General features: G+C 39.2%; 2 protein-coding genes and 2 pseudogenes across 16 annotated transcripts; 2 read left to right on the top strand and 2 right to left on the bottom strand.

Moving 5' to 3' along the window:
• Positions 1–2423: 2423 nt before the first annotated feature.
• Positions 2424–6161, bottom strand: LOC112912307 (TFIIA-alpha and beta-like factor; annotated as a pseudogene).
• A 66714-nt stretch (positions 6162–72875) lies between these two features.
• Positions 72876–279089, top strand: ARHGEF9 (Cdc42 guanine nucleotide exchange factor 9). Of its 15 annotated transcripts, none has more exons than XM_072744019.1 (13): positions 109844–110686; positions 120731–120842; positions 136231–136288; positions 144060–144239; positions 175902–176093; positions 202942–203121; positions 221620–221852; positions 227286–227415; positions 239507–239638; positions 248900–249143; positions 257769–257837; positions 275798–275957; positions 277109–279089. In XM_072744019.1, the coding sequence occupies exons 3-13, from the start codon at positions 136277–136279 to the stop codon at positions 277161–277163; spliced, it is 1587 nt and encodes a 528-aa protein (XP_072600120.1). In that variant the 5' UTR covers positions 109844–110686; positions 120731–120842; positions 136231–136276; the 3' UTR covers positions 277164–279089. The 15 variants fall into 15 exon arrangements, with proteins under 15 accessions (XP_025844812.1, XP_072600121.1, XP_072600126.1 ...); XM_072744018.1 differs by having other exon boundaries at positions 110549–110679; XM_072744017.1 differs by lacking the exon at positions 136231–136288.
• On the top strand, positions 110337–110516 carry LOC140596198 (uncharacterized). The gene has a single exon (XM_072744029.1). The coding sequence runs from the start codon at positions 110337–110339 to the stop codon at positions 110514–110516; it is 180 nt and encodes a 59-aa protein (XP_072600130.1).
• On the bottom strand, positions 164603–165904 carry LOC112912311 (lysine-rich nucleolar protein 1-like; annotated as a pseudogene).
• Positions 279090–288358: the final 9269 nt, after the last annotated feature.

Below are 288358 nucleotides of genomic sequence, written 5' to 3'. Positions count from 1 at the left end.
AGATTATATGGTCTCATTCATTTGGGGAATATAAAGAATAATGAAAGGGAGTAAAGGGGAAAAGAGAAAAAATAAGTGGGAAATATCAGAAAGGGAGACAGAACATAAAAGACTCCTAACTCTGGGAGATGAACTAGGGGCGGTAGAGGGGGCGGTGGGCAGGGGGTGGGGGTGACTGGGTGGCCGGCACTCAGGTGCGCAGTTGACAGGATGAGCACTGGGTGTTATTCTGTATGTTGACAAATTGAACACCAATAAAAATAAATTTATTAAAAAAAGAGCCACAGATGAGCCATCATCATCAGGCTTACTTTGTCAGTGGCAGTGAAGGCTTCATTCTGAAAGGTGCCACCTCTCAGGCCTCCTATCCACTTGACCCTCCCTGCCAAGCCCCTGAGGCTGTACTGTGGAACAGTGCCATTGGGAGGTACCTGCATTGCCAATGCAAGGCCTTGAGGGCCTCAGGCACTTTCAAAATTAGCATTGTGGGTGAGGAGATGCCAAGCAAGGCCCTTACCACTTCTGCCTTGGCCTCAGCCTTAGCTTTGACTATCTTTGATTTCCAGGATGCCACAGAATGGCTGCGGCAGCCACTACTGTTGTGCTTTCACCAGGGAACACTCTTCCTCCAAAGAGCTCAACAAAGACACTGAGACTGTGTTCAGCTTCATCAAGGAAGGTCACAGTCCTGGAGAATCCCTTGAGATGAGCACCTCTGTCAGGAGGGTCACCACTGATGCTATCATGGAGAAGCTAGAGGAAAAGCCTAGTGAGACAGAGGAGCAGGAGGCCTGCAAGGGGCCTAAGGGATACAGCCAGGCAGGGCAACCCCAGGAGTCCAACTTGGGTACAGGTGCAGTGAAGGCTGAGAGTGAAGCCAACAGGGCTTACACTGGAGTTCCCAGTACTCAGGTGAGGTGTAAGCTGGCTCTTCCAAATCACCATTTGAAACATTCAGAAACCCCAAAGCCAGCTAAACTCCATGCACAATCTAAACTCCTCCCCACAACCCCACCTTTTACCAGGAATATCGCAGAAAGAATACTCCTACCAGTCAGATGCCTGAGACTTGACTAATCCTAAAACCCTGGGCAAATTCTGTCTTTTCTTGGACAGATTCCTGCAATCACACCTCAATTCAACCTAGAACCAAAACTGAAGTTCTGGAAATGGAAGCCAAGTGATATGGATCATTTAATGATGCCTAAGACAACTATTTCCCTTAGTTTGGGGGACATTTTATTGGCTTTGCAACCTTCCCCTCCTCCACCAGGAGGAGATGAATCTAGAGACTGGTAAAAGGAAAAGTCTCTGGGGAGAGTGTCAGGAGACCTGGATTTATGTCCCAGCTCTGTGCCCTGTTGTCCGTATAACTTTGAGACAAGTCCTTTCATCTTGCTGGACCTCAATTTCCTTATGGAGGGAAAGGTGTTGTCTTGGTGTTTCAGAGATCCCTAGACACTTTCTGGTAGCAACACTGTGTTATTCGACCTGAAGAATGTAGGCAGTGGGCAGCCCATTAACATTCCTCTTACAACATCCATTGAGTGGTAGCTTTATGTCTAGTATTTTGCAGGGTGCTATCATGTACATTGTTTATGTTTAACTCTTAAAATAACCTTGTGAAGTGGCAGTGATTACCCTAATTTTTACCAGTGAGGAAACCAGCTCCGAGATGTTGAGTGACTTGTCCAAAGTCATTCACATTGTGAGAAAATTTGGATTCAGATCTCGCTTTTGACTCCAGCTCTAGTGCTTTTATCTAGCTCACTATAGTTTTCAGAGGGTTCATTTAGAGGGGTGACAAGCAGGTGCTAGAATTATAGTAGGAGGAATGTTGCATAAACAATATGAGGAACTTTCTGGCTTTGAAACTTAAGAATGTTTTCATAAGGGGGGGTATGCTATAGTTTCTACAGATAATTTTACAATAAAGTATTTTTAGGGGAAGTTAATTACAATTCTTATCCGGGGTGGTAGGGGGTCTAGCTTGATAGTTCTCAATCAACCTCTTGTTTTGTCATCTTTCATATCCCACTTTCAGAAAATTGGGCCCCATCAGGATAGAAGCAATAAGACTGCTTTTTTTGGAGAAGGATATTAATATGTTTACAAGCATTCTCTTTTTTTAAGACTTTATTATTTATTGGGAGAGAGAGAGAGAGAGATCACAAGCAAGGGGAAGGGCAGATGGAGAAGTAGACTCTCCACTGAGCAGGAACTCCGATGAGGGACTCAATCCCAGGACCCTGGGATCATAACCTGAACTGGAGGCAGAAAGGCACCCAAGCATTCTCTTTCTATATTTATAGTTTTTGGTAAGGTTTAAGGACACAAAAATTGGAATAATATTATTGGAAGATAATTTAATTTCAGTGGTTTTAAAGACCACTGTAAACAAGCAAACATACCTAATGACTCTATTAGCTAATAGTTGCAATTTGGTACTGCATGTCAAGGTTCTCATCCACATCTCTTGTTCTTCCTATTTCATCATTGGAAGATGTATCACCGGTTCCATCTATTTGAATTATTTCATTAATATCATCAGTTACCTGAATGATTAAATCCATCTGAGAATTAGAATCCTTCTCTGAGACAGGTAGGCTTCTGGGCTCCTCTGTATTTCTTTGTTGCTTTATAGAATCACATCCAAACATCTTATTTTTAAGAACATGAAGCTGAGTATCAGACATGTGCCGGTGCTGGGCCCCCTGTTGGCTGGTGGAGAAGGGCCTACCATTCAGATTTTGAGTCATGCTGCCTGAAACACTGAGCACGGGCTCCACTTGGGAATCTGTCTGAGAGACCTGTGGAGGAAACACAACACCTGGAAGAGTGATATACTGCGAGCTTTCCGGCTGACTCAACAAGGCTTCAGACATGATTTCATGCTCATTTGCAGGAGGTGCAAATATATCACTGGTGGCATTTTCTAAATGTTTCCTATCCTCTGTCCCAGAATGAAGAATTGTGGGTTGCTGGAGCACAGTTTCTATTCTCTGTGATTTTTCAGTAGTGGCATGGAGAGAACATGGGTTCAATTGTGGAACACTGGTCTGGATTATTGGAGGCTACCCCAGCTGCTGAAAGACTTGCTGAATTGGATGTAGAATACTTGCTCTTCCAGAAGTCTGTGTCACCATAATTGGTACATTGGCTTTATAAAGGTGACCAGATGCAGTCTTCAGTGTCACACCTGCTGGCACATGAATAGGATATCCAGAAAAAGTGAAGCTTGCACTAGAGCTTGAGGTCACTAGGAACCATGTCACAGATGAGTACACCTTACTAAGGCGCTGTGTGGACAACGTGCAGAGATACCTTGTTTGTTCTTTAAAGGCACAGGCTTTGGAGTCACAAAGCCTTGAGTGTGACTTACCGTCTAATCAGTGAAATGGAACAAAGTACTCCACACCTAAGAGGGCTGTTGCAGAGAGTCAAACAAGCCAGAAAATGTAAGTTGCCAAGTCTAGCATCATTTGTGAGATGTTATAGGTGTCCACAGAGTGGTAGCGGTTGTCATTATTGAGATTTGGCAAATTATTAGGTGAATAATTTCCAGCCAGAGAAATAATTCAAGACAGTGAAGTAGCAGCAGTTGATTAATGCAGTTGAAGGAGCAGAGTCTAAGTTCAGGAAACTGGCATCTAGTCTTAATTCTACCCCTGACTTGATTTGTGATCTTGAGACAGATCCTTCCCTTCACTGGGCCTCAGTTTCTCCATCTGAACCAGAGGATTTGCACCAGATAATTCCTGAGGATATTTCCTGCCTATCTCTAATTATTTCCTCCCAGCTAAGCCGTTAATTGTTTCTCTGAGTGCAACAGCAGATTCTTTGCTGCCCAGTGGCTTGTTTCAGAATAACTTTCCTTGGCAGGTTCCCTGTGCCCTCTGCTGGTTGCTGAGAGATGCTGGCTATCTTTCCTCTGAGTGTTATAAACACCTGTGCAGACAGGGACTGGGGCCCAGGGAAAAAGCAAAATGGAGTGGAAAAGCTAAATATTAGGGGTCATTGATGTAGGTTAAGGTACCATTGATCATTGGTTCAATCACTTCATTTTATACTGGGACATTTTACAGTCCCAAAGAAGGGAAAAGATTTCCCAACACAGAGACAACTGGAAGTAAAGAGGACCTGAGAGTTCTAGTGTTGGCTCTGCCACAAATTCTACTGACAAACCCCCTTCTCTCTCTGGGTTTTAACATTCTTCTCTGCTAACTGGAAATCCTCATCCTACTCTCGGGCACTTTTCAGGTCTACTATGAAGCTAAGTTGAGATAATGGATATAAAAACAATGCATTGCTAACTAGAAAATGGTACCTGATTGCAATGGGTCATTATAAGAAAATGGACTAGCAGAATGGCTCAGATCCTTTTGTATTTCTCAGGGAAACTGGGCTTTGACTGACTTCATCCAGGGTGTTTTATCCTTAAGGCCTATTTATCCAACTCTCCAGAGCTAAGTGGCTCTTGAAACTATAGCTGCTTTGGCCCAGATTTGGCTGTGGTCACACCTAGGCCTGCACTTGTGGCCTAGGAAGTGGTGCAGCTTCAAGAGGATGAGGTCAGAAGGTAGGGTGGGGTTTCTTCAGAGCTCTTCATTTGGGAAGTTTTTCAAGTGTCAGTGGGGACTGTAAATTCTCTGTGCTTTGCTCATTGAATTAGGATAATGGGGAGAGTAATACTAATAATTGTAATACTTAAAATTTACACAGTGCTCAGGCACTCTTCTCAGCCATTTACATGTATGAGTTCATTTCACCACATAACTACCCTATACATTGAAGACTATCTTTAAAATTCAGGTGATAATAATGCCTACCTTATAGGATTGTTCACATAAGTACTTGTAACAGTGTGTAGCCAAGAATCATTGTGCAATACCTGTTAATTATTTGCATTGGTTATTAAAAGCAAATGCCACATACAGGGATTGTACCTCAAGTCTGTTATTAGCTAACACCTTAGTAAGAATTAGTAGAATGCAAGTTAAGGGAGTAAGATGAGGAATAAGCATTCTTTAGATTTGTACAGGACTTTATACTTTGCAGATTGCTTTCATATATATATATATATATATATATATATATATACACAGAGATACTTGCAAAACTATTTTAATTATAATTGCCATTATTATTATCATTATTTCCATATGATATGAGGAATTTGGGTCATGCTATATGAGGAACAATACATTGAAGTCAAAATGCCTAGTTTCAAAGTCCTGGCTCTATTACTTAATTGAGTATGTGACTTTTGATAAGTCATTTAACTACTTTGATTCTTGGTTTCCTTCATTTGTCAACTGGAAATAAGAAGTCTCCCCTGTTTTCTTCCTAGGAAAGAAAGAAAACATAGACATGTTGAATACCTATGTGTTTTTACTTCTGTTATCTTATTTGATCTCCCCAGTGTCCCTGCTCTATTGATCTCATCACCACTCTATTTTACTATGCTTCTGCCTAGAAATGGTACTCATTACCATACTCAGAAGCAGTTAGGACAGTGGCTATTGTCCCTGTCTCACAGCTGAAGAGACTGATACTTATCTAAGGATGCAAAGTGGTAGACATAGGGATCCTAGATTTTATGTCAATGCGGGATCTATACTGCTTCTCACTCCATTCTTGGGTCTCTTGAGAATTACTGAGTCTAATTTCTCCATTCTCTTAGCTACTGTACTTTTCAAAGCTGGTACCTTTCAAAACTATGGACTGTGAAGGAAACTACAGTCAGGCTTTTCTGACCAATTTGCCAACTATTCTGGCCTCTCTCATCTCCTCCCCCACCCCAACTATTGACTTGGGTACTCACTATGTGTTCAGCTTCTCTTTCCTGGTGGGAGGGCTGGGTAGGGTACTTTCTGAGTAAGCAAGGCTGCCTCCCTGCTGTAGGTTCTGCTATCCAGACCATCGGGGACATTTGACAAAAAAGAGGAAAGTCCAAAATGGGTATCAAGATATTTCTGAACACACAAAATTATGAAATTGATATGATAGGAGCTTTAGTTGGAGCAGGCAGGTAGTAAATATCCTTTAAAGACATTAGGAGCCATAGTGATTTTAACCTTAATTCAGGAGGGGCTTTAGCAAAAGTATTAATGGTTGCCTTCCACCCTTCTTTTCTTACCCATTTCCAGCTGTGGGGGCATTGCCCCTGTCCTCTAAGCTTCAAGCTGCTTAGTTCTGGTCCCTCCCCAAGGTGCAATTTCGAAAAGACTTTGTCCTTCTGTATTGGGTATAAATGTGTACCTCCAGATATATCTTCAAGTCCTAATACACAGGACCTGTAAATGTGACATTATTTGGAAATAGGGTCCTTGCAGATATAATCAAGTTAAGATGAGATCATACTGAACTTGAAGATTGTGGATTTCCAGGAATTACTTTAATCTTGTCTAGAAAGTCAGAGTAGCATGTCTGTAGGCAGACAGACCCACCATTTACTAGTTATGTGATCCTTGGATAACACACTTATCCTTTTTTAACCTTGGTTTCCTGACTATAAAATGTGCTACTATCTCTTATGAAATAGCTGTGAAAACTGAATGAGATAGCATGCATGAATATACTCAGCAAGGTATCTGATACACACTAGGTGTTTCATAGATATTTCATAGGTGTTAATTTCTTTACTCTTTTTCCATTTGGAGGTAAGTATTTTGGGAAATAAAGAAAAACTTGGAATGAAAGCAGCTGACTATCACCTTAATTCCAAAACCAAAGACCCCACCAAAAAGGAGAATTATAGACCAATATCCCTGATGAACATGGATGCAAAAATTCTCAGCAAGATACTAGCCAATAGGATACAACAATACATTAAGAAGATTATTCACCATGACCAAGTGGGATTTATCCCTGGGATGCAAGGCTGGTTCAACACTCGTAAAGCAATCAATGTGATTGATCATATCAGCAAGAGTAAAAACAAGAACCATAGGATCCTCTCAATAGATGCAGAGAAAGCATTTGACAAAATACAGCATCCATTACTGATCAAAACTCTTGAGAGTGTAGGGATAGAAGGAACATTCCTCAGCATCCTAAAAGCCATCTACGAAAAGCCCACAGCAAATATCATTCTCAATGGGGAAACACTGGGAGCCTTTCCCCTAAGATCAGGAACAAGACAGGGATGTCCACTCTCACCATTGCTATTCAACATAGTATTAGAAGTCCTAGCCTCAGCAATCAGGCAACAAAAAGAAATAAAAGGCATTCAAATTGGCAAAGAAGAAATCAAACTCTCCCTCTTTTGCACAGCAAAAGAAACAGTCAACAAAACTAAAAGACAACCTACAGAATGGGAAAAGACATTTGCAAATGACCCATCAGATAAAGGGCTAGTATCCAAGATCTATAAATAACTTATTAAAAAAAAAGAACTTATTAAACTCCACAGCAAAGAAACAAACAATCCAATCATTTAATGGGCAAAAGACATGAAGAGAAATCTCACAGAGGAAGACATAGACATGGCCAACAAGCACATGGGAAAATGCTCCGCATCACTGGCCATCAGGGAACTACAAATCAAAACCACAATGAGATACCACCTCAGATTAGTGAGAATGGGTAAAATTAACAAGGCAGGAAACCACAAATGTTGGAGAGGATGTGGAGAAAGGGGAACCCTCTTGCACTGTTGGTGGGAATGTGAACTGGTGCAGCCACTCTGGAAAACTGTGTGGAGGTTCCTCAAAGAGTTAAAAATAGATCTGCCCTAAGACCCAGCAATTGCACTGTTGGGGATTTACCCCAAAGATACAGATGCAGTGAAACGCCGGGACACGTGCACCCCGATGTTTCTAGCAGCAATGTCCACAATAGCCAAACTGTGGAAGGAGCCTCGGTGTCCATCGAAAGATGAATGGATAAAGACGATGTGGTCTTTGTATACAATGGAATATTACTCAGCCATTAGAAATGACAAATACCCACCATTTGCTTCAACATGGATGGAACTGGAGGGTATTATGCTGAGTGAAATAAGTCAATCGGAAAAGGACAAACATTATATGGTCTCATTCATTTGGGGAATATAAAAAATAATGAAAGGGAATAAAAGGGAAAGGAGAAAAAATAAGTGGGAAATATCAGAGAGGGAGACAGAACATGAGAGACTCCTAACTCTGGGAAACGAGCAAGGGGTGGTAGAAAGGGAGGTGGGCGGGGGATGGGGATGCCTGGGTGACGGGCCCTGAGGGGGGCAGTTGATGGAATGAGCACTGGGTGTTATTCTATATGTTGGCAAATTGAACACCAATAAAAAATAAATTTAAAAAAAGCAGCTGACTATATTGCTATCCAAGGACAAGAATTGAACTTAGCCAAGATGTGCTTCTGGCAAGCTGTTGTTTGTTTGTTTCCATCTCTCTCCCCTCACACACACGCACACTTTTTCAAGTGCTTTATTATTTGCTTTAATATATGTGCATTCTCATTTTCTCATCCTAGAAACTCTGCAAGGTAGGTCTTATTACTATTCCTTTTATGCAGTTGAGGGAACTGAGACTCAAAGAGATGAAAACATTTGCCTCAGTTCTCACGTTGAATAAAGGTTAAAATTTATAACAAATGAAGAATCTTTATTCCCATTATCAAAGTACAAACCAAACACACATACAATGCCCAAGAAAGGAGAAACATAGAAATTATTTTCTTTAATTTTTAAATTAATTTTATTTTTATTGAGATATGATTGACATGACATTATATTAGTTTCAGAATACGATGTCATAGTTTGATATTTGTGTATATTACAAAATGATACCAGTTAATAGCCCAGTTGACTTCTATCATCATACATAGTTACAAACTTTTATTTTTTTTCTGATGAGAATTTTCAAGTTCCACTCTCCTAGCCACTTTTTCTCTACAGCTTCTTAAATAGTTAGAGTAAGAGTAGTGTTTTATTGTCCTGGAGGCTGAAGATGCCATAGAAACATCTGTATGATGCCTAATGTGAATTTCAAATAATACTTTAAACATGAGCATTTATTTTCAAAACACTCCTTAAATACATAAAAAAAGAAGAATACATAAAAAAGGTTTTCTTTTGCATGAAACTAAGTATCACTGCATTTAGAGTGCTATTATGTTAAGTTTTTAAAATATTATTTCCAGTAGAGTCAAAATAAAATGTTATATTTGTTTCAGGTCTACAATATAGTGATTCAACAATTCTGTACATCATTACTCAGTACTTATCATTATAAGTGGACTCTTAATCCCCTTCACCTATTTCACCCATTCCCCCTTTTCCCCTCTGATATGCTTTATTTTAAATGAGTACCCTCAGGTTTTCTTTTTTTTCAATAAGAACATTTTTTTACTTGAGGCATATTTTAGAATACATGGTTCTAAAAGATTATATATATATACATATATATATATATATATATATATAACATTTCATCCAATTAAAATAGAACATACATTTTCCTCAAGTACACACAGAAGAATCCCCTGGTTAAATCACATAAAATGAGACATAAATATTACAAATTTAAGAAGACTGAAATCATACCAAATATATTTTCCAACCACAAGTGTAAAATCTAAAGACCAACATTAAAACAAAGCTGGAAAGTCTGCAATGTAAATATTAAATATTTAATATGTAAATATTAACACACTATTGCATAAGCAATTGGCCACATGACAAATCAAATGTCAAATCAAAATATGTCTCAAAACAAAAGAAAAAGAAAGCACAATGTCCCAAAACCTATGGGATGCAGTAAAAGCAGATGTCAGAGTGAAATTTATGCTATAAATACTTGTATTAAGAAAAAAGTTCAAATAAATGGTATTATACCACAGGGAACTAGAAAAAGGAACTTATCTGGAATTTAGTTGAGGAAGGAAATAAAGAAAAGTCAGTAATAAATAGACACCAGAATAAACAATAGCATAACATTTAAAGTAATGACCAGTTTTCCAAAAGAAGATAAATAAAATCGGCAATGATTTAATTACATTACGCAAAAAAAGAGAAGACTCAAAAGCAAAATGAAAAATGGAAAAGAAAACAATACAACAGATAACCACAGAAACACATAGTGTGATAAGATTACTATATACTAACAAATCAGATAACTTAGGGAAAAAAAAAAACCAGATAATTCCTAAAAACACGTTACCAAGATTGAATCATGAATCTTGAATCCAAGAAGTAGAAAATCTTACACCAGAAACAAGAATGAAAGTTAAATTAGGAATCAAAACACTCTCAGCACAGAAAAGACCAAGACCACATGTTTTCCTTGGTGAATTCTAACAAACATTTAAAAAAATAATTAATGACAATCTTTATCAAAAGCTTACCAATAATGGAATAGAGAGAAAACATTAAAAATCATTCCATTAGCCAGTACTACCCTGATTCCAAAGCAGGATAAAAACAATACAAGGACAAAAAAGTCTAGTTTGTCCCATATAAGTATTGCTATCCTTTCTTTAAATCGGTTGCCTGATTTTCACTTTCTCTACTGTGTGATGTCTTTTAAACTTTTGGTAATTGGTTCTTTGCTTGCATTTATTGATAATAAACAGTAACCCTGCCTAGATTTGGGAACTGGACCAGATGATATTTCAAATTCAGAAGCTCTTCTATTTAAGCCAAGTTGGCCCACTTCCCACCTCCATTAACTAAACCTAATTGGTTTAAAAAATTTTTTTTTTTATGATAGTCACACACAGAGAGAGAGAGAGGCAGAGACACAGGCAGAGGGAGAAGCAGGCTCCATGCACCAGGAGCCCGACATGGGACTCGATCCCGGGTGACTCGATCCCGGGTGATTCGATCCCGGGTCTCCAGGATCACTCCCTGGGCCAAAGGCAGGAGCCAAACCGCTGCGCCACCCAGGGATCCCCCTAATTGGTTTTGTGCAGGCTTTCCTTCCCCCAGCTGAACCATCACCAAGGACTCCACAACTCAAAATGGTCCTGGAGAAATGCCACTTTCTACAAATCTCACAGAGCATCCCCATGGAGCTGGATCAAGTGAGGTGAAGGAGACCCACAAAGCTTTGCACAGGTGTGCCTTTTATGTCCTGGTTTCTGAGGCAGGAAAGGAAAAGCAGTCCTTATGCATAGACAAGCTGTATTGACATTTATCCTCCTCCTTCCTCACTGCCCGCCCCCCAACATCCAGAGCTCTTCCTTTGGTATCTGAAAATCCACTGTTAACAATGCCTTGGTATAGATTTTCCTCTCTCCATGCTCTTCTGTTAAAATGCAAATTTCCTCAATGGGGAGCCCTTCAGCTCAAAATACTCAAATATTACGCCTTCCTAAAGCCTCAGGACTTTTCCCCCAATCCCTCTGTACCTAACACTTTCCAGGTCTCATAAGCTCCAGTTACTCCCTCCACCATTTTCTCACTGCTCTTATATACATCCTGCTGACCTCAAAGGGACCAGCCCTGTGGTCCCCATCCCCCATGGGGTCATCCTAAGCCTGACTCTCCTGCAACTTGCCTAGACTTACTCGCTGTGGATACCAGGTCTTTCCTCTCCTTCACTGACTACTGACCACAGAAAGCCCCTCAAGGTTCAAGGCAGCTTCATTTAACCCAGTGAAAACCTAGAGGTTTCCCCAGTCTTTTAAGAATGACAAGCCTTGGTTACATTTAAGCTCACCTGTACTGGAATTGCCAACCACCTCCTTCCCCCGAGGAGACTAGGCAATGGGCACAAAACAAGTCATCAAAATACTAGCAGTTGGTTGCCATATTTTGTAAATCCTCTGCATTGGGAATAAGACACTTTCTCGCAATTCCCTGGGAGGTCAGGCCAGGGAGTCTAATGCAGGTTATCTGGTCATAACTATTACTCTCCTCCCAAATTAGGAAGTGATCCCAACTCCTGGAAATTAAGAGGCCTTTTAAAGCAGCTGTTACTACTTCACTGCCCATATATAAAATGTACCCTGACACACACTAGCCTCCTGATTGTCAGGAACAGATGAAAGCCCCTCCGGGAAAGGCCTGGCAAAGCCAGGGTTAATACTTATTTTGTGAAATGCTCTGGGGTTATTTAAAAATAACCTCATGGCTGGGAAAATGTATCCCTGAGATTGGCACAGGTCCTGCCATCACCTCAGCAGCTGCTCTCACCTCTGGGATATAAGTGGCTTCCACATTGTAGCTCTGCTTCTCAAGGTCCCCAATAGACACTTGCGCTAAAGATATCACTAAGAAGAATGACATCAGGATCCCACTTCAGAAGCCAGTTGTCATTTATCTCCTCTTATATCCCCAACCCTGGAGGCAATGGATCCAAAGATCTCATTCCCATTATGTTTAGTATTTTTTGTTTTTTTTTTTTTAATTTTTATTTATTTATGATAGTCACAGAGAGAGAGAGAGAGAGAGAGGCAGAGACATAGGCAGAGGGAGAAGCAGGCTCCATGCACTGGGAGCCTGATGTGGGATTCAATCCCAGGTCTCCAGGATCGCGCCCTGGGCCAAAGGCAAGCGCCAAACCACTGCGCCACCCAGGGATCCCTGTTTAGTATTTTTTATACCTCTATCTTCCTCAGTCTAAAGGATTCAGTGTATTTTCTAGTGCTTAATCTCTGTCCTTCCATCTTGCTCCACATATATTTCTACTGGCCCCTGCCTCGCAGCTTCTAATCTGAAGTTTCCCAGGATAAAGCAGTATAGTGGAAGCAGGATCTACTTTGGAGTTGGATAGACCCACGTTCACATTCCTATTCTGCCACCTTGAGCAAGTTGCATAACCTTTCTGAGCTTATTTGCCCAACTGAAGAAGAGATGCTGGATAACATTTGACTCCTGAGTTCATTTTGAGTATTGAATGAAATAGAGTCTAAATGAATTTTCCTGCCATAGATCCTGGCATACAGACGTGCTGTCACGAGATATTCTTCTTACCACTGTGCTTTACCAGCTCCATTTGCCCAAGAACTTACCGAAACATTCATATATACATTAACATGGGATTCAACCTGAATATGCTCTAGTACTACTTCCTCTCATTATTCACTCACTCGCTCACTCAACAAATAGTTATTGAGTAAAATCAGAAAGGCAATGGAGATTGCCTGGTGTGCTGAAAAGGACAAAAGTTTTGAAGTCAGAGGGTGGGGCAAGATGGCAGAGGAGTAGGGGTCCTCAACTCACCTGGTCCCACCAACTTACTTAGATAACTTTCAAATCATCCTGAACACCTATGAATTCGACCTGAGATTTAAAGAGAGAACAGCAAGAATGCTACAGAGAGAAGGGTTTTCGCTTCTAGCAAGGTAGGAAGGCAGAAAAAAATAAAAAAAAGAATCAGGGATCCCTGGGTGGCGCATGGGATCCCTGGGTGGCGCAGCGGTTTGGCGCTTGTCTTTGGCCCAGGGCGCGATCCTGGAGCCCCGGGATCGAGTCCCACGTCAGGCTCCCGGTGCATGGAGCCTGCTTCTCCCTCTGCCTATGTCTCTGCCTCTCTCTCTCTCTGTGACTATCATAAAAAAAAAAAAAAAAAAAAAAGAATTAAAAAAAAAAAAAAAAAAAAAGAATCAAATGGGGGAGGGGCATCGCGAGATGCCCAGCTGAGGCTGGGGAAGCAAAAGCCTCTGGGACAGGAAAGCCCAGCCCCAGAGAAGCGGGAACTTTAAAAATTCACACCAGTTTCTTCCAGACAGAAAAGCACTTAGCAGGGAAATTGGGCAGAATCGCAGGAGGGGCAGGGAAGCCTCCAGTTTCCAGGAGACACTAATAGAGGAAGTGCGCCTAGGGAAACTGCACCAAAAACTGCACACCAGTCTTGGTAAGGGACTAGAGCACAGCCAGCAGGGCTTTTGGATAAAACCAGTCTGTTAGGCGGTCCGGTCCGGACAGAGTTGTCTGTGACCTGCTGCCTTCGGGAGCCACCCCACCTGGGGGCATGATTCCAGCAGCACAATACCCTGAATCCCAGGGCACCAAGAAGATGAATCCCACAATGTTGCACTCTTCCTGGGACAGGCGGAAGTGGGGAGGGCACAGGATAGCAAGAACTCTCCTGCCTCTGGGCACCCTGAAAGCTGTGCAGATAAGTGGTCTCATTCATTTGGGGAATATAAAAAATAGTGAAAGGGAATAAAGGGGAAAGGAGAGAAAATAAGTGGGAAATATCAGAGACGGAGACAGAACATGAGAGACTCCTAACTCTGGGAAATGAACAAGGGGTGGTGGAAAGGGAGGTGGGCAGGGGCTGGGGGTGACTGGTTGACGGGCACTGAGGGGGGCACTTGATGGGATGAACACTGGGTTTTATGCTATATGTTGACAAATTGAACTCCACTAAAAAAAAGATAAGTGCACCCATGCCTGTGCCTGGAGCATCTAGGCCAGTGAGGACTGCATTAGTTACTAGTGGGGAGCTGACTCCAGAGCTGCAATTCTAGCCACCACCATTGTTGTTTTAACTCCTTGTTTCATCTTGTGCCTGGGAGAGGCAGGCCACCAGGGAACAAAGGCCTCACTGGGTAAACAGCTCCCACTCAGCCCACCACCCAGCAGGGGGGTGGGGCATTTCAATTCAGGTACACACACCTGAGAATCAGCACAGCAGACCCTTCCCCCAGAGGACCAGCTGGAAGAACAGAGGACTAGCAAGTTCTTGACCAAGCAGCACTCGAAAGCTCCAGGAGAAGTTGGAGGGATTTACAATATATAGAACTAGAGGCCCCTCTTTTTAAATTTTTTTCCCTTTTTCCATTACATCTTGTTTTTATATCAGACTAAATATTTCCAATATTTTTCTCTTTTCCCACCTTAACTACAATATTTTACCACATACTCATTTTTAAGTTTCTTCGTTTTTGACTTTCATATTTCTACAACTACATGTTGGATATATATTTTCCAATTTAGATTCACTTCGACATACTCAATTTAATTCTGGGAGATATACGAGATATGAATTTTGTTTTGTATTTTTTGTTTTCTCTGCCTCATTTTGTTCTACAATGGCAGGAGTTAATACCTTCTAAAACATGTTGAGCATGTACCCAGAACCAAGTAGAATACTGTGCTGGCTCATTCTCTGAGATTATATTCTCTCTTCATTCCATTCTGCCCCCCGCTTTCATCTCATTTATGTTTTAGTGGTCAGTGTTGGGGATTTCTACAAGTATTGCTGGTTTATATAAATTTGGGACTAAGCATCTTCTAACATACAGAACTTAATACTCTCAGAACCAAGAGGACACCCTCTAGGACCCCTCAAGTAGACTACATTCTCCCTCCACTACAACTACGTCACCACCACCATCTCCCAGTCCCCCCTTTTTATTTTTTTTCCTTTTTTCCTCTTTACTTTTTTTTCTCTTCTTTCTCTCTTTATCTTTTTTTCTTCTCCTTTGGTATTTTTGGCCTATTATTTTTAAATACTTTGTTTTAAAATATGGTTTTCAATTTACTAGTCCTTTTATTTTATTTCGTTCTGATCTTTGTTTCCAATTTCTGGTCTCTGCTCTCATCAGAATCATCTAGGGTGAAATTTACTTCAGTTGTGGTTAACACTCTTAAATCAGCCACACATACACCCACTCTGCACTGAGTGAAAAGACTCGAAGGAAGGATCCACCACAAAAGAAAGAAACAGAAACAGTACTCTCTGCCAAAGAGTAACAGAATATGAATTAAAATTCGATGTTAGAAAGCCAATTCAGAAGCACAATTATAAAGCTACTGGTGGCACTGGAAGAAAGCATAAAGGAATCAAGGGACGTCATTACTGCAGAATTTAGATCTAATCAGGCAACAATTAAGAATCGATAAAATGAGATGCAATCCAAAATGGATGTCTTAACTAGGGTTACTTGGTGGAAAAAAAAGAGTTATTGACATAAAACACAAGTTGATGGCAAGGAAGGAGGATCAGGAAAAAAGAGAAAAACAATTAAAAGAGCATGAGGAAAGGTTAAAGGAAAGAGATAGCCTCAGAAGGAAAAATCTACATATAATTTGTAATGTAGAAAGCACTCAGAGGGACAGAGGGACAGAAAGCATATTTGAACAAATCATAGCTGAGAACATCCCTAATTTGGGGAGGAAAATGGCCATTCAGATCCAAGAGATAGAGGTCCCCCCCAAAATCAATAAAAAGTGTTCAACACCAGGACATTTAATAGTGAAACTTGCAAATTCCAAAGATAAGGAGAAAATACTTAAAGCAGAGAGACAAGAGTTTCTTAAATTATATGCAGAGAAATATCAGATTAACAGGACTCTCCACAGAGACCAGGCAGGCCAGAAAGGTCTGGCAAAATATCTTCAGGATCCTAAGCGAGAAGAACATGCAACCAAGAATACTATATCCAGCAAGACTGCCATTCAGAATAGAAGAAGAAATAAAGAGCTTCCAAGAGAGGCAGAAACTGAAAAAAAATGTGACCACCAAATCAGCTCTGCAAGAAATATTAAGGGGGACACTGTAAAACAAAGAGGAAACCCAAAGAAATAATCCACAAAACACAAAAGCCATTTAGGTATTAAAATGACACTAAATTCATCTTTCAGTAGTAACTCTGAACATGAATGGGCTAAATGATCCCATCAAAAGATGCAGGGTTTCAGACTGGATAAAAAAGCAGGACCCATCTATTTGCTGTCTACAAGAGACCCATTTTAGACATAAGGACACCTCCAGCCTGAAAATGAAAGGTTGGAGAACCATTTACCAGTCAAATGGTCCTCAAAAAGAAAGCAGGGGTAGCAATCCTCATATCAGATAAATTAAAGTTTATCCCAAAGACTGTAGTAAGAGAGGAAGCGGGACAGTATATCATACTTAGAGGGTCTAACCAACAAGAAGACCTAACGATCATGAATATTTATGCCCCTAATGTGGGAGCTGCCGAGGATATCAATCAATTAATAACCAAAGTAAAGACATAGTTAGATTTCAATACACGAATAGTAGGAGAGTTCAACACAGCACTTTCTGCAAATGACAGATTTTCTAGGCACAACATCACCAAAGAAACAAGGACCTTAAATAATACACTGGACCAGATGGATTTCACAGATACATACAGAACTTCACATATGAATGCAACTGAATGCATATTCTTCTCAAAGTCACATGGAACTTTCTCCAAAATAGAACACTACTGGGTCACAAATCAAGTCTCAACTGATACCAAAAGATTGGGATTGTCCCCTATACACTTTCAAACTACAGTGCTTTGAAACTAGAACTTAATCATAAGAAGAAATGGGGAAGAAATGCAAACACGTGGAGATTAAAGATGAATAGGTCAACAAGGAAATTAGAGAATTAAAGAGATTCATGGAAACTAGTGAAAATGAAGATATAACCATTCAAAACCTTTAGGATACATCAAATGCAGTTCTAAGAGGGAAATAGGTCCCAATAGAAGTATTCCTCAAGAAATTGGAAAACTCAAATACACAAGCTAACCTCACACTAAAAGGAACTGGAGAAAGAACAACAAATAAAACCTACACCAAGGAGATGAAGAGAGAAAATCAAGATTTGAGCAGAACTCAATAAAATAGAGACCAGAAGAACTGTAGAACAGATCAACAAAACCAGGAATCGGTTCTTTGAAAGAATTAATAAGTTAAAAAAAAAGTTAGATAACCATTACCCAGCCTTATTAAAAGTAAAGAGAAAATATTCAAATTAATAAAATAAGGAATGAAAGAGGAGACATCACAACCAATACAAATAAAATACAAACAATTTTTAAAACATATTATGAGTAGTTATATGCCATTATATTAGGCAATCTACAAGAAATGGATGCATTTCTGGAGAACCACAAATTACCAAAACTGGAACAGGAAGAAATAGAAAACCCGGTTAACCTGGGGGGGGGGGGGGGATTGAAGCAGTCATCAAAACACTCCCAAGACACAAAAGTCCAGGGCCAGATGGCTTCCCAGGGGAATTCTATCAAACGTTTAAAGAAGAAACCATACCTATTATACTAAAGCTGTTTGGAAAGATAGAAAGAGATGGAGTACTTCCAAATTCGCTCTATGAGGCCAGCATCACCTTAATTCCAAAAGCAGACAAAGACCCCACGAAAAAGGAGAATTATAGACCAATATCCCTGATGAACATGGATGCAAAAATTCTCAAAAAGATACTAGCCAATAGGACCCAACAGTACATTAAGAAAATTATTCATCATGACCAAGTAGGATTTATTCACGGGACACAAAGCTGGTTCAACACTCGTAAAACAATCAACGTGAAGGATCACATGAACAAGAGAAAAAACAAGAACCATAAGATGCTATCAATAAATGTAGAGAAAGCATTTGACAAAATACAGCATCCAATCCTGATCAAAACTCTTCAGAGTGTAGGGATAGGGGGAACATTCCTCAGCATCTTAAAAGCCATCTACCAAAAGCCCACAGCAAATATAATTCTCAATGGGGAAACGCTGGGAGCCATTCCCCTAAGATCAGGAACAAGACATAGATGTCCACTCTCACCACTGCTATTCAACATAGTACTAGAAGTCCTAGCCTCAGCAATCAGGGAACAAAGAGAAATAAATGGCATTCAAATTGGCAAAGAAGAAGTCAAACTCTCCCTCTTCGCAGATGACATGATACTGTACAGAGTAAATCCAAACGGTTCCACCCCAAGATTGCAAGAACTCATACAGCAATTTGGCAGTGTGGTAGGATACAAAATGAGTGCCCAGAAATCGTGGCATTTCTATACACTAACAAGGAGACTGAAGAAAGAGAAATGAAAGTCAATCCCTTTTACAATTGCACCAAAAGCGTAAGATACCTGGGAATAAACCTAACTGAAGAACTAAAGGATCTATACCCTAAAAACTACAGAACACTTCTGAAAGAAATTGAGGAAGACACAAAGAGATGGAAAAATATTCCATGTTTATGGATTGGAAGAATAAATATTATGAAAATGTCAAAGTCACCCAGGGCAATTTACACATTTAATTCAATCCCTATCAAAATACCGTGGACTTTCTTTTTCTTTTTTTTTTTTTTTCTTTTTAGGGAATTTTTTTAAATAATAAATTTATTTTTTATTGGTGCTCAGTTTGCCAACATACAGAATAACATCCAGTGCTCATCCTGTCAAGTGCCCCCCTCAGTGCCCGTCACCCATTCACCCCCATCCCCCCGCCCTCTTCCCCTTCCACCACCCCTAGTTCGTTTCCCAGAGTTAGGAGTCTTTATGTTCTGTCTCCCTTTCTGATATTTCCTACCCATTTCTTCTCCCTTCCCTTCTATTCCCTTTCACTATTATTTATATTCCCCAAATGAATGAGACCATATAATGTTTATCCTTCTCCGATTGACTTATTTCACTCACCATAATACCCTCCAGTTCCATCCAAGTTGAAGCAAATGGTGGGTATTTGTCATTTCTAATGGATGAGTAATGTTCCATTACTTACAAAGACCACATCGTCTTTATCCATTCATCCTTCGGTGGATACCGAGGCTCCTTCCACAGTTTGGCTATTGTGGACGTGGCTGCTATAAATATCGGGGTGCAGGTGTCCCGGTGTTTCACTGCATCTGCATCTTTGGGGTAAATCCCCAACAGTGCATTTGCTGGGTCGTAGGGCAGGTCTATTTTTAACTCTTTGAGGAACCTCCACACAGTTTTCCAGAGTGGCTGCACCAGTTCACAATCCCACCAACAGTGCAAGATGGTTCCCTTTTCTCCGCATCCTCTCCAACATTTGTGGCTTCCTGCCTTGTTAATTTTCCCCATTCTCACTGGCGTGAGGTGGTATCTCCTTGTGGTTTTGATTTGTATTTCCCTGATGGCAAGTAATGCAGAGCATTTTCTCATGTGCATGTTGGCCATACCATGGACTTTCTTCAGAGAGTTGGAACAAATCATCTTAAGATTTGTGTGGAATCAGAAGAGACCTTGAATAGCCAGGGGAATTTTAAAAAAGAAAACCATAGCTGGGGGCATCACAGTGCCAGATTTCAAGTGGTATTACAAAGCTGTGGTCATCAAGACAGTGTGGTACTGGCAAAACAACAGACACATATATCAATGGAACAGAATAAAGAATCCAGAAGTGGACCCTCAACTTTATGGTCAACTAATATTCGACAAAGCAGGAAAGACTATTCACTGGACAAAGGACTGTCTCTTAAATAAATGGTGCTGGGAAATTAGACAGCCACATGCAGAAGAATGAAACTAGACCATTCTCTTACACCATACACAAACAGAAACTCGAAATGGATGAAAGATCTAAATGTGAGACAACAATCCATCAAAATCCTAGAGGAGAACACAGGCAACACCGTTTTTGAACTTGGTCACAGCAACTTCTTGCAGGATACATCCATGAAGGCAAGAGAAACAAAAGCAAAAATGAATTATTGGGACTGCATCAAGATTAAAAGCTTCTGCACAGCAAAAGAAACAGTCAAGAGTACTAAAAGACAATCTACAGAATGGGAGAAGATATTTGCAAATAGTCTATCCCATAAAGAGCTAGTATCGAAGATCTCTAAAGAACTTATTAAACTCCACAGCAAAGAAACAGACAATCCAATCATGAAATGGGCAAAAGAAATGAACAGAAATCTCACAAAGGAAGACATAGACATGGCCAATAAGCACATGGGAAAATGCTCCACATCACTGGCCATCAGGGAACTACAAATCCAAACAACCATGAGATACCACCTCACACCAGTGAGAATGGGGAAAATTAACAAGGCAGGAAACAACGAATATTGGAGAGGATGTAGAGAAAGGGGAACCCTCTTGCACTGCTGGTGGGAATGTGAACTGCTATAGCCACTTTGGAAATCTGATTGGAGGTTCCTCAAAGAGTTAAAAATAGAGGTACCCTACAACCCAGCAATTGCACTACTCGGGACTTACCCCATGGATACAGATGCAGTGAAAGACCAAGACACCTGCACCCCGATGTTTATAGCAGCAACGTCCACAATAGCCAAACTGTGGAAGGAGCCTCGGTGTCCATCGAAAGATGAATGGATAAAGAAGATGTGGTTTATGTATACAATGAAATATTATTCAGCCATTAGAAAGGACAAATACCCACCATTTGCTTCAACGTGGATGGAACTGGAGGGTATTATCCTGTGTAAATAAGTCAAACAGAGAAGGGCAATCATCATATGGTTTCACTCATATGGGAAATATAAAAAATAGTAATAGGATTATAAGGGAAAGGAGATAAAATGAGTGGGAAAAATTAGAGAGGGTGACAGACCATGAGAAACTCCTAACTATTGGAAATGAAGAAGGTGCAGTGGAAGGCAAGGTGTGGGGATGGGGTGACTGGGTGACCAGCCCTGAGTGGGCACTTTCTGGGGGTGAGCACTGGGTGTTATAGTATATGTTGGCAAATGAAACTCCATCAAAAAATATATACATTAAAAAACACAAAAGTACCTGGATTTGAATCTTGGCTCTGTCATTTACTATCTGTGTGACCTGGAATAAGTCATTTTACCACTTTAATACTGTTTTCTTATCTACAACATTAGGGTAATAATGTGAACCTTGTAAGGAATACTTTAAGGCTCAAAAGTCTAAACAACAGAAAAATACTTTATCAGTTCTGTGTTGTTACGTTTCTGTAATGTGAATGGTCATGGCAATAACAATAAATCCATTAGAGATAGGAAATATTTCTTATATCTATCCAGGCCCCTTAAATAGTTGATAGTCTATAAATACTGTTGATGTCAATATTAGAAATCAAGATTTACTTTCCAAATTAAGTAGAAATGCTCTTCTACTTGAAAGGATCAGCATCCCATAAGCAGCCCCACTGCAGGCATACCCACATGCACATCAATCTACATATCGCCGAGCTCTGCTTAAAGCACTGCTTGAAGCTCTGCTTGAAGCTTGGCTGTCTCAGAGGCCTGTTTTGGCAGGACATTCAGATCATTTCCCACTGAGGTCCCATCCCTTCCAATAGGGGTAGCTCTGGGTTGGTGTTAATCTAAAGGGTACAGCTAGACAAACCTAACACCACTTGAGTGAATGGCCATAGAGTAGATGGAAGCAATCTTAGCTGAGACACTGGCTTCTGAACAAGTATGAAGACACTGATATATCTTTACCCATTATTTGAGTATTTCTGCAATGATGGTATCATTTAGCCATGTTTGATAGCTGAGCTGAGTTGTCAGAATACCTGTGTCCTGTTGCTCAGTTTTTTCTGTATATAATTGTGCATGATTTATTTTATTAATTTTTATTTTTTTAATTTAAATTCAGTTTGCTAACATATAGTGTAACACCCAGTACTCATCTCATGATGTGTCCTCCCCAATGCCCATCACCCATTTACCCCATTCCCCCATCTACTTCCCCCTCTGAAACCCTTTTGTGTGGCCCATTTTAATCATTCTCCTTCTGTGAGCCTCAATATCCTCATCTTGGAAATGTGGACAGTGTTGTTTGGCTGTTCTGAGAGTTCACAGATTTCTGTTCACAGATTTCACCTCCTAACTGAGTCTGATTAGATATGTACTTGGTTTATCCTTTTACTCTGGTTTTTCTTGTTTTTGTTTTTGTTTTGTTTTGCTTTTGACACATCCTCTGCTCACCTTTCCTCTTAACAGGTGGGTTACAGAAAGGTATGAAAATTTACAACTGTTTATGTCACTCTTGGTAAGTGTTGGGAGAGGCAAGAAAGTATATCTATTGACGCAAACAAGGTTTTGACAAATTTATATATTTTAATTAACCAAGCTCTCCATGCTACATAAGACTTCAAGTACTAAAGAATTGTACAGACCCGGAATTCTTACTTTGTAATTACAGACAAGAGCCTGAGGTTCATCTTTCCCCAAGATACTCTCTGGGCAATGTAAGAAAGTCCAAGGTACTTCAGATACTGGTTTTGGAGTTTTCTTGACTAATTTCACCCCAGTTTTTCCCCATCACTGGCTTTATATGAACATAACCTTCCATCCCATTCTCAAACCACTTCAATCCTGGTGTTTCTGAAATGTGGACCAGGATGACCAGCAGTCAGGCCTTTCTAAATGGAACTGAAGTCTGAACTCAACTTGAAGATATTTTCTCACCTAGCTAACTTGGACCAGAGCTTCAAGATGGTAAAAACCTGCAGAAACATTGGTGGATACTGGAAGCCCCGGGAACCAGAAAACAAGCAAGTTAATGAAGTAAGACCACTTTTTTAGTTCCTTTAACTTGGCAGGTCTCTAGGACCGTTTATTTCCTCTATAGTTTCCTTTTCCTAGAAATATTACAAGTATTGGTGTTTCCAACATGTGGAATGGAAAGAATTTTAAAAATGGGTTTCTGGGCCATTGTATGGCTCCATAAAAGTTGGGAGCAATTGGGGATTTACCCCAAGGATACAGATGCAATGAAACGCCGGGACACCTGCACCCTGATGTTTATAGCAGCAATGTCCACAATAGCCACACTGTGGAAGGAGCCTTGGTGTCCATCAAAAGATGAATGGATAAAGAAGATGTGGTTTATGTATACAATGGAATATTACTCAGCCATTAGAAACGACAAATACCCACCATTTGCTTCGACGTGGATGGAACTGGAGGGTATTATGCTGAGTGAAATAAGTCATTCGGAGAAGGACAAACAGTGTATGTTCTCATTCATTTGGGGAATATGAATAATGGTGAAAAGGAATAAAGGGGAAAGGATAAAAAATGAGTGGGAAATATCAGAAAGGGAGACAGAACATGAGAGACTCCTAACTCTGGGAAACGAACTAGGGGTGGTGGAAGGGGAGGTGGGCGGGGGGTAGGGGTGACTGGGTGACGGGCACTTGGGGGGCACTTGATGGGATGAGCCCTGGGTGTTATTCTATATGTTGGTAAATTGAACACCAATAAAAAATAAATTTATAAAAAAAAAGTTGGGAGCATTAACCTTTTTTTCCCTGAGGTTAATTTTTCTGTGATCAATCAAGGACTTTTTATGGCTTCCATGCAGTCTACTGCGGCTGTTGTCTTTGGATTCCTTTCTCCTGTCAGATGGGGAAGCTGTGAGATTTTAAGCCATGGGTACTTTGGTTTGCTTTTATTACATTCCTTGCATTCATTATTATCTTCAGTGCTAACCAGTTGCATATTTATGGGCATTTCCTTAGAGAAAATGTTTCATAAATGCATATATAATAGCTAATGTTTAGGAATACAGTGTTAGTAGGCTTCTTTACCTCCAGGTCTTTATATACATGTCTATTGAGTAGTTATGTGAACCTTTGTTTTTTTTTATTTTATTTAATTTAAATTCAATTAATTAACACATGGTGTATTATTAGTTTCCAAGGTAGAACTCAGAGATTAATCAGTTGCATATAACACCCAGTTCTCATTACATCATGTGCCCTCCTTAATTCTCATTCCATTAGTTACCCATTCCTCCACCCACCTTCCCTCCAGCAATCCTTGGTTTGTTTCCTATAGTGAAGAGTCTCTTATGGTTTGTCTCCCTTTCTGATTTCACCTTAATTTATTTTTACCTCCCTTCCCCTATTTTATTCTGTTTTGTTTCTTAAATTCCACATATGAGTGAAATAATATAATTATCTTTTTCTGATTGACTTATTTAGCTTAGCATAATACCCTCTAGTTTCAACCACATTGTTGCAAATGGTAATATTTCATTTTGATGGCTGAGTAATATTCCACTGTATATTATATATATATGTAAAATATATCTCACATCTTCTTTATCCATTCATCTGTTGATGGATATCTGGGGTCTTTTTGTAGTTTGGCCATCAAAATTGCTCACAGAACTGGAATAAATAATCCTACAATTTGTATGGAATTGTGTGAACCTTTTTAAGTGTAGCTTTATTGTTATATCTCTCAGCATGTGGATGTCTTCCCAAATATGCCTATATGGGCATGTTTGCCCATCTATATGCCTATTAAACTACTTCTTTGATGCATTACAAGTGTCCCAAGCATCATGACTACAATGTGTGTTGTTTTTTTTTTAAGATTTTATTTATTTATTCATGAGAGACACAGAGAGAGAGAGGGGGGGGCAAAGACAAAGGCAGAGGGAGAAGCAGGCTCCATGCAGGGAGCCCAAAGCTGGACCCTATCCTGGGTCTCCAGGATTACGCCCTCGGCTAAAGGCGGTGCTAAGCTGCTGAGCCACCTGGGAATGTGTGTTTTTTAACTTAACTCTCTGCTTGTGTGTGCCTGTTTGTATACACATATGTACACACACACACACACAAACACACATCATTTTGTCTGTGATATCTTTCGGTATTTTAACATCTAGTGCTTTATTGTATATGTCTGAACCTAATGAGCCTGTCCATTTGCATCTTTTTGCTTGAGGATGTGTACAAATGCCTGCCTTCCAGTGTGTCTGGGTATCTGCATAAGCCCATCTATCTGGGAGCAAGTGTGTTTGGGCATATAAGGGTATAGCTCTGTGGCAAAACCCTGGTTAGCAATGAAAGTGGAAAATGTAACCTCCAAAGATATCTGGCCTAGTAGCTTAGCTTTCACAACTACCACTCACCTTCTCGAATATTGCCATTCAGAAATGGATTTGTAGTCACAGCAGTTCAATCTTGTTTCATGACAGCTACGATTTAGAAACTCTTGGCCAGGGAGATGTGTTATGAAGTTGAGAGTGCTTTTGTTTTGTTTTTAGTTTGAGAGTTAACCTGATCCCCATTCCATATTTCAAGTTGGAGAAGATTGTAGGATACCTGTAGTAGGTCTTAAAGAAAATAGATCTAGCAATATTCTGCCTCTACCACCCTTACCAGCTGGTGTCCTCTCTATTGCCCCAGCTTGACTGGACTTGACCTTGTGAGACTGAGAATTAGATGATGGTCTCAGACAGAAAAATATGCTACTATGGTGGCAAGTTAGGAAGCTCTGATGGGGACACACTGGAGGCAAAACCAATACCCAGGCAGCCATTTTTATTGAAGGTAAAATGTTGTTGGCTCACATTCAGTGTTGTTTTTCTCTTCTACAACCTTCATGTGTCACCTGTCAAAAAGCCAGCCAAATTTTCTCCCAGAAATGAAAAGTAGACAGTCTCTTTTGCCAAAGTCTAAGCTGAAAAAACATTTTCCAAAAGAAATTTATTAATCAATTGATGATGTCTCAGAAGAGTTGGTGAGGGTCAGCTTTCAGTTTCAGGATCCATTCTATTTCCCTCAACTTTGGGTTCTAGGCAGTCTCTGGATCTGGCTAAACTTTTCTGTACAGAGTAGAGATTCTGATCACAATATTATAAGAGTTGAACTTTTTAAAGTGCAGCTGTATACATTATCTCATTGGAGCTTTGTACCCTGGGAGGCCAAGATAGGTATTGCTGACCTTATTTAACAAAGGCAAATAATATCTTAGAGAAATTAAAAATAAATTATTTAAGATCACCTAGATAACTATTGACAAAACTAGAATTGGAACTTGGGTGTCTTATCAGGTCTGTGTTCTTTTTAGTGCATCTATCTGGATTATCTTCATGGCCTTGAAGCTCTTTTGTTCCTAAGAATACAGACAATTCTTGGTCAGCTTTATAACTATAATTTGCATATAATAAAACTCACCAAGTTTAAGTCTACAATTTTTTGTGTTTTAACAAATAGGTATAGTCATATAACCAACAAAACAATCATGATATAGAACATAGAACAAGTTCCCTTGTTTCTATTTGTAGACAGTCCTGTCTCCTCACTCTCCTGGCAACTACTGATCTTCTAGCTCTATAACTTTACCAGAATGTTAAAATTGGAAATAATTAGTTTGTCTTAAAAAATTTGTAAGGACAGTAATGATCCCTGTTCTAAATCTTGAAAACTTATAGGAAGTGAAATGATTTTCTCTAACCCATCTAGTATGTTTGTTTATTCATCTAGAAAACAAAGACTGTGTTCCAGGAGCTGAGCTGGGTGCTGAGATACATGATTTTGAAAGAAATCTGTGCTAGCAATAAGTTTACCATCTAATCAGGGAAAGAAAAGAAGCCAGTGATGAATCAGAGCAACGTGATATGTCCTGATAAAAAGACTTGAACCTAGGCTTATGGAAGAACTGCTTAATTCTCTTTGAAAAAAAACAAGGAAACAGAATGGATCCTGAATCCCAGAGGAGGTATTCTTTTATTCAGTTTTTATTTAAATTTTGGTTAGCTAACATACAATGCAATATTAGTTTCAGGTGCGTAATGTAGTGATCCAGCACTTCCATATAACACCCAGTGCTCTTCACAATAAGAGCATTCCTTAATCCCCATTGCCTATATAACCCATCCCTCCATCAACCTCTCCTCTGGTAACCATGTTTGTTCTCTATAGCTAAGAGTCTGTTTCTTGGTTGGTCACTCTCTCTGTCCTTTTTTCCCCTTTCCTCATTTGTTTTTTTCTCTAAAGTTCCACATATGAGTGAAATCGTGTGGTATTTGTCTTTCTCTGACTGATTTATTTCACTTAGCATAATACTCTAGCTCCATGTAAGTCCTTACAAATGGCAAGATTTCATTCTATTTTATGGCTGAGTAATATCTATTGTATACGTATACAAGCATTTCCTTATCCATTCATCAGTCCATGGACTCCTGGGATCTTCTGATAATTTGGCTAAGGTAAGAATGCTGCTACAAACATCAGGGTGCATGTATCATTTTGAGTTAGTATTTTTGTGTTCTTTGGGTAAATACCTAGTAGTGCAATTGCTGAATTGTAAAGTAGTTCTATTTTTAACTTTTTGAGGAACTTTCATATTTTCTTCCAGAGAGGCTGCACCAATTTGCATTCCCACCAACTGTGCAAGAGGATTCCCTTTTCTTCAGTCCTCACCAACACCAGTTGTTTCTTCTGTTGTTGACTTCAGTCATTCTGACAGGCTTGAGATGATATCTCATTGTGTTTTGATTTGCATATCCATGATGATGAGTGATGTTGAGCATCTTTTCATGCGTCTGTTAGCCATCTATATGTCTTCTTTGGAAAAGATATCTCTTTGTGTCTTCTGCCCATTTTTAAATTATTCATTTTTGTGGGTGTTGAGTTTTATAAGCTTTTAAAATATATTTTGGATTCTAACCCTTTATCAGATATGTCATTTGCAAATACCTTCTCCCCTTCAGTAGGTTGACTTTTAGTTTTGTTTATCGTTTCCTTCACTGTGGAGAAATTTTTTTTATTTTGATGTAGTGCCAGTAGTATACTTTGATTTTCTTTCCTTGCAACAGGAGATATATCTAGAAGGAAGTGTTGTGGTCACTATCAAAGAAGTTGCTGCCTATATTCTCTTCTAGGATTTTGATGATTTCCTTTTTCACATTTGGGTCTTTCATCCATTTTGAATTTATTTTTATATATGATGTAAGAAAATGGTCCAGTTTTATTCTTCCGCATGTTGCTCTTCAGCTTTCCCAACATTACTTGTTGAAGAGAATGTCTTTTATCTTTTGGATATTCTTTCCTGTTTTGGTGATGATTAATTGTCCTTATTGTTGTGGATTAATTTCTGGGTTTTCTATTCTGTTCCATTTATCTATGTATCTGTTTTTGTGCCGATACCATACTGTCTTGCTCACTACAGCTTTGTATTATAACTTGAAGTCTGGAATTGTGATGCCTCCAGCTTTGCATTTCTTTCTCAAGGTTGCTTTGGCTATTAGGGGAATTTTGTAGTTCCACAGACATTTTAGGATTGTTTGTTCTAGCTCTGTGAAAAATACTGGGGATATTTTGATAGGGATTACATTAAATGTGTAGATTGATTTGGATAGTGATGACATTTTAAAAATATTTGTTCTTCCAATCCATGAGCATGGAATATCTTTCCATTTGGTTTTGCTTTTAATTTCTTTCATCAGTGTATTATTATTGTCAGAGTTCACATCTTTTACCTCTTTGGTTAGGTTTATTCTTAGGTATATTATGGTTTTGGTATAGTTTTATTTTATTATTTTTTTTAATAAATTAATTTTTTATTGGTGTTCAATTTACCAACATACAGAATAACACCCAGTGCTCATCCCATCAAGTGTCCCCCTCAGTGCCCATCACCCTTTGTGTAATTTTAAATGGGATTAATCCTTGATTTCTCTTTCTGTTGCTTCATGATTGCTGCATATAAATGAAATTGATTTATGTACATCGATTTTGTATCCTGCAATGTCACTGAATTCATTTATCAGTTTTAGTAGCTTTTTGGTGGAGTCTTTCAGGTTCTCCATATAGAGCATCACATCATCTACAGATAGTGAAAGTAAGACTTCTTCCTTGCCAATTTAAATACCTTTTATTTCATTTTGTTGTCTGATTGCTGTGACTAGGAGTTCCAGTATTATGTTGAATAACAGTGATGAAAGTGGACATCCTTGTTTTCCTCCTGACTATAGAGGAAAAGCTCCTAGTTCTTTCTGATTGAGGATGATATTAGCTGCTTTTTTTCAGATTGGCCTTTATTATGTTGATGTAATTTCCTCTAACCATACTTTGCTGAGGGATTTTATCATGAATGGATGTTACACTTTGTCAAGTTATTTTCTGCATCTGTTGAAATGATCATACAGTTCTTATCCTTTCTTCTATTACTATGGTGTATCACATTGATTAATATGCAAATATTGAACCACCCTTTCAACACAGGAATAAATCCCACTTGATCATGGTGCATGAATTTTGTAATGTATTGTGGGATTAAGTTTCCTAGTATTTTACTGAGGATTTTTGCACCCATGCTTATCAGCAATATTGGCCTGTAGTTCTTTTTTAGTGGAGTCTTTATCTGATTTTGGTACCAGGGTAGTGCTAGCCTCATAGAATGAATTCGGAAGTTTTCCTCCCTGTTCTAATTTTTTTAATACATTGAAAAGAGTAGGTTTGAACTCTTCTTTAAATATTTGGTGAAATTCATCTGGTCCAGTGTATCATTTAAACTCTTGTTTCTTTGGAGATGTTGTGCTTAGAAGACCTATTGAGTGTAGAAAGCGCTAGATTGAAGTCACCAAGTATAAGTGTATTATTATCTAAGTATGTCTTAACTTTGGTTATTAGTTGATTGATATACTTGGCAGCTCCCACATTCGGGGCATAAATATTCATGATTCTTAGGTCCTCTTGTTGGATAGATCCTTTAAGTAAGATATAGTGTCCCTCTTCATCTCTTACTACAGTCTTTGGGATAAACTTTAATGTGTCTGATATGAGGATGGCTACCCCTGCTTTCTTTTGAGGACCATTTGAATGGTAAATGGTTCTCCAACCTTTCATTTTCAGGCTGTAGGTGTCCTTAGGTCTAAAATGGGTCTCTTGTAGACAGCAAATAGATGGGTCCTGCTTTTTTATCCAGTCTGAAACCCTGTGCCTTGTGATGGGATCATTAAGCCCATTCACGTTCAGAGTTACTATTGAAAGATATAAATTTAGTGTCATCATAATAACTATTCAGTCCCTGTTTTTGTGGATTGTTTCCTTAGACTTCCTGCTTCTTTTACAAAGTCCCCCTTAATATTTCTTGCAGAGCTGGTTTGGTGGTCACAGATTCTTTCAGTTTCTGCCTATCTTGGAAGCTCTTTATCTCTCCTTCTATTTTGAATGAGAGCCTTGCTGGATAAAGTATCCTCGGCTGTAGGTTCTTCTCATTTAGGACCCTGAACATATCCTGCCAGCACTTTCTGGCCTGCCAGGTCTCTGTAGAAAGGTCTTCTGTTCATCTAATACTTCACCCCATAAAGATTAGGGATCTCTTGTTTCTTGCTGCTTTGAGGATCTTCTCCTTATCTTTGGAATTTGCAAGTTTCACTATTAAATATTGGGGTGTTGAACAGTTTTTATTGATTTTAGGGGAGATATCTCTATCTCCTGGATATGAATGCCTGTTTCCCTTCCCAAGTTAGGGAAGTTCTCAGCTATAATTTGTTCAAATACACTTTCTGGTCCTCTGTCCCTTTTGGAGCCCTCTGGAACTCCAATTAAACATAGGTTTTTCCTTTTGAGGCTGTCATTTATTTCCCTTAACCAATCCTCATGATCTTTTAATTGTTTTTCTCTTTTTTCCTCAGGTTCCTTCCTTGCCATCAACTTGTCTTCTATGTCACTCACTTCTATGTCACTTCTTCTACCTCATTAACCCTCATCGTTAGGACCTCCAGTTTGGATTGCATCTCATTTAATTGATTTTTAATTTCAGCCTGATTGGATCTAAATTCTTCAGTCATGAAGTCTCTTGAATCCTTTATGCTCTTTTCTAGAGCCACCTGTAGCTTTATAATTGTGTTTCTGAATTGGCTTTCTGACATTGAATTGTAATCCAAATTCTGTAAGTCTGTGGGAGAGAGTACTGTTTCTGATTCTTTCTTTTGTGGTGAGTTCTTCTTTCTAGCCATTTTGCTCACTGCAGAGTGGCTAAAAACAAGTTGTACTGGAAAAAGGAGAAAAAGAGAAAAAAGGGTTGGGGAACAAACAAAAAACAAAAAACAAAAAATAAGGAGGGGTATCCTCTGATTCTATATAGTGTAAGTCCCTAGACTTCCCCTGGAGCTTTCCAATGCTACTTGGTCAAGAACTTGCTCTTCTGTCCTTCCAGCTGGTTTTCTGTGGGAGGTTCCTTCTGTGTTGATTCTCAGGTGTGTGCACCTGGGGGAGCTGCCCCGCCCGTCCAAGGTGCATCGCTCAGTGGGAGCTGTTTATCCTGTGAGGCCCCTGCTCCCTGGCAGCACTGCTCAGTCACAGGTTCAAGGTGACACCAGGAGGAAAAACAACAGTTGCAGTGGCCAGCTCTCCAGCTCTGGAGTCAGCTCCAGCAGTAATTACCGCAGTCTCCCAGTCCGCAGGGGCCTTGATGCTCCAGGGGCGGAGGGTGCTGATCTGCACAGCTCAGGGCCGCCCTGCAGCAGGAGCTTCCTTGCTGCCCTGTGTCTTCGGGCCTCTGCCTGTCCTGCGGGGAGTGCTGGATCTTGCTGTGTCCCCTGGGGCCCTGTGCTCCAGGGCCTGCACCACTGGAATTGCACTCCCGGACGCGCAGCCTCCTCTTGCAGAGCCACCACTGCCCGAGCTGCTCCTGGGCTGCGCAGCCCCCTCCGTTCAGAGCTGCCGCCTGATCCCCTGCCTGAACTTCTTCAGGGGCCTCACCGGGGGCGCACTCCAGCCCTTTAGGGAGCTATGCCCGCAGTGTGTGGTGTGCTCTCCCCCAGGGCACACTTCCTCTGTTAGTGACTCTGGGAGCCTGAGAGCATCACTGCCCCTCCTGGGATCCTGCCTGAGCTCCCTGGAGCGCCTTTTCATCCGGGAAGATTCGTAAAGTTCCTTCTTCTCTGGGACTGGGCTTTCCTGTCCTAGAGGCTCTCCCTGCCCGGCCTTAACCCGGCTTCTTGAGGGGACCCCTCCCCCTTGGATGCTTTTTTATTTGTTTATTTTTTTCCATCTTCCTACCTTGATAGAAGCGCGAACTCTTCTCACTGTAGCATTCCAGCTATTCTCTTTAAATCTCAGGCCGAATTCGTAGGTTTTCAGGATGATTTGAAAGTTATCTAGGTAACTTGGTGGGGACAGGTGACTTGGGGAGCCTACTCTTCCACCATCTTGCCCTGCCTCCTCCTGTCCCTTGAAATTTTGAAGCCAGGCACGGCTTCTCCTCTCTAGCTATGAAAGTCTCAGATGGTATCTTCTTCCAATAGAAGGATGATCTACACTGAAAATCTGTTATTTATGTAACCGCCTGCATTAATTGTCTTAGCTAGATTATTGGATTATCTGAGGATGATATTCACTGTGGAGTTTTCATATATGACTTTTATGATAATAAGGCATGCTCCCTGTATTCCTACATGGTGGAAAGTTTTTATCAAGAAAAACTGCTGTATTTTGTCAAATGTAAAACTGTCCTTTCATGTTAGTTCTAAATATGACACTATGAAAAAAATTAAGATGACACTATGCTTGCCAGATTTTGCAGGGGGCTGGTGGCTGTATTCCGAAGGTTAGGGCTGAGAGCAGGGATGAGGGTCTTATACCTCACTTCTGTCCCTCAGAAGACTGGAGTGTAGTTCAGAGATAATGGATATTTGACAGGCCTTACCCAGCATTTTATCTCCCTCTGACTACCTAATTCTCGGGAAGTCGAAAAGAGTTTTCCTTTTAGGGTTCTGGGATTGCCTCTCAAAACTGTTTCCACTTCTGGTTTAGAACTGTCATAGGATAAAAAGAAAAAAATAAATAAATAAAGAACTGTCATAGGTTGGGAAAGAACTATGGAGCTGGAAAATAAGAGGGGCAGTCTAACAGGATCTCTGTCTCCAACTGAGGACCATTTTCTGACCCATCCAATCTCCTAGAGGGACACTTTTCTCCCAGGTTAGTATCCATAGCTGTACCATGTCACCCAACAGGCCCATATTTAACAATATCGCCTGATCATTTGGTGGGGTTCATATCAGAGCACACTCCAAGTCTCCCTGTCCTTTATTTTCCAGTCAGATAAGGCCTCATATAGTGACCCCTGACCTTCCCCCAAGATCTTTCTAATTCTTCTATTCCTGTAAAACATGACTTAATTTTATTGTATATGAAAGGCATTTCTAACACCACTGTTATGAATGGGTCTGGAAAACTACTAGGGGTTGGGACAAAGGACAGATAGGGTATTCAGGAATCAGTCATTTGGGTTGGAGGTGTGGTATGCCTTATTTACTTGGGTAGAGAGGGAGTTCTGACAAGGAAGAAAGGTTCTCTAAGGCAAAGTATAAATGATATTTCTCATATTTGTAGCTTGCATCTAGATCCAGAGCAGAGTTCCTGGAGACCAATGATTCAAGAGACTTCAGGGTCCCCAAAGCCACAGAAAAATCTAGGAATGGGGGCTATAAAATCTGTTTATGCCATTTTCTCTGCTTTTGTATGTATGTAAAGGTTCAAAAGTAGATCTCCTTCAATCTAAAGTGTAATTGGTTTGAAGTACCCTGAGTGGGTAGCAAAACTCAAGTAGGCCTGGGTTGCCAAAGATAGGATATTAAAGCTATATAGAAACTAATCAAAATGGCATTGCTGGGATTGATGTATAAATGGACTTTAAATGCCCCCACCCTAATACATGAAATCTTTTCCCTTTAAGGTATGCATTCAGAACTGTGGAACACATCAAAATTACTGGACAAATCTACACAGCCTCATTTTAAACATTTTTTTGTTTATTATGGGAACTTTGAAACATACACAAAACAGAGAAAACAGTATAATGAACCCCTACATACCCATTATCCAGCTTCAAAAATCAGTAATTTGTCTATTTCTCCACCCACTCCCTCACCACACTTCTCTAGATTATTTTGAAGCAAATCCTTGACATCCTATCATTTTGTCCAAAATAGTATGTATTTCTAAATAACAAGAATTCTAAAGATTGTGACTACAATACCATTATCAAACTTAAAAATATACTAAGAATGATTCATTAACAATATTCAATAATCAGTATTCAGATTTCCTTGATTGCCTCATAAATGTTATTTTTAAACAGTTATATTCCCATAAGTATCCTCATTAAGGTCCATATATTAAAATTGACTGATACATTTTTTAAGTCTCTGTTAAGTTCAAGCTGTTACAATCTCCCCTCACCCCCATTCCTCTGTATTTATTGAAGAAACTGAACTGGTTGATTTGTCCTGTGGAGCTTCCCACAGTTTTACACACATCTCTGTGGTAGACTTTAATGTTCCCCTCTCTTCTATCTCTTATAAATTAGAGAAATCTAGAGGTTTTATCAGACAGAGATTCAATCGTCATCATCCAGTCTGTGGCCAGATTAATCTTCACAAGGCACAGTACTGCTCATATTAGAAAAGCTGTGGAATATTGTGGTCAGAGTGTAGGCTCTGGAAGCCAGACTTCCTACTTGAGCAAATATCCTAGTTCAACTACTTCTTAGCTAAGTGACTTTAACTTCTCTGAGCCTTAGTTTCCTCATTTGTAAAATGATATATTGTGAAGGTTAAATAAGTTGGTAGGTGTCAAACACTTAGAATAATATCTGGCACATAATTTTGGCTTTGGTTTATGACATTTCTTCTGCCAGAACTAGCCACTGCCTATTATCCTCCACTTCTGCTTTTTGAAATCCTACCATGCCTCTAGCCCAGCTTAAGTGCTGCTTCCTCCCTAAAGCCTATCCTGAGCTTTTGCAACCTCTTCCTCTGCTACATTCCCAGAGAATTTGTGTGTCTGTACAGCTCTTATGACATTTCCACATATTTCCATATATCATCATTGTTTACATGTGACATCTTAATGGTATTCCCTTAAGAAAAACTGCCTGACAAACACCTGCCACTTAGTCCAGTGCTCAGTAAGTGGGGATGATATTATTCCTAGGTGCTTTTGCTGTTAAAGCCAGTGGTTCAGTCATAGCTGCAAACTGGAATGACCTAAAGATCTTTAAAAACTACAGATATGGGCAGCCCTGGTGGTGCAGAGGTTTAGCGCCGCCTGCAGCCCGGGGTGTGATCCTGGGGACCCGGGATCGAGTCCCACGTCGGGTTCCCTGCATGGGGCCTGCTTCTGTTTCTGCCTCTCTATGTCTCTATGAATAAATAAATAAAATATTTTTAAAAAATAAAAATAAAAACTACAGATATGTCACTGCTCTGGAGTGGGGCCTGAGGATTTGTATTTTTAAAATCTTCCCAGGTCATTTTGATGTATAGCCTGGGCTGAGAATTCCTGTTTTAAAAGTGTTAGTAACAGGGCAGCCTGGGTGGCTCAGCGGTTTAGCACAGCCTTCGGCCTAGGGCATGATCCTGGAGACCTGGGATTGAATCCCATGTTGGGCTCCCTGCATGGAGCCTGCTTCTCCCTCTGCCTCTCTCTCTCTGTTTCTCATGAATAAATAAGTAAAATCTTTAAAAAAAAAGTGTTAGTAACAATACTGTTCTTATATAAGCCTCAGAACAACACTGGCAAGTTATACTGTAGACTAATGTAAATCATATTTTATAAATGAATAAACTGAGACTCAAAAAGGTTAAAATGACTAGTCCAAGGTCACACAGACCTCAAATAGCATAATGGAGAAATACGGAAAGAATTTGTAACTCCAAGTTCAGTGCTCTGTCCAGAGCATAGATTTCTTAGCCTCTCTTACCATTTTGGTTACTCCTCAAAATCAAGAAATGTGTCTTAAAGGTTAGGGACTTTTTCAAGGAATAGAAACATATCCTCAAGGTCAGAGATTCTGTTTTACTCTCCTAAGTGCTCTGAGCATGTGGTATTAAATGGTAAAAGGCAAAGAATGAAATGTATCAATCACTCATGAGACAAGAAAATAGAGAGGGGGTGTGGTAGGTTGGCATAGGTGAGGAATGCTGGGACAAACATTTTGCAGAAAGATATTGAGGCAAGGATTAGCACAGTATTCTCCTAATATAGTGCTCCTCCTAATATAGTATTCTTTCCATTACATTCCACAAAAGAAGGAAAGAAAGAAAGAAGTTAGTTAGTTAGTTAGTTAGTTAGTTAGTTAGTTAGTTTGAGGTAAATGCTTAAATGACAGCACCATAATAAATTGCTAAAGAAAACAAAAATGTATGGCAATGTCTCTCACATTGGAGATTGCTGTTAGCAGGTACACAGACCTTGCTTCTGAAGAGTCTTCACTGAAAGATATCTAGACTGGAGGTTCTGTGGGCCCACCTGGAGTACTTGGCATGGCCTGTAAGTCATTATAAGTTAGTTACAATAACTTGCCTGTGTCCACACAAGACTGAAACTATAGGTGGAGAATGAAAAAGGGAAAGAGGAAAATGGTCAAGGGATGTTGGAACTGTGGAGAAAGTGGAAGCCATGGCGTAGGAGGAGGTATGCTCTTAGTGAACAGTAAAGAATATATTTAATACTATCCCTTAGCAGTTAGCAGGGCAAATGTATATGAGAGAGAGAGAGACAGAGACAGAGACAGAGAGAATAAGAAAGAGAAAGAAGTGGAGAGAAGAGAAGAGGGAAGAGGAGAAGAAGGAACAGGAAATGGAGAAGAAGGAAGGGGAATGGGGCAAAAGCAAAAGCAGCTCTGGAAGGGGGATGATACAGCAATTTTTAAATGCTTGATTCTCCTCACAGTGTGAATAAAAATTTGTCAACCCAGTAAAGCTTGATGAAGATAACAATTACCACCATCCAATGTCCTTTTTTTCAAGCTCACCAAGAAGCCTGTGAGATGAGTGAGTGAGAGTAGGGATTCTTGGCCAGATTACAGGCATTGCGAGTTAGGTGATCTCTCTAAAGTCACAAGGTGAGTTTATTGCTCAGTCAGGACTAGAACTTCCCTTTCCTGTTAGCCAGGCCTGTTCCTCTTTTGCTAGACTACTGAGCTCAACTCACAAATCCCCTGCATTTCACTTGGTCTTAGAACCAACCATTAGACCTTCTTTTGTGGATCCTTGAAGGAATTTTTTTAGATTGTTATAACCCTAAGAAAATGTAAATGTTCTTTCAGAGGGACCACTCCTTAAGTGTATCAGCAGAATGACAAGAATGCCAGAGACAAATATTCTTCACAATTTTTCTAAGGAGTTATATCCCAGACATCAGGCTTTTCTACACCCAGGCATATACTTTCATTCCCTGGGGTCATTGGCAGATAGTAACTGCCTTTTGGAAACGAATATCATCATTGGAATTTCAGCAACATAACAGACTGCTAGTGGTGGTGAGAGAGTAATATAGGGAAATTTGTTTCATATATCACCCCTTATAGGGAGCTTCCTGCTCCAGCCCTGCATATGATCATATAACTATGAAACCTCAGAGTCTCCTCTGACTCCCTCTTTCTTTACTTCCCCATATAAACATTTGCCAGGTGTTGCAGATTCTAGCTTTATTTATATCTTAATTATGTGTTGTACTGTTTCTCCTTGGTCCTAATTGAAGACCTTTATTGTTTTCTCACCTGGACTGGTGCAATAGCCTCCCAGCTACTCTTCCTGCCTCCCATCTCACCTCACTCTGGTCCATCTTCCCTGACATACAAAGGTTACTGTTTTCAAGCACAATTCTTCCAGTGGCTCCACTCCTCATAAGCAGCTGCTTTCCCATTTTTTCCTGTGGCAATCCTGTTCTCTATAATGCTCTCTGGCTTACATTCACCTATTTAGACTATTTAGCTGAAGGCCACCACTTCTACAAAGCCCCTGCATCATGTGACTGCCTTCCTTTGGGCTGTTAATACCTACCTAACAGCACTTGACATATTCTATCCTGTCCCAGAGCTGTATAGTTATATGTTATCTCCATTATCTCCCTCCCACCCAGCACACACTAATACAACAAATACAGCAACATGATTGTATTAAACTAAGATCTGAATATTCCTCATCAGGGTATTATACATGTCTGGCTCACAGCATTGAGCCAATAAATATTGGTTGAGTAATTTGAAAATCTTTGGAGCTTGCTTTGGAGCTTGCTCTGTGTATTGCTGCATATTGCAGCATAGAAAGCAGCCATCTCAGGTTTAAAAAAAAATCTGCTAAATTGGGTCAGTTTATAGACTAGGCATATCAGCTGCTTAGCTTTCAGCAACCTCCTCAGCAGGCACCTTCCAATGAGCTGATAGGGAAGTGGGGGCAAAGAGGGATTGGATGAGCTTCCCACACCTAGCAGCAGCTGCTGAGCAGTAAGATGGGGGAGGAGGCTCAGAGAGCAACAAGGCCAAAAATACAGGTCAAAACCCAATTTATACAGAAAAAAAATGTTTGGTGATCTTAATGGCAAGGAGACTTATCTGAAACCTACAGAAGACAGCCAAGGGGCATTCAGTGAGGGACACCTCTCCAGCTGACTCCCATTCTAAACTTCATTCAAATCTTCCTTTGACTTCCCTTTGAAATGAAGTCTATTTATTTTTGCCTATAAGCTGTCACTTAGTATATAAAAATAATCATTTATATATCCTATGTTGCTAAATCTGGACACAAAGCTATTTCTTCTGCTTGCTTCAGCAGTGGAGCTGAAGATACTAGAAAGGAGGACTGATTTATGCAAGGTCATATGGCAAGGAGGTGCCCAGACTAGAAATTACAAGCTGCCCTTGCCATTTCTTCTCTTGCAGGAGTCCAAGAATGAGGAGATATACCACTGGAAATGGACTCTCCAAGGACTAGAAGGGGCAGGTGGTAAGATGCACATAGGCATAATTTGAGACCTAAAAAAAGTAAAAGCACCACTGCAGCAAATGCCAAGGGAAAGGAATTGCCTGCAGTTTAAGAGCATGGGCCCTGGAGTCTGATAGGTAAACAAATGACCAAATGCATATTGCTAAGTAGCCTTAGGGCCACAGAGAAGAAAGTGTGTGTGTTTGTGTGTGTGTGTGTGTGTGTGTGTGTGTGTGTGTGGAGAGAGGGAGAATGCACCATATATGCATGGGTGTGCATGTGTACATGCATCAACAAGCCCCTCTGAGGAGAGATTCACTGTTAATCTTTGACAAATTACATGAAAGACCTTATCATTATACTGATATACTTGCTGAGGCTGCAGTCAAGCCAACAAAATACAGAGAAAGGAGGTCCAGGCAACTGCAAGTGCAACAAATGCTGGCCGAGATGATTCAGTAGATTGAGTTCAAGTCCGTTATCCCCCAACTCCTTCCCTGTGGTCCTATAGTACCTGTTTCCTCACTGAAAGCCAGCGAGAGCCCAGTGGGAGGGAGAGTCAGTCATGATTTCTAGAATTTTTGACCCTGTGTGAACAGTGTTAACCACTGTTACACTTACAACCCCCAGCCTGGGCTTATCACCCCTTTCCTTTTCTTTTTGCAAACCAAAATTTGTATTTTTATTAGCATCAAGAAATATAAACTCACTCTGTCAAATGGCCATAGAAGTTTCTAAATGCTTACTGTTGACCTCTCTACTGACCTCATCACAGACCTAGAGTAGTCCAGGGACCGAACTGGTCTACAGACCACAGTGCATAGCATTGTTCTGGCAACATGTCCTTGCCCTCACCTCCACAAAAACATGAAATGGTTTGGATCATCTTTCCAATTTAATTTCCTCCACCAGCCATCCTTCTGTGGTCCTTGCCTAGTGGCACTGGTTCTTCTGGGTGACAATGACAGGCAGGCTTTGAAGAGGGTATGATGGAAGTCTCTGACCGCAGCCAAAAGCTGTTGGGAAGGAAGCTGTCTGCAGTTTGCCAGGTATCACCCCTTTCTGTAGTACTGATAGGGCCTCCATATAAGCTTGCCTTTTTTCTCCCATGGCAAGGTCACTGGTTTTTTTTCCTATCATTTGCTTGCTTTGAAACATAGCAGTGAAGAGTGTGTGAGCTCTGGAAACAAACTACTTGTGTTTGAAGCCTGACTCTTTTCATTCTAATTAGTGTGATCTTTGGCAACATAGTTAAGCTCTTGGCCCAGTATCCTTTTCTGCAAATCAGGGATAATAATACAGGTATCCCTCACTTGTTGAAAGTTTGCTTTAGACTACTTTGCTTTTATGAAACCCTTACACTAGTCCCTGCTTTTGCTAACTGAAAGAAATCTGAAGAGGGTTTTTGCTTTTATGAAAGAAGCCAAAAAGTCAAGATAGTGTTCAGTGTTTGTTTTGCAGCAAGTCATAATAGAGGCAGCACATCCCTAGCAGGGGAGTAGCATTGCCAAGGTTCTTCCCTGAGAACTACACACAGCATCTCAGCATCATGCCTAATTGTGTCTGTGAGCAGATATGGTTTTTCTCAATTTATTTTTATGCATTTACTAGCAAGATATGTCCTAGGGTATCAGCAAAGCCTAAGAGAGGTTATTTTGGGGGCCTAGTACTGCGCAAAATTTTTTCCATATAAAAGTAATGGTAATTACTTCTTTATGTTATCCCATTTGGGCTTAGGAAAAGTTTCATAGGAATGTTATACTTTCAGATAGCAGGGTAGACATGAAATACCTGCCTCCCCAGGTTTTTGTGAGCATTCAGTAACTTGTTCCAGGTAAAGCTATTAGGATTGTGCCTGCCTCATAAGTGCTGTATAATTTATAAGTTAAGATCTTGCTCTAGTTATCCCCCTTTTGGAATCCCTTATTTCTTTATGTCTGCAGTACAATAATGCTTACTCTGTTATAGCTCCTGAAGTCAGGGAATAATTGGACAAGAAAATATTTTACTAAGAGAAGTCAGGCAAGATTTATTCTACTGGCAGGGTGGGTATAGTATCTAGGGCATGTTTCAACTGAGTTTTGGCTATACTTGTAATACAAATTATAGAAATTAAGATATGGACCCCAATGTTTATAGCAGCCATGCCCATAATAGACAAACTATGGGAAAAGCCAAGATGTCCATTGACAGATAAATGGATAAAGAAGATTTGGTGTGTAGATATACAATGGAATATTACTCATCCATCAGAAAGAATGAATACCTACCACTTATATTGACATGGATGGAACTGGAGGGTACTATGCTGAGTGAAATAAGTCAATCAGAGAAAGATAATTATTGTGTGGTTTCACTCATACCTGGAATGTAAGAAACAGTGAAGAGGATTATAGGTGAAGAGAGGGAAAACTGAATGGAAAGAAATCAGAGGGAAACAAACCATGAGAGACTATTAACAAACTGAAGGTTACTGGAAGGTAGGGGGTTGGGGTACTTGGGTGATGGGCATTAAGGAGGGAATGTGATGAGCACTGGGTGTTATATGCAACTGGTGAATTATTGTACTCTATATCTGAAACTGTATGTTGGATAATTGAATTTAAATAATAAAGAAATTTAAAATAAATAAATAAATAATAAAGAAATTAAGGTGTGGATATGATTGGTGAAATTTATGTGGTAACTTAGATGAGATTATCTGCAGAGGGCAGTATGTATTTTGGTTGACATTTGGAGGTCTCTCACACACACACCTTAATTTCCAAGAGAGTGAAGTATTTCACAGTTTCATATTACTTTTGACTACTACAACTTAACAGTTACATGTAGTTAGGTTATAGATGACATTTAATAAGGTCAGAACTTATTTTATTCAGTCAGTCTTATTAAAGGAATTATAAACAATTTACTTATTTAAAAACATAAAAAACATTGCATTGTGGTGAATAACCTTTAATCTTATGTTGAGGTTTGAGAATTTCTGTGCAAAATAAAAAAAAATGGCCATGTTAAACATCAGAAATGTGAATGGAGTCCAATCCAGTCTCAATTTCTCCAACAGCAAACTGGAGTTGTTAATCTCTTCCCTGGTTGTCTGGCAGGACCATCATATAATTCAAATTTGATAATGAATATCAAAGCAAGTAAAAAAATTGCAATATACACATGTGAGTTATAACAGTAATACTAACTACAAAGGTCATGTATTGAGTATCTACTTTGGGCTAGATTCTCTTTTTAAGACTGATTGATTAATTTAAGAAAGAGAGCACACTCCGTGGGGAGGAGCAGAGGGAGAAGGGGATAAAGTCTTAAGCAAACTCCATGCTGAGCACTGAGCATAGAGGCCAGCATGGGGCTTGATCTCACCACCCTGAGATCACAACCTGAATTGAAAAGAGTCAGACGCTTAGCCTGAAACCAAGAGTCAGATGTTTAAGCAACTGCACCACACAGGTGCCCCCTTTTAATAATGATAGCCAAAATCAATTGTAATGTTACTCCACTTCAGCTGTTATTCTAAAAACTTTACACGAATTCTTACAACAGCCCTAGGGAGTAAGTAGTAGTATCATCATCATCCCTATGGTATAGAGATAATGTTGCTATACAAGATGTAAAATCGCTTTCTCTAAGCTACACAGCTACTAAGTGGCAGATCTGGGATTTGAACCTAGATTGTTTGTGAAATGCATACTTGTAACCACTATACTACATACTTTCAGAAGAACCCTCCAAAGTTGTATGGGGTACTTTTTTAAAGATTTTATTTATTGATTGATGAGAGACACAGAGAGAGAGAGAGGCAGAGACATAGGCAGAGGGAGAAGCACGTTCACTATGAGGAACCTGATGCGGGACTTGATCCCAGGACTCTGGGATCATGACCTGAGCCAAAGGCAGATGCTCAACCACTGAGCCACCCAGGCGTCCCCCTGTATGGGGTAATCTTGTTGTTCAATGACAGCTGATGCAGGCTTAAAAGCCCTCCCACTGGCCAAGTACTGACACATAAAACAAGAACATTCACACACACACACACACACACACACACACACACACAAGGATGACAGCTAATTGAAATGAATTGAGTCCTTAAGAGTCTTGAATCTATGGGCTTACTAAAAAGAGTAAATCAAAAAGCTGATTGAGTGGAATTGGGCAGATATGACTCAGTAACAATAGTGATAACAGCTAGCATTTATTGAGTTCAATGCTTATTGAGTTCATTACCTCATTTACTATAGGCCAAGAACTGTTCTAAATAATCTACACATATTAGCTCATTTAATCTTTACAACTACCCTATGAGATAGATACAATTATTATCGTTCCTATTTTACACATGACATAAATGAGGCGTAAGGAGGTTACATATTATGTTCAAGATCCTAAAGCTAGTAAATGGTAGGACTAGGAATTTACAACCCAGGTAATCTGTCTCCAGAGTCCATTGTGCTCATCCCCATATAATAGTACCTAAATGCATTCACTTATGTTCTTTTCTGAGGTTAAAACCTTGGTTGATAAGTGTAATAATTAACATTTATTGAGTGCTGACTGTGTGTCAAGCACTGTGACAAGACCAATTACAAATAAGTAATGCATTTAATCCTTATAAAATCCTGAGAATCAGAGACTATCTTTCTAAAATTCCCATCTGACAAAAAGAACAGAATTAGAAAGGATTATGTAAGTTACTACTACAAACAAAACACCTTGAATTATGCCTGATGTCTAAAAGTATCCAGAGTGGAGACCTAACATAATAAAGCTAGGAAGCATTGGAGTTGGCATTTGAACTCATATTTCTCTCCCACCCACACCTATGGCAACAATACCTTTTCAGTGTGAAGGAAGATCAAGTGGCTATGGGGGGGGGAGGTGGAGGGAGGAAAGAGGTATATTAGGCAAATAACTTCAGAGAGATTGACAGGTGACAGATCACACAGAACCTTGGAGCCATAGTAAGGAGTTTGTATTTTGATCTGTTGTGAGAAGCCACCAAGGAGTTTGAGAGCTGGGCAGTAATAGAATTTTAATAGCTTTCTACTTTCTGGGAGGAGAGTGGTCTATAGGGCCCAAGGGAGCCACGAGTGAGGAGGCTACTGCAATATTCAGGTGGGAGGAGAGGGTACTGGTTTAGACCAAGTGGTCAGAGTCTGGATATATTTAGAAGGTAAAGCTAGGGACGCCTGGATGGCTCAGTGGTTAAGCATCTGCTTCAGCTCAGGGTGTGATCCCAGAGTCCCAGGATCAAGTCCCACATTGGGCTCCCTGCATGGAGACTGCTTCCCCCTCTGCCTATGTCTCTGCCTCTCTCTGTGTGCTTCTCATGAATAAATAAATAAAATAATAAAAAAAGAAGGTAAAACTAACAAATAGGCTTTCCTGATGGGTTGGATAGGGGTATGAAGGAAAATGAGACATAAAGGACTACTGCCAGGTTTGGGGCCCCATCAATTTGGTGAATGGTGGTACTCCTGGTTAAAGAAATGGGGAAAATGGGATGGAGGTAGTGAATCAGTGAAAAGTGATATTTTTAATTTTTTAATTTAAATTCAATTTTTCAACATACAATATAACACCCAGTGCTCATCCCATCAAGTGCCTTCCTTAGTGAGATTTTTTTTTTTGCTGGCCATGTTTGAGATGCCTATAAGAGAAAGAAGCCATGGGAATTCAGAGAAGGAAGAAAAGATTTCCAGATGAGGAAGTAATGGGAGACTTTACGATGAAGGTGCAATCTATGCTATACTAGGCTTGGAAGAAGAGGTAGGATTGGATATACAGAGTTAGTAGAGGGAGGGAGCATAGGAAGAGTTTAGAGAAGTGTTTCTCAAACTTCAGAATTTTTGCCTTTTGCAGACACCATTTTACTTACTATTTTTCCTTAAATGACTCACTTTTAAAAAGTTTGATATTTGTTTTTAAAAAACTTTATACTGGTGCTATATAAGGTGATTTTAGTTATCTGTTCCTAAACACACATTTAAAATAAGCATCTATTAAAGATTTTGTTAATGTAATAATAACTAGGATTTCTTGAGTACTTACTATGTCCTAGGAGTAGTTCTAAGGGCTGTAAACTGATAATTTGGTTTTGCTTTGACACTAATTGCTTATAAATCTTGTTCTAAGTGCTTTACATGTACTAACTCATTTAATTCTTGTGACAAAGTTATGCTACAGGGGTATTGCCTTCCCTGTTTTACAGATGGGGAAGTCCTAGCCCACAGGGGTTAGGCAACTTGCCCAGACTTGTACAAATAACGAGTAGCAGAGCTGGGCTTTGAGCTGCAGGTCCATATTCTAAATCACTAGCCCATTTATGCTCACCATTGGCTACATATGAGAATCACTTGGGGAGTATTTTTTTAATACTCATGCCTGGGCCCACTCAGACCAAATAAATCAGAATTTTGGGGATGGATCTCCAGCATTTGTGTCTTTACACAAAGACACAAATCCTGGTGACTCTTATACTCCTGGGTGACTCTTATACACAGCCAGGGGTAAGAATAAGCTTACCCTGGGTAAGGGTAAGCTCCTGGGTGACTCTTATACACAGCCAGGGGTAAGAATATCTGCCCTATGTAATAAGGCCTCCACCACCTACAATCACCTCTTAACTACAACACTCTGGGAAACATGAGCTTAGGGCATTTGAGACGAAGAAGTGCTTAGGTAAAGGCATAAAGATGTCTATTAGCAGTCCAAAGAAATGTATGTGGCCTTTTTAGATTTACAGAGGTCCAGGAGTTCATGCATCTGGTGGGGAAGCAGCAGCCCACACCGGAGATATATTTGGTAGAAAGTTAATCCTCTGAGATGAGTTTGGGTCACATAGTTCCCAATTAACATGCTAATTTTTTTTTATCAAATTAAATTTGCTGACAGATTATTAACTTTCAGTTGTTGAAATATGTTGGGACAGGAATGAGGGAAGGAAGCCTAGCAACCAACTGCATGGCTTAGTAACCAATTTCCACACCTTAGTTAAAGCAGATGTGGGAGTCTGTCTACAAAATTGCCATTGCTGGAGCTGGGAAGACAAGTCAAAAAACTAGCCACACAGCCAGCTGCAGATAGCAAGTAAGGACAAAGCACACTGCCACTAACTCACTGAATGAACAAGTCTGTTATTTGTTTCTTGAAATTCTTTCTCCAACTATAACATAGGGATAGTTTTTATGGATCAAATGAAAAATGTCTTAACTTTTTCAGCAAATACAAACTTGATTTAAGAGTTATTTGGGGGGCAAGATGGTGGAAGAGTAGGGGTCCTCAACTCACCTGGTCCCACAACCTATATAACTTTCAAACCATCCTGAGCACCTACGAATTCGACCTGAGATTTAAAGAGAGAACAGCCAGAACGCTACAGAGAGAAGGGTTTTCGCTTCTAGCAAGGTAGGAAGACAGAAAAAAATTAAAAAAGAATCGAGTGGGGGAGGGGCACCGTGAGGAGCCGGAAAAGCCTGATGGCTAAAGCTTCCAGGACAGAAAAGCCCAGCCCTGGAGAAGCCGTAATTTTAAAAATCCGCACTAGATTCTTCCTCTCCACGACAGAAAAGCGCTTAGCAGGGAAATCCGGCAGAATTGGAGGAGGGGCAGTGAAGCCTCCAGTTTCTGGGAGTCAGTAATGGAGGAAGTGCGCCCCAGGGGAAAGTGCACCGCAAATTGTGGACCATCTCTGTAAAGGGCTGGAGCGCTCAGCTGATGCGGCATTTGGGAGAAGCCAGTCTGTTTGTTGGGCTGGCTCCAGAAGGAGTTGTCTGTGCCCTGCTGCCCTCAGGAGCCACACTCCCCGGGAACTCGATTCCAGCAGCACAGGGCCCCCAATCCCAGGGCCCCAAGCAGATGAAGCCCAGGATGTTGCACTCCCCCTGGGACAGGCAGAAGTGGAGAGGGCACAGGACAGCAAGGACTCTCCTGCCTCTGGGAGCCCCCAAGCTGTGCAGATCAGCACACCCAAGCCGGCCCCAGGAGCATCTAGGCCAGTGCGGACTGGGAGACTGCAATAGTTACTCGAGGGGAGCTCAACTCCAGAGCTGGAAATCTGGCCACTGCTATTGTGGTATTTCCTCTTTGTTTCAGCATGTGACTGGGAGAGGCAGGCTGAGGGGAACAAAGGCCTCACAGGATAAACAGCTCCAACTGAGCCTGGCACCCAGCCGGGGGCAGGGCAGCGCTGCCCAGGCACAGAGACCAGAGAATCAGCATGGAAGGCCCCTCCCCCAGAAGACCCACTGGAAGAATCCGGGAAGAGCTTCTTGACCAAGCAGTGCTGGAAAGCTCCAGCAGAAGTCCAGGGATTTATAGCATATAGAAATAGAGGATACCCCCCCCCCCATTTTTTTCAATTTTTCCAGTAAAACTCCTTTTTATATCAGACTAAAAATTTCCAAATTTTTTTCTGTTTTCCCACCTTAACTACAATATTTTACCACCTCTTCATTTTTAAGTTTCTTCCTTTTTGACTTCCATATATCTACAATTACATGTCTTAGATATATTTTCCTCTTCTAGATTCCCTTCAACATAATCAATTTTTGGGAGATATGCAAGACATGGTTTGTTTTGTTTTGTTTTGCGTTTTTTTTTTTTCTCTGCCTCATTTTGTTCTACAATGGTGGAAGTTAATATCTCCTAAAAAATGACCAAAATGCACCCAGAACCAAGTGGTACACCGTGCTGGTTCATTTTGTGAGATTATATTCTCTCTTCATTCCCATTCTGCCCCTATCTTTTCTCTATTTATGTTTTGCTGGACAATGTAGGGGCTTTCTACAAGTATTTCTGGTTTATATAAATTTGGGAATGAGCATCTTCTAAAATACAAAACTTAAAACAGTCAAAACCAAGAGGATCACCCTCTAGGACCCCTCAGGTAGACTAAATTCTCATTTCACTACAACTTCATCACCACCACCATTTCCCAGGACTCCCCCTTCTTTTCTTCTCCTTTTCTTCTTTTTCTTTTTTTTTTTTCCCTCTTTATTTTGCTTTTTTCTCTTCTCTCTCTCTCTCTCTCTCTTTTCTCTTCTTCTTTGGGATTCTTGGCCTTTTATTTTTTACAACTTTGTTTTAAAATTGGTTTCCCCCACAATGAGATACCACCTCACACCACTGAGAATGGGGAAAATTAACAAGGCAGGAAACCACAAATGTTGGAGAGGATGCGGAGAAAAGGGAACCCTCTTACACAGTTGGTGGGAATGTGAAATGGTGCAGCCACTCTGGAAAACTGTGTGGAGGTTCCTCAGAGTAAAAAATAGACCTGCCCTACGACCCAGCAATTGCACTGCTGGGGATTTGCCCCAAAGATACAGATGCAATGAAACGCCAGGGCACCTGCACCACAATGTTTCTAGCAGCAATGTCCACAATAGCCAAACTGTGGAAGGAGCCTCGGTGTCCATCGAAAGATGAATGGATAAAGAGGATGTGGTTTATGTATACAATGGAATATTACTCAGCCATTAGAAATGACAAATACCCACCATTTGCTTCAACGTGGATGGAACTGGAGGGTATTATGCTGAGTGAAGTAAGTCAATTGGAGAAGGACAAAAATATGTTCTCATTCATTTGGGGAATATAAATAATAGTAAAAGGGAATAGAAGGGAAGGGAGAAGAAATGGGTAGGAAATACCAGAAAGGGAGACAGAACATAAAGACTCCTAACTCTGGGAAACGAACTAGGGGTGGTAGAAGGGGAGGAGGGCGGGGGTTGGGGGTGAATGGGTGAGGGGCACTGAGGGGAGCACTTGATGGGATGAGCACTGGGTGTTATTCTGTATGTTGGCAAATTGAACACCAATAAAAATAAATTTATTATTAAAAAAATAATAAAATAAAATAAAATAAAATAAAATAAAATAAAATAAAATAAAATAAAATAAAATTGGTTTTCCACTTTAGTGGTCCTTTTGTTTTATTTAAATCTGATCTTTGTTTTCAATTTCTGGTCTCTGACCTCGACAGAATCATCCAGGGTGAAATTTACTTAGCTTGTGGTTGATATTCTGGACTCAGCCTACTCATACAACCACTCTACACTGAGAAAAATGACTAGAAGGAAGATGTCACCACAAAAGAAAATAGCAGAAACAGTACTTTCCGTCAAAGTACAGAATATGGATTGCAATTCGATGTCAGAAAGCCAATTCAGAAGCACAATTATAAAGCTACTGGTGGCTCTGGGAAAAAGCAAAAGGGATTCAAGAGACTTCATGACTGCAAAATTTAGATCTAATCAGGCTGAAATAAAAAATCAATTTAATGAGATGCAATAAAAACTGGAGGTCCTAACAAAGAGAGTTAATGAGGCGGAAGAAAGAATGAGTGACATAGAAGACAAGTTGATGGCAAGGAAGGAAGCTGGGGAAAAAAGCAGTAAACATTAACAGACCATGAGGAAAGGCTAAGGGAAATAAATGACAAACCCCGGAAGGAAGAATCTATGTATAATTGAGGTTCCAGAAAATGCTGAGAGGGTCAGAGGGCCAGAAAGCATATTTGAACAAATCATAGCAGAGGACTTCCCTAACTTGGGAAGGGAAATGGGCATTCAGATCCAGGCTATAGAGAGTTTCCACCTCCCAAAATTAATAAAAACCATTCAACACTTCAACATTCAATGGTGAAAACTAAAAATTCCAAAGATGAAGAGAAAATCCTTAAAGCCGTGAGAGAGAAAAGATTCTTAACATATTCTCCCCATAGGGATAAATATCAGATTAACAGCAGACCTCTCCACAGAGACCTGGCAGGCCACAAAGGGCTGGAAGAATATATTCAGGGTCCTAAATGAGAAGAACATGCAGCCAAGAATACTTTGTGCACCAAGGCTGTATTCAAAATACAAGCAGAGATAAAGAGCTTCCAAGATAGACAGAAACTGAAAGACTATGTGACCACCAAACCAGTTCTGCAAGAAATATTAAGGGCGAACCTATAAAACAAAGGGGAAACCCAAAGAAATAATCCACAAAAACAAGGACTGAATAGGTATCATGATGACACTAAATTCATATCTTTCAGTAGTAACTCTGAACGTGAATGGGCTAAATGATCCCATCACAAGGCACAGGGTTTCAGACTGGATAAAAAAGCAAGACCCATCTATTTGCTGTCTATAGGAGACTCATTTTAGACTGAAGGACACCTACAGCCTGAAAATGAAAGGATGGAGAACTATTTACAATTCAAATGGTCCTCTAAAGAAAGCTGGGGTAGCAATCCTCATATTAGATAAATCAAAGTTTATCCTAAAGACTGTGGTAAGAGATGAATAGGGACACAATATCATACTTAAAGAGTCTATCTAGGGCAGCCCGGGTGGCTCAGTGGTTTAGCGCCACCTTTGGGCCAAGGCAATCCTGGAGACCGGGGATCGAGTCCCACGTCGGGCTCCATGCATGGAGCCTGCTTCTCTCTCTGCCTGTGTTTTGCCTCTCTCTCTCTCATGAGTAAATGAATAAAATCTTTAAAAAAAATAAAAATAAAAAAAGCATAGAAAACTTACTATATTAAAAACAAAAGAGTATCTAACAAGAGACCTAACAATAATGAATATTTATACTCCTAATGAGGGAGCTGCCAGGTATATCAATTGATTAATAACCAAAGTAAAGACATACTTAGATTTTAATATACTAATAGTAGGAGACTTCAACACAGAACTTTCTGTAAATGACATATATCCTAAGCACAACATCCCTGAAGACACAAGAGCTTTAAATGATACACTAGACTAGATGGATTTCACAGATATACACAGAACATTCCATCTGAACGCAACTGAATACACATCCTTCTCAAGTGCACATGGAACTTTCTATGGAATAGACCATGTACTGGGTCATAAATCAGGTCTCAACTAATACCAGAAGATTAGGATTGCCCCTGCATATTTTTCAGACCACAATGCCTTGAAACTAGAATTCAATCACAAGAAGAATATTGGAAGAAAATCAAACACTTGAAGGTTAAAGAGTATCTTGCTAAAAGATGAATGGGTCAATCAGGAAATTAGAGAAGAACTAAAAACATTCATGGAAACTAATGAAAATGAAGATACAACCATTCAAAATCTTTGGGATACAGCAAAAGCAGTCAGAGAGGGAATACACTGCAATATAAGCCTCCCTGAAAAAATTGGAAAAAAACTCAAATACACAAGTTAACCTCCCACCTAAAGGAACTGGAGAAAGAAAAGCAAGTAAAACCTACACCAGGGGAGGAGGGGCAAGATGGCAGAAGAGTAGGGTCCCCAAATCACCTGTCCCCACCAAATTACCTAGATAACCTTCAAATCATCCTGAAAATCTACGAATTCGGCCTGAGATTTAAAGAGAGAACAGCTGGAATGCTACAGTGAGAAGAGTTCGCGCTTCTATTAAGGTAGGAAGACAGGGGAAAAAAGAAAGAAACAAAAGGCATCCAAGGGGGAGGGGCCCCGCAAAGACCAGGGCTAAGGCCCGGGCGAGTGTCCCCAGGACAGGAAAGCACCGGGGCCAGAGAAGCAGGAGCCTCACCAATCTTTCTGGGTGGAAAGGCGCCCGCAGGGAGTTGGAGTAGGACCCCAGGAGGGCGGGGGTGACCTCAGGCTGCCTGGGACACTAACAGAGCAACTGCGCCCAAGGGGAGAGTGCACCGAGCTCCCTAAAGGGCTGCAGCGCACGTCCGCATTGACCCAGGAGCAGCTCAGAGGGGCTCGGGCGGTGGCTCCGCGTGGAGGGGGCTGCATGGCACCGGGAGCAGCTCGGAGGCGGCTCCGGCAGAGGAAGAGGCTCCGTGCGGAGGGGGCTGCGGGGCTCCAGGAGCAGCTCAGAGGGGCTCGGGCGGTGGCTCTACGAGGAGGCGGCTGCGAGGCCGGGAACACGAATCTAACAGTGCAGGCCCGGGAACACTGGGCGCCGGGGACACAGCCCAGGATTCAGCCTCCCCTCCGGGAAAGGCAGAGGCCAGGAGACCCCAGATAGGAAGGACACTCCTGCCCTGAGCTGAGCAGATCAGCGGCCCGTCCCGGAGCATCCAGGCCCCTGCAGACGGAGAGCTCCAGAGGTACTGCGGGATCTGAATCCAGGGCTCCAGAGCTGGCCTCGCCACTGTGTTTGTTCCTCCTGGGAGCTCACAGGGTAAACAACCCCCACTGAGCCCTGCACCAGGCAGGGGGCAGAGCAGCTCCCCAAGTGCTAACACCTGAAAATCAGCACAACAGGCCCCTCCCCCAGAAGACCAGCTAGACGGACAAGTTCCAGGGGAAGTCAAGGGACTTAAAGTATACAGAAACAGAAGATACTCCCCTGTGTGTTTTTTGTTTTGTTTTGTTTTGTTTTTTGATTTCTGTTTGCTTCCCCCACCCTTTTTTCTTTCTTTCTCTCTTTCTTTTTCTTTTCTCTTTTTCTTCTCTTTTTCTTCGTTTTTTCTTTTTCTCTTTTCTTTCCTTCTTTCTCTCCTCTCTTTTTCTCCTTTTCCCAAGACAACTTGTTTTTGGCCACTCTGCACTAAGCAAAACGACTAGAAGGAAAACCTCACTTCAAAAGAAAGAATCAGAAACAGTCCTCGCTCCCACAGAGTTACAAATTCTGGATTACAATTCAATGTCAGAAAGCCAGTTCAGAAGCACTATTATATAGCTACTGGTGGCTCTAGAAAAAAGCATAAAGGACTCAAGAGACTGCATGATTGCAGACTTCAGATCTAATCAGGCCGAAATTAAAAATCAATAGAATGAGATTCAAACTAGAAGTCCTAACGACGAGGGTGAACGAGGTGGAAGACTGAGTGACATAGAAGACAAATTCATGGCAAAGAGGGAAACTGAGGAAAAAAGAGACAAACAATTAAAAGTCCATGAGGATAGATTAAAGGAAATAAATGACAGCCTGAGGAAGAAAAACCTACGTTTAATTGGGGTTCCTGAGGGCGCCAAAAGAGACAGAAGGCCAGAATATGTATTTGAGCAAATCATAGCTGAAAAGTTTCCTAATCCGGGAAGGGAAACAGGCACTCAGTTCCAGGAAATAGAGAGATCCCCCCGAAAATCAATAAAAACCGTTCAACACCTCGACATTTAGTAGTGAAACTTGCAACTTCCAAAGATAAAGAGAAGATCCTTAAAGCAGCAAGAGACAAGAAATCCATGACTTTTATGGAGAGGAGTATTAGGGTAACAGCAGACCTCTCCACAGAGACCTAGCAGGCCAGAAAGGGCTGGCAGGATATATACAGGGTCCTAGATGAGAAGAACATGCAACCAAGAATATTTTATCCAGCAAGGCTCTCATTCAAAATGGAAGGAGAGATAAAGAGCTTCCAAGACAGGCAGGAACTGAAAGAATATGTGACCAAACCAGCTCTGCAAGAAATTTTAAGGGGGACTCTTAAAATTCCCCCTTTAAGAAGAAGTCCAGTGGAACAATCCACAAAAACAAGGACTGAATAGATGTCATCATGAAACTAAACTCATACCTTTCAATAGTAACTCTGAACGTGAACGGGCTTAATGACCCCATCAAAAGGCGCAGGGTTTCAGACTGGATAAAAAAGTAGGACCCATCTATTTGCTGTCTACAAGAGACTCATTTTAGACAGAAGGACACCTACAGCCTGAAAATAAAAGGTTGGAAAACCATTTACCATTCAAATGGTCCTCAAAAGAAAGCAGGGGTAGCCATCCTTATATCAGATAAACTAAAATTTACCCCGAAGACTATAGTGAGAGATGAAGAGGGACACTATATCGTACTTAAAGGATCTATCCAACAAGAGGACTTAACAATCCTCAATCCCGAACAATCCTCTGCCCCGAATGTGGGAGCTGCCAAATATATCAGTCAATTAATAACCAAAGTGAAGAAATACTTAGATAATAATACACTTATACTTGGTGACTTCAATCTAGTTCTTTCTATACTCAATAGGTCTTCTAAGAACAACATCCCCAAAGAAACAAGAGCTTTAAATGATACACTGGACCAGATGGATTTCACAGATATCTACAGAACTTTACATCCAAACTCAACTGAATACACATTCTTCTCAAGTGCACATGGAACTTTCTCCAGAATAGACCACATACTGGATCACAAATTGTATCCTCTCATTAGATGCAGAGAAAGCATTTGACAAAATACAGCATCTATTCCTGGTCAAAACTCTTCAGAGTGTAGGGATAGAGGGGACATTCCTCAACATCTTAAAAGCCATCTATGAAAAACCCACAGCAAATATCATTCTCAATGGGGAAGCACTGGGAGCCTTTCCCCTAAGATCAGGAACAAGACAGGGATGTCCACTCTCACCACTGCTATTCAACATAGTACTGGAAGTCCTAGCCTCAGCAATCAGACAACAAAAAGACATTAAAGGCATTCAAATTGGCAAAGAAGAAGTCAAACTCTCCCTCTTCGCCGATGACATGATACTCTACATAGAAAACCCAAAAGCCTCCACCCCAAGATTGCTAGAACTCATACAGCAATTCGGCAGTGTTGCAGGATACAAAATCAATGCCCAGAAGTCAGTGTCATATTCTATACACTAACAATGAGACTGAAGAAAGAGAAATTAAGGAGTCAATCCCATTTACAATTGCACCCAAAAGCATAAGATATCCAGGAATAAACCTAACCAAAGAGGTAAAGTATCTATACCCTAAAAACTATAGAACACTTCTGAAAGAAATTGAGGAAGACACAAAGAGATGGAAAAATATTCCATGCTCATGGATTGGCAGAATTAATATTCTGAAAATGTCAATGTTACCCAGGGCAATTTACACGTTTAATGCAATGCCTATCAAAATACCATGGACTTTCTTCAGAGAGTTAGAACAAATTATTTTAAGATTTGTGTGGAATCAGAAAAGACCCCGAATAGCCAGGGGAATTTTAAAAAAGAAAACCATAGCTGGGGGCATCACAATGCCAGATTTCAGGTTGTACTACAAAGCTGTGGTCTTCAAGACAGTGTGGTACTGGCACAAAAACAGACACATAGATCAATGGAACAGAATAGAGAATCCAGAAGTGGACCCTGAACTCTATGGTCAACTAATATTTGATACAGGAGGAGAGACTATCCATTGGAAGAAAGACAGTCTCTTCAATAAATGGTGCTGGGAAAATTAGACATCCACATGCAGAAGAATCAAACTAGACCACTCTCTTACACCATACACAAGGATAAACTCAAAATGGGTGAAAGACCTAAATGTGAGACAAGAGTCCATCAAAATCCTTGGGGAAGAACACAGGCAACACCCTTTTTGAACTCAGCCACAGTAACTTCTTGCAAGATACATCCACGAAGGCAAAAGAAACAAAAGGAAAAATGAACTATTGGGACTTCATCAAGATAAGAAGCTTTTGCACAGCAAAGGATATAGTCACAAAACTAAAAGACAGCCTACAGAATGGGAGAAGATATTTGCAAATGACGTATCATATAAAGGGCTAGTTTCCAAGATCTATAGAGAACTTATTAAACTCAACATCAAAGAAACAAACAATCCAATCATGAAATGGGCCAAAGACATGAACAGAAATCTCACAGACGAAGACATAGACATGGCCAACATGCGCATGAGAAAATCCTCTGCATTACTTGCCATCAGGGAAATACAAATCAAAACCACAATGAGATACCACCTCACACCAGTGAGAATGGGGAAAATTAACAAGGCAGGAAACCACAAATGTTGGAGAGGATGTGGAGAAAAGGGAACCCTCTTACACTGTTGGTGGGAATGTGAACTGGTGCAGCCACTCTGGAAAAGTGTGTGGAGGTTCCTCGAAGAGTTTAAAATAGACCTGCTCTAGGACCCAGCAATTGCACTGTTGGGGATTTACCCCAAAGATTCAGATGCAATGAAACGCCGGGACACCTGCACCCCAATGTTTCTAGCAGCCACGTCCACAATAGCCAAACTGTGGAAGGAGCCTCGGTGTCCATCGAAAGATGCATGGATAAAGATGATGTGGTTTATGTATACAATGGAATATTACTCAGCCATTAGAAATGACAAATACCCACCATTTGCTTCAACGTGGATGGAACTGGAGGGTATTATGCTGAGTGAAGTAAGTCAGTCAGAGAAGGACAAACATTATATGGTCTCATTTATTTGGGGAATATAAATAATAGTGAAAGAGAATATAAGGGAAGGGAGAAGAAATGTGTTGGAAAAATCAGGAAGGGAGACAGAACATAAAGACTCCTAACTCTGGGAAATGAACTAGGGGTGGTGGAAGGGGAGGAGGGCGGGGGGTGAGGGTGAATGGGTGAGGGGCACTGAGGGGGGCACTTGATGGGATGAGCACTGGGTGTTATTCTGTATGTTGTTAAATTGGACACCAATAAAAGATAAATCTAATATAAAAAAAGATTTAAAAAAAACCTACACCAGGCAGAAGAATGATACTAAACATTGGAGCAGAACTCATAGAAACAGAGACCAGAAGTGTAGAACAGATCAACAAAACCAGAAGCTTGATCTTTGAAAGAATTAATAAGATAGATAAACCATTAGCCTTCCTTATTGAAAGAAAAGAGAAAACACTCAAATTAATACAATGATGAAGGAAAGAGGAGAGACCACAACCAATCCCAAGGAAATACAAACAGTTTTTAAAAAGTATTATAATCAGCTATATGCTAATAAATTAGGTAATCTAGAAGAAATGGATGCATTTCGGGAAAACCACAAATTACTAAACCTGGAACAGGAAGAAATAGAAAACTTGAACAGGCAAATAACCAGGGAGGAAATCGAAGCAGTCATCAAAAACCTCCAAAGGCACGAAAGTTCAGGGCCAGATGGCTTCCCAGGGGAATTCTATCAAACGTTTAAAAAAGAAACCATACGTTATTCTACTAAAGCTGTTCAGAAAGTAAGAAAGGAATGGAATACTTCCAAACTCATTTCATGAGACCAGCATCACCTTAATTACAAAACCAGACAAAGACCCCACCAAAAAGGAGAATTATAGACCAATCTCCCTGATGAACGTGGATGCAAAAATTCTCGACAAGATACTAGCCAATAGGATACAACAGTACATTAAGAGGATTATTCACCATGACCAAGTGAGATTTATCCCCAGGATTTAAGACTGGTTCAACAATCATAAAGCAATCAATGTCATAGGTCATATCAACAAGAGAAAAAACAAGAACTATATGATCCTCTCATTCGATGCAGAGAAAGCATTTGACAAAATACAGCATCCATTGCTGATCAAAACTCTTCAGAGTGTAGGGATAGAGGGGACATTCCTCAGCGTCTTAAAAGCCATCTATGAAAAGCCCACAGCAAATATCATTCTCAAGGGGGAAACACTGGGAGCCTTTCCCCTAAGATCAGGACTAAGACAGGGATGTCCACTCTCACCACTGCTATTCAACATAGTACTGGAAGTCCTAGCCTCAGCAATCAGACAGCAAAAAGACATTAAAGGCATTCAAATTGGCAAAGAAGAAGTCAAACTCTCCCTCTTCGCCGATGATTTGATACTCTACATAGAAAACCCAAAAGCCTCCACCCCAAGATTGCTAGAACTCATACAGCAATTCGGCAGTGTTGCAGGATACAAAATCAATGCCCAGAAGTCAGTGTCATATTCTATACACTAACAATGAGACTGAAGAAAGAGAAATTAAGGAGTCAATCCCATTTACAATTGCACCCAAAAGCATAAGATACCTGGGAATAAACCTAACCAAAGAGGTAAAGGATCTATACCCTAAAAACTATAGAACACTTCTGAAAGAAATTGAGGAAGACACAAAGAGATGGAAAAATATTCCATGCTCATGGATTGGCAGAATTAATATTCTGAAAATGTCTATGCTACCCAGGGCAATTTACACATTTAATGCAATCCCTATCAAAATATCATGGACTTTCTTCAGGGAGTTAGAACAAATTCTTTTAAGATTTGTGTGGAATCAGAAAAGACCCCGAATAGCCAGGGGAATTTTTAAAAAATGTAAATCCCCTAAGATTAGGAATAAGACAGGGATGTCCGCTCTCACCACTGCTATTCAACATTGTACTAGAAGTCCTAGCCTCAGCAATCAGGCAACAAAAAGAAATAAAAGGATTTCAAATTAGCAAAGAAGAAGTCAAAATCTCCATCTTCCCAGATGACATGAGACTGTCCATAGAAAACCCAAATGTCTCCACCCCAAGATTGCTAGAACTCATACAGCAATTTGACAGAGTGACAGGATACAAAAATCAATGCCCAAAAATCAGTGGCATTTCTATACACTAACAACGAGACTGAAGAAAGAGAAATTAATGAGTCAATCCCATTTACAATTGCACTCAAAAGCATAAGATACCTAGGAATAAACCTAACCAAAGAGATAAAAGATCTATACCCTAAAAACTGCAGAACACTTGAAAGAAATGGAGGAAGACACAAAGAGATGAAAAAATATTCCATGCTCATGGATTGGAAGAATTAATATTGTGAAAATGTCTATGCTACCCAAGGTAATTTACACGTTCGTTGCAATCCCTATCAAAATACAATGAACTTTCATCAGAGAGTTGGAACAAACAATCTTAAGATTTGTGCAGAATCAGAAAAGACCTCGAATAGCCAGGGGGGTATTGAAAAAGAAAACCAGAGTTCAGGGCATCACAATGTCGGATTTCAAGTTGTACTACAAAGCTGTCACCATCAAGACAGTGTGGTAATGGCCCAATACCAGACACATAGATCAATGCAACAGAATAGAGAAGTTACAAATGGGCCCTAACCTCTATGGTCAACTAATATTCGATAAAGCAGGGAAGACTATCTACTGGACAAAGGACAGTCTCACTCAATAAATGGTGCTGGAAAATTGTATATCTCTATGCACAATGAAACTAGACCATTCTCTTACACCATACACAAAGATAAACTCAAAATGGATGAAAGATCTAAATGTGAGACAAGAATCCATCAAAATCCTAGAGGAGAACAGAGGCAACAGCCTTTTTGAACTTGGCCATAGCAGCTTCTTGTAAGATACATCTATGAAGGTAAGGGAAACAAAAGCAAAAATGAATTATTGGCACTTCATTAAGATAAAAAGCCTCTGCACAGCAGAGGGGAACCCTCCTGCACTGTTGGTGGGAGTGTGAACTGGTGCAGCCACTCTGGAAAACTGTGTGGAGGTTCCTCAGAGAGTTAAAATAGAGCTACCCTACAACCCAGCAATTGTGCTTTTGGAGATTTATCCCAAAGATACAGATATAGTAAAACGCCAGGACTCCTGCACCCCAATGTTCATAGCAGCCTTGTCCATAATAGGCAAACTATGGAAGGAACCTCCATGTCCATGGAAAGATGAATGGATTAAGAAGATATGGTGTATATCTACAATGGAATATTACTCAGCTATTAGAAATGACGAATCCCCACCAATTACTTCGAGGTGGATGGAACTGGAGGAGATTATGCTGAGTGAAGAAGTCAATTTTAGAAAGACCATAATGTGATTTCACTCATACAGGGAATATAAAACAATAGTGAAAGGGATTATAGGGGAAAGGAGAGAAAATGAGTGGGAAAAAGCAGATAGGATGATAAGACATGAGAGACTTCTTACTTTGGGAATTGAACAAAGAGTAGTGGAAGGAGAGCTGGGCAGGGGGATGGGGTGACTGAGTGACAGGCATTGAGGGGGGCCCTTGAGTGGATGAGCACTGGGTGTTATACTATATGTTGGCAAATTGAACTCCAATAAAACATATACATTAAAAAAAGTGTTTCATCAGAGGAGGACCAAGCAATGCTTTAAAGTTCTAACTGGAAGCATTGTGAGAATGGCTTGGAAGGCAGCAAAAATGGAGGTAGGTAGACCCCTAGGAGGCTGATATAATGGTCCAGGAGAGACATAAATGAGAGCCTGACTTGGAGTAGTGGTTATGAGTGTGTAGAGGAGGGGGCACACAGAAGAAATGACATTGAGGTAGAGGCAACAGTAGTTGGCAACTAATTATATGTATGTGTGTAGAGGTGATGTCTTTTCTCCTTCCTGGTTTGCCCTTCACCTCAGGGCTTCCATCGCAACCTAATGAATTCTGGGAATTCATCTATACCTTGTAGAAGGAGCATGGGAATGGGTGGGTGGTACTACTGTGCAACAGATAAGGAAGAGAAGACAGTTCATCAAGCCAGGAGGCCAGGCTGAATGGAGCCAGCTCATTCTGTTGCTATAGCATTTCAGAAGATCATAGAATTTTAAAGCTGGAAAAGGAGCTCAAGTTCCTGCTGTGAGGATGTCCTCCTGTGAGGAGGGGTTGGTGAATGAGGATGGATATTTCTAAGAAAGAAAGAGCCTTTTAAGGAAAATCCTCAGACTTGATCCCTTACGTTCACCTCTTCCCCTTTCCTCTTCTCCCTTCCCCCCTCCACCTGATTCCATCTTCCTCTTCATCCACCACTGCCTCTTCCTCTTCCTCCTTTTCCCCCTCCATCTCTTCCTCCTCTATATTTGACTCTTTCTCTTCCATTTCTTCTCATCTTCCTCTTCAACTTCCTTTTTTTCCTTCTTCATCTCCCTCATTCTCTTTTCCCTTCTCTCCCTGACCCTCCTCAGGGTCTTCAACAACAAAACAAATTTCCCTTGGAGTTCAGGACTCAGCACTTGGAACCTGAAAGGTGCCATCCCAGGTTGGTGATGGCAAATCTCCTAAAAGTAACCTCACGTAACATTAAAGAGATACCTTGCCAGATTTCTTTTTAATGCTTTTCTTGTCAATCACCCCTCTGGCAGGAAGAATCTCCTTTTTTTTTTTTTTTTTTTTTTTTTTACCATCTCCCTGGAGAATGATTTACTAGGCCTGTGGAACAGAGGTTTAACAGTTTTCCCAATGAAGTTAATGAAAGTCAGTGAGAGCTAGGGCTAAAGGTATGGCTCTTGCTTCTCCACTTCTTGCTCTTTCTACTATCTTCTTACTTCTGTAATTGTGATCCAAGGACCAACAGCATATCACCTGGGAGTATTTTTTTAGAAATGCAGAATTTCAGGACCCACCCTAGACTTATTGAATCAGAATCTTCATTTTAATAAGAACATCTGTGAAAATTAAAGTTTGAAAAGCCCTGTTCTGCATTCCTGGCACTGCCATTCCTGGAGCAACCCATTCTAAGTTTGCCTGGAAGCTGAAGATCACAGAGCCCTGGAGGGCAAAGATCACCACTCAGACATCAGCAGAGGCAAGGCAGGGGTCTGTAAGCAGGGACTCTGGCTCTAAAGGAGGCAGCTGTCATCCAGCTCCAACTAATTGTTACAAGGTAGGAATACTAGCCCAAGGCTACCGGATCTTCTGATGTTTTAAAAGAAGCTGGAATTCTGGGCATCCCCGGTGGCTCAGTGGTTTAGCGCCACGTTCAGCCCAGGGCGTGATCCTGGATACCCAGGATTGAGTCCCACGTCGGGCTTCCTGCATGGAGCCTACTTCTCCCTCTGCCTGTGTCTCTGCCTCTCTCTCTCTATCTCTGTGTCTCTCATGAATAAATAAATAATAAACAAAATCTTTAAAAAAAATAAAAAAGCTGGAATTCTAGATTATTATATGAACTATCCTTATTAAAATTATATATAATATAATATAATATAATATAATATAATATAATATAATATAATATAATAGTAGTTTAACATCCAACAAAATTAAAACACCATGATGGACTGTTCGCTAGATTTTCTGTTTACAGCCTCTGATGTAGTCTAGGCTTGTTTGTTTTTAGCAGCAGAGACTCTTTTTTTTTTTTTAAAGATTTTATTTATGTATTCATGAGAGGCACAGAGAGAGAGAGAGAAAGGCAGAGGCACAGGCAGAGGGAGAAGCAGGCTACATGCAGGGAGCCCGATGTGGGACTCAATCCCAGGTCTCTAGGATCAGACCGCTGAGCCACCTGGGCTGCCCACGAGTCCAGCCCTTAACCAACTGAGCCACCCAGGTGCCCCTCTCAATATTTTTTTTTATCCAGGCAATACATATTCTGAATGAATAAGTCAAATTGTTCTGCGAGGCTTTAACAACCACAAAAATCTCTCCTCGCTTCTGAGTCCCCTCCCATTTCTTCTGATATTTCTTCCCATGTTTCTAAATAATATGCTTATAATGCTATTATTTGGTTTTTCCATTTTAGGTAGTATCTGTGGACATCCCACTTTGGAAGATGCAGATTTAACTCCTTATGCTACGCACGCACATGTCCTCCTTTTACCTGCAATAACTTGTCTGGTCTTCATCCAGTTTTCTGGGATAGAGCTTCTGCACCTTTGGAATCTCTCCAGTGATAGGAATGTCTTTGTTATTCAGGGGGCGAGGGGACTGGATTAGCTTCAGGATGGGAGCTGGTCATACCAGAAAGAACAACCATATGATTGGGGGCTCACAGGGTTGGGGCTCTGAACCCGGTGATATCAAACCAACCTTTGGGGCTAGAGATTGAGGTTAGTCAAATGGCCGAGAATTCAATCGATCATGCCTACATAATGAAACATCAATAAAAACTGTGGGCACCAAGGTTCAGGTGAGCTTCCTGGTTGGCGAGAGCCACTCTGTGTCCAGAATAGAGGACATGGAAGCTCTACATTCAGGACTCTCCCAGACCTTGGATCTCTTCAGGGACCATGACTGGTCGTGCTTTATATCCTTTGTAGTAAAACTGTAATCATAAGTCCAGCACTTTCTTGAATTCTGTGAGTTAATCTAGTTAAAGGAATCAAAGCAAATTTTAAAAAAGAAAAGGAAAAGGGGCACCTGGATGGCCCAGCAGTTGAGCATCTGCCTTTGGCTCAGGTCATGATCCTGGGGTCCTGAGATCGAGTCCTCATAGGGAGCCTGCTTCTCCCTCTGCCTGTGTCTCTGTGTCTCTCATGAATAAATAAATAGTTTTTTTTTTAAAAGGGAACTCATACAAATACTTTCACTGGACTTGGCAGTGAAAATTATTTCCAGAGATGTACTTATGGGAATAGTAAATGTGGATTTACCCCAGACTGTGATAAAACTGTGTGGAAAGGGCCATCCTGCCCTGTAGTTCTGCAGCTGATCACCAGAGTTGTACAGACTCCACAAGATAATGGCATCATGCCCAGCAAGTAGACAACAGCTGCAAGTTCAGGAGTCCCCAGGAACCCCGGAACTTCTCACTAACTGGGTACAAATTCAGGGATTCATTTGTCCTACTCAGGTTGAGCAGCAGAGACTCTTTATGTAATCACAGTCTTACCTAATGTATTAATGCCTAATGTATTAAGCATATGAAAAGAAAACCACTCTGGTTGAAGTGGGGCCCAAAGATCTTCCCACTCAGCCTTCCCTATGCCCTATAAGGCAAGGAGTAGCCTCTGAAGGACCTTCCCTACATTCTATAGAAGCACAGGTCAAAAAGCATTGAGAAACTCTGACAAGACCATTTGACAAATGAAGAGACTGAGTGTCCTGTTCAAGGTCACACAGCAATTTAGCAGTCACCAGAATTCCAATCCAGTGCTCTTCTCATCTTGGCTCACTGACTTCTTTGCATGGTTGTCTAGCACAGCCTTCCACTGATGGAGGCTTTACTCTATAGCATCTCTAGTAGGTACTCTTCCAGACTTGGATGACTTCAATGATGGGAAGCTCATCATTTGATAAAACTGGACATTAACAAGTGAATTTGGCTTGCCCAAGAATCATTAGGCAGATATATATTGTTTGTAAGTTCTGCAGGTCCTGAAATCTGCCCAAGTGTTTTAAGTAACACCTCAAACCAGATGTAGGTTAAATCTGCTCATCTAATTGAAACTCCTTATGAAGTTATTTCAGCTCCTGCCTTTGTACTGAAAATAAGTAGTGGACTGAAAAGCAAATTCCTTGGATAGACAGGAAGTCCTTTGAGGCTGAAGGCATGGCATGGGAGAAAGAGAAGAGAAAGCTAAAGAGGAAAGGGGTGACTGCTAGGAAAAGGGATGGGTGAGGTGAACTTGAAGTTATACTAACTTGAGAGAAAAAAACCCATGGAGAGCTTAAAGGAAAAGAATAACTAATGGGTCCCTAACCATAGTAGAGGGAATATGATTTTCACTGTCTGATCCCTATGATCAAGCTGAAGTGGCCCTGCAGGGAAGTTGTTGGGCCAAGACCCTCTGCATTCCAAGTGGTACTCTCTGTAGCAGGCCACTAAGCAGCATCTCACCCTGTTTCCACACTTTGCCTGTTGAGGCCTGAAGAATGACAAGTATAGCTACCTCCTCCCTGTATTCCCCTGAGCTGCTTGGAGCTTGCTTCAAATGCCTGTAGGGTCTATTGAGTCTTTTCTTTGGCCTGGGTCTACAAGGTCAGATAGCTGCTTGGTAGGGATAAGAAATTGTATTCCCAGGTGAATGGCTGTCTTAGCTAATATCCTCACAGAGAAAATGGGAGTCCATATGCCCAGCAAACCTTTTTCCCCAAATTAGGAACCCTGACTGTCCTCAACATCTCTGACTATTAATCTTCTACAGATGAAGATGTTTCTTATTCTTTTTTGGGCAAAGAAACTTATCTCAATGACTCCAACATAGTGACATTAGTTTGGTCTAGAGCTGGGCTTCTTACAATTTAATGTGCATGTAAATCATTGGGAATTTTGTGAAAATACTAATGCTAGTTAGTAGGTCTGAGGTGGGCCTTGGATTCTGCCTTTCTAATAAGTTCCCAGGTGATGCTACTGCTATTGGTCTGAGCCCAAATTTTGAGTAGTAGCTACGGGATAAATGACCTTAAGAATTCATCCAGCCAGATTTTACTTTTCAAAGTCTAAAATAGATTGCATTTAATCTATACATACTTTTACTATTACACTAACATCTTGCTTTGAATTCTTTCCTGTGTTAGCTTATTTGGGATGACATCTATCATGTTTCCCATTTCTTTATCTCCTGCCTTCACAACTCCCAGCTTCTTGGAAGCACATACCATATGCCTCTGCCACCCACTATATCTCTTCTTTTTGCTTCCATCTCCTGACATTCTGGCCCTGCCTGCTTCTCTGACATCATCTACCACCACTATATTATCCTCCACCACATTCTGCCATGTTGACCTTATTCTGTTCCTTGCACATATCAGTCTCATTGTCATCTCTGAACCTTTGCATTTGTCACTCCTTCATGTCTGGAATGCTCTTACCGTAGATTTTTGCATCACTGATTTCTTCTCATCATTCTGGTATCAACTCAGATGTCACTTCCTAAGAGAGGCCTTCCTTGGCTATTTGGGTAAAACAGTGTCTTTTTTTTTTTTTTAAAGATTTATTTGTTTATTCATGAGAGACACAGAGAGAGGTAGATACATGGGCAGAGGGAGAAGCAGGCTCCCTGCGGGGATCCTGATGAGGGGCTTGATTCCAGGACCCCTGGATCACTACCTGAGCCAATGGCAGATGCTCAACTACTGAGCCACTCAGGCTCCCCAAACAGTGTCTTTCTTCCTCAGTTACCTTCTATTATATCATCTTATTTATTATTTTTGTAGCTATTCAATATCTAAAATTACTTATTGGTTTTGGATTCAATGTCTAAATCCCTTCATTAGAATATATGTTCCTTGAGGAAAGAGAGTCTATCTTGTTCACTACTGTGTTCCCAGTACCTAGAAAGAACTTGGTAAATAGCAGGTATTTTTTTTTCCTTTTTTTTAAATAATAAATTTACTTTTTATTGGTGTTCAATTTGCCAACATATAGAATAACACCCAGTGCTCATCCCATCAAGTGCCCCCCTCAGTGCCCGTCACCCATTCACCCCCACCCCCCGCCCTCCTCCCCTTCCACCACCCCTAGTTCATTTCCCAGAGTTAGGAGTCTTTATGTTCTGTCTCCCTTTCTGATATTTCCTACCCATTTCTTCTCCCTTCCCTTCTATTCCCTTTCACGATTATTTATATTCCCCAAATGAATGAGACCATATAATGTTTGTCCTCCGATTGACTTATTTCACTCAGCATAATACCCTCCAGTTCCATCCACGTTGAAGCAAATGGTGGGTATTTGTCATTTCTAATGGCTGAGTAATATTCCATTGTATACATAGACCACATCTTCTTTATCCATTCATCTTATTTGCAAATGATGTATCAGATAAAGGTATTTTACACATAACTCTCAGCTGACAGATTGTCTTTCTGGACATTCTTCCTCACTCATTGAAAACTTTAGCTCCTGGATCATCACTGTCTTCATCTTTCTTTTGTCTCTCTAACCTCAACACTCCCTATTAGATGGCCTATTCAACCCTGGCCTTGCTTTCAACAACCTGTTTCTTTACCTCAGTACAGTCAGAAAAATCCTGTGGTAATACCCTGGATCATGTCATAGTGTATGAATAACTGGATTTCCTCCAGAATCTTGATTTCAGGAATCTCTTCTCTGATCACTGCTCTGTTCTTCGAGCTCACTTACTCTGTTACCTCTATTCCAACAATTGTTCTATACCATAAAGATCTATCGTTAATCCCACTGTTCCATTAAGCTGAGATCATTACTAATCATACCTCTTCCTGTAATCTTTTCTTCTCTGTCCAGCTTAGATCCCTTGGTCCATGAATATCACTTCCTTGAAAATATTTGCAACTTTATTGTCCATTTATTTTCTCATTGTATTTTTCTAGAAAATCTCCCCTAGATTCCACCCAACCACCTACCTTCTTTATGCCTGTGCTTGAGCAGCAGAATGGGCATGATAAAAGTCTCACATCTTGGGCTGATTGATTTTGCTTTGCCACAAGCCTTGGGCACTCAACACTTCCTCCAAACCCTACTGTATGTCACTAACATGTTTGCTTTTCCATTCTCTCTAAGACAGTGGCTCTCAACCCTAGTTGCATATTTAGGATTATCTAAGGATCTTATAAAATCCTGATGCACAGGCAATACCTCACTCTTATTAAATCATAATTCTTGAAGGTGGGATTTATTTACTTGTTTATTTATTTTTTAAAAGATTTTATTTATTTATTCACGAGAGACACAGAGAAAGAGATAGAGGCAGAGACACAGGCAGAGGGAGAAGCAGGCCCCATGCAGGGAGCCTGATGTGGGACTTGATCCCGAGTCTCAAGGATCACACCCTGGGCTGAAGGTGGCGCTAAACCACTGAGCCACCAGGACTGCCCTATTTATTTATTTTAAATTATTTATTTATTTATTCATGAGAGACTTGCAGAGAGAGGCAGAGACACGGCAGAGGGAAAGCAGGCTCCCTGCGGGCAGCCTGATGTGGGACTCGATCTCAGGACCCCGGGATCACAACCTAAGCCAAAGGCAGATGCTCAGCCATTGAACCAAGTGTCCCTTGAAGGTGGGATTTGGACAGCAATGATTTATCAAAGCTCTCCTGGTGATTCAAGTGTGCAGCCAAGGTTGAGAAACACTGTTCTGAGAGGACTATTTCATACCTGTTCCTCTCTCATAACTTGCAATGACTCCTTCCATATTCCTCTCTCAACTTTGTCTCTTTATTGAAGAAACTGATAACACTTTAGGCAAGTTCCCTCCTCTTTCATTCACTAAATCCATAGGCCCACTGGCATTTGTACCCTCACTCTCTCTGTCTTCCTTCCTGCTAGAGTGTAGGAGGTAGCCCTGTTTCTGTCAAGGGCAAATATTTTCTCTTATGCTCTGGACCCCATCCCCTCCCACCTTCTCAAGTACTTTGCTCCTGCAAGCATTCTCTTTGCTATACCCAATGCTTCTCAGACTTTGATGTACTTGCAGATCACTGGAGGATCTAGTTAAAATGCAGATTCAATAGGTCTGAGATGGGGCCTGAGGTTCTGCGTTTATAACAAGTGCCCAGGTGATGATGATGCTGCAGATCTGTAGAACATCCTTCAAATAGTGAGGTCTTATATTGTCAGCTCCTTCTCATTTCCATAATCATATAGGCATGCTCCTAACTTCCTGTTAAAAGAAAAAAATTGCTTCCTTGATCTCATATACCCATTCAGATATTACCCTATTCCTCTTATTCCCTTCAGAGCAAAACTTCTCAAAGAGTTCTCTATACTTGTCTCCACTTTACCTTCATTCACTTCCCCCCCATTCACTCTTCAAGTACTACAGAATGACTTCTGTTACCCTTGTTCTGATGAAGTTACTCTTGTTAAAGCTATCAATGGCAACCATGTCGCCTATACAATGGATGTATCTGTCATTATCCATTCAACTTCTCAGTTCCATTCCTCAAAACTTTTTTCACCTGAATGTGATTTCTTCTGGTTTTCTACCTCACTGACCACCACCTCTTGATCTCCATTTTTACCCTTCTTTTTCTATTCAACTTTAGTCTAATTGTTGGAGAGCCTCAAGACTTGCTTCAGGGCCCTTTTCTATTTATACTCTCTCCCTAGATGATCACATCCTGTTGTATGACCTTAAATACCATTTCTATGATGATGACTCCAAAATGTATGTCTCCAGGCAGATCTTCTCTTCTGAGCTCCAGGATTGTATATTCAATTGTCTTTCTTAAATCTCCTCTAATATGACTAATGGACAGTTCACACTTCTTTATACATCCCAAATGGAAGTCTTGGTTTCTTCCCCTCCTCAAACCTGCACATATTCCACTCTTTCCACATCAGCAAATGGTGCCACCATCTACTCAGTTGTTTAAGTGAAAAACCTGGAGTCATCTATAATTCCTCTTTCCATTCCCTCACACTCCACGTTCAACCCATCACCAAGTTCTGATGTTTCTACATCTAAAATATAGCCTAAGGATGTTTACCTCTGTCATCTTCATTGACTTTCCAGTCCATTTGCATCATCTCTCTCCTGAATGACTACAACTGCAACAGTTTCAACCCTTTGACTCACCTTTAATCTGTTTACCACACAGCAATTTATGTTCAACAAATTTAAATCAAATCTATTTATTCTCTTGCTCAAAATCACTCAGTTCCTTCCCCTCTGTTTCTGTTGTCCTCAGATTAAAATAAAAATTTTCTACTGTGACTTTCAAAGCTTTATGTGACCTGTTTCCGCCAAATTTGTCTCCTATAACTTTTTCCCCTTTCTCTCTAGGTTTCAGCCTCATTGTGCTTCTAATTCCTGGAACACTAAACCCATTCAATCTTTGGACTTTTGGACTTTCTGTATTCTGTGTCTAGAATACTTTCTCCTTACCTCTTTATTTGGCTGGCTCACTTTAAGCCTGCAGGCCTCAACTAACTGTCATCTCCTTGGAGAATTCTTCTTTATCTAAATTCTCCTCCCCCCCCCACTATCTTTTCACTTTCTTCCACAGTACTTATTACTTATCATCATCTGTATTGGCATATTTATTTATTTACCTTATTTAGTTATTTATTATTAAATTTATAAATTAATGAATAAGAATAGGTAGTGATCTATGTACTAAATAATACTTTTTTCAAGACAACATGGGTTAAAGTGTAGATGTTAGCCATAGGCTCTCAATACTGGCATTATAATAGTTGTGTACTTGTAATTTTTATCCTTTGTTTACTATTCCATTCCACTCTTGAAAATTAAGAGTCTGAGTTTTCAATCTAGCCCAGCCACTAACTTACTTGATAACTTTGGAAGTCCCTTTCATTCCTAGGAGCTATATTTTCTCATTTGTAAAATAAGAATGTTGGAGGAGATAATCTTAAAGATATTTGCCAGCTCGGATCTATGGATAAGTGATTGCTTAACACTATTAAGGTAAATAATAATTAGTGTGTTCATTATATGGTTGGGGAACCTAAGATGTAAAGAAATTGGGTACTGTCCCGGGTTACTCATCAGTATTGATTTCAGTTCTTCACTCATCTCTGCACACAGGTAGGGACCAGTTTGGGCTGGTGCCTCTGGCCCTCAGAAGCCTGACTCTGAGCTCCTTGAATCACTATGGACTCAAAGAGAATGTGGTAGGCAGGGGACTTACCTAAGACTGTCTTTCTCCTTAAGCTACTCATGGCTGAAAAGAGGACAACATTTGGCAGTTGTCCACTGGAGAGCTGGTGCCAGGCTAAGTACCAAATAGGCTTCTAGGAGATCACAGGGCTTCAGCGGAGAAGTATGGGGCAAGGAGATTGTGGAAACCCCTTTTCCAAATTTCTACTATTTGTCCTGAATGTTTACTGGTTGCCAGACCCTGTGGTAAATGCTTTTTTCCCATGGATGAATTGATCAAATCTTATGAAGCAGGTACTATTATTATCCCTATTTTACAGATAAGGAAACTACCAAGATACAGGACATTAAATAACCTTCCCAAGTAAGTAGCAAAGCCAATAATTGAATCCCAGTAGTTCTGGCCCCAGAGTTCATACTCTTATCTACTATACTATATCATCTCTAACTGCTCGTAGGTACACAAGGAATACTGGATTCAATAGCCTCTATGCCTCTGGGATCAACATTTATTCTTTTGAAAGAGTTTCTAGGCACAGACATTAACACAGGGTTGTCTGGTCTCAGGTTCCTTCTCCACTCATCTACACACTAAATTTCTTAGGGTCCCTTATTGTCTCACTTCTTTTGTCCAATGGGAGACACTTGAGAGAGATTTGTGAGCAGGTGGAAGAGAGGTATTTTCTTTACTCCCCACCTCTACTGCTTCCAGAGGTGTACTCTGGAAATGGTTGTATCTCCGACATGATTCCAGCATCTGTTTAACTATTCCTCCATTCATAGCTTCTGAACCATCAGGCCAGCCACCCATGCTTTTAGCTTCCGTTTAGCACCAGTTTCTGGATTCTGGTAACATTATCTTTCTCATTATCCATCTATCCCTAGGGGTGGTAATAGTTTTCTGTGGTTGCTAAATGCTGACTTTCCTCACCATGCTCTGTTTGACTTTCTAGCTCTGCAGGCAAGATGTATTTCCTTCCTTCCTTCCAGGTAAGATCTAGGGTAGTTTCTATTTTCTTGACTGGATTATGATTGATATAGACAACTCCCATAATCCTAGGACTACTCATTATCACATAAATTAGTTTATAATCCTTCAAAACATATATCACAATCTTTAATTATCTTGTTTGTTTACTATTTGTTGTTTACTTTTCCTCCACTCAAAGTAGATTGTAAGGTCCATGAGGAAATTTGTCTTGCATCTTGAGCATCTATCACAATGCTTGGTACATAGGGGTTCAATAATATTGCTGAATGAATGTATCCATCAAAAAAAATCCAAGTTTTTATTGGATATCTCTTATGTGACAGTCACTATTGCAGGGAAATACTAAGTAAGTGATTCATTGTCCCTGACTTAAGAAAATACTTATAATTCCATTTAAATTACAAGACATAGAAAAATGTACACATGACCAGTGTATTAGTTTGTCAGGGTTGTCATAACAAAGTACCAAAGACTGGGTACCTTAACTAACAGAAATTAATTATCTCAAAATTCTGAAGGCTAGGAGTCCAAGATCAAGGTGGTCTCTTCTGAGGCCTCTCTCCTTGGCTTGCAGATGGCTACCTTCTTCCTTTCTTTTCATATGGTCTTTCCTCTGTACCTGTTTGAGTCCAAAATTCCTTTTTATAAGGACACCAGACATATTGGAAAAAGGTCTATCTTAGTAATCTTATTTTAGCTTTATTATCTCTTTAAAGATACTATTTCCAAATAAAATCACATTATGAGGCATTGGAAGTTCAGACTTCAGCATACAAATATTAGGGGGACACAATTCAGGCTGTAACAACCAGTAAGTAAAAGATTATTTTCAATTGAGAGAGATAAAAGGTAGCACTATAGGAATTAGACAAAAGATAATAAAACCAGGGCCTGGAATATTCCAGGAAAGCTTCCTAGAGGTGGTGTGCCTAGTGCTGTATCTTAAAGAAATCTAAGAGTGGTAACAGCCCTGACTGGCCTGGTTGGCAGGGGAGGTAAATCCAAGAGGCTTAGTGTGATTGAAGGCTCAGAGATGAGAAAGTGAGGAGACAATTGTAGAATTACAAGACTATCAGCCTTGGGAGGAAGTTGAAAGGCTACCTAGGCTAAGCTCCCATTTGATTCAAGAATCCTTTGCCAAAGGACCATTCACCTTCTGCTTGTATCCCTCCCAGGATTGAGTGCTTATCAAAGCAGCTGCTTAGATCTTTGGCCAGCTCTGTCTGGCCAAACACAATGGCTTGGATGAAGTGGGGGAGAATCTGCTAGAACAGAGGAAAATAAATTTGTGTGTGTAAAATGCCAGTGATGTCTTCATACCAATCACCTTCAGGCACTTCTTTCTGCTGTCATATTTTAATTCCCTCTTATGAACCTGCAACAATTGTTTTTGTAATCCCAATTTTTCCTGACCTGCCCTGTGGGTCAGGAGACTTGGATTCTTCTCTTGTTTAGCTGTACTACCTTAGGCAATGTTTTTCAACCTTTGGGCTTCAGTGTTTATGTGTGTAACAGGGGGATCATTAACATTCCCTGTCATGTTCTTCTTACAGGGTAATTGTAAGGACTATATGGGTTTGAATGCGACCAGCAATGTCAACATTCAGCAGCTGTAAAGGTGCCAGCCTGGATTGCACTGCCCAGATTTAGGGACATCATGAAGAGGTGGGTGCTTTCTCCGTTTGCCTGTTTTGCTGATGTTCTTTTGACTCATTCTCAGAAAAACAAGCAAATGGAAAATTCATCCATCAACAAGCTACCTTTCATATTCCTGAGGATGTGAGGGAGAATCCTGGAATGGTGTATGTGTGTGTGCTCGCGCGCGCGCGCGCGCGCGCGCGCCTGGGGGCGCGCGCGCACTTGCGTTAGCAAAAAGAGGCTTGGAAAGCTGCAAAGGGTAAAGTCAAGGCTTTATCTTTTTATGTGACCTTAGATAGGTCCCTTCCATCTTCTAAACCTCCATTTATTTATCTGTAAAATGAAGATACTAATGCCTATGTTCACAGAGTTGTTCTGAGAAGCGAAAGTAAAGAGGATGAAAGCCCCAAGAGTACACAATAGAAGAGAGGATCGCAGGGGAGTATACAGAGGGAAGGCTGGGGGAAGGGAAGGAGGAGAGTATCGGCGTGGCTCCACTGGGGCAGGATCTTATTATTTCGGAGGTTGGCCCAACACCTCTGGCAACTTGGAGGGGACTTTTCGCTGACTCGACACAATTGACACAACCGGGGAGCCCCACAATAAACAGCATCTAACTACAGCACGGGGAGGGGGTTCAGGCAGGAAGAGGTGGCCTCCGCCTTCTCCTGGGTGAAGGTCATTTACCCCCATCCTCTCCCTGCACCCCACCTCCCAGTTCTGAAGCCTTGGCTGGGGACAAAGGCAGTCGGTTGGGACCCTCCTCCTACGCTTCTCCCAGCCAAGCACCCCTGGAGCTGCAGGGCGGAGAGGCAGAGCCTGCCAGCTGGGATGGAACAACCTGACTGAAGGGGAGGTCCGGGGCGGAGGGGATTGGGCTTTAGGGCTGTGGAGGAGGGGAGGCGGAGGGGGCGCTAGGGCTTTCGCTTGATCCAGCCCTGCCAGCCCAGCCTGCCTGAGACAACCCGCGCCAGCCACCCAGGCCTCAGAGAAGACGGACTTCTCGGGCACCATGCAGTGGATAAGGGGCGGATCAGGAATGGTGAGTGCATATAACCCCAGTTTACCCTGCCTGAGCCTCAGTCCCCTAGCCCCACCCCAGCTCCTTCACCAGAGGCTCTGCAATGAGCCCCCTGGCTTCTGCTCACCGCCCTCTCCGGCACTGTCCTTGAGACAGTAGCGAGCTTCCTGTGGCCATTTTAGGAGTCCTTTGCTCACTCGCCTGCTGAAGAAAGACCTCTCCCATCCCCCTCCGCATTCCTACCTACCTTCCCCCATTGGGGTAGGGTGAGAGTGGGGGTCACCTGGAAGGCCAATGAGGCAAGGAAGGCTGGTAGAGGGTCTCTCTGGGAATAGTGAGGCTCGAAAGCGCCGGTGAGCTGGTATGGATTTGGGAGGGAGAGAGTAGTCAAAAAGCCTGGGATTGTGGAGAAGACAGTATTGGGAGAGCTTCATGGTCCCCTAAATAGGCTGCATGCACCCCTTCACCCTGGCCAGTCTCAGGGCTTGAGGGCCAGGGAGTGACTCTCAGGGAAGCTGCATAGGGGGGCCCTGGAGCCCTTCTTTGCCTGGGCTGGAGACATCCTGTACACACTTGGGATTTTGTAAAGGAGAGAGCTTCATAAATCCTCATCTTGGAAATGGGTCTGAGCCCCATTCAGTTAGGAGAGCTCTTTCTCATCCCCACCCCCCATCAAGGAGTGTGAGTGTGTGCTTGTATGTGTGTTCAGTATTATCCTTCAACAATTCATTGTATGCTATGGTGCTCCCTTCTCCACCTGGAGACCTTGGAATGACTTCCCTTGAAGAGAGGAAGTGGTGGCTGCTTGTTGATGCCTTTCTGACTCAGCCAGGGGTAGCTCAAGTCTAGTCAGGGACTGGGGCCAGGGTGGGGGTTTGGGGGTTGTAGGAGGCAAGAGGGTCTTGGAGGGCAGTTGTGTTGGGTCAGCAGGCGCTGATGGCAACCCTAGCCCACACTTCTGCACTCCCAGTCACAACCCACAGCTGAAGGAAAGTAGCCTGAAGCAGTTGGGTAAAAACTGATGTTTAAATCTTTTTTGCTCCTGTTCTGGAAGGGAAGAGGAATTTGGTATGGATTAGGACTGTATTCAGAGGAGCTGTCCTCCTCCTTTCCTCCAGGTTTCCTTAGAATTCTGTTTCACTGATTCTTAAAGGCATCCAGTTTATATTCTTATATGCCAGAGCTTTGAGAGACTTTCTCAGACCTCTACTTCCCTGCGGTCCCAACTGTTTCAGATGTTTGTAGAACCAGAAAAGGTTACATCAGGAAAAGACCTTCAAGTCCTTGTCATCCATCCAGGAAACCTGCAACCCAGAGAATGGGAGAGACTTGCCCAGGGCCACATAGCTCCATGAAGGCAAAGCTGAGTCTAGCACAGGAGTCTTCTATCTCTTCATCCCTCCCCACTGCTTCACAGAATCATCAGTTCAAATGGTGCTGAGAGGCAGAAAGAAACAAACAGTCATGATCTTGGGAAAGAATTTCTTTCAGGATGAACTAATGCCATGAAATTTGCCTGAAAAACAAAACAAAATATGACAGTCCTGGTATTTCTGGAAGATGAGTATGCCTCCCACCTCTTCTATATATATTTTAGTATAGGGGTCCAGAGCAACCCATTAAATTAATAGAGAAGATTTAAGCCACAGATTAAATTAATAGAGAAATCTGAAATTTTGCCAATTGTGTGTGAGAGAAAAGAGAGAGTAACAGAAACCTTGTAGAGACTATGAAATTAAAGATTGATTGATGGGGAATTCTTATAATATTTTTAGGGGACTTAAGTGGTGATAAAAGCATTTATTTAAAAATTTGCCAGAATTTAAGAAACTTTATTCTCATCTGGAGGCAAGAAACCTCTAGTCTTGGCCCTGCTACTGTTCTGATAGGAATGTTTGGGGACTTAGTTTTCTCACCTGTTAAATGGGGCTATTAATGATCACCAAAATTCCTTGGAGGTCTGAGATTCTCAGATTCCTAGAAGTAAATGTTGGATAAAATGTAAGTAGTGGCTCATTACGAAAAAAAATAGAGAATATTTATTTAGCCACCATTTTTTAACGAGGCCATTCTAAAGGTCTACTCTTTCATTTGCAAATGAAATGAATGCAAATGAAAGTTTCATTTGCAAAGGGCCTGTAATTTATATTAGGCTTTTTATAATAGTGGGATTCCTTTTTAGAACATTTGATTGTTTTAACTGATTGCAAGTGTCACTTGCAAATGAAGGTCTTTGAACATAAAAAACACCAGTAGGGATTTTACAGAATAAGATTTGTCTCAGTAGAGAGTGTCAAAAAAATTGTGAGTTCACTTTTGATGGTAAATTGTAGTATATTTATTCATAACTTCTTTTTTTAAAAAGATTTTATTTATTTGAGAAGGGGAGAGAGAGAGCGAGCATGAGAGTGCAAGAGCAGGGGAAGGGAGAAGAAGACTCCCTGCTGAACTCTGTCCCAGGACCCCTGGATGCTGGGACTGTGATCTGAGCCAAAGGCAGAGGCTTAACTGAGCCACCCAGGCTCCCCTTATTCATAACTTCTGTTTACAATGTAATTTGTGCTAGGTTAAGCCTAGAGTGGAGAGAACGCTGGTCTCAGAGTCACAAGTCTGAGTTGAACGCTGGTCTCAGAGTCACAAGTCTGAGGTTGAACGCTGGTCTCAGAGTCACAAGCCTGGCTTTTATACTTCTCAGCTCTGAAACACTTGCCAATTGTCAAACTTTTTAAATCCTCGTCTATAAAATGGGTATAAAATAGCTTATTTCATAGGTGCTATTGAAGTTGTTAATTCATTAAAAAATAGAGTATCTACTATGAGTTTGCACTGATTTAAGTGCTGGGGAGATAGCAGTGAACAAAAACAAATTCCCCATTCTCATTGATCTTATATTCTGGGGGCTAGGTGCTCACTATACAATGACACAAATTAATGTACAATATGGCAGGTGGTGCTAAGCACTAAAAAGAAAAAGAAAACCTGGCAAGAGAATAGAGAGAAATAGGGGGTGGGATGATATATTAGACAGATGACTCAGAGCCTCTTTGATTAAGAGACATTGGCACAGAGATGTGTAGGAAATGAAGAAACAAGCTCTGTGCAGATATTTAGGAGGGTTCTAGGCATAAGAAACAGCCGAGGTGGGGGGGGGGGGGAGAGAGAGAGAGAGATTGAAGGAGCAAAACTGATTTGTTTAAGGAACAAGGAAGCCAGTTTCCCTGGGGCATTTAATCTGAATGAGATTGGTAGATTTTGGAAAGTTTGAACATGTATGGGACATAATCTGATTTAAAATTAAACAGAATATAGTGGGGCAAAGGAAAAAGGTGTAAGGAGGCTCTTACAAGAGTCGAGGTTAGAGGTGATGGTGGTTTGGACAAGGGTAAAAGGGCTATACCTAGCATCATTTGCAGATAATTTGTGTCTTTCTCCTTTCTGATCACCCATCTGTTTTTCATATGGTTGAGTGTGGGGCTAGAATGAACAAAGAATGGGTATATGTAGGCAAGGACATTTCACATCTAAGTCAATGATCAAATGATCTTCTTTGGGCTCCTGACCTCTGATGGGGCTAATTGAGGATTGGTTCTATGTGAATTACCAGTGAGCCAGTTCCTTGCTTTCTAGAATTCTGGACAATAAGATTAATTAGATTATTACTACTTTAGAGATCTAGTATACTTAGCATTTATGTGAGATCTGAAATAACTCATTTTTTATACTCTCAGCTATTTGACAAAATTATTTTTAATAGTAATCTGAACTAACAATTATTTTGTTTTGTTTTTAATTTTAAAATAATTAGTAATGAAAAAGAGGAATGAACTTAAATTTAAAAGATATTTAAATTCAGTAACATCTCACATTTAACTGTAAATGCGCACTTACTGAACAAAAATAGTACACATTGCAGTTTGTACTGTTTTTGCTGTTTTAAATTTTAAGCATAAATAAAAACTGTAGTTGGTCAAATAGAATGGCAGAATTGAAGACACTTACATTCCGTTTCTTTGACTTTACAATATCTGTGCTATCATTGTTTACTTTGAGCCTACAATTTAAATGATGGAACATATATTACCAGAGGGATTGAAGCCATGAAATGCACCCAAAGCTACATTAAATGATTTTAAAGCTTTGCAAGTGAAATGAACTGAAGAAACACCTGTAAAGTCTCTGTGTGTGTGTGTGGGGGGGGGGGGCAACTAAATCCACATCCATGTAAATACAGTGTTATTAAAGAATACGTAATACAAGATGCTGATTTAAACGTCAATAGTAATAACAATTGCTTAGAACTTTGACCAGCAAAAGGTTTTATTCAGGGAGGAATATTTTATTACTGACCTTGTTTAAAATTGCTGGTTCATGGTGATAAAAAAATACTTTGACTTTTCATCTATAAAAAATCTCTATAGATAGCACACTCCTTCACTGCCTGCACTAAGGGTTGTTTACTTCTATTGTCACACCCTTGGTATGCCACTGCTTTGAAGAAGAATATGAAATCATGGGCTAAATTTCATGCCAAATTTCATGTGACCTTTATAAAAGCCACATTGTTGGATTTGGTGGAAATCTCTGCATAGGCAAAATAAAATGGCCAATTTGTAAGTTTAATAGTTGACTTGAAATCAGAGAGGATAATCATTATATGGTTTCACTCATACAGGGAATATAAGAAATAGTGAAAGGGATTATAGGGGAAAGGAGGGAAAATGAGTGGGAAAAATCAGAGAGAGTGACAAAACATGAGAGACTCCCAACTCTGGGAAACGAACAAGGGGGAGTAGAAGGGGAGGTGGGCAGGGGGATGGGGTGACTGGGTGATGGGCACTGAAGAGGGTACTTGATGGGATGAACACTGGGTGCTATACTGTATGTTGGCAAGTCGAACTTTATATATATATAGTTGATTTGATTCTGCTATGAATCAGAGATATATCTACACTGGCTTAAAGCATACAGGTGTTATTCCACATAAAGGAAGTCAGGAGATAGGCATATTAGGGCCAGTATGGCAGCTTCATGAAGCGTTTATGAACTTCTCTGCTCTACCATCCCAGCATTTGGCTTTAATTGTTGAGGTTGCTTAATCCAAGATTGGTCCAAGATTGGTATGGAAGTTCCAGAACATCTGTTAACATCCACATTCTAAGAAACAGGAAGGTTAAAAGAGAGGAAAAGGACTTGACCATCCTTTTTAAATAAATCTTCTTAAAGGTCTTATTTAATATTTCTACTTCTGTCTCATTGGTCAGAATTGAGTCACAAGAATGCTTCCAGTTGCAAGGGAAACTTGGGAAAGTAGTCATGTAAACGGGTGACAATGTGTATAGCCAACAATCGGAGCAAGGTTTCTGATACCAAGGAAGAAAGGGAGAATGGGCTGTGGGGAGACAACCTGCGGTCATTGTCTCAGTTAATTCACATCTATGTATGCCAGTGTAAAAAATGCAAAATCTTAGGACTTGAATTTGGCTTTGGACTGTGACCCATAGCTTGATGGATGTGGCCAGAGTAAAAATATTGCTATCAGTCTGGTGGAAGATCAATCAAGATGTGACATACCCTACTCTTCCTTTGCTTCCTCCCAGTGACAGAGTCTTCTTATGAGACCAAATGAATGGTGATATTTCCCACAGAAATGGGGAATGCAAAATGAGGACCAATGTTTAAGGAGGGGGTGGAATGAGGAGATGACAAGTACAGTCTGAGCCATGTTGAGTGAGATGCTTGGACAGCCTTGTATGGGGCATATCCAATAGACAGTTGGTGATCTACGTATTGAGCTCAGAGGACTGGGAGGCATTAGTAACAGTTAAAGTTGTGACAGTAGATGAACTAGTAAGTAGTTCAAAATGTAGTTCAGCCTGGGTAAATGAGAAATGAGAACAAAACTTGAGCTTTCTCCTTTTTTGAGGCATTCTAACTTAAAGCAGACCCAGTTCACTCTGTTATCTATTTTCCAGAATTTCATGGCAAGTATAGTTTCAGGCTTTATCCATGTTGCATATGGGCTGCCTCAGCTATAATGTCCAAGCTGAGGATATTGGGAATAAAAATTTAGTCCAACACCTTAGATCAGGGGTCAACAAACTACGGTTTGCCAGTCAAATCCAGCCTACAGGCTAAGAATGGTTTTTATATTTTTAATATAAAATATATATTTTTATATTAAAATATATAGGCTGGAAAAAGATTGGACAAAAAAGAGTAATATCTTGTGACACATATATGAAATTATATGAAAATTTATATGAAATTCAAATCTCAGTGTCCATAAATTAAGTTTTATTGGAACATAGCCATGCCCATTCTGCCTTTATGATACAAAGACAGAGTTGAGCAGTTGTGACAGAGACCATATAGCCTGAAAAGCCTGCAATATTCACTATTTGACCCTTTACAGAAAAGGTTTGCAGACCCCTACCTGAATGCCCTAGAATTACCATGGCAGTGCCTCAAGGAAAGGAGATGGGCAGGGGCAGCCAGAAATTTAGGTCTCCTCCTTTTGATCTATGAAGAGTACCTGTGTTTTTGCATCATATGTTGGATTGTTGCTTAAGGTTTTGGAAAAAAGTTTTGCTTGCTCTGCATTTCCCCCTACCTGCTACAAAAAATGTGAATACTATTCATTTTATAGATTGAGAAAACTGAATGTCAGAGAGGGAGGGTGCTTGACACACGACCACACAGCTACTCAGTAGTGGGAAAAGGATCCACATATCTCAATTCCCAGTTAAGTATGCCTTCTGCAACCTTCATTACTAGGGGGCAAAGGAAGGGAAATTTACCTGTTATATGCCAGTTATACTAAATATAATCTCAATCAATCCTTTCATTAGCCCCTACAAAATGGGTTTTAATGTCAACATTTGTTAATTTATAAGTTCATGTAACAAATATTTGCTGAGCACCTACCATGTGACAGGTACTCTTCTACTCAAGTCATTGGGGATACAGCAAGGAATGAAACAGAAAAATGTCTCTACCCTCTGGGAGTTCATAGCTTAGTTCATCTTAGAAACAAGGATAGAGAATTGAAGTACCTTGCTCAGAGTTAAAGAAAGGGCAGCATCAGATTTCAAATTAAGATCTGATTTAAAAAGCCTTATTCTTAAAAAAAAAAAAGCCAGCTACAACCCATTCACCCCATCCCTCTATCCATCCTTCATCCACTCACTGATTTACTTACTAATGCACATATCCATTTATTTGGTCCATCCATCCATTTATACATTTATCCAATGTATTTATTGGTTATTTATAAACTGCTAGGTGTGGGTGATACAGCAGGCAGAGTTCTCTAGCTTTCATCATTCAGTCTTGGTATTAGAAACATTGCATAATGTTTAGGAGCACCCACCCTGGAACCAGATTCCCTGCATTCAAATAATTGTTCTGGCCACTTATTGTCTGCATGGTCTTGGACAGCCTGCTTAACCGCTCAGGGTCTTCATTTTTAAAGTTGAGAAGATAATAGTACATCCCCATTTGAAAATGTTGTTGTGAGGATTAAATGAGTGAATGCATATAAGGTACTTTGAAAAATGCCTGGAGCAGAGTAAAAGCTATATAAATATTTATTGTTTTTATTTTTATATTCTCTTCAGAGCCAGAGCCCATCCCAATTGGCTTAGAACCACAGCTTCATTTGTTTGTGATTGCCACCTAATTGTATTCCATTCCTCAGGGTCCTTTCTAGCTAATCTGAAAAAGAAATTTATGTCAATACTTAATGACAACTCCTTCCCCATGTAATAGATGCATGACAAAATTTATTTATCCTGAATTGGTAATAAATGCACATGGTGCAAAATTCAAAGAACAGGGAAGGGATTGAGGTAAAAATTATGTCTTTATAAGTTTTTTTCCTGCCCCCGGTCTTCAGTTGCCCAGCCTAGAGACAGCTACTGTCATAAATTTCTTAGGTATTTGTATAGATATATCCTATGCCTCTACAAGCATTTACTTATGTACATAAACACACACACACTCACACATACACACACACACACACACTTTCTTTTCTTCATATAGTTAGTATATTCAGCAGTTCTGTGCTTACCTTTTTTAAATTAATAATATTCTTGGAGATTATTCCATATCAGTGCATGCAGATATGCCTCTTTTTTTGTATGGCTACATAGAATTCTATTGTGTCCTTTACTGATGGCCAATTAGTTTGTTTCCAGTCATTTGCCATGATAAACAATGCTGCAACGGATTTTAGCAGGCCATTTAAGAAAATGGATGTTTATCAAGCCGCTACTCTTTCTGGGCACTATTGCAGGCTGAGGCATGGGATAGTCAAGACAAGGTGTGGACAGGGCTTCCTAGAATAGATAGTATTTAAGCTGTACTGTTAAGCCTTTCAGATAATAGAGTCGGCTTGGTGTGGAGAACAGGCATGGTAGATGAACCAAAAAGTATTCCCAGCAAAGGGAACAACATTAGATAAAGAATTGAAGCATGAAAGGGTAAGTATGTTCTGGAAATACAATATGGGTGCTCTGGTGTGGCTGGATCCAGTAATTATGGCAAGGTGAACTGGGGCCACATCAAAAAAGCCCTTGAATCCTTGAATACCAGGCTCAAAAGCTTTTCTCTGTTAGAAAGGGCAATGACATAAGATTGAGTGGTGGAGGGTTCCTTTTGTGGTACAGACAGGATAAGAGGAGGGAAGAGGTTGCATTTGATAGCTAGAGGCAACACACCAACACACAAACACCACCCCCCCTCCCGCCACCACATACACACACAATATGTCCTAGCCCAAGCTGTCAGGCAGGAGAAGTTCCCTCTTACTTAGCCTTTTTGTTTTATTCAAGTCTTCAATTGATTGGATGGGACGCATCTTTGGAGAGGACACTCTGCTTTATTCAGTCTATGAATTTAACTGTTAATCTCATTCAGAAACACCCAGAATAATGTTTGACCAAATATCTGGGTATCCTGTGGCCCAAGTTGATACATAAAATTAATCATCAGATAGCTTCACTTATCTTCTGAGTCTACTCTGAGAATCAGATGAGTGAGTAGACAGAAAAGGGCTGTGTGAACTCTGCTATTCTCTACCCATATAGGGATTAATTAGTATTTCTGATGGGACAGAGGGATCCATAGTTGGGTGGGCAGAATATGATCTTCTGACCTGAATTCAGACCTCAGAAGACCAGACCTAAATTTTTGCTGAATGCTATGAGATGCAGTAAGAATTTCATTCACAAGGAACATATCCCCCCACCCTAGCCTTAGGCTTCCTGAATTGTCTGCTTGAGGAGAAACTGAGAAAGGCCCCAAACACATGACATGATGAGAGGAACTTCTTAGGAGCTCATTGCTCGTCATGCTATTTTGGTACTATTTTTGGTGTGTCTATGTGTGTGTTAGAACATGACTAGTTCTGCAAATGATTAAGCTGTTTGGTAATGGAAACCAGGCAGGGGTGGGGGGAAATAAATGCATTCAGCTAGGTTTAAGAAGCCTGATTGTCATGAGGAAACATTTTGTCAAAGAGCCTGCCTAGCATACCCAGGGAAGTGACATTATGTTGAGTCAACACGTAGAGATTTGAGGAAAGATCCTAACAACTTCGGATTACAATAAAGAATAAAGAAGGAGACAATGAGGTTTGTCGGGAGTTTGGGAGAGACAGCAGGAATAGCATGTTGAAATAGTCTATGCTTGAGGGATAGAAAGAAGGCCAGTGTGACTGTAGCACAGGAAGAGAGGGGCAAGTGGCATGATAGGAAGCTATAGAGTTAGGCAGGGACCAGCTCACATAGGACCCTGTAGGCCTAAGGAGTTTGTAGGCCGTGGGAGAGTGTGCATTAGCTATCCTCAAAGGCAGCTATCCATGATTGCGTGGTTAATAACACACACTCTGGAACTAGACTGCCCAGGTTCAAATTCTGACTCTGCTACTTCTTAGTTTTGTGACAATGAGCATGTTACCTAAACTTTCTGTGCCTTAGTTATGCCCTCTTAAAAATGGGGATAATAATGGTACTACTCATAGTATTATTATGAGGATTAAATAAGTTAATATGCTCACAGTGTATGTGACAGTGCTGGACACTGGCAAGGGCTATTTATTCTAAGTATGATAGGAAGCATTTGAAGCAGTGGAAAGATGTCGTTGATTTATTAATCTGAGAAGTTGACTTTTACAAACTCTTATAGACAGTGAATTGAGGAGGACAAAAGTGAAGATGTCAAGCTCAATTAAGAGACTGCTGCAGAAATGAAGTCAGTGAGATTGGGGAGAAGAGGGAAGACTTAACATCAGTTTTGGAGATAGAATCAATGGTAATTGCTGCTGGATTGATTGAAAGAGGTGTAGGACAGGAAAGAAAAAAAGAAGATGATCCTTATATTTCTGGCTCTGCCACTGACTAGCTGTGTAATTATGGACAAGGGATTTAAACATTATAGTCTTCAATTTTTTAATATTTTAGTCAGGGTGTCCAGAGAAATAGTAGTAACAGGGTGTATGTGTGTTTGCGTGTGTGTGCATGTGTGTGTGTTTGTGTAGAGGGAGAGGGAGAGAGATTTTAACGAATTTGTTCATGTGAATATAGAGGTACAAGTCCAAAACCTGCAGAGTAGGCCAGCAAAGAAAGCTAAGAGTTGCAGTCTGAGTCCAAAGGCAGTCTGCTGGCAGAATTCCTTCTGGAATTCTTTGTTCTATTAAAAACCTTCAACTGATTCGATTACTCCCACTTACATTGTGAAATATAATCTGTTTATTCAAAGTCCACTGATTCAAGTGTTAATTTCATCAAAAAATACCTTTGCAGAAATATTCAGAATAATATTTGACCAAATATCTGGGCATCTTCATCCCCTCAAGTTGACACATAAAATTAACCATCATTCCTTATCTATGAAACTTGAATAATAGTAGTACCTGGTTATTGGTACTAGTGTGAGGGTAAGATGATTTAATCTATGTAAAGCACTTGGTACAGTGTCTTTCACATAGCAAGGGCTCAATTAATGATAGCCTTTATTATTTTAATACAATAATAATCCTTCACATTTGTTTGGTGTTTTGGCATTTTCAAAGTACCTTCACATATGTGAATTCATATAAGTCTCACAACAGTGTTTGTATTTTAAAGTTGAGGAAACTTAGAGGATTCCTGGGTGGTTTAGCAGTTTAGTGCCTGCCTTTGGCCCAGGGCATGGTCCTGGAGTCCCGGGATCGAGTCCCACATTGGGCTCCCTGCATGGGGCCTGCTTCTCCCTCTGCCTGTGTCTCTGCTTCTGTCTCTCTCTCTCTCTCTCTGTCTCCCATGAATAAATAAATTAATAATATTAAAAAAAATAAAGTTGAGGAAACTAAACCTGGAAAAGATGAAATATCTTCTTCACACACCTATCTCCAAATGGCGGCAGGACGAGAAATAGGTGTGTAACTTAATACTAACTCCTCAAGCATTACTCTTCCCACTTGCCAGAAATGGATATTTGCCTGGCCTCCTTCATTCCAGAGGTGAAGGGCACCGGTAATAGGATCATGAATGCTATTGCTTGAGAAAAATAGCTAATATTTACCAAGCCAGCATTCATTTTGTGCCAGGCACTTTTCTAAGTGTTTTGCATGTGCATCTAATTTAATCTTTCCAGCCATTCTATGAGGTAGACACAATTCTGTGGGACTTTCAGCCCACATGCTGAGAATTAAAATAACTTTTTCTCCTTTCTCCCTCACCATTATATAGTCCAGGGATGGTATACTTTGTGTACATAGCAGAAACTCTGAATATTTGTGGAATGGAAAAGTGTACTGATGAAGGAGTGAACCCTAGTTTACCTGTAGCTACCATGCCTGGAGCTAGCCCAAGAAAGGCGTTTGTAGTAAATGTTCCCTTTGCCCAGGTAAGATATCTCTGAATCAGTCAGGCAGTAAAGTGAGGGAGATAGGCTGAATTGGTGAAATGAGAAACTTCAGAAGTCCTTCCTGGGAAAAATTAACTGCTCTGGATATTAGTTTACTCATATGCAAAATAGACCATTCTCTCTGTGTCTCCTTGTCTCTGTCTCTTTCTACACACACACACACACACACACACACACACACACACACTTAATCATTCATTTATTCAGTAACATTCATTGAGCTTCTGCTATGTACCAGGCACTGTTCTAGGCACTGAATGGTGAACAAAACAAACAAAAATCCTGCCCCCATGGAATAAGGAAGATACATGCTTAGCAAATGATTACATAGTACATATTATGATAGTTCTAAGTACTAACAAGAAAAAATACAGCAGGAAAGAGGAATAAGTATATGTGTGAATGGTTAAAATTTTCAGTTTCTATTTCCTGCTGTACTTCTCTCAGAAGGTAGCCATGAGGTTTAAATACCATAAAAGACCACAGTACTTAGGAAGTTGTGAAATTCTATCTAAATGTAATTTGTAATTATTCTTGGAGGAATAATTTTCTCCTGGTCCTTATTGCTGTTTCCTTTTATGTCATCAGTGCAGCAAGAGTTCTGATCTGGAGGACAGGAAATTTGGGTTCTAGGCATGGCCCTGGCATGACAGTTTCTTAAAATCCCAAATGTATAGAACTTTACAGATTTTAAAGCACTTTTCCCAGAACTTGGTCTTGTGACTCTTAATCCTTTATTCTTTCCATTATCCTAGGAGGTTGTGAGAGCTAGGGTAAGTTGCTTTCCCTCTGAGAAGCAAAATGTTCATCTTCTATAACATGGGAATGATGACTCCTCACCCCTTGACAGCCTTCTTGGGCTATTATGAGGTGAAAATCATATGATGGGGATAAAAGGGTATTATATGTCATAAAATAAGCCTGTAAAGGCAGGTCGCCAAGATTTGGAGAATTTCTACTCCTGCTGATGTGAATGGTATTGGACTTTGTAAACTGATTATATGTGTGGAGGGTGGAAAGTGAGACTTCAGGGCTGAGTACCACTTACTTTCCTTTCTGAGAAGCTTCTAAGGATGGTGGGGGCATCACTGAACTTCAGAACCTCCTAGAAATAGGAACAATTACATGGGAACACTTGGCATCTTACAATGGAGTGGCAACTACTGGAAGGAGACCCCTTTTGCCCACTCTTCATTAGAGAGGTGGAAACCAGGACTCATCTTCTGATATTTAATATACAAATAACTCATGAAAAACAAACAAACAAACAAGCCAAATACCTCACGGCTTTTAAAGACCTTCACTTGCCCTTTGCATGTGATCTCACCCAGAATGCTGTAGGTGGCTGTAAGGAGCCTTGCATAGGTAGAATCTCCATTTAGTTTGCCCCCTAACTTTTACTATAAATAATTCTTCACATTTTATTTTATTTTATTTTTAATTTGTATTTAAATTTTAGTTACTTAACATACATCACAATATTGGTTTCAGGAGTAGAATTCAGTGACTCATCACTTATATACAACACCCAGGGCTCATCGCAACAAGTGCCCTCTTCAGTATTCATCACTCATCTACAGCATCCCTCACGCACCTCCCCCTGTCAACCCTCAGTTTGTTCTCTATCATTAAGAGACTTATGGTTTGTTTCCCTCTCACCTTTTTGTTTGTGTTTTTGCTCTTCTTCAATATGGGCATCTGTTTTGCTTTTTAAGTTCCACATATGAGTGAAATCATATGGTATTTGTCTTTCTCTGACTGACTTATTTCACTTAGCATGATACTCTCTAGCCCTATCCATATTGTTGCAAATGGCAAGACTTCATTCTTTTTGATGGCTGAGTAATATTCTACTATATACATATATGTGTGTGTGTGTGTGTGTGTGTGTGTGTATACACATCTTTATCTATTCATCAGTTGATGGACATTTGGGCTCCCTCCACAGTTTGGCTATTGTTGATAACACTGCTATAAACTTTAGGGTGCATGTATCCCTTTGAATCTGTATTATTGTATCCTTTGGGTAAATAGCTAGTAGTCCAATTGCTGGATAGTAGGGTAGTTTTGTTGTTAAAATTTTGAGGAAACTCCCTACTGTTCACTGGAGTGGCTGCGCCAGTTTGCATTCACATGAACAGTGCAGGAGAGTACCCCTTTCTCTGCATCCTCACCAACATTTATTGTTTCTTGTGTTGTTAATTTTAGCCATCCTGACAGGTGTGACATGGTATCTCATGTCATAGCTTTGAATTATATTTCCCTGATGATGAGTGATTTTGAGTATCTTTTCATGTGTCTGTTAGCCATCTGGATGTCTTTTTTGAAAAATTGTCTATTCATGTCTTCTGCCCATCTGTTAACTGGATTATTGCTTTTTGGGTATTGATTTTGATAAGTTCTTTATAGATTTTGGATACTAACCCTTATTAGATATGTCATTTGCAAATACCTTCTCCCATTCTGTAGGCTGCCTTTTGGTTTTGTTGATTGTTTCTTTGACTGTCCAGTCCTGAAAGTTCATTTTTGCTTTTGTTTCCCTTGCTTCTTGTGATATGTTTAGAAAGAAGTTGCTATGGCTGAGGTTAAAGAGGTTGCTGACTGGGTTCTCCTTTAGGATCTTGATGACTTCTTTTTTCACATTTAGGTCTTTCATCCATTTGAATTAATTTTTGTGTATGGTGTAGGTAAGTGGTCCAGTTTCATTCTTTTGCATGTTGCTGTCCAGTTTCCCAACACCATTTGTTGAAGAGAGTTTTTTCCATTGGTTATTCTTTCCTGCTGTGTCGAGATTAGTTGACCATACACTTGTGGGTACATTTCCGTGTTTTCTATTCTGTTTGATTGATCTCTCTCTTTTTTTTTTAATTTTTTATTTATTTATGATAGTCACAGAGAGAGAGAGAGAGAGAGAGAGAGAGAGAGGCAGAGACACAGGCAGAGAAGCAGGCTCCATGCACCGGGAGCCCGACATGGGATTCGATCCCGGGTCTCCAAGATCGCGCCCTGAGCCAAAGGCAGGCGCCAAACCGCTGCACCACCCAGGGATCCCTGATTGATCTCTTTGTCTGCTTTTGTGCCAGTATCATACTGTCTTGCATGACTACAGCTCTGTAATAAAGCTTGAAGTCAGCAATTGTGATGCTTCCAGCTTTACTTTTCTTTTTCAGTATTGATTTGGCTATTCAGGGTCTTTTGTGGATCCATACAAATTGTAGGATTGTTCATTCCAGCTCTGTGAAAATGCTAGTGGTATTTTGAGAGGGATTGTATTAAATGTGTAGATTGCTTTGGGTAGTATAGACATTTTAATAGTGTTTTTTCTTCTAATCCATGAGCATGGAATGTCTTTCCATTTCTTTGTGTCCTCTTCAATTTCTTTCATAAGTGTTCTATAGTTTTCAGAGTATAGACCTTTTGCTTTGGCTAAGTTTATTCTTAGGTATCTAGTTTTTGGTGCAATCGCAAATGAGATCAATTCCTTGATTTCTCTTTCTGCTACTTCATTATTGGTATACAGAAATGCAACATATTTCTGCATGTTAATTTATATCCTGTGACATTACTGAATTCATGCATCAGATCTAGCCAATTTTTGGTGGAATCTTCCAGTTTTTCAACATAGAGTATTGTGTCATCTGCAAATAGTGGAAGTTTGGTTTCTTTCTTGCCGATTTGGATGCCTTTTATTACTTTTTCTTGTCTGCTGAGGCTAAGACTTCCAGTACTATATTAAATAGTATTGATGAGAATGGAAACCCCATCTTATTCCTAACTGTAGAGGAAAAGCTGTCAGTTTGCAGATGAGCTGTGTGTCTTTCATATATGCTTTTTATGATGTTGAGGTATATTCTATCTATCCCTACTTTGTTGAGGGTTTCCATCAAGAATAGATGTTGTATTTTGTCAAATGCATTTTCTGCATCTATTGACAGGTTCATATGTTCTCTTAGCCTTTCTTTTATTACTGTAGTGTATCATGTTGATTAATTTGGGAATATTGAACCAACCCTTCAGCCCAGGAATTAATCCCACTTGATCATGGTGAATAATTCTTTAAATGTACTGTTGAATTCGACTTGATAGTATTTTATTGAGTATTTTTGCATACATTTTCATCAGGGATATTGACCTGTAAGTCTGCTTTTTAGTCGGGTCTTTGTCCAAATTTGTAATGAAGGTAATGCTGGCCTTACAGAATGAGTTTGGAAATTTTCCTTCCATTTCTATTTTATGGAATGGTTTAATAAGAACAGATATTAACTATTCTTTAAATGTCTCGTAGAATTCCCCTGGAAAGCCATCTGGCCCAAGACTTTTGTTTTTTTGGGGGGGAGATTGTTGATTGCTACTAACTCAATTTTTTTGCTGGTAATTGGTACGTTCAAATTTTCTATTTCTTCCTGTTTCAGTTTGGTATTTTGTACATTTCTATGAACTTGCCTATTTCTGCAGACTTATCAGTTTGGTGGCATATAATTTTTCCTAGTATTCTATTATAACTTTTATATTTCTGTGGTGTTGATTGTAATCTCCCTGTTTCATTTGTGATTTTATCTATTTGGATCCTTTCTCTTCTTTTTGATAATCTGGATAGAGGTTTATCAATTTTATTAACTCTTTTGAAGAACCAGCTCTTAGTTTTGTTGACCTGTTCTACTGTTTTTTTGTTGTTGTGCCTATAATTGTTTTTCTGCTCTAATCTTACTATTTCCCATCTTCTTCTGGCTCTAGGCTTTATTTGCTGTTCCTTTATAGCTCCTTTAGGTATAGTCTTACATTGTGTATTTGAGACTTTTCTTGCTTCATGAGGTAGGCCTGTATTACAGTATACTTCCCTTTTCAGACTCACTCTTTTTGCTACATCCCAAAGGTTTTGGACTGTCGTGTTTGCAATTTCATTTGCTTCCATGTATTTTTTTAAAAAATTTTTAAATTAAAAAAATTTTTTTTCTGTAATTTCCTGGTTTACCCATTCATTTTTTTTTTTTTTACCCATTCATTTTTTTTTTTTTACCCATTCATTTTTTTGGTAGGATATTATTTATCCTCCATGTATTTGTGGTCTTTCCAGATTTTTTCTTGTGGTTGACTTCAAGATTCACAGAGTTGTGATCAGAAAAGATGCATGGTATGACTGATCTTTTTGAATTTGTTAAGGCTTGTTTTGTGATCTATTCCACATACGCTTGAAAAGAGTGTGTATTCTGCTGTTTTAGGATGGAATGTTCTGAATATGTCTGTTAAATCCATCTGTTCCAGTGTGTCATTCAAAGCCACTGTTTCCTTGTTGATTTTCTGTTTAGATTATCTGTCCATTGATATAAGTGGGGTGTTAAAGGCCCTACTATCATTGTACTATTATCAGTTAGTTCCCTCATGTTTGTTATTCCCTCATGTTTTATATATTTGGGTGCTACCATGTAGGGTATATAAATATTTACAATGGTTAGATCTTTTAATGGCTAGACCCTTTAATTATGATATAATGCCACTTTTCATCTCTTGTCACATCTGTGTTTTAAAATCTAGTTTGTATGTTGTAAGTTTGGGTACTCTAGCTTTCTTTTGACCTCCATTGGCATGATAGATCATTCTCCAGCCCCTCACTTTCAATCTGCAGCTCTCTTTAGATTTAAAATGAGTCTTTTATATGCAACATATAGATAGATCTTGTTTTTTCTTTTTTCTCCATTCTGATACCCTGTGTCTTTTGATTAGAGCATTTTAGTCCATTTACTTTCAGAGTGATTATTGAAATGTACGAATTTAGTGCCATTGTATTACCTGTAGAGTAGGTGTTTCCAGTGATGTTCTCTGGTCTTTGTTGCTTTTGTTACTTCTTTTCTCCATTCAAAGAGTCCCCCTTAAAATTTCTTGCAGGGCTGGTTTAATAGTCACAAACTCCTTTAGTTTTTATTTGTCTGGGATACTCTTTATCTCTCCTTCAGTTGTGAATGACAGCCTTGCTAGATAAAGAATTCTTGGCTACATATTTTTGTCTGTACAGCATTTTGAATATATCATGCCACGGTCTACTGACCTGCCATGTTTTTGTGGACAGATCTGCTGTGAATCTGATCTCTCTTCCCTTGTAGGTTAAAGACTTTTTTTCCCTTTCTGCTTTCGGAATTATTTCCTTTGCTGTGTATTTTGTTAATTTGACTCTGATATGCCTTTGCAATGGTCGGCTTTTGTTGAATTTAATGGGAGTTCTCTGTGCGTCTTGAATTTTGATATGTATGTCCTTCCTCAGATTAGGGAAGCTTTCAGCTGTAATTTTCTCAAATAAACTTTCTGCCACTTTTTCTCTTTCTTCATCTTCTGCGACTCCTATAGTACGAATGTTATTATGTTTTGATGTGTCACTGAGTTCCCAAAGTCTACCTTCATATTCTATTACCTTCCTCTCCCTCTTCTGTTCAGCCTCATTATTTTCTATAATATGTTTGCTTTCACTAGTTCGTTCCTCTTCATCCACCTTCATTTTTTTGGCCTCCACTTGGGATTTCATCTCAGTTGTAGCATTTTTAATTTCAGCCTGACAAGGTTTTAGTTCTTTTATCTCTGCAATAAAGGATTCTCTAATGTTTTCTATGCTTTCTTCAAGTCCAGCTAGTATAATTATAATTATTTTAAATTCTAGTTCATATATCTAACTTATATCTGTATCGATTAAATCCCTGGCCATTACTTCCCTGGCCATTACTTCTTTGTGTTCTTTTCTGGGGGTGGATTTCTCAGTCTCATCATTTTTTCCAGAAAAGAAAAGAGGAAAGAAAAAACAAACAAACAAACAAAAATCTAGATCCTGGGTGTGTTTTAGTCTGTTTATTGAAAGAATTTAAATAATAATAATAATAATAATAATAATATACATAAAATTAAAATAAGCAAAAATATAGAAATTAAAAATTATAACATAATTATTTGTTATGTTATTCAACTAAGGAACTGAAAAATTAAGAAAAAAACTGAAAAAAATAATTAAGAAAATAAAAAATATATAAAAGTAAATAGGAAGCTAGATCCTATTTCCCTTAGAGCTGAATCTTTGCATCACTCTATCATCAGTAGACTTGGTGTGACTGAGTTGTTTTTTCTGATCTTCTGGGGGAAGGGCCTGTTGTGCTAATTCTCAGATGGACTTGCTATATTGGAAATGTGCCTCCAGGGTGCAGGAGGGCGTGGCTTGGTGTATGTGGCTCTGGCCTTCACTAGGTGATGCTGTTTTGCTCTATGAAGGCTTTCATTGCTTATGAGCAGGATGAACGTGGCAGTCCCCAGCTCTCTAGCCCTGGTGCTGGGAGTTCATGCTTCCCACTCCTCAGGGAGCCCTTACAGAAGAGCAATCAGTCACCCTTGCTTATGTCCCCAGTTTTTGTCAGAACCTTGTGTTCACCCTGCCTGTGTCCAGGCTTTTTTATCTCAGGTGCATGACTGAGCTTCAAAATTCCAAATTTTAGGGACTCCTATTGTGTGGACCCACAATGATCCTCTAGGGGAGGGTCTTGCCATGCTTTTTCAATTTGCCAGCCCATCCCAGTAAGGCAATTATGTGACCACACAGCAGTTCACAGTTTATGGTAAAACAGAGCGGAAAGCCAGCACGAAGACTTGTTATTCTCAGCTGGCATCCCCATTCCTATGCCTGGGAACAGCATGTTGGCACCACCCATTCTTCTTGCAACCCAAGGGATCCTCAGATCATGCTGTGAGTCCTGGGATTCTGCCCTGCTTTGCCGCCTGAGTACTTTCAAGCCAGGCATGTCCCCCATGGCAATGGACTTCTAAAAGTTTAGATTTTATGCTCTGCTTCATTATTACATTTGGTGGTAGCCTCCATAAGCAGGGGTCCCCCTCCCCCACCATAATACCCACAGTTATATCTCCCCCAAGTCAACTCTGCACCTCTTACCTTCCAAAAGGTGGTTGCTTTTCTATTTGTAGACTTGCATTCCTGGGATGAAACAAACTTAGTGTCCCCCTACCTCCTACACCCCCACCATCTTAACTTCTCTAATTCTTCACATTTTTAAAAATATTTTTATTTATTTATTCATGAGACACATACACACACAGAAAGAGAGAGAGATAGAGAGATAGAGAGAGAGAGAGAGAAAGAGGCAGAGACACAGGCAGAGGGAGAGGCAGGCTCCATGCAGGAGCCTGACGTGGGACTCAATCCCGGGTCTCCAGGATCACACCCTGGGCTGCAGGCGGCGCTAAACTGCTGCGCCACCGGAGCTGCCCAATTCTTCACATTTTAAATAAATTTTTATTCCACAGAGCACTTTCAGATCCTTTATTTCATTTTCTCCTTGGTAGGTAATTCTTCTCTTTATAGATGTGGAAACTGAGGCTCAAAGAATAAATTATTTGTCGAAAGTTAAGGGCAGAGACAGTATTCAAGCCCTCAGGTTATAGTATTTGTTAGTATTTACTTAGCATTATTATGTACCAAGCATTGTCCTAGTTGTTTTGTATGTATTCACTCTTTAAACCTTCATCAACAACTGTATGAATCTGTTTTTCACAGATGAGGAAACTAGGGTAGTGAGTATATGAGGCTTGCTCCAAGTGAAGGACATTATACCATTCTCTACATTTTCAAGATTAGAAAAGTAAACCTCAGAGACACTAAGTAGAGAGAGAGGGAAAGATGGCAGCAGAGTAGGAAGACCCTCGTCCCCCTTCATCAAAGGAATATAACTAGATAACAATTAAATCATTATAAATACCCCCAGAAATTGACTTGAAGACTGGTAGAACAAACTTCACAACTAAAGGTAGAGAACAGGCCACATCAAAGAAGGCAGGGAGTGCAGAGATGTGGAATGGGAGAAAAGCAGATCACGGCTACTGCAATGGGAGGGAGCTGCAGTTGCAGAGAAGGGCAAGAGACAGACTAGCACACAGGGGAGGACAAGGATGATGATTCATCATAGAAATTAGCTTGGAAACTGAGAGGGGCTGAATTTGGTCAGTTCTTGCAACCAGCAGGGCTTAAAACCTAGAGTTCTAATGGTCAATTGGTTGGCTTGGGGAGAGCCTGAAGGGCATTGGGGCTGCTCTTGGAGAGAAAACACTGCAGCTCACAGACATACAGCTTGAAAGCAGAAATTTGAAGAGAACCTGGGGCACGCAGTGGGGATATTATTTACTCATCTTGGAGTGTGTCCCAGAGAGCCAGTATTCACATAAAGACCCCTCTGGGAACAAAGGAACTCACCTGCACCACTTCCCTCCCTCACACCTTAGCAGGCACGGGGCCACCTGTGGGAAATAGCACAGCACTGACGCTCACTACTTAACTTGCTTACACCAAACCCCCTTCTCCCTCATATACTGGTTGAACTGCCGTTGCCAGTTACACTGGCCTCAGTCTCAGTGCAGGGGCCCTCTCCCCAAGAAGACCAGCCCAAAACCCTGCTTACACTGCATTTCCTGATGTGGGAGTTTGGCAGAGCCACGGTTCCAGTGGCAGTGGCAACAGGTCTCATTTCACAAGCAGACTAGAGCACATCTAGTTAAAACTCACCACATTTGGGCCACGGACCAAACACTGCCCATAACAGGCAAACAGAGCCTCTGCAGACACCTGGCCTGAAAGATAAAGTGGCCAGGACACAACAGCAGAGCACATGCAACATACATTGGAGACACTCTGGAAAGCATAGGCCCTGGGGAACAGGCAACACTACAGTTCAGGGCACTATAAGACTCTTGTTAATAAGGCCATTACCCTCAAGAAGAGGAGACTTAGCTGCCTTTCCTAACACAGAGACTTAGACAAAATGAAAAGACAGAGGGATTTTTTCCAAATGAGAGAACAGGACAAGGCCATGGCCAGAGACCTAAGTGAAACAGATATAAATAACATGCCTGATGGAGAATTTAAAGTAATAATCACAAAGATGCTGGACTTAAGAAAACAGTGGAAGGCATCACTGAGACCCATAACACAGAAATAAGGGAAAACAGCAAAGATAAAGGGCTAAATAAACAAAATGAGAAACATGCTTGATGGAATAAACAGCAGGATGCAAAGAGCAGAGGAACAAATTAATGACCTAGAAGACAGAGTAATGGAAATTAATCAAGCTGAGCAAAAGAGAAAAAAAAATAATTATGCAAAATGAGAATAGACTTAGGAAACTCTGTGATCCCATGAAATGTAATAGCATTCATTATAGGAGTTCCAGAAGGAGAAGAGAGAGAAAATGGGACAGAAAATTTATTTGAAAACAAAATACCTAAAAAATTCCCTAATCTGGGGAAGGAAACAGGTATCAGATGCAGAAGGCTCAGAGAACCCCCAACAAAATCAACAAAAGATCCGTAGCAAGACATATTATACTTAAATTGTCAAAATATAGTCATAAAGACAAAAATTTAAAGCAGTAAGAACTAAACAGTTACATACAAAGGAAATCCCATAAGGTTATCAGGGGATTTTTCAGTAGAAACTTTCCAAGACAGAATGAGGTAGCATGATATATTCAAAATGCTGAATGGGGAAAATCTGCAGCTAAAAATAACTCTATCCAGTAAGGCTATCATTCAGAAGAGAAGGAGAGAGATTTCCCCAGTCAAACAAAAACTAAAGGAGTTAATGACCACTAAAACAGTCCTACAAGAAATATTAAAATGGATCTCTGAGTGAAGGAAAGTCCAAAAGTAAAAGTATGAAGGTAGGAAACACTAAAGCAGCAAAAATGAATGTTTTTGTAAAATATCAGTCAAGGAACTCACAAAACAAAAAGATATAAAATATGACACCATATACCTAAAACTTGGGGAGAGAGGAGTAAAGAATGGGTTCAAACTTAAGTGATTGTATACATAAACCACATCTTCTTTATCCATTCATCTTTCGATGGACACCGAGGCTCCTTCCACAGTTTGGCTATTGTGGACATTGCTGCTAGAAACATACAATGGAATATTACTCAGCAATTAGAAACGACAAATACCCACCATTTGCTTCAACGTGGATAGAACTGGAGGGTATTATGCTGAGTGAAATAAGTCAATAGGAGAAGGACAAACAGTGTATGTTCTCACTCATTTGGGGAATATAAAAAATAGTGAAAGGGAATATAAAGGAAGGGAAAAGAAATGTTGGGAAATATCAGGAAGGGAGACAGAACATAATGACTCCTAACTCTGGGAAACGAACTAGGGGTGGTGGAAGGGGAGGAGGGCAGGGGGTGGAGGGGAATGGGTGACGGGCACTGAGGCAGACACTTGACGGGATTAGCACTGGGTGTTTTTCTGTATGTTGGTAAATTGAACACCAATAAAAATTAATTTAAAAAAATAAAAAAATAAATCAAGTGTTAAGAGGAAAACCCCCCACCAACTCACAAAAAAAAAAAAACTTAAGTGATTATCAACTTAATATAGACTGTTTCATGCAGAACAGGTTCTATACAAACTTAATGGTAACAATGTATCAAAAAAACCCCACCAGTAAATATGGAAAGAATAAAGAGCAATAAACTCAAATATATGACTAGAGAAAACCAGCAAACCATAAGAGAAAGACAAGAAAGGATCAGAGAAAATCTTCAGAAACAACCACAAAACAAGCACTAAAATGGCAACAAATGCATATCTACCAATAATTACTCTGAATGTAAATGGCTAAAGGCAATCTAAAGACCTAGGATGTCAAAATGGATTAAAAAAAGACCTATCTATATGCTGCATATAAGAGACTCATTTTATAACCAAAGACACCTGAAGACTGAAAGTCAGGGGATGGAGAACCATCTATCATGCAAATGGATGTCAAAACAAAGCCATAGTAGCAATACTTATATCAGAAAAGATAGAATTTAGAACAAAGACAGTAACAAGAAACAAAAGAAGGCACTATGTAATAATAAAGGGATCAATCCAACAAGAAGATATAACGACTGTAAATATTTATGCACCCCACATGGGAGCACTCAAATATATAAAACAGTTAATAACAAACGAGGGAACTAATCGATAATAGTACAATGATAGTAGGGCCTTTAATACCCCACTTTCATCAATGGACAAATCATCTAAACAGAAAATCAACAAGGAAACAGTGGCTTTGAATGACACACTGGGACAGATGGATTTAACAGACATATTCAGAACATTCGATCCTAAAACAGCAGAATACACATTCTTTTCGAGTGTATGTGGAATAGATCACATATTAGCCCACAAAACAAGCCTTAACAAATTCAGAAAGATCAAAGTTATACCATTAGTCTTTTCTGATCACAACTCTGTGAAACTAGAAATCAACCACAAGAAAAAAATCTGGAAAGACCACAAATAGAGGGAGGTTAAATAAAATGCTACTAAACAATGAGTGGGGGATGCTTGTGTGGCTCAGCAGTTAAGTGTCTGCCTTGGGCTCAGGGTGTGATCCCGGAAAGGAAACAAATCCCACATTGGGCTCCCCTCAGGGAGCCCACTGCCTCTCTCTGTATGTCTCTCATGAATAAATAAATAAATAAATAAATAAATAAATAAATAAATAAATAAAATTTTAAAACAAACAATGAGTGGATCAACTAGGAAACAAAAGAAGAAATTTAAAAAAATACATGGAAACAAATGAAAATGAAAACCAAATGGTCTAATGCCTTGGATGAAGCAAAAGTGGTTTTAAGAGGGAAATTTGTAGCAATACAGCTTTACCTCAAGAAGAAAGAAAAGTCTGAAATACACAACTTAACCTTATAGATCTAAAGGAGCTATAAAAAGAACAAGAAAACTTAAAACCAGGAGGAAAGAAATAAGTATTAGAGCAGAAATAAATAATATAGAAATTAAAAACATAGAAGAGATCAATGAAACCTGGAATTGGTTCTTTTAAAAAATCAATAAAATTGATAAACTCATACCCAGACTTATCAAGAAAAAAAGAGAAAGGACTCAAATAATATCACAAATGATAGAGGAGAAATAACACCACCACAGTAATACAATTATAAGAGAATATTATGAAAAATATACACCAAAAAATTGGACAACCTAGAAGAAATAAATAAATTCTTGGAAACATATAACCTACCAAAACTGAAAGAAGAAGAAACAGTAAATTTGAACTTACTTATTACCAGCAAGGCAATTGAATCAGTAATCAAAAATCTCCCAACAAACACAGGTCCAGGACCAGATGGCTTCCAAGTTGAATTCTACCAAACATTTAAACGAGAGTTAATACCTATTCTTCTCAAAATATTCTAAAAAATAGAAAAGGAAGAAAAACCTCCAAATTCATTTTCTGAGGCCAGCATTACCCTGATACCAAAACCAGATAGAGACACCACTAAAAAAGAGAACTGTAGGTCAATATCGCTGCTGAACACAGATGCAAAAATCCTCAACAAGTATACACACACATACATACACACACACACACACCCACACTAGAATATCATTCAGGCATAAAAAATAATGAAATATTGTCATTTGCAAGAACATGGATGGAGCTAGAGAGTATAATGCTAAGTGCAATAAGAGAAATATGAATACTGTATGATTTCACTCATATGTGAAGTTTATTAAAATAAATGAGCAAAGGAAAAAGAGACAAACCCAGAAGTAGACTCCTAACTATGGAGAACCATTGATGGTTACCAGAGGAGAGGTTGATGGGGGGATGAGTTAAATAGGTGATGGGGATTACAGAGTGGATTTGTCATGATGAGCACCGGGTGATTTGTGGAATTGTTGAATCACTATGTTGTACAATCACTATGTTGAAGCTAATATAACACGGTATGTTAACTAACTAGAATTAACATAAAGACTTTAAAAAAAAAAGGCATTAAGTATCTTGTTCCAGGTCACGCAACCAGCAATAGTCAGAACTAAGGTAGAACCTCAGTAGGTTGGCTCTAGTGCCTGAGTTCTCAGCTGTCAAGCTATACTGATTCTAAGTCTAGGGCTCTTCCTGGCCTACTTAACCGAAGCAGAGAGTGAGGGGGGGAAGAGATGGAGTGAGGGGGGGGGGAGAAAGGGAGACTATGAGCAAAGTCTCATGCTTAATTTGATGATGAGTGCTTTCTGTCATGACTGCCCAGTAGTTTACTGTTTAAATGAAGCCTATAGGTAAATAATTTGGAAATGGGGGTCATAGGGGACAGCTGGTTGAATGAGTCACGAGGCCCCAAAATGGAACTATCCAGAAGATCAGGCTCCAAAACTAAATACTGGGCCTATATTAAGGGAAGCATTCGCTGCCCATCCCAGTTTTGAATTGATGTATGATTGGCTGCCCCAGATAGATCCTGAGCCTGATAGGAAAGCATTGTACTTCCTCTGAAGGGGCTTTTAGATCCTTGCTGCTCTTTTCCAACCAGTCCTTTCTACCCTGAGTATAGGCAGGTTGTCTGGTCCACTGGCTTACTTGAAATAGAACTGAAATAAGTCCCTTTGGCATCTCTCCTCCTACAAAACAGGCCTGAAATAAATCCATGTATAGGAACAGGAAGAAATTGCTATTCCTGGGTATTTATTCAAATATGTATTCAGTCTTTGGCCACATGAGGTCGGTATAGGCAGTGATTCTTGAGGGAAGGGCTTCGGGTGGTGGTTTAGAGTGGAGTATGTGCCAATTGGGAACAGAAAACCGAAGAGGTCTGAAATTCTAAGCCTATAACTGGAACTCTTATTCCCTTATGGAGGAGTACTAACTACCAAAGGCCTTTTGGTGGGGGAGGGGCAAAAGTTGATATTCACAGGCTGCAGTAGAGAATATTTTCCATGACTACATCCTACATCCTAAAAACAGTTATGCCTTTATTCATTCATTCATTTAGTTATTCAGTCATTTAGTAATATCAAAATGGTCTCTGCCTTCGTGGAGCTTACAGTTTATAAAGGGAGACAATAAATCAATAAACAAATAATTATATAATTTCTCATATTGTGATAGGGCTAGAAAGAACATCATGATAATGGAATTTAATAGGATAGTGATGCAGTGATATACTTTCAAAGAGGGTGGTCAGGTAAGGATTCCTTTTGAAAAGATGAAAGAGCTAAACTTACAGAGAGCTAGGAGAAAAGTCTTCAGGCAGAGTCAAATTTTTAACCCTATGTCTGATTCCCCCCCACCTAAAATTTCACCCCTCACAGCCAAACAATTCTGTGCATCCTTATTTAATTTAAGCAAATCACTCATCACCTTGTCCTCAGGTTACCCTACTTGGGACAAACTTCATGCCTTACACCTTTGGTAAGGCAGTTGAGATTTTAAAATAGTGCTTTATGTTAAGTTACAACTGAAACAAGTCATAGCCTTTTGAGCTTTAAGGCAGTTAAGAGACTTGTTTGAGGTCACACAGATACCAAGAAGGTTGGACTTACATCTGAAAGTTTTAACTTTTTATTCACTGCCTTTTTCACTCTGCCATGAGCTTCTCAAGGCATGCTGGGGACACAGCAGCACACATGAGCATCATACATTTTAGGTGAACATGAGCTCACAGGTAGTTCTTCTTAAGGACTAGTGTTTAGAATAAGGGAGATGATAATCCCTCTCCCCACTGTCACTCCCACCTAGATATGTGTTCTGAGGTATATTGGACAAACTGATGAGCAACCAGCCTGGAGAAAGTTGCATACCATGCCACAAGGAAGACCTTAAAGACATGGTCACATTTATCTTGGAGAGTAAGTCATGTATGTGTGTGTGTGTGTGTGTGTGTGTGTGCCTATGTATACAGGGGGTGGGTTGTTAAGGAAGAATCAGAGTTTGAACCCATGATAGATATTTTGAAACATTTTAAGAGGACTATTGTTTAGGACTTGGATTTTTTTTGTATGGCTCAGAGGATAGTGTTCTAACAAATGGTTGAAACCAGCTCAAAACAAATAATGGCTTTGAAAGCTTCAGAGTGAGCTTCCTGTTACTGAAAATATTCCAGCAGTTGCTGGATAGAACTCATCAGAGCCAGTAGGCTTTGAAAATATATCTTACCTGTATGGCTAAGGGTAATTGATATAAATATTCTGAACCTTAGTTTCTTACTCTTTAAAATAGTGATAACAATTCCTTCTTTTCAGACTTCTGGGGAGGATTAAATAAAATGGTATGTTGAAAGTCCTCGCACCATGTGTGCCCAAAGTAGGTGTTTCCTCCTTCTTCTTTCATTCCCCCTACCTCATCACAAAATATAGAGAGGATTCCTATGTAGGGAGGTTGGGAGAAGATAACTTTTATTCCCTTTTTGAGCATTAAATTATATGATTCATTCTATAGCCATCAACAATTTTATTCATTATTTGATTATGCTTAGGACACTTTACTGTATGAAATGCAAATTATGTGTGTTTGTGACTATGTCTCCCACTAGACTATAAGCTTCCTAAGAGCATCTCTATACCCCCTCTGCTATCAGAATAAGTGCTTCTTGGGGCACCTGGCTGGCTCAGTAGTGCATGCAACTCTTGATCTCAGGGTCATGAGTTTGAGCCCCACACTGGGGCAGAATTTACTTAATAAAAACAAATTAATAATAATGAAAAAAGAATAAGTGTTTATTACATTTAACTGATTTTGGAGGAACAGTGAAGCTAATTCTCTTAAATAGAGTGGACATGCACAAATATGCAAGAGTATTTAGTCATATAACTGGCCAAAACAATGAGCATATGGGATTCAATATCTTCAGACTGTCTGTGGCAAGCATTGGGGATTATCAGGGGACTGGGGGGGAGCTGAATGGCAATAAGTGAATAGCAGAGGGGTCAGGATAAAATATGGAACTTTCCTTGGTTGTGATTCCTAGAAGAGATGTGACTTTGGGAACCATTTGAACCATGAGAGGCAAAAGACAACTAGGCATTGGCTTTTCCCTGAGATAAGGCAAAGATTTAAGACTTAGATATCTTGTACCTGGCAGGTAGACCACTGGGATTCAGATCAGAACACTGAAATGGTTTATTCCTGTGACCCAGGAGACATCTTGTCAGATGCTATGGGAAGATAGGACATGTATTATTTAGTGGCATTTATAAAGCACAGCCTAATTGTATAGGCTTTAGAGTCAGACTGCCTGAGTTTTCATCTGGGCTCCACCATTGACCAGCTATATGACTTTGGGCAAGTTATTTAACCACTGTGGCTCAGTTCCCTCATCTGTAAAATAAGAACAATAAATAGTATCTATCTCATAGGGTTTTTTTGAGAATTAAGAGTTAATATATGTAAAGGGTTTAGAACAGTGCCTGGTATAGAGTAACCACTTTCATTTTTTTTAAATAATAAATTTATTTTTTATTGGTGTTCAATTTGCCAACATACAGAATAACACCCAGTGCTCATCCCGTCAAGTGCCCCCCTCAGTGCCTGTCACCCATTCACCCCCACCCCCCCTCCTTTATAAGTGTTCATTATTATCTAATGAATGATCTTTAGATCTTGAGAAATATACTGGGTGCTTATAGTAATTTCAGTGTGAGTTTTGGAGCATTTACATTCCAGACCAGCATTTACATGGAATTATTAGCTTCTCATCAGTGGTTGTGGTAGAAGTGGTGATAACATCTGGCTCAAAGAGATGCAAGAACTTTCTGCCAACTGAGATTGTCCCAGAGATGAATGGACTGTCTTAGGAGAGAAGAACCTCTTCATTGCTGTTGGTGTTAGAATTTAGATTGGATAATTATTTAGTGGGGATATTGCAGGAGGGATTGAAGGATGGAAGTAGGATTTTGCTATACCCCAAATTCTCTGATTTCTTAGTACTTGTCATCAGAAGAGTTGGCTATGGGGTGGGGATGCTGCTGCTTGAAATACAGGAGACTCATCTTTTTATTTTTTTAATTATGAGCAGCATTGGGTGGTCACTTCATTCAGAAAGCTAACTGCACATGGATGGAGCTGGGATCAAGTGTCATGTACAATGTTCTGAAGTCTCTCAAAAGTACTTTTGAGATTCAAGAAATAAGGATTTTGGTTTCTAGTTTGCCAGAAATTAGCTGTGTAACCTTGGGTATGCTGCTTCCATTCTCTGGGCTTCAGTTTTCTAACCTAGAACCTAAATGTTTAGACTAGATTTTCTCTGCGGTCTCATCATATCTTACTTTATATTCTTGGAAGATATGATTCTCTGAGTGGAAACAAGTGGATGAAGAAGACATCCATGCATTTAGCAAATGTTTATTAAGCATCTGCTAAGTGTTAGGCAGTGTGCTGGGCTTGGGAGAGAAAGCAGTGAACAAGACAGGAGTGGTCTCTGCCCTTTTGGCTCCAAAGTCTGGTGCAGGATACAAACAAGAAAAAAAATTACAATACAGTTTAATAAATGTTCTAAGAGGGTAAAATGCAGGATCCTGTATGATCCAGAATAATTTTGAAAGAAGAATATCAGAGAAAGTCTTCTGGAGGAGGTGGCATTTGAGTTGAGTTTTGAGATGGGAGCTGGGGAAGGATAGCAGCAGTTGTGTAGCTCTCGAGGCAAGAGAACCTGATAGTTATGAGAACTATGGTAGGCTCTGTTTAGCTAGCTGGCGAGTGGAGAATGAGAGGGCATTGATGAAAGCTGAGGTTAGAAAGACAAAAAGACACCAGATTGGCAAGGTTCAGAATTTGTCATAAAGGCAGTTGGGAGCTATGGAAGGCCTTTAAGCAAAGAAGTTATGTAAGTCAGGTTTCAGCTGCAGAAATTAAATAATTCTAGTTATTCTCAGCAGAAAGAGTCCTAATACAGAAAATCAGGTGCTTCTAAAATTGGTAGAAGGGTGGCAGGGGCAACCTTTAGGCTAGGCTTCTAGGAATAACTCCCAGAATACCAGGGAAGATGTTTTCTGTGCCATGAACAGCAAGGTGAGGCATCAGGGGCTTTGGAAACATCACCTAATCTGAAGTCTAGGAATCAAGAATTTGCCACTGCCTTAACTATTGACTAGAGTATCATTATGCCTTCTAGATCCTCACTGAGAGAAAATAAAGATAAAAACAAAAACAAACAAAATAAAATAAAATCATCCCATTCTCTGGTTCCTCAAATACACAAGGCCAGTGACCAGACACTGGGGCCTATGGAAAAGTAACATGGCTGCAGAAAACCCTAAAATCTCCATCACTGCTTGCCAACAGAAGCAGCAGAAATATGACTTTTGCGTCATTACCTACTTCCAAATATTGTGCGAGTGCATATGATTACCAGAAATAAATCACATCCAGAACGCTGGATGAGAAGGAGCCTGAGAAATGACAGGCTGTTGTAGGTTTTTGGTTTTAAGCTTTTCAGCAATATAGAAAGGAAGGCTAGAAAGAGGGTGGCATGGATCCTAAGCAACCAACCTACAGTATCCACCATAGGACTGATAAGAGTAGAACTGTTTTTGATAATTTGGGCAGGAGAGTAGAGGCTGAATTGGGGGGAGAGAGCAGCACAAGAGACCAAGTAATGGATGTTAATGGAATCAGAGATGATGAGGAACTGATTAAAAATACCAGTAGCAGGGAGACAGAGGAAGGACACATGAGAGAGATTAAAGAGGAAGAGAATTACCAGGACTTAGAGGACTGCTTGGCCAGAAGCAAGATGAATGAGAAGCAAGACTTAGGGATATCTTCTAGGTTTTTGTTTGTTTGTTTGTTTGTTTGCTTTTTTTTTTTTTTTTTTTTTTTTTTTGCAAGGAGACGTTCTTACAAGACAGGGAACTCAGGGGAAAGAGGAAGCTGGCAGGGATGGGAGATTTCAATTTTAGACTTATTAAATTTGAGGTTCTTGTGACATATTCAGGAAGAGATATCCAGAAGGCAGTTGGAGAATCATCTCTGGAATTCAAGAGAGCTACCTGGGACTCATCAGCAAAGAATTGTTAGCTGTATGCAGGCAATGGCTTTGTTCCCTCTGGTGTTCAGTACTTTGTTGAAAGGAGGTGCACCAGTGTGTAATGTAGGTGATAATTCAAACTTTGGGAATGGATGGGTCAACCATTCAATGCAAGTGCGGAATGCGAAGAAAGGGGACTGAGATTAGAAGAACCCTGAGAGATCATGGTTCATCATCAGTGACTGAATGAAGAAGAACCCAGACAGGAAGTAAAGATTATATAACCAGACAGGTCATGTGGATGGTGTTGTCATGGCAAAGGGAGCATTTCAGAAAGGAGAAAGGCATTAATGGAATCAAGAGGGAGAGAAGTCAGGGAAAATAAAAATGGAAAATTAGCCATGCCATTTAGTAACAAGTTGGTTATTTGTTTATATTCATGAGAAATTCTAGTTTTTTTATGAGATGATGTGAGTGAAAGCCAGGCTGCAGTGGATTGAAGAGTCAGTAGACAATGAAGTGGAGATAGGATACAACTGCACTTTCAAAGGTAAGGAGAACAAGAAACAGTAAGTGTTGGCAAGGATGTGGAGAAAGAGGAAACCTCTTGCTCTGTTGGTAGGAATACAAACTGGTGCAGCCACTACCGAAAACAGTATGGAGATTCCTCAAAAAGTTAAAAATAGAATTACCCTACAATCCAGCAATTGCACTACTAGGTATTTACCCAAAGAATACAAAAATGCTAATCCAAAGGGAAACATGCACCCCAATGTTTATAGCAGCATTATCTACAATAGCCAAATTATGGAAATAGCCTGTGTCCATTGACTGATGAATGGATAAAGATGTGATATAATGTGATATATTTTGTTAAGCAAATTGAGTCAGAGAAAAACAGATACCATATATTTTCATTCACATGTGGAATTTAAGAAACAAGTGAACAAAGGGAAAAAAAGAGAGAGAGGCAAACCAGGAACCCAACCTTAACTATGTGGAATAAACCAAGGGTCACCAGAGGGGAGGGGTGGTGGGTGGGGGGACAGGTTAAGTATGTGATGGGGAATAAGGAGTGAACTTGTGATGAGCACTCTGTGATGTATGGAAGTGTTTAATCGCTATATTGTACAGCTGAAACTAATATTACAGTATACGTTAATGAACTGGAATTCAAATAAAACCTTTAAAAAAAAGAAACAAAGGCAAGAAGAAAGAGTCTAGTTGCTTACGATATGGTACTGTCCTGATCACTAGTACCTGTCTTAACATAATCTAGCAGAGTAGCTTTCAAATTATTTAGACATTACCTGCTATAAGAAATACATCTTATGGGGCCCTTGGGGGGCTGAGTTGGTTAAGCATCTGACTTGGGCTCAGGTTATGATCTCAGAGTCCTGGAATTGAGCCCCATGTTGGGCTCCATGCTCAGTGGGTAGTTTGCTTCTCCCTTTCCCCTGACCCTCCCCCAACTTGTGCTGTCTAATAAATAAAATCTTTAAAAAATAAATTTGACATCACAGTCTAGCACATTTATATTTATATATAAATGAAACAAAAGCCTCATTAAACTATAATTATATGGACATTTCATATAAATGGCATCATACAAAAGTCTTTTGTGTCTGGCTTTTTTACTTATAATATTTTCAAAGTTCATCTATATTGTTGCAATAATAGTACTCCAGTCCTTTTTATGGCTGAATAATATTCCATCATATGACTATACCACATTTGTTAATCCATTCACCAGTTGATGGACATTTGAGTTTTTTCCATCTTTTGGCTATTGTGAGTAATGCTATTATGAATGTTCATGCACAAGATTTTGTGTGGACATTTTTTTTCACTTAAGTATACACATAGAAATGGAATAGTAACCCTATGCTTAACTTTTTGAGGAACTACCAGACTGTTTTCCAAAGTGGCTTCAACATTTTGCATTTTGACCAGCAGTATTATGAAGGTTCTGATTTCTCCACATCCAGCTTTTTTATTATAACCATTCTTGGGGTATCTTATTACAAATATTGTTATAGTAAATATCCTGCATTTGCATTTCCTGCATTTGATTTGCATTCTTCTGATGGCTAATATGTTGAGCATCTTTCCCTGTGCTTATTGACCATTTCTTTGGAAAATGTTATTGAGAACCTTTGCCAACTTTTTAATTGGGTTATTCTTTTTATAATTGATTTGTAAGAGCTTTTTATATATTCTAGGTACAAATTTCTTATCAGATATGTAATTTCCAAATGTTTTCTTCCATTCTGTGGGTTGTCTTTTCATACTTTGGATAGTATCCTTTGAAGCACAAAATTTTTAAAAAATACTTTATTTATTCATTAGAGACAGAGAGAGAGAGAGAGAGAGAGAGAGAGGCAGAGACACAGGCAGAGGGAGAAGCAGGCTCCATGCAGGGAGCCCGATGTGGGACTTGACCCCGTGCTCCAGGATCACAGCCTGGGCTGAAGGCAGGTGCTAAACTGCTGAGCCACCCAGGATCCCCTGAAGGACAAAAGTTTTTAATGTTGATGAAGTCCAATTTATATATTTTGTTGTTGTTGCTTGTGTTTTTCATGTCATATCTAAGAAACCATTGCCAAATTCAAGGTCACAAGGATTACTCCTATTGCCCCCATTTTGTTAAACTTTGCCACAATATCGTTATAACAGCTAAGCAATTAATAGTTATTCCTATTAAGTGTTCAGTCTGTTCAAATTTCCAGTTGTTTCATGAATATCACAAATGTGTGTGTGCACAAGCACACAGACACACACACAAAGTTCCACCTGAGTCAAACTTTTATTTGTTAAAAATCCAGGTTGTTGGTCCTGTATTTTATTTTTTTCTGTACCTCCATATGCAGTTTAATATGCAGTTTAATATGTTTTTCTGTCCTCTGTGTGTTCTGTAAATTGATAATTGATCTAGAAGCTTGATCTGATTCAGGGTTTTATGTTTGTTTTGGCATGAGTCATTCATAGATGGTGTTATAAACCCAAAACTTTGAAGTTGGGACTTCTTTGGGTTTTATTTTGTCTTGTAGGGCTAGGAGCCATTTTGTTTATGACCTGCATTCATTCAGAATTTTGAGTCATCTAGTTAAGATGGGTGACTGTTCTAGCCTCAACTATTTCTAGAGAATAAATAGCAATTCTCATTCCTCTTAGAGTCTATGGTATTCTAGGAGTTCCAGAATTTAATTTGTTCTATTCCTGGCTAATCTATTTTCTGCCTCCCTCCACAAATATCTATCTGTTCACTTCTACAGTCCTAGGATGTAAGAGGAAGACCGGCCCTTAGAGATCTGTATAAGGGAGTCTTGGGTTTTTGAGGGCCCTGAAGCATGTTGAAATTGCATATATTTTTTCTGAGGTGAGGTTTCAGAGGTTTCACTGAATTTTCAAGTAGGTCTAAGTCCTCATGTGACAGAAGGGAGATGGAGGCTAAGAGAGGGGAAAGGAGTTGCTGAAAGTCATAAAGCAAGCTTGAAGTAGGGCTGGAAATAAATCTGAAAACTTTCTGTCTTCTAGTCCAGGGCTTTTTCCCTAGTTCCAGACACAGGGTCAAGATACAGAGTACAGCAGTGATTTCAAGCATATTACAAATTTTGTAGAGGCTGTTTCAACTGCGAATTGGCTTCTCTTCGTAGTACCCAGTTTGTTGAAGAATGCAAACAGTCATAGTCTAAAGAAACCATAAAAAGGAAAGGAAATTGACCTGCAAGTACAGGGGTCTCAGAGAAAGCCAAACAGAATTGGATTTTGGATAACTTGTAGTCTTTCCTTGTGGTTCTGTGACAGCAACGGTTTTTTGAATGTGTGTGTATAGCTAATTATGAGTTGCCTGCAAATACTTAGGGAGTGGCCAAAGAAACCTTTGCTTCCTCCTTGGCCCAGACTCCAAAAAAACTGGGTGCTAAGGCATGGCTCCTCCCCACATACCTATCCCTTTTTTCCCATTCCTTGTCCCTCTTCTTCAACCTTTTTTCCCTTATTTTCCTTCATCCTTCTCTTTCTTCACCTATCCCCTATCTCATCTCCATCCTTCCCTTTTTTCCTTCTCTTTTCCCCTGCTTTCCATAGTCTTCCCTTTATTCCTCCTTCCCTCCCTCCTTGCCACGCCCTCTCCTTTCCTCCCACTTCTGTGCGCATCCTCCCTTTTCCTCTCCCAGTGTCTCTGTCAACCCACTCCCAACAAGCTCCCCACACCCACGTTAGAGCCAGCCATCATTAGCTCGCGCTAGTGGGTCGGGGGCAGGGGAAGCTTTAGTTCTCTGATTGGCTGACTGCGCTAGCACGCCAGCTGAAGTCCCGCCCCACCCAGCGAGTAAACGCGCGACTACAGCATCAGCTATTGGCCGAGGGAACTGTCAGCATCTCCGGCCGCGCCCCACGCAGGCGCCCACAGTCACTAGGTGAATAAAAACACCGCCTACAGGCTGGGGGGTGGGGAGAGGAGAGGGAGAGAGCCAGCGAGGCAGGGTTTAAATGAGAGGCTGGTAGCTGGGACCCCCGCGGAGAGAGCAAGCAAGCAAGCAGGCTAGAAAAACGAAGGAGCTAGGAAAGCGAGAGACCTAGAGGGTGTAGGGGAGACCGAGACTGACCTGTAGCCAGGCTGGTGGACAGACGCACGTCCGGACAGACAACCGAGCCAGCGCCGGAGAACCTCGCACTGGTTCCTCCCGCCTTTCCCTTTGAAAGCCAGAATTTTGCCTTTTCCTTGGCGCCCGAGAGAGAATGCTGGACTCTGCTGACTTCAGCGCGAGCTAAGATTTCTCAGCTAGGGAAGAAAGATCAGCTTAATCCTGAGGAGGGAGAAAGCAATCTCCCCTGTCCCCATCCCCCCACCCCATACCAAACTCGGGCGCCAAACCCAGCCCTTCCCCAACCCTCAGACATCCTCCTCTCCTTTCTAGCATGGTGGCTGTATGGACAGTCTGACAGAACAGAGACTGACATCTCCCAATCTGCCGGCCCCCCACTTGGAACACTACAGTGTTCTGCATTGCACCATGACCCTGGATGTGCAAACTGTAGTTGTTTTTGCCGTGATTGTAGTCCTCCTGCTTGTCAATGTCATACTCATGTTTTTCCTGGGAACGCGCTGAATGGAGTCCAGCTTCCTGAGCTGTTGCGAACTCTCGCTTTGATTTCATCCTGAGACCACCGAGAATAAAAAAGAGACAGAGACAGGGAAAGAAAGGGAAAGAGCAAGAATTTTTACTCAGGGGGGAAAACGTTTTGAGCTTCAACATGGCCTCGCTGTGATATGTATGACGTTGGTATATTATCTCTCCCTAAATCTTTTGTCATGTCTTGTCTTTTAAATATGCCTGTGAATGTAGTTGCTTATTGCTTGAGTAAAATTGTTGATGAAGAAATGCATTCTATTTAAGTCTGCATGTGTGTGCATTCTCCATCTATGTGACGTTCATGGAGCAAGATCTGCATCCTTAACAGTGGCCTTGCTGTTTGTGTTTTGTCAATTCATTTTCTTGAAAGCTACCTTTAAATTCCATCAGGAAATTTTGGTCAAAAATTCTCTCTTGCCATCGGGAGTGAATTTGGGTTTGTTTTTGGACAAGGATTGTTGTGGGAAGAGCGTGATGGATTTTTGACATTTTAGGAAAGACAGTCCTACATTGGATGCTAAGAGGAAAAAAATTGATACAAAGAATGAGTTTAGGGAAAATGGTTCTTTAGTTTCTAATGAGAAGTGAGAATTTGAGAAGTGATATAGTGGGGTGCATTGAGCTGGCAGTTGGTGATTGTCCTTTGACTCAATTTGCTGTCCATGGTTCAATTCATAGTTTCCAATTTGGAAAGAAGCCACCTTTAAAAACATTTCTTAAGGCATTAAATGTCAGTTTCTTTGGAATTATGGACTGAGACATAGAAGCCTTCTCTGATCTTTATGAATTGGCAAGACGAGACAGTGACAAGAGCTGTTTGGGTACCTTTTCCCAAAGAAGATTGTACCCCTGGATTTGAGTTTGTGGATTTTCTCTGTGTGTCCTCTAACAAACAACAAAAGCTAACTCTTTACCCACCTTGGGAATAATAGTATTTGTATATGCCTCTTTTGGATAATCTTATTTGCAATGATGTTCCTGAACTGCATTTAAAATAGAATTTGCTAGTGCTAATGAGAAAGTGGTGGGTTTTGTTTGCTTCCTTGTTCTTTAAAGATCAGAGGTCTCTCTAATTGAAAGATTTCCATAATAAAATGAAAGTATGTATCATGCTAAATTAAGAGTTTTGAGAACTCCTCCCCACATCCCCCCCCAAAATCTGGATGGAATGGGATGAGAGCTGGGGAAAACATGATTTAGAAACAACATTCAATTTTGACATATATTTGCTTGTCTGTATTAGATGGTAGTGGTGGTGGTTGCTGTCATTATTGCTATTGCTATTATTTTTATTTTTCTCTTTTTGCTGAGAAAGCGCCTTTGGAAAAGCCAGGAAAAGATTATCTCTGCTGCCAATGTGCATGATATTTATTATCCCCCTACCCCCATCCGCTAATTGGCAGGTATTCTCATTCTGTGTTTACCTGACTTGAAATAGTGCTGTTTCTGGCCCATGTAGCAATGAATCAGGTGCATACAGTCTACATGCATGTTTCCCCTACACCCGTGTGGGTGGCTGCTCATGTGTGATGTACAAATCTGCCTGCATTGTGCTGTCAAGTTCCATGTCCTGTTGTTCAGTTTCTTTGGAAATGATTATGAAGGGAAGGGAACTGTGAAGGGAGTTCATGAAATTGTCCTGATCTCAGAACCCAGAGAGGATTATTTAATGGCCTCAGAAGAGGTTTTGAACCCCAGGGTGTGCTCTTGGCTCTGTGTGGGTAAAAGACTTAAAGACTTTTTTTTTTTAAATTCTGTTGGTACCATGGTATAAGCATGATCTGGGAAGTTTGGTGGTATTGATTCTTGTTATTTACTCTTTGGTTCTTTTGTTGGGAGTGGGGCTGGATTGAACTGAACTTGTTTCTTTGCAAAGAGAATCTTGTGATCCCCCGTCCCACTACATACCCTTACCTCCAGAGATATTCTATAAAGTAAGCTTTTATTTTGGTTGGGCACTTTGTTTAGAGACATGTTGGACTAGAAAATATCTAGGCTGATCAGCTACATACTTGGGTTCTCTCTTTTGAGTAGTTATTTTACTTTGAGCATTTTTTTCCTTCTCAATGTGTTTGGGGTTCCCTATAACATTGGCACTTGGGGATGGTTGGACTAGGTGACCTCCATGTTATTGCGTTCAATGATTTTGGGAGCCCATAGGCACTTGAAATCAGAGGAAGATGAACTGGAAAGAACAAGTAAAAAAGAAAATGAAATATTAATCAATGAGTGATGGGGAGGGGGAAGAATACCTGGTTGCTGGTATCTGGAGAAATTTAAATTGTACCTAAGAGATTTTTTTTAATCTAGCTATGTGGGAAGAAAACTGGACTACAACAATGGAATGCTTTTTGCTTTTTTTTCCCTTTAAGGTGACAAGGGTTCTCTAAGGCTAGTCTTTGAGCCAGGTTTGTGGCAGAGTAGTGTCATGAAATGCCACAACCTTTGTCTCTGAGTGCCTGACAGACCCTTGGCAGAGAAACTTTGGAAATGTATGTGTGTGGGATATGTGGCAGTATGTTTGTGGGTGTGTATGCACACCCTTCCGTGTGTATGGAGAGGAGAGGCTGCACACTCTTGAATGTGGGTAGGGGTTGGTTGTGCTAAGAATGAGGAAAAGCAGCAGAGCATGCATTGAGTGTTCCATAGTTCTGAATGGCCTCCTTGTGCTAGGGCCTATAAAGATTTGACTGGCACCAGAATGGATGGGTATTTTCCCTACAATACTTTGCCCCCACCGCACAACCCCTTAGGCTAAAGGGGTTGCTTGACTGAGCCTTTCCATCAGTAATTTAACTGGCAAAATGGGTAAGCATTTTTCAAATTAACTTATCTATAGGTAAATAAGGGGATGTTGCTAGCCAGATGGCAGGCCACCCAAGAGCAGCTAAAAGGGAGTTTGGGAAGTAGAGAACCAAAGTTGGCAGTGTGACTTTTTACTTGTGTGAATCCTAAAGGTTTGGCATTTCTCCTTCAGACTTGTGAGGATATGCAAAAAGAAAAGAGTGGGAGAAAATGAAAAATGCATCCCAGAGGAGTGGAAGGAACCTTCTACATTTTAACTTTTTATTCTTCCCTCTCCTTTCTTCATTTATTCTCCCCTCTGAGAACAGCCTCCTCTAGCCTGCCCCCATCCCTGCTCAAAGTGGGCGGGTGGTGGGAGAAAGAGGAGTAGGAAGAGAAGAGGACTTTTCATCTCTGATTGTCCCAACTTTTCCCAAGTTTCTAGCTTCCTTTCCTCCTCTCTGACCTCCTTGGATAATGGATAAGCTTTTGCTTTTAGGACAAAATTCCAGCTCAGAAATTTTCCCTCCCCGCTCTCCTCCTGGGGATTCAAGAACATCCCTTTATCAGTATCCTAGCAACCTCCTACGTCACTCAGCTCCTGCCGAGCTCCAGAGCCCACCCTTTAAAGGCCCAGGCATGAAGGCCTCTGGAGAAAGGGCGCTGGATCCTATAAAGACTTGGAGAGATGCTTTTGGGGAAGTGGACAAAGAAAAAGCAAGAGCCTCATTGCCGCAAGTGCCTAGAAAACATATCCACAGAAGGCATACAGAGCCTAGCCTCATTCCAGCCATGGGGACTGTTTATTGGAAAATTCCTGGGTTCAAATTCCTTTCTCCTTTCCTCCAAACGGCTTCTTAAGATTGACTGAATCATTTCACAGTCAGCTTTAGTGCAAAGAAGTCTGTAGACCCTGAAAAATATTTTTTTCACTCTGACTTTTGGCTGAGGCAGGGAGGAGGTGAAGGGATAGTATGGTGGGAATAAACTGAGCAATGCTTTCTCCCCATTGGTGGGGGTAGGAAGCAGTTGCCTAGTTTGCCCCAATTTTGTTTGTGGCTTAGGGAACCCTGCCCAGGCAGACTGCAGTGTGGAATTTGGGGGATTTTGTTTCTATGTCAGTGGTCTCTGAGTAGTTTCCAAATGGGAAGGCTGGGCAAATTAGGAAGGCCATTTTGATTGTGGGCCTGGTGAACAGGTCTTGGGCCTTGGCTGATTCTCTCATTCACTTGTGGTGATTAAGTTTTTAGGGAGTTGAGAGATCCCAGTGAGCCTCTTCAGGGCAGACCTCACCCTGTGGTGAGGCCCAGATTGAGAGTGCTTGGCTATGACTAGAGAGCACAGTCTCACAGTTGCAGGAATGGAGCCAAGCCATGTCTTCCTGGCCTTTGTCTGTAATTGTGGCCCCTGCTCCCTTTGGCTTGTGGAGTGTTTGCCCTGGACAAGGACATAATTGAGAATTGAAACTATTCTCCCAAATTAACTATGTCCTCAGAAGATCTTACACAAAGCTTCTGGATCCAGCCCTAGGAGCTTTGCCCCAAGAAGTGGGATGGATGCAAGGAATCTTATACTCTCTAGCTCTTAGTTCTAGTTCTGCAACTTGTTCTAGGCAAACTGAGGCTCTGGTTTTCTAAGAATCCTTGATCAAAGCTAGTTCTTCTGATATCTGCCCAGAGTGTCTCCTGTCATTAGGTGGGTCTAGCTCTCAAGAACATTTAGTTAAACATGCTTTGCCCTGGCACCAAAGCACAATATGGCTATTAAGGGAAAAGGGCCTAGAGGATAGAGAAGACTTGGGATACAGTCCAGTAATGATAGTACTTGTAATCCCTTGTCAGTGCATGGGTCTGTGGAGCTTACATAGCAAGTTCACATCTTTTCTAAATTTTGTGCATCACATCAGCCTTGTGAAGTGTATAAGGGATGATTGTTATTTCCTGCTTTACAGATGAGGTAAATAAAGGTCAGAGACTTTGGTGGGATGGACTTAGAGATCTGCCTTTCAAATGGAGAGTGGGGAGAGTCAGAGTTGATCATTCCCAGCTAGTATGAAGCTGAATGAAGTCAGGTGGAGAGGGAGGTATGTGAGTCACTTCTGAAGTCATACTAGCTTCCTCAGCTTCCTCACATTTTTAGTTCTTTTTCATACTTTTCATTCTTATAGCAATTTTGCACAGAATTCCATATTCAGTAAAATGGTTTTTTTAATCTTGAATATATATCAAAGAGTTCCCTTTAGTCTTATGAAAACTCAATATTTGGGATCTTTAAAGAGAAAGGCAGTGTGTATTGGTGAAGCCTAAAATACAGAATGTTTTGAAGGAATTGCAGTTTTCATACAATTGTCTTTCCTTTCAAAGTAACTCTTTATTTTTCTATATTTCTTTAAAAATATGCTGCCCAGAACTGATTATGCTACTCCAGGGGCTACTTGATCAGGATTAAGTACAAAGGGACTTTGATCTGTCTGTGAAATATCTAATAATGTTGCCTTCTACTGGTTCTCAACCCTCCCTGATCAGTTGGGGGGTTTTTAAATATCCATGCCAGGTCCCCACTCTGAGAAATTCTGATTTAATTGGTGTAGGATAGGTCCCTGGCAGCTTTTCCCCCCCTAAATTAAAAATTTAAGGCTCCCCAGAGTCATGCAGTCAGCATTAAGAACCACTATATTACCTTTTTGGACTATAGGCTGAAACGCTTTGCTGTCTAGTCCAGGCTTCTATTCTGTTGTGGAATTGGTTTTTTGAGGGTTTTTTTGAGCCATATTCATTAAATTTTATTTTGTTTGGTTAGTCAATTCTAGCTTCTTATGGGCTTTAAATTTTTTTTCTTTATACTGTGCAACAAATTAACAGTCCCTTCTAGTATTGCATCAGTTAAGCTTTATTTCATTTGGTTGGCCTATTCATGTTTTTTTTGAGGGGGGAGGGTTAATTACTTTTTCTTTATGCCATGAAACAAATTAGCAGTTTCTTCTAGCATTGCATTGTTTGGAAACTGAATAAGTATAACCTGAATTATTGATCCAAAGAAATGTTCAATATGTTGGAGTTAATTTCACCAGAGTCCCGTCTTGGAGTTACAGTCTGTTAATTTTGTATATATCTGGTCAGCAAGTGCAGAATCCACTGGATTTTACCATCATTTATCCTACCGATGTGTTAATGAGGATAATGTGGCATGAGAGATTTGCTGTATGCTCTGTAGACATCAAGTGTATACTAGGTTAATAGTAATCATCTACCAAACCAATGACCTCATCAGAAAAAGGAGTATGAGTCAGTTGGCATGTTAATCCTGGTAAATCCTATTGCAGGCTCCAGAATTCCCTATTTTCTTTCAGTACCCAGAAACTATATGTTTCTTTTCTTTTCTTTTTTTTTTTTAAACTGTGTTTCTTAACTGGGCCCAGGATTTGCTGAGGGCTAGTGCACACAACTGTAGATTCTGTGTACCATCAGTTTGTTTTCCCCTTTTTGGAAAAACAGGACATCGTAGATGTAGCTTTAAAACGATGTAATTGGTTTTCAAAAAGTTCAAGAAAATGTTTGTGCATGTTTCCCTTTGTTGGCAGAATTGTTTCTATTAACCAGTGGTTCTCAACCTTGGCTATACATTGGAATCACCTGAGAAGTTAACAATACTAACAATTCACAGAATCTCTGGGAGATCTGATGAGGCCTTGGCATCAATATTTTTTAAAAGCTCTGTGAGGTGACAGGAATACATCCAGGGATGAGAATGACTGCTATGTTGAAAGGAAATGTCAGATCAGCCTGAATCTAGCTTATCACACATGTGAATAGGCAGACTTTGCAGATGGTGAGATTTTATTCTAGGATTGTGGGGGCCTTGACAAATTTGAGGGACTCATACCGAGTCTGAAAAGGACTCAACCCTAAAGAGTGAGTAGTCTGGGGACCTTTTTGGATCTAAAATTGTCAGCCATGAGATGGTTTGAACCATTCAGGAAAAAGTCCCTGTGCATTTGCTATAATAGTGGGGGAGATTCTGTTCATTTGCTGGGTGACCTTGGGTAAATTACTTCTCCCCTCTAAAATTTGGATTCCTCATCTGCAAATAAGGCTAGGAGGATTAGATAGCTTCACAGATTTCTTCTGGCTCTAATGACATATGCTTACTTTGTAATTAATAAAAATTATCAAAATGATTAAGAATATTTTTATTCAAAACCGGCAGGTAATCCAAAGATCCCTTTTAGCAGACTTGGAATATATAAGGTAATTTTGGGAGTAATAGACTTGCCTTCCTGATTGTATTTGGCTCTGTTCTTATGTTGAATCCACTCCTCATTATAATGACATGGAAACTGAGGCCTAGTGGGGAAGGGCCTTGATCAAGTTCTGGCAGCAAGGTTGGAACAGAGCTATAGCTATGCCTGGCATCCAGGGGTTCTAAGGCCATTTCCAGTGTTTTTATTTCCTACTGAAGGTCTGCCTTCCATACACTATGTCTCTGCTATAGATGCATAACTTGCCCTCTTCTCTGCTACCAACTCTTGACCTTCATGCTCAAAGACCAAATGGCCAATTTTTGTCAGGGGGAAACTAGCACAGAAGAATGATAAGGGCAAGAAAGAACTTACCTCAAACACATCCTTCCCTTAATATTTCCTTTTCCTCCAGGTTGGCCCTTTCCCCCTTTCTTCTAAGCTTCCTGAACTGCCTCTTATAGATAAAAGATTATGTGTTTTACTCAAGATCACACAGTTCAGGAAGTGGTAGATCTTGACCTAGAACCCAGGACTCTTGATACCACATCCTGCACTTCTTCTAGCTTAGTCTGCATAGTGGACCCTGGTCATAATGCGGTCATGACTCAGAACTGAAAGGGTTCCACTAATATAGAGGGAAACTCAGGAGGAAGCTTAGAAGGTAAATTCAAGAGTGGATTTAATGAGGAGTGGATTCAACAGAATAACCATGTTCTCAAATGAAATTTGAGCCAGAAACTTCTATATAGAACAGGAAAAAGCAGAACTAATATGGTTGAAATGGGCCTAGGGACAGAGGTGGAAGACAGTCTTGAGGTAATCATCTTGCCAGTGCAGACCTTAGTTACTAGGGGAATTGGGATTAAGAGAGTAGGGATGGCCCTGCCCAGTGCATACAGACTGCTTGGAAGATAGGACAGCTTTGGTGGGGTGGAGAGGGTTCTTTCATTTAAGTGGCCAGCATTCACAGAGAATCACAGAGAGACAGAGATAAGAATGCCTTGGAGATCTGCAACATGCCTCCCTTTCCCTTTTCTATTTCCTATTTTATACGTGAGAAAACTAAGGCACTGAAGGGAAAAGGGACTTGTCCAAGGTTTCAGTGATGGGCATGGGTTCCTAACTCCTCAAATCAAGCCTTTATCCTCTGTAACCTGCTACCTCTGTTATAGGGTGCTGGCTCAGGGCTCTTTTGGCTCAGAGACCTGAATAACCTCTCAAATCTGGCTGGAGAAAGCAAGCTGACAGAGAAACTGGGAAAACAGTAGTATTATATAACCTCCTGGAGGAGAGCAGGCCTGTCAGTAGCCCTTGGGGTACTAGGCAGTGAGATGAGGAACGAGCAATCATAGAATTTCCTGCAGACAACATTAGTTCTCCTGAGCAGGGGAGCCCTACATGCAGCCCTGTTCTGTGCAACCATCCACCCTCAGGGCCCAGAAGAGGCCAGCACTGTATATCCATAGCCAGCTCTGGGACTAGTTCTGGCAGCTCTGGTCTCTGCCTGCCTGCCTTCATTAGAGGAGGGGGAGCCATGCACCTCCATGCCCAGCTGGCTGCAGGAAGGATGTGCTAAGAGCCCACCCTCCACCCACTCAGAATGTGGTGCCTAAAAACAGCAGCTACTTTTAGCTGTACCTCCCACAGCCTCTCCTCCACCCACTCTCTTCCTTCCTCCTCCCTCTGTGAACCCTTCTGGTTGGCAGGAGGGCTGGGCAGTAGTGGGTGCTTTGGCATTGGGAAAGAGGCAGGCAGGGGGGAGCCAGGCATCCCTAAGAGAGGCTGTGGTAGACCTAGTATAAAGGGAGGGCTCAGAACAAAGGCAAAATTATGCTTAGGGCCCAAAGGGAGTAGAAGGACTTCTTAATTTCCTTTGGATCTTGCAACCAGCGAGGTGTTTGTCTTAAGAATCTAGGTTGAACTGCACAGGAGGGCTCAGGAAGATTTATTGCACAGAATGCACATAGACACTTTCTGTACTTGGATTTAGAGAAAGGCAACTGGAGCTAGTGATGCTCACTTGATTCTTGACTCTCCCTCTTGAACATTGTCTTACACTGATCATTGGGTTTTACAAATTATCTTGCTTGATCTCTGTGGCCCTGTGAAGTTGGAAAGGCAGGGATTATCATTTTACAGATGAGAAAAATGAGGCTCAAAGAGTTATTATCATGTAACTGATCTGGGTTCAAACTCTGGAAATTAGTGCCATTTAAAGTCATTCCAGACAGCTGTATCTTCTAGAAAAGAAGTATTGCAGCTGTTCTGAATCTAATTCCCTCATTGTGGAAGCTGGAAAACTAGGCCCAGAAAGAGAAGGGACTTGCCTAAGGAAACACGGTATGTTTGTAGTAGTACTGGAACTAGAACGTTGCCTAGCAAGGATGTGAGTTTCTGGGCCTGTGACTTACAAGCTGCTCTTAACTTTCAGGGATGGTGAGGGAAACCTGTGTGGTATGATGGGAAGCAAAGGGTGACTGAACTAGTAAACTGTCATATTTTAGCTCTGTGTCCTTGGACAAGGTACTTAGATTCTTTGAGTTGGTTTTTTTTTTTTTTCCTGTTAATTGGTGCTGAAAATCCCTGAGAACTCTCTGGGGCAGAAATCTGTGTGACTGCTATAATGGAGGGAACTGACACTCAGTAGGTCCTTTTTAAAGGTTTGTTAATGAAAGACATACACATAAATTAAGAGGGGCTTGCAAAGATGAACTTAGTTACTGGGTGACCTTGAACAAATACCATTGTATTTTTGCCTTATTTCTCCATCACAGCATGAAGGACTCTATTTTACTTCCCTCACTTAAAAGTATAAAAGTCCTATGACCTGGCACATGTCTTAGGTCCTTGGTGGATAGCTGGAATTTTTTTTTTTATAGGAAGCTTTCTTTTATTTACCCTCAGCTCCATCTCCCCTACTAGGCCACACACATATTGCTATGAATAGCAGACTGGCTTTCTCTCCCTGTCTCCTGCAAAACTAAAAGAGGAGCTTGGAAGAAAGCCAGAATTAACTGTGTTTTTATTTAGTGCCTTCTCAAGTCCATCAAATCAGAACCATCTAGGCACTTGGCAATTAAAAATCAATTCTTGACCCCTAAGTCCTTGGCTAGGATTTGTGATGAGCAGGAGTGGGTTCTCATGATATGATTAACATTTGTTTTAGAAATTGTAGGCTTCTCACAAACGACCTACTTAGAACAAATAAACAGTCTTCACCATTGTCTGCATCATTTTGTTTGGAAGATTCTTGTTGCTCCAGGGGGCAGAGCAAGAAGGTAAGAACTATTGTATAGTCCTGCCACATTGTCCTTTCTCCACAACCATATAAAGTGAGCAAGGCCAGGATTATGTCCCATTTTATGGCTAAGGAAATTGAAACTCAGAGAATTGCTCATATTGACTCAGATCAGTGCTGCCTCTTAAAAGCAGAGGTGTGCAAGGAAGAGCTTAGCATGCAGTTAACTGTTATCAGTCCACCCATACCAAGTGGTCTTGGGCAAGGAGATTGTTCTAAAGATGCCTTTTGCACTTTGATTCTATCTAGGTCTTATTATAAAAGCTAGTCAGTAGCAGATAAAACCAGACAGATGCCACTAGATAATTTTGGCTAGGTTGGCATTGAACTAATTGGCAATTCAGATACATCTATTTGACCTATGGTACGTCCACTCAAAAATCATATCCAGGGATGCATGAGAGGCCTTGCCAAATGCAGAAGTGTGGCCATAGATGCTATGGTCCTTCATGTTCAGTTTGGAGGTTTTCTTTCTGTGAGGTATATTTGGGAGGTATGTGGAATACACGTGTGGAGTACACTTTCACACTGACATGCTTGGAGCATACACATTTAGTTAACCATGGGATATACTCACACTTGGACATACTCCATACAGGCATGGTGTACACACAAAGACAAACATGATGCGTTCTTATGTAAATTTGTATGTGTGGGCATACATGCATGCATATAAAACACAACTACACACCCAAATACACATAGGGCATGCTGAGATGCACATTCAGATATGTTCTACTCCCAAGACATACACTCCTATCCCTGAGATGCACTTTTAAGGACTTGGACAAACCACCCTCTCCCCATGAGACACATTTGAACACACCTGTGGTACACATCCCTGTGGGACACACTCTGATCCAGAGCATATGCTGACCCTTAGGACCAACTTGCTGTCCCAGCTTTCCAACTGGGCACAAAGGGCACTGGCCTCATCTGATAGGCCTTTATCAGTTTGCTCTGGCTTTCCTTTCCTTTATCCCTGAAATCAGGCTTCAGAGGGCAGTGAGCTCAGGAATAAAATGAATACAAGATGGCATGTGTTATAGCAGGCTCTTCAAGGCAAAAAAAAATTTATAACTAAGCCCTCAGATGTTGAGCTAATAAGCAGATGGAGAAGAACAGAGAAGATAAATTGTTACTGATCAATTAAGAAAACTTGAGCCTGCTCCTCTATCCCCTAATCTACTTACAAACCATCATGGAATAATATAATTATGAATAATGTCCTAGAAAACCTAAAGTAACTGAATATTAAACTTCATTTTTTCTTGGGAGTAAAGTAACAATTTACACCAGAGCAAGTATATCTAAGTTATGGGTGGGATGATGTGAGAGGAAGTGGTGGGATGCATAAGGGGAGTGCAGAGGCCCAACTTCTCCTGAGTCAGTGGTGGGTAGAGAGAACAACCACATTCTTTTTTTAAAAATTTTATTTGCATTTATTTTATGCAGAATTTACTATTTACTCTCAGACCATAAGTTTTTGTTTCTTCCATTTCTTCTGGGATATCTTTTTCTTCTGTGCAACCTCTTCTTCTGGTTTAAGAACAATCTTCTCTTTTTCAGTAAGGATCATCTCAATGTGTCATGGAAAGCTCATGTATGGGTTAATCTGACTGTGAGCCCTATAATTTCTATGCCACATCTTAGGGGGGTTGTTTACCTAGGTATGCTCAATGACCAGAGAATCTGCATCTAAGCCCTTAAGTTCAGCATTACTCTCTGCATTTTTAAGCATGTGCAGTTAAAATTCAGTACTCTTTTTGGGCCACTGGCCCTGTGTCCAGCCCCTCTGTTTGACCTGGACCCCCCTACCAACTCAATCACTGTAATGAGTGGCATCCTTCAGATACTTGGTGACTTTTCAGATATGCATACCCTTGATGGCCTGGGCAGTTTCATGTGTGTTCTTGAAGTGAACACAAATATTTGAATATTTGCTTTGCATGATTTTGTAGGGTTTTCTGGGTCAAAAGAATGGTGAACCATTTTCAGAGATCACCTCAGGCCTCTTGAATAGCCACTTTCTTAATGACCACAGCCCTACCCCTAGGCCATAACAGCTTGAGCCATCTGGTCCCACTAATGAGGACCTGCTATTTTTAGAGGTTCTCAAGCTGGAAACCAGGTCAGGATGTCCTGGGGAGGCCTTTCTGGCCTTTAGTAACCAAAGGCTGGAACTGGAAAGAGAGAACCCTAGACTGGGTCTGGATTGAAGGGCATGAAGCAATGAAACAGGTGGTTAGAGTGTGCCAGGTCTGCTGTGGCAGACTTCAAAGCAGTATCCTCAGAGCTTCTTGGGCAGGATACTGTTGACTGTGACAGGCTTATGCTCATTTCTCAACTTTGGACTTAAGATCAAGAAACATGAATTCATTTACTATTCTGCAGCTTAGGGTCTACCTCAGTCAGGTTTCCCTCCTCTGTCTGGGTCTTATTTGATCTATGGGCAAAATAGCCAGTATATCCCTCAGATGCTTGCAAGACTCATATAGACTAAGAGTTGAGAAAATGTTTTGCAGATATACTTATTCTTCACCCACAAAGTTGTACCCCCATCCTTAATCTAGTGTCAATGCCCATGAACAACCAGGCCTGACTCCTATCACAGTAGCCATAGAAAGAAAAGTGAGTCATGGGAAGGAAACCTCATGGTATCGGGTTGGGCAAAGCTATGCTGGGATCACTCTTACCCTTACAGACACCTTTCAATGCTGGGCCAAACTTTTCCCAGAAATCAGGTTTGCAACATTTAGGTGATCATATAGTTTTGGCTCCTCAGGAACCCTATAGGCAGTGAGGAAAAGTGGAGAACATCAGGAGCAAGGACTTCTTCCTAAACTAGGAAAAGCAAGGTCAGACCACCTATACCTGCCACCTGCCAGAGGAAGCAACTTGGAATGGCAGTTCTGACCCTGAGAGAGTATATTATTTCATTTTATGCTCAGGGTCATTTCACCTGCTTTGTTTAAGGGAGTGGGTCAGGAACTACAATATGTAGCTCGAGTTCAGGTTTTTCCTTACCTTATACATTGTGGGCAATGTAAGGCTCAGTTCTCTGGTCTGTAAAATGGGCTTACATGTAAATCTTAGGATTCTTGGGTGCAAGAATTCATTATGGCAAAGGATGTGGAACATGCCTTGTAAAATGTGTTGCTCCAGTTTGGATTGTTAAGAATCCATCCAGGTCATTATTACAGATATATTAGAGGTAATTCAGGAGCTTGTCTTTGCTTTATTTCTCACACCTTCCCTCTACTCTTCTTTTTAATCAGTATTGGCTCCACTTTACAGTTGGGGATACTGAGGTCCAGAGAAGGGAGGGACCAGCCTGAGGATATAGGAATAGGCAGTGGTGGATTCAGGATTAGAAACCATGCTTTGAGATCTGTTCAGTGTTCCTTCTATAGTCCCAAGTTACTAGCCAGAATTACAGTGCCAAAGGAAGCTGCTGGTGGCAGCTTAAGTTAATATGTATTAAAAACTTAGGTTTATCTCTGACATATAGCAAGAAACTGGGGTGCTACTTGGGGCCTACCCTTCCCAGCAGTGCCCTGCTTGCCCATGAGAGGCACACTGACTGACCTTTCATCCTTTCTGTGGCAGCTCATATCCTACTCGTCTCCTGTATGTTGGAAGCAGTGAAGCATTGGAGAAGATTCTAAGCTATATTGTAAGAGGGAATTGTTCTGCCCACTTATGCTACTTCAGAAGGGTCCCTGAAAACACTTGATCCACCTTGGCTACCTCCACCTTCTCATAGCTTCCTGGGTATAGAAGCTTTGTGTGGCTGACCTGCGTAAGGGTTTAGGTCAAAAGGTTATCTGAGAAAATGTTTGAGGGCCTTGATCTGTGGAGTATTTTACCAATTCTTGAGGGATAAGATAGAGGAAATCCAAGAACCAAAGCTGGGAGAGTCCCTTGAGACCATCTTAGCTGATTCTCACCTGGCCTTGATGTAGATTAAATCTCAGCTGAGCTGACTTTTTCTCACTTAGTGTGTTCTTCCTTGTGCACCACAGACTCTTGAGGTGGGCCAGATTTCCTGGAGCCTTTCTAGCTTGTTTATTTTTGCCTTTCTGAGCCCTGGAGAGATACATTGAGACTGAGTGGTGAGAGGAAGTATATGGAATAATTTGTGGAGCTCATGCATTGGGTGTTAGACACTGGGAAAGATGGCCTTTTGTGTCCTTCTTCATCTGTCCTGCCACTAATTTTCTTATGGCCCCCTGATTGGCTTAGGGAGCTTAACTGAAAGTGTTGTTTTTCACTTGTGATGGTTTTAGCATCATTGGATGACTATGGTATTGTCCTTTCTGGGGGATTAGACAGTTTCTAGAGTGGGGAAACTAGAGGAAAAATGAGAGACACCTTCTGTTCTTCATGTTTGAGAGTTTAAAGAGGTGGCTAGGGAAGGCTGAACTGCTGAAGTCCTGCCAAGAAGCAGCCACACAGTTTCCCCAGCTCTCTTGACCTTCTCCGATTGACTTACTTCACTCAGCATAATACCCTCCAGTTCCATCCACGTTGAAGCAAATGGTGGGTATTTGTTGTTTCTAATAAAATAAGATACTCTCTCAGGGTCAGAACTGCCATTCCAAGTTGCTTCCTCTGGCAGATGGCAGGTATAGGTATAGGTCTGACCTTGCTTTTCCTAGTTTAGGAAGAAGTCCTTGCTTCTGATGTCCTCCACTTTTCCTCACTGCCTATAGGGTTCCTGAAGAACCAAAACTATATGATCACCTAAATGTTGCAAACTTGATTTCTGGGAAAAGTTTGGCCCAGCATTGAAAAGCATCTGTAAGGGTAAGAGTGATCCCAGCATAGCTTTGCCCAACCCATTTTATTATTTTATTTTTGAATAAGAAATACATTCGCATGATCAAAATCTAAACGATATAAGTGGGTGCACAGTGAAATACTTCCCTCCTGCCCCTTCCCTCCAACCATTGGCTTCCTCTGCATAGGCATCCAGGGAGTCCTTCCACAGAAATGTTCTATGGATATATAAGCATATATATAAGTATATATTCACTTTTCTCTTTTTATGGTAATATATACACTGTTATATGCCTTGCTATATCATGGAGGTTCTTTGATCCTGTGGGGCATGAGGATGTGCTGTGGAGAGCAGAGATTAAGAGCACTGGTTCTTTTTTTTTTTTTTAAGATTTTTATTTATTTACTCATGGGAGACACAGAGAGAGGCAGAGACACAGGCAGAGGGAGAAACTGGCTCCCTGCAGGGAACTTGATGTGGAACTTGATCCAGGACCCCAGGATCACGCCCTGAGCTAAAGGCAGACGCTTAACCACTGAGCCACCCAGGCAGCCCAAGAGCACTGGTTCCAAAGTCAAATTACTTGGGTTTTCATTCTGGCTCTCTGTGACCTTCAGCAATCACTTCATCTCTTCACACCTTGGTTTCTTCATTTTCAAAATGGGGATCAAATCAGTTAGTATATGTAAAAACTTAGATTTACCTCTGACACATAGAAGCACTCAGCCATTTTTTTTTATTAGAAGAAAAACATTTTTTTGTACTGTGAGTTGGAAGATCTAGATTCTCTTCTGGCCTCTTCTCCTGGGATAGTTGAGTGAATTCCTTTGTCTAAGCCTGTTTTCTTTTTCTCTTTCTTTCTTTCTTTCTTTCTTTCTTTCTTTCTTTCTTTCTGTAGTGAAACCACTTTATTAATAGCCACTTCTTTTGCTGTAGGATTCATATAAATGAACATGCATGTGCCATAGGTGATGGATACCACAATCATGTGGGAAGAACAGGTAGAAAAGGCCTTTTTTCTTTTTTCTCTGCTGGATAGATGGAAATCCTAAAATTGTTTTGATAATATAAGATAGAATTACACACATAAGGGTCAAACTGAGGGTCAGCACAGCACAGATTAAAACAGCCTGTTCCATGGGCCATGTGTCTGAACATGATACCTTCAGGAGGGGAGCAGCATCACAGAGAGAATGATCAATGAAATTGGAGTCACAGAATTTCAGATTTAGCCCCAGAATAACTGGGAAGATTATGACCAACAATCCAGCCAACCAACAGCCAAAAATATGAATTCTGCAGACTCTGCTGCTCATGATGGTTATATAATGCAGGGGCTTGCAAATGGCCACATAGCAGTCATAGGACATGGCAACCAGCAGAAAAAATTCTGTTACAGCAAAGAAGTCAATAAAAAACACTTGGATGACACAAGCATTATAGGTGATGACCTTGTTACCTGTTGCTATGTTATACAAGTACCTGGGAATACAGGCAGTTGTGAATGAGATCTCTAGGAAGGAAACATTTTGTGAAAAATGGTACATGGGTGTTTTAAGGTGAAGATCCACAAAAGTGAGTATGATGATGGTCATATTTCCAGGTACATTCAGTGTGTAGGTGAGAAATAGAATAAAATCAGAACTTGTAGCTTAGGGTCATCTGTCAGTCCCAGGAGAATGAATGTTGTTATGGTGTAGTTTTTCCTTTTTTTTGTATATTTTTTTATTAGAGTTCAATTTGCCAACATATAGCATAATATCCAGTGCTCATCCCATCAAGTGCCCCCCTCAGTGCCCATCACCCAGTCACCCCAACCCCTGCCCACCTCCCTTTCCACTACCCCTTGTTTGTTTCCCACAGTTAGGAGTCTCTCATGTTCTGTCATCCTCACTGATATTCCCTCATTTTTTCTCCTTTCTCCTTTATTCCCTTTCACTATTTTTTATATTCCGCAAATGAATGAGACCATATAATGTTTGTCCTTCTCTTATTGACTCAGCATAATACCCTCCAGTTCCATCCACATTGAAGCAAATGGTGGGTATTTGTCGTTTCTAATGGCTGAGTAATATTCCATTATATATATATCCCACATCTTCTTTATCCATTCATCTTTCGATGGACACCGAGACTCCTTCTACAGTTTGGCTATTGTGGACATTGCTTCTATAAACATTGGGATAGATGTTATTATATTATTTAGGTGTCCTGCCGTTTCACTGCATCTGTATCTTTGAGGTAAATCAAAGTGCAATTGCTGGGTCATAGGGCAGTTCTATTTTTAACTCTTTGAGGAACCTCCACACAGTTTTCCAGAGTGGCTGTACCAGTTCAAATTCCCACCAACAGTGCAAGAGGGTTCCCCTTTCTCTACATGCTCTCCAACATTTGTTGTTTTCTGTCTCGTTAATTTTCGCCATTCTCACTGGTGTGAGGTCGTATCTAATTGTGGTTTTGATTTGTATTTCCCTGATGGCAAGTGATGCAGAGCATTTTCTCATGTGCTTGTTGGCCTGCTTTCTTATCTTTAAAATTAAGGTCTTATTCTTACTCTGCTTATCTTCCAGAGCTGCTAGGAGGATACAGTGAGCTTATGAATGTGAAATGATGTGAAAGCAACTTAGAAACTGTAATGTGCTAAGCACATGGAAATGGTGCTGCTTATTCTTTTCATAGAAACTACTTTTGATGTGGGACGCCTGAGTGGCCCAGTGGTTGAGCATCTGCCTTCAGCTCAGGGCATGATCCTGGAATCCTGGGATCGCGTTCCACATTGGGCTCTTTGCGTGGAGCATGCTTCTCCCTCTGCCTGTGTCTCTGTCATTCTCTGTCTCTCTGTCTGTCGTGAATAAATAAATACAATCTTAAAGAAAAGAAACTACTTTGGATGACTTGAACTCAATGGCCTGAGCTGGATGGAGAAGGCATTGCCCTTTCTTCTGGAAGTAGAACACAAAGGCCATCCCTGAGCTGGAGCTCTATTCTGGGTAGAGGTGGTTCATGGTAAAAATTCAGGAGTCAAGTTTTGTCTTTGACCTTTTTATCTCAATGCATACCTCTTCTGACTTCCTTGTTTCCATGTTTTGTTTTATTTGGTTTTGTTTGCCTCCCTTCTATTCCCTTTACCTCCCCTCTGTCTCTTGTCAAAATTTGCTTTATTTTATTTTATTTAAAAATTTTTAATTAATATTCTATTTAGTTAACATATAGTGTAATATTGGTTTCAGGAGTAGAATTTAGTGATTCATCACTTACATATAATATCCAGTGCTTATCATAACAGGTGCCCTCCTTAATACCCATCACCCATTTAGCCTATCCCCCAAACACATCCCTATCAACCCTCAGTTTGTTCTCTATCATTAAGAGTCTCTTGTGGTTTGCTTTCCTCTCTCTCTCTCTTTTCCCCTTCCCATATGTTCATCTGTTTTATTTCTTGAATTCCACATGTGAGTGAAATCATATGGTATTTGTCTTTCTCTCACTGACTTATTTCACTTAGCATAATACACTCTAGCTCCATCTATTTCATTGTAAATGGCAAGATTTCATTTCTTTTGATGGCTGAGTAATATTCCTGTGTGTGTGTGTGTGTGTGTGTGTACCACATCTTCTTTATCCACTCATCAGTTTGCAATGCCACCAATACTGTAAATGGTTTCCCCTTTCTCTTCGTCCTCCCCAACATCTGTTGTTTCCTGGATGGTTAATTTTAGTCATTCTGACAGGTATGAGGTGGTATTTCATTGTGGTTTTGATTTGTATTTCCTTGATGATGAGTGATTTTGAGCATCTTTTCATGTGTCTGTCAGCCCTCTGGTTGTCTTCTTTGGAAAAATGTCTATTCATGTCTTCTGCCCATTTTTATATGTTTTTTTGGGTGTTGAGTTTATGAAGTTCTTCATAGATTTTGGATACTCACCCTTTATCATATATGTCATTTGCAAATATTTTCTTCAATTCCATAGGCTGCCTTTTAGTTTTGTCGATTGTCTCTTTCACTGTGCAGAAGACTTTTATCTTGATAAAGTTCAAAGAGTTCATTTTTGCTTTTGTTACCCTTGCCTCTGGAGATGTATATAGTAACAAGTTGCTATGGCCAGTGCCAAAGAGGTTGCTGTCTATGCTCTCCTCTAGATTGTGATGGTTTCCTTTCTCACATTTAGATCTTTCATTCATTTTGAAATAAATTTTGTGTATAGTGTAAGAAAGTAGTACAGTTTCATTCTTCTGCATGTTGCTGTCCAGTTTTTGCCAACACCATTTGCTGAAGAGAGTCTTTTTTTCCATTGAATATTCTCTCCTGCCCCGTTGAAGATTAGTTGACCATACACTTGTGGGTTCATTTCTGTGTTTTTTATTCTGTTCAATCGATCTGTCTGTTTTTGTGCCATACCATACTATCTTGATGATTACAGCTTTGTAATATGGCTTGAAGACCAAAATCACGTTGCCTCCAACTTTTCTTTTCTTTTTCTGTATTGCTTTGGCTATTTGGGGTCTTAAGTGGTTCCATACAAATCTTAGGATTGTTTGTTCTAGCTCCATGAAAAAATCTGATAATATTTTGATAGGGATTGCATTAAATGTGTAGATTGCTTTGGGTAGTATAGACATTTTAACAATGTTTTCTCTTCCAATCCATGAGCATAGACTGTCTTTCCATTTCTTTGTGACCTTTTTAAATTTCTTTCATCAATGTTTTATAGTTTTCAGAGTACAGGTCTTTTATATCTTTGGTTAGGTTTATTCCTATGTATATTTTTGTTTTTGGTGCAATTGCAAATGGGATTGATACCTTGATTTCTTTTTCTGTTGCTTCATTATTGGTATATAGAAATGCAAGAGATTCTCTATGTTGGTTTTATATTCAGTAATTTTGCTGAATTCATGTATTAGATCTAGCAATGTTTTGGTGGAGCCTTTCAGATTTTCTACATAAGAGTGTCATGTCATTTGTGAATAGTAAAAGTTAGACTTCTTTCTTGCCAATTTGGATACTTTTTATTTCTTTTTGTTGTCTGTTTGCTGAGGCCATGACTTCCAGCAGTATGTTAAATAATTATGGTGAGAGTGGGCATCCCTGTCTTGTTCCTGACAGTAGAGGAAAAGCTCTTAGTTTTTCCCCATTGAGAATGACATTAACTGTGGGTCTTTCATATACTGCCTTTATGGTGTTGAGGTATGTTCTGTCAATACCTACTTTGTTGAAGGTTTTTTTTTTTTAAATCTTTTTTAAAGCTTTTATTTATTTATTCATGACAGACAGAGAGAGAGGTAGAGACACAGGCAGAGAAAGAGGCAGGCTCCATGCAGGAAGCCTGACGTGGGACTCGATCCCGGGGCTCCAGGATAACACCCCAGGCCGAAGGCGGCGCCAAACCACTGGGCCACCTGGGCTGCCCTGTTGAAGGTTTTTAAAATCAAGAATGGATCCTGTATTTTGCCAAATGCATTTTCTGCATCTGTTGAGAGGATCATATGGTTCTTATCCTTTCTTTTATTAGTGTGAAACCTGCTTTTAGAAGCAAGGCAACAGCATCTTTCAAAGTTGACCCCAACTTTCATTTGAGGTAACCTAATCCAAGTAGCTCAGAGAGAATCTAGATCTGCCCAAGTTCATACCACAAATCAGTAACCAAACCAGCCCTGGAGTCCATTCTTCTCATACCATTGTTTTTTCACTAGCATTTGCATTTTATTTTTTTAATTAAAAAAAAATTAAATATTTTATTTATTTATTCATGAGAGACACAGAGAGAGAGAGAGGCAGAGACACAGGCAGAAGGAGAAGCAGGCTCCATGCAGGGAGCCTGATGTAGGACTCAATCCTGGGACTCCAGGATCACAGCCTGAGCCGAAGGCAGACACTTAACCACTGAGCCACCCAGGCATCCCGCATTTGCATTTTAGTATGAATTTAAATTTGAAATTCCTTAGGAAAGATATTTGGTGGTGAGAGAAATTCTGCAAGTGTCTGTGTTTAGCCTTCAAAGTGAGGTGTTCTTACCCCTTAATTAACAGGGTCAGACTTTTTTGGAGCCCTGGGAGGTAGGAGAGGCAGTAATTGTTATAGTACTGAAGGGGTGATATCTGTAGAGCAGAGGGAGGAAAGAGGACAAGAAAATGTCTAAAACAGTGATCTTCAAAGTGAAGCTAAGGGGAAAACATGAGAAGTTCTTTATATATTAAATTGCTAATCTCATTACTTAATCTCTGTTTTTGTGTAAATTTTATTTAAAAAATAGTAAATTAGTAGTAATTTAGAAACTGGGATAGGTATTCCTTTTTTTTTTGACCAATTGATGATTTTTTTAATCCAAAATAATTGACAACTATCTTTCTGAAATACTGTAGGCTTGGTTTCTAATCTTGGCTCTGCCATTGACTAGATTTACTTGTTAGGTAACTTCTCCTCACTGGAACCTCAGTTTTCTTATCTGTAAAATGTTGGACTGAACTAGGTGTGCTAGTTCTTGAGAATCTCCAGTCCTGAGCTTCTCTAAGTATAAGAATCCACCGTCAGTGAACTTGAGATAGAGTCAAGAAGCATAGGTTCAAATTCTAGCACTGTACTGGATGCTTTGTCCCTCATTTAGTTGCCCTGGGCCTTCCCTTCTCTGCCCTCATCTCCTTCACCTAGCCCAGACAGATAGAAGGTGTCTTACTTAAGCTTGGCTGACCTACTTGAAATTCTGTTGTTATAAGCAGAACTACTTTTCCTTCAGACAAAGACCCAATGCCATCCCTCACAGGCCTTGAGGGTGGGTCTGATTGTGCTTCTCATGTGTCCTCTTTGACAGCCTCAATTTAGATGTATCCCTTTGTTTGAAGGGAAGCCAACTCAGCCATTCTATCCCCGGGGCCTGATCTAGTGGCTGTTCACTGAATACCACTGCCATCCACCGATCCAGTATTTACCATGTATGCTGGGAACCCCGGATTGTGCTAGGCTTTGCTATAAACATGGCTCATCTCTGAACAGGAAGAACTGCTGACAGGGACCAAAGGCACTGCATAGTGCCTTGGCCAATCTCTTTTCTCTCACTGTGAACCAACAGGCAGAGGGAAATCAATAAGCCCCTGGAAACTATCTTCTCCTTTCTGATGGGCTGTTTAAATGCAGATTTCCTTTCTGGATTGTAAGCACTCCCCAGGGGATAATTACATTGTCTTTGGAAAGGCTCAGAACCTTTGTAAACCTGTGTCCTTGGTGGACATGCTTAGTAGACTTCAAGGTGGTTTAAATTGATTGAAATATATGTATTTTTTCTTTTGTTCTCCAGATAAAGGAACAGGTCAAAATGCTCCTATAAATTCTGTTTCTGTTCTCATCATCTTAGAGCAGATGGCCATGTTTAAAGACCACATTAGAACCATTAGTTCTAACCTATCTCCTCCTCTGCTCCTCCCCCCACCTACAGCCCTCCTTCCCCTACAATATTTTAACACGACATCTGTCAAATGGATAAAAAATGACTTTCCTTTATTCGTTTTGCCTTGCCCACCCACCCTCTGGCTGTGGTGTTGATGAGTATAGAACTATGCATGTGGGAGGCATGGAGGACAGATTCTTCATGTAGTTCTAGTCCCCTCCCCCTCCCCTTCTGTAAACCTAGAGAAGCCCCACCCCCACTTCTCCAGAAAGTCCAAGGCTGGCCTTCAAGTCACAATCCAGGAAAAGTTAAGGATCCCTGGGTTGGTCCCAGTAGAACCACATGAAGAAATTCAAGAACCCAGATGCAGATTCCTGGATAGGTCTAGGTCACCTCAGGGACTGGGGGCTCTTTGAGCTCCCCACCTCTTCCCTAGGTTTGGCCTGGCCATCTCTCAAGGTTTGAAGGCAACAAAGAGACTCCAGTGGGTGGCTGGAAATTAGTACTCACAGCAAGTCCAAGAAGCAGCTCACAATGCCCAAGACAGGAGTATTTTGGAGATGGAGCCCAAGCTGACTCAAGAGACAGGTGGGGTCAGAGTAACCTCCAGTTTGGAATGGTATGCTTCTGTCTCAACTCATAGAGCATTCCTGAGTCATTCTCTATTTGTTTTACTAATAATTTGTCTCTTAGAATATTAGAGTCTGACGAATAGACTGAGCACAGCTCTTGGAAATTGCTTCTAGACTATAGGATAGAGACATGCTGTAAGGATTTTTCCATTAGGGCCACTAGGGCTAAAGGTCAGGGCAGGGGCCAGAGTAGAGGTACAAGAGAACAGGTACAGATAGCCTCTCAAGGCAGACTGAGAAGATCCTCCTGGACAAACTACTGTAACTCCTTAACCTGCCTGGAATCTAATACAAGGAGAAGCCAGGAGACAGAGTTTCAGAAATTCTGGTTTCCTCGAAATGATCCAGTGCAGTAAGATGAAATTCTTGTATTTCAGACTCTGGTTCTAGTAAGTTTAAGATGCTTGGTTTCAATATGATGTATGATTCAGGATCACTTGGGCTGCTTTTTTAAGAAGTCTGTGGTGATTTTGAGCAGCAGGTCTGTGGACCACACATTGAATGACTAGTCTAATGGATCGGAGACATCTGGGTAATGCCAAAAGATCCTAGAATAACTTGACAGTAACTATTATTTCCAGTATTTTGGACATTCAGGGTAATGTTTATCATGTTGGGAGATGCTCTGGGTGGGAGACTTCTCTAGCCAACAGAATCATGGTTGGTTGGTGGTCCAGAAACATGTCTTTTCCATGATCTGTCCAATCCTTGACCTATTTGGCTGCATTTTCTCTAAAGGACTTAATTCTTCAACAAGACCAGACTCTTAACATCATGAACTTTGGGGCAGTAGCTAGGTCTCACTTTACTAACTCCTGGGCCTGTTAGGTTGAGCTAGTGGCTGAAGTTTCATGTCAGAAGAGTCCATTGCTAAGGTCCAGACCAAGCAAGTAACTCCCCTTCTTTCATATATGTTTGGTTATAGCTAAGATCACATGCAGCTTCTTTGGAAGAGGTACAGAAAGGTGTAGCCTTTTGTTATTAGTCTATAATGAATGAGGAAAATGTCCTTCATACCTTAGGAAGCTCATCTAGGATTCCCAAACTTTTAGGTTCTGGCTTATGACCAAAGTACATACTGGCCTTTGGTTCAGGTGATACATTTTGTTGACCTGAACCTCATGTAGGCCCACCTTTCTAAATCAAGCCAGTCCAGCTAGGTTTTGTGTCTGTCAGGTGTTACTGAAACCAACCATAGATATTTTATTTTAAAAAAAGATATTTTATTTTATTAAAGTGAAAAATGGATGGTACGATGGGACATTGAAGGAAGCCAATGTCCAAATCACATGAACCAAGTAGGGAAAAAATGATCATGTCATGAAAAGATGATATTTGCATACTTCCTTTCAGTACATTTAGAGCCATAATCACTTAAATTCATTAATTATTCTGCTCAGAAACGAAATTATTTAGTTATGGGTGATAGCAACACCCAGATTAAAGCTGAACTCAACTTGACGGGATGAGCACTGGGTGTTATTCTATATGTTGGCAAAGTGAACACCAATAAAAAATAAATTTAAAAAAAAGCCGAAATCAGCCAGGTGTGAACTATTAAGTCATCAGGGAAAAAAACCAATTGGAATTTAAAAAATATTCATAGTGGTGTTTTTCTTACTGGGAATCTTTTCTCTTCTCCTTGATGACCATCAAGCACCTGTGCACATCTTCAGCAAAAACCAGCAGCCCACCCCACAAACCACCTGGTCATAAATCCTATCAACAACAGACTGTTCTATGGGCCACCTGGTACATATTTTGTAAATAATTTTCTTAGCCCCATAGTATGTTCTGAGACCTGACAGAGATGCTAATTCTGTTGTTGTGATCTGCCTCAGAACTTGCCTTATTTTAAGGCTTAGACTGTAGAGGCTAAAAACAGTGCTGTTCATTATGAATTAAGCAGATTGTTTAGATCTACTATTCACAAGTGTACACTCTGGTTGTTTGGAGAATAACACTCTGGTTGACAACTTGAATAAATCCATATTGCCTTATTTTCTTTTTATCCTACTTAGAAATTAGTGAAAGAGGCAAAGGGAGAAAGGATACAATCTAGTCATCAGGTGAGGGATTAATGAACAGGCAAGTCAAGATCACACAACTAAGAAGGGGCAGCCTAGTTCCAGTGTTCCTGTACTTAACCATGGATATGACTTTGGGTAAATCAGAGGCACAGAAGTAGGAGTATATCTGCCTGCAAGAGAATCCGTTGGCCAGAGTGGAAGGTCCTTGCCAGGGTCAAGATAAGGGCTGGATCCATAGGCGGGGCTTTCAAGACTGACAGGAGAGAGTTGTTGAGGCTTCTTGAGTGTGGATAGTTTCACAAGCAAAGAAGTTCTGAGAAATGCATCATTAAGGAGTAGCTTAGTCGGTAGCAGGAAGGCCAATTGGGATGCAACTTAGGTGATAAGGGCTGGACCTAGGATGGGAGGTTGGATATAAAAGGTCATATCTGAGAGACATCTGGAAGGAAAAATCAGCAAGCCAAGAAGAGGTATCAGAAATGGGAAAATTTAGGAAGGAGGGGAATGGGGGTATATGATGAGTTTTACATATGTTTTATTGGAGGTGATAGCACGCCATCCAGTGAAATGGAGAGCAGGAAGTTCGAAATATGAAAGTGGAGGTAAGAGAGCTGATGTCATGAGGAAAATGATTTTTCTGACTTTTGATTGGGGTATTCAAGAGCTAAAGTGGTTTTTCAGCTTTCCCAGCCAGTCTGACTAGCCTGTCACCAGCAACGCCTGAATGAGTTATATTCAGGAAGGGGCTAGTTAGCTCCAAGTTCTCATTTTCCTAAGAGCAGTAAAAGCATCCTATCAAGCACACAGGAGGGTAAGAAAAAATATGCTGTAATAATGAAATATCTGTCCTTTGAGAAGCTGAAATGCTAGCTAGCCTCAATAGAAAGCTAGAAGTGGAAGCAAATTAAGAGGTTGTCTGTCTGGTTCAAGTCTGTAACTTGACTAATAAAGAAACCGAGACAGGTAAAGGACTTGCCCAAGATCATTCAATGAGCAGAGCTTCTTCCAATAGCCAGTCTTTGCTGCACATCATGGTGCCTCCTAGCTGTTGTTGGAATAGCCCAGGTCACACTTTTCCAGAAGTGGGGGAGATTATTGTCCTTGAACACTTTAAGCAATATAGCCAGAATCTGTTTATAAGACTGCATTAAAAAGGCTATTCAGGAGAGAGAATAAAATCCCATCCTATTTTAGATGTGCTTAAAAGGAACAAAGGAAAGGATTTTGCTCTTGTCCATGCCTAGCTGTTGAGGGAGGGGACCTTCTGAGAGGATGGGGCAGGTACCAATGGAGAAAACCGTTTAGAGGCAAAAAAATGCCTCAAGTACCTTCTTATCCTCCTGTGAAACTTCTCAGAAGGAAGGTCCAACTCAGCTACCTTCATGGCAATTGACACATTTGCTATTCTGCCCAACATATGTTTATTTTTTAATGTTTTCTGCTACTCCTTGCCATTAAAACTCTAATATTTCTGGTAGTCACCTAGGCTAATTAAATAACTATTTAGGGGTGGTACTGTTCAGCTAGAGGGCAAAAGCAAAAAATGGAAGACAAGTGCTATGTCTCTGGATAACCTGGGATCCCAGGTTTTTTTCTATGTTTGCAAGGCCTGGCATTATGCATACTCCTTACATGACCCAAAGTATCCTTTCTCAGACTTACCAACCACTGAGGAAGACTTTGAGGATCGTCAGGGAGCCCAACTTACAGGGTAACATGGGAATCTCTGGGAATAATGAGGCACCAAGAGAGTCAAGGGTGAAACCTAGACTATGAAGGTCCTCCAGGGCAGTGATTCACCAGTGTGTCTTTGAACCAGCAGCATAGGCATCACCTGGAAACTTCTACTTAAGACCAATGAATTGGGGCACCTGGGAGGGTCAGTCAGTTAAACATCTGCCTTCAGCTCAGGTCATGATCCTGATCCCAGAGTGCTGGGATTGAGCCTCATATTTGGCTTCCTGCTCAGTGCAGAGCCTGCTTCTTCCTCTCCCTCTGCCACTACCCCCAGCTCATGCTTTGCTGTCTCGATCTCTCTCTCTCTCTCTCTCTCTCTCAAATAAATAAATAAATAACAATCTTTCTTTTTAAAAGGCCAACTGAATCAGAAACTCAAACTTGGAGGTCTAGTAATATGTGTTTTAACAAGACTTCCAGGGGTTGAGAACTACTACTCAAGATCATTCACAGGATGTGCTGATATGCCTGGAAAGAGAAACCAGCTGGGAGCCTTCTCTCTCTGCCTTCTTGTGGGTGATTGGCAAAAGCAAAGCTATACAGTAAGGCCTACTAAAGATTCAAATCTGCTCTACCACCTGTAACTGAATGACTGTGAGCTACTTGGTTAATGCCACAGGTTATCTTCAGTTAAAAAATAGGGTTATTAATGTTTACCTTGGAGAGTTAGAGATTGAGATCACAAAGTCCCTTGCCCAGTGCTTAATACATGTTTTTTAAAGATTTTTATTTATTTATTCATGAGATATACACACACACAGAGGCAGAGACACAGGCAGAGGGAGAAGCAGGCTCCACACAGGGAGCCCAATGGGGGACTCGATCCAGGGCCTCCAGGATCACGCCCTGTGCTGAAGGCAGGCACTAAACCGCTGGGCCACCCAGGGATCCCCCTAACATATGTTTTCAACAAATATGTTTCTTCCTCCCTCCTTCCTTTTCTTCCTCCCTGTTTTACTTTTTTTTTTGTCACTTCTTCCCTGCCTTTTTTCCTTCCACCTAAAAGGGCCCCCAGCCTACTCCAAGTTAGCTGTAGACACATGCCACATTGTTGACAAGAGACCAGGCTTAGAAGTCAATCTCTTAGAGGTCAGTGCCTCTAGGGTGTGGTGGTCATATTTCCAGGGTAAAAATCAGGAAACATGGGTCTGATAACAGATGTATCTACTTCTAGTATCGATGGGATAGAATGTTTGAAATTAGGATTATCCTGGGAAACCTAGACAAAAATAAATAGGATATCATCTTTTAAGAAATATATTATGACTCTTCCCCCTCCCCATCTTCTTATTCATGTCCAAAAGTGTCTTTGGTGTACGGGTGCAGAACACTGTGTGTCCCACTCACTGGCAAGTCTGAGCAAGAGCCAACCTATATTTGGTGCTATACCTGAAATGTCCTGGGGATTAGGAATTATTCTGTTAGAAGTCATACCAGCACTTTCCCAAGGCCAGGAGCTATTGGGGTACCTAGTACCATTTCTTGGCTTTATATTGGGCTTGTAGGATGAAGGGTGGGAATAATTGGGAAATTAAGGCTTTTGCTTAGGGGAGGAGTATAAACTAGTTTAAGATATAAAGAATTTAACCCCTGATATAGCCACTCTCAAATGGCCTTTTCTTGGCTTTCTTCCTTTTATAGCTCTGTACCATTCAATAATATCAGCTCCAGCTACCTAAAACTCTTGTCCTTCACCTTTGCAAGATGACACTCCGTGGTGTCCTACTTATGTACCGAAAGCTTCATTTTGGGTTGTTTCTCTGGCTTCTCTTCTCTTCCTGACCTCTCATTGTTGTTGTTTCCCTAGGTTTTGGGTCTTCTTTCTTAGCACTTTGTTCCAGGGCAAACTTCCTTTATTTCCACAATTTCTGGGCCATTGATTCCAAAACCTATACAACTATCTCTCCTGACATATCTTGAACTTCAAATATGCCTTCATGTCCTTCTGGCCCCCTATATTCAACACATTGAAGAGAAAATTTGTCACCTCTTTTTACCCTCCCAAATGAGCATTTCTTTGTGTAGTTTACCCTCATGCTTTAATCATCACACTTTGACTTGAAACACCTCCTCCACCCCTAAATCAACTTTGATTTCTTCCTTTTCCTCAAATTAAATTTTAGAGCCTTCAAACAGAACTCCTGCCTACCTTTCAAGCTTTCCTTCCCACTCCCCAAGCCCCTCTTCCCAGCCCTTTCCAAACTCTATTACCTCTTTGCTATCAAATTCCCTGTAGTCCTTACCTTTGAGAACTTTTGTAGTCTCACTCCTCATTTCTCTGCCTCAAATGCCTCTATCTGTTACAATCCTACCCATTCTTTAAGATCTATCTTCAGTGTCCCACACAATCATTCTAGAGCCCAATAGGCACATATATTACTCCCTTCCTCTGAAGCCTTGTACTAGGCCAACATACACTAAGTGCTGCATTAGGCACTGCATATCTAGTGCTCAGTTTACCCTCTCCACAACCCTGAGGCAGGTATTATCCCCATTTTGTCTATAAAGAAACTGAAGCCCGGGGTTATATAGCTTGAAACTATTGTCCTTGGCTTTTGTGATATTGCACTTCTTGGTATCCTGATTACATGCTGAAAGTTCCTTTTTGGTTTGTTTCTCTGGCTCTTCCTTTCCTCACCTCCCATTGTCATTGTTACTTTCTAAGGTTGAAAAGCCAAGAATTGAAGCTAGTTTTGCTTGTCTTAACCATATTTGCATATTGCTTGAAAGACATTCACTGTTGGTTCTTGAAGGGTCTTTGATCTTCAGTTAAGGACTGTGTCTGAATCACAGTAAGAATACCCCTGTATATAGATAGTGGGGGTCACTGAATGAATGTTGGATGGAAAATGGATGAGCAAAGTGCATATTTATTTTAAAAATCATAACAAATTAAGTCAATCCTGTACAAAAAAGGGAGATTTGAAACCAATTTCAAACCCAGATTTAATTCACTGGTAAAACAATCCAGAGGATGGGTGAGTAGTATCCCCTTATTCCTGCTTCTGTTTGTGATTGAAGAGCACAGGAGCCCCATACAACTCCTTCTCTCGTGGATTAGCCCTTCTTTCATGTCTGCACACATATCCATCAAGTCTAGGTTTAGTATATTAAAATGGAAACAGGTAGGTATGTAGAATTATCCATGTTTAACAGGTAAAGAAACTGATCCGGGATGCCTGGGTGGCTCAGCAGTTTGGCACCTGCCTTCGGCCCAGGGCATGATCCTGGAGACCCGGGATTGAGTCCCACGTCGGGCTCCCTGCATGGAGCCTGCTTCTCTCTCTCTGCCTGTGTCTCTGCCTCTCTCTCTGTATCTCTCATGAATAAATAAATAAAATCTTAAAAAAAATAAAGAAACTGACCCAATGGCACCATAGTTTATAAGAGCAGATAGTCTAAAGCCATACTGTAGCTTCATTTGAATTATATCTTTAATACTTATTTTCTATGTAAATTTGGGAAAATTATTTAATCTCTCTGAGCTTCAGTATCCTTGTCTATAAGATAGGAATAATAATATTATTTCCTCAAAGGGCTTCTGTGAGGCTTTAATGGATTAATGTGTGTAAAGTGCTTGGAATAGTGCCTGACATAGAGCAATACTCTATATTGGCTAATATCATCATCATTATCATTACACCTTTAGCAAGTAGCAGAGGAAGGTCTTAAATCCAAGTGTTCTTTTCTACCTTCTCTATCTATGATGTTACTTTGGGGGAACAGTGGTCCAGGAAGCTGGCCATCGGATGACTATAGGCAAGTTACTCCTGCTATATCATACCTGATCTATAGAATGAAGGCTTATGGGTGATGGTCTTTGAAATGCTGTCCAATTCTTACTATCTTTGATTCTATGTAGGCCCTGACAATAGGTTTACAATTGGTTTATGGCCACTGGATCCTAGATTGGCCTTGTCTAGTGTATAGCTGGGCTCTGTGATCTGAGGGCCCAGGCAGGTCAGCTGGACTAAATGGGGACACGAGTGAGCCAACTGCTCTTGGGAAAAGTTGAACATAAAATTGCTAAAAAGATGACTGTACTGTAGAAAGAGCACAGACAGTGAAATCAGCCAGACCTGGGCCTAGAGTACTTCAGACAGCATCACAGGTAGCATCATGAGCAGAGGGTTGGTAATTGATTTTAAAATATGCTTGACCTTTGGTAAAAAGTCAAGGATATAGATTTAAGCCATAAGCCTTCATGGTGTTGTGAGTTGGGGCTGTATATTCTTTTTTTTTTTTAAAGATTTTATTTATTTATTCATGAGAGACACAGGCAGAGGGAGAAGCAGGCTCCATGCAGGGAGCCCGACGTGGGACTCAATCCCGGGTCTCCAGGATCATGCCCTGGGCTGAAGGCAGTGCTAAACCACTGAGCAACCCAGGCTGCACGGGGCTGTATATTCTTATTGAACTCTAACAACACCAGCTGGAACATGTCTTTGTCAGGAGAGGGAGATTTTTTTTATGGAGATTTATTTTATTGAGACCAGTAACCAGCAATTCTCCACTGAGGCCAGAACAAGAAGAAATTGACTTTTAGTGCAATTGGAAGAAAGCAATTTCAACATAAAAAAAAAAATCTCATAGACAGGGCCACTGGTGGGCTAAAGGTGGCTGTCCATATCTCCTTCTCTGTAGTTCTTTATGAATAGGAGTCATCTGCTTTGTAATATTAGGGATGGAGTTCTATGAATTCAGTATAGCTAATGAGTAGACATTGGTAGTATCATGGGCGTTAGAGCATATGCAGTCAGAAGGCCAGGCTCCATAATTTTTTATTTGTATGACTGGACAAAGGATAGGTCACCTCTCTGAGCCTCAGTTCCCTTATCTTTAAAATGTGGGTAATAGGGCAGCCTGGGTGGCTCAGTGGTTTAGCACTGCCTTCAGCCCAGGGTGTGATCCTAGAGACCTGGGATTGAGTCCCATGTCTGGCTCCCTGCATGGAGCCTGCTTCTCCTTCTGCCTGTGTCTCTGCCTCCCTCTCTCTCTCTCTCTCTCTCTCTCTCTCTGTCTCTCATGAATAAATAAATAAAATCTTTGAAAAATATATGGGTAATAGTGAGATGTAGTCATTCAGTAAGGATTAAGTGATACAGTAGATATGAATATATTTTTGTAAATAGTGAAGCATGAGGTCATTGAAAGGGGTGTTATAAAAGCCCTGTTGGAAATCTTGTTTGCATCCATGCTGCGGAGCTCCCAGTATGCCTTACCTGACCAACAGAATGACTTAACTAAGTCAAATTTAGTATGGGGTGTATTTTCCTATTTTCCTATGTATGTAATGTGTTATGTGTTAATTTCATGATCATAGGGTTATTCTTCAGTTGGTATATTGAAAGGCAGACCTATGTGAGAGGATGCATGTTACATATTCTGTCTCTGTTGTCCTTGAACTGTTGCCTTTGGTCTTGTGGAGCTATAGTTACCTTGGGGAATCAGTCCTTCATCAAAGCAGACTGATGGAAAAGTTGACTTCTAGACAACATATTCAGAAATTTAGTTCTAAGGGAGAAGTTCTTAAATCTTTTGCCTCGACAGGCCATATGTTCTCTGTTCTGGGATCTGTTTCTCTAAATGCTAGGAAGATTGATGGCCTATATAGGCTGGAACCAATTGGGGGAAAAGGAAAACGAACAACACAGGGGTCAGGATGGCACCCAGAAAGAGACAGACTATTCCCCCACCCTTATCCTCATCACTATGCTTAGGCGAATGTTATGAGTGTGTGTGTGTGTGTGTGTGTGTGTGTGTGTGTGTGTGAGACATGGCACTGGGATAGATGTCTTCCTGTTGTTGTGTGTAGCCCAGTCCTGCTGGTCAAAGTTTAATGACCAGGGTTAAGGTCTTTGCACAGCCCCTGCCTTGCTGGGTGATCCTGAGCTCACCCTTTAACTTCCTTATGGCTCAGTTATGCCATCTATCAAATGCAGGATTCAACCTAGACTCCATATGTATCTCACAGGGTGGTGGTAAAAAAATCACTGAGTGAATCTGTGCCAAGGTTGAGTAAGGCATCACAGAAAGCCATATTCTTTCATACCCATGACTTCTCTAGATGGCATAATGTGTGGGTGAGAAAAAGAGTCTGCAGTACTGGAGTCCATTGTGTGTGAGGAATGCCATGGTCACCCCTTTGGGGGTGGGTACAGTGGTGTTAAATAATGTAACAGCAATTCTCAATTGGTCATTTCCAACGAGGAGGAGAAAAAGAGGAGGAACACAGAGAATTTAGAGCAAATATTTTTGAGCTTCACTTTAGCTTTTGATTTCAACCTCTTCATCCATTCCAGACCTATGACTGCCTTGAAGCACCAAGGGAAGATGCACTGGAACCTTCTTTCTTCTCTGGGGAAGGAGCTTATGAGTAGGAATAAAAGCATGAGGCCTGTGTAGTCCATATTCACATTCTGGGTTATCCCACCCACTGGCTAATGGAAAGTTGACAAGTATTGTTTGTCTTGTGGTCCAGTGGAGCTTGTGCTCCCAGTGCCATCTCCCTCTCCCCAGCCCTTCACCACTAGTATGTCAGCTTTTCCATAAATAGTAGAGTTGTGTGGGTGGGGTAAAGGGCAAGTAAGGTAGCCAGCTGTGTGGACTGAACACATTCTCATTTTGTCTCCTAAGCTGATCACTGGAGATTCCATCGTTAGTGCTGAGGCAGTATGGGATCACGTCACCATGGCCAACCGGGAGTTGGCATTTAAAGCTGGCGACGTCATCAAAGTCTTGGATGCTTCCAACAAGGATTGGTGGTGGGGCCAGATCGACGATGAGGAGGGATGGTTTCCTGCCAGCTTTGTGAGGGTGAGTGTCAGCCTTCACTCTCCTCTCCTGTCTCCTTGGCTACCTGCCCATGGCTTTCCCCTCACCAGCCTCTGTTTTTCTGCTCATTTCTCTTACGGTGGCTCCTCTCACATTCCCCCTACCTTTTTTTGTTTTTGTTTTTTACCCAGGACTTAGGCCTTCTTTAATCTTTTCCCTTCTAATTTTGAGTCTTTTCTTTTCTTTTCTTTTTTTCCCCCCTTATTTAATTTAACAATCCCCATATTCTGCCTCCTGACTCTGACGTTTTGTGACTTTGTACAAATCAGTTCCCTTTTGGTCTGGATGGTTTTTGAAGACTCTTTTAACTCTATATTGCTTTGAACTTACTTTTCTTATCTCTTTTCTTTTATTACTTTCCTTGTCTCCCCTTTTTTGTTCTTTCTTTTTGTAGATCCCTCTCTTTCCTTCCCCTCCTTACTCCTCTGTCTGCTTTGCCTTCTTTCTCTTATTAGGGAAGTATGAACACCCCTGTGTGTTGTCTTCAGATGTTAATGTATGAGTGTAGGCTCCCTACCCTCTAGGGGCTACAGTTTACTGACTGCAGATCTTACTTTGAGTCAGGTAACTGGGATCTAAAATGTGTTGAGGGTTGGGAAGCGGGCAGCTTGATGCTTGTAAGACCTTGGCCCTTTTGACATTGCACCATGAAGAACCTAGCCCCTAATAGAAGGGGCGCTTGAGAAAGGGTTCCTTAGCAATTTCTGCTCCCTCTGGGTCACCAATTGGCAGGATGCTATGATGTAAGAGCACTGGCCTGGTGTCCCAACTGTTGGCATTCCTTAGAGTTATAAGCTAGAATCTGTTCTTTAGTATTTCTGAGCTGTGATTTTTTTCCCCCATCCACAAAATGGTATTGATAATTCTTTCATGCCAGTGGATATCACAGTGAATGAAATAATTCACATGGTGACAACTTTGGCAGTACAAGTACCAAAGCTATATCAGGATGTTTTATGATCATCTTTACTATAGCCTATCATCTTTTGTTAGTTTATTCTGTAAGATATCTGATGTCCAACAAAAGATAAGATTGGTTTGGGCTCTTGGAAGATGAAAGCCCACAAGACTTCAGTGATGACATTGTGACATAATTGAAGGAGCAGGTTATTCCCGGAATTAGACAACACAAAATGCAATTTCAGCTTTACTACCTCCCAACTCCATTGCTTTTGGCAAAATTTTTCAATTTCCTGAACTTTGATTTCATCATCTGAAAAATAAGGATAACAGAATTTTTATGATGATTAAATGAGATCACACAAAGGAGTAAAGTGATTAGCACAGTTCTTGCCACACAGTGAGTACTTGGCAAATGATAACTTGTTTTATCACCATCTTTATCCTCCTCATGGTCACTGTCACCAGCGTATTAGCCCCAAAAGATCTTAATGGTTAAAAGAGACTTCCTTCCTTGGAGGGCTGTAAACCCAGAAAACACTGTTATCTGGTTGGAATGATTTAGATGAAGACAGTATTCAGAAGCAGAGAAGTAAACAAAATGATTTCTAATCCTCTGATCCTGAGAATCTCCAAATGAAATATCCAATCCTTTTTCTTCTATCTATATGACATCTTCCATCAGAGTCTTCAAATTCTAAATTTTAGATAGTTAACATACAGCACAATATTGATTTTAGGACTAGAATTCAGTGACTTATAACTTATATACAACACCCAGGGCTCATCACAATAAGTGCCTTCTTCAATATTCATCACTCATCTAGACCATCTCTCACACACCTCCTCCCCATCAACCTTCAGTTTGTTCTCTATCATAAAGAGACTCTTATGGTTTGTTTCCCTCTCATCTTTTTGTTTGTTTGTTTTTCCCCTTCTCATATGGCCATATGTTTTGTTTTTTAAGTTCCACATATGAGTGAAATCATATGGTATTTGTCTTTCTCTGACTGATTTATTTCACATAGCATGATACCCTCTAGCCCTATCCACATCATTGCAAATGGCAAGATTTCACTTTTTGTAGCTGAGTAGTATTCTGTTTACACACACACACACACACACACACACATACACACGCACGCGTGCGCACATACACACACACACCACATCCTCTTTATCCATTCATAATTTGATGGACATTTGAGCTCTCTCCATAGTTTAGCTGTTGTTGATAATGCTGCTATAAACATCAGGGTGCATGTATCCCTTTCAATGATTTTGTATCCTTTTGGTTACTATCTACCAGTGCACTTATTGAATTATAGGGTAGTTCCTCTATTTTTGAGGACCTCCTTACTGTTTTCCAGAATGGCTGTACCAGTTTGGATTCCTTTTTTTTTTTTTAAAGATTTTTTTTAATTTATTTATTCATAGACACAGAGAGAGGGGCAGAGACACAGACAGAGGGAGAAGCAGGCTCCATGCAGGGAGCCCGATGTGGGACTCGATCCCAGGTCTCCAGGATCACACCCCAGGCTGCAGGCGGCGCCAAACCGCTGCGCCACCGGGGCTACCCACCAGTTTGCATTCCTATCAACAATGCAAGAGGTTTCCTCTTTCTCTACATCCTTCCCAACACCTGTGATTTCCTGTATTGTTAATTTTAGTCATTCTGACAGGTGTGAGATGATATCATATTGTAGTTTTGATTTGTATTTCTCTGATAATCAGTGATATTGAGCATCTTTTCATGTGTCTGTTTGCCATCTGTATGTCTTTGGGAAAATGTCCATTACTGTCTTCTGATCATTTTTTAATTGGATTATTTGTTGTTTGGGTGTTCAATTGTATAAGTTCTTTATATATTTTGTATACTAACCCTTTATCAGATATGTCATTTGAAAATATCTCCTTCCAACCCTACAAGTTGCCTTTTAGTTTTGTTGATTGTTTCCTTTGCTATGCAGAAGCCTTTTATTTTTAATTTTTTTTTTTAAATTTATTTATGATAGTCACAGAGAGAGAGAGAGAGAGGCAGAGACACAGGCAGAGGGAGAAGCAGGCTCCATGCACCGGGAGCCCGACGTGGGATTCGATCCCGGGTCTCCAGGATCGCGCCCTGGGCCAAAGGCAGGCGCCAAACCGCTGCGCCACCCAGGGATCCCAGAAGCCTTTTATTTTGATGAAGTCCTGATAGTTTATTTTTACTTTTGTAGGAAACCCAGATTCTTTCTTCAGTTATGCTATTAAATGTGCAACTTGAGCAGTTTCTTGTACATCTTTGAAACTCTGTTTTCTTCCTTGTAAACTGGGGATAATTGAGTCTTGTGAAAATCCTTTGTGACCTGTGGTATGTTGGTTTCCTATAATTAGGAATTTTGATACCATTTTGGCTGCTTTGCAAGAAATTGCTAGTTGTGTCTTCTACACAGTCAAATATCTGCCTCTCCTGTTGTTCAGACTTTTATTCTGTGTGTGTGTGTGTGTGTGTGTGTGCGTGCGTGTGTGCGTTCATGTGTGTTCTCAGATTTTCTTCCTTCTGAACTTGGGATAAGGCTTCACAAGAACATTGCAGGAGTTGATGTACCTTACTAGCAGTTGGTTAGGTTATGTAAATTACAGCTTGCTAAACATTGGTCCCCATATCTAGCTGTTGACATCTCCAGCTGCTATTCTGGGCTGATTTCCTCCCTGGGAGCTGAAAGCAGACTGCTGGCATATGAAAGTACTAGATGTAGCAGATCCCACCCCTGTGGTAGTCATCCTTTTATAAGCTGTGCCCTAATCTCACGTCATTCAGGCTTTTTTATTTTGTCACTGTGTAAAATGCAGCTTTGTTTCTGACTCTGAGCCATGGCCTAGGGAGGACTTATTGCCCACTGAGGGCAGGATAAGTACAGGACACGTGAAGTCTGTGTGATAAAGCATGGTTTTGGTCAGAAAGTAAAGAGCCCATTCAGATGCCATCAGCATGTATTTTCCTTGTTTCCTCAAATTCTAGATTTATCTGGTTTCTGGGCAGACTTGAGGCAGAAGATGAAAGGATGAGCTAATCAGGTCATTATTGTCATTCCTTGCAATTGTACAGATCAGATGTCACAGAAATAAAACTCCTGTTATAGGGAAGCTCACTGTTTCAGAGTATTACTTGGATTTTAATTATGTAGAGTCTCTTGGCTACATTTTGGGAAGGATTTTCACTTGTATGAAAGCCTACACTCATAGTAGATTTACAGCTGAAAAGACTTATCTTGGTCAGCAGTGGCCAACTTAAATGTTTCTAAGGTCTAGGCCACTAATTTATTTGAGTAAAGCAATTTGAGACTAGGGTATGTCTGGTTCTGCATCCAGTTGGAAAATCTATGCAATGTAAAGTGAACAAAAGTAATTTGGATGGTCCTTATTGGTGAGGTAGGGTGTAAGAAGAAGGAAAGTCTAGTAGCTTGATATCTTCCAGTTTTTTTTCAAGAAAATCCAGAAATTGGATCTTATGTAAAAATCTCCATATTTTTTAAATGTTGACCAGTGATTCACTTTTTTTTAAAGAAACACTCTGAGGGACAAATGAAACATATCTGTAGTCTAAATTGTCTCTCCAAGTCCCAGCTTGTGACCAGTGATCAGCCCAAACTCTTCATTGTATAAATATTGAGGAGACATAAATCCAGAGAATGGAAGTGACTTGCTTACTTATGTAGAGAATTAGTGACAAAGGTGGCACTTGAACCTAGACCTGAATCTTAAGATGGTTAAAATCTTTGTCTAATAAGTACAATGTCTGGGCTTCCTCTCATGTAATTCCTATCATTTTTCCCCATGGATGGACCATAATTTCCTGTTTCTTTGTATGCCTTGTAATTTTTTTGTTGTTGAAACTGAGCATTTTAAACATTAGAGTGTGGTAACCCTAGGAATCAGATTCTTCATCTTCCCCAGGGTTTGCTATTGTTGGTTGTTGAGGGCTGTCATTGTCTTTTCACTTAATGTCCCATTCCAGGCTAATGGCAGCAGTGTTTTGCTTTCTCGTGATTAGTTCATTTATGCCAGCCCTTATTTGTCCACTCCAGCTTCAAATGAATATAGGACTTCAGCTTTAACCATCTATGTAGACAGTCTTATTTGTGGCCCTAGAGGTGAATCATTATAGGATCTGTGAGTTGAGGTTAACATTAGCAGGAAGGACCTTTCTCCCTAGATTATAGAGATATATCTTTTCCATAGTAGAATTTCAAATGGCATTATTTTTTTTAATTTTATTTACTTATGATAGTCATACAGAGAGAGAGGCAGAGACATAGGCAGAGGGAGAAGCAGGCTCCATGCACCGGGAGCCCGATGTGGGATTTGATCCTGGGTCTCGAGGATCGCGCCCTGGACCAAAGGCAGGCGCCAAACCGCTGCACCACCCAGGGATCCCTTCAAATGGCATTATTAATACTTATATGCATTCACATAATCCATTTTAATGGCATCTCACTATGTACATGTTTTGGATGAGATCGTCAGTGTATCCTTTGACTAATTGGAAAGGGTTTTTTTTTTTTTTTTTTTTTTTTTTTAATATGGAGCCATCTTCAGCTCAGAGAAAACCTTAAATCTTGTTGTTGCCTGACCCAGGTGATTTCCAAATTCAAGTCTCTCTTGGAATCACCCAGATTTAAAGCAAACTTTAAGATAATATGATGTATACTGTAGCCATCAGGCAGGATTTATAACCTAATCACCTGGAACTTCTGAGAACTGGCCAGCAGTTGTTAGGAAAACCTGAACTACTTTTCTACTTCCTTGTTTAAAGCTGATAACCCTTATACTGTAGTCTAAGCTAATTTCTTGAAATATGTTGCTTTTTGTAGTAGGCAAATGCTATTATTTAAGAGTTGGCACCAGTAGAAGACACTTTGTATTGTTCTCTTGGTGGTGGATCTTTCCTTCTGAGGCCCAGTTGTTGATCCATAAAATGAATCAGCGATTTGATTGGCTACCTGAGTTGAAGGCTGTGATCTGGGACCTGCGGCTTGTTTTTTCTCTCTGTAGCCAATCCCCTAGGTTCATTTGAAGATTACCTTGGGCCTCCCTAGTAAAATGTCTAATCTGCCTTAGTGGTCTTCATCACCTGAGGAAAGAAAGACCATGATTGATTGAGTGCTCTTTGGGAAGTATGAAATTTTGGAAAATAATGATAATTGTATATATAATTTTCTTTTTCAACAGTATAGATAACATTATGAGTCAGAGTAAACCTCTTTTTCTCCTCATGGCTTCTCATTGCTAGTACTATTAATATCTCCTTGCCAGTACTTACTAAGCACCAAACAAAAGTGACTATCTAGCACTTAGCACAGCTGCCTTCTTGAGCCAGGTAGACAAGGGCTAAAGCTATCTGGTATCTTGAAAGGACTCTTTCCAGGTATTCTGCCCTGGTTATTGGAGGATCACCAGAGAAACCATACTTAGGAACCCATGGGTTTCTCTTCTTGTTTTAAGAAGTGAGTCTTCTTGAAGAACCTTGATTTGGGATGCCTTAGTGTTGAATGAAAAAATTGATGTTTTCTGTTCCGAGAATGGATTTAATTCCTCAAGTTAACACAGGGTACTAATTTCTGGAGGACATGAAGGCTGAATGCAAATCTCTAGGATATCAGTCATGAGACAAAGGGTTCTGGGGGCTCAGTCCTTATGTGGACTATTCCTATTAGAGATCCAGCCGTGAGAGTCTGACATCTAAATATATATAGGTGCCATATCCTTTTAGAGACATGTAGGTACCATTGCCATTCAGAGTGTCTGGATAAAGCAATGTATATGAGAGCTTTAAGCAAGAAGGCTGGACTGATCAATTGAACGTGTCAGTCCTTAAGGGACATAACCATCTTCCCCTTTTCTTGACTAAGACTGGTACTCAGACCCAGGGATACTTGAGTTACAGGCTGACTTTTGCTAAGTCTTTTGTCTTAGAGGAGCCAAGAGGGTAGGTAGATGATGCTAAGAGGACAAGAAAGGGAAATGAATAGGGAGCTTTAGGCAGAAAATATGCTAGCCTTTTGAGGTTGAATGGTTCTTCTCTATTGGAAATATGCCGCGTAGGCATAACAAAGATCAGTTTGTATTGTGTTGAGTAGGGGGCATTCTCTGTAGAGGAGTAGGGAATGGTGGAGTTCCTGGGGATGGAGAGAGAAAACATTAGACAGATTATCGTGCAGAAAGAGCACAGTGAAAGTAGCAGGAACATTGGGCTGAGAAGTCAGAGACCTGAATTGAAGGGCTAGCTCTGCTGCCAATTCTCTGGGGAATGTCAGGCAGGGACCTTTCCTTTCCTGGGCCTCAGTGTCTCAACTGACAATTCAAGGGGTTGGACCAGGTGGTTTCTAAAGGCCCTATCTGCACCAGTCTGAAGTTCTTTCATGATTCTAGAATCAGGATTACCTGCATTTACCATTCTGCATCCACTGAGAACAGTACATTCAAATTGATTTGATGGAACTGCCCAGTGGAGCAGGAAGGATTTGGCTCAACACTACAGTTGTTGAGTAGAGGGTAGGGACCATTGACACATTAATAGGTAACAACTTATCGCCAGGTGATGAGGTTGTTTCTGTGAGGTACTAACCACTTGGTACTTCATGGGAAGATGCCACCGGGTGGCATGATGAAACAATTCAGCCCATAAATGGCCTTCCTGTACTTTGAGCAGCCAGACCCTAAGTTAAAAGACAGTTTCTCTTGATCTCTGCCAAAGTTACCACATCCACTAAGTAGGAAACTTCCAGAGGTGTAAATATCTAGGTTCCAAGCTCACCTCCTTATATATGCCTCTCCTACTGTCTCTCTGAAGCCAGGATGCTCTTTATTAGGAATCATAGACTTTCCTTTTATAATTACAGCTTTGTTTTAGGATACAGACCCCTTGAGAGAAAATAAGTGAGTATTAACTTTTGCCTATTAACCTATTAAGTCTGAAGTATATATAAATGATTGATATCAAACCTTCGCCTGAGAATGATTGGGAGGGGAGAAGGGACCATGAGAGAAGCAAGGAAAGGAAGTAAGCAAAGAAAAAAAGAAAAAAGGTAGATATAAATAAAAAGGTTCACAGAGACACCATGGGAAGGGAGGGGTGTAAGCATATACACTTCCCCAGCACCTAGCTCACCCTCCACAGGGACTGGCTCCTAAGGCTCTGTGCCCCTTAGGAAGTACTTGAAATTCTAGAAGACTGGCTTGAGAGAGTACTGACTTTACATCTTATATCCAGTGCTTCTGAGTGGTGTGATCTTCAGCATAGTTCTTCATAGCTTTGAACCTTTAATTTTTCTCACCTGTAAGATGGGGATATTGAGCCCTGCTTTTTCTCAAATATCAGACCCTGACATTTGAAAAGCATGCTACAGGTTGATATAGTCTTTCCCAACATGGCCTTGATTTACCCTCTCTCATATACAGAATTCTAAGTTTAGCAGAATAGGGCAGAGGGGTGCAAACTCTGGTTACAGCTGAATACTAGAGCACAGAGATCTAGTATTAGAGACCCAAGCTACTTAGAATAGGACCTGGAACCTGGGCTTCTTGGGGCTCACAATCCAATGCCTTTGCCGTTCCCCAGGACCACTGTGGGGCTCAAAAGATCTACTTGGTGTGAAATGAGGTTAGCAATCCTGAGGTCTGTGCCCCCACAAGAGATTATACTTCTTCCCTTGAAACAGAAGCTTGAAAGTTTGGTTGGCTTTCTTGAGAGGGAGAGACCACAAAGAAGGCAAAGGATCAGGTCAGTGCAGAAGACAGCCACCCAGGAAAGGAGTGCCACTGGTACTGTCAGGGCCATGAAATCATGATGGTTTGGCCCTGGCAGTTCTCTTTTGGTTCCTTCTTGTCCTGAAGTTCTAGTTCCGAGATGTCAGGGTTATTAGCTCTCTCATAATGGCATGTTTCTCTCCTAGTTTGGGGCCAAAAGTACCCCTGGCTAAACCATACAAAATCCGGGCTTGTCAGTAACATTGCCTAGGCTGCTGGTCTCCAGGCCTCTTTATGACTCTACAAGGGCCAGCCTCTACCTTTCCTGATCCCCTGAGAGAGATCTGGACACACCTTAGATAGACCTCAGCTATGAAATCTCCAAGTCTACCAAGTTCAGCTTTATATCTACTTTCTTATCTTCCCTTCCCACCCTTGGGCCCTTGGTCTTAACCACTCCCCAGTCATTGAGATAACTAGTTTCCCAGGTCACTGCATCCAGTCAAGTGATATACTTTCCTATGTGAATACCAAAATTGGGTGTGGACTGAGTTGGCACAGCAGTATGCCAGAACAAAGGGTCAGCACTAAATCTCTGTCAATCTCAAAGATCTAGAATTTTAATCCCTGGACAGCACTCACTGGTTTAAATTGGGGCATCTCCTGAGAATTCTTGAATTTCCTAATTGACCCCAGAACACACAGTAGTTATAAGATGCCATTCCAAGGAGTTATATCATAAAGAGACACCTTAGCAAACAATATTCTTCCCTTTGGCCTTTATTACTTTTCCAAAAGCTTTAGTTCCAGCCTATACTTGCTCCATTTCTCTTTCTTTAAAAAATGATTGATTGATTGATTGATTTCAGAAAGTGAGAGAGACTCTCAAGCAGATACCATGCTGAGCACAGAGCCTTATTGGGGCTTGATCTCATGACCCTGAGATCAGGACCTAAGCTGAAATCAAGAGTCAGATGCTTACCAACTGAGATACCTGACCAATCCCTTCTCTTTCTTGACTGGGGCAGATTAGAGACTATTCCTTGCCTGTCCCCAGCCTGCATCCCCAAATACAACCTTGCACCTCTGGAACAGAAATAACTAGAGCTCACAGGTCAATCCACTCAGCTTAATTTCTGTTTCCTCACAGAAAACATTAGACTGCACATTAGGCTGTTTTTGGATGAGGTATGATGGAATTAAGAGGGAGACTGGGAGTAGGGTTTTCTATAACAGCATATCTAAAGTGGTACCAGGCCTAGGTACTTCCCCCTTGATCCTTCTTATAGTACTACAGAAGGCAAAACAGAAGTCTCCTTCAAGTGCAGATGATTTCTTGAGAGGTAGAAGGAAGGCCTCTCCTACATCATAAATGGCCAGTTCTCTGTTTCACTTTTGATTTTCTTCCTTTCTGCTGAGAAAATATGCAGCTATACAAGGAAAAATCTATTTGGGGTGATTGGGGCTCAGAGTTCTTTGTTAAAAAGTAGTTAAAGATAACATCTGGGAGATCTAACTTTCCTGACTCTACTTCCTTTCCACCACTAGCACTTCACAATCACCCACCTTACCACCCATCCACTGACCCCTATCCAGCAGCAGAAGATGTAGAAGGTGAATCTGCCCCTTAACAGATAACACATAACAGATTACTAAACAAAATTACTACACCAGCTTTTTTTTTGTCTTGTTAAGTACAAGGTAGAAACTAAACAGATAACAGGGACAGGGGTAAGTAATGGGAGAGCAGAGCCCAAGGGAGAAAGGAGGGAAGGAATGGGAGGAGGAGAGGAAGAGGGGAGGTCTCTCCTCTGGAAGGACTTTCATCACTCACCATTTTTATCATCACTACCAATTGCTTAGAGAGCCCCTTCTTATATGTACACTCTCCGTGGCTTTAGCATGCTCAATTAAAAGAAGTATTTCTTCAACCTGGAATCCCATACTGTTATTACTTTTACTAGCTAAACAGATGTCTTAATGGAGAAGCCTGTTTTGTTATGATAGTTCCTTTCATTACCTAGTGGCTTTCTTTAAACTTTTATGGATCACTTGACCTGTCCTATCTCATGAAAGCCTCTAGTCACCAGCATTTCTCATCCCCATTGCAGAAAGAGGATGAGAGAACTGAGGCCTCAAAATGGGATATAGTTTACCTAAGGTTATATAGCAAATTAGAATTGCGGAGCATAACCAAATCTCTAATTTAGCCCTTCTGGTTGTTTAGCTCAGTGTTGTTTCTTTGACTTCCACTAGGTTGCTTACTAGGAGTTTTGCTGTTTGAAGATGCTTAGAAACAGGCTTTAAAAAATAGGATGAATATTACTATAATCTCACTTGTGCTAATAATATGTCTTGTGGACCTTTTATTTGCCTCCATGGATTATCATACAGAGGCTTCAGCATTGATATTATCAGTATGTTGTTTGTATTCATGCTCTAGGTATCTTCCCTGTGATTGCCCATGGGCCCTGCTTAATGAAAGAAATTCTGGCTGAAGTTTGTGTTTGACTGGACTTGAATTGGATTCAGCCAAAAGATCTGTGAACAGTGGTTGTTGACTTATACAGCCAGGACATTTTAGGGCTTAGGTAGATTTTAAAATTCATCTATTGTGGTTCCATACAAATTTTAGGATTCTTTGTTCTAGCTCTGTGAAAAATGCTGGTGGTATTTTAATAGGGATTACATTAAATATGTAGATTGCTTTGAGTAATAGAGACATTTTAACAATATTCCTTCGTCTAATCCATGAGCATAAAATGTCTTTCCATTTTTTTGGTGTGTCCTCTTCAATTTTTCCATTAGTGTTTTATAGCTTTCACAGTACAGGCCTTTCACCTCTTTGGTTGGGTTTATTCCTAGGTATCTTATAGTTGTTAGTGCAATTGTGAATAGGATGTATTCCTTGAATTCTCTTCCTGCTGCTTCATTATTGGTGTATAGAAATGCAGTAGATTTCTGTACATTGATTTTGTATCCTACTAATTTACTAACTTCATGTATTAGTTTTAGCAATTTTTTGGTGGAATGTTTTGAGTTTTCTATATAGAATATCATGTCATCTGCAAATAGTGAAAGTTTCATTTCTTCCTTACTGATTTGGATGCATTTTATTTCTTTTTGTTGCCTCATTGCTGTGGTTAGGACTTCTAGTATTATGTTAAATAACAGTGGAGGAAGTGGACATCCCTGTCTTATTCCTGACTATAGAGGAAAAGTTCTCAGTTTTCCCCCACTGGGGATGATATTAGCTGTGGACTTCTCATATATGGCCTTTATTATATTGAGATATGTTCCCTCTAGCCCTACTTTGCTGACGAATTTTATCATGAATGAATGTTGTACTTTGTTAAATGCTTTTTCCGCATCTATTGAAATGATCATATGGTTCTTATTCTTTCTTTTATTAATGTGCTGTATAACATTGATTTGTGAATACTGAACCACCCTTGCAACCCAGGAATAAACCTACTTGATCATGCTGAATGATTTTTAAGAATACATTGTTGGATTCAAATTGTTGTATCTTATTGAGAATTTCTGCATCCTAACAATCCAAAAATTTGTATGGAACTACAAGACTCTGAATGGTCAAAGTTACCGTGAAAAAGCAAAGCAAAGCTGGAGGTACACAATTCCAGACTTTAAGTTGTATTGTAAAGCTGTAGTGATCAAAATTTTGGTAATGACACAGAACCAGGCACAGACCCATACAGTCAAAGATGAACCGCTAATTGCAGGTGGCTCATGGCATTGCCCCCGATGGCGATAAGTGTACATTTCAGTTGATGATTTGAAAGGCCTTCAGGTTTTACGGGTGTTTCCCTTCAAGAATGGAATTAGAGACCAGTGGATGGGAAGAAACTCCCTTAAAGACACTCTCACCTGAATAAAGGACTTTCCACTAATGAAATTGCACTGTTGATCCCATCTCATGGGGAAAGGCAATCTGTGGGCAGCCAGGCTTGAACATTAGTTTGCTAAGATTTGTGTTCATTGCCCCTCTTCTTTCTCCACATACCAAGGAAGTATAGATGAGAAGAGAAGCACTATCAGCTGGTTTGAAAATTCACCTTCAAAGTGATTCACATCCTGCCTTTCTTGGCAGAAGTCAGACTTATTAATATACCTAGATTCCAATACTGGCTTTTCTACTAACTTGCTGTGTGAAACTGGGCTAATTGCTCATCCTCTCTGTTGTTGTTGTTGTTGTTGTTGTTTTTAATCTCAAATAAGATGTAACTAGAATATATAGCATCTGAGAGTGAGAAGAGTCTTAGAAAACATCGAGTCCGATTTCTGACTTTATAGATGATGAAGGTAAGTTTTCAAGGAGGAGAAGCAACTTAACCTCTGATTCCAGAAATCTTTGGACTCTAAATTCTAAGCAACTCATGCAATAGTGTGGAGAGCCAACATTAGACCCACAGAGACAACCTGGCCCAGCAGGTTCAGATTCTTCCTCAGATGTGCCTGCCAATAATGAAGATGGAGCCTGAGCAAAGCCTTCAGAAGCCCGTTCATTTCCCTTGAACACGTCTCTGCTGTCAGGCCGTGCAGGGTGAGGAGGAAAGATAATGCAGTTGCATCCAATTCTCTCCCCAGCTGATAAAGAAGACACTGGTGACAGGGATCAGCAGCCAATGTGGCATGTGGATGGGTAGAAAGAGTTTCCATCTTCCTAAGACAGACAGCTCTGGTACTACTGAGTGGTGAGCTGCATTCAATTCTGGGTTATTTAATAGAGGCAGCAGGGAAGTGTGGGTGAGAGAGGAACAAATAGGAGAGAGCACCCCACTATCAGGAATCTAGGGTTCACCTGACCTAGCAAATTGTGGCTCTGGGAGGAATAGGATGTTCCCGTGTCCTCCAACTCCTATGTACAGAGAAATATCTTAATAAATACTTTTGGAGTCAAACTGGAAAAAAAAGTTTGGTAATGACAAAAATAGATAAATAGATGAATAGAACAGAATAGAAAACCCAGAAATGAGCCCACAACTATATGGTCAATTTTTGACAAAACAGGAAAGTATATCCAATGGGAAAGACAGTCTCTTCAATAAATGGTGCTGGGAAAACTGGGCAGCAACATGCAAAGAAAGAAACGTGACCACGTTCTTACACCATACACAAAAATAAATTCAAAATGGGTTAAAGACCTAAATGTGAGACATGAAACCGTAAAGTCCTGGAGGAGAATACAGGCAGGAACCTCTTTGACATAGCCTGGAGTAACTTCTTTCTACATATGTCTCCTGAGAGAAGGGAAACAAAAGTAAAAATAACCCATTGGGATTTCATCAAAATAAAAAGCTTCTGTGCAGTGAAGGAAGCAATCAATAAAACTAAAAGGCAACCTATAGAACAGGAGATATTGTAAGTGACCTATTCTTAATTAATTAATTAATTTTTAATTTAAATCCTAGTTAGTTGACATACAGTTCAGTGTTGGTTTCAGGAGTAGATTCAGTGATTCATCATTTATATATAACACCCAGTGCTCCTCATAACAAGTGCCCTCCTTAATACATATTAACCATGTATCCCATCCCTGACCTACCTCCCTCCATCAACCCTCAGTTGGCTTTTTATACTTAATAGTCTTTCATGATTTGTTTCCCTTTCTCTTTTTCACCCCTTCATAAATTCATCCATTTCATTTCTTAAATTTCATTTATGAGTGAAATCATATGGTATTTGTCTTTCTCTGATTGACATATTTTGCTTAGCATAATACATTCTAGCCCCATCCATGTTGTAACAAATGGCAAGATTTCATTCTTTGTGATGGATAATATTCCAGTGTGCGTGCGTGCGTGTGTGTGTGTGTGTGTGTGTGTGTGTGTGTATCTTCTTTATCCATTCATTCATCAGTTGATGGGCATTTGGACTCTTTCCATAGTTTGGCTATTGTTGATAATGCTGCTGTAAACATCAGGGTGCATGTACCCCTTTGAATGTGTATTCTTGAATCCTTTGGATAAATACCTAATAGTTGAAACTGTTGGATCAGAGGGTAGTTCTATTTTTTAGCTTTTTGAGGGACCAACACACTGTTCTCCAGAGTGGCTGCATCAGTTTGCATTCCCATCAACAGTTCAAGAGGGTTCTCCTTTCTCCACATCCTCCCCAACACCTATTGTCTCTTGTATTATTGATTTTAGCCACTCTGATAGGTATGATGGTAATATCTCATTGTAATTTTGATTTCTGTTTCCACGATTATCAATAATGTTGAACATCATCTCATGTATCTGTTGGCCATCTGGATGTTTTCTTTGGAAAAATGTCTAATTATGTCTTCTGACCATTTCTTAACTAGATTATGCAAATGACATCTGACAAAGGGTTAGTATCTAAAATCTGTAAAGAACTTATAAAACTTAACACCCAAAACAACTTTATCCTATCCCTCAATATCTGCTTCCTGCTACTCCAACATGTATATAGCTAGACAGAGGCCATTTGACCAGTAAAAGCTTCTGTTTCTCTTATTCAGTCACTTGTATGAGGACATGGGCTATAGGGAAGCCTGAATAGGCTGATACTGCCAGGCTTACAAAACTAATAGAAATGGTGTTGCAACTAACGAGTCTGCTGAATATGCAATTGAACCGCATACTGCTACTCTGGCTCCTACCAACAGTCATAACGTTACTGGGGCTATATATCAGAGAGGGTGGGTCTTTGTACTTCTATATTTGGATAGCTTAACTAGAAGTCTTCTTTTTCTTTTAGCCCATACAAAATGCAAATAAAGGAGATGCAGAATGAACTTTTAAAGTTCCTGGCAGTCAATTATTATGTATATGTCTCTACATGAAAATATTCGTTTTCTGCCACCTCCCCCCAAGAACACAATATCCTATACGTAATATTGTGAAGTAAATCCTGGGTAATTTGATAAAATTTGACCCAACTATTATTTTTGTGACTATTTGACTAATATAAACCTAAATTTTATCAAGGTCTCCAAAGCAGGCGATAGACCCATGCAAACAACTAAAAGGAGAAGACTTAGGTGTAATATGGAGCATAATTTGTTTCAGAGACATTTAGTGGTTTTTTTTGTAACAATTATGCATTATAGATTGGAATAGATATTTGAATATATACATATCAAATATGTATACCATTGAAAGTATTTGAAACACGGGTGTTTGCTTAATTTGACTTGAAATATTTTTTCAACATTTAAAAAATTATTTATTTTTGACAATAAAATTATATGTATTTAAGGTGTACAATATGATGTCTTGGTATATGTATACACTGTGAAATTATTATCACAAACTAACATATCCATCACTTCCCAGAGCTAACTATTGTTTTACTTTTTATGATGAGAGCACTTGAGTTCTAATTCTCCCCACATTTCAAGTATACAATATATTATTATTACCTATACCCAATATGCTACATGCTAGATCTCCAGAATTTATTTATCTTATAACTAAAAGTTAGTACTCTTAGATCAATATCTTCCCTTTTCCCTGATAACCATCATTCTACTTCCTAGTACTATGAGTTTGACTTTTTTTTAGATACCATATGTAAGTAAGATCAAGTAATATATTTATCTTTCTGTATCTGGCTTATTTCACTTAGCTCAATACCTTACAGGTTCAACCATGTTGTTGCAAATGACTGTTCACTTTTTTTAAAAAGATTGAGTAATATTTCATTATTAATATACATACTATAATATATTTCATTATATATATATATATTTTTATGTTGTTTCCCTATCTTGACTACTATGAATAAAGCTTTAGTGAACATGGGAATATAGAATTCTATTTGAAATAGTGATTTTATATACTTTGGATATATACTGAGAAGTAGAATTGCTGGATCATATAATAGTTCTACTTTTAATTTTTTTTGAGGTACCTCCAAACTGTTTTCCATAATGACTGTACCAATTTACATTCCTACCCATAGTTCAAAAGGGTTCACTTTTCTCCACATTCTTACTAATTTGTTATCTTTTGACTGTTTGATTAGCTATACCCTACATGGATAAGGTAATATCTCATTATTGTTTTGATTTCCATTGTCATTAGAAAAGATATTTAATATGATTTCAATCTTCTTAAATCGGTTAAGACTTGTTTTATGGCCTGACAACACATGGTATATCCTGGAGGGTGTTCCACAAGCACTTAAGGAGAATGTGTATTCTGTTGCTGTTGGATGGAATCTTCTGTGTATGTCCATTAGATACATCTGGTCTAAAGTGTAGTTTAGGTCCAGTGTTTCCCTATTGATTTTTTGTTGGATTATCTGTAAATTGCTGAAAGTGGGATATTGAAGTCCCCTACTATTAATGTATTACTATTTCTCCCTTCAGATCTGTTAATATTTGCTTTATATATTTAGGTGCATTGGGTGCACATGTATTTACTGTTATTATTCCTCTTTATGTATTTACTTCCTTATGATTATATGACTATCTTTTTTATCTCTTATAGTTTTTGACTACTAAACTTTTTTTTTCTGATATAAGTATAGCTACTCCTACTCTCTTTTGGTTTCCATTTTCATGGAATATCTTTTTCCATTAACTTTACTTTAAGCCTGTACATATCCTTTTGTTCTTTTACTTTTTAAATTCAAGTATAATTAACAGTGTTATATTAGTTTCAGGTGTACAATATAATTCAAAAATTCTGTGTATTTATTAGTGTTCATCAAGATAAGTGTATTCTTGAGGTGCCTGGGTGGCTCAGTTGGTTAAGCCTCCAACTCTTGATTGCAGCTCAGGTCATGAACTCAGGGTCCTGAGAGCAATCCCTCTCTCCTTCTCCTCCTTCCCCACCTCTGTTCTCAATACCTGCATGTGTGTGTACATGCTCTCTCTCTAAAAAAAAGATAAGTATATTCTTAAGCCCTGTTATCTATCTCATAGATAACATACCCACCTCTCCTCTAGCAATCAGCAATTTATTCTGTGTATTTAAGAGCCTATTTTTGTTTGTCTTTTTTCCTTGTTTTTTTTCATTTGTTTTGTTTCTTAAATTCCTGAATAGATATTTCTAAAGAAGACATACTAATGGCTAATATACTAATGGCATGAAAAGATGTTCAACATCTCTAATCATCAGGGAAATGTAAATTAAAACCACAATGAGATATCACTTTACACCTGTCTGAATGGCTAAATTCAACAACACTAGAAATAACAAGTGTTGGCAAGGATGTGGAGACAAAGGAACCCCTTGTACGGTGTTGGTGGAATGCAAATTGGTGCAGCCATTGTGGAAAACAGTATGGAAGGTTTTCTCTTGCTCTCTTCCTTTATGATTTGATGATGTCCCATACTTATGTTTTGATTCCTCTTTATCTTTTGTTTATCTACTATAGGTTTTTGTTCTATTGTTACCATGAGGCTAACATAAAACATCTTAAGAGTTTTTACCAGTCTACTTTAAGCTGATAACAACGTAGGTTTGTCCAAATACAAAAACTCGACACTTTTACCTCCACACACATTTTATGTTTTTTATGTCATTTCTTACATCTTTTCTTTTTTAAAGTTTTTATTTAAATTCCAGTTAATTAACATACAGTGTAATATTAGTTCAGGTGTACAATATAGTGATTCAACACTTCCTTACATCTTTTTATATTGTGTATCCATTCACAAAATATTGTAGCTATGGTTATTTATAATTTGTCCTTTAGGCTTTATACTAGAATTAAGTGATTTATATACCACCATAATACAGTATTAGAGTATTCTTAGTTTGACTACATATTTACTTTTATTAGTGAGTTTTATACTTTGATATAATTTTGTATTAGTGGTCAGCATCCTTTCTTTACAGCTTGAAGAATTCCCTTTAGCATTCCTTGTAAGACAGTTCTACTAGTGGTGAACTTCAGCTTTTACTTACCTGGGAATGTCTTTTTCTCTCTTTCAATTGTTTTTGATGGCTTTGCTGTGTAAAGTATTTTTGGTTGGCAGTATTTTTCTTTCAGTAATTTGAATAAAGCGTCCCACTTCCCTGGTCTGCAAGGTTTCTGCTGAGAAATCCACTGATAGCCTTATGGGGGTTCTTTTGTATGTGATGAGCTCCTTTTCTCTTGCTGCTTTCAAGATTCTCTCTTTGTCTTTGATTTTTGACATTTAAAAAATAGTTTATTTTTTTATTTGAGACAAAGAGAGAGAGAACATGAGCTATGGGGAAGAGTAAAGGGAGAGAGAGAATCAAACTCCCCACTGAGCAGGGAGCCCAACTCAGGGCCAACTCAGGGCCCAACCCTGGGTCCTGGGATCATGACCTCATCCCAAGGCAGATGTTTAACCAACTGAGCCACCCAGATGGCCATGACTTTTTTTTTTTTTTGGCCATGACTTTTTATATTTTTATTGTAATGTTTCTCAATGAAGTCTTTGGATTGAACCTGATTGGGAATCTGTGAGCTTCATGTACCTGGATGTCCAAATCTTTCCTGGGAAGTTTTCAGCCATTGTTTCTTTAAATAAGCTTTCCTCAAGAGGCATCTAGTTCCTATCCTCAGCACATTTTGAACACTTTTGTTTTCAATTTTTTTAATTTTTAAAAATGTACTTAGAGAGAAGGGAAGAGAAAGAGGAAGAGGAAGAGAATATCAAGTAGACTCCCCACTGACCACAGAGCCTGACATGAGGCTCAATCTCATGACCCTGAACTCATGACCTGAGCCAAAATCAAGTGTCAGACGCTCAACTGACTGAGCCACCCAGGCACCCCATTGTCATCAAATTTTTCATGCATGCCAATCTGTTAGCTATAAAATATCATCTTGTTCTGGTATTACTTTACATTTTTAGTATTTCTGAACAGATTGAACATATTTTGATATGTTTATTAATCATAATTTCTTATCTGCAAAGTGTGTCTCAAGTTTTTCTCATTTTTTACTAATGTGTTGTTGGTCATTCTTTCATTTATAAAGACCTTTATAATTTTGAAAATTAATCATTTCTGCAAACATCTCCTGACAGCTAATGGCTGGCTTGTCTTTCACTTTATCTATGCTACCTTTTTAGAGAGACGTTCCTACTTAAAGTGGTCAAATTTATTAATTTCTTTCTTGTTTGTGATAATTTTTGTTTCTTGTTTAAGAAATTTTCTCTCAGTCTATAAAGTCATTCTTCTAAGTTGTGTTTTGAAAGCTTTTATAGCTTTGGTTTTAATTTTAAGTATTTAATCCCTTGGGAATTTATTATATATGGGGTGAGAAAAGGGTCTGATTTTATTTCATCCTTTTATTAAACATCTTCTTTTTTTTTTTTTGAGTGAACCCAGGCAATTTTATTACTTCATCCCTGAACCTCAGTTTCCTCATCAGTAAGATGGGGATAATAGCACCTATTTCATAATTACTAACTACATTAATGCAAGGGAAACACAGTATGCTTAGTATGTACCTGGCACATACTAAGCACTCGCAAATCCAGCTATTATTTATATATGCTGATGTCTTCAAACAGGGATGGGATCTTAATACAGAAAATAGGAGGTGTCAGCCACTCATATGTTCTCTTGGCTTCTGAAACATGAGCTCCCTGACCCCAGTTCATCCAAGCACATGGGCATAGTTTTCCTTAATCTCTGCAGAGGTGTGATTTGAACAGTTGTCAGATGGCTTCCAACTGCATAACTGAATAATAAAAGCAATTTTGGCTGTTTTGAAGGACTAGACAGTAGACTTTAATCTTAAAACTTGATGGACTTGGAAGCATTCCTGTCAATATAAAAGATTTTGTCTGGAGTGGAGGAGAAGCCGAGGCCAACACCATGCTTGCACTTCCAGCTCATGGCCTGATCATAGTCCTGCTGCAGGTTCTGCTGCAGGGTGTCAGCTGCCTTCTTGTTGAGAGCCATGTTGGGCCTTCCAATTGTGTTAGGGGGTGGCTGAATGAAGGGGACATGTTTTTAAAGCCACCCATAAGTTTGAGAAATTTCAATTTCTGTTCCTTGTTTTCAAAACCAGCAGTATCCCACTGGCCAAACTGAGTTCCCTAGTCTACATGTGCCTCATCCATGTTGCCTTTCTTTTCCAACACCACTTCTAAGTCTGTGTCAGGCTCCTCTTCCCAAGATTCTCCTGCTACTCTTCTCTTTCCCCTTCTTCCCCTTCTTCCCCTTCTTCCCCTTCTTCTTTTTATTCCTCTTCAGAGCTGGTTCCTCAATCCCTGGCTGCTCTGTCTTTTTCTTGGACTTCATTTTCTTCTTTGCAGGGGGTTTGGGGTTATATCCTATTGGGATATATTCTGGAGCCTCAATTTTGACTGGCTTCTTACTTCCTTTCCTAGGGCTTTTCTCTACGGACTTGGAGCACTCAAGGTGCCCTGGAGAAGTATCTTCCTTCTGGTAGATTTTTTTTTCTTCTTCATCTTCACATTGCATTCTCTGGGCTCCCCTGCTTTCATTTCTGCACTGAGGTTGCCTGCTCCTCGCCATCCTTCCCCACTGAACAAGTGTATAGAGCATCCCCAAACTCACAGAACCAAGTGTCCTTGGCTGAGGAGGCTGTAGCCACCTGGGCCTTTTTCTCCTTCTTGTGTTTTTTGGGTTTCTTGCCAACTCTGGTCACCTCCTCGTCCTCTCTGGGGTCTGGGGAGGTCTTCACTCTTGAGGCAGGGGGCATGGCCAGAGGCCATAAGGACTTTCTCTTCTTTTTCTTCTCCCCGCCTTGGAACTCAGATGAACCAAGAGCCTGCTTCCTCTGTCCATACAGCACGTAACACAGTCTCAGGTTCTAGGCACTCCTCACAGAGGGTGCTGTGGCCCTTCTTTTTCTTCACTAGAGGCATCTCAGATGCCTGTTCTAGGACCACACCCTTTGAGGGGGATGTGGCTCTTGTGGAACAGATCTCACTGAAATAATTCTCACTGTTTAAAACTGAGTATTGAGTCTCTGGTTCTTTGACCACCTTCTTCTTTTTCTCTGGGAGACCAAGGCCCAGGTCTCCTTTGTGGGTTTTGGTGATCATTTCCGTAGGCCAATCTTCCCGGCCTCCACGTGAAAGCCCATATTCTTATTTTCTCAATAATTTGCAATAATCTTGTGAATCACATTCTCTCTTTTTCAAAAGATTTATTTATTTATTTATTTATTTATTTATTTATTTCTTTATTTAAGAGGGGAAGAGAGGGAGAGGAAGAGCAAACAGAGGGAGAGGGAGAAGCAGACTCCCCACTTAGTAGGGAGCTCAATCCGAGGAACCCACGATTGTGACCTGAGCCAATGACAGATACTTAACTGACTGAGCTACCCAGGTGCCCCCCATGGATCATATTTTTTGAATTTCTGGTACTTTCTAATTGGTCCCATTGGCTTATCTTCATTACTATATTTTTATTAATTCTTTGTAAGTCACTTCACTTTAATTTTTTTTCAGGCATGACTTGGCTATTCTTTTCTTTCTTTTCTTTCTTTCTTTCTTTCTTTCTTTCTTTCTTTCTTTCTTTCTTTTCTTTCTTCTTTCTTCTTTCTTCTTTCCTTTTACTTATTTGTATACATTTTATAAGTGTTCCAAAGTTCCTATTGAGATTTTGGTTGGAATAAATGTAGTCACTAGATCAAGTTAAGGAGAATTGAGAATTTTATAATATTGAGGCTAGCAGAAAGCATGGTTTCAATCTCCATTATTTCAATTTCAATGTCTTTCCAAAAAGGTTATTAATTTTCTTCACAAAGAGTTTGTGTGTACTTTCTTAGGTTTACTTTTAGGATTATATATTTCATAATTATAAATGATACCTTTGTAGAATCATATTTTTCTCTAGATGATATGTGTTAATTTATAGAAACTCTGTTGACTTTTTTATATTGATCTGGCATCTTCCAACTTTACCAAAGGCATCTAGTTTTGTTGGATAGGAAGAATTATGTCATCTATTAAGCGTTTCACTATATCCACTCCCATTCTGGCTTGAGCTCTCTCACTTTAGGATGCCTTATCACAGGCAAAGGATGTCAATATCTCTAACCCAGACTAAGTCTCCCTTAATGTGAACTATTTAGACTGCCTGTCAAGGAAATGGCATTTGGAATGTGAGAGATTTATGAAAATTACAAGGCAATTACAAAAATACTTCCTAAATAAATACCTTTCCTGGCTAGAGAGAACAATTTTTCCCAGATGCCATGTTTCCATGTGGATCTCACGCAGATGGTGTAAACTTAGAGGATAATAATAATAACAGCTAATATTTGACTCTGTGCCAACGGCTGTTATAAGGGTTTCATATGTATTACCTTGTTTAATCTTCGTAACAGCCCGCATGAAGTAGATTGATATTATTCTCTATATTTTATAGCTGAGGAAACAGGATCATAGATATTAAGTAACTTACTCTACATCACTCAGCAAAGCAATCTGTAGAGTCAGGATTTGAACCCAGGCTCCGAAGTCTATACTCTTCAACACTGTCATAGATTGTCTCTCTTAATTTTGGCCTGAGTCTCAAGACTTTTGCTTGAATCCTGTTTCTTGTTCACTGTGAGGCATCCCTCTCTGTTCTTGGATTTCTCATCTAGAATGTAGGACTAATAAAGATATAAGATATATTTGTCTGCCTTGCAGGGTTGTTTTGAAACAGGAAGACACTGTTCTTGAACTAGGCTTTCAGAAAAGCCAGAAACAATGGAAGAATGTTAGAAAACTGTAGGGAAGGTCCTCTTGTACAGAAGGTGGAAGGCAGCCATTAGAAGGAATAAGTTGAATGTATTGGAATGATCAGCAAAAGTGGCCTGACTGATGTTACTGGTCTTTATTAGGGAGGAGTAGAATTTATGGGCTAGGCCCATTCTAACATGTTTGTGACCATGAATGCTGAGACAGGATATCTACACAGGTCTTGTATTTTATTTTATCTTTTCCTTTTCTGTCCTGTTTTTCTTTCTTTCTTTCTTTCTTTCTTTCTTTCTTTCTTTCTTTCTTTCTTTTCTTTCTTTCTTTCTTTCTTTCTTTCTTTCTTTCTTTCTTTCTTTCTTTCTTCTTTCTTTCTTTCTTTCTTTCTTTCTTTCTTTCTTTCTTTCTTTCTTTCTTTCCTTCCTTCCTTCCTTCCTTCCTTCCTTCCTTCCTTCCTTCCTTCTTTTTGTTAGTAGCCTTATTATAATAATCTTCATGTAATTAGTGACAGTTATTAAATCTCTCTCTTGAGGAGAAAAGAATGGTTTCTGTGCCTGATTATACATGCCATGTTGTTTGGATTTGTGCCAGAGAGGAATATAAAATGCTTCCTGGCATGCATGCTCAGAAATCTATAAGCATACCAGATTCTCCTGGAAGCTGGGACTGAGGCTCCAAACCAGAGGAGGGTATATGTACGCAAGAAGTGGGAGCTGTGCCTACAGCATACCAGGTTTCTTTCAGTTCCCCCCATCCACTTTTATAGCCACTTTGCCATTGCTTAACTGTTGTGGCAGAGAAGGGTGTTTCAGTGACCTGTATCATAGGAAAAGTTCATTTCCTTTAATCCCATTCTCTTTATTTTTTTAATTGAAGTTTGATTTGCCAACATATAGTATGACATCTAGTGCTCATACTATTCTCTTGTCTGTGTTTTGCCCTTTTGCTGAGATTTTTGGCTGGTGCCTTCATAAAACAGAGGCACATTAGAGGGCCCTGCTTATGATTAGAGTTATCTGAAAAAGGAAGGGGCTGCCTTGGGAAATAGCAATCTCATCACTTGTTGTATTCAAGCAGAAGGGCTGGGCAATTGCTGGCAGCAGATGTTGTCTAGAAAGTTTTTGTGCTGATTAGGGGGCAGGGAGTATTATGGACTGGGTGACCTACTATTTCCTTTATAACTCTGATTTGACGTCTCTGAGATTAAATTATTTAATGGGACTGGCAATAACCGTTCACTTTCTCAGAGGATAGCTCACTTTTTTTTTTTCTCTCTGGCTGACTGAATTTGACCTTTGAAGATATTGAGGTGACATTTAGACAATATTGCTTACTCCTTCCCTTCTCAGAAAAATCATACTGCTTGAGCCAGGGGTAGGCTGACTTTCTGTGACACTGCTTAAGCCCCTGTTGAATTCTTCATGGGTGCTAAGGCATCACGCTGGGATCTGAGAGAGCTGGATGTTTATGGCACCCCTCCTTTAAGAACTACTAAACCACTTGCAGGGATAGGCTACTAAAGATGTTGAAGTGTGTACCAAGGGATGAATTAGCATGAGTTTAACATGTGGAACAATGAATGAATTGTAGTGGAACAATGAATTTCTCTATATTATGTGTATAGGTATATAAATACATGAGGGAAAGTTAGCAAAAATTATACAAATCAATTTATAACCATAATTTCCTTAGGAAAGGTAGAAATAACTAGGATGAGGTGTAGTCAAAGGAGAACTTTCACCTTATCTAGACTAGTCTACCTTTTTATTTTTTATAGAGATATATCACATATGCCAAAAACTTACCATTTTAAAGTGTACAATTTAGTGGGTTTTAGTATAGTTGACCCTTGAACAACATGGGTTTAAAACAGTATAGGTCCACTTATACATGGGATTTTTAAGATAAATATAGTACAATACTGTCAATATACTTTTTATGCTTTTCTTATTTTTTCTCTAGCTTACTTAATTGTAAGGATATAGTATAGTAGATGATACATACAAAATACAAAATGTGTGTTAATTAACTGTTTACGTTATGGGTAAGGATTCTGGTCAGTAGTAGGCTATTAATAGTTGTTTCATTTTTTAAAAGATTTTATGTATTTATTCGAGAGAGAGAGAGAGAGAGAGAGAGAGAGAGAGAGGCAGAGACAGAAGCAGGCTCCCACAAGGAGCCCAATGTGGCACTCGATCCTGGATCCTGGGATCAGGACCTGAGCTGAAGGCAGACACTCAACTCGCTGAGCCATCTAGGCATCCCAATAGTTAAGTTTTAGAGTCAAAAATTATACACAGATATTTTTACTATTTGGGAAGTTGGCACCCAACATCTATGTTGTTCAAGGGTCAACTGTATATTCATTGTGCAACAATCACCACTATTTTTTCCAGAACGTTTTCTTCACTCCCCAAAAATAACTCTGCAACCATTAGCACTAACTCCCCATTTACCCCTCTCCCAACCCCCAGGAAACCACTAATCTGTTTTCTGTCTTATGGATTTGTCTATTTGGGTTATTTCATATAAATGGTGTATATAATAAATATGTGGTTTGAATAAATAAATAAAATCTTTAAAAAAAGGTTATTTGTGTGTCTGGCTTCATTTACTTAGCATGCTGTTTCTGAGATTTATCCATATTGTATCTTATTCCTTTGTATTGCTAAATAGTATTCTATGTTGTGTTTTTGTGTGTATGTGTGTGTTCACATACAAACCACATTCTGATTTATCAATTTATCAGTTGAAGTTTTGGATTGTTTTCACATTTTGGCCATTATGAGTAATGCTGCTATGAACATGTGTATACCAGTTTTTGTGTGAACATGTATTTTCAGTTCCCTTGACTATATACCTAGGAGTAGAACTGCTGGGTTACATTATATGGTAACTATACATTTAAATTTTTGAGAAATTGCCAAAATGTTTTCCACAGTAGTTTTACCAATTTACACTCTTACCAGTAGTGTATGAGGGTTCCAATTTCTTCATATCCTCATTAACACATGATATTGTCTTATTTTTTTATTATAGCCATCTAATTGAGTGTGAAGTGATATCTCATTGTGATTTAGATTTGTATTTCACTGGTAGCTAATGGTGTTGAGCATCTTTACATGTGTTTATTGGCCATTTATATATCTTCTTTGGAAAAATGCTCAGATGCTTTGCCCATTTTTAAGTGGATTATTTTCCTTTTTGTTGTTGAGTTCTTTATATTCTGGATACTAGATCCTTACCAGATATAGTATATGCAAATATTTTCTTTCATTCTAGGCATTGTTTCACTTTCTTGATGCTATCATTTGTAAAGCAAAGTTTTTAATTTTAATAAAGTCTATTGTTTTCCTTTGGTTGCTTGTGTTTCAGGTGTCATATGCAAGAAACTATTGCCTAATCCAAGGTCACAAAAATATGCTTCTGTGTTTACTCTGACATATTTTATGATTTTAGCTTTTACATTTAGGTCTTTAATCCAGTTTGAGTTAATTTTCATATATAGTGTGAGGTATGGGTCCAAGTTTATTCTTTTGCATGTGGATATCCAGTTTTCCCCACACACCATTTATTGAAAAGACTGTAAGGTTCCCCTTTGAATTGTTTTGACACCTTTGAAAAATATCAATTTAGTGTAAATATTGAGTATTTCTGTACTCTCATTTATTTCATTGATCTTTATATCTGTTCTTGTGCCAGTACTACATTCCTTTGGTTACTAAAGGCTAATAGTAAGTTTTGGAATCAAGAAGTGTGAGTCCTCCAACTTTGTTCTTTTTCAAAATTGTTTTGGTTATTCGGGGTCTTTTGAATTTCAGTATGACGTTTAGAATCATCATGTTCATTTCTGCAAGCTGAGAGTTTTGATAGGGATTATGTTTAATCTGAATCAATTTGCATAATAATACCATCTTAACTATATTAAATTTTTTAATCCATGAACATGAGACATCTTTTTATTTAGTTAGGTCTTATTTACTTTCTTTCAACACTGTTTTGCAATGTTCAGTGTACAAGACTTACACTTCTTTTGTAAAATGTAATCTTGAGGAATTTTTTCTTTGTGATGCTACTTAATTGGGATTGTTTTCTTAATTTTATTTTCAGAAAAACAATTGACTTTTGTATATTGATTTTGTATCCCATAACATTGCTGAATTCATTTATTAATTATAATAGGATTTGTGTGTATATTTCTGTGTGTGTGTTCCTTAGGAATATATATATATATATATATATGTATATATATATATATGATTTTATATATATATATATATAATCATGTCATATGTGAATAGTGTTAATTTTTCTTTTCTGAATGCTTTTTTCTCCAATTGTGCTAGCCCTCAGTATAGATGTTGCATGGAAGTGATCTTTGTTCTTGATTGTAGGATGAAAGCATTGAGTCTTTTACCATTAATTATACATTAATTAAGGATGTTCCATAAATTTCTATAGCTATTTGAGAAACTTTCTTCCTATTCCTAATTTATTGAGTGTTTTCTATTTTTTTTTATCATGAGAAGGTATTGGATTTTGCCAAATGCTTTTTTTTGTCTATTGAAATGATTATGGTTTTTCATTTCATTTTTGCATTAATAATTATATATTACATTGACTGATTCTCATATGTTGAACCAATCTTGCATTCTTGGCATGAATCCCATCTGGTAAGGTGGATTTTTAAAAAAAATATATATCTTACTGGATTTGGTTTGCAGATATTTTATTGAGAATTTCTGCATTTCTATTTTTTGAAAGTTTGTGAAAGATTGATTCTTTAAATGTTTGGTAGACTTCGTGAGTCATGCCAACTGATCCTGGCTTTTTGTTTTCTTTTTCCCATGGAAGAAGTTTTTAATTAGTCTTTACTTGCCATAGGTCTATTCAGGTTGGCTATTTCTTCTTCAATTATTTTCTGTAGTTTTTATGATTCTAGGAATTTACTGATTTCATTGGGTTATCTAATTTTGGCATACAATTGTGCATAGCATTCTCTTTAATCCTTTTTATTTTTAAAAAAATATTTTATTTATTTATGAGAGAGAGAGAGAAGACAGAGAGAGAGGCAGAGACAGGCAGAGGGAGAAGCAGGCTTCATGCAGTGAGCCTGACGTGGGACTCGACCCCGGGTCTCCAGGATCATATCCTGGGCTGAAGGTGGCGCTAAACCGCTGAGCCACCCAGGCTGCCCTCTTTAATCCTTTTTAAAAATTTTGTTAGACTGGCAGTAGTATTTACTCTTTTATTCCTCATTGTAGTAATTTGAGTCTTCTCCTTTTTCTCTGTTTTCACTTTTTACAAAGCAAAAGTATTCCTGTATCTATTATGTAACATAAAAAATAGAGAGAAAAAAGGAAGATACATAAAAAATAGAAAAGTATATTAAAATGGGGATCTTGGTAGGTTGGTAATTCCCTGGCATTATTTTTCCTGTGTGTGCCCCGTTTTCTTCATCAGGAAGTTGAAATGTTGGTTCATTTTTGCTGAAGTGGTTGAAAGTCTCTGTACTCTATTTTTTACATGATCAAGTGTGGGATTAAAGACCATAGTTGGGAATATTTGTCGACAGAAAATAGACCAGTTTGGGAGAAGCCAAGTATTCCTGAAGGACAGAGTAGAAACTAAGGATGGAACTGCAAATTGAAGCCAGATTATGGTAATTTTTGAATTTCAGGGTAAAAGATTTGGACTTGGTAATGGGTAACTATTGAGGATTTTGGAGTGTGAGAGTAGCCATCAAAGTTATAGCCAAGGGGATCCCTGGGTGGCTCAGTGGTTTAACGCCTGCCTTTGGCCCAGGGCGCGATCCTGGAGTCCCGGGATCGAGTCCCACGTTGGGCTCCTGGCATGGAGCCTGTTTCTCCCTCCTCCTGTGTCTCTGCCTCTCTCTCTCTCTCTCTCTCATAAATAAATAAATAAATAAATAAATAAATAAATAAATAAATAGATAAATCTTTTTTAAAAAAAGTTATAGTCAAGGAAATTGGCCTGATAGTGGTATATGGGAGGTAATTAGAGCTGGAAGATAACCTATGGGAATCATCTAGGGAGTGGGGGCCATGACAATGAGAATGGAATAGGAAGAGATGAGAACCAGAGATATTCTCTGATTTGGAAAGCACTCCCTGGAACCAATGAGGCAGGAGAGAGGAGGGAGGTGTTAATAGCTCATCCTTGTGTCTCTAATAGTTAGAGGTGAAGTAAAGAATAGATACAAAATAGGTTTTTGTTCAATTGAGTTGCATTAACCCAGCTTTGCTTTGAGTTCAATAAAGGCTGAAGAAAATAGTCTTCAAGTACTCTGAGAGGATTTCCTGTAATGTCTTCCAACTTGCCATGCTCTAGACATTGCCTGTCTGGACCCTACCCCCACAGATATCTTGTGCTCCTTCCTACTGGAACTGTTCCAGAGAGTCATCTCATTCCAGCTATCCAAAAGCCAGTATTTTGAATTGACTTGTCTTAAACTCCTGAGAAAAAAAATAAATGTTTTGTTTCATTTTAAATCTCTTAAAGACCTGCCTATGGAACCCTTTTTATAGCAAAGTTTAGCTTGCTATATGAAAATCTGGGAAAAGCTAATGAATTATTACAGGATGAGGCCTTCATTGTTTCACATAGATGACATCATGTATATGTTATGCTTCCTTCAATGCCTTAGAATCACCTTTTTGAACAGATCTGTTCCTTGATTAATCATCCCTTATCATTGTCTGTTGCTGGTATTAAAGAGCAACTGTTAGCATATTGAAGACACAAAGTTGACCTTTGAAAGATGGAAAGAGATTTCCAATAGAACATTTGGAGGATGATAGGTTCTGAATGGAGATGGATTTTTGCACATTTGGCTGTGTATGAAAATTTATTAAAAAGAGATGAGACCTAATTGCTTTGGCCTGTGGCAAATAAGTAGACTATATTGCTGGTGACATTTCTAGGTTTGTTGGGTGATAACCATACCCCTCATCCTCTGTGAGGCAAAAAGAGGGGAGAATGCAGAGTTGAGAAATAACTACTGTTCCTTTAGCTCCATCCCAAAGCCTCTGACCTCCTAAGGCCACTCACCAACAGGCCTTTCTGATGGCAGAAATAGTGTTGCATCTAAATTGATTGATCTCAGCTTCTTGAGGCAGGAAAATGGAAAAAGCTGGGGGTGGGTATGGAAGGGAAAGATAGATTGTTGATTAAAACTGTTGAGACAACTCTTTAGCTCTTTGGCTAATTCCCCTGGCAGATTTTACCACTCTTCCTAAGGTTCCACCCTTCCTTTTTTTCCTGACCCTCTCTCCTTCCTCCTTCCTAGGACCAGGGTGAAATGAGCCATCTTCCTGATGTAAGCCATCATTATAGATACAGAAACATCTCACTCAGCCTCCCCAAAGGACGTTTTCCTGCATCCCTTTGCCTTTATGTGTTAGAATGTATAGTTTCAACATTTACCAACTGCACCCATTTCTAATGATTTTGATAATTCTCAGCTCACCTAAGCCCAAGCCCTTCTTTACTCTTTTCCTGTTTTCCTTAGAACCAGAGGTATAAAGATGCTAGTACAGTGGTTAAGATGTAGGCTTTGAAGTCAGACCACCTGGTTCCCATCCTGGTTCTTCTGCTTTCCTAACTGAGTGACTCGGGACAAATTCCTTAATTTTTCTGAGCCTCATTATTCTCTTACATCAAATAGAGGTAATAATGGTACATGCCTAGCAGGACTGAGTAATACAGTTCATTGAAAGCTCTTGGCATAGCGGTTGCTATATAGTAAGTGTTCAATCGGCTGTTGCTGTTATGTGGTATGTCTGTCATCTTTACCCCAACTTTGTAGATGTAGAGATCATTACATACCCGAGGCATTTTACAGTAAAATTTTAATAATTATTTGTACATATTTTGATGTAAATAAACACTGAAGGTCCTGTTTTCAGGATACTCACACCAGTATTCAACTTTGGTCTCCATGCTCATAGGTGTTGTGTTTGATCCAGCTGTGACATATACCCAAGATATATAGCTTAGTCTTTTTTTCTTTTTGATGTAGCTGGGCTACCTAGATATGTTCAAGCATGAATGAGTTCTGTTTGCCATAACTCTTCTCTGAAATCTTAGATATCTTAGCCTCTCAGATATGATTTAGTTTTATCCTTCTCCATCCTCCATTTTACAGATATGTCATGAGAGGCCTAGAGAGGATTAAATTCCTGCATAAAGCCAGCAAATCACCCTAAAGCCAAGCCTGGCATTCAATTTACAGGGGCCTCTGGTTGAATGTTCTCTGAATACTTGAAGAATTTAGTTTATCATTTTTCTACTTGACTAGAAAATTTTCAAAGAAGAAAACTACTCTATTATTATTCTTTTGCCTGCTTCCACAGCTCTGGGTGAACCAGGAGGATGGGGTGGAGGAAGGGCCCAGTGATGTGCAGAATGGGCACCTGGACCCCAACTCAGACTGCCTCTGTCTGGGCCGGCCACTACAGAACCGGGACCAGATGCGAGCCAATGTCATCAATGAGATCATGAGCACTGAACGTCATTACATCAAGCACCTCAAGGACATTTGTGAGGTAGGCCCAGCTGTGATAGTATATGTGGGGGTATCCAGGGTGGGGTAGAGGGCATTTTCATGAAGAACCAACAACTCTCCTGAGCTGTACCTGTGACAATACCAAGATATTGGAAAGAGCAGCTGGACTGGCCTCCTACATTCTGCTAAGTGGGTGAAACAGCTCCCTTGGAGCTTCTCAGTCCTTATATCAGTTTCTCTCTTTCTTTAACTTTTCTCTTTCATTTTTATATTCCTTCTCTCTCTATCTCTCCCTGATTCCATCCCCCATCTTTGCTTCCTTGAATCTCTACCCTTATCCTATTGGCTTCTGATTTGGTTGTTACCACACCATGTAAAGGCCTGACCTCATTCATTAAAGCAAATCACTTCTTCCTACAGCTTGTGGTTCACAAACTTGAATGTGCACTAAAGTTCCTGGAGTGGCTTGTTAAACATACAAATTCCAGCCCCTTCCCCCTCCCAAAGTTGTGAAATCTCAGTCTGGGTAAACCACAGGCATCTCTATATTTAACAGGCATTCCTGGTGAAACTGATGTTATTGGTCATCTTCTTTCACTTGAAGAACACTGGTTTTAGGTTTGAGCAGAAAAGAGCTTAGGGGAGGAATCTATAGGAGATAAAGACTGAGTGGACAATTCTAAGCTCCTTCAGTATATGCCACTTAGCTTCCCAGGAGCTGTGGCTCCACGTTCCCTAACTCCATCTCTTCCATGTCTCTAACCTGAGTAAGGAGAGAGCCCTTTTTCTCATTCTCTCTTGAGCTCATGGGACTAGTTGACATTTTCAAAAGGCATTTTACTAAACAATAACATGGGAATACCAATGGGAAATAGCAGAAAGAATGTTTCTTTTTTTTTTTTTTAGAAAGAATGTTTCTAAAAGATTCTCTCTCTCTCTCTCTCTCCCTCTTTCACACACACACACACACACACACACACACACACACACTAGCATTCTACTTGACTCAGAGAAAACTCTACTTTGAATATGTTTATCCTCTTTTTTTCAGATGAGGGGTCAGGTCCTACTTTCTGTTCTTTAAGTGCTATTGAAGCCAGGGCCCACTCTGGAATCAATAGTGTAGCTTTAAAACTTTTTAAAGTTCTTGTTTCTTTAGAATATTGTTACCCAATAGAACTTCCTATAGTGATAAAGTACATCTGCATTCTCCAACAGAGTAGCCACTAGCCAGCCATCTGTGGTTACTGAGTGGTTGAGATGTGGCTAGTATGATTGAAAAATGGGATGGAGTTTTTTTTGTTTTTATTTTTTTAATTTGAGTTCAATTAGCCAACATATAGTACATCAGTATTTTCAGATGTAGTGTCCAATAATTTATCAGCTGGATATAACAATGCACATCACATCACATGCCTTCCTTAATGTCCCTCATCCAATTACCACATTCCCCCACCCACCTTCCTTCCAGCAACCTTCAATTTGTTTCCTATAGTTAAAAGTCTCTCATGGTTTGTCTTTCTCTCTGATGACTTCCCATTCAGTTTTCCCTCCCTTCCCCTATGAGAATGCAACCTGGTACAGCTACTCTGGAAAACAGTATGGAAATTCCTCAAGCAGTTAAAAATAGAGCTATACTCTATGACCCAGCAATTGCACTACTAGATATTTACCCCAAAGATACAAATGTGATCCAAAGGGGCACCTGCACCCCAATGTTCATAGCAGCAATGTCCACAAAAGCCAAACTATGGAAAGAGCCAAGAAAAAAAATAATAAAAAAAGGAAGAAGCTGAGATGTCCATGGACAGATGATGGAGATATATATATATATATATATATATATATATATATACATACACACACACACACACACACACACAATGAAATAGTACTCAGCCATCAGAAAGGATGAATACTTACCATTTACATCAATGTGGATGAAACTGGAGGATATTATGCTAAGTGAAATAAGTCAGTCAGAGAAAGACAATTATAATATGGTTTCACTCATATGTGAAATATAAGAGAAATGGAATTTTAAATTTAATTTTAAATTAAATAGATATGTGACTAAATGGCACCCACGTTGGACAGTGCAGATCTAGAAAGACCAAGGCCAAGGATTATGGGCCTTAACTTCCTTTACCTCAACTCATTTTTTCATCCCTTCCAGGAAGGTTAAACATTATCCCCACTACCCCATCCATGAGGCAATAAAGTAGAGTGGAAAGAACAAGGGCTGTAGGTATGTGGAATGCTGGCTGTCACACCCTGACTTAGTCACGTAGGCACACTGTGGCCTTGAACTTGCCCCTTAACTCCTCTAAATTTTGATTTTTCTATTTTGTCCAGTGGGCTTCAGTATACCAAACTCTTAAGTTTGTTGATGAAATTAAGTAAATATATTTGTAAAAAGTTAGTTTTCCTTTTTTCCTTTTTCATCTATTCACCCATCCATCCATGTCTCTCTTTATCTTTTCCTCTTCCTTACCTCCATACAAATAGCTAAATATTACCCTCTGAAATGTGCTATGTGGCATTGGACATCAAACCACTAATGTCATTCATTCAGCAAACATATAATAGAGTTGTCAAGCTCCATGCCAGCATTGGACATAGCTCCTACCCTCAAAGTGTTCTGCTCTGGCCTAGCATCTGAATCACCTGAGAGTTTGTTAGAAATTCAGGATCTTTAGCTCCACTCCAGATTTAACAAGTACAATTCTGCATTTTAACACGGTTCCTATTTGACTTATATTATATATTAAAGTTTGAGTAGCACTGCTGTAAAATGGTAGCTGTCTTATAATGTCATAAGGTCTATAATATAAGTATAGTCTGTTCTTTACCTTGCAGCTGAGGGTTGCTATCAAGATCTAAGTTGGAAAACAAAAAAAGATCTAAGTTGGGTCATATCACTCCTCTGCTCAAAACCATCTGATGGCTAACAATCTCTCCTTGAATAAGAGCCAAATTCTTAAAAAAAAGAGCCAAATACTTACTATTATTTACAAAGTTCTGTGTAATCAACCTATTCTTACCTCTATGACTTCATTTCCTTCACCTTTCCCACATTCTGTCCCCACTCCAGATAGTCGTGGCCTCTTGCTGTTCGTAAAAATGTCTGGCATGCCCCTCACCACAGATTTTGCATTGGTTTTTCTCTCAGTCTAGAACAGTCCTGCTCCATGTATCTTCATGGCTCCAATCTTCACCTCTTTCATGTCTTTACTCATATATCACCTTCTCCTTGATATCTTCCCTGACTTTTCTACTTAAAATTGACTGTCTCCCCCTCTTTCCTGCTTTATTTTCCTCTATTTTACTTTTTGCTATCTGACATATTACATGTTTTGCTTATATGTTTTCTTTATTGTTCTTCTCCCCACTAGAATGTAAATTCCATGAAGGGTAGGGGATTTTACTTGTTAATTTACTGATATACCTCTAATACCTAGCACAATGGTACATGCTTAATAAATATCATTGAAAGTCAGAATTAAATTCAAATGCTAACATGCACATATTAACGTTAGCAAAGTACATTCACATGTGATTTGATTTTCAGATGGGGTAGAGGTTATTAGTATTATTCCCATTTTCTAGATTAATAGACTTGAGTCTCTAAGAAACAAAATTACCTTCTCGGCATTCTTTCAGACACTGGCCAAGTGAGAGTCCTTTAGTCTTAGAAGGATCACTGGTCTCAACTCCCAAATATCTTGGCCTCTTCTTACAGGGCACAAGCTCAGGACACCAATAGAAGAATTCATCAATCTAGAAGAGGGAGTGTTATGTCCCTGCTTTAAGAACTTGCCCAATCTAGCCAAACCAAGTAAAGCTTTGTTAGTGATCTTCTGGTTCCATATTTCTCAATTATTCTTGGTACTGAAGTTAGGGGTTTAAATGGGAAGAATCTCTTTGTCCGATCCTGCAACCACCGTGTCAGAAGGTGTAGCTAGGAAAAAAAGGATGGAGAAATCAGTGTTTAGCTGGACCAGAACACAGTATTTTAGCCCAGGACTGTGGCACCTCTAAATCAAAATATGTTTTAACATAGAGAATACCAGACTCAGAATTGAGTCCCAGGTTTAGGAACCATCTTGGTCACTGAAGAAAGGTGAATGATTTCCATCATGGGCCTTGTTTCCCAATGGTTATTTTTTGTTGTTGTTATTTAATTTTTTTTACATATGTTTTTATTTTTTATTTTTTTGGCAGTTGTGGCGATTTATTTTTTTTAAATAAATTTATTTTTTATTGGTATTCAATTTACTAACATACAGAATAACACCCAGTGCTCATCCCGTCAAGTGCCTCCATCAGTGCCTGTCACCTAGTCACCCCCACCCCCCACCCAACTCCCTTTCCACCACGCCTTGTTCATTTCCCAGAGTTAGGAGTCTCTCATGTTCTGTCTCCCTTTGTGATATTTCCCACTCATTTCTTCTCATTTCCCCTTTATTCCCATTCACTATTTTTTATATTCCCCAAATGAATGAGACCATATAATGTTTGTCCTTCTCCAATTGACTTATTTCACTCAGCATAATACCCTCCAGTTCCATCCATGTCGAAGCAAAAGGTGGGTATTTCTTGTTTCTAATGGCTGAGTATTCCATTGTGTACATAGACCACATCTTTACCCATTCATCTTTCGATGGACACCAAGGGTCCTTAGACAGTTTGGCTATTGTGGACATGGCTGCTATAAGCATCGGGCTGCAGGTGTCCCGGCGTTTCACTGCATCTGCATCTTTGGGGTAAATCCCCAGCAGTGCAGTTGTTGGGTCTTAGGGCAGATCTATTTTTAACTCTTTGAGGAACCTCCACACAGTTTTCCAGAGTAGCTGTAACCAGTTCACATTCCCACCAACAGTGCAAGAGGGTTCCCCTTTCTCCACATCCTCTCCAACATTTGTTGTTTACTGTCTTGTTAATTTTCGCCATTCTCACTGGTGTGAGGTGGTATCTCATTGTGGTTTTGATTTGTATTTCCCTGATGGCCAGTGATGCAGAGCATTTTCTCATGTGCTTGTTGGCCATGTCTATGTCTCCCTCTGTGAGATTTCTGTTCATGTCTTTTGCCCGTTTTATGATTGAATTGTTTCTTTGCTGTGGAGTTTAATAAGTTCTTTAGAGATCTTGGATACTAGTTCTTTTTCTGTTACGTCATTTGCAAATATCTTCTCCCATTCTGTAGGTTGTCTTTGAGTCTTATTGACTGTTTCTTTTGCTGTGCAAAAGCTTCTTATCTTGATGAAGTCCCAATAGTTCATTTTTGCTTTCGTTTCTCTTGCCTTCATGGATGTATCTGGCAAGAAGTTGCTGTGGCCAAGTTCAAAAAGGGTGTTGCCTGTGTTCTTCTCTAGGATTTTGATGGAATCTTGTCTCACATTTAGATCTTTCATCCATTTTGAATTTATCTTTGTGTATGGTGTAAGAGAATGGTCCAGTTTCATTCTTCTGCATGTGGATGTCCAATTTTCCTAGCACCATTTATTGAAGTGACTGTCTTTTTTCTAGTGGATAGTCTTTCCTCCTTTGTCGAATATTAATTGACCATAAAGTTCAGGGTCCACTTCTGGATTCTCTATTCTGTTCCATTGATCTATGTGTCTGTTTTTGTGCCAGTCACACACTGTCTTTATAACCACAGCTTTGTAGTACAACCTGAAATCTGGCATTGTGATGCCCCCAGCTATGGTTTTCTTTTTTAATATTCCCCTGGCTATTCGTGGTCTTTTCTGATTCCACACAAAACTTAAGATAATTTGTTCCAGCTCTCTGAAGAAAGTCCATGGTATTTGATAGGGATGCATTTAATGTGTAAATTGCCCTCAGTAGCATTGACATTTTCACAATATTAATTCCTCCAATCCACGAGCATGGAATATTTTTCCATCTCTTTGTGTCTTCCTCAATTTCTTTCAGAAGTGTTCTATAGTTTTTAGGGTATAGATCCTTTGCCTCTTTGGTTAGGTTTACTCCTAGGTATCTTATGCTTTTGGGTGCAATTGTAAATGGGATTGACTCCTTAGTTTCTCTTTCTTCAGTTTCATTGTTAGTGTATAGAAATGCCACTGACTTCTGGGCATTGATTTTGTATCCTGCCACACTGCCAAATTGCTGTATGAGTTCTAGCAATCTTGGGGTGGAGGCTTTTGGGTTTTCTATGTAGAGTATCATGTCATCGGCGAAGAAGGAGAGTTTGACTTCTTCTTTGCCAATTTGTATTCCTTTTATTTCTTTTTGTTGCCTGATTGCTGAGGCTAGGACTTCTAGTACTAGGTTGAATAGCAGTGGTGAGAGTGGACATCCCTGTCTTGTTCCTGATATAGGGGAAAGGCTCCCAGTGTTTCCCCATTGAGAATGATATTTGCGGTGGGCTTTCCGTAGATGGCTTTTAAGATGCTGAGGAAATGTTTCCTCTATCCCCACACTCTGAGGAGTTTTGATCAGGAATGGATGGTGTATTTTGTCAAATGCTTCCCCTGCATCTAATAAGAGGATCATATGGTTCTTGTTTTTTTCTTGCTGATATGATCAGTCACATTGATTGCTTTATGAGTTTTGAACCAGCCTTGCATCCTGGGGATAAATCCCACTTGGTCATGGTGAATAATCTTCTTAATGTATTGTTGGATCCTATTGGGTAGTATCTTGTTGAGAATTTTTGCATCCATGTTCATCAGGGATATTGGTCTATAATTCTCCTTTTTGGTGGGGTCTTTGTCTGGTTTTATAATTAAGGTGATGCTAGCCTCATAGAATGAATTTGGAGGTATTCCATCTCTTTCCATCTTTCCGAACAGCTATGGTAGAATAGGTATGGTTTCTTCTTTACACGTTTGATAGAATTCCCCTGGGAAGCCATCTGGCCCTGGACTTTTGTGTCTTGGGAGGTTTTTGATGATTGCTTCAATTTCCTCCCTGGTTATTGGCCTGTTCAGGTTTTCTATTTCTTCTTCTTTCTATTTCTTCTGTTCCAGTTTTGGTAGTTTGTGGTTTTCCAGAAATGCGTCCATTTCTTCTAGGTTGTCTAATTTATTGGCATATAGCTGCTCCTAATATGTTTTTAAAATTGTTTGTATTTCCTTGGTGTGGGTAGTGATCTCTCCTTTCTCATTCATGATTTTATTAATTTGAGTCTTTTCTCTCTTCTTTTTAATAATTCTGACTAATGGTTTATCTATCTTATTAATTCTTTAAAAGAACCAACTCCTGGTCTTGTTGATCTGTTCCAGAATTTTTCTGGTCTCTATTTCATTGAGTTCTGCTCAAATCTTTATTAACTCTCTTCTTCTGCTGGGTGTAGGATCTATTTGCTGTTTTTTCTCCAGCTCCTTTAGTTTCAAGGTTAGTTTTGTATTTCTATTCTTTCCAGTTTTTGGATGGATGCTTGTTTTGCGATGTATTTTCCCCTCAGGACTGCTTTTGCTGTATCCCAGAGATTTTGAATGGTTGTATCTTCATTCTCATTAGTTTCCATGAATTTTTTTAATTCTTCTTAATTTCCTGGTTGACCCTTTCATCTTTTAGCAGGATGATCCTTAACCTCCACGTGCTTGAAATCCTTCTAAACTTCTTCTTGTGATTTAATTCTAATTTCAAAGCATTATGGTCTGAAAATATGCAGGGGAGTTTCCGAACTTTAAATGATTGGATTGGAAGATTTGCTCTTTAAGTGCTCTGTGGATCTTATTTTCTATGATTCTGTACAATCTCAATATTTCTTACTAAAGAAAGCCGTGGTAGTGATCCAGGTTACTTTTGCATATTCTTTTTTAATTTAAATTTAATTAGCCAATATATAGTACATATTTAGTTTCACATCTCATGTTCAATAATTTAGCAATTGCTTATAACACCCAGTGATCATCACATCAGGTGCCCTCCATTTTTTTATAAATTTATTTTTATTGGTGTTCAGTTTGCCAACATATAGAATAATACCCAGTGCTCATCCCATCAAGTGCCCCCCTCAATGCCCGTCACCCAGTCACCCCCACCCCCCACCCACCTCCCTTTCCACAACCCCTAGTTCGTTTCCCAGAGTTAGGAGTCTCTCATGTTCTGTCTCCCTTTCCATCAGATGCCCTCCTTAATGCCCATCACTCAGTTACCTCATCACCCCCCCATACCTCCCTTCCAGCAACCCTCAGTTTGTTTCCTATAGTTAAAAGTTTCTAATGGCTTTTCTCCCTCTCTGATGGATTTCCCATTCAGTTCTCCCAAACTTAACTCTATGGTCCTCTACTCTCTTTCTTATATTCTACATATGAGTAAATCCATATGATAATTGTTTTTCTCTGACTGATTTATTTCACTTAGCATAATATCCCCCAGTTCCACCCACATCAATATAAATGACATTCTGTTAACTGAGTAATGTTTCATTTTATATATACGTATGTGTGTCTATATATATATATATATATATATATATATATATTGCTGCTATGAACATTGGGGTACAGGTGCCCCTTTGGATCATTATATTTGTATCTTTGGGGTAAATTCCCTGTAGTGTATAATTGGTGGGTCATAGGGTAGCTCTATTTTTAACTTCTTGAGGAACCTACATACCATTTTCCAAAGTAGCTGTACAAGATTGCATTCCTACCAGTAGTGTAAGACTGTTCTCCTTCCTCTGCATTCTTGCCAGCATTTGTTGTTTCCTTCTTTGTTAATTTTAGCCATTCTGTTATAAGGTGGTATCTCATTGTTGTTTTGATTTGCATTTCCCTGATGCCAAGTGATGTGGAGCATTTTTTCATGTGTCTGTTGGCCATTTGTATGTCTTCTATGGAGAAAATTTTGTCCATGTCTTCTACCCATTTTGTGACTGGATTATTTGGTTTATTGGTGTTGAGTTTAATAAGCCTTTTATAGATCTTGGATATTAGCCCTTTATCTGATATGTCATTTGCAAATATCTTCTCGCATTCTGTAGGGTGCCTTTTAGTTTTGTTGACTGATTCCTTTGCTGTGCAGAAGTTTTTTATCTTGATGAAATCCCAGTAGTTAATTTTTACTTTTGTTTGCCTTGTATTTTTAGGTGTGCCTAGTAAGAGGCTGCGCTGGCTCAGGTTGAAGAGTTTATTGCCTGTGTTCTCCTCTAGGAGTTTCATGAAGTCCTGTCTCACATTTATGTCTTTCATCCATTTTGAGTTTATCTTTCTATATGGTGTATGAGAATGGTCCAGTTTCATTCTTCTGCATGTGGCTGTTCATCTTCCCAACACCATTTGTTGAGAAGACTGTCTTTTTATCATTGGTTATTGTTTCCTGATTTTTTAATATTTGTTGACCCATAGAGTTAAGGGCCCATTTCTGGGTTCTCTATTCTGTTCCATTGATCTGAGTGTCTGTTTTTGTGTCAGTACCATACTGTTTTTATGAGTATAACTTTTAATATAGCTTGAAGTCTAGCATCGTGATCCCACCAGCATTGGTTTTCTTTTTCAACATTACTTTGGTTATTCAGGGTCTTCTCTGGTTCCTTACAAATTTTTGGATTATTTGTTCCAGCTCTGTGAAAATGTTGATAGTATTTTGATAAGGAGTGCATTGAATGTATAGATTGCTTTGGGTAGCATAGACATTTCAACAATATTTATTCTTCCAATCCATGAAGATGGGTTATTTTTCCATTTCACTGTGCCTTCCTCAATTTCTTTCATAAGTGTTCTGTAGTTTTTAGAGTATGGATCCTTTGCCTCTTTGGTTAGATTTATTCCCAGGTATTGTGTGGGTTTTGGTGCAATTACAAATGTGATCGATTCCTTAAATTCTCTTTCTTCTGTCTCCTTGTTAGTGTATAGAAATGCAACTGGCCTCTGTGCATTGGTTTTATATCCTGCCAGTTTGTTGAATTCCTGTATGAGTTCTCACAATTTAGTGGTAGAGTATTTTGGATTTTCCCCATAAAGTATCATGTCATCTGCCAACAGTAAGAGTTTGACTTCTTTGCCTATTGAATGCCTTTTATTTCTTTTTGTTGTCTGATTGCTGAGGCTAGGACTTCCAGTACCATGATGAACAACAGTGGTGAGAGTGGACATCCCTCTCATGTTCCTGATCTTAGGAGCAAGGCTCTCAATTTTTCCCCATTGATGATGATATTCATTGTGGGTCTTTCTTATATGGCTTTTATGATGTTGAGATATGTTCCCTCTATTCCTATACTGTGGAGAGGTTTAATCAAGAAAGGATGCAGTCATTTGTCAAATGTTTTCTCTGCATCAATTGAGAGGATCTTATGGTTCTTGTCCTTTCGTTTATTAGTGTGCTGTATCATCTTGGATGATTTGTGAGTGTTGAACCACCCTTGCAGCCCAGGAATAAGTCCCACTTGGTTGTGGTGAATAATCCTTTAAGATACTGTTGGAGCCTATTGGCTAGTATCTTGGTGAGAATTTTTGCACTCATGTTCATCAGGAATATTGGTCTGTAATTCTCCTTTTTGATGGAATCTTTGTCTGGTTTTGGGATCAACGTAATGTTGGCCTCATAGAATTATTTTGGAAAATTTCCTCCCTTTTCTATTTTTTGAAGCAGCTTCAGAATAGGTTTTATTTGTTTTTAAATAGTTGGTAGAATTCCCCTGGGAAGCCATCTGAGTTTGGACTCTTGTTTTTTGGGGGGAGGGAGGGAGGGTTTTGGTTACTGCTTCAGTTTCCTTGATTCTTATGAGTCTGATAAAATTTTCTGGGTTTTTTTTTTTTCGGTTTCAGTTTTGGTGGTTTATAAGTTTCTAGGAATGCATAGATTTCTTCCAGGTTGCCTAATTTGTTGGCATATAGTTGCTCATAATATGTTCTTAAAATTGTTTGTATTTCCTTGGGATTGGTTGTGATCTCTCCTCTTTCATTCATGATTTTATTCATTTGGGTCCTTTTTCTTTTCTTTATTATGAATCTGGCTAGGGATTTTTCAATCTTTTTAATTCTTTCAAAGAACCAGGTCCTAGTTTCCTTGATTTGTTTTACTGTGGTTTCTATTACATTCCTTTCTGCTCTAACCTGATAATAAATAACCTTTATTATTTTTCTTCTCCTCCTTGTGTTAGGCTTTATTTGCTTTTCTTTCTCCAGTTCCTTTAGGTATAAGGATGGAACTGGAGGGTATTATGCTGAATGAAATAAGTCAATTGGAGAAGGACAAACATTATATGGTCTCATTTATTTGGGGAATATAAAAAATAGTAAAAGGGATTATAGGGGAAAGGAGAGAAAATGAGTGAAAATATCAGTGAAGGTGACAGACCATGAGAGACACCTAACTCTGGGAAACAAACAAGGGATAGTGGAATGGGAGGTGGGCAGGGGGTTGGGGTGACTGGGTGACGGGCATTGAGGGGGGCACTTGATGGGATGAGCCCTGGGTGTTATGCTATATGTTGACAAATTGAACTCCAATAAAAAATCTAAAAAAGTTAGCTAGTGTAATTGAGATTTTTCTAATTTTTTAGAATGTCTTGTATTGCAATGTACTTCCCTCTTAGTATCACCTTTGCTATATACCAAAGGTCTTGAAAAGTTTTGTTTTTATTTTCATTTGTTTCCATGAAATATTTAAAATTCTTCTTTAATTTCCTGGTTGACCCATTCATTCTATTTAACCTCCACGTGTTAGCTTTCTTTTCAACTTTCCTCTGATGATTGAGTTCAAGTTTCAAAGGATTGTGGTCTGAAAATATGCAGGGAATAATACCAATCATTTGGTACCAGTTGAGACTTGATTTGTGACCCTGTATGTCATCTATTCTGGAGAATGTTCCTTGTGCAGTTGTGAAGAATGTATTCTGTTGCTTTAGGATGGAATGTTCTGTATATATCTTTGAAGTCCTTCTGGTCCAGTATGTCACTTAAATCCCTGTTTGTTTATTGATATTCTGCTTAGATGATCTGTCCATTGCTATGAGTGGGGTGTTAAATTCCCCTACTATTATTGTATTATTATCTGTGTTTCTTTAATTTGGTTATTAATTGGTTTTTATAATTGGCTGCTCCTAAGTTAGAAGCATAAATACTTAGAGTTATCAGATATTCTTTTTGGAGAGACCCTTTAAGTATGATTCAGTTTCCCTCTTCATCCCTTACTACAGTCTTCACTTCAAAATATGATTTGTCTGATATGAGGATTTCTACCACCGCTTTCTTTTGAGGTCCATTAGCATGATAAATTGTTCTCCACCCTCTCACTTTCAATCTGGAGGTGTCTTTAGGTCTAAAATGAGTCTCTTGTAGACAGCATTTGGATGGGTCTTTCATTTTTATACAATGATACCCTATATCTTTATATTGGAGCATTTAGCCCATTTTCATTCAAGGTATCTATTGAAAGATATGAGTTTAGTTCCATTGTAACACCTGTAAAGTCCCTTTTCCTACAGATTTTCTCTGTTTCTTTCTGGTTTATGTTACCTTTGGGCATCCCTTTACTTACATCTTAATCTTTCTTACAGGGCTGGCTTGGTGGTCACATATTCTTTCAGTTTCTGTCTTTCCTGGAACCTCTTTATCTCTCCTTCCATTCTGAATGACAGCCTTGCTGGATAAAGTATTCTTGGCTGAAAATCATGCCAGCCCTTTCTGGCCTGCCAGGTCTCTCTGGATGGGTTTGTTGCCATTCTAATGTTCTTACTTCTGTCGATTAAGCACCTCTTGTCTTGACCTGCTTTCAGGATTTTGTTTATCTCTGAAATTTGCAATCTTCACTATTATATGTTGTGGTATTGATATATTTTTATTGATTTGGGGAAGGATCCTCTCTACCTCTTATACTCGAATGCTTCTTTCCTTCTCTGGATTAGGGAAGTTTTTAGCTATGATTTGCTCAAATATACCTTTGTCCCTTTCTCTCTCTTTCTTCCCCCTCGAGGACCCTGATAATTCTTAATATTGTTTTGTTTTATGGCATCATTGATTTCTCAAAGCCTCCTCTCATTATCCATTACTTGTTTTTCTCTCTTTTGCTTAGCTTCCTTCCTTCCCATCAGCTTGCCTTCTATTTCACTGTCACTTTCTTCTGCCTTATTTATCCTAGCTTTTAGAACATCCAATTTAGACTGCATCTCAGTGTGTTTAATATTGGCCTGATTATATTTCATTTCTGCACTAAGAGATTCTCTAGTGTCTTTTATGCTTTTTTTAAGCCTAGGTAGTAACTTTATTATTGTTATCTGGAACTCCAGCTGTGACATCTTGTTTCTATCCATATCATTCAGATCTGTGGCAGAGAGTATTACCTCTGGTTCTTCCTTTTGTTGTGAATTCCTCCTTTTAGTCATTTTTCCTAGAGAAGAATGGAAGGAGGAGAGAACATAATCTCCCAGGTGGACAAAATAGTGTGATCCATTTGCTCCTGAATGTCTTTTGGTCTGTGTCTTAGAGGATACTAAATCCCAAAATTGTAAAGAAGGCAAAAGATATATATATAATTTAATACAGCAAAAGGAAGCCAAAATGAAGCATATATCTATAAAATGTAAATGGAAACAATGAAAGTTTTTTTAAAAAATGCTTAAAAACAAAAGTTGATAAACTAGTTAAAAGTGGAATAAAGAAAAAGAAATGGAAAATTTATACTGAAAGATAAATCATAAGAAAAAAACTCAAATTCTATATACTATTTTCCCCTAGTGCTGGAGTTTTACAGTCCTGTTTAGTCCTTAACCTTGCTGTTCACCTGTTTTCCAGCTGCCTTCAGGGGAGGGGCCTGCTATGCTGATTCACAGGTGTCCTTGCCTGGGTTTAATTGCACTGCCCCCTGCCAGAGAGCCATGCTCAATGTAAACTGGTTGCTCTGTGTGACTTTTGTTCTCTGAAGTCTTTCAATGCCTCTTTAGAGGGTGAAAATACAAATGGCCACACCCAGATCTCCAGTCCTGGAGTTAAAAGTCAGGTGTGTGCTAAATTCTGCAGACTCCTGTGGTGTGTGCCCACACAAATCCTCCCTGAGGGAAGGCTAAGTGTAGCCTATTTGTGTACTTTATAGGGCCATGACACAGAGAGTGTTTGCCTGATCTTGCACGTACCCACTCTGCCCCTCCTAGAGAAAGGCAGAAGGTAGCCCTGTTTCTGTCCTTTATTGAGCCCTGACACAGAAAGTGTTTGCCCATGTAAACATGCATCATACATGCACCCACTTTGCTCTTCCAGGGGAAAGGCAGAGGGTTGCTTCGTTCCAGTCCTTTTCAGGGCCCCAACATGGAGAGCAGTTACCCGATGGGGCCATGGTTTGCAGTTTATGGCAAACAGACCTGAGAGACCCCTCCCAGGCATGCTGTCAGAAACTTGTTTTCCTGATCTAGTGCTGGGGAACTCTGTTGGCTCATGCACCTCTGTTGTTTTTGTGCCTCTGGGGATCTTGAGACCCCACTGTCCCTACTGGGATTCTGCCCTGCTTCACCACTGATCATCTTTCAGGCAAGGTAGTCTCTCACTGGAGCAGATTTCTAACGATTCCAATTTTGAATTCCAAACCTTATCATTTTACAGTAGCTGGCTATGCAGGCTCTCTCCTCTGTCATATGTCTTCGGATATAGCCCCAGTTTCACTTCTTCCTGCCTTGCATAAAGTGGTCACTTTTCTATTTGTTTAATTCCATTCATTCTTTTCTTACATCCCAGGTTGAATTCATAGGTATTCAGGATGATTTGATAGTTATCTAGCTAAATTCAAGGGACTAGATGAAACGAGGTCCCCTACTCTTCTGCCATCTTGCCTCCCTCTCTAAGTGCTTTTGCATTTTCTGCTTACTCAGGCATGAGTGTGTTAACATCAGGCATGAATGTGTTCACATGGTGTAATCTACTCATTTTGTAAATTAAGAGAGACCTCCCAATATTTTCCACTCTTGTGCTTTTCAGAAGGAAATGGGAGACACTGCATTCAGTATAAAAAAGGTCACATGTATTAAAAACTATACATACATATATATTTATTTTTATATATCCACTAATCTATAGTAATATTTGTGGCATATATGATTAAATACGATATATATAATATAATTTATAATGTAATTATAATATTATAGATTATAAATACCATATATATTACATATATATTTTCTCCTGGGAACAGAAAATACTTTACAAACATTTAAGTTACAAGACCTTCATTTGACAAATGAGAAAATAGGAAATAAAGTATTATTCATCAAAGTCATTCAGTGAGGCCTGTAAGGTAAAATATCTTTTGAATGAGTTCTTTGCAAAAATGACATTTTTCTTTCTAAATCTAGACGGTGGGATAAAATAGCCTTGATTCAGTTCCAGATCACCTTGAACAGTGATTGGTGGTATTGCCTCTGGTAACCTTAAAACTCATAGTATTTTTAAAAATTTATTTATTTATTTATTCATGAGAGACAAAGAGAGAGACAGAGACATAGGCAGAGGGATAAGCAGGCTCCCTGCAGGGGGCCCTATGAGGTACTTGACTCTGGGACTCCGGGATCATGCCCTGAGCTGAAGGCAGATGCTCAGCCACTGAACCACCCAGGCGTCCCTAGAACTCATAGTATAATCAGGGAAACTGAGACAGCAAAGTAAGGAAATATTAAGATTCTTTGTAAAGTTGCCTAGTAATGTCTCTATTAAGGAAGATAATCTCAGTCATCTCACAGCTGTGAAATAAAATGTTCTCAAATGCCTCCAGAGAAGCTGGACTAGTTTTCCTCAGTCATTAGTATTAGTGTCTCATATCCTACACCCTTAAAAAATTCTTCCTTAGGTCTAATTGAGTTTAACATGCTACAGCTTCAAGTTATTTCCATTTGATATGCTTAAGTCTGGGGTTATTCATTTGGGTTTTCCTTTCTGTGAATTACCTATCCTGATGCTTCTCAATTGTCTCTTCATCTGTGTACATATAGGAAATAACACATTGTAAAATGGTAATGTTTGTATAGCATAGTAAGATATAGGGATATGGCAGCTTAGCAACTTGAAGTGACCATCCCAGGGTTTTCTGGATACCCTATGCCCTCCCTATTCATCTGATATCACCTGGACACCCCAGGCCCTGTTCCTATATATATATATATATATATATATATATATATATATATATATAGTCCTGTTTAGTCCTTAACCTTGCTGTATTTATATATATTGTAAAATATTGTATATATATGTATATTTTTTGCTGACTTATAGTATTTCCTCATATATTCCAGTTATTAATCCCTTGTCAGTTTTCCATGTTGCAATATCTTCTTCCTGCTACTCTCTTGTTTTTTAATTGTCTTATTTCATTTGAAGAAAGGATTCCCTGGCCCAAAAAAATGAAAAAAAGAAAAGAAAAGAAAACCTACCAGTATAAACATTCTGCTTCTAATTTAGCTTTTTTCATCATTTGATGAAAAGAGCTAGTCATTTTGCAGTTATTCAACATATATTTATTGGACATCAGCTATATTCCAGGTACTGTTAAACTCTGGGATACAGCCATAAACAGAATAACCATGATCATAATCCTCTAATTTTCTTAAAATTATTTTCAAGATGTTTATCAAGTCCCCCATCAGGCCTCTGGCTTCCACACAAAACAATGTATGAAATCTCTGGAAATTCAGAGCTGAAAGGGGCCCCGGAAATCTTTTCTGTTAATTTTAGAGACGGAGACAGTGAGGTCCAGATTTGTACAGGCCTTCCCCTAAAGGACTTCCCAAACCCTAGGTAACCCAGAAGTTCTTTGGCCCGTTTTACTTCCCTGTAGTCTTTGGGATCTTCCCTAGAGGTAATGGCTATGGTTTGTATCCCATATCAAGACACTAATTTTAGCTCAATGCACTAGATCTAGCCTTTTAGATTAACTCTTGTGGATTTAAGAACAGAGTGAAATAGGCAGACAACCTTCCTTGACTGTTACTATAGCAATTCCAGGGCTAATTTATACCAATTGTTACTAATTTGATAAACTCCCATAGTCCTTTTAATTAATATGTGGTCTGCCTTCTCACCCATACCTACTTTACTCCTAGAAGGCAGAAGTGAAGCTCCCAGATATTGCCTCTGTTCAGTCAGTTCACACTACTGCCGTATCACCCTATTCTTTCCTACCATTCAATGGGGTAGCATCTGATAGCATTAGAAGCATGACTGACAGTAACAACCACAGACCCCCTTTTGTTCCCTCTGCCTTGTGTTGTTTTTCAGGCCCCTGTCTATCCTGCTTATTCCTCTCTGACTCTGTACTATTTTCTTCAGTGTCTTCTTTTTTAAATGATTTTATTTATTTATTCATGAGAGACTGAGAAGCAGAAACATAGGCAGAGGGAGAAGCAGGCTCCCCGTGGAGAGCCTGATGCGGGACTCCATCCCAGGTCCCCGGGTTCACACCCTGAGCTGAAGGCAGACACTCAGCCACTCGCTGAGCCACCTAAGTGCCCCTTCAGTTTCTTCTGAAAACAGGGCTCATGATTGAATGCTGCTTTCCTGCATTGGTATAACATCTTCCTATCATTTCTCTCATTCTATTCTCTCAGTCTGGTTTTTTTTTTCCCTCCAACATAAACTGGTTATTAGGTTTTTTGGCAGTCACATTCCACTGCCAATTCATCTTAAGTTTACATACCCTAAAAAATGAGTGAATGAGAAGAAACAAGTACTGATTGACTCCTAAGCCAAGCATTTTTTCACCACTGCTATGGAAAATGTAATATAGTCACCAGGTCAGCCAAAGGAAGAGGATGAAAAATAAAAGCAAGACTCTAGGGACTAGTGATCTCTCCTGGCCATTCTTTTCTCAGAATCCTAGATAGTTGTGTTGGGTAGGGGCTAAAGATGACATTTTGGGGTTCTCTGACTACTCCCATAGTCTTATGTCCTATTTCCTTGATAAGGACAGTTTATGTTTGTAGTCCCTTAAGCAAGTCATGTATCTTAAACACTATCTCCACTAGCTGGAGACTTTTGAGAAAATATTGGATTTTCCCTCTTTCCTTGATAATATTGTTCTCAAGGCAGACTTCTTGAGATTACAATCTTGACATTTACTCACAAAGACCTTTTCCCCCATTTTTAATCATAAAAACATTAGAGGAAGTTCAAAAATAGGAAAACAGACCATCATAATTCACCAAATATAACAAAACTGTCTGCATTTTTTATAATTGCTTAAAATCTGTCTATGTGTATATGTATTTACAGAGTTATAATTATGGTGACATACCATTTGTTTTCTGCTCTTTAATGTTATTTAATTTAGAACTATTTCAAGTTTCTAGAGAGTGTTTTTTGAAAGTTTTTATTTACATCCCAGCTAGTTTACATGTAGTATAATTTAAGTTTCAGATGTACAATATATTGAATCAACACTTCCATACAACACCTGGTACTCATCAGAACAAGTGCATTCCTTAATCCCCACCACATATTTAACCCAATGCCCTACCCACTGTTCTTCTGGTAACCATCAGTTTGTTCTGTGTAGTTATAAATCTGTTTCTTGGTTTGCCTCTTCTTTTCCCTTTTGCTAATTTTTTCAGTTGGTTTCTTAAATTCCACATATGAATGAAATCATATGGTATTTGTATTTCTCTGAATATTTCACATAGCATAATACTCTCTAGCTCTATTCACATTGTTGCAAATGGCAAGATTTCATTCTTTTATGACTGAGTAATTTCCCATTGTATATATACATAGCACATCTTTATGCATTTATCAGTTGATGAGCACTTGGACTGTTTTCATAATGCTTCTATAAACCTAGGGGTGTATGTATCCCTTTGAATTAGTATTCTTGTATTTTTGGTGGTAAATACCTACTAGTGCAATTGCTGGATTGTACAGTAGTTCTATTTTTAACTTTCTGAGGAACCTCCATACTGTATTCCACAGTGGCTGCACCAGTTTGAATCCCCAGCAGCATTGTAAGAGGGTTTCCCTTTCTCCATATCCTTGCCAACACTTGTTATTTCTTGTGTTTTACCATTCTAATAGGTGTGAGGTGATATCTCATTGCAGTTTTAATTTGTATTTCTGTGGTGGTCAGTGATTTTCAACATCTTTTCATGTAATCTGTTGGCCATCTGGATGTCTTAGAAAAATATCTATTCATAGCTTCTGCCCATTTTTAAGCTGAATTATTTATTTTTTTGGGTGCTGGGTAATATAAGTTATTTATATATTTTGGATACTAACCCTTTATGAGATATGTCATTTGCAAACATCTTCTCCCATTCTGTAGGTTGCCTTTTAGTTTTGTTGATTGTTTCCTTCACTGTACAGAATCTTGTTATTTTGAGGAAGTCCAAACAGCTGATCTTTACTTTTGTTTCCTTTTTCTCAAAAGGGACATATCTAGCAGAAGTTGCAATGGCCAATGTCAAAGAGGTTATTTATTGCCTGTGTTCTCCTCTAGAATTTTGATGGTTTCAGATCTCACATTTAGACTTTAATCCATTTTGAATTTATTTTTGTAAATGGTGTAAGAAAGTCGTCCAATTTCATTCTTTTGCATGTTGCTGTCCGATTTTCAGTACCATTTGTTAAAGAGATTGGCTTTCCGATTGAATATTCTTTCCTGCTTTGTTGAAGATAAATTGACCATTTAGGTTCATTTCTAGGTTTTCTGTTCTGTTCCATTGATCTATTTGTTTATTTTTGTGCTAGAAATATACTGTGTTGATCATTACTGCTTTGCAGTATAACCTGAAGTCTGGAATTGTGATGCTTTTCTTTTTCAAGATTGCTTTGGCTATTTAGGGTCTTTTTTGGTTCCATAGAAATTTTAAGATTGTTGGCTCTAGCTCTGTGAAAAATGCTGATGGTATATTGTTAGGGATTGCATTATATGTGTAAGTTGCTTTAGGTAATAAAGACATTTTAACAATTTTTTCTTCTAATCTGTGAGCATGGAATGTCTTTCCATTTCTTTGTGTCATCTTCAATTTCTTTCACAAGTCAGAGTACAAGTCTTTCCCCTCTTTGGTTAGGTTTAATCCTAGATATCTTATGGTTTAAGTAATTGTAAATGGGATTGATTCCTTCATTTCTCATTCTGGTGCTTTATTACTGGTGTAGATAAATGCAACAGATTTCTGTACATTGATTTTATATCCTACAACTTTATTGAATTTCTCTATCAGTTCTAGTAATTTTTTGGTAGAGTTTTTAGGGTTTTCTGTTAGAGTATCATGTCATCTGCAAGTACTAAAAGTTTGACTTCTTCCTTGCTGATTTGGAAGCCTGCTATTTCTTTTTGTTGTCTGATTTCTGTGTCTAGGATGTCCAATAGTATGATAGTAACAGTTTGAGAGTAGGCATCTCTCTCTTATTACTGACTATAGAGGGAAAGCTCTCAGTTTTTCTCCATTGAGATGATAATTAGCTGTGGATTTTTCATATATGAACTTTATTATGTTGAGGTATGTTCTCTTTATTCTTACTTTGTTGAGGGATTTTACCATGAATGGATGTTGTACTTTGTCAAATGCTTTCTCTGCAGCTATTGAATTGATCATATGATCTTGACCTTTCTTTTATTAATGTGGTATAATTATATTATATATATATATGTATTACGTGATTACACGTAATCATTATATGATTGATTTGCAAATATTGAACCACTCTTGCAATGCAGGAATAAATCCCCCTTGATTCTGCTGAATGAATCAACTTTTTAAATATATTGTTGGATTTAGTTTGCTAGTGTTTTGTTAAGAATTTTGCGTCCATGTTCATCAGGGATATTGGCCTACAGTTCTCTTTTTTAGTAGAATCTTTATCTAGTTTTGTTGTCAGGGTAATGCTGACTTCATAAAATGAATATGGAAGTTTCCTTCCTTTTATATTTTTTGGAATAGTTTGAAAAGTATAGTTTTTAAGTCCTCTTTAAATGTTTAGTAGGTTTTGCCTGTGAAGCCATCTGATCTTGGGCTTTTGTTCTTTGGGATATTTTTAATACTGATTCAATTTTTTTTGCATATTATTAGGCTGTTCAGGTTTTCTATTTCTCAATGTTTCAGTTTTGGTAGTTTATATGTTTTCAGGAATTTATTCTTTCTTTCCCCAAGTTTTCTGATTTGTTGGCATTTAGTTTTTCATAATATTCTCTTATACTTGTTTGTATCTCTGTGATGTTGGTTGTTATTTCTCCTCTCTCATTTGTGATTTTATTTATTTGAGTCATGTCCTTTTTCTTTCTGATGAGTCTGGCTAGGGTTTTATCAATTTTATTAATTTTTTCAAAGAACCAGCTTCTGATTTCATTGATGTGTTCTATTGTTTTAAGAAACTATATCATTATTTTCTGATCAAACCTTTGTTATTTCCTTTATCTGTTGGCTTTAGGATTCATTTGTTGTCCCTTTTCTAGCTCCTTTAAATGTAAGGTTACATTGTTCATTTCAGATCTTTCTTTCTTCTTAAGGTAGGCATGTATTGCTCTATACCTCCTTCTTAGGGCCACTTTTTCTGCATTCCAAAGGTTTTAGACCACTGTGGTTTCATTGTCATTTGTTTCCATGTATTTTTTTTTAATTTCTTCTTTGATTTCCAGAGAATATTCCATATGTACCTGAAAAGAACGTGTAGTCTGCTGTTTTAGAATGGAATATTCTCATTCTATCTGTTAAGTCTATCTGTTCTAGTATATCATTCAAAGGCAAATCCTTGTTGATTTTCTGCTTAGAAGATTTGTCCATTGCTATGAATGGGGCATTTAAAGTCCCATAATATTATTTTATAATTATCGATTAGTTCATTTGTGTTTGTTATTGTTTTATATTATTTGGGTTCGCCCATGTTGGAAGCATAAATATTTACAATTGTATCTTCTGGATTGTCTCATTTATTTTATATGGTGTTCTTCTTTGTCTCTTGTTAACATTCTTTGTTTTAAAGTTCAGTCTGTCCAGTAAAACTATTGCTATTCTGGCTTTCCTTTGGCATACATTTGTGTGGTAAATGTTTCTCCATCCCCTCACTTTCAATCTACAGGTATCCTTAGGTCTAAAATGAGTCTCTTGTAGGCAACATATATATAGGTCTTATTTTTTTAATCCATTCTGACACTATGTATGTTTTGATTGGAATATTTAGTCCATTTACATGCAAATTAATTTTGGTAGGTATGTATTCACTGCCATTTTTTATTAGTTTCAGAGATAGAATCCAGTGATTAATCAATTGCACATAACACCCAGTTCTCATCACATCAAATGCCCTCTTGCATGCCCACCACCCAATTAGCACATCTCTCTACCCACTTCTCCTCCATCAGCCTACAGTTTATTTCCCATAAGTAACAGTCACTAAAAGTTTGCCTCCCTCTCTGTTTTCATCTTATTTTCTTTTTCCTTCCCTTCACCTACATTCATCTGTTTTTTTACTTAAATTTCACATATGAGTGAAATGATATGGTATTTGTTTTTTGACTGACTTATTCCACTTAGCATAATAGCCCCTAAATCCATTCACATCATTGCACAGGGCAAGATTTCATTCTTTTTGATGGCTAAATAATATTCCACTGTAAATATCTGCCACCTCTTCTTTGCCATTCATTTGTTGATGGGCGTCTGGCTCTTGCCGTATTTTGGCTATTGTGGACATTGCTGCTATAAACATTGAGATGTATATGCCCCTTGGAATCAATATATTCACACTCTGAATAAATACCTACTAGTACAATTGCTAGGTAGCTCTATTTTTAACTTTTTGAAGAAGCTCCATATTTTTTTTCCAGAGTGGCTGCATCAGTTTGCACTCCCACCAACAGTGTAGGAGGATTCCTCTTTCTCTGAACCCTCCCCAATATCTGTTGTTTCTTGACTTGTTCATTTTAGCCATTCTGACTGGTGCGAGGTGATGTCTCATTGTGGTTTTGATTTGTATTTCCCAGATGCTAAATGATGTCGAATATTTTTTCATGTGTCTGTTGGCCAGGTTTTCTTTGGAGAAATATCTGTTCATGTCTTCTGCTCATTTATTGACTGGATTTTTTGAATTTTTTGTGTGTGTTGAGTTTGATAAGTTCTTTATACATTTAGGATACTAGCCCTTTATCTGATAAAACATCTGTGCATGCCATGCCCCATTCTGCACATTGTCTTTTAGTTTTGTTAACTGTTTCCTTTGTTGTGCAAAAGCATTTTATCTTGATGAAGTCCCAATAGTTCATTTTTGCTTTCATTTCCCTTGCCCCTGGAGACATGTCTAGTGAGGTGTTGCTGTGACTGAGGTCAAAGAGATTGCTGCTTGTGTTCTCCTCTAGGATTTTGATGGATTCCTGTCTCACATTCAGATCTTTCATCCATTTAAAAAAAATTTTTTTATTGGAGTTCAATTTGCCAACATATAGCATAACACCCAGTGCTCATCCTGCCAAGTGCCCCCCTCAGTGCTCATCACCCAGTCACCCCATCCCCCGGCCCACCTCCCTTTCCACTAACCCTTGTTCATTTCCCAGAGTTAGGTGTCTCTCATGTTTTGTCACCCTCACTGATATTTTCACTCATTTTCTCTCCTTTCCCTTTATTCCCTTTCACTAATTTTTATATTCCCCAAATGAATGAGGCCATATAATGTTTGTCCTTCTCTGATTGACTTATTTCACTTAGCATAATACCTTCAGTTCCATCCACGTCAAAGCAAATGGTGGGTATTTGTCATTTCTAATGGCTGAGTAATATTCCATTGTATACATAGACCACAGCTTCTTTATCCATTCATCTTTCAATGGACACTGAGGCTCCTTCCACTGTTTGGCTATTGTGGACATTGCTGCTAGAAACATCGGGGTGCAGGTGTTCTGGCGTTTCACTGCATCTGTATCTTTGGGGTAAATCCCAAGCAGTGCAATTGCTGGGTCCTAGGGCAGATCTATTTTTAACTCTTTGAGGAACCTCCACACAGTTTTCCAGAGTGGCTGCACCAGTTCACATTCGCACCAACAGTGCAAGAGGGTTCCCCTTTCTCCGCATCCTCTCCAACATTTGTGGTTTCCTGCCTTGTTAATTTTCGCCATTTTCACTGGTATGAGGTGGTATCTCATTGTGGTTTTGATTTGTAGTTCCCTGATGGCCAGTGATGCGGAGCATTTTCTCATGTGCTTGTTGGCCATGTCTATGTCTTCCTCTGTGAGATTTCTGTTCATGTCTTTTGCACAGTTCATGGTTGGATTGTTTGTTTCTTTGATGTTGAGTTTAATAAGTTCTTTATAGATCTTGGATACTCGCCCTTTATTTGATAGTTCCTTTGCAATTATCTTCTCCCATTCTGTAGGTTGTCTTTTAGTTTTGTTGACTGTTTCTTTTGCTGTGCAGAAGCTTCTTATCTTGATGAAGTCCCAATAATTCATTTTTTCTTTTGTTTCCCTTGCCATCATAGATGTATCTTGCAAGAAGTTCCTGTGGCCAAGTTCAAAAAGGGTGTTGCCTGTGCTCTCCTCTAGGATTTTGATGGAATCTTGTCTCACATTTATATCTTTCATCCATTTTGAGTTTCTCTTTGCGTATGGCATAAGAGAATGGTCTACTTTCATTCTTCTGGTTGTGGATGTCCAGTTTTCCCAGCACCATTCTTTCATCCATTTTGAACTTATTTTTGTGTCTGGTAGAAGAAAGTGGTCCAGTTTCATTCTTCTGCATGTGTCCAATTTTCCCAACACTGTTTGTTGAAGAGACTTCTAATCATCATATTTAAAGCTATTAAATTAGCTTTTAAGAAAAACAGTTGACAGAATACTGTAGGGTCTCCCCGTCCTATGGACAGTTACATTTCTCCTCATATATCGCTCATATTCCCTTGCTACAACACATATATTCTAAGAGAAAGAAAATGATGTTCTTGATAATGGCAATAAACAGCATATTTAGGGAATTAAGAAGCTGCACTGACATCTCTATCAGTTCTTTCTTTACCAGAACCCACTCTTTTCTTTCTTCTTCATTTCTGTTATATTCCATAGCAATGCTGAGCTCTAACATCCCTCCTATACTTTGGGGATGTGATGCTAATTTGTTATTTCCCTGAGATCTCTCAAATAAGAGCAGTGAACAAAACTAAGTATTTTTTTAACTGACTTCTCAGGGATTGAATGAGCTCTCCAGCCTGGCTTCTTATGTCTTCCAATGTGGTTACCAACCAATACCTACTACTTATCCAGAAATGACGTGCTGATGTGACATTGTTACCAAATTTTTTCCAGCTGTGCTCACAGGCTTATCTTAGGGAGGAAAATTGGGAGTGGGATTAGGAAATCTATCTCTCTTCGCCTAGTGTCAAGATAGAAATGTTCCTGCTAGATTATATGTTCCCTTCTCCACTATAGCTGATACACTTCTAAAGGTGATAGGGTGAGAGAGAGAAAGAGAGATGGAGTATGGAGACAGAAGCATGGAAACCCTGGGAGTTACATATTAGGCAGGGAGTTTATTCTTCTATCCTTAGTCAAAGAATGCTTTCTAGGGAGGCAGAATTTGGGGAGCTACTGCAGTAAAGGGAGTATCATTTAGGGTATTCTGGAAATAGAAGGCATCTTCTTCCTGGAATGGAATTGGATATGAATGAATATAGGACATCTTGAGCATGTCAATCAAAGAAAACAGTAGTCATTAGTTAAATGCCAATGCAGGCACAGACTATTAATTAACACATTGTTGAAGGACACTTAGTATTTGATGGCTGAATTGGAGGGTGAGAAGTGAGATTTTGCTTGGTGTTGATAAATGGCTTTGAAGCAAGGGATGAGGATGCCTAGAGTAATGGTTCCATTGGAAGCTATATTAAGAGGAGACCAAGTGGAGGAATAGACAGTTGTTAACCCATCACTACAGTGTTCCTTATTAAGGCCTCAACACTTAAGGTGTTACAAAAATTATATTTCACTTTTAGATGAAAGCAAACAACCATAATTTAGTCTTACCAAGAATATTGTCATGTGCTAATGATTTCTAATGAATACGGTGGCCATTAAAAATTTATATCAGTTGGTTCAGAATGGAATGATGATGGCTGGTCTTTCTGTCTCTCTCTCTTTCTCTCTTTCTCTTTTTCTCTTTCTATCTGTCTCTTTCTCTCTTTCTCCTCTTTTCTCTTTCTTTCTTCTTTCCTTCCTTCCTTTCTTTCCCTCCCTTCCCTTTTTTTCTTTCCTTCCTTCCCTTCCTTTCCTTTCTTCTTTCCCTGACTTACAGTGTGCCCTGAGTCTGGTTATATAATCTTAGTAGTCTCATATCAGATCAAGAATATCTTTCATTGATTCTACTCTTTCATCAGTGACTAGCTGTATTAATTCATCTGTTTATTCATGAATGTGTCCTGAGCACTTAATATGTTAAAAACACCATGCCTGGGCATTTGTGGACTTGTTGGCCAAGCTTATCCAAATGGTCTTTTTGCAGTCAGCTATCTTATATGGTTAAGACATTGTCTTTAAGGAATTTTTAGGCTTCATTAATTCATATTCCCTTTTGGGAATTTTTCCTGACTTGGCTTGTTTCCAAATTGTTGTCAATGTTATTAATACATTTTGGATTGGTCCTATAAGAAATGGGAACTTTTGAGATTGTGAATGGATCCAGCTAAATAAATATTGACTAAAAGGAGTAAAAATGCTTGTGCTTAATCAGCTTCTGAGAAAGGGCCCTATGACTTTTGCGTTCTTTTTCACAGAGAATGCTGGGGAAAGCTTTATACTCTGGATTCTGCATCTCAAGAACTTTGCTTATGATCCAGCTTTCCTAATTACTCACTGGTAGAGTGACTTACTTCTCTCAACCTTAATTTTCTTATATGAAAAATGGAAATGGTTATTTCCTATTTCATAAAATATTAATGAACTTTCTTAGGGCTTAATAAATGATAAAGCCCTCATGGAGTCAGGAACATCCTCATCCTGGACTTTACCTTTGTGTGCAGGGCTACCTGAAGCAATGCCGGAAGAGAAGGGACATGTTCAGTGATGAGCAACTGAAGGTGATCTTTGGAAACATTGAAGACATCTATAGGTTTCAGATGGGCTTCGTAAGAGACCTGGAAAAACAGTACAACAATGATGATCCCCACCTCAGTGAGATAGGACCCTGCTTCCTGGAGCACGTAAGCATCTTCCCCCTTGGGAAGGGTTTTGAGAGGAGTTAGGGAAAAAATGGAAGGAGTGTTTGAACTGTCTGGTCCCGCCCAGTTTTTTGTCCTGTGGTGGAGGAATAGATTCCTATAACCCTGATGAAACCTCCTTGCCAAGGTATGAGAAATTAGGAAGGGTACTGTGATTTGGCCTAGGACTCTTTCTTTACCATTGTCTTCCCTTTTTTCTCTCCTTCAAGAAAGCTACCAGTAGGGTTTTCTTCATTTTCTTTTTTCTGTACCTGTTGGGTTCAGTTTCTCTAGGAACCATTGTTTTGCAAAAGGCTCTGAACATATTCACTGCATGGAAAATCTAAGAATCTAAGAAATGTAGTCAGCATGAAAGTAGGCCCCTTCAAGGCATTTAGAAGAGAGCAATAAGGTAGAGGAAGTGACAAATGTAGGAAAAGGGACCTTGTGACCTAGAGGAAGGAACACTAGGAAACAGCCAAGCAAGGATTTGAGTCCTGTGTCTGTAATGATTGTTTAGGTAATTTTGGGTAAATCCCTTACCTTCTTTGTGCTTCCTTATCTGGGATACAAGAAGGTTTCATTGTACACTTCTGTGGTTCTCTATCTTTTGGGTCTTACTCCCAGATGAGTTAGTTGTTCTGACAACTCTTCTCCTCCTTTGTATAAAGTATGTAAAGGTAATATGTGCTCATGGTACGAAATTCAAATGACACAGAAAAGGTGCAACTTAGGAGTAAATCTTTTTTTAAAAGGTTTTATTTATTTATTCATGAAAGACACACACAGTGAGAGAGGCACAGACACAGGCAGAGGGAGAAACAGGCTCCATGCAGGGAGCCCGACGTGGGACTCAATCCTGGGTCTCCAGGATCATACCCTGGGCTGAAGGCGTCGCTAAACCACCGAGCCACCGGGCTGCCCAGAAGTAAATCTTTTTGCAAATTCCCCATAAGGGATATTTGTTGGGGGACTGTCCCTAAGACCACTCTTATATTAGGTGATTACCTAGAAGGACTCACAGGAATCAGCATATAGTCATACTCATGCTTATGATTTATTATAGCTAAAGGGTACAAAGCAAAATCAGCAAAAGGAAAAGACACATGGTGAAAAGTCTGAAGGAAACTAGGGATTAGCTTCCAAGACACCTCTCCCAGTGAAGTCACATAGGATACATTCAATTCCCCTTGCAATGAGTTGTAACAACACATGTGAAATGTTTTCTATCAGAGAAACTCATTAGGGAATTAGTAACCAAGTTTTTTATGGGGGACCGGTCATGTAGGCATGCTCTGCCTAGAATATACCAAAGTTCCAGACTCCCAGAAGGGAAGCAGGTGTTCAGCATAAACCACATTGTGTATACAAACTGTGTAGACACAGTGAACCAGTCTTGTCAGGGAATGGTAAGAACCCTCCTGAGATCCAAGTTCAAGGATACCAGCTAACAACCAACCTTCCAAGCAGGTCTTTCTAAGAATAGTAGTCTTAGGCCTAATAAATTAGCTTTTTCTGCACAGTGTTTAAAACGGTTCAGCCATTTCAGAAAGCACCTGGGCGATATTTATCAAAGCTAAACATATGTATGACATAGTGTTTCCATACAGAGGTTCATGAGGGAACATTTGCAAGGCTGTTAATTGCATAGTAATCTTGTTTGTGGTGGAGTGCAATTAGAAGCAATTTAGGTATTTACCACCAGGGGATGAATAAGAAACATATAGAGGATGCTTACTATGGGGTATTGTGTTGCAAGAAGCAACAGACTAGATATATGTAGTTATAGTAACAAACAATAGACTAGATGTATGTAACTTATAGCAATATGTATCGATATCATAAACACAATAATTATTGGGAAAGTAGAATATAGAATAGTGGTTCTCTGCCTTGTGCATGATAGTGTGTTTAACAGCATTCATGTACTCTACCCACTGAAGGCCTGTAGTACCCCAACACCACTGAATTGTGACAACCAAAAATGTCTCCAGACAATATCAAATGTCCCCTGGGGGACAAAAAGTACCATTGATCTGTTGAAATGATCACATGCTTTTTTACCCCCTAATCTATTAAAGTTGCGTTTGCAACTTTTTTTTGCATTAATTTTTTTATGTTAAATGAGCATTATATTGCTGGAATAAAGCCTACCTAATCATGGTACATTATCATTTTTTTACATGTTATTTTGCCTTTTTAAAAAATTTGATGGTTTACCCTTTTCTTATTCAGTTCTACAATGTCATTTTTCTCAGCTTTGTTTAGGTGTAATTTACATACAGTAAGATTGACCAATTTTTAGTTTATAATTTGATGAATTTTAACAAATGTATATAGTTGTATAACTACCATATAATCAAGATACATAATATTTCTATCATTTCAATAGGTTTTCTTATTCTCCCTCTTTAGCCAATCCCTGCTCTCACTCCTGGCCCTTGCTAAATACTGAGGGCCATAATAATTTTACCATAATTTTACTTTTTCTGCAGTGTCATATAAATGGAATAATATAGTAATAGTCTTTGTATTTAGCTTCTTTTACTTAACAGAATGCCTTTGATATCATCCATGGTGTTCTATGTATCAGTAGTTGGTTCTTTTTTATTACTTAGTAATATTCCATTTTATGAATATATCACCTATTCACTAGTGCATTCCAAGATATCTGGGTTGTTTACTAGGTTGTTTCCATCTGGGGTATTACTACATGGTAATAGTTTCATGGTAGTTTGTTTCTTTGTTTTCGTTTTTGTTTTTTGCCATTCTAATAGGTATGTAGTGGTATTTCCTTGTAATTTTAATTTGTATTTCCCTAATGGCCAATAATGTTGAGCATTTTTTCATGTACTTAATTGCCATCTGTATAAAATCTTTGGTGAAATGTCTGTTCATGTCTTTTTTCCACTTCTAAGTAGGTTGTTTATTTTCTTATTGTTCAGTTTTGAGAAATTTTTAATTTGTCATTCCTAAGTTATTGGTCAGATATGTGATTTGCAAAGATTTTTCTCCCAGTTTGTGGCTTAGCCTTTAATTTTCTTAACACTGTCTTTGAATAGCATAAACTTTTAATTTTGTTAAAATTCAATTTATCATTTTTTTCTTTAATGGTTCATGTGTTTTGGGTCTTATTTAAGAAAATTTTGTCTAACCCAAGGTCACCAGATTTTATCCTGTTTTCTTGTAGAAATTGTGTAGTTTTGTTTACTATATAGGTCTATGATTTTATTTTCAGGTAATTTTTATATATGGTACAAAATAAGAGTCACAGTTAATTTGTTTTCATACATATATCTAGTTGTTCCAGCACCACTTATGAAAAAACTTAGCTCCTACATTGAATTACTTGAACACGTTGATCAAAAGTCAATCATATATGTGGGTGTTTATTTTTAGGGACATTATTGTGTTCCAGTGACATATGTGGGTATTGATATTCAAATACCATACTGTTATTTCTTGTTGCTATTTTTTATTGAGATATAATTGACATATAACATTAGTTTCAGGTGTACAACATAATGATTTGATATTTGCATATATTGCAAAATGATTACGAAAAATATGATCACAATAAGGCCAGCTAGCATCTATCACCATACATAGGTAAAAAAAAAATTTTTTTTTTTCTCATGTTGCCTTGATTAATGTAGCTTCATAGCAAGTCTTGAAAGCAGGTAGTTTAAGTGCTCCAAATTCATTCTTCTTCAAAATAATTTTGGCTATTATAGGTGATTTGTATTTCTATATAAATTCATCCCATCAAAGGTTGTAATATTTTCTCTTCTTTTTTTTTTTAAGTAGGCTCCACATTGTGGAGCCTGATGTGGGACTTGAACACATGACCCTGAGATCGAGATCTGAGCTGAGGTCAAGAGTCAGACACTTAACCAACTGAGCCACCTAGGCACCTTGTTCTCTTATCTTTATTGTAACTATAGGAGGTGATGGATGTTATCCTATTACAGAGTCATTTCACAACATATATAAATCAAACCATCATGGTGTATACCTTAAACTATTACAGTGATGTATGTCCATTTTTTTCTCAGTAAAACTGGGGTGGGGGGAATCAGCTTGTTAAGTTCTACCAAAAAACAAACAAGCAAAAAAAAAAAAAAACTCTGCTGCCATTTTGATTAGGATAGAATTAAATCTGTAGACCAATTTTGGGAAAATTTATAGACTTTCAGCTCTATGACCAAATATCTAAGTTTTCTACAATTTCTTCTAGCATTATTTCTAGTCTTCATTGTATAAATCTTGCCGTTATTTTTTAAAAATTATTTCTAGGTGGGTTTTTTTGCTGCTACTATAAATGTATTTTTATTTCAATTTCCTATAGTTTGTTGCTGTGATAGCTAAATACAATTGATTCTTGTGTATTGACGTTGAATCCTGACACATTACTGAATTTAATAATTGGTTATAATATTTTTTGTAGATTCCTTAGGATTCTATATACTTATAATCATATGCTATTTCTGAACAGTTTATTTCTCCACTTTGCTTGTTTTTTTTTAATTTTTAAGAATCATTGACACACAATGCTACATTAGTTTTTATTTCTTCATATACAATCTATATGCCTTCTCTTTCCTTTTTGTGTCTTATTGCACTGGTCAAATGGTAAAAAGCAAGCATCTTTTGTTCTGTACTTGATCTTAGGGGCAAGCATTCCATATTTCAGCCTTGAGAATGCTATTAGCTTTAGGATTTTCATAGTTGGCCTTTATCCTATTGGGAACATTTCTTTCTAATCATAATTTACTGGTGGTTTTTTATGATATATGATTTTTTTTCAAATGCTTGTGTATCTACTGAAATGATTATATGACTTTTCATTTTAATATTTTTTTAATAATAAATTTATTTTTTATTGGTGTTCAATTTGCCAACATACAGAATAACACCCAGTGCTCATCCCGTCAAGTGCCCCCCTCAGTGCCCATCACCCATTCATCCCCACCCTCCGCCCTCCCCTTCCACCACCCCTAGTTCATTTCCCAGAGTTAGGAGTGTTTATGTTCTGTCTCCCTTTCTGATATTTCCTACCCATTTCTAATATGTTAATGTAGTGAATTGGATTGGGATAAATCCCATATAATCATAGTGTTTCATACTTTTAATATACTATTTTGCTCTTTTTAAAATTACGTTGCTTGTCCTGAGAAGGTGAGAGACAAACAAACACTGCATAATTAGAATAGGCTTTAGAGAACTCAGTGACTCCATCAAGTGTAATAACATTTGCATTATAGGGATCCCAGAAGAAGAGAGAGAAGGGGTGGGGCAGAAAATGTATTTGAAGAAATAATAACTGGAAAATTCTTGAATCTGGAGAGGGAAAGAGAGATCCAGGAGGCACAGAGATGGCCCTGACAAATTCAACTCAAGGAGGTCAACACCAAGACACATAGTAATAAATTTGGCAAAAAAAATAGTAATAAAGAAAGAATTTTAAATGTTTCAAGGAAAAGAAGAAGGCTGGATACAAAGAAAAACCCATAAGCCAGTCAGAGGATTTTTCAGCAGAAACTTTGTAGACCAGAAGAAAGTGGTCTAAATATTCAAAGTACTGAAAGAAAAATATCTGCAGCCAAGAATACTTTATCCAGCAAGGCTGTCATTCAGAATAGAAGAGATAGAGTTTCCCAGATAAACAAAGGTTAAAAGAATTCATGACCACTAAATCAGTCCTACAAAAAATGTTAAGGAACATTCTGTAAGTTGAAACCAAGAATCAATAAGTAAGGGTATGAAAAACAGGAAACTCAAAGGCAAAAAAAATTAAGTAAAATCGATCAAGAGAAGCACAAAATAGAAGGATATAAAATATAATACCAAATATCTGCAATGTGAAGGAGAGAGAAGGAAAGAATGAGTTTAAAATTAAGTGACCATCAGCTTAATATAGACTGCTATATGCAGAAGATGTTTATATAAACCAAATGGTAATCACAAATCAAAAAACCATAAAAGAAATGCAAATAATAGAGTAAGGATCCAAGTATATTACTAAAGAAAGCCAAAAAACCATGGAAGAGAGAAGAAGAAATAATAAGAGAAAAATTACAAAGTTAAACAGATAACAAAATGTCAATAAATACATATCTATAAATATTTACTTGGAATATAAAGGACTAAATGTCCCAGTCAAAAGATAGGGTGACAGAATAGATAAAGAAAAAAAGACCCAGCTATATGTTGCCTACAAAAGACTCATTTCAGGAGGAAGGCAAGATGGCAGAAGAGTAGGGGTCCTCAATTCATCTGGTCCCCCAAACTTACCTAGATAACTTTCAAAACATCTTGAACACCTATGAATTCAACCTAAGATGTAAAGAGAGAACAGCCAGAATGCTACATAGAGAAAAGTGATCACTTCTGGCAAGGTAGGAGAGTGGAAAGAGGAAGATAAATGGTGGGGGAGGGAGTCAAGGAAAGCCATGGCAGGAAAGCTGTGCTGCAATCAGGAACCTTACAAATCTGCCCTTAAAACAGTCTTCCCTAACTGAAAAGTTCTCAGTGAGGAAATAGAACAGAACCGCAGGAGAGGCAGTGAAGTCTCAGTATTCCCAGACACACAGTAAGAATAGGGGCACCAGGGAGAAAGTTCACCACAAACCACAGTCCATTCGCAGTAAAGGGCTGGAATACCACAACTCTCCTGGGGTATCTGGGAGAGGTGCACCAATTACATAGGCTAGCACCTAAACTCTATTTACCCCAGAGCCTGGCAACAGACAGAAGCAGGCTATCCTTGGTTCCTTTCAGGAGAGGCAGATACCCAGAGCACAAGTCTAGAGGTGCAGGGATCTTGGTTCTAGGGCACTGAACAGACAAAGCTGGCTATCTTCCCTTGCCTCTGAGACAGGTGGAACCAGGGAGGATTCAAGATGGTGAAAGGTCTCCTGCTGCTAGGCGCCCAACAATTTGTACAAATCAGTGCCCCTTGTGCCTATCCCCAGAGGCATATAGGTCAGTGTGCACTGAGAGACTGTGATTGGGTACACATGGGGAGGTCTTGGCTCGAGGGCTGGAGATCTGGCAGCTGCAATTTTTTCTTTTAGCCTTTCACCTGAGATGTGTGGCCTCTAGGGAACAAAGGTCTCACAGGACTAACAGCTTCACACAGCCTGGCCACCCAGTAAGGAGTGAGGCATCTCTACCCAGGCACAGACACCTGAGAATCAGCACAGCAGGCACCTCCCCCAGAAGAACAAATGGGAGAACAAGGGAAGACCAAGTTTACTGACAAAGTAGCATTGGAAATCTCCAGGACTGAGGGAAAATAGTATATAGAACTCACAATCTTTTCCTTATGATTCATTTATCTTTCAGATTAAAAGTTTCCAATATTTTTTATCTTTTCCTGACTTAACTACAATATTTGTTTTTAGGTTGTTTTTTTTTCCTTTTGACTTTCATATTTCTACAAATACATGTCTTAGATATGGTCTTCCTTTTTAGATTCCTTTCAACACATTCAATTTAATTTTGTTAGGTATGTAAGTTGTGGAATTTTTTTTTTGTTTCTTCTTCTTTTGTTCTATAATTGTGGAAGTTAGTACCTTCTAGCATACAGACCAAAGTGCACTCAAAAACAAGTGGATCACCATGTTGGTCCATTCTGTGAGATTATATTCTCTCTTCCTTCCCATTTTACCCCCCCTCGTTTATCTTCTTTCTGTTTTTGTGGTTGATGTTGGGTCTCTATATAAGTTTTTCTGGTTATTTAAATTTATAATTTAGCACCTTCTAACATACAGAAAAAAATATACACAGAACAAGGAGGATCACCCTTTAGGTCCACTCTATGAGACGATATTCTCTCTCCACATTTAAAAACAATTTTTTTTTTACTATTTTTAAAACATGTCTTTCACTTTAGTGGTCTTTTTGACATTTTTTGCCCTGTTTTTATTTTTCTTTTATTTCCTGATCTCTGACCTCTTTGGAAAGATCAAGGTGTATTTTACTAGGTTGTGGCTGATGTTTTTGACTCTGTTCACTCATATAGCCATTCTGCACAGGACAAAAAGACTAGAAGGAAGAATTCACCACAAAAGAAAGAACCACAAGTAATACTCTCTACCACAGAGTTACTAGATATGGATTTAAGTAAGATGTCAGAAATACAATTATAAAATCACTGGTGGCTCTGGGAAAAAAAAGTGTAATGGACTCTAGAGATTATTTTACTGCAAAATTGAGATTCAGTCAGTCTGAAATTAAAAATATTTAGCTGATATGCAGGCTAAACTGGATGCTCTAGCTGCTAGGGTTAATGAGGTGGAAGAGAGACTGAGTGACATAGAAGACAAATTGATGGAAAGGAAGGAACCTGAGGAATAAAGTGAAAAACAAGAATACACAAGGAGAGGCTTTGGGAAATAGATAGCTTGAGAAAGAATGATATTCATCTTATTGTGATTCTAGAAGATGTAGAAACAGAGGACCACAAAGTATATTTGAACAATTCGCACTGAGAACATCCCTAATCTGGGGAAAGAAACAGGCATTCAGATTGAAGAGATATAGAGGACCCCTCCCAAATAAAGAAAAAATGATCAATACCCCCAAAATATAATAGTGAAGCTTACAAATTTCAAAGACAAAGAAACAATCCTAAAAGCAGCTTGAGACAAGAGATTCTTAACTTTAATGGGGAGAGAGGCCTGTTAAGCAGGCCTATCCACAGAGACCTGACAACCCAGAAAGAACTGGCATGATATATTTAGGGTACTAAATGAGAAAAAATGCAGCAAGGAATAGTTTATACAGCAAGGCTGCCATTCAGAATAGAAGGAGAGATAAGGAGCTTCTAGGATAGACAAAAAGTGAATGAATATGAGACCACCAAATCGACCCTGCAAGAACTAGTAAGGAGGACCCTGAAAGCGAATGAGGGAGCCCAAAGAAACAATCTGCAGAAACAAGGACTATATGTGTAACCTATGACACTAAGATCATATCTTTCAATAGTTACTCTGAACGTGAATGAGCTAAATGATCCAATCAAAAGACACAGGGTATCAGACTGGATAAAAAAGCAAGACCCATATATATACTGTCTATTAATGACTTATTTTAGACCTAAGGACACCTTCAGCCTGAAAATGAAGGAATGGAGAACCATTTACCATTAAAATGGTCCTCTAAAGAAAGCTGGGTAGCAATCTTCATATCATATAAATCAGCGTTTATACCAAAGTCTGTAATAAGAGATGAAGAGGAATACTATATTATACTTAAAGGATCTATCCAAAAAGAAGACCTAACAATTATGAATATTTATGCCTTTAATGTGGGAGCAGCCATGTATATCAATCAATTGATAACGAAAGTAAAGTGATACATAGATAACAATACATTAATAGTGGGAGACTTCAACACGGCACTCTCAGCAAAGGATAGATCTTCTAAGCAGAACATCACCAAAAAAACAAGGTCTCGAATGATATATTGGGCCAGATAGATTTCACAGATACATACAGGACATTCCTTCCTAATGCAGCTGAATACATATTCTTCTCAAGTGCACATGGAACTTTCCCCAGAATAGGCCACATACTGGGTCACAAATCAGGTCTCGATAGCTAAAGATTTGGATTATCCCCTGCATATTTTCAAACTACAATGCCTTGAAACTAGAATTCAGTGACAAGAAGAAATTTGGAAGGAGCTCAAACACGTGGAGGTTAATGAGCATCTTACTTTAGTATGAGTGGGTCAACTAGGAAATTAGAGAATAATTTAAAATATTCATTAAAACTAATGAAAATGATAATATGACTGTTAAAAATCTTTGGGATACAGCAAAAGCGGTCCTATGAAGGAAATACATCATAATACAAGCCTCCCTCAAAAATTGGAAAAATCTCAAATACACAAGTTAACCTTGCACCTAAAGCAACTGGAGAAAGAACAGCAAATATAGCCTAAACTAAGCAGAAGAAAAGTAATAAAGATTAGACTAGAACTCAATGAAATACAGACCAGAAGAAATGTAGAAAGATCAAAGAAACCAGGAGGTGGTTCTTTGAAAGAATTAATGTAATAGATAAACCTCTAGCCAGACTCTTTAAAAAAGACAAAAAAGACTCAAATTAATAAAATCACAAACAAAAGAGGAGAGATCACAACCAATAACAAGGAAATACAAACAATTTTTTAAAATGTATTATGAACAACTATATGCCAACAAATTAGGCAATTTGGAAGAAATGGATGCATTTCTGGAAACCTACAAATTACCAAACCAAAAACAGGAAGAAATGGAAAACCTGAACAGGCCAATAACCACTGAAGAATTTGAAGCAGTCATCAAAAACCTCACAAGACACAAAAGTCCAGGGCCAGATGGCTTCACAGAGGAAATCTCACAACCATTTAAAGAAGAAATAATACCTATTCTACTAACGCTGTTTCAAAGGACAGAAATGGAGGGTATACTTCCAAACTCATTCTATGAGTCCAGCATTACCTTGATCCCAAAATCAAAGACCCCACTAAAAAGGATAATTACAGACCAATATCCCTGATGAACATGGAAGCAAATATTCTCTCCAAGATACTAGCCAATAGGATCCAATAGTACATTAAGAGGATTATTCACTACAACCAAGTAGGATTTATCCCTGGGATGCAAGGGTGATTCAACATTTGTAAAATAATCAACGTGATAGATCACATCAATTAAAAAAAATGACAAGAACCATATGATCTTCTCAATAGATGCAGAGAAAGCATTTGAAAAAATACGGCATCCATTCTTGATTAAAACTCTTAAGAGTGTATGGATAGAGGGAACATTTCTCAACATCATAAAAGCCATTTAGGAAAATCCCACAACAAATATTATTCTCAATAGGAAAAAACTGAGAACCTTTCCCCTAAGATCAGGAACATGACAGAGATGTCCACTTTCACAACTGTTATTCAACATAGTACTAGAAGTTCTAGCCTCAGCAATCAGACAACAAAATAAAAGGCATTCAGATTGGAAAGGAAGAAGTCAAATTCTCCCTCCTTGCAGATGACATGATACTGTACAAGAAAACCCAAAAGACTCCACCCCAATATTGCTAGAACGCTTACAGCAATTCAGCAACGTGGCAAAATACAAAATCAATGCGCAGAAATCAATGGAATTACTGTACACAAACAATAAGCCTGAATAAAGAGAAATTAGAGAATCAATTGCATTTAAAATTGCACCCAAAACCATAAGATACCTATGAATAAACCTAACCAAAGAAGTAAAGTATCTATAGTTTAAAAAGTACCAAACTTATCAAAGAAATCGAGGAGGACATAAAGAGATAGAAAAACATTGAATGTCCATGGATTGAAAGAATAAATATTGTGAAAATATCTATGCCACCAAGATCAATTTACACATTCAGTGCAATACTTATCAAAATACTGTGGACTTTCTTCTGAGTTGGAACAAATAATCTTAAGATTCATATGGAACCAGTAAAGACCCTGAATAGCCAGAGGAATGTTGAAAAATAAAATCAAAGCTGGGGGGCATCACAATGCCTGACTTTAAGCTGTATTACAAAGCTGTGATCATCAAGAGAGTATGGTACCGGCACATAAACAGACACATAGATCAATGGAACAGAATATAGAACCCAGAATTGGACCCTCAACTCTATGGTCAACTCATCTTTAGCAAAGCAGGAAAGAATATCCACTGGAAAAAAATAGTCTCTTCAATAAATGATGTTGGGAAATTTGGACAGCCACATGCAGAAATTAAACTGGACCATACTCTTACACCATACAAAAAGATAAACTCAAAATGGGTGAAAGATCTAAAGAATCCATGAAAATACTAGAGGAGAACACAGGCAACAATCCTTTTAAGTTGGCCACAGCAACTTCTTGCAAGATACATCTATGAAGGCAAGGCAAACAAAAACAAAAATGAACTATTGGGATTTCGCTCATGATAAAAAGCTTCTGCACAGCAAAGGAAACAACAAAACTAAAAACCAGCCTATAGAATGGGAGATATTTGAAATATTTGAAAATATTTGAAAATGACATTGGATAAAGGGCTAATATCTAATATCTATAAAGAACTTATCACACTCAACACCCAGGAAACAAACAATCCACTCGTGATTTTGCAGAACACATGAACAGACATTTCTCCGAAGAAGACATATACATGGCCATCAGACACATAAAAAAAAAATGCTCCATGTCACTTACCATCAGGGAAATGCAAATCAAAACCACAATGAAATACCACCTCACACCCAAAGAGAATGGCTAAAATTAACAAGACAGGAAACAACAAATGTTGGAGAGGATGTGGAGAAATGGGTACCCTCTTGCATTGTTGATGGGATTCCAAACTGGCACAGCCACTACGGAAAACAGCATGGAGGTTCCTGAAGAAGTTAAAAGTAGAATTACCCTATGACCCAGCAAGCACACTTCTGGATATTTACCCCAAAGATACAGCTGTAGTGAAATGACAGGATACCTGCACCCCAATGTTTATAGCAGTAATGTTCACAATAGGCAAACTGTGGAAGTAACCACGTATCCTTCTCCAGAAGAATGGATAAAGAAGATGTATGTATCTCAGATACACACACACACACACACACACACACACAGTGGTATATTACCCATCAGAAGGATGAACACCTGCCATTTGCTTCAGCATGGGTGGAACTGGCAGTTATTATTGTGATGAAATAAATCAATCACAGAAGGACAATTATTATATGGTTTCACTCATATGTGGAATATACAAAATAGTGAAAGGGACTGTAATGGAAAGGATGGAAACTGAGTGGTGAAAAATTAGAGAGGAAGACAAACCATGAGAGACTCCTACCTCTAGGAAACAAAGGGTTTCAGAAGGAGAGGAAGGTGGGGGGGATTGGTGGACTGGGTGAGGGGCACTAAAGAGGATGGTTGATGGGATCAGCACTGGGTGTAATACTGTATGTTGGCAAATTGAATTAAAATTTGAAAAAAGGTAAAAAGACTCATTTCAGACCTAAGGACACCTGCACATTGAAAGTGAGGGAATAGAGATGGCACAAAAAAGAGAAAGTGAGGGAATAGAGATGGCACAAAAAAAGACACAGATCAATTGAACTGAATAAAAACACAGAAATGGACCCACAAGTGTATGGTCAACTAAACTTCAACAGGGCAGGAAAGAATATCCAATGGAAAAAAAGACTCTCTCTTCAGCAAATGGTGTTGGGAAAAACTGGACAGCAACATGCAGTAGAATGAAACTGGACTACTTTCTCACACCATACACTGAAGTTAATTCAAAATGGATGAAAGGCCTAAATGTGAGAAAGGAAACCATCAGGCAGCAACCTCTGTCATTGGCCAAAGCAACTTGTTACTATACTCATCTCTGGAGGCAAGGGTACCAAGGCAAAAATTAACTCTTGAAACCTTATCAAGATAAAAATCTTCTGAACAGTGAATGAAACAATCAACAAAACTAAAAGCAACCTTTGGAATAGGAGAAGATATTTGTAAATAACAGATCTGATATGAAAGATCTTATCTATAAAGAACTTATAAAAATCTATAAAGAACTAGAAAGAACTTATCAAACTCAATACCTAAAAAAATTAATCCAGTTAAAAATTGGCAGATGACATGAATAGACATTTTTCCAAAGAATACATACAGATGGCTAGCAGATAAGAGATGTTCATCATCTCCCATCATCAGGGAGGTATAAATAAAAACTACGAGATATCACCTTACACCTGCCAGAATAGCTAAAAGTAAACAACATAAGATACAACAGATGTTATCAAGGGTGTGGAAACAGGGAAATTTACACTGTTGGTGGGAATGCAAACTGGTGTAGCCACTCTGGAAAACAGTATGGAAATTCCTCAAAATGTTAAAAATAGAACTACCCCAGGATCCAGCAGTTGTACTACTAGGTATTTTCCCAAAGTTTACATTAATACTAATTAAGATAGATACATGTCCCTGATGTTTATAGTAGCATTATCACCACTAGCCAAATTATGGAAAGAGCCTAAATATCCATTGACTGATGCATGGATAAATAAGTGAGATGATAGATAGATAGATAGATAGATAGATAACTCATCCATAAGAAAGAATGAAATCTTGCCATTTGCAATGACATGGATGGAGCTAGAGAGTATTATTCTATGTGAAATAATTAGTCAGACAAAAACAAATACCATATGATTTCACCTATATGTGGAATTTAAGGAACAAAACAGATGAACAGAGGGGGGAAAAGAGAGAGACAAAATATAAAGTTGACTCTTTTAACTATAGAGGACAAACTGAGGGTTGCTGGAGGAGAAGTGGGTGATGGAATGTGTTAAGTGGGTGATGGGTATTAAGGAGGGCACTTGTGATGAACACTGGGTGTTGTATTTAAGTGATGAATTCCTGAGTCCTATTCATGAAGCTAATATTACACAGTATGTTAACTAACTGGAATTTAAATAAAAGCTTGGAAGAAAAAAAAACTTAGAATTTCTTTTAAAAAAAGAAAGTTATTCAAGCTCAAGTGAGGACAGCAGCCCAGAATACACAGTCTTAATATGGAAGAAAGTGCTCCAGAAAAGGAGTATTTAATACAGGGTTATATATAGCTTTTTGTTACATTAAGTCACAAATCATCATGATGAAGGACATTTCAGAAGGTTACAAATGTTATCTTATGCTTTTAGTATATGCAAGGTTGCAGGTTTCAGAGCTATGGAAATGGAACTTAGAAAATTTTTACTCTTATCTTTAGTTTGAAATGTTTCTTTTTTGTTATTTGCTACAAAGTAAATGTACAGTCTGTGCTCAGCACAGATATAGAGCCCACACTTTGAAGTTTGGTGAAGTCATTCTGACCCTGATAAAAGTATAGCTTCCCTGGGAGCCCAGGAGCAAGATCCACAAACATTAAAAATTGAACATTTCCTTTATAACTAGACAAGAAAGAACAAACAAAATCCAAAACCAGCAGAAGTAAGGAAATAATAAAGATGAAAGCAGAAATAGATGGTATAGAAACTAAAAAAAAATCAGTAGAACAGATCAGTGAAACCAGGAGCTAGTTCTTTGAAAAGATCAACAAAATTGATAAACCTTTAGCCAGATGAGACAGAGAGAGAGAAGGGAGAAAGAGAGAACTACAGGTCAATCAATATTCCTGATGAACATGGGACGCCTGGGTGACTCAGTGGTTGAGCATCTGCCCTCGGCCCAGGGTGTGATCCTGGAGTCCTGGGATGGGGTCCTGTCTTGGGCTCCCCACGTGAAGCCTGCTTCTCTCTCTGCCTGTGTCTCTGCCTCTCTCTCTATGTGTCTCTCATGAATAAATAAATAAAATATTTTAAAAATATATTCCGGATGAACATACATGCAAAAATACTCAACAAAATATCAGCAAAGCAAATCCAACAATGTTTTAGAAATCATTTACCACAATCAAGTCGGATTTATTCCCAGAAAGCAAGGGTGGTTCATATTCAAAAATCAGTCAACATCATATATCACATCAGTAATACAAAGGATCAATAAGACATATGATCATTTCAATAGATGCAGAAAAAGCGTTTGACAAAGTACAACATCTAGTCATGATAAAAGCCTTCAACAAAGTAAGTTTAGAGGAAATATATTTCAGCATAATAGAAGCCACATTTGAAAAACCTACAGCCAACATCATACTCACTGGGAAGAAACTGAGAGCTTTCTTCCTAAGGTCAGTAACAAAATAAGGATGTGCTCTTTCACCACTTTTATTCAACATATTACTGATTCCCTAGCTACAGCAGTTAAACAACAAAAAGAAATAAAAGGCTTCCAAATAGATAAGGAAGAAGTTAAACTTTCCCTATTTTTAGATAACATGATACTCTATATAGAAAACCTGAAAGACTCCACCAAATACCTGCTAGAACTTATAAATGAATTCAGTGAAGTTGCAAAATGTAAAATCAATGTGCAGAAATCTGTTATTATTTTTATATACTAATAATGAAGAGGCAGAAAGAGAAATTTTAAAAAATCCTATTTGTAATTGTACCAAAATTAGATAGCTAGGAGTAAACCTAACCAAAGAGGTGAAAGACCTGTACTTTCAAAATTATAAAACACCAATGAAAGAAATTGAAGATGACACAAGGAAATGCAAAAACATTCCATGCTCATGGGTTGGAAGAATGACTATTGTTAAAATGTCTCTACTACCCAAAGCAATCTACATATTTAATGCAATCCATATGAAAATCCAATAGCATTTTTCTTTCAACTAGAAAAAAAAGCCTGAAATATATATGGAACCACAAAAGACCTCAAATAGCTAAAGCAATTTTGAACAAACAAAGCAAAGCTGGAGTTATCACAATTCCAGACTACACATTATACTACAACATGATAGTAATCAAAATAGTGTGGCACTATCACAAACATAGGCACATTGATCAATGGAACAGACTAGAAAACCCAGAAATAAGCCCATCATGATATGTTCAGTTAACCTTTGACAAAGCAGGAAAGAATATCTAATGGGAAAAAGTCTCTTAAACAAATGGTTTTGGGAAAACTGGTCAACTACATGCAAAACAATGAAACTAGACCACTTTCTACACCATACACACAAAAAACAAATTAAAAATGGATTAAGGGCGGGGGGTGGGGGTGACTGGGTGGCGGGCACTGAGGGGGGCACTTGACGGGATGAGCACTGGGTGTTATTCTGTATGTTGGCAAATTGAACACCAATAAAAAATAAATTTATTATTTTAAAAAAAAGGACCTAAATGTGTAACAGGAATCCATCAAACTCCTAGAGGATAACACAGGCAGTAATGTCCCCAACATCAGCCATAGTAACATTTTTCTAAGTATGTCTCCTGAGGCAAGGGAAACAAAGCAAAAATAAACTATTGGGACTATATCAAAATAAAAAGCTTCTGCACGGCTAAGGAAACAGTCAACAAAATAAAAGGCAACCTACTGGATGGAAGAAGATATTTGCAAATGACATATCTGATAAAGGGTTAATGTCCAAATTATATAAAAAACTGATACAACTCATCACCTCAAAAACCAAATAATTCAATTTAAAAATGGGCAGAAAACATGAACAGATATTTCTGCAGAGAAGACATACAGATGGCCAACAGACAAATGAGAGGATGCTCAACATCACTTATCCTCAGGGAAATGTAAATCATAACTACAGCGAGATACCATCTCACTTCTATCAGAATGGCTAAAATAACACAAGAAACAACAGGTGCTGGCTAGGATGCTGAGAAAAAGTAACCCTCTTGCACTTTTGGTGGGAATGTGAACTGGTGCAGCTACTGTGGAAGCAGTATGGAGGTTCCTCAAAAATTTAAAATTGAACTACCCTATGATCCAGTAATCACACTACCAGGTATTTGCCCAGAAATTCTAAAAACATTAATTCAAAAGGATACATGCACCCCCTACATTTATAGTAGCATTATTTACAACAGCCAAGATATGGAAGCATCCCAAATGTCCATCAGTAGATGAATGGATATGGGACGCCTGGGTGGCTCAGCGGTTAAGCGCCTGCCTTCAGCTCAGGGTATAATCCTGGAGTCCCAGGATCGAGTTTCCACATCAGGCTCCCCGTATGGAGCCTGCTTCTCCCTCTGCCTATGTCTCTGCCTCTCTCTCTGTGTGTGTCTCTCAGGAATAAATAAATAAAATCTTAAAAAAATAGATGAATGAATAGAGAATATGTGGTGTATAATACACACAGATACACAGACACACACTGGAATATTATTTATCTGTAAAAATAATGAAATTTTGTCACTTACAAAACATGGATAGAGATGGAGGATACAATGCTAAGCAAAATACAATATTTCACTCATATGAAATTTAAGAAACAAAACAAATGAGCAATAGAAAAAAAATAAAGGAGAGAGATAAACTAAAAAACAGACTCTTACCTATAGAGAACAAATTGATGGTTACCGAAGGAGAGAGGTGGGTGGGTGGATTGGTTGAAATAGGTGTGGGGATTAGGAAGTACACTTGTGATGAGCACTGGGTCATCAACTGGAATTGTTGAATCGCTATACTGTACACCTGAAACTAATATAATGCTATATATTAACCAACTGGAATTAAAATAAAAACTTAAAAAAATAAAAATAAAATCCAATGCCAAAATTTTATTACTGTAGTGTCTTCACTTTTGTCAAGAGCAGTGTTCCGTCATGACTCTTCTTTTATGGAATTTCATTACAATTCCTACGTATTTTTTCTATACAAATGTTTAAAGTTTGTCTACTTCCCAAATAATTCCTCTATTTTATTATTAAACTATGAATCGATTTAGGAAAATTGATATTGTTACCCATATTAGGAGAAGATCTGTTTTTTTTTCATTTCTCCAAAACTTCTTTTGGAATTCTCAGTAGACTTTTTTTTTTCTCTCCATTTTTCCTGTGCTCATAGCAAGATGGATTCTGGATATACTCTGAGTATTGTAACAACCACCTGGATGCCTGCATGGAACTCTCCAAACTTATGAAGGACAGCCGCTACCAGCACTTCTTTGAGGCCTGTCGCCTCTTGCAGCAAATGATTGACATTGCTATCGATGGTTTCCTTTTGACTCCAGTACAGAAGATCTGCAAATATCCCTTACAACTGGCTGAACTCCTCAAGTATACTGCCCAGGACCATAGGTAAAAGATATAGGGAAACAGGAGTTAGAACCTCATCTACATATTGGTCTTTATTAAAGATATATGTCCTTTAGCCTTTCTGAGCCTCTGTTAACTTATCTGCACAATGGGATGGTGATATATTTTTGATTACCTCACAGGGTTATTGTGTGTATAAAGCAAAGGAATGCTTGTGAGAGTTTCTTATAAAGCTGGGAATCACTATGCACAAAAAGTCAATATGCAACATCATTACTGCACAACTTAGACCCTGCCTTCAGGGAGCTTAACTGGGTCCTTAGTTCTGAGTTTAGCTAAGTGAAACAATCCAGATGGAGTAATTTTTCAGCTATCTATTCTGCACTGTTTGATAGATTCAATATCCTAATAACAGCCTACATAACCTGTATTTACCTTAGACTTTTTCTGCAAGGCTATAGCCCTGTTATTCTTCAGTCTTCTCCACCCTCCTCTGCATCATCCCAAATGTACCTTCCCTTTATACTCAAAGCATGACTAGGGAATAAACAGACTTGAAACTTCTCCTGGAATTTTTAAAAATTGTTCAGTATTTTTACGAAAACCAACCCAAAAATGGTCAAGAAGGTTATCTCTCTCTGAATGGAAATGATCTACCAGGAAATGAGCCTACCAGTAAGGCATATACTGAGAATCATCTCCAACAATAAGTGAACCACCTCCCACTCTTTGACATGCTTTACTTTATGAGCTAGAACCCTCATCCTTTTTATTTTTTTAAAGATTTTTATTTATTTATTCATGAGAGACACAGAGAGTTCTGCCTCTATTTCCCTCATCATTTTTATAGCCTTCTTTAATTAGTATTAAATCCCTGATCTTAGACTTACTAGTTCAGCTCTCTTCCTGACTGAACCTTCCAAGAAGAAAGAAGACCTTTGTCCAGTTTCCTTTAAGCTTTCTGCCTAATTCTCATTAGGCCCACTTCCTACTTTCACTTGGCTCCATTGTCTGGTTTCCTCAGAGCTGACTTCCAGACCTAGTTGTGTAAGGCCAATTGTATTAGCCAGTTTGTTTTGTTTATGCTAATCTCAAGGCCAATCCCTGAGTTCATTTTTAAGTTGATGCTGTTTCTTTAGCAAATCATGGTTATGTGCTTTAGTAGTTCCAGAGCCTTGGGCAAATTTCTGATTTGAATCCAAATGTGGTAGCACTTGATTCTCCTTTTGTGTAATACCACCAGTGGTAGCTCTGCCTGCCATGCTGTGTTGGCTATGAGGGAGGCAGGTAGTGAAGGCCCCACAAAAGGGGATTCTGTTCCCTCCTCTCTGAGTCTGGGCAATGCTGGGCATACTCATTGGACATGAAATTTGAAGGCGACTAAATGTTATTTTAGAAGACTTAATACAGGAGCACCTGAGTGGTGATTCAGTGGTGAAGCGTCTACCTTCAGCTCAAGTCATGATCCCAGAACCCTGGGATCGAGCCCTACATCAGGCTCCCTGAGCCTGTTTCTCCCTCTCCCTCTCCCTCTGCCTGCCACTCCCCTTGCTTGTGAACACTCTCTCTCTGCCAAATAAGTAAATAAAATCTTTTTAAAAAAGATTTTATTTTTATTTGTTCATGAGAGACACACATAGAGAGAGAGAGAGGCAGAGACATAGGTAGAGGGAGAAGCAGTCTCCATGCAGGGAACCTGATGTGGGACTCAATCCCGGGACTTCAGGATCACATCCTGGACTGAAGGCAGGTGCCACCCAGGGATCCCTAAATAAAATCTTTTTTTTTTTTTAAAGAAGACTTAATACAGACCATTGCTAGAACTGAGCCCCAAATTTTCTAAGGATACAGTTTCTTGTGAGAGCTAATAGGACAATGAAGAACTCCCACTTAAAATAGAATATTTTAAAAGCAAAGATGGAAAATATTTATGGCACTTAAAATGGAAAGCCCTTAAAGGAAAGTCTTTGAGTCAGACTTCCTCATTTTATGGCTAGAAAGACTGAGACGCAGAAAGCAAGTCTGTGTGACAAAACAGGGATGCAAAGTGTGGACAGTGGCCTGTGAACCTAGCTTTGTAAAAAGCCATCCAGGGAATTTTCATGCCCAAGAAGGTTTATGAACCATTGTACTAACCAGTCTGTAAGGCCTCTTCCAGTTCTGCCAGCCTATGATGTCATGAGCCTAAATGACCTCCACGGTTATACTTCATGGTGCTAAGTGACCAGAAGTGATCACGATTATACCTAAATCTCAGAGTAGCAACCTTCTGACCAATGGTTTTTAAATCAGGATATCCAGAGAATGGTTCTCAAATATTTTTATATTACAGCTCATCTCTCCCCTACTCCTAAGTATCTATTCATGGAACCTAGCAGGAGGCTCTAAAAATCATACTTGTGGGCTGATTATATTAATAGGTAAATTATATACTATACAATTGCTTTTAAGAGCCCCAGAAAGACCATTTTCAAAGCATAGCCCAAAACTATGTGTTTCTTTTTTTAAAATTTAAATTCAATTTACCAACATATAGTACATTATTACTTTCAGATATAGTTTTCAATAATTCATCAGTTGTTTATAACACCTAGTGCTAATCCTATCACTTTGTGATTTTCTTTAAGCTAAAGCAACCCCAGGACTTTATTGGGTTTAGTTGGAGCCAGTAAGATAGGATATCTACCTGTGATTTGCCATCCCTGTGGTCCTTCATGCTGTGATTGGAACTGCTGCCTCAAGGTCTTCTTGTGCTCTGGGTCCCTGGTCCCCTCTCTTTCTACCACCTGGGCTCCAGAGACCTGAGAGAGTGGTTCAGTCATTAGCAGGATACATGAATACCTGTCCCCCAGGCCATGGGGCACCTCTTTTGACAGGCCTCAGGGAACTATATTAAGATGACAGCTCCTGCGATGCATGTCAGAGTAGCTTGGATTTGAAGTCATTTAGAGGCTGCTGCCATTCTGAAGGCTTAGTCAGATAGATGTTCGGACAAGTAAGTCTGAAATGCAAGCAGTCAGAGTGGCCTCTAAGGGAGAAGATTAGATGAATGGAGAATAATAAATGGATAATAATACTGCCTTTGCTTACAGAAGGGTGATGTGTCCCCACCCTACCTTCCAACCTTTCTTAAGCTGACAGGAAGGAAGACTCTATCTGAGAAGGAGGGTAGCTGACATATCTGGAACAAGACAGTCTTGGCTCAGTAGATCTTATCAAGGGGCTGGGCTCAGACCCCATCTGAAGGCGTGGGGGCTCTGAGCAGGGTTTAGGTGAGACCACAACTATTCACTTCTCTCACCCACCCTTTTTTTTGTATATGTTTTTATTGGAGTTCGATTTGCCAACATATAGCATAACACCCAGTGCTCATCCCGTCAAGTGCCCCCCTCAGTGCCCATCACCCAGTCACCCCATCCCCCCGCCCACCTCCCTTTCCACTACCCCTTGTTCATTTCCCAGAGTTAGGGGTCTCCTATTCTGTCATCCTCACTGATATTTCCCACTCATTTTCTCTCCTTTCCCCTTTATTCCCTTTCACTATTTTTTATATTCCCCAAAAGAGTGAAGCCATATAATGATTGTCCTTCTTCAATTGACTTACTTCACTCAGCATAATACCCTCCAGTTCCATCCATGTTGAAGCAAATGGTGGGTATTCGTTGTTTCTAATGGCTGAGTAATATTCCATTGTATATATATACCACATCTTCTTTATACATTCATCTTTTGATGGACACCAAGGCTCCTTCCACAGTTTGGCTATTGTGGACGTTGCTGCTATAAACATTGGGGTGCAGGTGTCTTGGCTTTTCACTGCATCTAGACAGCAAATTTTAAAGAGACTTAGGAAGCATTAGTCAACCATGAGTTCAACATAAGTCAGAAATTGGATCCAGAAGAAAAACTTGTAATAGCTAACATTTATTAAGGCTAAGAATAAATAAATAAGAGGTTTTTTAAAACAAAGTTGTCTTGAGACAGAATAAATTGTTAGTGAGCGTCACTGGAGGTGATAAAATTTTGTTATATTTGAAGACTGATCTGGCAATGTTTAGAGAACACAAGGAGGCCAACTAAGAGGAGGTTCTACATGGTGTCTGACCTGTCAGTTAGAACTAACTTCCCTGTCCCTATGATTGGTCAACAAAACTATACTTCAATGTATTAGGAAAGAAAAAGACAGTTGCCATGTATCTTTTTTTTCATCCTTTCTTCTTTCTAATTCATGCTGGGACAGTGACCAGTTTACTAACCATTAAACCTGTTCAACTTTTCTAAGGAAAGGTTAGTTAAGAATGAATCATAATTCATTCTCTTGGCCTCTTGGTCTATTGTAGCTCCACTAAATGACTGGGATCTCACTTTCAATCTGCCTTTCACAGGAACCATTTGATTGGAAATCAGATCAGATAAGCAGAAAAAACTGGGCAAGATGGTATAACCTTCAACAAGTAGGGAATCCAAAGTCCCAGGAAACTGCCTAAAATTTGCACTTCCGGGACTAGATGTTTTGAGAGGCAAACTATGTGGTGTCTATACTAGAAAAATGTTTTTTTTTTTTAAATGTTTGATTTGTATTGATAATACTACTAACATTTACTATAGGCCAAGAGTAAAACAGTTTATGTGGATGATTATACCCTCAACAAACCTCCTATAATTTTCCTCATTTCACATATGAAGAAACTGAGTCATTGAGAGAATCAGTGAGACTTACCCAAGGCCACTAATCAGTGACAAAACTAGGGTTTGAGCCCAAAGAGTGTGGATCCAGAATCTGTTCTTAACCACTGTATTATATCCTATCTCTATATCATACTGGAGATAAGGAGTGGATATTATTTCACAGTGACTTTGGGCAGAGTTATCTAGAAATAAATGGTAGAAGGCATGGTAAGGCTCTGGACCATGCCATGTAGAAGGTTACCTTCTTGATTACTGGCCGGTTGTATCAGATTGGACACAAAAATAATGCTATAAAAAAACATAAGGGTCTATTTCCATTTCACATGAAAAAAAGTCTGTAGTTTGGCAGTCTATATCTGCTATAGTAGTTCTATGGTCATCAGAGAGTTGGGCTCCTTCCAATTTTCTGTTATCCTATCCTAAGGAGTAGGGACCTTTTTCTTATGGTCCAAGATGGCTGCTAGAACTTCAACCATTACATCTACGTTCCAGGCATCAGGATTGAGTAAGGGCCAAAGAAGCGTATGCTACCTTCCTTAAAGGAGGTTTCTGAAAATCTCTGCTCAAAATTTCTATTTACATGTCACTGTACTAATCACATAGGCATTCCTTGATGTAAAGGAAGATAGGAAATATAATCTTTTACTCCATGTGGTATGGGTTACACCTGAAAATCAGGGCTCTGTTACTATGTAGGAAGAGAAGAATGGATGCTATGGTTGGCATCCAACACATTGTTTTTCTAACATATTGATTCATCCAACTTGTACTTTTGTGTCTTCACAGTGACTACAGATATGTGGCAGCTGCTCTGGCTGTCATGAGAAATGTGACTCAGCAGATCAATGAACGCAAGCGGCGTTTGGAGAATATTGATAAGATTGCCCAGTGGCAGGCATCTGTCCTAGACTGGGAGGTAGGATCCTTACCAACAGGGGTACTGGGAAGTCTGAATAACTTAGCTAGAATATCACATCTTAGCCAAAAATGAAATTGAAAGTGCAGCAGAAAGGATGTAGATTAGAGCCAAGGCAAAACGTTCTACTAATGGGAGGCATTGTGTACTTGAATAGCTTTCTAAGAAAGTTAGAGAAATCTTTGAGGCAACACTTCATTAAAAAAGGTTCATCTCTCTGGATGATGCCAGGAAAAAAATGGATTGACTCAATAGACTTTCAAGCCTCTTTCCACTCCTAGAGTTTTATCACCATAGATGAACACTTGAATAAGAAATAGTATATACTAATTCACTCCCAGACACAGAATATAAAGTTTGTTCTATGGTGCAGGCCAACCAACATACTTCTTTTTACATTGGTAAGATTACCCTGACACATTTACTAGGTCTACCCAAGCTTGCCAACTTGAGGTCAAAGTCATCACTCCTTCCCAATCGAAAGACTAAATTCTGCTTTTTATCATCTGCTTATAAAAATAATTCCTGACAGCCTCCTATTTCATTGGAAACAGCCATGACTTCTCTGAACTCAGAAAGTCTTTAATGAGTAAAGTCACTAAAGTGTTCCTTTCCTAAGATACTCACTTGCAGAGGATATATACAACCTAACAAATAAATATAGCTATTGCTTCTGTAATGCCACTACTCTGTTGAGGTTCTTGGGTTTCTGTTCGATAGAAATAGCTGTGAATTATAAGGCCCCACAGGTATATGTGTTGAGTACACCATTTAGCATTTGTTTCTTGTGCCCACCAAGAGAACCAGGGGTCACAGTATTTCACATTTATCTCTCAGACCCACATAGTGAAATCTGACAGTGTACAGGCCAACATAACCAAGATGAGAAAGGCTGATCATGCTACCAGGGAGAGTGTGGCAACCTTAAGCTTCATAGTCACAGTGTAGAAGTTGAGCCAGTTCTCTATTTCACTTATCTCAACTTAGGTATCATTCCCTGTGATTGAGAGGTAGTATCTCCCTAATATTTCAAGCAGTTTAGCATATTCTTTTTTTAAGATTGTATTTATTTATTCATGAGAGACACACACAGAGAGAGACAGAGACATAGGCAGAGGGAGAAGCAGGCTCACTTTGGGGGACTGATGCAGGACTCGATCTGGGATCACAACCTGAGCCAAAGGCAGATGCTCAACCCCTGAACCACCTGCGCATCCCAGTTTAGCACATCCTAAAAAGATTAAGCACCATTCTTCTTTTAAAGATTTTATTTATTTATTCATGAGAGAGAGAGAGAGAGAGGCGGAGACACAGGCATAGGGAGAAGCAGGCTCCACGCAGGGAGCCCAATGTGGGATTTGATCCCGGGTCCCCAGGATCAAGCCCTGGGCCAAAGGCGGCACTAAACCGCTGAGCCACCTGGGATACCAGCACCATTCTTGCAAACAGCTATTTTACCAAAATCTAGAAAAAAATTATCTTTCCTTGTTTCTACTACTTCTGATCTTTCTTAATGTAAATGACTGGAAAAGACCAAAATTCTGAGTTTTTGCTATACTTTTTAGTCTTATTTGAAGGATAATGTCCCCATAAGAAAACAGCAGTGATTGTTTGAGATGAAGAGAGAAGAATGCATCTATATTAAGAGATTCTGTTGCTCATAACAGGAAACCAACACTGGCCCAAACTTATTAGGGAATCATGGTTCCTCCTTCCCTTGTTTCTGGCTTACTTTGGCTAGTTGCCTGATCAGAAGCAGAAGGCTAGACCAAATCACCTCTAGCAAGCCCATCAACTCTAAGGCAGTCTGAAATTGTGGCTAATTAGCAGGCCCCTTTCTCTCTATCCCTGCAGGGTTCTCTGTAAAAGGAGGTACCCAGCAGTAGTTGTCTTCATATTCCCTGGAACATCTTTCCTCTTCTCAATGCCTAGATCTTCTAATTCCTCTATATCCTCTGGGCTTCCAGTCATTGAAGCTGGAGCCATAGAGGACCAACAAGTTTGAAATTCCTTGGCCTATCCAGGGAGTCTCATTAATACCAAACTTGAAAGCACTGAACTATGATTTAAAGACTCAGCACCTAAAACGGAATTTCAAGTGTGTTTTTCTAGACATGGGGAGGTAGGAAACAAAAAGGCAATTTTGAGCCAGGATTGATGGGAGAACAGTTACTCTCTGCCTCCTTTGTTAGCATGATTGATTGGTCTTCTAATCTCAACCAAGCCCATATGTACAACCCTGACACCTTGCTGCTTGGTGAAGTCCTTCTTTGTCTAGTTTGGTAAGAAGAAAAATTCCTCATGGTTCCCTTTTCAGACTCTGGGGTCACTGTGGAACTTACTAGCTCTAGAAGAGTTGTCTTCTTGGAAGCTTTTCTCCAGCGAATCCTGATGGGTACATTTCAGAGGACAGACCTAAAGTGTCATGTTTGTCATATCTAGCCTTCAAGACTTCTAGAATGTCAGTCACCAGGGCTTTTAAGGGACTACCCTTCCCATCAACAATTCTGGCCATGGTCATGCAAATGTGCATGTATACACCTGCGTGCACGTGTGTGCATGTACACACACACATACTCATTATAACGATAGTGAAAGTCTGAGAAGTTCATTCCTTACCAAGACCATAAAGCTAAAATTTTAATCTGATTTCCAGGTTCTCTCTGTGGTATTCTTTTCACTGCTGCTACACAACATCTTCTTTAAACGTTCTGCTTCCCACAGCCCATTTTCTTTTCTTTGTGATACTACAGGGACTTGTTTTGGCAGTAAAGGCAGTAAAGTCCATATCTAAGCAAGGCAGCAAGACTTCCTTTGGGGGAATATCCAAATCCTAGTATGACTAGAGGTTGTTGAATGCTAGAGGACCACCCCCCAGAAGGCAATAGGATATGTCCACTCCATGGCTTGCTAGCTATTGACATAAGTGGCCAAACCTCACTGGTTCCCTGGTATAGGTTCTCTGTATGTTCTACCTGTCCAAGCAGTTGCACAAGCCGAGAGAGGTCCTGCCGGCTTGCTGAGGGCTGCTTTGGACAAGCCTTGCAAATCAAGAAAAATGATTTCTTTCCCTCCCCTAGATGTTTGAACAAATACGGTGGTTTTCAAAGCATCTACATAATAATTTAAGCTTAATTTGTCAAACTAAAAAGAAGAGTCATAGGGGAAATCTTCAGAGCTTAATCTCCTTTGAAGAGGAATTGTGAAAGACGGTTGAGGGTTGATAGCATACAGGTAATTGGTACCTACTCAATAATTCAGAACATCTTGCTAGAGAGTAGGAAGCCTTGTATTATATTCAGACCTGACCCTGCCTCAATTAATTCCATAAATATTCAGGGATTTTTTTTCAACTCCAGTTATCATCCCTGTTCCCTGCCCCTCTATGAGGACTGGACTTCATGAAGTACCTCCTCTGTCCTACCTCCTAGGATTCCTAAAAAAATACATGGATGAGTGAAAGTATCACCCACACCTCTAAGTGATAATCAATACATTAGAGCATCTTAGGGGAACAATAGGGAGAAGAGCCTGTTCCCATGGACTATAATTTCAGGGAAATTTACATTTCTAATTTCTCTGATGCTGATGTTTGATTGAGCTGTCACATTGCTGCCCTTCAAACTCATTAGATCCACTTGAAAGAAAGGGATAAGGACTATATCCCTGGCAGCTTCTGTTTAACCTTTTTTTCCCCTGGAGATTTTTATCAGGAGCCCAAATTTGCTGCTCATGTTTAAGAATTTGACTATATATGATTGTGGTGGCACCCCTCCCATAAAAGCCTGCTTGTGTAATACCCAAAAACCTGCAAAAACATCTTTTTAAGAGCTAAAGTACCTTCCCTTCCCTTTCCTTCCCTTCCGTTCCCTTCCCTTCCCTTCCCTTCCCTTCCCTTCCCTTCCCTTCTTCCCCTTCCATTTCCCCTTCCCCTTCCTCTATTCCTTCCCTTCTTGGTGGAGTTATGTGTGCCAAGTACTTAAAATAAGAATGTTTCTGACTGGTACAGTGGTTATAACTTTAAAAGTTATCCTAAAAGCAAATCATCTTAGCCAAGTTTCTTTGGCATTGGCCTGTTTTTATGGCTTTTATTCACTTTATACATATTCAAAATGGACTGTGGCACATATTTCTGTCCTGCCTCAGGGTGGGACATGGCAGACTGGAACCATTCTCAGCTTCCCATGCGTCTAACAGGAAAGCCCACACAAATTCCTCACCCTGAGAGCTTGCTCTCCCAGAAGTTCTGTGTTAGTATGTGGGCCCCGCAGGAATGAATGGTTACTCAAGTTCCAAGGTACCCCTGAAATGGAGTCACAGTAGTATCCATTGAAGTCACAGTAGTATCTCTGAGCTTTCTTTTTGAGGTTATATTATTAAAAAAATATTTCTACTGAGCTCCCCTTTTCCTTCTCACCCCATAGACTGCAAAAAGTGGTATTCTCAAGAATGCCATTTCCAGCTACCCCTCTTTGGCCCATTGCCATGTCTAGGCTGTTGTGATTATTTCTAGGAAGATGCAGGGATCTCCATCTCTAATCTTGACTTGAAACTTTTGGGTACAAGGCTAAGATATTAACATGGAGTATCAGGGCTAGGACCTTGGAGATCATCCTCATATACCACATTTAACATCTGAAAAAACTGGAAAAGTTTGGTAGAGGCAAGATGGTGGAAGAGTAGGGTCCCCAAGTCACCTGTTCCCACCAACTTACCTAGATAACTTTCAAATCATCCTGAAAACCTATGAATTCGGTCTGAGATTTAAAGAGAGAACAGCTGGAATGCTTCAGTGAGAAGAGTTTGCGCTTCTATCAAGGTAGGAAGAAGGAAAAAAAATAAAGAAATAAAAAAGCATCCAAGGGGGAGGGGCCCCCGTGAGGATCCGGGCTAAGGCTGGGGGCAAGTGCCCCCAGGACAGGAAAGCCCAGGCCTGGAGAAGCTGGAGCTTTACCAATCTTCCCGGATGGAAAGGCACCGGCAGGGAGCTCAGGCAGGATCCCAGGAGAGGCAGGGATGCCCTCAGGCTCCCAGGGGCACTAAGAGTGGAACTGTGCCCCAGGGGAGAGTGTGCCACACAGTGTGGGCCTAGCTCCCTAAAGGGCTGGAGCCCCACCCGGCAGGGCCCGGGAGCAGCTCAGGTGGCAGCTCAGGCGGCGGCTACAGGAGGGGGCTGCCGGCCCCCCAGAGGATGATTACAGTGGTGCAGGCCCCAGAGCCCAGGGTGCTGGGGACACAACCCAGGATCCGGCGCTCCCCCCCAGGACAGGCAGAGAGCAGGAGGACAAAGGACAGCAAGGGTGCTCCTCCTGCCGGGCAGCCCCTACCTGTGCAGATCGGGACTCCCCGCCCCCTGGAGCATCCAGGCCCCTGCGGACTGACAGCTCTGGTAGTTGCTACGGGAGCTGACTCCAGAGTTGGAGAGCTGGCCGCCACCACTGTTGTTCCTCCTAGTGTCACCTTGTACCTGGGACTGAGCAGGGGACTCACAGGAAAAACAGCTCCCACTGAGCCCTGCCCCTGGCAGGGGGCTGGGCAGCTCCCCCAGGTACACACACCTGAGAATCAACACAGCAGGCCCCACCCCCAGAGCACCAGCTAGAAGGACAAGATAAAAGCAAGTTATTGACCAAGCAGCACGGGAAAGTTCCAGGGGAAATCAAGGGATTTACAGTATATAGAATCAGAGGATACCCCCCCCCCCCTTGTTTCTTGTTTTCTATTTGTTCCCCCCTTTCTTCTTTTTTCCCCTTTTTTCTGTCTTTTTCTCCTTTTTCCAGTACAACTTGTTTTTCACCACTCTACACTAAGCAAAATGACTAGAAGGAAACACCACAAAAGAAAGAATCAGAAACAGTACTCTCTCCCACAGATTACAAAATTTGGATTTCACTTCAATGTCAGAAAGCCAATTCAGAAGCACTATTATAAAGCTACTGGTGGCTCTAGAAAAAAGCAAAATGGATTCAAGAGACTTCATGACTGCAGAATTTAGATCTAATTATGCCGAAATTAAAAATCAACTAAATGAGATACAATCCAAATGGGAGGTCCTAACGATGAGGGTTAATGAGGTAGAAGAAGGAGTGAGTGACATAGAAGACAAGTTGATAGCAAGGAAGGAAACTAAAGAGAAAAGAGAAAAACAATTAAAAGAACATGAGGATAGGATAAGGGAAATAAAGGACAGCCTGAGAAGGAAAAATCTATGTTTAATTGGGGTTCCTGAGGGTGCTGAAAGGGACAGAGGTCCAGAAACTGTATTTGAACAAACTGTAGCTGAGAACTTCCCTAACTTGGGAAGGGAAACAGGCATTCAAATCCAGGAGATAGATCTCCCCCCCCCCAACATCAATAAAAACTGCTCAACACCTCGACATTTAATAGTGAAATTTGCAAATTCCAAAGATAAAGAGAAGATCCTTAAAGCAGCAAGAGACAAGAGATCCCTAACATTTATGGGGAGAAGGATCTTCCAAGATAGGCAGAAACTGCAAGAATATGTGACCACCAAACCAGCTCTGCAAGAAATACTAAGGTGGAACCTGCAAACGAAAGAGGAAGTCCAAGGAAACAATCCACAGAAACAGGGACTGAATAGGTATCATGATGACACTAAACTCATATCTTTCAATAGTAACTCTGAACGTGAATGGGCTTAATGATCCCATCAAAAGGTGTAGGATTTCAGACTGGATAAAAAATCAAGACCCATCTATTTGCTATCTATAAGAGACTCATTTTAGACATAAGGACACCTACAGCCTGAAAATAAAAGGTTGGAGAACCATTTACCATTCAAATGGTCCTCAAAAGAAAGCAGGGGTAGCCATCCTTATACCAGATAAATTAAAGTTTATCCCAAAGACTGTAGTAAGAGATGAAGAGGGACACTATATAATACTTAAATGACCTATCTAACAAGAGGACCTAACAATCATCAATATTTATGCCCCGAATGTGGGAGCTGCCAAATATATCAATCAATTAAAAAGACATACTTAGATAATAATACACTTCTACTTGGTGACTTGAATATAGCACTTTCTACAATCGACAGGACTTCTAAGTACAACATCTTCAAAGAAACAAGAGCTTTAAATGATACACTGGACTAGATGGATTTCACAGATATTACAGAACTTTACATCCAAACGCAACTGAATATACATTCTTCTCAAGTGCACATGGAACTTTCTCCAGAATAGACCACATACTGGGTCACAAATCAGGTCTAAACCAATACCAAATATTGGGATTGTCCCCTGCATATTTTCAGACCATAATGCTTTGAAAGTAGAACTCAGTCAGAAGAAGAAGTTTGGAAGAATTTCAAACACGTGGAGGTTAAGGACCATCCTGCTCAAAGACAAAAGGGTAGACCAGGAAATTAGGGAAGAATTAAAAAGATTCATGGAAACTAATGAGAATGAAGATACAACTGTTCAAAATCTGTGGCATACAGCAAAAGCAGTCCTGAGTGAGAAATACATCACAATACAAGCATCCATCCAAAAACTGGAAAGAACTCAAATACAAAAGCTAACCTTGCACCTAAAGGAGCTGGGGGAAAAAAAACAGCAAATAGATCATACACCCAGCAGAAGAAGAGTTAATAAAGATTTGAACAGAACTCAATGAAATAGAGACCAGAAGACCTGAGGAACAGATTAACAAAACCAGCAGTTGGTTCTTTGAAAGAATTAATAAGATAGATAAACCATTAGCCAGAATTATTAAAAGGAAGACAGAAAAGACTCAAATTAATAAAATCATGAATGAGAAAGGAGAGATCACCACCAATACCAAGGAAATACAAACAATCTTAAAAACCTATTATGAGCAGCTATATGTCAAGAAATTAGGCAATCTAGAAGAAATGGACACATTTCTGGAAAACCACAAACTACCCAAACTGGAACTGGAAGAAATAAAAAATCTGAACAGGCCAATAACCAGGGAGGAAATTGAAGCAGTCATCAAAAACCTCCCAAGACACAGAAGTCCAGGGCCAGATGGCTTCCCAGGGGAATTCTTTCAAACATTTAAAGAAGAAATCATACCTATTCTACTAAAGCTGTTCAGAAAGATAGAAAGAGATGGAGTACTTCCAAACTGGTTCTATGAGGCCAGCATCACCTTCATTCCAAAACCAAAGACCCCACCAAAAAGGAGAATTATAGACCAATATCCCCGATGAATACAGATGCAAAAATTCTCAACAAACACTAGCCAGTAGGATCCAACAGTACGTTAAGAAGATTATTCATCATGCCCATGTGAGAAATATCCCCGGGATGCAAGGCTGGTTCAACACTCATAAAGCAATCAATGTGATTGATCATATCAGCAAGAGAAAAAACAAGAACCATAAGATCTTCTCAATAGATGCAGAGAAAGCTTTTGACAAAAGACAGCATCCATTGCGGATTAAAACTCTTCAGAGTGTAGGGATAGAGGGAACATTCCTCAGAATCTTAAAAGCCAATTACGAAAAGCCCACGGCAAATATCATTCTCAATGGGGAAGCACTGGGAGCCTTTCCCCTAGATCAGGAACAAGACAGGGATGTCTACTCTCACCACTGCTATTCAATATAGTACTAGAAATCCTAGCCTCAGCAATCAGGCAACAAAAAGAAATAAAAGGCATTCAAATTGGCAAAGAAGAAGTCAAACCCTACCTCTTTGCAGATGACATGGTACTGTACTTAGAAAACCCAAAAGTCTCCACCCCAAGATTGCTAGAACTCATGCAGCAATTCAGCAGTGTGGCAGGATACAAAATCAATGCCCAGAAATCAGTAGCTTTCCTATACACTAAGAATGAGACTGAAGAAACAGAAATTAAGGAGTCAATCCCATTTACAATTGCACCGAAAAGCATAAGAATGTCAGGAATAAACCTAACCAAAGAAGTAAAGGATCTATACCCTAAAAACTACAGAAGATTTCTGAAAGAAATTGAGGAAGACACAAAGAGATGGAAAAATATTCCATGCTCATGGATTGGAAGAATTAATATTGTGAAAATCTTTATGCTACCCAGGGCAATTTACACATTTAATGCAATTCCTATCAAAATACCATGGACTTTCTTCAGAGAGTTGGAACAAATTGCCTTAAGATTTGTGTGGAATCAGTAAAGACCCTGAATAGCCAGGGGAATATTTAAAAAGAAAACCAGAGCTGGGACATCACAGTGCCAGATTTCTTGTTGTACTACAAAGCTGTGGTCATGAAGACAGTGTGTTACTGGCACAAAGTCATGTCTGAGATCAATGGAACAGAATAGAGAACCCAGAAGTGGACCCTCAACTTTATGGTCAACTAGTATTTGACAAAGCAGGAAGGAGTATCCACTGGAAATAGGGCAGTCTCTTCAATAAATGGTGCTGGGAAAACTGGACAGCCACGTGTAGAAGAATGAAACTAGACCATTGTCTTACACCATATACAGAGATAAACTCAAAATGGATGAAAGATCTAAATGTGAGACAAGATTCCATCAAAATCCTAGAGGAGAGCACAGGCAACACCCTTTTTGAACTTGGCCACAGCAACTTCTTGCAAGAGACATCCATGAAGGCAAGAGAAATAAAGGCAAAAATGAATTATTGGCACTTCATCAAGATAAAAAGCTTCTGCACAGCAGAAGAAACAGTCAACAAAACTCAAAGACAACCTACAGAATTGGAGAAGATATTTGCAAATGACGTATCAGACAAAGGGCTAGTTTCCAAGATCTATAAAGAACTTACTAAACTCAACAGCTAAGAAAGAAACAATCCAATCATGAAATGGGCAAAATACATGAACAGAAATCTCACAGAGGGAGACATAGACATGGCCAACACGCACATGAGAAAATGCTCCACATCTCTTGCCATCAGGGAAATACAAATCAAAACAACAATGATATACCACCTCACCCCAGTGAGAATGGGGAAAATTAACAAGGCAGGAAACCACAAATGTTGGAGAGGATGCGGAGAAAGGGGAACCCTCTTGCACTGTTGGTGCGAATGTGAACTGGTGCAGCCACTCTGGAAAACTGTGTGGAGATTCTTCACAGAGTTAAAAATAGATCTGCCCTACGACCCAGCAATTGCACTGCTGGGGATTTATCCAAAAGATACAGATGCAGTGAAGCACTGGGACACCTGCACCCCAATGTTTATAGCAGCAATATCCACAATAGTCAAACTGTGGAAGGATCCTCGGTGCCCATCGAAAGATTAATGGATAAATAAGATGTGGTATATGTATGCAATGGAATATTACTCAGCCATTAGAAACGTCAAATATCCACTATTTCCTTTGATGTGGAAGGACCTGGCAGGTATTTTGCTGAGTGAAATAACCCAATCAGAAAAGGACAAACATTATATGGTCTCATTCATTTGGGGAATATAAAAATTAGTGAAAGGGAATAAAGGGAAAGGAGAGAAAATGAGTGAAAATATCCGTGAGGGTGACAACACCTGAGAGTCACCTAACTCTGGGAAATGAACAAGGGGTAGTGGAATTGGAAGTGAGCGGGAGGTTGGGGATACTGGGTGATGGGCAACAAGGGGGGCACTTGGCTGGATGAGTCCTGGATGTTATGCTATATGCTGGCAAATTGAACTCCAATAAAGAAAATTAAAATTAAAATAACATCTGGAAAAACTGAGACCCAGAGAAAGGAAGGGACCGACTAGCCTAGAGACAACATAATGTAGTGGCAAGAGTGAGTATACTTTCTGGAGCCACAGAATTGGGTCTGTGTCATGGATATCAATATAATGAGCTGGATGATCTTAGCTGATCATTTGACATCTCTCTACCTTGCGCTATAAAATGAGAGTAAGACTATCTACCTCCCAGTATTTTTGTGTGTCTCAGAAGAGATAGAGTGAAAGTATATAGCACAATGTCTGATGCATATAGGTGCTAATATATTTTTTAGAGAGGAGGAGAAGGGGTGGCAGAGGGAGAGAGAGAATCTCAAGCAGACTCACAACCCGGAACCCAGTCTTACAGCCCTGAGAACATGATCTGAGCCAAAATTAAGAGTCAGATGGTCAACTGACTGAGCCACCCAGGCACCCCTATAGGTGCTAATTTTAATTCTCCTGAGTCTTAGACCACTGATTTTTATCCGTATCTTCATATAGATTCTGGAACACACAGCCCTGTGCCCAGGGTTTTGGTGTGGTTTGCCTCCTGTCCCATGAATTTTGTGCACACCTACATTAGTTTCCTCCACTAACCATAAGCTCCTTGAGAACAGGGGCCAAGTCTGCTTGGCATATTACATACATCCCCACATATCTGTGACCTAGCAGAGTTACTGTGAAAAGGAGGCCTTGGTAACTCTGTAGAACTGAATTAGCTAGTCAGATATGTTCGTACTTTTTTCGTCTGACTATGTAGTAAGGAGAGGAAGTAGTCTCAGGCTATGAATTACAGATCAAAGAATCATGTAGTTGTGAAGTTTCCTATTTAATCAATATATTTTAGTGAACTGAGAGGAGAAGAAAAAATTCAAGAGAGTGAATATATTCTCTTTTTCTCCCTCAATCATTATCTCCTTCTTGCTCTCCCCTGTCCCCTTTTTTACTCATTTGGGAAGCTGAGAGACTTCTATTATTTGCTTGGGTTTACTCTTCAGGTATAAAAAAGGAACTAAGAGATGAGATCTGGGATGAAGGACTGATACAGAAAGAGAAAAATCATAGAGAAAAGTGAGGAAGGGAGAGAGAGAGAGAGAGAGAGAGAGAGAATGAGAATGAATATAAGAATGAACCTCATAGAACCAGAATGAGCCTTGGTGCTTGTAGGAGGCTAAAGAGAAGCTAGCATAGAGACTATAGCAGTCCTGGGTGGTAGGGTTCATTTGGCCTGAGAGTAAACAAGACCATGAGTCTTTCCAGCTCACAGGGCCTTTTAAGGATTCCCAGGAGTCCTTCTCTCTATCCTTCTTTCCCCACCTGGCCTTTTCTGTACTCCTCCTGCCCTAGTATGTACCCAGCTTTAGGTGCTTCCAGGCAAGTGACAGGGCAATCCTTCCTGCCTGGCTGCCTCTCACTATCACATGTTCTTCCCAGGGTGAGGACATCCTAGACAGGAGCTCGGAGCTGATCTACACTGGGGAAATGGCCTGGATCTACCAGCCCTATGGCCGCAACCAGCAGCGGGTCTTCTTCCTGTTTGACCACCAGATGGTCCTCTGCAAGAAGGTAACCCCAAACTCTTCTTTCCTGAGGGAGATGGGCACCTCAGGAACGTCAGCCCCTCCCTCTCCATCATTCCCAATTCCCAATGAGGTAGTTATTATAGTAGATGGGAAAAGATGCCAGTGGCTTCTAATTTTGTGATCCATTCTTAAACTTTTGCTGATTTCCCTCTTTGTCAATTTTCTTTTAAAAAAATCTAGAATAAGACTCTTTGTTCTCTTTCTTCTTGTCACCCACAAAGGCTGTCTCTACTATGCATCTCATTGCCCTGTTATTTTAGTTATGTATGTGTTTTGTTATTTTCTTCCTGAGATGATTACACTGGAAATTATTTTGCTGCTTTGGAAAATTTTTCCTTTTTTTTCCTTTCCTTTTTTTCTGAGGAAGAGTGGAGATCCCCTTTCCTCTCTCCTCAGTCACCCACTAATGTTCCTACAGCTCTGAAGCTGTCCCAAACAGCTTTTTCCCTGTATCCTTTGTTTTTAATTATACCAGTCTAGACATACTCTGTTGTCCTATGTGTCACAACTACTAGTTATTTATGTTGGTTTAATTGTATTCTGGGAGGATCAGGAACTAAATAGAGTATAATAATGCTGGAGAGAAAACTTCTCCTATTCCAGGAACTTTGGGCTTTTGTGCCATTTTTTCTTGCATTAATGGCCCAGACTTGGAGGATGTACCATTTGGGACTCAGAAATGCAACAATAGCAACAGAGATTGGGGATGGAGCAGAAAAGAGATGGGGATTTGAAACCAGAACACCTGAGTCCTAGACTCTACTATCTCTAACCTTGAATCAGTTTTTTTAAGGTCAAGGTCATGTCCTTATTTTCCTCAGTACCAAATCAGGCTGATGATAGAATTTATCTCTGGAGGCTTTGAGGAGGAATACCTGAGGTAGTGGGAAACAGTGAAGTATAGTGTGAAGAGCATGGCTTCTAGGGCCAGACAAAAGGCCACCAATTATCTTTTTTTCCATGAGCTATGTGACTGTGGGGAAATTTTCTGTGTCTAATATCATCTCATTTGCAAAATGGAAATCATAATGGTATCTACATAGAAGAGAGGTTTTAAGAGTTAAATGAAACAATACAGTTGCAGTGCCTGGCACACAGTAAGTACTTAGTAAATGTTAGCAATGGATTTTATTGCTGTATATTTGGTGTTACTATTCATTCATTCAGCAAATCTTTATTGGGAGACAGTATATACAGTGGTTAAACAAGCACAGATTTTAGAGCCAGATAGTCTGGATTCAAAGCCCAACTCAACCATTTGGTAGCTTTTGTTCCTGAGTAAGATTCGTAACTGTTCTATGTCTATAATTCCTCATAAAATGGGATTATAATGGTACCTACCTTGTAGGATTGTTGGGAAGATTATTTAAGTTAATAAATGCAAAGCATTTAGCTGCCAAGGGATGGATGCATAAAGAAAATGTGACACACAACACATACACTCATGCACACACAGACATACACACACTGTGGAATATTATTCAGCCTTAAAAAAAAAGAGTAGCTCCTGTCATTTGTGACAATATGGATTAACCTGGAGGACATTATGCTAAATAAAATAAAATAGAGAAAGGCAAATACCGTATGATTTCACTTTCTTGTGGAATCTAAATCAGTTGAAGTCATAAAGGCAAAGAATAGAATGGTGGTTTCCAAGGACTGGTGGGGATTTGGGGAAATGGAGAGATATTGGTTAAAGGGTGAAAACTTTTCATCATGCAAAATGAATAAGTTTTGGAGAGCAAATGCACAATATGATGCCAATAGCTAACAATACTGTATTGTATACTTGAAATTTGCTAAGAAATTAGAACTTAAGTGTTCTCATCACAAAAATAAGTAACTGTGTGAGATGATATATATGTTAATTATCTTGATTGTGGTGATGATTTTACAATGTATACATATATCAAATATCACATTATATGCTTTAAATATATAAAATCTTTATTTGTCAATTATACCTCAATAAAGCTGGTTGGGCGGAAATCCAAAGCATTTGGAATAGTGCCTAGCATATGATAAATGCTAAGAGTCAACTGTTGCCATTGTTGTTGCTGTTATTATTTTTTTGTTTATTTTATTCATGAGGGAAACAGAGAGAAGGCAGAGACATAGGCAGAGGGAGAAGCAGGCTCCCTGCAGGGAGCCCAATGCTGGATTCGATCCCGGAACCCAGGGATCACGCCCTGAGCCGAAGGCAGATGCTCAACTGCTGAGCCACCCAGACGTCCTCTTATTATTTTGTTATTATGAAGGTACTCTAGATGCTGGAATGCAATAATGAGAAACATAAGCCCAGTCCTAGCCCCATGTGCCTTTCTCAGGCTCTGGAGAGAGAACTCATGGTGCTCAAGGCTAGGAGTGGGCAGTAACTAGGGCGCCTCTTTAAAGAGGAAAGACTTTAAAGGGGATCCCTGGGTGGCTCAGCGGTTTGGCGCCTGCCTTTGGCCCAGGGCGCGATCCTGGAGTCCCGGGATCGAGTCCCGCGTCAGGCTCCCGGCATGGAGCCTGCTTCTCCCTCCTCCTGTGTCTCTGCCTCTCTTTCTCTCTATGTCTATCATAAATAAATAAACAAATCTTTAAAAAAAATAAAGAGGAAAGACTTTACTGACTAGGGAGTGAGACAGGCTGCAGTCCTTAAGAGTTACATTCCCCCAGATTGCAGCATCTGTCATTTATACAGAATGTTTTAGTGTCTTAATAACTGACTCTCATGTTCTGTCACCTTCTCTGATATTTCCCACTCATTTTCTCTCCTTTCCCCTTTAACATGACAGACTCCTAACTCTGGGAAGTGAATAAGGAGTAGTGGAAGAGTAGGTGGGTGGGGGGATGGGGTGACTGGGTGATGGGCACTGAGGGGTCACTTGATGGGATGAGCACTGGGTGTTATACTATATGTTGGCAAATCGAACTCCAATAAAAAAAATAAAAATAATAATAAACCCCATGACTACCCAGTAAGGCCAAATTCAATTATCTCCCAGATGTTTGAATTATGCAATGTCAGAAACTGGAGTAGGCTCCTTGCTGGATCCCTGGCTAGGCTCAGTGCTTGTCTGCAGACTGCCAGGGACCTTCTGGAGAAGCACTAGTTCCCTTAATATCCTCCAAATTGGGTGAATGGAAGAAAAAAGGAAGACAGTTAGCATGCTATTAGAAACTAACCCATGTATGCAGGGAACTTGTGATGACCTAAATAGCATCTGTGGTGAGTACCTATTCACCGTGTCCCTATGAAAGCACTTAGACCACCATTACCAAGTGGCATTTGGGCAGCTTGGTCCCAAAAGGACCTCAGGCAACCAGGGCTCTAGAGGACTTTGTCCCCTTGCCATGTGCAGAAGCTGAGCAGAGAAACTTCTGAGGCTTTGCCAGCTGTCTTTCCCTGGACAGCCCCTGAGTAAGGCAGGAGCAAGGAAGGTGCACTACTGGGCATAGCTTCAGTAGACTGAAGATAGACTATAAGCTGTGAAACAGACTAATGTAACTCAGCATTGTGGTGACTGAGTTTAAATTGGGTAATGGTCTTCATTATCAGTGCTAGCATTCAGAAAAGGGAAACTGCAATTACTTGAGGTAGAAGATGCAGTCAGGAAAGACTTCTTTGAGGAGGAAGAATGTGTAAATTTGACTTTGAAGGCTAGAATGATTGGAATAGAAAGCATTGTTGGGGCAGAGAGAACATATTAGTGTGAGGCTAAGTATAGATGTGTGACCACTGCCTCCATGAAAAGGTATATGGAATTTCCAAGAACATAGAACTAGCTATGTAAATTTTAAAATATTCAGTTACTTTTGCTTTGATTTATTTTTGTCACAATATTTAACTTATTTTGAAAGCTTAAATGTACTAAAGGAGGCAGTGAGATTTTTAGGTTATTAAAGGAGTTTTAAAAGCCTACAAAAAATTAGTCTGGGACCAAGAAAGCTCAGCACCACATTTATCAGATAAGGCTGGCCTCATGACTTGGAAACTGCATGTTTAGATTTGAGCTTTACAACCATTTTACAAGGTAAGGATTACTTGTCTAGTCTCCTAGTCGAGAAAATTGAGGTTCAGAGAGATAAAATGGCTTGCCCAAGATCACAGCTGGTAGGTTAAGCAGCTAGGAGTTTGTATAACTCACACTCTTTCTGTGCATGTTGCATGCTGCTTTGTGGCCTTAGCTACCATTTCTGATGGGGTTTTTTGAACAGTAGGTCATTCTTAATCATTCCTATTGTATCACATTCCTAAACTTGGCTTTATAACCAGTCTGGTACCTGAAAACTCACATTCAACCCTCTGGAAAGCTAGAAAGAGTAGGCAAAGGGAGAACCTTAATGATATATTTCTCTAGTCCTGTTCCCCTACCACAGAGGCAGAATTCTCTCAAGTTTCTTGTTATCCTTAAATATCTAAAGAAACAATAGGAGTTTCAGTTGATGCTTTTAATTTAGCTCTAAGATCATGTATATCCTTTCCAGTTTTTGGAAACTAGTTAGTACCAGTTTTGAACCTAATGTAGTAGTTTTGAACCTACTGTTCAAAAAGGTTTTGGAGGCTGACAGTGATTATAATATACCAACTTAGAGTCAAAAGAAGCTACAGGTAATGCTGGCAGGCTGGGTTCAAGGACCCAAAGGGGGTCCTGCAGGACCATCAAGAGCATTCTTGGCTTCATGAAGGATAGAAATAAAACGTGAGCCTGCAGGAGGTGAAAGCAGATTTTACTGAAAATACAGAGAGAACAGATACATACAGTGTCTGGGAAACTCAGAAAGGAAAGGAGGGAGTCTCATCTTAGTTCAAGGTTGGGGGGGTATAAAAAAGGTCTGGGGGGTTTTACTGAGGATGATAGTCTGGTATATGTGTCCCCATAGTCTTCTAGGTACTAGTTTGAACAAAGATGAGGGCCTAGGTATTATTCCTTGGAGCCAGGGGATCTTGGCATTGAGATACCTAGCTACTATTGTGCAGAATACGCACATGATAGCTTTGTCTAGTCATTCTCACCTGATCTCTCCTTAGATGTTACCTATTCTAGAAAAATCATTAAGTCCTGTCCCTTATAAGGAGGACATATGCTGCTTGCATTATAAGACATATGTGTAAAGTGAGGTGGGGGTGCAGTTCCTAGCAAGAATAGAAGCAGGAAAAGAAATAAAAAAAAACAGATTTCTATGGAGCCTTTCTGTTTCTCTGTCTCATAAGCTGAAGTTAGGAATAGTGGGAGGTTAAGGCTGCCTATTCTAGTTAGATAGGCATCCACCTATTAGCTATGTGATCCAGACCTGGCTTCCCAGTTCTCTGTGTATTTGTATTAAGTATTTTAAGTCCAGTTTCAGGCCTTTATGAGATCAAACTAGATCACATCAATCCATTCTCCTTTGTTTGTCCTGATTTTGTAGTTAGACTGACAAGGCCCACTTTTTATGCATATATCTCAAAGTATTCCTGAGGATTGTGGAAGTCAGTGCATGGGAACTACCCCATCCTTTTGGCCAGGATTGAGCTTGTCCATTTCGAGCATGCTAAAAGGAACCTAGGCTCTGAATCAGGCTTGGAGAAACATTGGCCTACTCTATAGAGTTGACTTTTTTCTCTCCTGTGAACTTGATGCCAGGGGCACCCAAAAGATCAGAACCCATCTGTACTCACAGCCTACTTATATGCATAATTATTATGGAAGGAAAAGAATGATGTAGAGGTTTAATTCAATAAAACCTGTATTTCACAACCTGGAGGTTTGAGATTGATAGAGCAATGTTGGAAATTCTTAAAGACAGCCTTCCCCAGATATACCAAAAAGCTCAGTTTACCAGTGTGAAGAGTTAGGTTTACAAAGGCAAATTCTTTGCAAGTAGCCTGCAGCTGAGAACAGACGCATGCAAGGCAATTCAGCAGAATGGGAATAGTTTAACCAAACTGTATAATGTTAATAAAAACTAGTGAACACTTCTGATTCTGTGAAATTGTCTAAAAGGCCAAATATAAGCAGAAGGGAGGTAGAGTTAGTCAGAATGAGTTGGCCAGTAGAAGACATCTATTAGGACGTGGCTCATGGGACCTTCTTGGCCAGTCTCAGCCATACCACAGGTCCCAACAGTAGATGTGTGTCATGAGCATGCTATGAAGGTATACACGAGTTGAATCTTTCCACAATGTCAGCTTTATTCAATCATAAAGCTAAGTTAATCACAATTATAAAGCAGGTTCAGGATTCCAAACTCAATGATATTTCGCCATATGATTAAACTTGGCTTCTTACACAGCACACAGAGCAGGGCATAAGACAAACCACATGACAGGATAACAGAAGGAGTATAGGAAGTTAATGAACCAAACTCAAAGTTAGTCTATGGGTATGCAGTTGAGATAAGACCTCAGTCCAATCCAGGTCAGCTTTCAGCACTTACTGCTTATTATGTTCAAGTAGGGAAAGATCTCAGTTCTGTTCAGAGATCAATCAGAGCTTTCAGTGGCAGTTGCATTTTTGAAGTGGTCAGACTTATATAGAGGTTATATCTGAGGAGTCTGACAGTTTGCTACCAAAATCCTCCCCCTTTTAAAGGGATTCAATTGGTCTAGGGCCCCTGCATACCTCCTCTGGTTCTGCTTATTATCAGTTCTGGGGTGTCAGCTGATGCTGGTCCCAGCGATATCTCATAATTGCAGTACCTTTAACTTGTGCAATTGCTTGACACAGGCTCCTGCTTGATACGAGAGACTCCACTTTGCTCTCTACAATGTGCTCTCAGGAAGAAGTCGAGGACAGTGCTAAGAGGAGGAGGGACTGGAAGACCACTCTGAGAGATAGCTACCTATCAGACCTTATATTCCACAGGTCCACAGGTCATTTCATCCATCCCTCTGGTTTTCCTTTTATTATTTGACATTCAAAAAGATACAAAAATAATACAATGGGCACCTACGTATTTATTATCCAACATAAGAAATAATTCATTACAAATACATTCTTCCTCTTCTCACTCTCTGCTCCTTCCCTTCCTTTTCCTTCCTTCCATTTTCCCATTCTCATCTCTGTATGCTCTTGAATTTGCCATGTGTCATTGTCATATTTTTGGTATAATTTTTGTACATATGTATGCATCCCTAAACACTATGTGGCATTTCTTTGTAGGTTTTTTAAACTCATATAAGTGGAATAGATATAGATGAGATAAAGCTGTATAGAAAAGAAACCAGAGGAGTGATGAGCATGGAATTTAAGGTTGCTGTGGCATCATAGCTTTTATTTTTTTTAATTGTTTAAAATTTTTTATTTTATTTAAATTCAACCAACAGTATAATATTAGTTTCAGAGGTAGAGTTCAGTGATTCATCAGTTGCATATAACACCCAGTGCTGGGATGCCTGGGTGGCTCAGTGATTGAGCATCTGCCTTCAGCTCAGGGCCTGATCCCAGGGTTCTGGGATTGAGTCCCACATTAGGCTCTCTATAGGGAGCCTGGTTTTCCTCCAGCCTATGTCTCTGCCTCTCTCTTTGTGTCTCTCATAAATAAATAAATAAATAAATAAATAAATAAATAAATAAATAAAAATCTTAAAAAAAAAATCCAGTGCTCAATACATCATATGCCCTCCTTAATGCCTATCACCTACTTACCCCATCTTCCCACCCACCTCCCCTCTACCAACCCTCAAAATTGTTTCCTATACTTAGTCTTTGATGGTTTGTCTCCCTCTCTGATTTCATCTTATTTGCTTTTTTCCTCCTTTCTTCAGTGATCATCTGTTTTGTTTCTTAAATTCCACATGAGTGAAATCATATAATTGTCTTTCTCTGATTGACTTATTTTGCCTAGCATAATACCCTCTGGTTCCATCCACATCATTGCAAATGGTGAAATTTCTTTTTTGATGGCTAATAGTCCATTCTTTATCCATTCAACTGTCCATGGATATCAGGGCTCTTTCCATAGTTTGGCTATTGTGGGCATTACTGCGATAAACATAGGGGTGCAGGTGCCCCTTCAGATCACTGTGTTTGTATCCTTTGGGTAATTACCTAGCAGTGCAATTGCTGGGTCATAGGGTAGCTCTATTTTTAACTTTTTGAGGAACTTCCATACTGTTTTCCAGAGTAGGTGTACCAGCTTGTGTTCCTACCAGCAGTGTAAGAGTGTTCCCCTTTCTCTGCATCCTCGCCAACATTTGTTGTTTGTTCATTTTAGCCTTCTGACTGGTGTGAAGTGGTATCTCATTGTGGTTTTGATTTGTATGTCTCTGATGCCAAGTGATGTGGAGTATTTTCTCATGTGTCTGTTGGCCATTTTGAATGTCTTCTTTGGAGAAATGTCTGTTCAGCATGATACCTTTTAAATTGGGTGGCAGGTTCACCAAGCTTAATATAGTATTAAAAATAAGTAAGTAAATAAATAGAGAAATAAGAGTACCTTGTGTGGACTAGTGATGAGTGTCTCATGGACTGAGAGTTAGTATTAATCCAATTCTGTATACCAGAGAGTAAAACAGCAATGATAGAAGATAGGCAATATATTGTTTGTATATTGCCTATCTGGCCTATACTGTTTGTATATTTGTATATCCAACTACAACTTTTATTTTTCTCATGCAATAAGATTTGTGAGATTCATTCAAGTCAATATATGAAGCTTTTTTTTTTTTTTAACTCCTACACCTATTTCTCCTACCAGACTAGGCCTTCTCCAAAGTTCCCTAGAGTGCTAAGTGTTCAGCTCTTCCAATAAAACCATTCCTAGCCAGCAGCCTGTGGCCATCTTAATACTCTTACCACTCATCTCCACTCTGATATGTAGGTCTCACTAGCCTGCTTAAATTCCCAAGTACACTCTAGGCAAACACCAAGCTGGGTGTTTGAAATAAGCTGAAATAAGAAATAAGCTGATTTCATCCTTCTAGAAGTCTTGAAAATATTTTGGAAAAGAAAAGGCCCATGCTAGCAATGATTGTGTGGCTTACTGCTTCCTTTTTCCCATATGTGTGTCTTACAAACACATATAAAGATTGATGCTGGGGTCTGAGACAGGGTCTTTGGATGTAGGACAAAGACTTTCTCTACAAGCATCTAGTTAACTAACCTATCAATGTCATACTGCTAAGCTAAGCTGCCTAAATTTGACCAATATAACCTCTGTTGGTACTCCAAAACAATGGCAGTCTTAGCGTCTTGCTGAGCCCATGAGCCAACTCTTATGGCACCTACTCTGCACATCCCTACAGTAAAAAAGCCTTTTCTTCCTTCCTACATAGGATCTGATCCGAAGAGACATCCTGTACTACAAAGGCCGCATTGACATGGATAAATATGAGGTAGTTGACATTGAAGATGGCAGAGATGATGATTTTAATGTCAGCATGAAAAATGCCTTCAAGCTTCACAACAAGGAAACTGAGGAGATACATCTATTCTTTGCCAAAAAGCTGGAGGAGAAGATACGCTGGCTCAGAGCTTTCAGAGAAGAGAGGAAAATGGTACAGGAAGATGAAAAAATTGGTAAGTGATCTAAGAGGAGAAAGAAGAATATGGCTATGAAGAACATAGAGGATTTGAATTAGTCTTCATTTTTTTAGAAGCAGAGGGAATATTTCTGGTGCAAACTGACTTAATCGATTCACTTTGGTGGTTTCCTATTATTAGGTCCTTTTCGGCAGATACCAGTAGTCTTTACTAATCAGAGTTAGGTAAGAGTTATAATTTGGCCTCCCTTACAGCCTCATAACTAGATAAGACTATTACACTGGAAACAAACTTTAATATCATTTTTCCTAAACATATAAACATTTATTAACAAACAAACACAAAGGCAATCATACAACCTGTTCTGTAATCTCAGTGAAGTCCTAGTTTTATTCTTAGATACATGGCTGTATCTTCTGTAGAGAGGTTAGTCAAGGAAGAGTTGCTGATATTATAGCAACATAATTCAACTAACTTTCTTGTTAGAGTCTGGTGACAAAATCCTTTAAGGGATAGGACATACCACCTGTTTTCAATCTTGAGTTTAAGGCTTCCTTTTGAAGGGTAAAGGCTATAGGGCTCATTGGAATTTTATACCCAGGTCTGGTGAGGGCTAAAGAGCATTTAGGACATTTGTGGCTAGTACACATCTTGAATAACATTCATTTTTACCAATGAAAATTCATTTTTAACATGGGTTAGGCTAATTAGGCCTCCTGCATTAAAGTGACTGAACTGCTGGGAGTAGTGGCTTTTGGAGCAAAGACTTCTGAGTGTTTAATGTGTTAACAAATCACCTCTTGAGTGTGTATGCCAGATTAAAGCACTTCATATGTTAACTAAATGTCCCTAGAATATACATTAAAATTAATGTGCATGTATATATCAACTCTCCATATGAAAGCATTTAAAAATAAGTTACAGAAAATATAACTGGCTCTAAAACTATGATCACTTGCATGATTCAGAATCACACTAAACCATAATTTTTTTGGCTTTAAAAAGGTTGTTCCCCTTTGCCAGGGGGTATATAACTGGCAGAGAGATTTTTCATGCTGCTTTCTAACTGGGATTTAGGTGCCATAGACAATAGTTTTGTGGTTTACAAAGTATCATCTGGTCTGTTGCTCACAGTGCTGCCATTCCAGCATAAAAATACCAAACAGCCAGGCTTTGTAATTCCCTGAGAAGACAGAGTTCCTGTTTTTGCTCCACTTGAAGTGAGAGTAGTATTTTATATTAAAACATTTGTATGCTCAAGCTGGTAGAAACTGCCTCTAGAAAAATGGGCCTACTCATTGAGTCCTAGTGCAAATGGATTCTTCTCTCTTTCAGTGTTGGGGATTTAAATGGTTAAGAGATAAAGAAGAATGATCAAAAAGACACATCTTAGTCTAATGCTAGCCCTTGCCTCAGGTTTGGGGTACAGTGCACATTAATAATTCACTTTGAGTCCCATTGAAGCCAGATTGCTTTTAGCATATGAGCACTGCAATGGAACATGGTGTACAGTGGTACAGAAATGCTACTGGGTTGCTTCTCTCAGTGGTAGGCAGAAGCAGCCTCTGATACCACCTAGATTATTAGACCTATTAAAGGAATTGTCTTAATATGCTTTATGCAGACCCTAGATCAACTAGAAGATCCCCACCATTTTTTCTGGTTCCAGTATAATATTTCCCACACAATTCCCTAATAACCTGTAACTTTAAGAATCTGCTTCTAATAGAAAAGCTTCCAGAAATTACATTTTTAAAAACTTTTTGCTTAGTTTTTTTAAAGATTTTATTCATTTATTCATGAGAGACAGAGGGAGAGAGAAAGAGGCAGAGACACAGGCAGAGGGAGAAGCAGTCTCCATGCAGGGAGCCCAATGCAGGACTCGATCCTGGGACTCCAGTATCACGCCCTGGGCCAAATGCAGGTGCCAAACCTCTGAGCCACCCAGGCATCCCTGAATTTTGCTTAGTTTTCATTTAAATTCCATTTAGTTAACATACAGTGCAATATTAATTTCAGGTGTAAAATTGAATTATTTAACACATAAACACAATGCCTGGTGCTCACTGCAGTAACTGTACTCCTTAATCTCCATCACCTATTTAACACCTCTGCCAGACCACTTCCCCTCTGGTAATAATTGATTTGATCTCTATAATTAGTCTTTTTTGGTTTGCCTCTCTACTTCTTTCCCCTATGATCATTTGTTTCTTAAATTCCACATATGAATGAAATCATATGGTATTTGTCTTTCTCTGACAAACTGATTTTGCTTAGCATAATACTCTCTAGTTCCATCTGTGATGTGGTACACACACACACACACACACACACAGGAATATTACTCAGCTGTAAAAAAATAATGAAATCTTGCTATTTGCAAGGACATGGATGGATCTATAAAAATACCTTCTGACAGATCTATGTTATCTCTTCTAAAACATTAAGTTTTTTTCTAATTATAACACTTTTTATTATAGGAAATTTGGGGGGAAAACAGAAAAATTAAAAAGAAAACTAAAAATCACATAAGATTTACTCTACCCAGAGAGAACATTTGTAAATGTTTGATATTTTTCTATCTAAATAAAAAAAACCCTAGGACTAAGGTGGTTGAATCATTCTTTCTGTCTCCTCCATTCTCTACCTCCCTATGATGAACAGTTCTAATATTACATCCTCATTTTGCATGTACAATCATATCATTAGGATTTCCCTAAATCATTCATTTTAAAATTTTTCTCATTGTATTTATTTTTTTAATTTTTATTTATTTATGATAGTCACACAGAGAGAGATATAGAGGCAGAGACATAGGCAGAGGGAGAAGCAGGCTCCATGCACCAGGAGCCCCACGTGGGATTCGATCCCAGGTCTCCAGGATCGCGCCCTGGGCCAAAGGCAGGCGCTAAACCACTGTGCCACCCAGGGATCCCTTCTCATTGTATTTAAATTCAATTAATTAACATATAGTATATGATTAGTTTCAGAGGTAGAATTTAGTGATTCATCAGTTACATATACACCCAGTTCTCATTCCATCAAGTACCCTCCTTAATGCCCATCCCCCGGTTACCCCATCTCCCCACCCACCTCCCTTCCAGCAACCCTCAGCTTGTTTCTAAGAATCTTTTATGGTTTGTCTCCCTAATTTCATCTCATTTTATGTTTCCTCCCTTCCCTATCCCTAGGTGCATCTGTTTTGTTTCTCACATTCCATATATGAGTGAAATCCTATGGTATTTGTCTTTCTCTGGTTGACTTCTTTACCTTAGCATAATACACTCTAGTTCCATCCACATCACTGCAAATGGTAACATTTCACCCTTTCTGATGGCTGAGTAATATTCCATTATATATACTGCCTCTTCTTTATCCATTCATCTATTGGTGGACATCTTGTCTCTTTCTATAGCTTGGCTATTGTGGACATTGCTGCTATAAACATTGGGGTGCCCCTTTGAATCACTATGTTTATATCCTTTAGATAAATGTGTTGTAGTACAATTGCTGGGTTATAGAGTAGCTCAATTTTTAACTTTTTGAGGAACCTTCATACTGCTTTCCAGAGTGGCTGTATCAGCTTGTGTTCCCACCAGCAGTGAAAGAGTGGTCCCCTTTCTCTGCATCCTTGTCAACACTTGTTTCCTGACTTGTTCATTTTAGCCATTCTGACTGATATGAGATGGTACCTCACTGTGGTTTTAACTTGTATTTCTCTGATGCCAAATGATGTGGAACATTTTCTCATGTGTCTGTTGGCCATTTGTATGCCTTCTTTGCAGAAATGTCTGTTCGTGTCTTCTGCCCATTTCTTGACTGGATTTTTTGTTTTTTGAGTGTTGAGTTTGCTAAGTTCTCTATAGATTTTGAATACTAGCCTATTATCTGATATGGCATTTGCTAATATCTTCTCTCATTCTGTAGGTTCCCTTTTAGTTTTGTTGACTATTTTTTTGGTGTGCAAAAGCTTTTTTTTTTTTTTGCAAAATATTTTATCTTGATGAAGTCCCAATAATTCAGTTTTGCTCTTGCTTCTCTTGCCTTTGAAGATACGTCTAGCAAGGAGTTGCTGCAGCTGAAGTCAAAGAGGTTGCTGCTGTATTCTTCTCTAGGATTTTGATGGATTCTTGTCTCACATTTAGATCTTTAATCCATTTTGACTTTATTTGTGTGTGTATGGTGTAAGAAAAACGGTCCATTTTCATTCTTCTGCATGTGGTTATCCAATTTCCCCTATTTGTTGAAGACACTATCTTTTTTTCCACTGGATATCCTTTCCTTCTTTGTCAAAGATTAGTTGACCATAGAGTTGAGGGTCCATTTCTGGGTTCTCTATTCTGTTCCATTGATCTGTGTGTCTGTTTTTGTGCCAGTACCATACTGTCTTGATGATTAGAGCTTTGTAATACAGCTTGAAGTCTGGAATATGTGATTCCACCAGCTTTGGTTTTCTTTTTCAACATTCCTCTGAGGTCTTTTCTGGTTCTATACAAATTTTAGGAATATTTGTTACAGCTTTATAAAAATGCTGATGGTATTTTTATAGAGATTGCATTAAATGTGTAAATTGCTTTGAGTAGCATACACATTTCAACAATATTTGTTCTTCCAATCCATGAACATGGAATATTTTTCCATTTCTTTGTGTCTTTCTCAATTTCTCTCATAAGTGTTCTGTAGTTTTTAGAATACAGACCCTTTACCTCTTTAGTTAGGTTTATTCTTGTGTTTTCTGGTGCAATTGTAAAGGGGATCCATTCCTTAATTACTCTTCTGACAAAAGGAGAATTAAAGCTCAATATCCCTGATCAACATGGATGCAGAAATTCTCACCAAATACTAACAAATATCTAATAGTATTTTAAAAGAATTATTCACCATGACCAAGTAGGATTTATTCCTGGCTTGCAAGGGTGGTTCAACTTCTGCAAATAAACCAATGTGGTATACCACATTAATTAAAGTGAGTACAAGAACCATATGATTCTCTCAATAGATGATGAAAAAGCATTTGACAAAATACAGCATCCTTTCTTGATTAAAATTCTCTGCAGTGTAAGGATAGAGGGAACATACCTCAATATGATAAAAGCCATATATGAAAGACAGTGAATATCATCCAGAACTAGAGAGCATTTCCTCCAAGGTCAGGAACACAACAGAGATGTCTACTCTAACCACTGCTGTTCAACATAGTGCTGGAAGTCCTAGACAACAAAAAGAAATAAAAGGCATCCAAATCAGAAAAATAAGTCAAACTTTCACTCTTCTCAGATGACATGATACTCTATGTTGATCACACAAATGACTGAACCCAAAAATTGCTAGAAGTCATACAGGAATTCATCAAAGTAGATGATATAATGCACAGAAGTCAGTTGCTTCTCTATACCCTAAATCACTTAATATTTTTAAAAGGTTTATTTATTTATTAATGAGAGACACAGAGAGAGAGGCAGAGACACAGGCAGAGGGAGAGGCAGGTTCCATGCAGGGAGCCTGACATGGGACTTGATCCCGGGTCTCCAGGATCAGGCCCTGGGCTGAAGGTGGCACTAAACCACTGAGCCACCCAGGCTGCCCTCACTTAATATTTTTAATCATCATTTTTATGGCTATTATATAAATTTACCATAATTTTTTTCTTTATTTTTACTTTTTAATGATAAAATGAATATATGATTATAATAACCATTTGAACACATACCAAAATATAATAAATTTAGCATTATTTTCCCTTCACTATCACTCCTATGCTATGTGAGATAATTAGTATAGGTGTGGTGTATCTATTTCCATACTTGTGTTCATATAAACCTTTATACAATTAAGACTTTTAAAAAAACTTTTCTACTTACAAAAATTATACCAATCATATTACTTTATAACTCATTTTTAAACTTAATTTATCATAAGTAACTCTTCAGGTGAGGAATATAGTATTTAACTAAAACTCCTTCTATCAGTCAGGATTCAACCAGAGAAGTACAACTCATAGAAGATGTAATAAGAGATTTATTATAAGGAATTGGCTTATGTGATTACAAAATCTGGCTAAGCAACTCCAAAATCTATGGAGCAGACAGGTGGAATGCAAAATCGTGGGCGGGCTCAAACTCATGAGCACAGTCCAAAGCTGTCATCTATAGGCAGGAAGATCATGAGAAGGATGGGACTCCACATACATGGGCTAAAGCTGAAGAAGAATTTCTTCTCTTTTGTAGGTAGATCTCAATCCAGTTTTTTTAAGTAGTAGAAACACCATGAACCCTATACGCTTCACACATTTTTAAGTGCAAAATATAGTAATATTAACCATAGGCTCAATGTTGTAAAGCAGATATATAGAACTTATTCATACCATGTATAAATGGAACTAGAGTTTTGATAGGATTGCTTTGAATTTGTAGATGGCTTTCAGCAGAATGGATATTTTAACAATGTTGTCTTCTAGTACAAAAACAAACAAACAAAACCTAAAGACCAATATCCCCAATGAACGCATATGAAAAAGTCCTTAAGAAAACAGCAACAAACAGAATTCAGCAACACAATACAAGGATCATACACCGTAACTAAGTCCGATTTGTCCCTGGGATGCAAGGATGACTTAACATATGCGAATCAATTAATGTGATACACCACACTAATTGAATGAAAGATAGAAATCACATGATCAGGGGATCCCTGGGTGGCTCAGCAGTTTAGCGCCTGCCTTTGACCCAGGGCGTGATCCTGGAGTTCCAGGATCGAGTCCCACATCGGGCTCCCTGCATAGAGCCTGCTTCTCCCTCTGCCTATGTCTCTGCCCCTCCCCTCTCTCTTTCTGTGTTTCTCATGAATAAATAAAATCTTAAAAAAAAAGAAATCACATGATCATATCTACAGATGCAGAAAAAGGATTTGATATTACTTATCATTCTTTCATGATAAAAAACTCACAACAAGCTACTATGTATACAAGAAATTTACCTGAATATAATAAAGGCCATATATGAAAGGGCCCACAGCTAACATCATACTCAAGGGAGAAAAACTGAAAGCTTTTTCTCTTATAACAATGACAAGACAAGGATGCCCATTTCACCACTTCTATTCAACATTGTAGTGGAAGGCCAACCAGAGAAAATTAGACAAGAAGAAAATAAAAGCATCCAAATGGGAAAGGAAGAAGTGAAGTTATTTCTATTTGTAGATGATATCATTTTATATATAGACAACCTTAAAGACTCCACAGAAAATTTTTTTTCTAATAAATGAATTCAGTGAAGTTGAAGAATATGAAAGTAACATGCAAAAATCAGTTGTTTCTATACACTAACATAAACTATCTGAAAAAGAAATTAAGCAAATAGTCCTAAGTATAATCACATCCAAAAAGGGTGGATGGATTTCTTTATTCTTAGGAATAAACTTAACCAAGGAGGTAAAAGACTTATACACTCAAAAATGTAAAACCTTGCTGAAAGAAATTAAAGAGCACATAAATAAATAGCTTTAGTATTGTTAAAATGTCCATTTTACCCAATGCCAGCTACAGATTCAATGTGGTCTTATCAAAACTCCAATGGAATTTTTTACAGAAATAGAAATAACAATCCTAAAATTCACAAAAGATCCATTATGGGTAAAGATATTTGAGAGAGAGGAACAAAGCTAGAGGTATCACACTTCTTGATTCAAAATGTATTACAAAGCTACATTAATTAAAACAGTATATTACTGGCATAAAGATGGGATATAGACGGATGGAATAGGATAGAAAGCCTAGAAATAAACCCACACATATACAGTCAACATATCTTTGACAAGGGTACCAAGAATACACAATTGGGAAAGGATGGTTTCTTCGATAGATAGTGCTGAGAAAATTGTATATCCATATGCAAAAGAATGAAATTGAATTCCTACTTTATGCTGTACATGAAAATTAACTCAAAATGTATTAAAGATTTAATTGTATGACCCCAAACTGTAAAACTCCTAGAAGAAAATAGAGGGAAAGAGCTTCTTGGCGTTGATATTGGAAATGATTTTTTGGATATGACACCAAAAGCATAGTCAAAGCAAAATTACAGCAAAATAAAATGCTTCAGCACAGCAATGGAACAGAATGAAAAGGCAACCTATGGCATCAGATAAAATATTTGCAAATGATATATTTGATAGGAGGTTAGTTTCCAAAATATATAAGTAACTCCTACAACTCAATAGTGAAATATCAAATAACTTAATTTTAAAATTGGACAAATGACTTGGACAGTTCAGTACCTTTTGCTATTTGATTTTTTCTTCCTTTTGAAACTTTTCTTTACAAAAACTTCTTGTAATCTCTTATCTTTTGACTCACTATTTTCTTCTATGTTTTTGCCTTTGGTTGTGAAATATTTTTCCACTTTACACCATACTTTATTCATGACTCTTCATTGAACAGCCTCTTAACTCATGTTTTCTTTTTTTTTTTTGCCTCTGTATATTGTGAAATTCATTTTTGTAACTAAATATTTGTTCAAATTTCTCACCATTTATTTATTTGCTTTTCAAAACTTTTGATATATCTTGCCAAAATTACTCTTTCAGAAAAGTTGTACTAATTTATACATTTAAGAAAGCTGTGGTTTTTTTTTTATAACAGAGTCATGTATTTCTATGTTATAGGCTTTGAAATTTCTGAAAACCAGAAGAGGCAGGCTGCAATGACTGTGAGAAAAGTCCCTAAACAAAAAGGTAAAGCTGCCTTTAACTACCACCACTCCACCAGCCCTACTTTCTCTATTTGTGAGACTGGGAAGCCATAAACTATGTGACTATATATACCCAGGTTTGTTTCCAGGCTGAAGTTCACTTGGGGTGATGTGGATTGTCTGGGTTTCCAGGTATTCCTGATGACATGTGGCAAATGGTCTTAAAGACATAAGGCTTAGCCATTAGAAATGATGAATACCCACCATTTGCTTCGACATGGATGGAACTGGAGGGTATTATGCTGAGTGAAGTAAGTCAATCGTTGAAAGACAATCATTATATGGTTTCACTCATACAGGGAATATAAAACATAGTGAAAGGGATTATAAGGGAAAGGAAAGAAAATGAGTGGGAAGAATCAGAGAGGGTGACAAAACATGAGAGACTCCTAACTCTGGGAAACGAACAAGGGGTAGTGGAAGGGGAGGTGGGTAGGGGGATGGGGTGACCGGGTGACGGGCACTGAGGTGGGCACTTGACAGGATGAGCACTGGGTGTTATACTATATGTTAGCAAATCGAACTCCAATTAAAAAATATATACAAAAAATAAAAAATTAAATTAAAAAATAAATTAATTTTTAAAAAGACTTAAGGCTTAGGAGTAAATAGTGTAAGGTAGTTATGTCTACAGATAGTTCTTGGTAGCGGAAAGGGAGGTGGGCGGGGGCTTGGGGTGACTGGGTGATGGGCACTGAGGGGGGCACTTGGTGGGATGAGCACTGAGTGTTATGCTATATGCTGGCAAATTGAGCTCCAATAAAAAAATTAAAAAAAAATTGGACTTCAGAGATCAATAAGCTTCCATAAAAAAATAAATAGTTCTTTAGGTACAGGAAAAATATAGAATTTCTGTTTCTTTTCATTTTAACATAAGTGAGAGAGAGAGAAAGAAACTAAACTTTATTCACAATGTAGAGACAGATGGACAATAATAACTGTGTATATTTTTTAATAAGTGCTTTTGGAATATGTATACAATTTTCTTTGATTTGTTTGGGGGCATTTGCAAGACCAGGAGTCCCAAATCAGAATGGAGAACTTCAAACTGAACCAAGGCAGAAGATTCAGATATTCATTCTCTTTTTCTGAACCACAAACTAAAATACTTAAAAAAGGAAACTAGGGGTATCTGGGTGGCTCAGTTGAGTGTCTGACTCTTGGTTTTGGCTCAGGTCATGATCCTCAGGGTCATGAAATTGAGCCCCACTTTGGGCCCCATGCTGGGTGTGGAGCCTGCTTAAAATTCTTTCTTCTCCTCTGCCCCTCCTTTTCCAACCCTCCTCACGGGCACACACTGGCACTCTCTCACTTTCTTAAAAAAAAAAAAGGAAAACACCTTAAGAATCAATTTGAATATGAAATGAAGCTTTATTTTCTCATTTTCATAAACTAGACAAAATTAAAATGCTTAGTTGAACAATGGGGAGTAACTACCCTTTGTTTACTTATGAGCATATTCAATACCAGTCATTTTATATAAGTTCTTTAATTTCATTTTTATGGTACATCTTTAAGGTAGACATTATTAGACTCATTTTCCAGATAAAGAAACAAGATCTTTGAGGTGAAGTGATTATGAACTTAACTCATCTTTATTCCAAGTCCACTGTTCTTCCCTCATCATCTCAGGGCTCTGCTGATTCTCTATGCTGTGAGAAAACAGCTTGCTTTTTTGTCTCACCTCAATTACTGACAAATGCTTCTATTACTGACAGCCACTGTCATTTTCTCCAGGGGTAAGTGATTTTAATGAGACCTCACTTTTCCCAGGCCCTTCTGCTTTCTCAGTAGGTTCTTTGGTTCAGAATGAGTCACCATACAAAATGATTAGATTCAAGTTGCCTGAAATTCCAGTGGCCACATAAAGCATCCTTAATTATTCCCAAATGAAGCTCCTTTTCACTAAGGAGCTATATGCCTGTGAATATCTGATTTCCAATTAAACAGTGTGCCTAGCTGGGCCCTCCCTGGCTAGACATACCTTCCTTTTAACTGCTTATTGTTTCTTGTCCTTGGGAGGCACTCACTGGTTCTTTCCCTTATTATGGAGATGTGATTATCTTCAGATAGAGAATTAAAGGCAATCACTCCTAACCTCTTGGGAGTGAAAATATGAGAGTCAGTGTTAGAAAGTTATCTGGGGTTAATGTCAGTGAAGATATGGTCTGTATGAGTAGGGGAACCCTGGGAGAGACTATGCCCATTCCTTAGAGATATAAACAGAACAGAACTCCAGCCAGCTGGGGAGTCCTCAGGCTATAAAGAAGCTACTGGCCTAGTGGCCTGTTTCCTGGAGGTTCTTAACCCTTAGCTTCTCTTACTATGATTCTCTCCACTGTCCTTACAACACTGACCTTCATGATGGGATGGGATTCCTTGATATCAGCATAGGTTTCCCCTAGCCTATCTGAGGCTGGCTGGTCTTTTCACTATGAATTCTTAAAGCAAAGGAACATCCATAAAATGACAAATCAGAAAACAGTCCTGCTCACTCATACCAAGCCTTTGCGTCAGGTTCCTTTTCTACCCTGTCTAGTCACAAGGCTATTCCCTTCAAGTCCTCTCTTATTCCCAGTGTTTAAGCACTTGTTCACCTGAACAGCTTTCCACCTTTAACAACAACTCTAAAGTTTTCAAAAAAACTCATTTAGTTTCAAACCTCCCAAAATTCCTTCGTATCTTCTCTATTTCTAATTTTCAAGATTCTCCTAGTCCAGGATTATAATGACTGATATATATTGAGTCTCAGGGCAACTATACATGTGGAAGCAATAGTCAAACTTAGGAATTCAATGGTTATATTATGTACATGGGAAGACAAAGAAGGGAATTCTTTTAGATACCCATTAAAGCCAGTTTCCTTAACCCTTCCAGTGACTGCTTCCTGGAAATGATGAGAGCATTGTTGTTAAGATTTCTCTAAGGCAGATATAATTGGATAGGTAATTATTCTAGTGTCCCCTTACAACCCCATCTATAATGCCATGGGACCTTATTAACTCAGTATACTACTCTGGAGAAGGGGAAGCTCCATGATGACAGAAGCTCCCTAGACCATGAACACAGCTCCCATCTCCAGAAGCTTTGGGACCATCTCAAAATCAAATGAATATCCTAAATTAACTAAAATCTTGAAAAAGAAGAGTAAAATTGAAGTAATCAGTCCTGGTTTTAACACAAATTATATAGCTACAATAACCAAGACTGTGGTATTGGCAGAAGGATAGACATATTTTACCAGTGGAAGAGAACAGAGGAACTAAAAATAGGCCTACACAAATATGCCCAACTAATTTTTGATAAAGATGCAAAAGAAATATAGTGGATGAGGGTAACCTTTCCACCAAATGCTTCAGCTATAGACCAAAAATAAAAAACTTCAACCTAAACTCACACCCTACAAAAATTAACTCAAAATGGATAATGGGCTTAAATTCAAAGCTACAAAAATTTTTTATAAAGGAGAAAATCTCCAGCATCTAGGGCTAGGCAAGAAGTTATTAGACTTGACACCAAAAGCTTGAACCATGAAATGAAGAATTAATACAATGGACCTCATTACAATAGACAGTTTTGCTCTATGAAAGACCATGTGAAGAGGATAAAAAGACAAGCCACAGACTAGGAAAAAATATTTGCAAACCATGTATCTGAGAGAACACTACTATCTAGAATGTATAAAGAACTCTAAAAACTCAGCAATAAAAACTATATGATCCAATTAGAAACAGGGCAAAAGACAGATATTTTACTGAGAGGATTATATGAATGGCAGTTAAACACATGAAAAGATGTTCAACATTTTTAATCAGTGGAGAAATGCAAATAAAAACCACAGTGAGATATCAGTACATACCTATTAAAAAGACTAAAATAAAAAATGGTGACAACATGGAATGCTGACAAGGGAGTAGAGGAACCAAATCATTTATACCTTGCCAGTGAGAATGTTAAATGGTACAGCCACTCTGGAAAATAGTATTGTGGTTTCTTAAGCCACAAAACATACAACTACCATATAACCCAGCAATTATACTCCTGGACAGTTTTCCCAGAAAAATGAAAACTTACTTTCACACATACATCAAAAAAACCCTCTATATGTTAACTAACTTGAATTTAAGTAAAATCTTGGAGAAAAATAAAAACTCCAAACAAATGTTTATAGCAGCTTTGTTCATAATAGCCCAAACTGGATATTTAAATACCCATCCAGAATTGGAAATTTGTTTCCAAACAATTTCAACCCAAATGATCTTCTTCAAGATACATTATAATTAAAACTGTCCAAAATCAAAGACAAATAGAAAGTATTAAAAGTAGCAAGAGAAAAACAATCATCAAATACAAGGGAACCCACATAAAACTATTCAAAGGTTTCTCAGCAGGAACCTAGTGGACTAGGAGAGAGTGGGATGTTATATAGTCAAAGTTCGGAAAGAAGAAAACTGTCAGCCAAAATACTCTACCCAGGAAAGCTGTCCATTAGAAATGAATGAGAGAGCAAAACTTTCCCAGAGAGAGAGAAAATTAGAGAGAGAGAGTTCATTACCATTAGACTTGTCTTACAAGAAATGCTGAAAGGAGTTTTTAAAGCTTAAATGAAAGGATGCTAATTAGTAACATGAAAACATATGAACATATGAAAATATAAACACACAGGTAAAACATATGAATAATCTAATTCAGAATATTCTAATATGGTGATGTATTAGTTACTTATACCTATCAAGGATAAGGTATGAACGGATTAAGAATAACTATAGCTACAGTAATTTATTAATGGATAATAAAAAAAGATGGAAATTGTGACATCAAAACATAATATGTGGGGTTGGGGATTAAAAAGGTAGAGTTTTATTGTGCATTTAAAGTTAATTTGTTGGGATCCCTGGGTGGCGCAGCGGTTTGGCGCCTGCCTTTGGCCCAGGGCGCGATCCTGGAGACCCTGGATCGAATCCCACATCAGGCTCCCGGTGCATGGAGCCTGCTTCTCCCTCCGCCTGTGTCTCTGCCTCTCTCTCTGTCTCTCTGTGACTATCATAAATAAATAAAAAATTAAAAAAAAAGAAATAAAGTTCATTTGTTATTAGCATAAAATAGACTATTGTAACTATAAGGTGTTTGATGTAAGCCTCACTGTAACAACAAAGCAGACACCTAGACATACAAAAAAAAAAGACATGAATCAAAGCATACCTTTGGAAAACCATCGAAGATGGCAAAAGAGAAAGAGAAGGACAAAAAGAGCTATAAAACAAAGTAATAAGATGACAATAGAAAGTCCTTACCTATTAACAATTTTTTTCTGCAGTTTATTTATTTTTTATTTAAATTCAAGTTAGTTAACATGTAGTGTAGTATTGTTTCAGGAGTAGAATTTAGTGATTCATCACTTATATATACCACCCAGTGCTTATCCCAACAAGTGCCTTCCTTAATGCTCATCACTCATTTAGCCCATCCCCTACCTGCCTCCCCTCCAGGACATAAATGAATTCAATTCCCTTATCAACGTGCATAGAATGGCTGAGTGAATAAAAATACAAGACACAACTATACATTGCCTACAAAGGTCTAAGTTCATCTTTGAGGATACACATAGCCTCAAAATTAACGTATGGGAAAAGATATTCCATGCAAGTGGAATATAAGTCAAAAACTGTCACAAGAAACATAGAAGGTCATCATATAATGATAAAGGGATAATTTATCAAGATATATATGTCCCCAAAACATAAATATATAAATTAAATATATATGTACCAAATATGGAGCACCTAAATATATTAAGCAAATATAAATATATCTGAAGGAAGAAACAGAAATATAATTAAAGCAACAATTGATGGGATGAACACTGAGTGTTATACTATATGTTGGCAAATCAAACTTCAATATAAAAAATAAATATAATTAAGGCAAGGATTGATAGAGCACCTAGACAAAAAAATGATTAAAAAAATGTTGGACTGGGAATATATTTATTTTTTTAAAGATTTTATTTATTCGAGAGAAAGAGTAAGGGAGAGAATGAGCAGAGGGGGAGGGGCAAAGGAAGAGGAAGAAGCAGATTCCCCTCTAAGTAGGGAGCTCAACATGGGGCTCAAACGCAGAATGTTGAGATCATGACCTGAGTGGAAAGCAAATACTTAACTGACTAAGCCACACAGGTGCCAATGGACTAGAAATATATTTAGACCAATTTGGACTGACTTATTTATTTATTTATTTATTTATTTATTTATTTATTAAAACAGGCTTTAAAAATATTTTTTTATTCATGAGCAAGAGAGAGAGAGAAAGAGTCAGAGACACAGGCAGAGGGAGAAGCAGGCTCCATGCAGGGAGCCTGACATGGGACTCGATCCTGGGACTCCAGGATCAGGCCCTGGGCTGAAGACCGTGCTAAACCACTGAGCCACCTGGACTGCCCAATTTGGATCATATTTAGACCTAAAAGACATACAAGAATCATGCCATCCAATAGCAGCAGCTCTTTTCTCAAGTACAAATGGAACATGTTCTAGGGTAGTATATGTTATGTCACAAAACAAGTCTTAGCAAATTTAAGAAGACTGAAATCATGTCAAGTATCATTCACCACAATGGTATGAAACTAGAAATCAAGAACAGGAGAAAAACTGGAAAGTTCACAAATATGTGGAAATTAAACAACACATTCCTGAACAACCAATGAATCAAAGAAGAAATAAAAAAGAAAAATAAAAAAAAGATCTTGAGATAAATGAAAATGAAAACACAACATAACAAGTTATTGGATATAGCAAAATCAGTTCTAGGAGGGAAGTTTATAGCCATAAAGCCTACACAAAGAAAAAAATTGAAATAAGCAACCTAACTTTACATTTCAAGGAACAAGAAAAAGAAGAAAATTTAAGGCCAAAGTTAACAGGAGAAAGGAAATAAAGATCAGAGGAGAAATAGAGACCAGAAAAACAATAGAAAAGATAAATTAAGAGCTGGCATTTGAAAAGATAAACGAAATTGAGAAACCTTTACTAAGAAAGAAAGAGAAGACTCAAATAAATAAAATCAGAAATTAAATAGGAGATATTGTATATGATACCACAGAAATAGAATCATGAAGATGACAAGTGTATACAGTAACAAATTGGATGACCTAGAAGAAATGAATAATTTCCAGAGAACATAAAATGTACCAAGATTGAACCATGAAGGTAGAAAATCTAGCCATACCAAAGATGAGTTAAAAAAAAAAAAGATTACTAAGCAGAAACATCCCAACAAGGAAAAGCCCAAGAATAGTTTCACTAGTGAGTTGTACCAAGTATTTAAAGAATTAATGCCAATCCTTCTCAAACTCTTCAAAAAATTGAAGAGAAGAGTACATTCCCAAACTCTTTTTATGAAATCAGCATTACACTGACATCAAATCCAGATAAGGACACTACAGGGAAAGAAAACCACAGGACAATATTTCTGATGCAAAAGTTCTTAACAAAATACTGGCTAACCAAATGCAAGAGCACATTAAAAGGATCATACAGCATCATTAAGTGGCATTCATTACTGAGATACAAGGATGGGTTAACATATGCAAATCAAAAATGTAATACACCACATTAATAGAAAGATAAAAATCATATAATCTCAATAGATGCTGAAAAAAGTATTTGACAGAATTCAACATCTTTTCATGATAAAAAATCTCATTAAATTAGGTATAGAAGGAACTACCTCAATATAATAAAGGGAATATATAGAAAATCTACAGCTAATATCATATTTAATGGTAAAAGTTTAAAAGCTATTATTCTAATATAAGAACACAGTGGTGCCAGATCTCACCACTCCTATGCAAAATAGTACTAGAAGTCTTAAGCAGAGAGCAATCAGGTAAGAAAAAGAAGGAAATGGTATCCAAATCAGAAAGGAGGAAGTAAAATTGATTATGTTTGACTATGACAAGATTTTACATACTTGAGAGCATCTACAAAACACCCACAGCTAACACAATGCTTAGTGATGAGAGACTGATGCTTTTCCCCTAAGATCAGGAACAAGGCAAGGATGTCCAGTCTCATCACCTCTATTCAACATTGTTCTGGAGGTTCTGGCCAAGGCAGTTAGGCAAGAAATAGAAACAAGAGGCATTCAGTTTGGAAAGGAAGAGGTAAAATTTATCTCTATTTGCAGATAACACAATCTTACATATAGAAAACTCTACAGAATACACACACACACACAAATACACACACACCACAATTAGAGTTAATAAATGAATGCAGCAAAGTTTCAGGATATAAGACCACTATATAAAATTTAATTTAAAAAAAATAAAAATAAAAATAAATAAAATTTAATTTTATTTCTATATACTTACAAAAACAATCTCAAAATTAAGAAAATCCATTTATAATAACATTAACAAAATACTTAGCAATAAATTTAATAAAACAAGTATAAAACTTATTCTCTGTACACAACAAGACATTATTGAAAGATATTTAAAAAGCTCTACATAGCAAAACATCTGATGTTCATGGATTATAAGACTCAATGTTGCTAAGATAGCAGTATTCCCCAAATTGATCTATAGATTCAAGATAGTCCTTCGATCACAGTCAACATCTTTGTAGAAACTGACCACTTGATTAAAACTAAAAGGTTTTTTATTTGAGTATTGTTGAAGCACAATGTTACATTAGTTTCAGATGTACAACATAGTGATTCAATTTCTCTATACATTATGCTGTGCTCACCACAAGTATAGCTGTCGTATGTCACCATACAACCCTATTATAATATAATTACTGTATTCCCTATTCTGTGCCATGACTTATTCATTCCATAACTGGAAACCTGTATCTCCCATTTCCCTTTACCTATTTTGCCTACCCCCTTTCCTCTGGTAACCATCATTTCTCTGTTTCTATAGGTCTGATTCTACTTTTTGTTTCTTTACTCATTTGGTTTCTTTTTAGATTCCAAATAAGAGTAAAATTATATGGTATTTGTCTTTCCCAGTCTGACTTATTTCACTTAGTATAATACCCTCTAGGTTCACCCATGTTGTTGCAAATGTCGAGATCTCATCCCTTCACTGGGTGTTGTTCTGTATGTTGGCAAATTGAACACCAATAAAAAATAAATTTATTATTAATAAAAAAGATCTCATCCCCTTTTATGGTTATGTAATACTCTATTCTATATATATATCACATCTTCCTTATCCGTTCTTCTATTGATAGACATTTAGGTTGCTTCCATATCTTGGCTATTGTGAACAGTATTGCAGTAAATATAGGGATGCATATATTGTTCTTAATTAGTGTTTTTATTTTCTTTTGTTCAATATCCAATTATTGGGTAATATAATATTTCTATTTTGGATTTTTTGAGGAAATTCTATACTGTTTTCTACAGTCGCTGTACCAATTTACATTCCCACCAACAGAGCACAAGAGTTCCTTTTTCTAGACATTCTGACAATTACTTGTTATTTTTTGGTCTTTTGTACATTAGCCATTCTCACAGTTGTAAGGTGATATCTCATAGTCGGTTTTATTTGCATTTTCCTAATGACTAGTGATATTGAGCATCACTTCATGTGTCTGTTGGCCACCTGGATATCTTCTTCAGAAAAACTGAAAAGCTGATTTTAAAATTCACATGGAATTGCAAGGGATCCAGAATGGCTAAAACAATCTTGAAAAGGAAGAACAAAGCAGGAGCATGTACTTCCAGGTTTCAAAGTGTGATCCTCAGACCAACAGCATCAGTAACATGTGAGAATGTTTTGGAAATGCAAATTCTCAGGCCCTTCCCCAGATCTACAATAGGTGATTCTGATACAGACTCAAGTATGAGAGTCATAACTAGCTTAGACTGCAAATTAGATTAACTATACAATATGAATTTAATCTGCTTTCTCAACTTCCCCCATTCTCTGGATACTTATTTTCTTCTTAATACACAGAAGATAAAAAGAAAGACAAAAATTTATTGATGGAGAGGATATATGAAGCTCTATTTCCTAATTAGAAAGAACTCCCTTTCCACTTTCCACTTTGGATTTATCTGTTCTGACCAGTCATTTTGAATGGAACCTGTGGCTGGTCTAACTTGATTTGCACTTGATACTTATTTGTGTAATGGCTTGTTGCTACTGGCAAAACATTCAGCGCACAAAACTGAACATTTAGAATACAGTGTGAATAAACATTTGAACAGAATTTAAGTTTCATTACACCTGCCATGGTGTTTTATAGCTCTTATTTCAGTTCCAGTTTTGAAGACTCAGGGAAGGCAAATAGGTTTCAGGAAAGAAAAGAAAAGAAAGAAAGAAAGAAAGAAAGAAAGAAAGAAAGAAAGAAAGGAAGGAAGGAAGGAAGAAAGAAAGAAAAGAAGAAAGAAAGAAAGAAAGAAAGAAAGAAAGAAAGAAAGAAAGAAGAGAAAGAGAGAAGAAAGAAAGAAAGAAAGAAAGAGAAAGAAAGAGAAAGAAAGAAGAAAGAAAGAAAGAAAGAAAGAAAGAAAGAAAGAAAGAAGAAAGAAAAGAAGGAAGGAAGGAAGGAGAAAGAAAAGAAAAGAAGGAAGGAAAGAAAGAAAAAGAAAGGAAGAAAGAAAGAAAGAAAAAGAAAGAAAGAAAGAAAGAAAGAAAGAAAGAAAGAAAGAAAGAAAGAGAAAGAAGGAGGAGGGGAGAGATATATTCCCCATCTGGCAGTTAAGACAAGAGAGCTAAATTAGTCAGAAGTTTTATAGCAAGGAGAACAAAGAAATATAGTGCTCAAGCACAATTAAGCTGTAGAACCCTCACTGGGGGATAAGGGGGCTAGGGAATAGCAGGGCTGGCTGAAGGCCTGGAATGAGAGGCCAGGGATTCGAGGGAAGTCGGTGGGAGAAGCCCAGAGGGCAAATCAGGGCTAAGGGCTCAGGCCTTAAGACCAATGGCATGGACTACTAAAGGGCTAGAGTTGGCACTCATGGGAAAAAAAGAAAAGATTTTGTATGTAGAAAATCTTAAAGACTACCAAAAAACTGTTAGATTTAATCAATGAATTCAGTAAGGTTTCAGGATGCAAAGTCAACATACAAAACTCATTAACATCTATACACCAACAATGAGCTATTCAAAAAACAAAATAAAACAGTCCATTTATAATAGTATCAAAAATGATAAAATACTTAGAAATAAATCTAGCCAAGCAGGTGAAAGATGTATTCGCTGAAAACTCTAAGACATTTATGAAAAAAAAATGGAAGATATCCTGTGCCTCTGGATTTGAAAAATTAATATCATTAAAATGACTGTACTGACAAAACCATCTATAGTTTCTGTGCATTTCCTATCAAGGTTCTAATGACATTTTTTCCAGAAATAAGAAAAACAATTCTGAAATTTATATGGAACCATAAAAGACTCTAAAGAGCCAAAGTAATCTTGAGAAAGAACAAAGCTGGAACCATCACACTTTCTGGCTTCAAAATATATTACAGAACTATGGTAACCAAATAGTTTAGCACTTGGAAAAATACAGATACAAAGACCAATAGAAAAGAATCTAGATCCCAGAAATAAACCCATGCATATACAATCAAGTAAAATCTGACAAGGGAGCCACAAATATTCAATAAAGGACAATCTCTTCAATAACTGGTTCTGGGTAGATAGTCACCTGCAGAAGGATGAACTAGACCTCTATGTTACATCACCCATAAAAATTAACTCAAAATGGCTTAAAGACTTAAATATAAATCTTAGTATCTTCAATTGCTATAAGAAAATATGGAAAAATCTTCTTGACATTGGTTTTGGCAATGAATTATTGGACAAGGCACATAAAACACAAATAACAAAAGAAAAACTAGTGGAATCACATCAAATTTAAAGGTTCTGCACAGCAAAAATCAACAAAATAAAAAAGCAACCTATGGAATGGGGAAAATACTTGCAAACTACATATGTGATAAGGAGTTAATATCCAAAATATTAAAGGAATTCATACTACTCAATAGCAAAAACCCACAAATAATCCAATTTAAAAAGAGACAAAGGATTTGAATAGATACTTTTCCAAATAAAATATTCAAATGTCCAACAAGTACATGAAAAGTTGCTCAACATCACTAATAATCAGGAAATGCAAATAAAAAGCACAATGAGAGAACACTTCATACCTGTTAGAATGCCTATCAAAAGACAATAACAAAGACTGACAAGGATATGGAGAGAAAGGAACCCCTGTATACTGTGGGAATGTACATTGGTACAACCAATATGGAAAACAGTATGGAGGTTCATAAAAAATTAATATTATCCAGCAATTCCAGTTTAGGGTATATATCTAAAGGAAATGAAATCACTGTCTCAAAGAAATATCTGCTCCCTATGTTCACTGCAGCATTACTCACATTAGCCAAGACATGGAAACAACCTAAATGTCCTTTAGCAGACAAATGGATAAAATAAAGGTATATAAAGTACACACTCACGGAATATTATTCAGTCATAAAAGAAGGAAATCCTGCCTTTTGCCACATCATGAATGAACCTGAAAGGTATTATGCTAAGTTAAATAATTCAGAGAAAGACAAATACTGTATGATCTCACTTATATGTGAAATGTAATAAAATTGAATTCATAGAGAACAGATTGGTGGTTGCCAGATGCAAGAGGGTATGTAGTGGGAGAAATGGGTAAAGGTAGTCAAAGGGTACAGGCTTATAAAATAAGTGTATAGCATGGTCACTGAAGTTAATAATACTGTATTATAAGTTTGAAAGTTTCTAAGAGAGATCTTAAAAGTTCTCAAAAGAACTTTTTTTTCAAAAGAAAAAAATAGATTTTTCAAAAGAAAAAATATATAACTATGTGAGGTGATAGATGTTAAATAACCTTAATGTGATTATCATTCTGTAGTGTATATATACATCAACTCATTATGTTGTACACCTTAATCATATCCAATGTAATACGTGTATTTTACCTCAATAAAACTAATGGACAAAAAGGAAATACAAAATCTGAGCAGCTCAGTGAGACTAAGACGACTGAATTAGCAATCAAAAACCTCACGAAAAGAAAAGCTTAGGACCAGATGGTTTCACTAGTGAATTCTATGAAAGATTTAAAGAAGAATTAATACCACTTCTTCTCAAACTCTTCCTAAAAACCTGAAAAGAACACTTTCAAACTCATTTTATGAGGCGAGGATTACACTGACACTAGTTCCAGATAAAGACAATATAAGACAATATAGGTCAATATTTCTGATAAATATGATGCAAAAATTCTCAAGAAAATGCTAGCAAACCAAATTCAGCAGCATATTAAAAGGATCATACACCATCATCTAGTGGGATTCATCTCTAGGAAGCAGAGACATGAAAATCAATAAATGTGATGCACAACATTAACAAATATAAGATAAAATCACATTTCTATAGATACAATAAAAGCATCTGACAAAATTCAACATATTTTCATGATTAAAATTCTCAGTAAATTTGTATATAAGGAACATACTTCAACGTAATCAATGCGTTATATGACAAGCCTACCACTATTAACAAGCATGCTCAATGGTGAATGGCTGAGAGCTTTTCCTCTAATATCAGGAACAAGACAGGGATGCCAACTCTCACCACTTTTACTTAATGTACTGCTGGAAGTCCTATCCAGAGCAATCAGGCAAGAAAAAGAAATAAAAGAAAGGAAGAAGCAAAATTGTCCCTGTTTGGAGCTGACATGATTTGTTTTAGGAAAAATCTAGAAACTCTCCTAAGAGATAATATTAGAATACTATAATAATAATGGAATTCAATAATGTTTCAGGATACAAAATACAAAAATTACTTGTTTCAATAACAATGAACATTGAAAAGAGAAATTAAGAGACACTCCCATTTACAATGGTACAGAATAGGATACAGTGCTTAGGAATATATTTAACTTTGGTGGTTAAAAATCTATACACTGAAAGCTATTAGAAATTTATAAAAGAAATTGAAGAAAACACAAATAAATGGAATGGTATTCTGTATTTATGGATTGTAAGAATTAATATCGTGAAAATGCCCTTACTACCCAAAGCCATCTGTAGATTTATTGTAATCCCTATCTAAAATTCCATGGCATTTTTCACAGAAGTAGATAAAACAATTATAAAATTCATATGGAACTACAAAAGACCCCGAATAACTAAAGCAAACCTGAGAAAGAAGAACAAAATTGGTGGCATCATGTTCTCTGATTTAAAACTTTATTCCAAAGCAAATAGTAATCAAAACAATATACTGGCAATAAAATCTGACATATAGACTAGTGGGAGAGAATCAAAAGACCAATTATATCCATTCATCCTTCGATGGACACCAAGGCTTCTTCCACAGTTTGGCTATTGTGGACATTGCTGCTATAAACATCGGGGTGCAGGTGGATGAATATGAAGAAGATGTGGTCTATGTATACAATGGAATATTACTCAACCATTAGAAATGACAAATGCCCACCATTTGCTTCGACGTGGATGGAACTGGAGGGTAGGTATTATGCTGAGTGAAATAAGTCAATCAGAGAAGGACAAACATATGGTCTCATTCATTTGGGGAATGTAAAAATAGTGAAAGGGAATAAAGGGGAAAGGAGAGAAAATGAGTGGGAAATATCAGAGAGGGAGACAGAACATGAGAGACTACTAACTCTGGGAAACGAACAAGGGGTGGTGGAAAGGGAGGTCGGCGAGGGGTGGGGGTGACTGAGTGATGGGTACTGAGGAGGGCACTTGATGGGATGAGCACTGGGTGTTATGTTATATTGTTGGCAAATTGAACTCCAATAAAAAAAAAGAGAGAGACCAATTATAAACCCATAGTCAACTAATATTTATCAGGAGGTCAGGAATACTCAGTGGGGAAAGGATAGTCTCTTTTATAAATGATATTGGGAAAATTGGATTTTCACATGCAAAGGAATGTATTGGATTCCTGTCTTACACTTCTCAGAAAAATTAACTCAAAATGAATTAAAGATTTAAGTGTAGGACCTAACACCATAAAAATCCTAAAAGAAAATATAGGGAAAATACTCCTTGACATGATTTTGGCAACAAGTTTTTTAATATGACACCAAAAGCATGACCAAAATTTAAAAAGTGGGACTACATCAAACTAAAAAGCTTCTGCACAGCAAAAAAAAAAAAAAATCAACAGAATAAAAAGGCGACCTACAGAAAGAGAGAAAATATTGGCAAACCATGTATCAGATAAGGGATTAATATTCAAAAAATATATGAGCAACACATACAACTCAACTACAAACTACAAAAAAATAGTTCAGTAAAAAATGGGCAAATGACCTGAATAGATGTTTCTCCAAATAAAACATGCAATTGCCCATGTAAATGTTCTACAAGTATAAAAAAAAAAAAAGATGTTCAATATTACCAATCATCAGAACAATGTAAATCAAAACCATGAGAGGTTATATTTGTTAGAGTGGCTGCTATCAAAAAAAGAGAGATAACAAGTGCTGGTGAGGATTTGGAGAAAAAGGAGCCCTTGGACACTGATGGTAGGAATATAAATTTGTAAGGTACTATGAAAACAGTATGAAGGATCCCCAAAAAGTTGAAAATAGAGTGGTCATTTGATCCAGCAATTCCACTTCTAGTGTATATGGAAAGAAAATGAAATCAAGATCCCAAAGAGATGTCTGCACCCTCATGTTCATTGCAGCATTATTCACAATAGCCAAGACAATGAACAACTGATATATCTTTCAGCAGATGAATGGATAATATATATATTACATATACAATACAATATTATTCAGCCATAAAAATAAGGAAATATTACCATTTATGGAAACATGGATGGACTTTGAGGGCATCATACTATGTGAAATAAGTAAAACAAAAATATAAATACTATATGATTTCATTTATATTGGAATATAAAGAAAGCAAAACTATAGAAACAGAAAGTAGATGGTAGTTGCCAGGGCCTGGGATGGGGGAAGTATAAAGATGTTGGTCAAAGGGCACAAACTTTAGTTGCCAGATGAATTTGGGGAATATAATGTACAGCACAGTGACTATAGTTAATATTTTAACTTGGGAGTTGCTAAGAGAGTAGTTCTTAAATGCTCTTACAACACACAAAAAAGGTTATTTTGTGAAGTGATGGATATACTAACCTTATTGTAGTTCTCATCTTGGAATATATATGTGTATCAAATCATCACATTGTACACCTTAAACTTATAGAATGTTACTTATCGATTATATCTCAATAAATCTGGAAAACAAAAGTAAGATCTAAAACAAAGCAAAACAATATTAGCTTTTAAAAAAGAACTCATTGCTTCCTACTTAAGTGCCAATGGCTGACAATGGCTCAATATGATACTACTTCTAGGATAATGGGATCGAGTCATCAAACAAAGGCAAACAAAGAAGCTGTAATGTTGAAATTTCAGACATTAGCCAGCAGTTGAGGAAGCTATTTGGGAGCAGCAGAGAGGTCTTCATTGCATTCTGAATCATATGCTGTATGCAATTATGCTCTGAATATAGGTTAGGATTAAACTTTAAATTCAGCCCCTCCACCCTGGAATCTTCTATTCATGTGGATTTTGCTTTGAAGCTTGCAAATATTTCTATGAAAGTTGTAGTCATTGAATTGTCCCCTTTGAATGGTCACAAATATATTCCAAGTCTTCCTTGTGTTACATGAATCCTATTTTCTTTGCTTTCTTTCTAATCTACCAAATGTGACTTTCATATTAAATATGGTTTCATCACTACAACCTGAGGTAGAGTACACTTGTACCTTGCCTTTTAGAGAACCATTTCCCAACTGAAGACCTGCTTTGAAGTCACTAGTTCTTAACTTGGCTCTTTTGACACTTCTAGGGGGAGTTGAGGAGGGAGAAAACCAAGTTGCTTTGAAATTAAATGGAAAGCATTGGGTGATTTGCAGGAACGTCTGGCATAATGGATTATGGTCTCTTGGGGTGCCTGGGTGGTACAGTCAATTGAGCATCTGACTCTTGGCTTTGGCTCAGGTCATGATCTCAGGGTCATGGGATTGAGCCCTGCGTTGGGATCCCTGCTCAGCTTGGAGTCTACTTAAGTTTCTCTCTCCCTGTCCTTTTGGCCCTCCTCCTGCCCCCATTCTTAAATAAATAAGTAAATATTTTTAAGATTTTGTTTTATTTATTTTTTTATAGATTTTATTTATTTATTCATGAGAGACACAGAGAGAGAAAGGCAGAGACACAGGCAGAGAGAGAAGCAGGATCCATGCAGGGAGCCTGATGTGGGACTCGATTTCAGGATTCCAGTATTACACCCTGGGCCGACGGGAGGCGCTCAACTGCTGAGCCACCCAGGCGTCCATAAATAAGTAAATCTTAAGAAAAAAAGAATGAGAAATCAAATAATGTGGATTCTAGGGACGTCTGGGTGGCTCAACAGTTGAGTGTCTCCCTTTGGTTCAGGGTATGATCCCAGTCAGGGTATCGAGTCCCACGTCGGGCTCCCTGTGAGGAGTCTGCTTCTTCCTCTGTCAATGTCTCTGCTTCTCTCTGTGTCTCTTAGGAATAAATAAATAAAATCTTTTAAAACAGAAAAAAAATGTGGATTCTATCCTTTGCTTTATGACCTTAGATATGACATTTCACCACAGGTCTCAGTGTCCTCATCTGTAAAATGGCTGATGACACCAAAGCTTCTCAGTAATGTCTGAGTAGGTGGGAAAGTGTGTGTTGTTGTATTAGTCACCATACCATTCCAAAATCTGTTAAGGAATTGCAGTTCTTCCCTTGGATGATTTTCAATTCCAGTTCATACTCTCTAAATAGGCTGCCTTTAATTGTCTGCTCAAAGTGGTCACTGGATGATTTGGGAAACCACTTAACTTATACTCTCCATTTGATCTCCCATCTATTCTAGGTGTCAACTCTGCCCGCTCAATTCCTCCTTCCTACCCACCACCGCAGGACCCGTTAAACCAGGCCCAGTACCTGGTCCCGGATGGCATCGCTCAGTCACAGGTCTTTGAGTTCACCGAACCCAAGCGCAGCCAGTCACCATTCTGGCAAAATTTCAGCAGGTTAACCCCCTTCAAAAAATAATACCTACAGGGAGGCAGATAATTTTAAAATAAAGTAAATAAAATTATATTTATAGATGGACAATTTTTTGGAGAAGCACTGTTGAAATTTATATATATATAAATATATATATCTACATATATATATTTATATATAGAGAGACACATATACACACACAGACCCTTGAGTATACACAAACACACATGTATACATACACACACACACAGAAGGACCAAAAAATGTTTTGTTTGTTTGGGGAAGTGAAATCTGTAGTTGGTAGGAAGAGGTACCAATGACTTCTAAATATGTGATCCCTTCTTAAAAGTTTTCTGTTCTTACCCTGTCCCCCTCCCCTTTATTTTCAGAAACTGACATTTCTATGTGTTCCTTTTCTTGTTGAGATAATCTCTTTGCACACCTGTGAGTGATTCATTGACTTGTCATTATTATTACCATAGATGTGTTTGTATTGTTTTTTTCTTTCCTAATGATACTGATGCTGATAACTTTTGAATATACTTTAATGTGATGGAGTTTGGGAATTTGAATTTTTTTCCTTTTCCTTTTCAATGGGTAAGGGAGGATTCTCCTTTCTCTTTCTCTTCTCCCTCAGCTGACCACCTGTGAATGTTTCTGCAGTCTGGCATTTGCCCTAGACAGCCTTTTCCCTGCATCTTCCGTCCTCAGTTGTGCCAGTCTAGACATGCTCTGTTGTGCCCTGTGACATAACTGCTTGATATTTCTATTGCTTTCACTGTGTTTTAGGTGTTGTAGAGGGATCAAAACCAAACAGAATCAAGGGAGAGTCAGATTATAATAATTCTGGAGAGGACTTCTGTTCAGGGAACATTCTGCATTTGGGCTCTTCTAGCACTGGGAGTTCCCATGTTGTAGCACTGCTGGATCATGAGTAGTTTTATATCTGGGACTTAGTTTGAGCTAATTATTATCTTCTTCAAGCTGCTTTGGTTATGGTGTTCCTTGTAGGCCTCTCCCTCCCCTAACCTAAAAGATCTGAGCTTGAAGCAAAGGGGCTGAGACTCTGCTTCCTGGGGGAGGGATTCAACTGCCTAGCACCAAGTAGGCTTAAAATTGGAGGTCCCCACTGAAATTATTTCAGGGGCCTGGTCATCCCTGCTTCCATTTTCAGATTACAGGTGGCATTTCTTGGAGTCTGTGAAGGGGTCAAGACAGAGCACACCTGATCAAGATCATCAGCTGCCTTCAAATTATTGACCTGGACAGGATCCAAGGCTGACCATAACCTCTTAAAGGAAAGAACAGGAATGGGCATGGAAAGAGGCAGCCCTAGCCCAAGATATATACCTGCAGTTCCTACCACTCAAGTTATATGAAATTTCCCCCATTGTTAACAGATTGCATGGACAGTCTTCCGTGACTCCTTCCTTCTCCTCTCCCTGTTGTCCTTCATTCTCCTATTCTCCTGGCACAGGAAAATTACTGCTATTAGCATAGTTAAAGAACTTCTGTCACTCTAAGAAAGCCCTATGTCCAACATTCTCCCATCCCAGGACATTTGAAGTAAGTAAGTGAGGAGCCCAGTGAGGCTTCCCTATGGAGAAAAGATCTGAGGTAGAGACACTACCCTCAGGCTCATATTTTGCAGGCTTTATACTTAGGAAAAACTAACTTCTCCCACTAAGAGGCAGGGTCCCTATGGGTGCAAGAGTACCTGTTCTTCCTCCCCACATAGCCCTTTAGGTGGGCAGACCTTGAACAGCAAGAATAAGGGAGTACAAAGGAGTAAGAATGGGCCCTACTATGAAGAACCACTCTAGTGAGGAATCTGGAAATTTTGAGTCTGTTCTGGACCCCAGGAGAAAACTGTCATGAAAGGACTTCAGCTTACTGAGCAGCAACCATGGCTACATGAAGCCCTCAGCACAGCTAACTTGATTGCTGCTCTATGCCTCCTGACCCAGACCAGGCCCTGCCCAGCCTAGGAATTATTCCTCTTTGGGAATCAAATTACAAGCTCTTTATGCTGCCATTCCACCACATTCAAATCAGACTTGTGGAGTAAGTCAAGGGTAAGCCTGAGCTGGGCAGAGGGCTGGGGCTCGGGACTGGCCACAACTGCTCAGCAAATGACCCAGCTACTTAAGCCTCCCTTGGCAAGGAACCTGGTACCCAGTGCCTAAGCTAAAATGGTCTCCCTGGCAAACAGCATGTGTTTCAGTAACTGTGTAGGCCTCCCTTAAGTATACATCCTTTTCCTACTTTCCGTTCCTCTCCACTAGGCTTAATCTTGATGTTTTTCTCCAAGGGCTAGGAATAAACCAAGAGCAGATGGTTGGCCAAGTCCCTGGGCCTACAACATCTCTTAGCCAAGCCTCCTTGTCCTCCCTCCATTCCCTTCCCCCTGAGCCTGTGACCAGAGCTCCAGGATCAGGGATGTTACCTCTTGCCACCCACCTCTCATCTACCCAAACCACTGGCCTCACCAGATACCAAGAACTTGTGAAAACAACAAGAGATCAGTTCACCATTGGTTGGAGTATTCCCCAGCCTATGGCAGCAAAGCAGACCAGTGACCAACAGCCCCAAGGGGAGCCCTATTACCTGGGATCAGGGTCCAGGTCTATTCTGTGCCCCACAGCAGTGCTATCCCCAAGAATTCTGTAAATCTCTTCTATGTGTGCATGGCCCCCAAGCTCCCCTTTCCTCAACTCAATGAGGCCTGGATTTGCTCTCCAAAAGGCTTTGCTAGTGTATTTTTTGGGCCCTGCTGTGGGATGCTCCTAACACAGAAATCTAACTCCTCTTTCTCCCTCTATCCTCTTCTCTCTGTGTGTATAAATCTAATGGATTTATCAATGACAGTGACAAGAGAGTTCTAACAATTCTAGTGTGAAACCAAATAGTGATCTTTTAGTGCTTTGGGGCTGGGGTGGGCTGGGGTGGATGGATGGGTAACAGTGATTTTGATTACCCCTGCTGCTCTGCATTTGCCAGTTTATTATTTTGTTTCTTCCGAATGTTTGACGCTGTCAAACAAGTGTCAAAGTTGTGTGTTTAAAAAAATGTTTATCAACAAAACTATGATGTTGTAATGACACAAAGCCTTATGAAAATATTTATGGAGTTCAATAAAAGAAGTAAAAAAGACACTTCCAGGCAGAGTTTTCTTGCCTTGTGTGTGTGTGTGTGTGTGTGTGTGTGTGTGTGTGTGTGTGTGTGTTTTACTAGTTGCAAAATAAAGAGAATTTTTCTGATGAGGGACAGCTTATCCCAACCTAATCTTGGCCTGCCAGCCCTGCTGTTACATTGTCAGGCATCTCATGGGATGTCTGTGACCTTCCATGTCCTTTCTGGAAGAGTGGTCCATAAGAAACAAGTTTGATGCTATAACCAAGGGCACTTTAAATGTCTTTATACATGGGACTGTTCTTCATATCACCTGTCCCTTGAGGACCTATTCCTGACCCCATTCCTTTTCCTTGTAGCTACAAGTCCAATACCTGCCCTGGGCACTCACAGGAGCTTAAAAGCTGCTTTTTGGATCTAGCCAGAGGCCATATCATATTCTGGTTCCGTCTTCTCAGAGGTAGACACATTCCTTATCCAACCCCCAAAGTCAGTGTAGTGACCTTACTGTTTTGTTCATCATGGTGTTGCCTACAAATAGATGCTCCTTGCTGCCCACAAGGCCCCCATGTGGTGTCTTATCCTATGCATCAGAGATGCAATACTGGGTTCGTTCTGGCACTGCCTCACCTGACTGTCTCCAGAGTGACTAAACACTAACTCTAATTACTTATTTCCTAAAAGGGACCAGGTAATTGTTCCAAACTACAGAGTTAGGAGGAAGAGCAAGTATTCTACCTCTGGGTTAGAGTATGAGCCCTGTCTATCTAGGATGAAAGGATGCCCCTAATCCTAGATTTGGAGAAAGTAATTATTAAAACATCTCCTTCAATAAAATTTACTCTCCATTTCTTGACTCTCTCTCATAAGCTAACCACTTTCTCTACTACTTACACTTTTTCTCTTTTCCATGTAGTCTGCAGTCTTTTTTCATCAAACTCAGAACACTCAGTTCTCGCCAGTCCCTGCTCCATCTTGCCAGTTCTGAGCCTCATCAGCTTCCAAAGGTGAATTTCAATTACTGCCTCTGCTCTGAGTATTCCCTAAACTACCTTCTGATGGTCCTAGAATGGAGGATGGGGAGACAAATTCTGGGGGTTGTACACTTTAGGATGCAGCTAATTCTCTCCTAAGGTACCTAAAATAAAGCATGTCTCATCAGCAGAAGATTTATTTCTGAAAGTCCCATACGGTCCACATGATCATCCATATTCTTTATTACCATGAAGAATGGCTCTATGACTTACAAGCTAAGAGCATTTACCCACTTAACTGCCATCAGTTTTATTACAGAGCACCTTATGTTGACTGTTGACAGTGCTGCTATGTTCACTGATGGAAGTTCCACTTGCCTAATTGAGTTTCCATTTTTAATATTTTTTATTGAAGTTTAATTTGCCAACATATACTATAACACCCATTGCTCATCCCATCAAGTATCCTCCTCAGTGCCCATTACCAAGTTGAACCATCCCACTCCCCACCTCCCCTTCCACTACCCTTTGTTCGTTTCCCAGAGTTAGGAGTCTCTCATGTTCTGTCACCCTCTCTAATTTTTCCTTCTCATTCTCCCTCCTTTCCCCTATAATCCTTTTTATTATTTCTTCTATTCCTCATATGAGTGAAACCATATGATGATTGTCTTTCTCAGATTGACTTACTTCACTCTACATAATACCTTCCAGTTCCATCCACGTCAAAGAAAATGGTGGGTATTCGTCCTTTCTAATGACTAATATCGCAATATATATATATAACGTATATGTATGTATACACACACACACACACACACACACACACACAAACACACATCTCCCTTATTCATTCATCTGTCTAAACACATAGTGGATCCTTACTCAGTTTGGCTACTGTGAACATTGCTGCTATGAACATTGCAGGTGTCCTGGTTTTTCAATACATCTGTATCTTTGGGGTAAATACCCAGTACTGCAATTACTGGGTGATAGGATAGCTCTATTTTTAACTTTTTGAGGAATGTCCACATAGTTTTCCAGAGTGCTTGCACCAGTCTGCATTCCCACCAAGAGTGCAAGAGAGTTCCCCCTTCTCCAAATCTTGACCAACATTTGTTTCCTGTCTTGTTAATTGTTCTCACCTGTGTGAGGTGCTATCTCATTGTGCTTTTGATTTGTATTTCCCTGATAACAAGTGAGATGGAGCATTTTCTCATGAGCTTGTTGGCCATGTGTATGTCTTCTTTGGTGAAATTAAAGTTCTTGTCTTTTGCCCTTTCAGGATTGGATTGTTTTGTTTCTTGGGTGTTGAGTTTCATAAGTTCTTTATAGATATTGGAAACTAGCCCTTTATCTGATATGTCATTTGCAAATATCTTCTCACATTCTGTAGGTTGTCTTTTGGTTTTGTTGACTGTTTCTTTTGCTGTACAAAAGCTTTTTATCTTAAGTCCCAATAGATCACTTTTGCTTTTGTTTCAATAGCCTTCATAGATGTATTTTAAAAGAAGTTGCTGTGGCCGTTAAAAAGGCTGTAGCCTGAGTTCTCCTCTAGGATTTTGATAGATTCTGGTCTCACATTTAGAGCTTTCATCCACTTTGAGTTTATCTTTCTGTATGATATAAGAGAATGGCTAGTTTCATTCGTCTGCACATGGCTGTCCAAATTTCCCAGCACCATTTATTGAAGAGACTCCTTTTTCCAATGGATGTAATTTTTTTCTATTTTTTTTTACCTTTTTAAAAAATCTTTTTTATTGGAGTTCAACTTGCCAACATATAGCATAATACCTAGTGCTCAACCCGCCAAGTGCCATCCCCAGACCCATCACACAGTCACCACAACCACCTGCCCACCTCCCTTTCCACTACCCCTTGTTCGTTTCCCAGAGTTAGGTGTCTTTCATGTTTTGTCACCCTCATGATATTTTCACTCATTTTCTCTCCTTTCCCTTTATTCCCTTTCATAAATTTTTGTATTCCCCAAATGAATGAGACCATATAATGTTTTTCCTTTTCCAATTGACTTATTTCACTCAGCATAACACCCTCCAGTTCCATCCACCTCGAAGCAAATGGTGGGAATTTGTTGTTTCTAATGGCTGAGTAATATTCCATTGTATACATATACCACATCTTCTTTATCCATTCATCTTTCAATGGACACCGAGGCTCCTTCCACAGTTTGGCTATTGTGGACAATTGCTGCTATAAACATTGGAGGGCAGGTGTTGCAGCGTTTCACTGCATCTGTATCTTTGGGGTAAATCCCCAGCAGTGCAATTGTATACATAAACCACATCTTCTTTATCCATTCATCTTTCGATTTGTGTTTCCCTAATCGCAAATGATGCCAGCATTTTCTCATGTGCTTGTTGGCCATGTCTATATCTTCCTCTGTGAAATCTCTGTTCATGTCCTTTGCCAATTTCATCATTGGATTGTTTGTTTCTTTGCTGATGAGTTTAATAAGTTCTTTATAGATCTTATATACTAGCCCTTTATCTGATATGTCATTTGCAAATATCTTCTCACATTCTGTAGGTTGTCTTTGAATCTTGTTGACTCTTTCTTTTGCTATGCAACAGCTTTTTATCTTGACAAAGTCTCAATAATTCATTTTTGCTTTTGTTTCCCTTACCTTTATGGATGTATCTTGCAAGAAGTTGCTGTGGCCAAGTTCAAAAAGGCTGTTGCCTGTATTCTCCTCGAGGATTTTGATGGAATCTTGTCTCACATTCAGATCTTTCGTCCATTTTGAGTTTATCTTTGTGTAAGGTGTAATAGAATGGTCTAGTTTCATTCTTCTGCATGTGGATGTCCAATCTTCCCAGCACCATTGACTGAAGAGACTGTCTTTTTTCCAGTGCATAGTCTTTCCTCCTTTGTGGAATATTAGTTGGCCATAAAGTTGAGGGTCCACTTCTGGATTCTCTATTCTGTTCCGTGATCTATGTGTCTGTTTTTGTGACAGTACCACACTGTCTTGATGACCACAGCTTTCTAGTACAACCTGAAATCTGGCACTATGGTACCCCCGGCTATGGTTTTCTTTTTTTAATATTCCCCTAGCTATTCAGGGCCTTTTCTGATTCCACACAAATCACAAGATGATTTATTCCAACTCTCTGAAGAAAGTCCATGGTGTTTTGATAGGGATTGCATTCAATGTGTAAATTGCCCTGGGTAGCATAGACATTTTCACAATATTAATTCTTCCAATCCATGAGCATGGAATGTTTTTCCTTCTCTTTGTGACTTCTCAATTTCTTTAAGAAGTTTTCTGTAGATTTTAGGGTACAGATGTTTTACTCTTTGGTTTGGTTTATTCCTCGGTTTCTTATGCTTTTGAGTGTGATTGTAAATGGGATGGACGCCTTCATTTCTCTCTCTTCAGTATCATTGTGAGTGTATACAAATGCCACTGATTTCTGGGCATTGATTTTGTATCCTGCCACACTGCCAAATTGCTGTATGAGTTCTAACAATCTTGGGGTGAAGTCTTTTGGGTTGTCTCTGAACAGTATTCTGTCATCCGCGAAGAGGGAGAGTTTGACTTCTTCTTTCCCAATTTGAATTGGCAATTGAATTCCCAGTTTCTATTTCTTTTTGTTGCCTGATTCAGGGGCTAGGACTTCTAATACTATGTTGAATACCAGTGGTGAGAGTGGACATCCCTGTCTTGTTCCTGATCTTAGGGGAAAGGCTCCCAGTGTTTCCCCATTGAGAATGATATTTGCTGCGGGCTTTTTGTACATGGCTTTTAAGGTGCTGAGGAATGTTCCCTCTATCCCTGCACTCTGAAGAGTTTTGATCAGGAATGGATGCTGCATTTTGTCAAATGCTTTCTCTGCATCTATTAAGAGGATCATATGGTTCTTGTTTTTTCTCTTGTTGATATGATCTATCATGTTGATGGCTTTACGAGTGTTAAACCAGCCTTGCATCCTGGGGATAAATCCTACTTGGTCATGGTGAATATTCTTCTTAATGTGCTATTGGATCCTATTGGCTAGTATCTTGTTGAGAATTTTTGCATCTGTGTTCAACAGGGATATTGGTCTATAATTTTCCATTTTGGTGGGGTCTTTGTCTGCTTTTGGAATTAAGGTGATGCTGGCCTCATAGAACGAGTTTGGGAGTACTCCATCTCTTTCTATCTTTCCAAACAGCTTTAGTAGAATAGGTATGGTTTCTTCTTTTAACATTTGATAGAATTCCCCAGGGAAGCCATCTGGCCCTGGACTTTGTGTCTTGGGAGGTTTTGGATGACTGCTTCAATTTCCTCCCTGGTTATCATCCTGTTCAGGTTTTCTATCTCTTCCTTTCAGTTTTGGTAGTTTCTGGTTTTCCAGAAATGCGTCCATTTCTTCTAGATTACCTAATTTATTGGCGTACAGCTGTTCATAATAAGTTTTTTAAATTGTTTGTATTTCCTTGGTATTGGTGGTGATCTCTCCTTTCTTATTCATGATTTTATTATTATGAGTCTTTTCTCTCTTCTCATTGATAAGGATGGCTAATGGTTTATCTATCTTATTAATTCTTTCAAAGAACCATCTCTTGGTTTTCTTGATTTGTTCCACAGCTCTTCTGGTCTCTATTACATTGAGTTCTGCTGGAATCTTTCTTAACTGTATTCTTCTGCTGGTGGAAAGTTTAGTTGCTGTTCCTTCTCCAGCTCCTTTAGGTGCAAGGTTAGCTTTTGTATTTGAGTTTTTTCCAGTTTTTGTATGGATGCTTGTATTGCAATGTATTTCCCACTGAGGACTGCTTTTGCTGCATCCCAAAGATTTTGAACGGTTGTATCTTCATTCTCATTGTTTTCCAGGAATCTTTTTAATTCCAAATACAAAAGCTAACCTTGCCCCTAACGGACCTGGAGAAAAAACAGCAAACAGATCCTAAACCCAGCAGAAGAAGAGAGTTAATAAAGATTCGAGCAGAACTCAATGAAATAGAGACCAGAAGAACTGTGGAACAGATTAACAAACCAGGAGTTGGTTCTTTGAAAGAATTAATAAGATAGATAAACCATTATCCAGCCTTATTAAAAAGAATAGAAAAAAGACTCAAATTAAAAAAATCATGAATGAGAAAGGAGAGATCACCACCAATACCAAGGAAAATACGAACTATCTTAAAAAATTATTATGAGCAGTTATACGCCAATACATTACCCAATCTACACAAAATGGACGCATTTCTGGAAAACCAGAAAATACCAAAACTGGATCAGAACAGGAAGAAATAGAAAACCTGAAGAGGCCAATAATTAGGGAGGAAACTGAAGCAGTCATCAAAAACCTCCTGAGACACAGAAGTCCGGGGCCAAATAGCTTCTTAGGGGAATTCTATCAAATGTTTAAAGAAGATACCATACCTATTCTACTAAAGCTGTTTGGAAACATAGGAAGAGATCTTCCAAACTTGTTCTATGAGGCCAGCATCACCTTCATTTCAAAACCAGTCAAAGAACCCACCAAAAAGGAGAAGTATAGACCAAAATCCCTGATGAACATGGATGAAAAATTTCTCAAAAAGATACTAGCCAATAGGATCCAACAATACATTAAGAAGATTATTCATCATGACTAAGTGGGATTCATCCCTCGGATGCAAGGCTGGTTCAACACTCTTAAAGCAATCAATGTGATTGATCATATCAGCAAGTGAAAAAACAAGAACCATATGATCCTCTCAATAGATGCAGAGAAAGCATTTGACAAAATACAGCATCCATTCCTGATCAAAGCTCCTCAGAGTGTAGGAATAGAGCGAACGTTCCTCGGCATCTAAAACACCATCTATGTAAAGCCCACAGCAAATATCATTCTCAATGGGGAAACACTGGGAGCCTTTCCCCTAAGATCAGGAACAAGACGTGTATGATGTCCACTCTCACCACTGCTCTTCAAGATACTATTAGAAGTCCTAGCCTCAGCAATCAGGCAACAAAAAGAAATAAAAGGAATTCAAATTGACAAAGAAGTCAACCTCTCCCTCTTCCCAGATGACATGATACAGTACGTAGAAAACCCAAAGAACTCCACCCCAGGATTCCTAGAACTCATTCAGCAGTTCGTCAGTGTGGCAGGATACAAAAGCAATGCCCAGAAATCAGTGTCATTTCTATACACTCACAATGAGATGGAAGAAAGAGAAATGAAGGAGTCAATCCCATTGACAATTGCACCGAAAAGCATAAGATACCTAGGAATAAACCTAACCAAAGAGGTAAAGGATCTATACCCTTAAAAATACCGAGCACTTCTGAAAGAGATCAAGATAGACACAAAGAGATGGAAACATATTCCATGCTCATGGATTGAAAGAATTAATATTGTGAAAATGTCAATGTTATCCAGGGCAATTTACACATTTAATGCAAGCCCTAACAAAATACCATGGACTTTCTCCAGAGAGTTGGTACAAATCATCTTAAGATTTGTGTGGAATCAGAAAGACCTTGAATAGCCAGGGGAATATTAAAAAAGAAAACCATAGCTGGGGGAATCACAATGCCGGATTTCAGGGTGTACTACAAAGCTGTGGTCATGAAGACAGTGTAGTATTGGCACAAAAACAGACACATTGATCAATGGAACAAAATAGAGAATCCAGAAGTGGACCCTCAACTTTATGGTCAATTAATATTTGTCAAAGGAGAAAAGACTATCCCTGTAAAAAAATACAGTCTCTTCAATAAATGGTGCTGGGAAAATTGGACATCCACATGCAGAAGAATGAAACTAGACCATTCTCTTACACCATACACAAAGATAAACTCAAAATGGATGAAAGATCTAAATATGAAGCAAGATTCCATCAAAATCCTAGAGGAGAACACAGGCAACACCCTTTTGGAATTTAGCCACAGTAACTTCTTCCAAGATACATTCATGAAGGCAAGAGAAACAAAAGCAAAAATGAACTATTCGGACCTCATCAAGATAAGAAGCTTTTGCACAGCAATAGAAACAGTCAACAAAACCTAAAGAAACCCTGCAGAATGCGAGAAGGTATTTGTAAATCACCTATCAGAAAAAGGGCTAGTATCCAAGATCTCAAAAGAAGTTATTAAAATCAACAGCAAAGAAACAAACAATCCAATCATGAAATGGGCAAAAGACATGAATAGAAATTTCACAGAGGAAGACATAGACATGGCCTACAAGCACGTGAGAAAATGCTCTGCATCACTTGCCATCAGGGAAATACAGATCAAAACCACAATGAGATATCACCTCACACCAGTGAGCTTGGCGAAAATTCACAAGACAGGAAACAACGAACATTGGATAGGATGTTGAGAAAGGGGAACCCTCTTGCACTGTTGGTGGGAATGTGAACTGGTACAGCCACTCTGGAAAACTGTGTGGAGGTCCTCAAAGATCTGCCCAACGTCCAGCAATTGCATTGCTGGGGATTTACCCCAAAGATACAGATGCAGTGAAATGCCAGGACACCTGCACCCTGATGTTTATAGCAGCAATGTCCACAATAGCCAAACTGTGGAAGGAGCCTTGGTGTCCATCGAAAGATGAATGGATAAAGAAGATGTGGTGTATATATATATACAATGGAATATTACTAAACCATTAGAAATGACACATACCCCCTATTTGCTTCGATGTGGAGGGTCCTGGAGGGTATTATGCTGAGTGAAATAACTCAATAGGAAAAGGAGAAACATTATATCATCTCATTCATTTGGGGAATATAAAAATTAGTGAAAGGGAATAAAGGGAAAGGAGAGAAAATGAGTGAAAATATCAGTGAGGGTGACAAAACATGAGAGACACCTAACTCTTTGAAATGAACAAGGGGTAGTGGAAGGGGAAGTGGGTGCGAGGTTGGGGTGACTGGGTGATGGGCACTGAGGGGGGCACTTGGCGGTATGAGCCCTCTATGTTATTCTCTAGGTTGGCAAATTTAACTCTGATAAAGAAAAATTAAAAAACAAGAACCCAAAGTAACATAACAAATAAAGAGACAATGGCAGTATTTGAACTCAAGAAAAAAAACCAAAGAATCACGAGGGAAAAGCATGAACAATAACAGACCAATAATTGGACATCCTAGAAGAAATTTGTACATTCCTAGTGATACACACCCTACCAAACAGAATCATGAAGAAACAGAAAAACATAAGCAGGCCAATCAGTACTAAAATGATTAAATCAGTAACAAATATCTGCCCAGCAGGGAAAAAAAATCCCATCAACAGATAGTTTCACTGGTTAATTTTTTTTATAAATATATTTTTTATTGGTGTTCAATTTGCCAATATATAGAATAACACCCAGTGCTCATCC

This window comes from Vulpes vulpes, chromosome X (genome assembly GCF_048418805.1).
Source record: "Vulpes vulpes isolate BD-2025 chromosome X, VulVul3, whole genome shotgun sequence".
Taxonomy (NCBI): Eukaryota; Metazoa; Chordata; class Mammalia; order Carnivora; family Canidae; genus Vulpes; species Vulpes vulpes.
Note: the sequence above shows the minus strand (reverse complement) of the source record. Positions and strands in the feature narration are given on the sequence as shown.

Bases quoted from the DNA above. Each gene is read 5' to 3' on its own strand.
- LOC140596198 (XM_072744029.1), top strand. From the start codon at position 110,337: ATGGACAGTCTGACAGAACAGAGACTGACATCTCCCAATCTGCCGGCC.
- ARHGEF9 (XM_072744017.1), top strand. The intron at 221,853-227,285 runs GTAAAAGATATA...GTGTCTTCACAG, and splicing joins TATACTGCCCAGGACCATAG to TGACTACAGATATGTGGCAG. The intron at 227,416-239,506 runs GTAGGATCCTTA...TGTTCTTCCCAG, and splicing joins CATCTGTCCTAGACTGGGAG to GGTGAGGACATCCTAGACAG.